This window comes from Thamnophis sirtalis, unplaced genomic scaffold (genome assembly GCF_051295495.1).
Source record: "Thamnophis sirtalis isolate CommonGarterSnake01/CBP01778 unplaced genomic scaffold, rThaSir2_p1.2 scaffold_8, whole genome shotgun sequence".
Classification (NCBI taxonomy): Eukaryota; Metazoa; Chordata; class Lepidosauria; order Squamata; family Natricidae; genus Thamnophis; species Thamnophis sirtalis.
Window position 1 is genome coordinate 36,424,079 of NW_028261388.1, and position 288,358 is coordinate 36,712,436.

Here is a 288,358-nt window from a genome sequence, read left to right on the forward strand (position 1 = left end):
ATGCTTAGCATGCTGTGGTTTTGGAAATTTTGTCTGTTGATGTAAAAGTTAGTATTAATTTCTGAAGTTGTGGTGGAATTACTGATTGCTAGAATTGGGACACCAGGTACAATGACTTCTTTTCTTCATGTAAGCTCAGTTGAAGTCATAAGTCACTTTTTTCATTGCTGTTGTAACTTTGAACAGTCACTAAAAGAAATGTTGTAAGTCGAGGGCTACCTAATCACCAATTTGGCAACTGGTTCATACCGATGACTGTTGCTCTGTCCCAGGGTCATGTGATCAACCTTTGAGACTTTCTGACAGTGGGGAAGCCAGGTTATTTAACAACCAGGTTACTAATTTATCAACTGCAGTGATTCATTTAACAACTGTGGCAAGAAAGGTTATAAAAAGGGACATTTTGGGCTCAATTGTGGTTGCAAGTCAAAGACTATCTGTATCCCTAAATGTTAAGTGATGATCTGCTCAACGTCTTCAATGAAGCAATCATCTTCTAGAATATTCTGTTCCGCTGTCAAAAAGTTCTTAAAATTAGGAAATTACTTCACGATTTAATTCTCCTTCATTGCAGACATAATTCTTAACTTATATAGGAACAATGAATATCCTCTCAAAAGCTAAACTTATTAGTGAACCATGTCTTACATTTGATGTAACTTTCTTATAATATTAGTGCTTGTATTGATAAGATTATAATGCTAGAATTATAAAATACTTTGTATATATTTCTCTGCTGCTCTTATTTTCTGATACATTTATTAAACAATTAATAGCACAAGCACGAAGCCAAAGGCACCAGCCTGAAGATGGCAAGTGGAAACTCATCAAAATGTCGCCAAGGCGGTAACAAGGTGGCAAACATACCAATACTTCTCTCTCCTATTTTCTCACAACAACAACTTTGAGAAGTGAGCTGGGCTGTAAGAAAGTGACTGACCCAAAATCACCCAATCAGCTTTTATGTCTAAAGTGGGACTAGAACTCACAATGTCCTGCTTTCTAGGCCAACATATTAACTGTTACATTACACCAAATTGCCTGGCTTTTTAGGTTTAGATCACAGTACCTAACTGAATGCCTCTTCCCATATATTCTACTATAATCCTAAAATCATCTCTGGAGCCTGAGACGCAGGGGTCTGATCCTACTGGTTTAACAACTGGTTTGCTTCATGTGCTGTGTGCGTATGCATTTGCTGCACTCGCGTCTGATGTGCCTGATGTGTGCATGCGCAGTTTACAGGGAAATCACCTTCCGCAGGAGGAAAATAACTGATTTGCTCCCAGATGATAATCGGAGCTACCGGTTCACCTGGGCCATTCTGAACTAGTAAAATCTCACCCCTGCTGGGATGCCTATGTAAAGAAATACCTGGTTCCTTTTTTATTGTTTTTTCAAAAGTAGATGAAGTTACTTCATTTTTGTTCTTTCTGGCCTTTTGATGGAATGATTGATTCATTGATGTTGCAACAGCATGTTTTAACCCATCTAATGGCAGATGTTTAACCCATCTAAATATAGCTTTTTACAAAAATTACTGTTTTGCATGGCTAAAAAAGATTCTTCAAAAGAGATGCATTTGAATGTATATACAAAGCATCTCTTTTCAAACCATTAAAGCAGTTGCATTTTTGGAAGCCATCTCTTTAGAATCCACTGCTCTGTCTACAAGTAAGGGAACTTTATTTTCCAATAAAAGCAGAGTGGGTGGGCAAGTACATGTATTCAGAAACAGACAGGAACAGCTTCTAAATCAGCATTTTAGTCTTGCCAAACAATGGAGAAATTTGCAACGTGGTATTTTATGCATGTACCTATGCATTATCAAGTACGTCTGCTGATTCCCTACAGCTTTAATTATTAGATATAAATGATAACATCTTTAGAAGTTATGTTTGCAAGGGAAAGGTTTAAAAACAAACAAAACAAAACAGATCACTTGGATTACAATGTCATGTAAGAAAATGCCTTTTCTGTTACATCAACTGCTCTCTGGAACAGTATCTGCCTATAAATTTGCATGGTTTGATAATGTTTAACAGGTCTTTGAAAATCTAAAAGTTCCCCCAGGCTTTTAGTTAAAATAGATATTGAGTATAATTTTCTTTACACAAACCATATCATGGACATTTGCTGTAACTGTAATATTGGTGTTGGTTTTTTTGCTGTACCGTCTTTTAGAGCTGCCCAGAGCCCTGCAAACATGGACAGTGACTGTATCTCATATAAATAAATTGAATTTCTTTCTAAATGTTTTGATATTTCAAGCATAGAGATAAAGTAACTGAAGGCAAGACAAGACACAATTGATGGAAATGAATGAAGGATAGAACCAACCTAGAACGAAAAAGAAATTTCCTGACAATTAGAACAATAAAATCAGTAGAACGTCTTTCTTCCTGAAGTTGTAGGTCCTGCAACACTGGAATGGTGGAGCAGGGAATTGGACTAGAAGACAATCAAGGTCCCTTCCAACTATATTATTCTGTTATCAATTACAATTAAAGATTGGCCATGTAGTCTTTTAAAATTCTCCACCAAATTGCATTTTTCTTAGGAAAACTCCCCCTCCCAAATTTTCAGAATTTTGATGATAAATAATATTACTTCTATCTTTCTCATCAGGGACGTGCAGTCACTAGAGGCAGGAGAGGCGTGGCCTCACCAGTCATGAGGAAAAGGAAAGAATTTTAAAGAATTTTTTAAAAATAATTAAAAAGGCCAAGGTAGTTGCTTCCAGACTCCAAATCACAGTGACTTTGAGTCTGCTTATTGTTAACTGTAGGGGGAGGCTAGAGAACTATGGGTCTCCTTTGCATAAGGAATTTTTTGCCTTTTAAGAGTTAAGCAAGGGTTAAAAAGCGAAAAATTTCGTATGCAAAGGAGGCACGTGATTCTCCCGTCTCCTGATCTGGGAGCAGTGAATCATGCCTTGCAGTTGAGTGACTGTGCAATCTAGCAGCAGGAGCCTTGCTTGTAAAATGCTCCTGTGTTGGAAAAGTTCATGCTCCGAGCAAGTTCAACTCTCCACTTTGCATCACGGGAACCGCCAAGCGCTTTGCTGCAGACCTGGGTATGATGCTGGTCTGGCTGCAGGCTGGGGCAGCAGGTGGGCGGCGGCATTGGGGCGGAGGGGCATTTTGCATCGCGGGAACCACCAAGCGCCTTTGCTGCAGACCCGGGTATGGTGCTGGGCTGGCTGCAGGCTGGGGCAGCGGGTGGGTGGCAGCATCGGCGGCAGTGGGGCACTTTGCATCACGGGAACTTCATCGGCTGCCACTGCCGCTTCCTCCGCTGCCGCCGCTTTCCCCTCTGCCCTGGCTGTGGCTTATGCCACGTTCGGAGTGCTGCCCTTGGGCAAGACGCAGAGCCTGGAGTCCCTGCTGGACATCGTGGCATGGCGTGTGGCAGAGAAGTGACCCTTCCAGCGGGTGGAGGAGTTGTTTGAGCTCATCCCGGAGCCTGTGCAGCACCGCATTGTCTACTGGTCCTTCTCCCCGCACCGGCCCTCCCCCTCCCGGTAGCTTCTCCTCCTTTAAATCTCTTTTTGCCCTCTGTCAAGCCGCTTTTTTTCTTTTTTCCTCACCAGCCATATGCTTTACCACACATCACTGCTTCTCATTATGGTACTGTTGGAGAATTTTTCCAGAAATGGGCAATAAATATTCCCAATCATTGAGGTACAAATTGTTTTATTATGGTATTTGGGTTACAAGAGAAAATATCTAATATAATGGGATACAACACCTTGTATATATGAAAATTAATTAGCCATCCAATTATAGCAGATCAATATCATAAATGATTTGGTACATCAGGATTTCAGGTGTGAAGTGAGCTTAGAAAAGTGAGGTAGTTAGGTACTATGATGTAAGGGGCATTGTACAATAAAAACAATAGTGTACAAGAGCACAAAAGCTGTTTTCTTGGGAATAATATAGCTTTCTAATGTGTTGTTTCTTCTTATGTTATCTCCTAATGGCTTTGCTTCCTGGAGCTTTCCATAGCTGTTCTCACTTCCTAGTATCTTTTTACATTTGAATCCACAAGCTTTTGTCTGCTAAAAGTTTTATAGCTAAATTGAGAATTTCATAAGCTTGGAAGAATGATTTACTTGACCTAACTAATGCTATTTCTTCCCATACAATTTCATCTCCTTTGGAGTTTTGAAGGTTTTTTATCATTTTCATAACTTCCATTAAGTCAAAATCTTTCAGTTTCAATTGAATTATTGTAATTCTATTACTTATCACCTCCTTTAATTATATAAAATCTGAAGCAGTTGTTTTGAAATTTTTAGTGACTTAGTTAAGATGTCTAATATATTCTGCCTATAGCAAAGAATCAGAAATGCAGCATTTAATAGGAAATATAAATATAAGTATTTCCTTTAAAATTGCTTGTCCCAATGCATCTATATTTGAAAGATATAGTCAGCCATGAAAAACTCCAAAGCTCACCAGTAGCATTGTTTGCAGCTTAAGAATAAAAGGAATACCCCTTTTAAAATTTTGATCATTTTTCCTAGATTCCTAGGAAATTCATTTTAGAAGACTATATTCTTTGCAGAAACATTGATACACCAACCAACAAATATACTGTATCTGCCTATAAAATTCCAAAACAAGGAATGTAAATTTTGTCTGGAAATTTAAATAATTCTTTGTGAAAATATATTTCTTTTAGGTCAGAGTTTCAATATCAGGACCCAGCCATAGAAACCCCTTTTTGGTAGACATCTCTTTCAAGAATACAGGCAGGCACATCAGGATGAGGTCTTTCTTACTTATCTGTTACTTATTTAGTTGAAGTATTTGGCCATAGATGATACTTCTAATAACTGGTTATTTTTCCCAAAATATTTGCCATACTCTCCAGCTATAATAATAATAATAATAATAATAATAATAATAATAATAATAATAATAATAATAATAATAATAATAATAATAATAAAACATCTTGCCAGTAGAGCAAAAAGGCAACAAAAGAAGGAGCAGGGGCAAAGATCAGCTCCTAATTGATAAAATGATATTAGAAAATTGTAAGAACAGAAAAATGAACTTGAATATGGTCTGGATTGATTACAAAAAGGCATTTGACTCACTGCCACATAGTTGGATCATAAAATGCTTAGAAACAACTGGCATTAGCAAAAATATTACATCCTTTACTGAAAAGGCGATGAAACAATGGAGAACCGAGTTGGCAGTAGGGAATGCGATTTACGGAATGGTTAATATCAAGCGAGGAATTTTCCAGGGTGATTCACTTTCACCTCTTCTCTTCATCATTGCAATGATCCCACTATCAGTAATCTTAAAAAAAAAAAATGAAATTAGGCTACCAAACAGCCAAAGAAGCTGAAAAAATTTCGCATTTACTATATATGGATGATTTGAAACTCTATGGAAAGTCAGAAATAGAAATCCAATCATTGACAAACACAGTCCGAGTATTCAGCACCGATATTTCAATGCAGTTTGGCATGGAAAAATGTGCCACTGTATCCATAAAAAGGGGCAAAATCACTGCATGTGAGGGAATTGAAATGCCCAATGGCCAATTAATTAAATGCAAAGAAAATGAAGCCTACAAATACTTAGGCATTCTGCAGTTGGATAACATCAAGCATGGAGAAGTAAAAACTATTGTCAGGTGAGAGTAAACCAACAGAGTTAGGAAAATTTTGAAATCTAAATTGAATGGTGGAAATACAATCAAGGCCATAAATACCTGGGCAATACCAGTTATAAGATACACAGCTGGTATAGTTAACTGGACACAAGCTGATTTGGACCTTTTGGACTGAAAAACCAGGAAACTAATGACAATGCACTACAGTTTACATCCACGTGGTGATACTGATAGACTATATCTGCCCCGAAAATCAGGTGGCAGAGGATTATTACAAGTGAAGCAAACAGTTGAAGAAGAAAAACATGCACTGGCTGATTATTTAAAAGAAAGTCAAGAACATCTATTAATCGAAGTAAAGAACAAAAATCTACTGAAGGCCCAACAGACGAAACAAGAATACAGAAAAGATGTGATAAAATCAAGAATGGAGAGTTGGCAGAACAAAGCACTGCATGGCCAATTTCTGGAAAAAATAAAAGATAAAGTGGACAGTGAACAAACTTGGTTATGGTTAACAACAGGTACATTAAAGAAAGAAACAGAGTCACTTATCCTGGCTGCGCAAGAACAAGCTATCCGCACAAATGCCATTAAGGCCAAAATCGAAAAGTCCTCTGATGATGCCAAATGCAGACTTTGCAAAGAAGCTGATGAAACTGTTGATCACATACTCAGCTGCTGTAAAAAAATTGTGCGATTATCAATTCAGTAGCACAAATGATCCATTGGAATTTGTGCAAAAATTATAATATTAAAACAGCAACAAACTGGTGGGAACATCAGCCTGAAAAAGTCACCGAAAATCAGATGGTCAAGATCTTGTGCATTTTTGCATACAAACGGACAAAATACTGGCGCATAATACACCAGACATCACACTGGTTGAGAAAAATAAGGTCACAATCATAGACATCGCAATACCAGGTGATAGCAGGGTCGACGAGAAGGAATATGAAAAAATTGCAAAATACCAGGATTTAAAAATCAAAATTCAACGATTATGGCACAAACTAGCAGTGGTAATTCCAGTGGTAACTGGCACAGTGGGTGCTATTCCAAAAGCACTGGAATTACATTTAAAACAGTTAAAAATTGACAAAATCACCATCAGTCAAACGCAAAAAGCCGCACTGCTTGGATCTGCACGCATATTATGAAAATATGTTACGATGTCCTAGGCCCCTGGGTGGGGCCCGACTAGTAATCAGTGCCAAATCTGGCAAAACAACTGACCGCTGTGATACAATTCTGTTGTTGCAAATAATAATAATAATAATAATAATAATCTGTTATGTGACTGAATTATAATATAAATGAATACTAAAAACTGCTTTGTGGCAACATGCTCCTTTTTTTAGTTATATTTCTTATTGTCTGATTAAGTAGCCCCTTATAATAAATGCATGTTTTTATAACATCATTAAAATAAAAGCACTAATGCCAAATTGATTGTGTATTTTACAAAGCATGTGTTTTACCTTAAAACAAGCAATAACATTTATCTTTATGTAGGACTACTCTGACATGTCAATTATTTAATTCGAAATAATAGAACCTTGATTTTGAAGACATCATTGTAATATTGAATTTTAAAGTTAAACTTTTAGTTATATAAACTGTTACTTAAATATGAATATTTTGAAATTTCATCTTCACTTATCTCCTTGTGAATAACTTTCAATATGGAATTCTTCGTATATTTTTATATAAAATTATTAAATGTGTGATTGGTATGTCAAAAACAATGAAACAATCTGTTTTCCAATCTGTGTTGCCTAAGGACACTTTCATAGCAGAAAAGCGATAATTTTCACCGTGTCTTGGTTTTTATTTTAAGGATGCCACTCAGTGTTAATTGAAGGTTTGTCTGAGTCCTACTGATATATAAATGAAGTCGTATTGAACAAATACATTTAATGCTTGATATATTTATTTCATAAATGAAATAATAATAATAATGTGTCAGTCACAAAAGTAATTGCTTCCTTAGATTCAATAACTGATGGTTTCAGTAATTACAGTCTCCCATTGCTGTATAGGAATTCTGGTCCTTTTCTCTGTGGCAGATTGCTTAATAATAATATTTCAGAGCTTTTTTATTATAACTTTTAATAAAATTACTATTAAAAAAAACAGCTAAGAGATTGTTCACAAAAAACAGGGTGCACTTTAGAAGGATTAATAAAAATGGATTAGGCCAAAGAAGGGTAAACTTGATTAAGATGGCTTTATAATGAAGATGGGACTAGAAACAAAAACCATACCTTAAGAAATTTAGATAAAATTCACTGTGGAATAAGAATATTACTGAATTGTAGCATTTTACTATACTTTAGTAAAATGCTACAATTCAGTTTTACTACACTTTACTATTACTGAATCATAGTTTTTTACAATCTTAACTTTTCTTAAAATTTAGATTGAACATAATATCTTCCTTGTCTATGCTCTAATGGTCAGAATATAATAAATGAACAAGACAAGCATAGTGTATATTACAGAATGTATGGTTTCTGATATTTGTGATAGACTATCCTATGAGTAGAATTTAGCTAAAGATACAGTTTGATCAGAAGGAACAAACATAACAGAAAGGGTAGAGAAATAGCACTGTATGTTTAAAAAAAAAATCCTGTCTACAAATTCAAATGATTAAACTTGGAAATGCTGAAAAAACCATTGTAATTAAATTAAGTAAGGGAAGAAACTAAAAGAAGATGTTCTAGATTCTATCTTTGCTTGCCTAATGGTCAAATTGTGGGTGTTGTCTTGTAAATGTAAGCTTCAGATATTTCAAAGAGTGATGATGTAATCGTGATGGTAGATTTTAATTATTCCACCATCAGCAAACACTGTCACGCACAGTATTTCCACAAAATTCGTGACTTGTGTTGCTGCCAATTTTTTTCTCCCATTTTGTTTCCTTTAACGGGTGGATCAGTTGTCCTTCACTTGATATTTATCAGAAGTCTCCCTCTCTTCTTATTAGTAAATAGCAAGAAAATTAGGGTAAGCTAATAGACTGGTTATCAGATTTACAAATGGCATAACATTGGATGGGAAACTTAATAACTTACAAGAAATAAAATTTAAGATCAGCTTTTATGAGTTACAAGAAATGTACTCAAAGGAACAACATTAAATTTAGGACAGAAATTCAGTGTTTCATTTAGAAAACAACATTATATGCACAACTGTAGAGTGAGGCATAGCTGGCTGGGTAACTGTACTTATGAAAAAAATGCTTGAATCTAATATAAGCCAGCAGCTGCTAAATAAATGAATACACCAACTAACTATTTTCAGGCTGTATACGTAGAAATATGATTTTACAAGCAGGGAGAGATCATTCTATTTTATTCTGCAGCCAGACTTCATTTTAAGTACTGTGCCCATTTCTGAACAACATGCTTTAAGAAACATTCAGAAAAAAATTAATAAATATATTCAGGCTAATATTAAATGCTATGAAGGCAGACTGAAGGAAATGGGTATGTCTAGCCTTGAAAGAAGATAAGTAAGGAGAAATATGATAGCACTCTTCAAATACTTAAAAGGATAGCATTAAAAATATCAAGATGTATTGCCTCTCATTCCAGATGCAGGAATGATAAAATTGGACTTATATTACAGTAACTGAATATTGACAAATACTTTTTAATAGTAAGAACAGTTTAACAATTATCTAGAGGATTTATGGTCTGCTTATTGGCATAGATATTGGGCAAATATTAAACAGCCCTCTATTTGGGAAGGTTTTTTTTTAAAAAAAAATGGTGTTGATTAGGAGTGAGAGATCCTATTCTTAACCCTTATTGTATGAGTTCTGCAGGATTCAGCACTCTTTCCATTCCTGTTTAATATCTACATGAAGCCAGTAGGTAGATCATCCATCATCGTGGGGTGAGGAATTATCAGTACCAGTATATCTGAAATACACCCACACAAAGTAATGTAATTGATGTCTTCTCCCAGAGGTTTCTATGTAGTAGTGGGATTCAAATAATTTAACAATTGGTTCTCTATCCTAATGATTTCTTCGAAAACAACCAGTTCACCAAAGTGCTCAGAAACTTAACAACCAGTTCTACAAAAGTGGTGTGAACTGGCTGAATCCCACCACCGGAACCACTCCTTCAACTGAACCCTGGCAAGACTGAATGGCTTTGGATTTGGGGCACCTTTTACCAGAACTGGGATAATGTGTTTAATTTAGTAAACTGTGAGTGTCTAATATCATGCTTATTTCAGAAAAGAAAATTCTGTAGATTATGATCAAAGGTGAACTGCTTTGTTTAATTTACCAAATGAAAATCGTACAGATTGAATACGCACCAGTGTTTTAATTTCTTTAGTTAAAGGTGCAGAAATAGTTTATCAATGTTATTAATGGACACTGTCAATTATCATCCAGTTTAACAGATTAATTTTGGTGCTTTGTTTCAACACGATCTTATTTGGGTGATGCATTTCGGAATTAATGCTAAATGACAATTCCGGGCGAAGAAAAAATGCTCCTTCTCTTTTGTAATTCCTTGTAATAATGGAATTCTGACATGTTCATAATTGAACACATGCTCATTCATTATAGCCAGATCTTGTCTGTCTGATAATGACTAAGAGAGGATGATGAGTGGAATCACACATAAAGGGGTTTCTTTGTTGATGGAGGGAGAAGAGGCATTTCCAATTTGCATCTTGGGGATACACTTTCAGAATCTCTGCTTCCTTTTGATATGCACTCAGTTGTTATACCAAAATACCTGCTCTAGAGGTCAAGGATATTTATGCACTGCATTGTGAAACTGCCTAAATAGATTTTTTGGAAATATTAAAAATTTCCTTGTAGAACAAAGAAAAATATGTGATTTTATACATGCAGTAATATAAATGGGCATGTGTCATAAACTCATTTATGCACCAGTAGAATGGAAGTCCTTAATATTCCATGTGTGTGTGTTTGTGTGTGTGTGTGTGTGGTGTTTTTGTAGATTCCAATCATGATACAACCACACAACCAATCATTCCACTTACTGAAACAAAGCCAGCACTCCACATACACACCCCACCACGTTTTATTGAAAGAAGGCAGCTCCGATCACACTTTAAGCCCAAAACCCAGCCTGAAGATGGAGAGTGAAACCTCACTGAAACGTTGCCAAGACAATTTCAATCTTACATGGGAAAAGACCCGAATACAACAAGACCAGTGTGTATGTGTGTGTGTGATTTTATGTGTGTGTGTGTGTGTGTGTATGTATATGTATATGTATATGTATATGTATATGTATATGTATATGTATATGTATATGTATATGTATATGTATATGTATATGTATATGTATATGTATATGTATATGTATATGTATATGTATATGTATATGTATATGTATATGTATATGTATATGTATATGTATGTATGTAAGTAAGTAAATATGTATGCATGCATGTATGTATGTATGTATGTATGTATGTATATATGTATATATATCTTTGGTTATTCGGGTTTTCTCCCACGTAAAATTGGAAGTGTCTTGGCGATGTTTCGACGAAGTCTCATTCGTCATCTTCAGGCTTGTTTGCTCGGCTTCCTGCTTCTAGGAGCAATGTGAGATTGCAGCTGTTTCTTTCTTTTAACTGCCAGTGGGGGTGTGAGCTGATTGGATCAGAGCTTGGATGTGTTCTGATTGGGTGGAGGTGTGTTCTGATTGGTTGGGGGTTTGTGTTTCATGTAAGGATTGGAGGGGTTTAAAGTGGCTAATGGTGCAGTTGAGGTCTGGCTTCTGGTCCTTGGTCGTGCCTCATCATCAGTGTGGGTTTGAGTCTGCTTTCTGTGTGGATGTGTGGTGGTGACATCCTGTGTGGCTCTCATGAGTGTGGGTCTGGTGTCATTCCTTGTGTTTGGGGCTCGTTTGTCAGTAAGGGCGGGTTTCCAAATGGCTGGTAGGCAGGTGGTATCATCTCGTTTGTTCATGCTGTGTGGGTGTTTTTCTATCTCGATGGCTTATCTGATTATTCTGTTGTTAAAGTGTTCAGAACACACCTCCACCCAATCAGAACACAGCCAAGCTCCCACCCAATCAGCTCACACTCCCACTGGCAGTTAAAAGAAAGAAACAGCTGTGATCTCACATTGCTCCTAGAAGCACGAAGCTGAGCAAACCAGCCTGAAGATGACAAATGAGACTTCATCGAAACGTCGCCAAGACACTTCCAAATTTACGTGGGAGAAAACCTGAATAACCAAAGACCTACATACAAACACCTGCGAAAACCTGAGAAAAATAGATCTATTTCAAGCTATTTAGCTCTCATCAGCTAGCCATACCCTTACTGGGATTAGAACCTGTGCTGTATTACATCATAGGCAGATGTGTTAACCACTAAGCCACAAGGTCCTTTCTCCTTTATATATATATGCACACTCACACCATCTCCAAACTAACTGTGGAGATTTCTATCTTTTTAAAATTTTAATTAAGCATAAGTAAAACATTTATCCAAAATTCCAAGGCTTTAGCTGCAGGAATGAATTTTAATATTCAACTACTTCTATGTATAGTAAGAAAAAAAGATACTTTTTATGAAATAATGATTTCAGATTATAAATAGTTCAGCTTACCTATCTCTTGACATATGAATGCTCTTCATTATAATAATTGGCTTATTAATTTAAACAAATTTTCAAAAGTTTCCATCTCTATATGGAAACTAATAAATGCATAATTGAGACATATATGAGTCTCTCTTGTTTAAATTTTCTAAGTAAAACCCATTTTCAATATAAAGTATTTTGTAATGGCAGATATAATTGCTACGATTTGTATTAATCTGGTCTATTTTAATACCTGAATAAGTATTTTTCCTCCATGGCCACCTACATATTGGCTTTTATGTTTTTTGTTTGTTTTTTAGTGATCTCCATTAAAATACCCACATTTTTAAAACGATGTAACATCTAGACTATAAGGTATTTTGGTAATCAAAGCCAAGCTTGGAACAGATGGGTTACAACAGATTAGTTACATATTTGATCTATCACACATTTAAAATTTGAGGTTATGCACTGTGAATAATTGTAAATTAAATGCTCTTTGCAAAGTGATCCAGCCAATCACAAAATGCTTTGATTCCCTATGATGTTCTCTGTCAACATAGTGGCAACTTTATGGATTTTAGAAGAAGGGAGTGAGGATTTGTGATGTTCGCTGCTATCCAGTAATATAAAAGCAAACAATACTTCTGTGCATGGCAACAACAGTCTGAATATTTTCTGTTTGCTGACAACTGTTCAAATTTGTAATAGTATGCTAGAAACTATCATATGCTAGTGTAGTTGGGAAGAGCTGTGCAAATGCTAACATATTCAGCAGAGGCAGGAAGAGCTTCCTTTCGGTATTTGGCAATGGTTCCCTTGTCAACTGTCATACTCTAAACTGAATTTAGTGCTGTATCTACAATCTGGAATAGAAACACTCTATTCAAAAGCCATAATCTTTTAAACTAGTATAGGACATTTAGCAGCTCTTGGGATCATGTCTTTCATATAAAGAACTGGAGGTTTGTGTTATAAGAAAAGTCATTGGGAACGTGTCATCTCCAATGAGTCACCCTGAATATAATGCCAGTTGCAAAAGTTTCCCCACATGGAAAGATTTTAGGCAATTAGTCCTTTTTTAAAAAAAAAATGCAAGGAGATAAAAAAGAAAGAAACTTCTCTTGTTTTCTAATAGCAAGAAACAATCAGGCACAGGGTCCTGGCAGTCTGGCTTGAATAAGGGAGCAGTGTTAACTGTTGCTTGCAGAATTACAGACCTGACAAAGGTTGCCAGATCAACATTTCCAATAATAAAGAGCACTGCAAGGATGTAGAATTTGTTGTTTTTCTACAGAGCAACTGTGTTTTGAAATAAGGGAGGTCCATTATGTATAACAAAGATGAGATATTCTGGAATGAAGCACAGTCATTTACAATAAAGGGTATCCCAGAGGCAGGAGAAAAAAATCTGGCAGTATTCTCATTGAAATACTTTGCACATAAAAACAAAAAAGGGACAATGGGAAGTTGGAGCCTGGAGCCTGGAGTGTGGGAAGAAGATACAAAAGCATCATTGATGGGGGAAAGGTTGGTTCAAAGTGAAGATGCCATTTTATCTGCTGGATTTGGAAAAGCGAACTGGGGAAAAACTCTGAAAAACTTCCCGAACACATTATGATTACTTCCCAAACACATTAAAAGTAATGAAGGATGTTGCCATTTGAGGAAATTCGTTCCCTCCACACCTGCAGCATTGTGTAACAATTTTGTTTGAGTTACACTGAAGGAGAGACAGCATGAAAACCACAAAAAGTTGGATCTTTTGCTTCTTGCGTTGTTTAAAAAGATAGAATATTGAAGTACCAAACCTGCTAAGGTTACATGGCTGCATTTCAGAAAGATTATGTTTTACATTTCCGATGATAAATTCAAGCATTGTTGATGTTCCTATAAAGAGGATTCATATTAAGTAAGTACTGGCATTTCCTTTGGCCTATTTTCTTTTGTGTAGATGATTTTTCTATTTTATTTTAGGAGGCCTGAATTTTGTAGGGGACATAAACCCTGCTATAAGAGCCATGGTGGTACAGTGGTTAGAATGCAGTACTGCAGGCCACTTCTGCTGACAGCAGTTCGATTCTCACCGGCTCAAGATTGATTCAGCCTTCTAGCTTTCCAAGGTCAGTAAAATGAGGACCTAAATTATTGAGGGCAATATGCTGAATTTGTAAGCTGCTTAGAGAGGGCTGTAAATCACTGTGAAGTGGTAAATAAGTCTAAGTGCTATTGCTACTGCTACAATAACAAAATGATGACAAGAGTTCCCAATATGTACATATATACATGTATGGAGTTTTATATTTTCTTTCACAAGATAGTTTTGAATCCTAGCTATAAAGATAAATCTTGGGATGAATGCTAATCTAGCATTTGCTCCCATCTGTGATACCACTCCAGTTTGGTTCCAAATCTATTATGAAATTTGAAAAAAGATAAATGACTGAACTTGCATTGGATGAAATCTTTTTTCATGGTATGGTTCACCAATATAAAATACCCTAGACTGATAGACCAGTAGGTCTTATTCCACACCAAAGATAGTTCTTCAGAGAAGTATTGATCACCATTATCCAGCAGAATATATTTAAAATTCTATTCTGCTATAGATTTTACTTCTGAATATGGACCACATGTCCTTTTATACACATGTGTCGACATACCTCATTCTTCTCAATATTAGAATGTTCAGTTGAGGCCATTTGACTAAAGAAACCTGGGAGGTGAGGCTAAAGCAGGTAGAAAAGACAGACTTACCTGATGCTTAGGCAGAAGAGAAAGCAACTATACTGCCTTGGGCTCAATTCTTGAAGAAATTTCCCTAAGACTGTTATAGTTTGTTCTTAATATATTTGTATATATGTGCTTTGATCCAACTTGTATTGGTGTCTGTGCTATTGTAACAGGGTGTATGTTTAAACTTAAGAAACGTAAGAATAACATTTTGATGACCAGCTCATGTCATTCACACTTTCTTATCAGCTAAGCAAGTTTTTTTTAACTTGAATATAAACTCACATAACTTCAAAGCACGCATATGCATATACAGTCAACTGTGGATATGACTTCTCAGTACAACATTGTCCTATGTGTAATTAGTAAACAAAGAGATCTAAAAAGAAGAAAAAACGAGAAAGTAAAAAGTGAACAGTGTTTGAAGCTAAGAAGGATTGGGATGACTAGAAAGAATTAACAGCTGTAGAATGGGGATGGGGTGGAGAGAGAGAGACAGAGCAACAGCAAATGACTTCTTAGAAGGAACAAGAAAAGCTTGTCTATACTATCCCCAGAAATAGAGCTAATTTTTTAGTCTTAGCAAATCAATGAAATGTTATCAACCTGTAGGATCTCAAGATTCTGCCTTGAGAATCTTTCATGTGTCTATCCTTCAGTGGGATGACTCTTGACAAATGGAACAGGAGTAATTGTGCTGTGATGAGAGCAAGTAATTCTCCCCAAAAGCTACAATTAATAAATAACCATGGAACCAGCTGAAACTGTGGAAAAAAAACCAATGCAAAAACAGTTAAATTTACCCCAAATGGAGAGGTAGTTGGGCAATGACTTGTAGATTACAGAATCCCACCATTGTTAAGACACTTCTTCTCTTTCCTGTCATATAACCGAGAATGAAACATCCCAAATGAGGAATTCTGGGAATTCCACTGTTCTTAAAGTTGCTGGAATCAAGAAACTCTGTTTTAAAAACTAAGAAAAATTCAGAAGCCGTGGTCAGTCTATTTTCCCTTCCGTTTATATAAACAGTAAAATTGCTTATAAACTCTTATTGTAGAATTCTTGATCCATTACAGAGGAGAAAAGTGCAACACATCCCACAAGTTATCAGAGAAGAAAAGAAAATCAGACCTTTATAAACATATATGAAAGACAGATTTCTCTTGATGCTATTTTAAGATAAAAGAAAACAAGCAGCCTTTGTATGTGACCAGAGCAAAAAGATCAGTGATCAGGCTCAGCAGGACTGAATTAGTGAGTGACTCATCTTTCTCCTGGGAATACAATTGTGCTTTCAAAAGAAAATTCTGGGTAATATTTGCTCTTACAAACTATAACATGATGTCACAGGATATTAAAGGGGAAGAAACACTGTGTCTAGAGATGGGGAGATTTTTGCAACGGCTCTTGGAAAGGGGGCAATTAAAGGTCTTATTTGTTTATGGGTGTTCCCCAGAATCTTGAACAAGGGGGCAGAAGTAGAAATTCCAGTGAGACATAAGTAAATGCATAAATAACCCATTACACATCACTTTGTTTCTAGGGTCATCAGTGTCAAAAATGAAACTGCAAGAACAATATAAGATTTTTAAAAATGAATTGTAAAGTGCTGTATATAACTGAAAAAAGTTAAAATGGCATGGCCACTCATATTATGAAAAGGACACATCATGCATTGTACATGCTATATGGTTTATATACATATTTAATTAGCTCTTTTGATTTATTCAGAATGCCCCACAAATATATCTATGATTTACTTGTAATTATATATTTTTTGACATTATAATGTCTTTTTTTTCCTTTGGTGGCCGAAAGAAAAAGAAAATATCCTATGCTATTTATATTTGTTCAAAATCAATTAAAATTTGACGAGGAAGCAAAATGTTGCAAATTCAAACACTCCCTGCTTTAATTAGCAATAGCAATAGCAATAGCAGTTAGATTTATATACCGCCTCTAAGCGGTTTACAGAGTCAGCATATCGCCCCCACATTCTGGATCCTCATTTCACCCACCTCGGAAGGATGGAAGGCTGAGTCAACCTTGAGCCGGTGAGATTAGAACCGCTGAACTGCAGATAACAGTCAGCTGAAGTGGCCTGCAGTACTGCACCCTAACCACTGCGCCACTCTCGGCTCTATCTATATAATTATATAATTCTGATAACAGTTACATTGACTAATATTGACTCTGTTGCACAATTAATTATTCATATTAATCGATGGTTAACCATAAGGAAAAATACTTTTCAGTTTGTAATTGCAAAATTTGCCAAATGTCCATGCATAGAGACTACTTCTAAGCTTAGAAAAGAAGCTTAAAAAATGTAAGAGTGTTCATATATGAAAAAACAGATTGCAGTGATGTGTCCACAGGATTTTGGGATGGATTATAAATGCAAACCACTTGCCAAGAACTCAAAATGCAACCACGTGATCATAGGGACAGGAGTGACAGTCGTAAATTTGAGGATCAGTCATAAGTACTTTTGGGGTGGGATCACTGTAAATTTGGCCATTAAGTGATTGGTCATAAAGTGAGGATTACTTGTATGATTTAGCCTACACATGTTCTTGTTACAGTATATGAGAACTTTCTACAGTCTGGCAAATTAGTCAAATTAGGTTGATTAGTTAATTAAGTTTACAGATTAAAAAGACAGGTTCTTGTCTAAAAATTTATAATATTCTATAGAAAGAACATAGGGAGAAAATCAAAGGCATTAACAATATGGATGCTCTTTTGCAGAAATTTCTGTTACATATAATTAAGATAAGTTATAGGCTGATTTACAGTAACTCAGTGAAACTTGGTAGCTGACCAAAGATAATATGGAGAAATCAGAAATTAGAGATTTTCCTCTGACAATGGGTCTCCATTCATTTACATCTGCACACAAGTATCCTTTCTACATTAAAAATGAATCCTGACCTTTTAATTAAAATGGAAAAAAGAAGGGGAAAGTGCCATTTACAGAGAGCTTAAATCTCTAATATTGGAAGTTTACTATATGTGCTGCAATTAATTTAAAGTGCAAATCAAGCTTTCTGGGCATTAAAAAGGCTTTTTGGAATCAGATTGTGACTTTGAGCCCCCAGGGACAGGGTGATTGATCACTTATGTAGTTATTTTTAATAATCCCAGTAATATTTTTCATTGCATAGAAAGTTGCCTTCCTATTTTATATTCAAACATGTTGTCACAGTACTCGGCCATGTGTTAAGAATTTTCTGTCTTGCACTTGCAGAAATTTAGTGTCACTTTCTGTTTTAAGGGAAGAAAAATGTGCAATATAAAATTTAGCATGGATTTTAATCATATATAAACATAAGAGCAGGATATTATAAATCACAGTTAAATGTTCTTCTGGAATGGTTCAATGGAAGTTGGAGTAGATAGATTGCATTATTCTGTAATGGAGAATGCCAGAATTGCCTGTTCATAATCTTTACACATATATAGTAGATTACTCTCAGTAAAGAAACAGGGTTTACAAACAATTTTTATGAATGCAAAATAGATCTTATAGATCCTATAAGATAGTTAGGCACCCTAATTGTCATTTTTCTCAAATTTCATCTTCCTGAAAAAATAACACTTTCCATAATATATATGTTCTTTGAGACTATAAATACTATGTTGTATTTCTCATTTTGGAGAGAAAAAGAAGATATAGGAGTATTTGTGGATTTTACTTCTGCTAGTTGTTTCTGACTATAGAGGGTGGTGTTCATGTCCATTTCAAGACCATTGATCCAGCACTTGCCAAAGAGATTTCTGCAATCATGTGGCCAGCATGACTTCACGGAGCACTATTACTTTTGTGCCAAAGTGGTAGCTATTTATCTACTCGCATTTACATGCTTTAGAACTGCTAGGTTGGCAGGAAATGGGGAGAGGATTGGAGTTCAACCTGTAGTGTGGTGCTCGCGTCTTGAATGTGGGTTGCCAGTTTTCTAGCTGACAAATCCAGCATCTTAACTATTGAACCACACTGCTCTTCTCATCTTGGAAACACTGAGCTAATTTTCTTAGAAAACCTGGAGAGCTTATTTAGATAATATTCAGTCTTCAAGCTTTTACAGTGGTGTGTGTGTGCATGTGTATGCATGCAGGCACATGCATGCATGCATGTGCACACTTGAGCATACATATAAAACTGGAGAACAAAACTGGAAATGCAGTTCATTTTGTCTTGTTAGGATAAAAGGAAATCAACTTCTGGCTTTCGGAATGATATTTTTTAAGCTGGAATTCTAGTTCTATGAACTGTGAATATTTGAAAATACTAATTTATTCACATCAACTTCAATGGATAATTAGAACTGCAGACAAAAAAAAAACCATTGCTACCAACCTGCCTTCCATTGAGGACCTGTATACTGCACGAGTCAAAAAGGGGGCTGTGAAAATATCTACAGACACCTCACATTCTGGAAATACATTGTTTTAACTTCTACCCTCAAAACCACGCTATAAGGCACTGCACACCAGAAGAACTAGACACAAGGACAGTTTTTCCCCAAATGCCAACAGTACTAAACAACTAATCACCACAACATTGTCAAATTATCTACTAAGACTGTATTACTATTATTCTTCCCTTCCTTCTCAGTACCTATCTCTTTCCTAGTACCTCTCTCTTTCCACTTATGACTATAACCATGTTGCTTGTATGTTTAAAATTTATATTGGTTTATTTGTTTCCTAGTATGATTTGATTGCTTATTAGTAACCTATGACTATTACTAAGTATTGAATCTTATGATGATTGTATTCTGTTTTATTTTTCTTTATGTACACTGAGAGTATATACACCAAAGACAAATTCCTTGTGTAGCCAATCACACAGTCAATAAATAATTATATTCTATACCCAAAAATACTCCTGGGGAAACAAATACCTACGATTGGCATACTATGTGACATACAGAACATGTATGAAGATTGGATATGTTTCCATTTATGTATGAATACCATGCCCTGCAGTTTCATGTGCCACAGATATAGATGAATAAGCCAATAGGCATAGTGTTCAATTTTCTTTTGATGAAGAGGTAGATAGAATTCTCATCAGATCCACAGATCGCACAAGACTTGGTGGGATAGCTAGGATGCAAAAACAAAATTCAAAACTATCTTGATTATTTAAATGCTTTAGAGACATTAAATAACAGAACCTAACACAGATAAGTACAAGATTTGTCACTTAACAAACCAAAACTGAATATATACTGTAGCTATAAGCATAGGATCGCCAAGCTTGATAACTTTTCACAAGAAATATAACTCGGAGTAGTAGCTGACTGAAAACTGGATATGAGCCAGCAGTGTGATTTGCGGCAAGAAAGGAAATGCCATTTTATGCTGTATCAATGAAATTATACTCTCCAAATTATCAGAAACTATCATCCTATTTCATACTGCTTTGTTCAGATCTCACCACAAGGTCTGTGTCACAAGTTCCGACTACAAAGATTCAGAGAAATCTGAAAGAATTCAGGCAAGTATAACCTGAGGATTAGAAACTAAAAGCATATATAAACTACAGTAAGAACTAGAGTAATGGAAGGACATGTGCATTTTTATCCTTAACAAAACAAACTGATGAACAATATTATAGAATACTGCAAAAACCAGAAAGGATACCACACAAAAAGTCAAGAAAAGCCAGGAATTTAAAATAAAATAAGATTCTTATTGAACATTAGTAAAACTGCCTAATATTAATTTGATTCTGAGTTCCCTCCTTTTTGTGTAGAACTTTAAGAATCATAAGAAACTTTTTAAAAGCATATTTTTAAAAAGGTGTGAATTTTTAGATTGAAAAATATAGAGTAGAGTAGAGTAGAACAGAACAGAACAGAAGCTGGAAGGAACCTTGGTGGTCTTCTAGTCCAGCCCCCTGCTTTATACCAGTGATAGTGAACCTTTTTCTTATGGCGTGCCAAAGAAGTTTGATCGTTTCCAAATTTCCAGTTGGGCCATTGGTGCCATTTTTCGCCTTTCCTGAAGCCTGGGGAGGGTGAAAAACAGTACCAACAGCACAACTGGAAGTTCGGGAAAGAACTTCCGGTTGGCTCGTTGAGGCCGTTTTTTGTCCTCCCCAGTCTCCGGAAGCTTTCCTGAAGCCTAGGGAAGGCAAAAACAGCCTCCCTTGGCTGTCCAAAAGGGCAAAAAATCATCTGGTTGGCGCATGCATGCACGCTGGAACTGATGGCTGGTGTGTCACCAAATATGGTTCTGCATGCCACCTGTGGCACGTGTGCCATAGGTTCGCCATCATGGACCTATACCATTTCAGACAAGTGACTGTCCAGTCTCTTCTTTAAAACCTGCAGTGATGGAGTGCCCACAATTTCTGAAGGCAACCTGTTCAGTTGATTAATTGTCCTCACTGTTAAGGAAGTTTCTCCTTAATTCCAGTTTCCTTTTAGATTCCAGATTGGAGCTATGATGGAATTTACAGTAGATTTAATTATCCTTATATTATTATTACATCACCTGTAAACCGCCTGCAAGCCTCCATGATAAATGTGGTACTTATATAAATAAGAAATTGTGACATGAAAAAAATTGAACTTTTATCCTTCCATCTTCCCCTTTACCTAATTTGGCAGATGTGCAGAATAGCATTAATAAATGCCAGCAGGCAATACATTTATCTTTCCTGTTGCAGCCCTTGGAATGACTTCATTTGAGTCTTATATGACTAGATAAACAGAGCAAATGTTTGAAGACACATTATTTAATGACTTATATTAAAAACATGCATTCCAAAAGGAGACTACCAGAAGATAAACAGCTCTACAAAATAAAAGCCTTCCACCAATGGAAGAGCAACAAACTGTGAAGGAGAGGAAACTTTGCAATATGACCTAGTTTGCATACAGCATCTCCAAGGTACCATTAAGAGTGTCCTGGGGTGTGAATTATTATCATAAGCTTCCAAATTACAAAGTCCCCAAAGCACAGACAGTTACAACTGCTTTCCCTATCGAAGAGAATGAGATTGACAAATTCTATGGCATCTCTGTTTTATAGATGCTTGAATTTTGATAATTCAACATAGGGCTGCAATTATATGAGAGCTGAAATTCCTGCATGTCATCAATCTAGGAATGATCAGCAGTGTCAGAGGAACAGGCCCACGTTTTCTGTTGAGTATGTCAGCTTTGCTAAGAAATTGCTAAGGCTGCAGGTGCATATGGGGTGCTATGTGTGTACATGTGTGGGAAGAGCAGAATGTTTTGTGATTTATTGGCAGGTACTTTGTTGGAGATTACAGCATTGTATCAGCTTTATTTTTATGCCCAGTGTCACAGAGTGAATCCCTGCAGAGCAGCAAGGTGAGACTGAATATTATGTTGTCAAAGGGATTTCTTGTGCAACAAGCTGCCTCTGAATGGGTATCATTGTCCATGTAAGGTCCAGTCCCGTTCATATAACATTGCATGGGACCCATAGTGCCAGATGAAATGAAGAAGAAAAGGAATCCCTACAACTTGTGTTGTTGTGTGAAGAAACAATGTTCAAGCGTTGACCTAAATGGGAGTAACCACAACACTTATACAAGATGCAAGATTTTATTTTCCTGTCCCATTTTTTGAGGGGTTGTTTTTGCCAAAAGCAACTATATTAGTCTCCACTTTGAATCTTCATTGATGGAATATTTCTTTTCCATCTGACTTTTTCCCAGTGCAACATGGCCTCATCACACAGCTACTAGCCATGAGGCTTTGAGGACAAAGCACACTGACAAATTTCACAGCGCAGTCACTTGAAGGCAATCAAGCAAGCCATCAATTTGTGATTTTTTTTTACACTTTTTCTACTGATAACTGAGTAGAGGCTCTTGAGCTGGCATAGTCAATTGTCAAGGTGCATTAAAATGCATTAATCCTAAAGCATAGTCTTCACTTGCTAGCATTCATTTTGTTGCTGCTGTTACTGTTTCCAACTTTTTGTGTCCAGTAGGGATTGCCTGTCAGTATTTTCTCATGTTTACTAAGAACCCCTCAGTTCAACGGAGTTTAGGTTTTCAAATTCCAAATGTAAAACTGAACTCTCTGCTATAAATGGACTATGCCCTTTTTTCCCATTCCAAAATGAAGGCAGAGTTAAAATCTAATCTGTATCAGTCTGGTTCAGTATTCTACACTTCAATGAAATAAAAGAGCAGGCAAGTTCCAGTTTAATGTAAACTGTATTTAATGTAATTGTTTAATAGTTCAAATATATATCCGTTTTTGCCACAAAAACCATGACTAAAGCATAATATTTTCTCCAACTGATGCAAATGATGTTACTTTACTTTTGTGTGGTACCCAGACTCACTATTACGAAGGCAGAGATAGAAATCATATAAATAAACAAATATATAAATTTTAAAAAAACTACTCACCTTTCCTACATCTCAAATATGCTAAATCTGAAAAAGGATAATATATAGAGTTGAATTTACTTTTCTGTATAACAGGCATATAATAACATTTTTAATATTATTGCTGTGTGGTGTGTGGAGTCACACACCACTGCACATAAGGTGGCTTGTTTGATTTTGGCTATCATGTTTTGCAAACTCAGTATCATGGTTTATTCAAGAAATCATGTTTAAAAAATGCCTTAGAGACTTTAACAATCCAGTTGGAAAATTAATCTCAGATTGGGAGTAGGAAAGGATATTTTTAAATCATAAAACACAAAATCCATTCCCTGTTTAAATTGTGTTAATTATATTATGCCAGTGAGGTACTGTTGAATGTGAGAATGGATTCTGGAAGAAGGATAAACTATGCTGATCAAAATATAGCATCATATCTGGGATTATAGCTTTCGACATAGCCTAAAAATATTTAGACATTATCTTCTTCGGTAACCCTTCATTGAGACAATTATCATATATAAATTTTAAGGATGAATGTACAGATCTATGATATATCTAAGTAATAGAATAACAGGATTAGAAGGAAACTTGCAGACCTACTAGTCCAAGCCAATGCTCAAGCAGGACACCCTAGACTAGGGCTGTCAAACTCACAGCCCGTGGGCTGGATGAGTCATGCATTGGCCACACCCACACCTGGTTTAGCGAAGGGAGAAAAAGTCCTGATACATCATGTGATGCTGCCGTGATCATGTGAGTTTGACACACCTGCCCTAGACCATTTCAGACAACTGGTTGTCCAATCTCTTCTTTAAAACCTCCAGTGATGGAGCACCCACAATTTCTAAAAGAAGCTGTTCCACTGAATAATCATCAAATATATTTTAAAAGGACCATGGGCATACCACACCAGCAACCAGTGCAGCTTGCGCAACAGGGATCTTACATGGGTCACCTGATGGGCCCCAAGAACTATCCTCATAGCTGCTTTCTGTGCAGGCTGTACTTCCAAATACTTGTCAAAGGTAGAGTTGCTGGTTCCTGCTTTCTACAAGTCCTGTTTACAATCCCAACTGTAGTAGGACAGTAATGTTCAGATATCACAGGGTCGGCCTCCTCCGGGTTCCGTCCACCAGCCAATGCCATCTGGCTACTACCTGGGGGAGGGCCTTCTCTGTAGCAGCTCCGGCCCTTTGGAATGAACTCCCCGCGGAGATCCGGACCCTCACCTCTCTCCAGGCCTTCCGGAAAGCCGTCAAAACCTGGCTGTGCCGGCAGGCCTGGGGTTGATGAGTTCCCCTCCCCTCTCGACTGGTATGGCTGTGTGATTTTTGTGTATTTTAATTATGTGTACTGTTGTTTATGTTTCCTTTCCCCTTTGAGTTGTTCGCCGCCCTGAGTCCCTCCTGGAGAAAGGCGGCATACAAATAAACCAAATACAATACAATACAACACAATACAATGTTAGCATCTTAAGGATTGATAATGTTTGTAAAAGAAAGAAATATAGGGATGTAGAAACAGGCATTCTAAAGCTGACAGCTGACAATTTCTTCCTGCCTTGATGCTATTCCATGTTTTACAGCCTATTTGACTTTTCTAATATACAGGTGAAACTCGAAAAATTAGAATATCGTGCAAAAGTTCATTTATTTCAGTAATGCAACTTAAAAGTGAAACTAATATATGAGATAGACTCATTACATGCAAAGCAAGGTAATTAAAGTTGTGATTTGTCATAATCGTGATGATTATGGCTTACAGCTCATGAAAACCCCAAATCCACAATCTCAGAAAATTAGAATATTACATGCAATCAATAAAACAAGGATTGTACGTAGAACAATATCGGACCTCTGAAAAGTATAAGCATGCATATGTACTCAGTACTTGGTTTGGGCCCCTTTTGCAGCAATTAATGTGGTGTGGCATGGAAGCTATCAGCTTCTGGCACTGCTGAGCTGTTATGGAAGACCAAGATGCTTCAATAGCAGCCGTCAGCTCTTCTGCATTGTTCAGTGTCATGTCTCTCATCTTTCTCTTGGCAATGCCCCATAGATTCTCTATGGGGCTCAGGTCAGGCGAGTTTGCTGGCCAATCAAGCACAGTAATCCCACAGTCGTTGAACCAGGTTTTGTTGCTTTTGGCAGTGTGGACAGCTGGAAAATGAAGTCAGCATCCCCATAAAGCTCATCTGCGGAAGGAAGCATGAAGAGCTCCAAAATCTCATGATAGATGACTGTGTTGACCCTGGACTTAATGAAGCACAGTGGACCAACACCAGCGGATGACATGACTCCCCAAATCAACACAGACTGTGGAAACTTCACACTGGAGTTCAAGCATCGTGCAGTGTGTGTCTCTCCATTCTTCTTCCATACTCTGGGTCCTTGGTTTCCAAATGAGATGCAAAGTTGCCCTCATCAGAAAAGAAGACTTTGAACAACTGAGAAACAGACCAGGTCTGTTTTTCTTTAGCCCAGGTAAGATACTTCTGACGTTGTTTGTTGTTCAGTAGTGGCTTGACAAGAGGAATATGACATTTGAAGCCCATGTCCAGCATCCGTCTGTGTGTGGTGGCTCTTGATGCACTGATTCCAGCCTCAGTCCACTCCTTGTGAAAGTCCCCAACACTTTTGAATTGCCTTTTCCTGACAATCCTCTCCAGGCTGCGGTCATCCCTGCTGCTTGTGCACCTTTTTCTTTCACACTTTTCCCTTCCACATAACTTTCTATTAATGTGCTTTGATGCAGCACTTTGGGAACATCCAACTTCTTTTGCAATTACATTTAGAGGCTTTTCCTCCTTGTGGAGGGTGTCAATGATGGTTTTCTGCACAACTGTCAGATCAGCAGTTTTTCCCATAGTTGTGATTCCTACTGAACCAGACTGAGAGACCATTTAAAGGCTCAGGAACCCTTTGCAGGTATTATGGCTTAATTAGCTGATTAGAGTGGGACACTTTGAGCCTAGAATATTTTCACAATATTCTAATTTTCTGAGATTGTGGATTTGGGGTTTTCATGAATTGTAAGCCATAATCATCACAATTATGACAAATCACGGCTTGAACTATCTTGCTTTGCATGTAATGAGTCTATTTCATATATTAGTTTCACCATTTAAATTGCATTACTGAAATAAATGAACTTTTGCACGTTATTATAATTTTTCGAGTTTTACCTTTATTGGAAATGGAAAGAACTGTTTTCAAACTCTGGCCAAAATAAAAACAACTCCTCCTCAGTATGTTTTAATTGAACTCATAGTGCCTCCATAATAGAGAAATTGATTGATTTAACAGTTATGTTTTTTTCCTTTTTGCAATCTAACAGATTCTCTTTGGTTTACAAATACCATACAATCCCAATAGAAAAAGCAAAAAATATAGAAAAGGAATCTAACAAACTAAGAGGCATTATGACTTAAATGTCCTCCAGAATAAACATTGTCTCCAATATCTTCGGGAAGGATAGGAGCAGATCTAACTTCAAGTAGAAGGTCATTCCTAAGGGCAATGGCACCACCAAAACAAACAAACAAACCATTTAAAAGCATTGACCAACTTGGCCTTCTGAAAGTGGAGAAAATAGGAAATATCAATGTGCTTGTTTTTCACGAAGAAGGGCCAGGCCCATTCCTATAGAGAGATGTAGTTCAATAAGTACAGTGCAGGGTGGGTTCCAGTTGCTGCTACTACTGGTTCGCTCAGGGGCGTGCTGCGCCCGTGCATGCTTAATGTGTGCTATGCACACATGCACAGTACTAAACAAAATGCTTCTGAAGGAAAAAAACAAGATGGCAGTGCCTATGGCACAATCAAGAGAACTGGTTTAGGGGCATTGAAGGGAGAATTATTACCTACTTCTCCGAACTGGTCCGAACTGGTAGGACCCCATCTCAGGTACAGTGGGACCTCAGGTCCCGATCAGCTCAGACCACGAACAATTCAGGTACCACCTAAAAAATCTGCTAAATGTTGCATTCAGGTCACGAACACATCCTTGGGTGCCGAATAAACACAGCAATTTTCTCTGCTGTAGCAATTTCTTATTCCATACCATTTTTTTTTGTATGCGTGCATGGGCAGTCAGTCTTGCTTCTGGTCATGAACAACTCGGGTGCCGACCAAAGTCCTGGAACAGATTATGGTTGATATCTGAGGTCCCACTGTAGTCTAAAAATTAAAGGGTGTCTGTTTCAATTACCTGAAAACAAAGTAGCAGTTGGATATGAAGTAAATAAAATGAAAAATTCATAAGTATTCAATGTGTAGCCATTCAATCTCAATAATAAAATCCTGAGAGTTTATCAAGATTTTCCTCATCACTGCTACTATTTGATTAATGAGGTTCCTACTTGGCAGCATGGCATTAGCTGTTCAGATTCAGTTGCCCTACATTACTTACTGCAAAGGTTGAACTACTTCCATTTCTGGGATGTATATTAAACCCAGTTGCACATCTGGGATCCAGAGATCACAGGGTGCTAGAAAATCCAGATAACTTAAATTTTTATGAAAACTTGGTTATTCTTCCTGAGCAGTTCCTGCTTTAGAGAACTGCTGTATGATTGAACGTCTAGTCACTCATGCACAAAGGAAACGAAGAGTGTATAATGATGCCACAAGCGGTAAAAATAAAAGGATTCCATTTCCCAAGAAGTTTATAGTTTAAATCTTGAGGTGCCCTGTGAGCTGATGAATAAAGAACAAATGAATAATTGGTTTTCTTTTACTTTTATTTACGATAAAACCGTCTTCCTCCCTTTTCCTTCTTTGTTTCAATGAAGATCTGAAACTGAAGAAAGTGATCTTTATACTACTCTTCAAAGATGATCTCCCCCCTTTCCAAAATCTGACAATGCAAATTACTTCAATCCAGTAAGATACTATTTGTGGCAATTTATTCTTTACTGGAATTAAAAAAACGTGTACATGTTTTAAAGAGACAGTTTACTGCCACCACCTCCATTCAAAAAAAAATAAAAAATCAAAGGAAAAGCGATCAAACTGAAGCAAGTATACAAATCAGCCTCTCATCTCTTCCACTGTTAAGAAGTACAGGATGAAAAGATCCAAGAAAAGCATCTCTCCATCCTTCCACTTCTCTCCTTCTCAGCTGGGAAATCCCTTGGAACTTTTATCCCTGGACTACAGGCAGTGGTGGATTAAGGCTCACTGACTGGTACCCTAAACACTGACAAGTCTTAGTGCCTTTGTACATACTGTAGAAATCTTCATTGGTTTTTCTTTCTTTCTTTCTCAAATTTGTGGTGCCCCCTTTGGGCCTGTTGCCCTAAGCACGTGCTTAGTCTGCTTAATACACCACTGACCAGAGAGAGATGACAAGCCAGGCTTCATGGCTGGTGGTGCCCATTTTCTCCCTTCCTCTCCTGTTCTAGGCGGTTAGCACTGTGTCTCTGGTCCTCTCTTCAGCATCCAGAGAAAGCCAGAAGTGATTCATATCCATTCATTCACGCATTTATTCTCTCTCTCTCTCCCACGCCTTTCCCTTCCCTCCTCCCATAGAAAGATCACCCCGTCTCCCCCTCTCCCGGCAGCCGAGCCTGGGCTGTGCGGGATTTAAACCAATGAAACAAATTTAGCGTACTACTGGTTAGTTAGCCAACCGTGTATTAGCCTGGTGGGTTGTACGAACCCAGCTCATGTGGTTAGTTCTTAGTTCAATGGGCGCGATGGAGACGCAGTTTAATTGGGTTAACCGAGAAAAGGGCCGTTTAAATAACCTTGGGTCAGCGTATCGTCGGAAGGCGGAGGGTTTGCAGACTAGACGGAGTTGCTGAGTTACCGCCAAGTGCAGAGGCTAAGTAAACTGCAGCGCATCTCAAGAGGGCAAGCTCGGCGATTTCAACGAGGATTTTGTCTCAAATGTTCCCTACTCTCTCCCCCCTCCTTCATCCTGCAACTCCGCACACGTTGTTCGCTTCTGCTGTACGGCACAGCTGTTCCTTTGGGTTTGGCCGAAAACAAAAGCGGAGGTCAAGGGAAGGGGTGGGGGAGATGCTATCGATAACGTCGCGCCTCTCTTGGAATCAAAGCCGACACTTGTTTTTTTAGGTTGGGTTGTTGTTGTTGTTGTTTTTTAAAGGGCTCTCCAAACAAGGAGGGGTTTGGTCGCGAAGTCCGATTGCCCACCACACACAGACCCCCTCGACGTTTGCCTGCCAAACGCCCCTCCTTCCTCCTCTTCGGTCGCTTTGAATCTCAGCTTTCCGGGATCTACCCCCCCCCCCCTCCTCCCGCGGCTTTGCTTGCTGGAGGGAAAGAAAAGAGGGCGCTAGGACCTGGCGCGCCGGCCGGCAAGCTGCCGGCCAGCCCCGGCAGTCCACGAGACTCCTCCTCATTTCCAGTGTCAAACTTGACATCAGGCTGCGAGCGGAGCATGGTAACTTCTCCTGCCATCAGAGCGCTCACATCAGTGGCATGCTCCGGGAAGAGATGCAGCTCGCGCTGCCCTCTGCACCAGCCACAGCATGGATTGTCACTTCCCCAGCCTCCTCTTCCTCCTCCTGGGATCTACGCTCGGCTGCTTGGCAGATCTGAGTCTTTACCCAACCAACGAAGGTAAGCCCAGAAGGCGCCGCTTTTCGGAAAGCCGGGAGTTAAACGCCTCGCTTGCCAACCTGGTCCACGGTTGGGTTGCTCTTTTTTTTAAGGTGGGCCACTGAAGAGCGAGCAAAGCTGCGCGGCGTTCATCCCGGACCAGCCACATGGGCGTTTTTGTGGGTGTGAACGGGCGCAGATGGGCAAAGTTGGTTCGGGTGCGCCTGGTGGCTCTCTGGCTGTGACGGTCCCGAGTCCCTTAGTTCCCTCTCGGGAAGATGCAGGTGAAAGAGAACCGGGCGAGCTCTCGGCGTTTTGCATCAGCTGTGGCTTGACTGTCGCGCGTCGAAGCGGGTGCCGGTGCGAAGTGACTTGGATCCAGGTTATAATGAAAAGGGCGTGTATGTTTGATTATTAGCATAAATGTGATGGCGCAGAGAAACCTTCCCGGGGAAGTTCTACCGTGCAATCGCCTGCCTTCTAAGGAGGGGAAGGAAGAGTAAACTACCCGTACAACTATTTTTCTTTTCTTTTTTTTTCCTTTTTCATTTTTTGGTGAAAGCAAACACTCGGGAAGAGGAACAAAGAATAGACTTGGAGAAATTAAACGGTGCTTCCAAAAACAAGGCTAATTCCCTATCGCCTTTTCTTTTGATTCAGTAACGTGGTTTTCTCCGGACTAATAATGATGAGAAGGAAGGCAACCTGTTTTACCCGGAGGTATCCCAAGAGTTTATTAGAGCAAAGACTTCTTTTTGCAGAGATCACAGCTGGTGACTCATTTACACCTATCGTTGTGATGTAATTGCACCGAATCATACTACAGAAATAATTAATTAAATAAAAGCCCAGTAGCCCACCCACTTCAAAAAAATGTCATAGAAATTAATGTTTGCATTTTAAAACGTGGCTTTATTAGGTTGCGTCTCAAACTTTAGATGTAATGAAATGTTGCTTTTTTTAAAAAAAAAATCACCTATCTTTCGTGTGACTTAGGGACACCACTTATTTTGTTGTGTAAGTTGCATGTTATAATCAATTTAAATAGGTACAATATGGATAAGATATTGTTACTGTGATTTCCAAAGCTATATTTTGAAGGGACATTGAGTAGATGTTTTCAAAAAATAATAGAAGATATTCCATACATATGTATCATTGAAGTTACAGTGTTCAACGTTAAATCTTCAACATGTCTGTTCAAACACACTTTGTGTGTAACAAACGTACAGGCCAAAAGGGTGGGGATAATTCATATCCAGGAACTATACAAATGTTGCACCTGCTTGATCACTGCTAGTTTAAGGGATTTCTGAATGTTTTTGTTTTGTCTTGCACTTGCAACAGGAAAAGACAGACTTATTTATTTGTTGATTGGTTCTGCTTTGAGGAGTGCTATATTCAATACACAAATGATTTTTGTAAGAAAACAGCCAGTTTATTTCAGCTTAAAAGAAAGAAAAAATCTCCTTGGTAAAAGCACATTCAGTGTTATGCATGTGTATAATTTGACTATATATATTGGATTCATTATAGTGTAGTTAAATAATGAGTAGAATATGTGTAGCTGATAGGAAATCTCTTTCTGGAGAGACCATTCTGGAGTTAGGTGAAAGTCTTATCAGCAAAACTCAAGGATGATACACAATAGAGCAATAAACCATCTAGTGTGCTGGCAGGCAAATCATATTATATATTAAGATAGCAACTGTTACTATATAAACTCCTTAGGTTTGTATCTGTTATATCTGTTATTAAGTGTATTTATTTTGTTTTATTTTTTTGCTATTTGAATGTGGTAATAAATTGAATTTATTGTCCACAGATGATACTGTTTGGACGATATGTGTTTTTTTTTCTCCAGTCTACGTAGTTGGATTCCCTCCACCCTTTCTTTCTTTGTTTCTTGGGATGGGTGGGCAATAATAGATTCTATATAATATTCCTTAGTATCATAATAACCTAACTGAGTAAGCTATACATTTAATTTTTAAATGTAAAGCAACAGCATTTCTTTAAATTGTCCAAACTTTGAAGTAAGTATATTATAAGTAATATTAAGTTTTAAAATTTTGTAATTTGAATTAGGTGTATTATATAGAATAAATATAGGGAAATATACAATAAAATATAGAAACATGTGTTTCTGTTTGAGTCCATTGGATTTTTATCAGACAGTCAAATAAAAAAATATATTTTTAAACTGTATTATTTGACATCATTTCCCTATATTTGAACTTTTTATAAAATAACATAACTAAATAGCACTGTTGAAAACAGTCACCATTTTCTGAATTTGTTAAGAGTGCATACTTATAAATACAATAACTAAACTTGCAGTTGTATTTAATTATCTGTAAATTAGCCAAATTGCAATAATAGGACCTGAATGGACATACAGGATTAATCCTTTTTCTTCATACCATCTACTGGTGAATTAGTGATCAAAACACTTAAAAATTATTTTGGAGCTCTATATATAATTTGATCTATGATTCTGCAGAAGAGCAGAGCAAATTGTATGAACTGAGTTGATACCAACTTATACAGACTTGTGTTAACTGATTACTTTTAGGTGTGTGTGGCTATTTCTTTTTTAAAAAAAAATTTTCCCCCCTATTATTTGATTTCTGCGGTTATGTGGCATATTACACAAAATATTTATTATAGCCATTCTGGAATAGGACCACATGATATCTTTCATTGAAACTCCAATTAAGCAAATAGATTGTAAAATATAATTTTCTTCAGTGCTATTTATAATATAGTATTAATTAAATTGAAATCTGTTCTAGGGATATACATTATGTATTGAATCAAAGAGGCATTTAAATAATCTCAAATTGCTTTTAAATATATTGATTATGAATAGAAAAGTTGTGAAGAGTTAATCTTGTAGCTGTTAACAGTAATTGTGATATAAATTAATGTCTTAATAATGAATAGTATTTATTCCCTGATGAGCTTTGAATAGATTTTAAAGATAATAATAGAACTTTAGGTCTAAAAGCACATTCTTATAAAATTTCCCTCTTTTTTCAATTCAAGATGGACTTTTCAAGAGTCTCCTAGATTATCTGTAATACAGATAACACTCCCCCCATTTAATTGGAAACATGTTTTGCATCATGAATCAAATAAATAATAATTGCAATTTTGTAACTTTTTCCCCTTAATCCATTCCTATAATGATACTATTTGCTCCTGGTTACCGGCAACCTTAATTTAACTGTTTTATAACCTGCAACAGTTAACACTTGACCTGGGTCATTAACAGGATTATCAGCAAATTGGTTTAATCTTTTACTGACAACCTGAATTGCTTCAATAATATTTTGACTATGCAGACAGGAAACTTCTTTTAACCTCTCAAATCTCACATAAAGAATTTCTTATGAATACAATTTTCATTCCCTACCGTTCCCAAGTCACTAGAAATATACATCTGTTCATGGTTACCGTTAGGCTGTACTTTGGTAAACAAGTAACAGAAAGTATTTCAGTTTACAATATATTTGTAGTTCTGGTTACAATGTGTGAATATTTCTTTCTATGACTTTGTCCTAACTATATAACTATATTTGTTCAGTAGTTAGCTATATTGGTGTCCAAACATAATTCAATGTTTAATAGTAGTTTAAAAGTTTGTGAAGTTAGTGGCAATGAAGTAGATCAGGAATAAACAGAGCAATACATACATACATACATACATACATACATACATACATACATACATACATACATACATACATATAGTATTTGTATAAGTTTGTATTAAATATATTCAAAAAACTTCTAACAAAATTCAACTTTTGTTTTCCTTCAAACAAAACAAATAAGTACAAGTAATATTATTTATGTTGTGCTTGTATGCATTTTTAAAAATTTAATCCTCTGGAATGTTCTTCAGTTTTTCCGCAGAAGTCATACATCAATTTTAAGGAGAGCAAAGCAATTGCAATTGTATGCTGTTGCTCTCATGTGCTTATTATTGTTTAGAGTAATAGCCAGTCATTACAAGGCTTATAATAGATCCCATTTCTGGAATTTTATTTCATTATACATTTTTTCAGTATGAGATAAAAGTTTTTAAAAACTTTTATCTCATACTGAAAGTTTTTAAAAATGAAAGGCAAAACTGATATCACCTGGATGATAGATAAAGCATTTACAGGACTAGCATAATTAAAATTCCATTTTTATATCTATCTATCTATCTATCTATCTATCTATCTATCTATCTATCTATCTATCTATCTATCTCTTCATCTTCTCACTTATTAAACCCTGCTGATGACTGTTTAATCCCTGCTGTTAAGCCAGTCCAAATGACAGGGGCTTAAAATAATTCAAGTATATATTGGTGCAACAATTTGACCAATTTCTGATCTGCTTAAAATTTAGCATTATTCTATCACATCAAAAAACAGCATTTAGGCAGGCATGTGTATTAGTGCTGTGCCTGAATGAAACAATTGGATAATCACAGTTGTAATGCACAAAAGTTGAGTAAAGTTGAGTCAGGAAAGTTTGGTTGTTCCAACACTAACTAAAATACATTATAATGCCTACCATAGTATTATTATAGAATTGGGCATGCCATACCTGGACAATAAAAATACAGACAGCCAAGGAGTAAAGAGTGCCTCTAGATTTTTTCCAGATACGATTCAAAAAATTGTCAACTCCTTTTTCCTATTTCAAGTTTAGGTTAATGTTTATTTATTTGAATTTATAAGCCACCCAACTTCTGCCATCCCCTACTCTTGATACAGTTAAAGTTCTACTTAAGAATCATGCTTGTCTTGATATTTTCTAACAAATGATTGATTCATTGGATAAACTTGCAGCCCGTTGAATGAGATATTTTGAATTTAGAACATATGATAAATATAAGAAGCCAAATCTAAAACTGTTATCATAACTTAACCAAGACCTTGTGTGGCACTTGTGCGGCATTTAGGAAAAACTAAGCAAATGCTGGTGGAAGAAATTAAGACAAAGGGTTAAAGAACTAAAGTACATAAAACTTTAGGAACCAGTCAGCTTTAAATAAGCAGTAAGAAACTTCTTTGAAGAGAAAAAGTCTTTAGAACTCAAAATATGTTGTAAGGGTTTGCCATTTCAATAAAAATCCATATGATGAGTGTAACAGAATATTATGTTTAGTAATATTTGTCAAAATGTAGGAATTAAAACCTTGTTCTTCTGGATAAATGTAGTATGGAGCAAATTTTGTTTCTGTGCAATAAATTTCCTTCCCTTTTGTTCAAGATTGTGTCATTTTTCATCAAAGTAGTTATATAACTTGTTTGATTGCGACAATTGTTACTGAATGAAAGGTTTAATAGCAAAAATGCAGGCTCCCCCCCCCCCTTTTACTGTGAGAGTCTGGTATTTATCACCAGCAAGGGTCACTACAGAGCTTTTATCAACAGCAAGAGTAGAGGATGGCAGAATTTTTGAATTAAGGCGCTTGCTGTTCAGCTAGGCATGATTCAGTTTATTTATATTACAATCACGCTTGATTTCTACTGAACAATTTGTTTGCATAATGATGGTATAGTTGATATAAAAGAGTAAACCCCTATTGTCATAGAAGAGATAAAAAGTATGCATATAATTTCATGTATTGAAATTATCAAAAAGAACTTTAGGGTTTAATAATCTGAGTAAAACCCATAGTTATATCCTAGCTTGCTTACTAAAATGTGAAGTTGGGTCCCTTGGTATTTGCTACCAGGAAAAATACAGTTAGAAATTTGTGTGTGTGTGTGTGTGTGTGTGTGTGTGTGTGTGTGTGTGTGTGTGAGAGAGAGAGAGAGAGAGAGAGAGAGAGAGAGAGAGAGAGAGAGAGAGAGAGAGAGAGAGAGAGAGAGAGAGAGAGAGAGAGAGAGAGAGAGAGAATTTAGACCAAATGACTCACATTCAACTATTTCCCTCTCTCACTGTAATTGATTTCTAAATAAAAATATTAAGGCTGTTTTATAGATGTTTAGATTGGATTTAGCATTGTTGTCTATCTGTGGAATCCTCAGCAAAGTCCCAGGATAGGGAGAAGTTGTTTTTAAATAATGTTAAAGGTTTTGTCACAGAATTTATGGTGTTGCAAGTGAATCTGTTTTTTCACAATTGACTCATGGTGGTTTGTCAATTCCGATGGTGTTCAAGTGGTGCTCCAGATGTTTGGAATTGGAATTTGGAAAGCTGTCTATTACTATTGGTACTATCTTTGCTTTCTTTTGCCACAGTTATTCTACTTGTATTTGTATTTTGTGATTTTTCTCCAATGGTTTATCTTCTATTCTACTGCCTCCAATACTGCAACATTCATTATCCAGACTTTTTTTGTCGTTCTTATCTGCTGTTATTAAATCTGGTGGCAGATGCCTGTCTGGTTGAATTCTAAACATTAGTTTCTTTATTTTTTTTTATTTTTTGTCTATTTTGTAGCTCTTCCAGTTCTTGCTTTCAAGCAAATGGTAGTTATTGCAGATATTCCAAAATGCCATTGTTGCTTTTTGTAGCTGGTCTGTGCAATTTTCTTCCAACAGCTAACTAGGTGGTCTATGCTTGTTCCTTCTCCTTCGGACTGCCATTACTCATTCTTGCAAGACCCACAATTCTATTAAGAATTATGAATGCAAATCCTAATCATATATTGAAATATAACTTGATAATGGATATAGGATTATTTAACATATGTAGTTTAGAAAATTAACTAAAATGTAGATGTTTATTTTTGAATTTAATATGTGTGTGTGTATACATACAATATATTCTACTTTATATATATACATTCAATTCTAAAACAAATACATATATTTAAATTTTCTTTCTTGTAAATATTTTGTATGTGTAAATAAACTTTTTCTACACACACACACAAACAGTAAAATATTTAAAAGAAAGAAAATTAACTAAAATGGTGTTTGTTTTAAATTATGTTTAAATTCAAATTATAATCAGTGCACAAAATATTGAACAGTTAACTGATATATTTTCTGCATTAAAACAAAAGTTTTAAAGGACACATTTGTTCCAGTGAATCTAAATTTCTAGATTTAGCTGCATACCACATATCCTTGAAAAACTGTAACTATTTTGAGTGAAACATTAACATGTATCAATTTAAAATAAAAGCGCTTACTATAATCCAACCACAGTTGATTTAAATTCCATTAATTTGAAATAGGAAATATTCTGAGACCTTAATTCTATCATTGAAGTTGGATACTTAAAATTTGTAGTACTTTGGCTATAAAAAGCCTACTGGGCTTCTCAAATAAATGTGTTGTTTAACTATGATTTAAACTATCTGAAAATCTGAACTGAATGTGTGCTTCTGGCAGCAGGTTAATCAATTAATTAATTACATATAATTATTCAGAAATTGCCTAATCTAGAGACTATTTTCAATTGTATGCAGTCAATTAAACAAATCAACAAACCCAATGAAAAATGCAATACAATCAATGAAGCCCAAGGCTTTGGTAAATGATAACTTGATTTTGAAAATGAAATAACAACATCTTGCTGTCCTGAAATGCTATTGACTGAAATCCATTACATTTCCAAAGTTTTACATTTCAGCTTGCTTGCAAAATTTACAAATAGCAAATAGAGTGGTAAAAAGCAATTGAGATATAAAAATAAAGATCATACTACTTGAAAGAAACTGCTGGGAGAGAGCAACAAAAGATTAAAGACTAGCCTACCAAGCCCTTGTTGAGGATTAACGAAACCATACAAAATTAATTCTTTAACGTGGGGAGACATTATTCAAACTGATGCACTGTAAGTGAAAACTTTTAGGCAGCTTTTTTGTAAAGTAATGTATATCCTGCTGTTTTGGGCAGAGTGAGGAAGAAAATCCCATTAATCTGGTGGAAAAAATATTGGGAAAAGAATAAAAGCCCACCAAACAAACAGTCGTGGAAATGTACGAGAAGTTTGAGAGTGAAATAAGCTTGCATGTGGGAGAGAATTACAGCAGACAATTACATTGGTGAACTCATTTGGAATTGTTAAGAAAGCTTGGTTCTGTTTTCAGAACTCAGTTGAAAATTTTTATACACCTATAAGCCTATCAATTTTCAACATTGTGTCATTTTCTTTAGGATGCTTTTACAAAAATAAGGAATTTGGGGAATAACAAATCTTGGTCATCTAGCACTTTGCTGGATCTAAATATATGTATAAAAACAAATACGAAACATTCTAAGATAATAGACAGTGATATTCTCAAAATATTTTTTTCTTTATATTTGTATCACTTCTACAAATGTAGGCAAAATTCAGCTTTGCCTTTGTGAATTCTCCTTTCTATTTTGTACAGTTCTGTGCAAGTTTACAGAGATATTAGCTCTACTGAATCCAAAAGTACTTTCATGTGAGCATAAAACTATCTGATAAAACTTTAAGAAAAACAAAATATAATGTTATTCCTATATGATTTTCATTTGCTGAAATACTTTGTGTTTCAATTTTAACTAGAATTGTTGATTTACTATTTTTCATTTTTTCAGAAACAATATTCTGGATTTATCTACATAGTTTCATAGAAAACATCTCACCACTTCTCCCCACATCACCAAAGAAATTTTTAAAGCTATTTTAAGAATGAGAGTGCTTTAAAAATACTTTTTGTTTTTCAGACAGTATTAGAATTGTGTCTTTGTAAAATTTTCTTCTACTTGAGCTCAGTCCTGGTGATTTATAGGTACAATACAATAATATTGGAAAGAGCTACAAGATATTTTTTTCATTTCTTTTTGTGGACTGCTGTTTTGACTTCGCAATCTATTTCACAGTCATAGCGTTTGTCTCCAAGTGCTAATTATATCCCAACATACACGTCTTCCATGAACAGACAAGATCTATTATTTTATTTTTATGCTGCTTTATATTGTATCCTCTACCCTACCTACATATTAATGAATAAAATGGACTGAATTGTTATCAGAAGCCAATGAATTAATAGACTGTTTAAAAAGAATAACAGAATAACAATAGAATAACAAGCTGAAAGGGACCTTTCATGTCTTCTACTTCAATCCTATGCTCAAGCAGGAGGCCCTATATCATTTTAGACAAATCGTTGTCTAATCTCTTCTTAAAAACGTCCAGTGTTGGAACACCCACAACATCTGGAGGCAAGCCATTCCACTGGGTAATGTCGTCACTGTCAGAAAACCTAGACTTAGTTCTAAATTGGTTCTGTCCCTGATTACTTTCCACTCATTGCTTCTTGCCTTGCCTTCAGGTGCTTTGGAGGAATAAGTTAACACCCTCTTCCTTGTGACAGCTCTTAAATCAACGTAGCTTAATTTAATAATGATTTCAGCTGACTAAATCTGAATGCAACTGCTACAGAAATGCAACCATACATATCATTAGTCTCATTAGATTCATCAACTATGCAGCCTGTTTGAAACATGGTAAAAGATGGGATATACAAAAGGTATGTCCTGTCAGAGCTATCTGCAAGTGCTCAATAAATTGCATGGGTGAAAAAGTAGTTTAAGAAATAACCACATTGGGACATTGGAGTTGTCTCAAGAATATGGTGTTAATTTATGGGGAAAATGAAATAGGCCAGAGAACACCTGCTTTCTGGTCAAGAAATACCAAAAATTAAGTAGGATCAATGCATGTATACTGATTTTGGATAGTCTGAGAAAAAAAAAAGACTTGTACCAAGCCTGCAAGATACTGAATAGGAGATAGATAACATATCGAAAAAACCTTTGGTGGTTCAAGTAAGAGAGGCTGTAGTAGCCCTTATTACTATTTCTCTTTATCTTAATTAAGTTATTTCAAATGTCAAAGATGGGTGAGAATGTATGTAATTTTTCCTTGTTTAAGGGCAGAAAATTAAACGGGGACAATTTTTTTTAAAGAAAATGCAAATAGCAAAGCACATATGTTATAAATTAATTACCTCATAAATTCTGTTAAACAATAAAAAATAACTTCTTGGTGACATCAGCAAGTTGGAAAACATAACCAAATTCAGCAAAATCATCTTGTTTTCTTCAATGTAACACTCAATGGATTTTTTTAATTATTATTTTTATCAGCATGTTGTCCCTCATCCTTAAATTCACATTAAATTAGTTATGTATGAGGAAATAACTTGTGGGCAAACTAGAAACATTTTTTGGGTTTTTTATCAACAGATACCATACAATAATTGATTAGGATTTCAGTAACTAATTTTTGGAATTGAGCTACCATAACAGTGAGTTTGTCATGTGTCTTTGTATCTCAGTGTGAATCATTGAAAATTTAAATTTTCCATTACACTAATGGTTGTCTATTCCATCAGTTTATTTATAGTACTACATTCCCTGGTTTCCTTTTCATTGGAAATATGCCATCACTAGATCTTTGCAAATTGAGGCCTCCATAATTTAAATTATATTATATTTTAATGCAAGATTAACAATGATAACCATAATTATTTTTTTTGTTCTGGCAGCATCCACTGTTTGGAACATGGCTCTTTGAGCGTGTAAATCAAATTTCAAATATGGTGCTCAGTTCCCCTTTTCCCCCAAACTGTGCACTCTGAACTATAAGCAACAGCTTTGATTTTCACAATATGTCTCATTTGCTAGTAGAACCATTTTAATCAATTATATTTAAGCAATCTATATATGGAAGATATAGGAAATGGCTCTGAAGGACAAGAAAAAGAGCTGCTACCAAGGTAATGATTAGACAAGCTCAATTTGGTCCCATTACAAAAACCTACTTTAAACAAACATTTCACATCCCTTCCTAGTTCACACTGAAAGTTTGGAAAGAATAATTTTCAGACTTGCAAGGTTCTATAACTGTAGCTGTTAAAATAAAAGTACACCTCACCTATATGGTTGATATAACATTGAATTGTTAGATGAAAGTATTAGAACAGGATATGAGTGTTTTTCAAAATACAAGACAGAACAAAAGGACCTTTCTCCCAATTATGACAAGATTTTCCATGGATATGAAGATCATGTCAAAATTGGGCAATTTATAACTTGTAAAACTGTATGGATAAAGCCAAACCTGTGATCTAAATAGTTATGTTCAGACGGAACCTGTATATGGCATAGGATTATTTTACAGGGTGGCAATATAAGAATTTAGAATTCCTGGGAAAGGATTAAAAGGTAGAATGAAGGAAGAAGTATTTTCCAGCTTGGCATTAAAGTAAAAGGAAAATATGTGATGCTGATATTTGAGAATAGAGTAAAAGCACTGCAAAGAAATTTCAAGAATCAAGCAGAAAAATAAAATCTATTTTAAAAACATTTAATGAATTGTTGAGCCTCTTAAACCACTAATAAAATTAAGAAAAGTTGACCATAGTCATGTTGGAAATTCGTTACACTGGGTTCTTTTGCCTTCTCATAGTCACTTACTGATCTAATTTTACAATGTGTGCTTAATTGTATTTGGAACTAGAAGTTATTATCCATTTTAAATACAACAGAATAATGTAAAACTGTGATATGCTTTACAAATATTGTTAAATCTTGTAGGCTTCTAACCTATGAGTAAGGACCATGGAAGGCAATGGGATTTAGTTTTAAGCAGACAGGTACAGAGAACTTGTGAGAGAAATATCCCTAAACATTAAATGTGCAAGCAATTGGATGGAGTTTTTTTTTTCCCCTCAGAAAAAAAAAGCCTTTAATCACAACATTTCAAACACAGGAATAAAACATGATTCTAATTCTTGGAAAGGTTCATATTATTTCTTAAAACAGAATCTGGATAGTTGTTTCCGTTTTAATGGAAATATTTAACTAAATAGTTCCATTGCTTCCTATCCCCCAAATGGCAAAGAAGCAATACCGTGTGTTCAGTTTAGGAAGCTTTGGTTCTTATATGTATGTGAGAACTTTCTTTATAAACTAAATTGGCTGCTGATCTGTGTTACGAATTTTTTTTGAGTGATAAGATGGAAGAACATTTAGGTCCTCTGTGGTGTATCAATTACTAGACTGTTACTATTTAAAGATAAGGCACTCGATACTTTGGTTGTTCCATTATATAAATATTTAATAGTATCTTAATGAGAAAGTTCTAAAAAAGTTCTTTAAAAATCTAAAATCCTTTTATGAAAAAATACACTTATATAATATCTACAAACTGCAGTAGATAGCATAGTACAGCTTTGAAATGTTTATTGCAGTTATGAGTACATTATAAAGTTCATCATGCTTCGGAAACTTTCTTAGCCCTAATTCAATCTGGCATCTTTTTCAAGTAAGTCTCAGAGGAATTAAAAGAACGTGGTGTGCTTTTATGCAGGTTAGATTCAAAAGTCAGAATAGATATATAACATTTCCAAAGAAGAACAACCAAAATTACTCCTGATGTGTTTTTTAATTCCCAGTTATAACCCTGAAAATCACTTATCTGACGTTGAAGTTGCAGGCATTCTGATGACTCCCACTCATTTTCCTTGTTCAGATTGCTTGGGGTTGATAATTCATTATGACAAGTCAAATATCCACCTCCTCTTTTTGCATCACTGCAGGACTTAAAGCAGTATTGGAGTTTTGTGCATTAGATTTGCCAAGAATTAATCCTGACTTTGATTAGGGAGAGCTATGGAAACATTTTCTCATCAATGATAAAGGAGGGGGAAGAGAAGGACAGGTGAAGTGTTGAAATAAAAGGAACAGGTGCAATGGAAAAAAAGCCTTGATCAGAGTCTTCATTCTTTCTGCTGTTACTGTTTTAATTGACTAGTATTCTAACAGCTGGTGCTTTACACAGTAGCGAAGAAGGAGATGGCTAATGGCTAACCACTTGGAAAGAATGCTGAATTTGAAGAAGAGTCAGTACTTTACCAAGAGCAACCAGACTGATTGGTGTCTACTATGAAGTTCTAAAATAAACAATATAAAATCTGTCCATTAAGTAAAAGTGATATTATTACTTTGAAAAAAAATACACATATATTTTTGCAAATTCTATGAACTATTTGATTGAAGTAACATGTACATGATTCATGTGTGATATATGCATATGTGTATGAGAGCATTTCCATCATATTGCTGTATTTCCTTTCACAATAAGTGTGTTGGACAAAGCAAAAATATGATTGACAAGTAACAAGCAAAGGAAATTAGAGGCAGGAAAGGAGAAAAGGAAATTTCACCCAAGAAAATACGTATTTTGAAAAGGAATGGAATGTTCTATAGATGTATGGAAGTAAAAGGGATCCATGTTAAATGTTGCAGGGTATTCCCAAACAAGACGTCAGTAAGGATGCGCTAATAAGTAAGATTGATACTGCTTTGAGATCAGCTAGGTTGGATGTGTGCTGCTACTCAGGAGTCTATATAAATATTGCATTTAATTTAAATGCATTTAATAAAATAATCCTTTAAGGATTTATAATTTCCCTCTTACATTTTAAATCTTTTCAGAAAGGGTTTCAGGAACCATATCCACCCAAGGTTTAAAAAATCTAAGTGCTGCCCCAGTTGTAAATTTTTGTTTGTTTTATTAAGGCAATAATATTTATCAACTTGTATGGCTGGTCTAACAATTAAGTAACTTGAGGTCTCATAAAGAACAATTTAGGTCAAAGATGATAAGTTGATCTTTTAAATATTATTCAAATATGTAAAATTGTAAAACTACAAATAAAGGACTCAAGTTCTCCAGGTTACCAAAATAAATATCAAGATATTGATCAGATTTATGCAGTCTTTTTGCCTGCACCTCAGCAAGGCTTCCTTAGTCGAATAATTCAGAAGTGAGTATTTCCTACAGTGATTGTAGTATAAAAAGATTGACTGGTGACTGGAATGTTCTTGGGAGGTGTCACTTAATGACTTTCTGGAAATGTTGTCTATATTTTAATACCCAGGAACCAATTAATAATTTCCAGTAACCCATTAATTGACATTTCCGAGGAAACCCAATGACTAAGTATGTACAGCAAGCCAGGGTTACCTTTATTTCAAGAAGGCTATAATTGTGAAAGTAATTATTGATAAATGTATTTTTTTTAAATATGTGGTCAGCTTCTTTTGCTTTAAATTTTTCTCAAATTATAGTCCACAATTGAAAATTATCACAGTAGGTTTATCAGAAACACTTTACAAGGAAATGATCTTGCAATTATCTAGTATTCTTTCTTAATCACAGCTCTTGAGAAGGAAAAAATAGCTTCATTGAGTTAATCTATTCTTCCTGTGTTATTGAGTTTCAGATTCATCTTGATAATTCTTTTCAGGACAATATTGCAGGAATACATTGGGAAATATTATTTTAACAGTCTTCCCAGATCTACATAGGAGCTGCAGAGAGACACAATAGGACTGAAATTGGGGAAATTGATAGTCAATAGGCCAATTGATTAATACCAGTATTCAAATATTTGGAGATAAATGAATGTTTTGCTGAATTACTTCTATGTTGTTTTCCTTGCTGTTAGGAACAAGTATATATTATTATATTTTGAATATTCAGATGAAAAAAGGATTGGTTGTTACCACAGATTGAGACCTGATCAATATTTATGCAACCAAGTGAATTTTAGGTGATCAGTTAATATTTCAAAAAGTAGAAAACTGTGTGCATGTATGTGCAGTGATGACAGTTGTAGAACGTTTGAATTCTGCGTGATCTGAGTTATAGGGACACATGCATAAGTTTTTGAATGTTTCAAATTATAAAGTTTAATAATGGTACAGTAATTGTTTATTTGGTTTACTGGGGCTGGGGTCAATTTCATAAATTTAGAAGAGGAAATAATCTTTTGCAAATGGCTTCCTCTTAAACTTTGTTATCAATAGTTTTTGATCTAGGAACCAGTCTTGCATTAAAGATCTTTTCAGATCTTTTCATTTTTGTGCCTGCAATAATCTTGCTGTGTTTGTGTGTGTGTGTGTGTGTGTGTGTGTGTGTGTGTGTGTGTGTGTATAATGTACTATTTTCTCCTATCCAAAAAGCAATATTAACTTTAAAAATCCTCTGAATCTCTGTGTAGTTTAACCCCAAAGTGCCATAGTTTTCTTTTACATGCCCACAACCATGATAAAATTCTTATTATTATTATTCACATTCCCAACATAAATTTGAAGTATCTTTATATATTGTAGTTTAATTCTAGATAGTTGCATGCCTATCATTTGTATAGAATTCCATTTACATTATTCAATATCATAAATTCTTTGGTATACTTTTAATCTTTCTGATAACTGTAAATACAAAAACTATTGACAACCATGTCCTTCTGTAATCAGTTATTCTTTTGCTTTTATTTTATATTCTCTGTAATAAAATTCTAGAATCTCAGGATATTAAATATATTTGCCTATAATTACTCATCTCTAAAATTCTTCTTGTGCTGAGTGTCATAAAGGTGCTTTTTGATATAGCCCATGTTTCTATGACTTTGTCATAGAATATTAATGCCAGCCAAATTTCAGGTCACATCCTTTTAATTGTTACAAAATTTTATTTCTTAGCAAATCCAATCTTTCACCCAAACTAAGCCACTAAGTTGTAAAACATAATTTCAGACCTGGTAAGTCCAATTCAATCTTCCTCTTTCCTTCGCATTTTGTAATGCTTTATATTTAACTCATGCCGTTTTTTCTTGCCATACAAAACTTAACTTTGCCATTGTATAATGATACAAAAATTGTGAAAACCAATATTGTCCAAAACAAAAACATCCTTCTGAGCACAGCATTCATCTTTGTCCCAAAAATTATCTCCAACAATTGTAATTTCTCCCATTTTAGCATATTTTTTAAATTTTTCATTCCAAATCTTAACCTAATTATTTGAAATAATATACAGTTATTTGTCATAGTAATACCATTTCTTTTTACTTTTTTCCTCTTAAAAAGTAGTTTTTAAAAAAACCAGTTTTATTTATCAGTTTTGCTTGATTATTTATTTTCATATCTTCATCTTCTGGTTTCTATTCAGATCTTAAAATTGATCACTTTTTTCCCCAAGCTTTTTCAGGCAGTCATACTGAAGAGCCACTGCTTTCAACCTTAAATTAATGGTTTTATTTTTCAGATGTGTGTAGATTATGTTAAACATTCATTAAAATAATAGCAGAGAAAAGGTGTACTCAGTTGCATGCAAGATTTGAACACTTAGGAATCAATTTTGAAAGTTGCATCTTCCTAATTCATAAGATGTATCTATTGTTTTAAAGAAGTTTTAAGCACGAAGATTCAGTATAATACCTTCAGTTATTTGAATGCACGATGCAATTTTAAATAATTGGACAAGCATAATAAAAATAAATTTCTATATAATTACAATCAAATGTATTGAAGAAAGTTATTGTGCTACATGGTGGGTGATACAATGAATTGCTAGAGAAATTCTATAATTATGCATTTTAATTGAAATATATTTTTGAAGCAGCAAGCACTCAACTGTGCTAACATTATTGTACAGTTTGTGCGTGCATGTTTCCACACACAGAAACTGGGCCATGTAGTTTTTAAATATTATATGTGCCTGTAAAGTTCTGATGTTGTTTTACCTCCAAGCAAAGACTAGCTGGATCCTGCCTCAGGATAGCTTCTGTGCTTTCCAAATATGAATTACATGCTTTAATTTTGAGTATATTCATATTTATTTATTTATGTTATTGTTTTGTATAGAAAACTTTGATTTTCTCTGTGTTAGCATTTTTCTCATAAGTGAAAATTAACAACTACATGAAAGAAATGAAAGAAGTGAAAAACTTTCACTTCGCCTGACATTTGAAAAAATTGTTCAGATGGTAAAAAAAAAACTGTCTTCAGCGATTATCCTTTTTATAACTATTCTAGTAACTATTTTTCAGCAATTATGAATTTTTGAAATTGTATTATGTAAAAATAAATAAGGAATTTATTTATGCAGGAATAAATTCTAAAATTGTGCTTTTATTCAATTAGATTTTTATCTTGTCCTATTTTACTTCCAAAGAAACTGCAAATGTATTATAATTTAAAAATCCAAGTAAGACTTACAGTTCTAATAAATCAGAGTTTTATATATATGCAAGCAAATTAATTATAGTACCTACAGTACTTTAAAATAATTCCGTTTACAGGAAATTCAATTTAACATCTGCAAAGTTATTAATTGATGGGATGCTCTCATTTTAGATGGTAGGAAAGCTGAATTTAATATATGGAAGAATGGCAATCAAACTTAGAATTTAGTGTTGCTTAATAATAAGTAATAATAATGATGAATAATAATTTATAAGCTTCACATAGCTTCAAGGCTGTGAAATATCAAAAGAGGAAACATATCTATACACTTTTATCTAATGTAAACAATTTTTGCATTTGCATGTTGACATAAGCTATCTAAGGACAAACAAGAGATCACCATATGTTATGTTTTTCTCTCCCACCCCAAACCAATAGCAGCATTGCAATAGAGAAAACTCTGGAACTTTTTTTTAAAATCACTTATGTTGCTTTTTCCCTTTGTTGTTTTTAAAGACACTTTGTCTCTAACTCAATAAGAGAATATATGAGTATAGATGTAGAATTCACTTTTTTCATGAAATATACAGTACAGAGTACATATATTTTAAATGATAGTTGAATTTAAAACAGTTTCTTAAAACTGTACATTCTTTCTGTCTTGATTTTAATCATGAACACTCTAATGAACATAAGATCTGATCTTGCAACCTTAGCATTGTTTATTTTTTGTTAATCTTAGTTTAAACAAACCATGTTTTCAAAGTTTAATGGTGCAAACAACTGATGTTCCAGATTGTGATGCTTCCAATTTCCAATTAATGAAAATAGTGGATACAGACAATCAAAATTTTATTTATTTAGTCATAGCAGAAAATGATAATTCTCTTTTTGAACTGACCTACTTTGCATTAGAGGTTGGTAGATATGCTGTTGCCTTATAATGGCTGGGTGAATGTTATAATCATTTCTGTGAATTCAATTTAGCTATAGCTTTAAATTTCTTACGTATTCACTTTGATAGTGATGGGCAATTCTCAGTACTGTAAAAGGACACATGTTTGCAAATGCCATACATAGTGAAGCCAAGTTTTCAGTCATATGCTGTTCTTATTTCAAGTTTCCAAATGAGACGTGCTTATAAACAGGACATCAGCCGGTGTTGAGGCTGTGGCTTCTTTTAAACAGTGGCTTTTCTTAAATAGTGAAGTTGGTCACAGTTGAGTTTGCGGTGGATGTGCTGGAAACAAAAATTTTAGAAAAGGACACTGTTAATAATAGCCAGTTGGTATGTCTGTTGGTATGGTGAAACAGGCTGTAAATACCCTGATGTTCTGTACTGTGGGTAAACCTCTTTTTTTCCCTTAGGGGGAAGGAAATTGGGTAATTTTCACTCTAGCTATTTGCATCCTGTTCCAATGTCTGTTTATTCCAATTAAGTCCCACTGGCCTGGCAGGCTTTACTGCCAAATAATCAAATAGGTATGTAGGTTTGCAGGGTTTGTGTCTATAAATGGCTACACAATTTTAGAGTCAGCCAGGACTCTCTGTTTTATGGTTTTTAAGTCATTTACTTGCCACAGGATAATTGAATGACATTATAAGATCATTTGAGTTATACTTCAGGTGATACAACAAAAATAGAATTAATTCAGGATAAGCATTCCATAGTGTTGGATCTCTACTGTATGAATTGTATTTTATTAAAGTGTTCATGGCAATATTAATTGCAGAAGACATCCCCTGCATTTTCGGAGCTCATTTCTATTACTATTATTTCATCTCACATAAATAAGACCTGCCACAAGTATTGTACTGAAGAACCATTTCCCAACAGGTCTTTTTGTGTTCTGTTCCTGTCCGCAGTTGCTAATAGTCAACAGTATTGGTTGAAAGTATATTTTGGAATATACTTGTATCCCAAGAGTAAAGTTGAAAAATAAATTGTCAAAGCATTTCAGAATCTTCTGTGAGGAGGGAAAATCATACATTTTTCATGAAGTCAAAATAGTTTGATATTTCAAATGTCTGGGCATATGGAAAAATCCTGGAAATGATGGATCCTTGCATTACTCTGACTCTTTATATCCTCTCCTTTCACTCTCTGTAATTGTCAGTCAGTATTCTCTGAAAACTTAATATCATTTGACTATTCATGATGGTGGTGCAGAAATTGCATATTTCACATTGAAAGTATAAAGTCACCCTGATTTACAGCAGTGGATTGCCAGTATGCATAATTTAATTGGTATTTTTTTTACTAGGAAAGAAAAGAACATTTAAGGAAAGAATTCATTCATTTCCCAACATATGCAAAGCTTGGTGTACTTTCCATTTACCATTTTGTACTACCACTAGATAAATTAAAAAACCACAGCCAAAAATACAGATAATTGTACTTGTAATTGTTCTTGAGACTTGACCTCAGCTTAATGTAAAACATATAGATGTAGATATATAAGCATTAGGCAAGAGGAAAGAACTGTGTCTTTTTCAGATTTTTAAAACAAGTGATCTTACCTAAGAAATTTTAATTATTTGGTATAGACATTTTTTAGCAATTTTAGGGTGCTTTGAAGTGAGAGATGTTCATTTTCATATCTTATAAACATTCAATCTAGAATGGTCCATGCAGATGCCAAATGCTCTTTTTAAAATGTTTAAGATATTTTACAAAATATTTGAAAGCTATGTGGGAGTGTTCACAATTGTTTCAACTGTTTCCATTGTGTCCCTCTGTTTGTGTGTGTGTGTGTCTGTGTGTGTGTGTTGGGGAGGCAGGCTTCACTTCATTTCATTTTTGCTGAAATGCCTGCAGAGATACATGCACCAACAGATCCCTGAAAGCCTGCTCCTCCAGCCATACTTGTAAACAACAAATTGAAACAATAAAAAGTCTTCATTTTGAGATAAAAAAAATTAGAGTATAAACCTTCACATAATGAAGATATATAGCCAAGAACAGCACCTGAAGCAGGAGCAGCCTGGAAGAAAAACTATAATAAGACTCTTTTATTAATTCAAAAATTGGTTTTTCTTAAATGTTCCTGTATTAGAAGGAAATTGTATACTTACTAAAAGTGAACTTTTTACCAATGTTCTTTTATGATTCTTTGTGTGATAAACTTCACACAATAAATAGCTCTGAATCATTTCTTATTGTTCTTAATTCATAAAAATTGGTTATAAAAATATTTCTTCATCTAAAAGGCACTTCAACTGAAGTTAACCCTTTGGTGCCCCCAAACTTTGCTTCTAATTGAACAGTTTAAGTGGACAGATTCTTAATACAATGATGGACTGTATTGTGACACTATGTCCATTTCGATCAATCATTTCTTCTTACATTGCTTTGAAGATTTTGTTGAGGTTGTCAGGAGAAACTAATTTAATTGTACAATTAACATTGTTGTACCTTCAAGTTTATAGGAGGTGATGGGAACAGCAACCTTAATTTTCTTGATACAAATATAAGCTGTATCTTCCTGAGCCTCCAACAGAAGAAATAATATAAATAAACATATTCCTTAAAAGGATAAGATGTTTGTGTGTGTGTGTGTGTGTGTGTGTGTGTGTGTGTGTGTGTGTATTTCCAGTTATATGCTGATACTTTATTTTACTTATATATATTTCTTATTCATTTTCTAATTAAAAAACAATAATTTTATTCTAACATGCAAAGTTTATTTTTTTAAAAAATACTGATTTTATCCACTTATTATATCTTTTGTCTTTTTAAAAATAAACCACAGTAAAAAAAAATCCCTTTGATTTTGAGGAAACATGTTTTAGACATTTTATTTAAAGTTTGTATTTGTAGTCTGAATTATTTGGAATTGGCAGAGTTCTAAAACAAATAAATAAATAATGCATATTTTAATACATTTTAAGGGTTTCTTAAAATGCTGTAATAAATCATACTAATGTAGGGCTACCAAATTGACTAGCAAATTTTGACAACCACTATATGATAAAATTTCTTCTTGCTATCATCTAAGTCATGTAGATTTTTGTAAACCTCAATAATATAACTACTTATCAAACGCCATAGGTCTACAGTGCATATCTGATGTTACATGCAGGATATTATGCAAATGGAATGTATTTTGGACAGATTGGAACAGAATTTGCTTTAGTGAAACAAGATTTACACTGTTGGGGGGCAGCAAATACATTATAATGCTTAATATTTGTAACGTGGAGAAGATAATTTAATGTGTGCATTAAATAATATTTATTTAATATGTAGTAATAATAATAAATAAGTATTTCTATCTATTAGGAAAAGGCTACACTTTTTATTTATTTTAATTTATATTTACATTAATCAAAAATTAATTTAAAAACCTTGTACAGAAATAATTTTGTTTTATTCACTAGTACAGTTGGATTCTGATAGTTCAGTTGCTGTAGTATGAACAATTATAATCCTAAAGCACAATGAAGAAACCTATAAATCTCCAGAAGAATTCTAAATCTTTACATGCTAGGATGTTACATTTTCATGTAGCATCCAATAATTCTTAATAATTTTGCCAATATGAAAACTATCATAATGATGTTTTGTAGAATCATAAGAATCTTTCACAGGCTTTTAGATCAATATGCTTATTATGAAATATAGCACAAGCTTAAGTGCTTTGTGTAGAGGGCGCGTTGACAAAAGGCAGATTTTACTGGATTTGTTTTCAACATTAATTTCAAAGCTTCAAAATGTATTTAATTCAATTTGCAACTTACATTTTCAAATAGCATATCAGGTCTTGGTGGCTGGGAGATTAAAAGATAGTTAAAAGCTTGAGGTTATCTCAGAATGAAAATACAGATTTAAAATACTTTTTCCTTAAAATATACTAGTAAGTAAAAATATCAGCAAAGGAAGTAGAAGAGTGTATAATAATGGTCTCATCATTGTTATGTATGCTGAATTAAATTTTTGACATGTGAAACTTTTTTAAAAAGCAGAATTTTGTTACACCACTCACTGGCATTTACTAGTACTTATTGAACCAACTTTTTGAGGGGCTGGATGTAGAAATGCAGCTGGATTGTGAGAAGCTGGTACATTTCTTTTTTCGATGTTGTGGAAATTAATTGAAGGTACATCTGTTGCTCTGCTTTTTCTGCACTTGGAATAATTTAATTCAAAACCAACCAATCAAGCCTTTTAGAAAAAAACAACAAACGACTATAACTGAACACAGATTAAATTCATTCCTCTTTATTTTGTCTTCTTTTCACAGTTAATCTGCTAGATTCAAAAGCAATTCAAGGAGAGCTGGGCTGGATCTCCTATCCACCACATGGGGTGAGTTCATTAAACTGTAAAATGGGAAACAGTGCTTTGCTATTTAACCTTTTCTTCATTTGTGTAAAACAGCAAAACACAAGTATGATTTAGTGTGGCATTACTGTTATTTATTCCTTTAAAACAGAGTTTATATTTTGGGGCTCATGCTTCCAGTCACACATCCCTGAATATGTTCTGTGTTTCATATATTACCAAAACAGCAGCCACATCTCTTTCAGTAGTATTAAAGAGATTATAAATATTTATGCTAAGGATTTAGTTAGCCTTTTCTAACCTGTATTCCGCCAGATTTGGGGCCTTTAACTTCCATGATCCTTATTAAGTTTCCTTATTAGGAAATTAGGATTGATTGTATTGAAGATTTATTGGTTATGGTTTGGATTGAATGATTGAAGATAGTTGAGTTTTTACTGAACATTTTCCATGTTAAAGCTTAAGGTATAAACAAGAAGATTCTTTCATGTGAATTCAGTAAAATAGAGACTATTGATTTTAAAACAAATTGACCAAACAAAAAATAAATAAACCCAACTACAGCTCCATACCAATGAAGATACTGTCTTATTTTTTTCCTTGTACTAGAAAATAATTGTAACTATAATATGAAAATATTTGCTAAACCTGAACTGAAATAGAATTTGTAAAACATGTAACCAATTCAAAATAATGTGAACCAAACATTGACTGTTGTATTTTCATTAGCTGCATGTAAACAGTTATAAGCATGAAGAACAATGAGAAACGTGCATTGTAATCTCACTCTCACTAAACCCAGTTAAAAAGCTCAGTATGATTTGAAAGCTCCCATTATATGATAATTAGACTATACTAGACACCCCATGCCTTGTTTTGATTATCATTTCACAGATACTTCCTCACCAGAGAAACAGAATGGGAAGGCAGGCAAAAGTAGTGGGAGCAACTTCTGATTTCCTGCTGACTTTCCTATTGAGTTTCCTTGTAGGAAGCTGCCAGGGAGCATGAGGAATCTTCCTTCCTTCCTTCTCTCCCCCCCCCCTCCCCGGGCAGGCTGCTTTTCATGGGGGAAGGAGTAATTGATTGTAGAATGGCTGGGAAACTGTTATGGAACTTTGAAGATTATGACCATATGACTACTTCAGCAGCCCAGCACCACAGCAGCAGCCTGGCAAAACTGGAGCAGCCACAACTTTTCCAATTTTCATTTCTCAGGAGTTATGGGTTCCAGATTTTGGATCATTCTATAAATTAATCTATTTTAGTTTAGTATTAAAATTTAGAATTTTAATAGTATATGTATATACAGATATAGATTTATATGTTCTTTCAACTAAACCATATATGTTTCTATTTTCCTTTTCATACTTTCCAGGAAAAGATGCGTTTATTACAGTATAGGTAGACAAGATTAGGATCAAGCATATTCTTTGTTTTCCGTGTGTATAGTTACTGAAGTTTGAAGAAGGTCACTGGTTCTACTAAAGTTAAAATAGATGCATATAATAATATCAACTGAGAAACTGACTGGTATATACCAAGAGCTAAGGTGGTGCAGTGGTTAGGGTGCAGTACTGCAGGCCACTTTAACTGACTGTTATCTGCAGTTCAGCGGTTCTAATCTCACTGGCTCAAGGTTGACTCAGCCTTCCATCCTTCCAAGATGGGTGAAATGAGGACCCAGACTGGGGGGGCGATATGCTGACTCTGTAAACCGCTTAGAGAGGGCTGAAAGCCCTATGAAGCGGTATATAAGTCTAACTGCTATTGCTATTGCTATTTTGATATCTCTACACTGCTTAAGGATCCGCGTCTTGACAGATGTACATAATGACAGATGATAGAAATTTTATTAAAATACCGATTATTACATGGAGCTGAAACATATATAGTAATGTCTAATTTTTAATGTAAAATTGGAATAGAAAAATGTAATTTAATTCTTTAGCTCTGACTATGATGAAATGGCTTTTCCTCTTGTTTCAGCTTTGAGTGCTGAGAATCAAAAACTGTAGAGTAGCAGCAAAGTGGCTGCTGAAGCATTATTAGTCTAAATTCAAACAAGTTCAGCTGTAGTTAAAGCAGAATTGAGCTAAAGCAGCAGACTTGATAATTGGTCTGCCTCTTGACTCTTTAATACAATTTAAAAATGACTGAATACATTATTTTCTGAGAGATTTAGTGGACAGAGTTAACCAGTTAAGTGCTCAAAAGTATGTAATTTTTTTAAAAAAAAACCAATAGTTTGATTTTTCAGTACAAAACTAGACGTTGATTTTTAAGATTGTATGTAGCTATTTACTTTAATGCTCTGATGGTAGTTTTATAGAAATTGAATTGTGATACTAAATATAAAAAAAGAAGAAGAAGAAAGTTTTGCCTTATAATAGCTAATTCTGGGTTACTTAAACAGAAGGTGATTTACTTTTGAGAACTTCCTGTTTTCTATTTTGCAAATATGGGATGTTTTCATTATTATGCTATTTTATTTAAACGATGTTGAATTTATACCAGGAGTGTCAAATTCACTGCCTACAGGCCAGGTGTATCATGCACTGGCCACTCCCACCCATTTTAGCAAAGGGGGGAAAGTTGCAATACGTCACATGATGATGTGACAACCCAAATTTGACACCCCTACTTTATGCTATATTGACCAACATAAAAAAATTTACATAGCAAAAAATCTGAAATTATATTGCCTTCCAAAACATAGATAAGCATATCTTCTCTTAAGAGAAATGTTCAATATACGGTATGTCATTGTGTAGTGAAATAAGGATGCAGATCAATCTTGTCTATATGAACCTGAAAATAAATCTCACAGAATGTAATACATTGAATACAGGAAATGTAGATTAAGTAAAATAATGGTATATCAGGAAAACATCTATGGAATTTCATGGTGTGATTTATCATGACATTTTAAGGCTCAATGATTGAATGTTTCTTGTTTTTATAGACTTGTATTCTTAAGTAACCTAAAGAAGTTGTGCAAAATAATTGAAAAGAGGAAGTACAATATTTTTGTAATAATTTCTAGTATATAATAATTAAAACTCAAAGGAACCTATAACTTTTCCAAATCTAGCTATAATATCAATCTAAACTTTATAAGGAAAACAGTATAATAAGGTTGTCACATCATATTGAAACATATCCACAGGTAATTTACAAGCTGAAGTTAATAGAGCTGTGCTTGAAGCAGAAATGAGACTTATGGCATGAGATCAGCCAAATTTCAAACCGCAACAGTATAGTCCTATTATAGCCCAACAGTTCTTGTATACCAATATGAAAATCCGCCCCCCCCCCACGTCATTTCTTTTCTTTAGACTGCATCCAATGATGATCTTCAGACTCAAGAAGAATTGATATATGAAGTGTTAATTTAGAAAGAGAAAAAGGGATAGTTTTTGTTTAGTTGCTTGGGAACATTTCACATGTTTTTCATTATAGTGTTCTGATTGTCAGTTATAAAATTTTGGGATGTTTATTTCAGAACATACTCTTTTATATGTACTAATTTGTGCTCTATTTTATAAGTCTGTATTGACAGTGTTTTAATCCTGAATTCAGTAATATTATTCTGCAATAATGTGATAGTTTAATTTCTCCTCTTTCCTCTTGGGGGGGGGGGGGAAGAAAAAAAACACAAAGCTATCCTGTACATTTATAACACTTGCACTTGTGATACTGTGATGATTTGGGCAAGGGGGGAGATGAGGGAAGGAAGCAAGAAAGAAAGCAAGAGCAAGAGAACTATTAAAAATGGCAAAAATTGCACTAGAAGCATGTATTTCTACATGATTTCAGGGTCCACAGAGATAATATCCTAAACCACCACCTGCATTTATGCCATTTTCATTCTGTCAATCAATCAAATCTATGAAAGGGTCTGAGAAATGAAAGCTTCTTAGTCTTTGCTGAACATATTATTGATATGCTGATTAAGCATAGCAGAACTGATTATTAACTGCAATTCACATAAATTACAGCACTACAGATGTGGAATGGAGGAAATCCAAGTCTTGTCAGTCAATAAAATGAATCTGAGTACATATGCAGAAGGGGAAGAAAGAGGCATAACCATATTTTATTTAGTCAAATAAGAAACTATCCTGTGTTAAAAGATTTCTTATAACTAAGACTCTCTGTACTTTGACTGTATACTAACAGCTTTCAAAACATTTAATATTCATTTTCAGTGAAAATATTTCTTTCTATCTATCTATCTATCTATCTATCTATCTATCTATCTATCTATCTATCTATCTATCTATCTATTAATCATCTATCTATCTATCTATCTATCTATCTATCTATCTATCTATCTATCTATTATCTATATATTCGTAGATTTTCACGGGTGTAGGTATGCTGGTCTTGTTGTATTCGGGTATTTTCCTGTGTAAGATTGAGATTGTTTGAGATTGTAAGATATATATATCTTACATGGGAAAAGACCCGAATACAACAAGACCATATATATATATAGCCTACAACAAGACCATATATATATAGCCTGACAAATATTATATTTGTCACCTATGCATGTGTGTGTTCAGTCAAGGTTAGTTCCTAGCACTGGGGGAGAATAACTGGCTGAGGGTCACGCATTTGACTTTGAGCCTAATCAGGATTAGAATTCATAGTCCCCCAGTTTTTAGCCTGATGCATTAACCACTGCACCAATCTGGGTCTCATACTTCGGATTATAAATATGTACAGATTGGATACCTCATTTTTCATTTTAAATTCAATTCAAGAACTTCCACACATCAGTTTTGAATTTCCCTTCCCCCATGCTAATAATGTCAGTGTAGAAAAAGCACATCTAAAATTCTCTGTTACGTTCTTTAACAATGTGGAAAAAGTCTTTCAGAATATTTTCAACATAATTAAAGTACTAGAATACTAAAAGTATAATGTGTGAAAATGTATAACAGACCAATTTATTTTACATTAAGTTTTACAAAAAGAGGCAAATTTACATTCAGGAAAAATAGAAGGCATATAATGCAAGAGAAAAAGAAAATGATCTAGTTAGTGTAATGTGTCATCTATGTATGTCCCCTTATTTGATAACATAAATAGGGTTTCAGATCAGCCATTTATTTTCTAGACCCAGATTTGGATTTGCTATCTAGAACTGAAAATGGTTCATCTAAATATTTAATTTTTGACAATATCAGATATTCCTACAAAGCTATAAGGAAGACATTCCTGTTAAAGCAGTATACCTAAAGTGTTAAATTTGTTTAAAGATTTGGTAATGTAGCTATTATAAATGTGAAACCTATTAAATAATACTTTTCTTTCTTTCTTTCTTTCTTTCTTTCTTTCTTTCTTTCTTTCTTTCTTTCTTTCTTTATTTATTTATTTATTTATTTATTTATTTATTTATTTATTTAAAATTACACTTCCATGGCCACCCTTCTTGCTAAATATGATCTTGGTTGGAGAATAACTAATAATTAAAAACAATATCAAAAATATTAAAACACTTTAAAAATAAGTAAAAACCAGACTGTGCAGGCTCTTCATGATATCCCAAGATTGCTTGAAGAGCCAAATTTCCAGGTCTTCCAACAGGATACCAGATATGGAATGAACTTCATATCAGGGTAATGATATTCTAGAAGCGGTATGGTCTGGGTCTCTTCAGATGTAACTTTTTAGCCCTGCGACATATCCTGGATATGACTTATATATATCTTGCTTTTTTGCCTTCTTCTATACTTCTACCTATCACCGTTTCATTATTCAATATTTTTAAAATTCTTTCTCAAGAATCCATATTTTGTGCTAATCATGGTATGGTATGGTGTGGTGTGGCATGGGATGGGATTGGGACAGTTTGATGTAGTGGTTAAAGCATTGGGTTAGAAGTCCAGAGTTCTAGCCCTACCTTTGATACAAAGTCATCTGAATGACTTTGGGTGAATTCTTAGCTTTAGAAAGCTTTCAGAATCTTACCAAGAAGACTGCAGGATCACCTAGGCAGTCACCAGAAGTCAGCACTGATTCAAAAGAAATACCGTATTTTTCGGATTATAAGACGCTCTGGATTATGAGACGCACCTAGCTTTTGGGGAGTAAAACAAGAAATCCATCCATCCGGTATTCATCTGGCCCGTTCGCTGTGGCCCATTTGTGGCCACTGTGCTGGTTCACTGCTGCTCCTTCACTGCTGTCTTTTCACCGCTGTCCCTTCACCGCCCCAGCCTGTTTGCTGAAGCTGTAGCCCATTTGCCACAGCTGCCATGGTCTGGTGATCTAGAACAGCTGATCGGCACCACATCAACCCCCACCGCAATATTCACTTTATAAGATGCAGAGACATTTCCACCCACTTTTTTGGGGGTAGGGGGAAGTGTGTTTTATACTCCAAAAATACAATATATTAAATTAACCATTTACAGTTACTCCCAAAGGTGCTTTTTCAAAAGGCAACTGGATTTTGTTTTTCCTTGAAGACATTTTGCTTTTCATCTAAGAAGCTTCTTAGAACTGAGAACTGAGTTTCTTGGATGAAAAAAGAAACATCTTCAAGGGAAAGCAAAAAAAAATCCAGTTGTCTTTTGAAAAAGCACAATTGGGATAATGATGACCTGGATGACTATGAATCTCCATAGACATTTACAGTTAGAATATTTTCTTTCTGTATGTATTTGGAAGTTTATAATGTCACAAGGCTATTACGCTAAGTATTGCATAGTTATTATGCATTATGCACAATAATCAAAATGCAAAAGCAAACAATTAACTTCGAAGTAAATAATAACTAACACATCACATTTATAGTTATCAGTTCGGTAGTGAAGCAAGTAAGCTTTAATAGCTGTGAAATTGTTTATTGAAGATAATAACTATCTTCATAATACTAGGTGCTAACAAAGGATGCACAGTAATAAAATACATTTTCAGTTAGCCTAAATTATATAATAAAATCAAATTTACTTTAAAAAAAGAAAAGGAAGAAAAGAAATCATTGATAGGCAGAAATAATTTGCATTTATTTTTAATTATGGTTTATAAAAGATAGTTATTCTATGATGAAATAAATTAATATGTTTAAGACTTGGCAACTAAAAAATATTCATTGATTCTATAAGATTTTATCAGTAATTACCATATGTAACCTTGAAAATAAATGTATAATTCTATTGTCAATGTAATATAGTTTTGCTGATGTTTCAAACAAATGACTAAAATTTCCTGAAAAAACTACTTTTCAATGCCTTTTTGGATTCCCCAAGCATGAGTTTTAAATCTTAATATTAGCTCATGAGGTAAATGGAATTTGATGAAAATGATAATTAATAACTGCATTATATTAGACAAATATAATTTCTATTACCTTCCTATCTCTTTTTTTCTCCTCAGAGGACTTTATTAATATGTCTAGTCAAATTGAATCTAATTCAGTTTATATTAATCCTAATCCAACAAAGCATTTATAACAGTGTTTCTCAACATTGGCAACTTGATGTCTGGACTTCAACTCCCAGAATTCCCCAGCCAGTGAATGCTTGCTGGGGAATTCTGGGAGTTGAAGTCCGGACATCTTCAAGTTGCCAACGTTGAGAAACACTGATTTATAATATACATTACATTCAACACAGAGTCTAAGTTATTGAAGACAGTAATAAATAAATCAGAAAAGTAACAAGGTCTGGAAATTCTAAATGTAGGATTCAAAGCATGCTGAAGACATGTAGAGATAGAAACAAGTGCTTCTCCATAAATAGTTAACATTTGTATTTAGAGGATGAAATGAATGTCTTCTCTATAGAGTCCCACACTTCACTGAGCTGAGGAACAGTTTAATTATTTACTACATGCAAATTAATTATCCAAGATTTACACACACACACACACACACACACAAACACACACACAGACACCACATATATACATGCATGTTTTCTGAGGACATCTGTTTGATCCATACAATGAGATTGAGGTATTTGTTCTTTATGAGTTTTAAATTGATAATAACTAAAATCAGAAAAATAGAAAAAACAGTTTGTTTCAACCAAAAGTCTTTTTTATTCTACTAATTCTTGCTGCTTTTTATATTTTCAAGAGTTTCCTCTTCACTTTATGGCAACCGTCTCAGTTTTTTTTTTTTTACAGTTTTGTTGTTTAAAATAATTAAAGCCACCATCAGCTTAAGAAAAGAGTTAAGAGCCTAGCAACTATGCTGCCACTGCACATTTGAGTAGAAGGGGGTTAGTAGTGAAAGACTTTCTTATTTAATTACATATATAATCAATCATTCTGCTGTTTGCAGAATAACTTGTTGCAGATTGGGTATCATTTTTCTGTGGTTTCCAGAAATGTACATTTTAGCTCCCATTCTGAAGCCTAAATAAAGATTTTATTTAGAAGTTATACTGCGTATGTTCCAGCTTCCCATTTTCCATTTTAACTTCAATGGTTAGAAACAGTATCATTTCCCTTGTGGGCAGGCATTTTATTTCTGTCAGACTCTCAGCATAAATGCATACCATTTGTGGAAAGTTATCAGAGATGAGATCATGGTGGAGATTCCCTTCCCCCCACCTTCAAAGTCTCCAAAGAAAAGCCTTCCCGTCATTTCTGAATTTCCCACTGTTCTCTTCTTCAGAATTGATTAGCATAAGATAACCATGGAATAAAATGCTGATGCTCACTTGGAAATAATGATTGCATTAAGTCTTAAATGCAGAGTCTCCCCCCACTTCATTACATCATATTTATGAGCTTGGAGACTTGGAGAAGATTTTTCCTTCAAAGTATTCTTTTGGCCCATTTCTCACAAACAAGTTCACTGAGTATTTGTTGAAACTACCAAATTATTTATCTTGTGGAGAAAGTGTTTTCATTAAGTAGCTTTTTCAAAATAAGAGAAAATAATTTTGTCCCATCAAGATTCCTAAAATGCTTCTACCTTTTAGGGGGTTCTGCCTTGTTCAAGGAATGTTGTTGTATATGAAAAACTATAACCGAACATTATATGTAAACATCTTACATTTTTCAACCATTTTTACAAAAGAACATTTCTACATAAAATCTGTTATGTAAAAGAAGAAAGCAGAGAGAGAAAGAGAGAAATAACTTCTTAGCAGGAGGAGTTACTGACATAGACACATTTCACAGAATCAAATTAAAATTAGAATTCTTTCTTGGCCACGAAGCTCACTGCATAATCCTGAAAAATAACTATATCTGCCATTCAAGAGATTGGGCCGGGTGGCATGTTATGCACTTGATTTCAATGCAAGCTGTTGCTACTCTTCACTAAACCAGCAATTGAGAAAATTTGCATGATCTTTATTTATAGGGCAATAGATCTCAACCAATCTGAACAAAGAAGGCATAATTTCAGCCATTTTAGGAAGTTAAGACATGCCCAATAACGAATAGAGACTGGGGCTGAAAGGATTAAAAGAATAACTCAACAGAGAAAGAAATGAGAGGAATACAAAGGATGAACTAAAACCAACCTATAGTTCAAAGATTTTAATGCAATTATAAAAATTATTAAAAGCTATTGAAAATTACAGAAATACAAAAATATAATTCAGAGAAGGGCTTGGATGAATCACTGATGACAAGCTAAACATGAACTAGACAAGTGAGAATAAAGATAACATAATTAATGTTGAATTAGTGGAAGCATTTTATCAAAGGATGTGAAGCCCTTATTAATTTCTGTTCTGCAACTATAGTTCCAAATGCCACATTTCCAGAAAGATATTGGTTAGAATAGATTCAGAGGATGACGACACAGTTGATACATGGATTAGAACTATGTTGATTTAAAACTTGAGATGCTTATTTTATTTGTACCACCACCCCACCACCACAATCCCAACCATTCTGTCGCTCACATGTAAAATGTTCAGTCTGGGAAAAAAAGAAAATTGAACAGGTACATAAAGGAATGTTAGAGGGAAGATGGTCAAGAACAATTTTACACTGGCACATAAAATATGCTGGGAATAATGGACACAAGTTGCAATTATCTAGATTTTATTTAAATATAAAGAAAAACTTCCTGACACTAAAATCTGAACAAAAATGAAACACTTACTTACAGAAATGAGTGATTTAAGAGATTGGAGAAGTATTTCTTGAGGGTATTTTGACTGGTTTTCCTATATGTTAGAGAGAGTTGAATTACAACTATTCTCTGGACTCTTCCAATTCTACAGTTAAATGATTCCGTGAACCATAAAAGAATGCTACTGCATTATAACTTAATATGAAGCATATTTAATACAAAAGGTAAATCATAATTGGATGGTTTCCAATTGTAAATTTAGAAATGGCATACTTGCAGTACAATTTGAAAACCAGTTAAGTTGGGGGGAGGGCTAGGCTTAGGAACCCATAAATGCTGGCCTATGTTAAGTTGTGCATATTCTACATGTCCACATGCTTTCATAGGACAGGAGTAATGATTCAGTCCCTTTATATACATGCTTATGATGCTAAAAGCTATTGCAATAAACAGATGATTTGAACAGTAAATCTCAACTATTATTGCCCAAGAAAAATATTTTACAAATTTTGAGGATGCCATATGGGGCTTGGACATTGAGCAGCTCTGAAAATTGTATCTTTGCTCATGAGATATCACTTCAAGTATTTTCAGTCTTAACACTTTGACCTTTTTATTACTGACCTTTGTGGGAAGTTTGTTTTAAAACTTCCAATTATCAGAAGAGCCCAATGTCTTATATTTCTTTTCATGAAAATAATCAATATCAAACATCAATAATATGTTTGTTCACTCGTTCTCCATGAAATGGTTTAAGTATGGATTTCTCACATAGCATCCAGTTCTTAAAGCCAAGCTGATCGAATCCAAATTTTAAGGATCAAATCGTCTCTAGATGACTTCTATTTTAATAAGTATGCAATTAGAAACAAATGTTTTCTGCTAACTTTAAAACAACTATGTTAACAAGACAAGGCAATCGACTAAGCCTTATATAAATGAAATAATTCATAAGGGGAAAGCAATAGGAATTTTTTTTCCAGATAAAAATTACTTGTGAATAAGGTGAACATTGTATTGATTTGTTGTAAACAGTAACTATTTCATTTTTCTATTGAGGAAATTATCAACATTTTGGAAATTCTGCTAAGAACTGTAGAGTGGATGTGTCTTCCACCACAGTTGAGTAAAATAGCTTTGTGGACTATAAGAAGTATAAGATGAAGCCCAGCTTCATGCCATTTGTAGAAGATAGGGAAATTTTGGGGACAATAAAATGGTAAATCTTAATTCTTATCTGTCTTTATCACAATATTACTGTTTTATCATAGTTCTGATTTTGAGGGCAGACTTACCCAGAGAAGCAATGCATTATGTCAGTCTCCAATTTAATTACCAAAAATAGTATTCTACAGAACATTGAAATGTGTCCTTGAAAGGATATAGGCAATTATATATATGTAGGTAAACATTTGTCAGGTTTGTGTGCTCTAAATTACATATTTTTTAAAGTCCAACTCTGGATCAAATACACCTAAACATACCTGATTTAAAATTTGGAAAACTCTAAGTTCTGATTAAGCAAATGTTATTTTCTGGATGTATAAAACTGGCTAATCTGAAATGCAATAGCACAATATTAAACTATATACTTCGCCTTTTTAAATGGTCAGATGGAATTCGATGCCACTGGGGAAAGGCTGGCTTTTTCTTTTTTCTTTTTTTACAGTGAATGCAAAATTTCTGTGTAATTATGTGTGACATGTTTGGAAGTAAATTTTTTAAAACCACATGTACTTGAACTAGTATTGGACATTATTTACAAACATTGGTAAAACATGATTTGGTTGTTTGTTTAGTTTGCTTTAGGAGTTGAGTTAAAGACATACCTTTAATTAATGTAAACAAGTTTGAAATGTCCTTATTATGTATTGTGTATAGGAAATTGGTTCATTTGGTCAGTTGTGTCTGGTTTTCATCTATATGACTATTTGTCATTTTCAAAACTGATCACTAGCACAATTTAATTATCTTGGGAATTCTTTGGTCAATTTTAAACTAAACTTTCACATTGTTCTTTTTATACTCAAGGGCAAGATTAATATCAGCCAATCAGTCACTCAGTGATCTATATTTTCCCCATACTTTTTGGACTTTTTGAAAATTTGCTTGGACTTTGAAAAGTTGCATTGTTTTTTCAATTAAATATTCACTTTATATTTAACATTTTTGGTAGCATATTTGTTGAAAAATTAGTATTTGGGTTTAAGGGATAAGAAATATGGTATATGAAATGTAACATTTAATTTCTAACAATGGAACATATTGGGAAATTCCTAACAGGCTACATCTGAAACCATTGTCAATTTTATTCATTTTCATTGCTCTTATACTGCTTTTTTAAAACCTTTTTGATTCTGTATATAATACTGTACCTGTGCTATGGTTGCTATGGCTTATGAATATATTCAACATTCCCTTTCCTTAACTGATCAGCCTTTTCCTAGTGAGTGGCTTGTATTTCACATGGAATGGATTACAGCTTCCACCACTTAGAGTCAGGGGCTACATTGGGATTATTAGTCAATGTATTTGAAAAATACATTGGAAGACAATACTGGAAGACAATGGGAAGAAATTTTTACTGCAGCTCTTCAGTTGAATATGTGAAACAGGAAAGATAACAAATGATTGGCTAAAGTAAAGTTTTGTGACACCCCCCAATGCAAAGAAGGGTACTGAATACAGAACAATAAGCTTAATAAATCATGCCCTGAAAATATTCCTGAGAATAATTCACACAAGAATATACAAAAAAATTGAGGAACGTTTAAGTAACACACAATTTGATTTCAGAAACAATCTTGGTACACGTGATGCCCTATTCAGCATTCAAGTTCTTGCCCAGTTGTAGAGATGTCAATCACAGTGTTTACATGTGATTCATTGATTTTGAAACAGCAGTTGAAAAATGAAACACAACAAATTATTAGAAATCCTGAAACAAGTGGGACTAGATGACAAAGATATACGAATCATAAAGAATTTATATTAGCATCAGGTAGCAAATGTGAGACTAGGCCGAAAATACTCAGATGATGCTGAAATATGAAGAGGGGTGAAACGGGGCTGTATTTTTCTGTAGAATCGAGGGAGGGGTTACACAAGAGTATAGTCAAAGCCTGATTGGTCCATAGACTGAGAGAATTTTCTTTAATATTCCACCATTGCCCATTGGCTCCCAGTTTCCTCTCAGTCTTTTGGTTCAAGCACTGCTTTAGCTCCTAGGTAGGAAATATTTCATAATTCCTTTAAAAATTTAAGAAATTAATTTGAATAATTGACTATACCCATGTGTAACCACTCTCTCTATTCTACAGATGAGTCAGGTTCAGATAAGGATAAGGTGACCAGACATCCCACTTTTGGTGGGACAGTCACAATTTTTAATAATTTGTCCCGTGTCCCGTGTCGTATTCAAAAAGTCCCAATTTTCCAAAAGAAAGAAAATCAATTTTAAAAAGGACGCCGTTAAAAACAAAGTTTTTATTTCTCTGAAGTGTTGTTCTCGATGTGGCCTTTAGTGGTTTCCCTCCCTCCCATCCTGCGCGTGCGTGTGCCAAGGCATGCCGTTTTTCTGCAGGGAGAGCGATGGTAAGGAGGAGGCTCGGTCCCGGGCCAAGCAGCTCAGCCGTTGGAAGTTTTTTTAACCTGTTTCTCTCGGGTGCCGCTCTCCCTGCAGCCATGCCATGCAAGCTGCTGTCAACCTGGTCTGGGTGAGCCGAGAGGAGGCAGGTGGGGATCCGGTTGGGAGAGGCTGGCGATGGGGGTGGCTTTTGAAAGGGTTGGGAGGCGTGGGGGAAGGCAATCGGGGGAAGGCTGCTTTGCAACCGCCAGCAAAGTCCCATCCCCCCCTGCTCTTGCCTTTCCTTCTGCTTGCTCCATCCCAGCAGAGGCTGAGCCCGCCTCTTATTTGGACCTCCTGCATCCCCCCCCAAATGGAGCACCCCATTTCAAGCAACAAGGGACGCCAAGCAGGGCAGGGTTGCAAACACCCCCTCCCCCCAAGGCTGTAGGTGAAAGCTGCTCTTCAGCGTCCCGTCCCTGCCCTGCCTTTCCGGAACCATCTCTGTGGAGGTCCTTTTTGGCTTTAACGCGAAGCCTTGACTCTGCCCCTGAATCAGGAACGCTGGAGAAGCGGGCGCAGATCGCTGGCTTTTTAAATCAACTTTTTGGAAGGAGGATGGGAGGATGGATGGGGCGAGTACTAAAGGCATCCCGGCTGAAATCACTTTAAAAAAAAAGGCATTTTAAAAAAATCCCACTTTTAAGGCGGTGAGCAGATCTAATACTCCTTCCAACTCCCCATAACAGAGAAAGGGAGGGGGGGAAGAAAGTTAGGGAAGGAAGGAAAGAAGGAAGGAAAGGAAAGAAAGAGGGAAGGAAAGAAGGAAGGAAGGAAAAGAAGGAAGGAAAGGAGGAAGGAAGGAAGGAAGGAAGGAAAGGAGGAAGGAAGGAAAGAAGGGAAAAAAAGAGTGACTGGCCTCATTTCATCCAAGCAGGTTTTCATGCCTAAAATGGGACTAGAAACTCCTGATTTCTTGTCTGGTGCCTGAACCACTACTAGGCAAACTGGCTCTCTTATCCATATTTGATCTACTGTGACCAAATAGCTTCCAAATCGTGCCAGGAAAGCAGCTCAGCACAGCTGCATTGAGCAACAGGAATTATTTTTATGGCTGTGTAGTTTCTCCTTTTGCAAAATTAGCAGATTAAACAGCAAACTCGCCACAAGATTGCAAGTAACTTCTAAAACTTCTCATCAAATAGCAGTTATCTGAAACTACCCAGTGAGCAGAGTTGGGTGTTGATATTATTGTATCTCTGTATAAAGCCATGAATTTGTTATAGAAGGTCATAGACAAATAGCTGTCCTTTGGCGTCATTACAGGTGTCTGGAATAGAAGAACATGGGTGTTTTCTGATACGGAAGCATTTTGTATAAAATAGAGTGCAACATTGGCTAATAAACAATAGCTCCAAACTTAGTTTTAAATTCGTACATTTAAATTCATTGCTATTTTCACATACTATGTGAACGAGACAGTTTTTATATTCCAAAACGTCAGGATACAGTGTTAAGCTTATTGCATTGGGAGATTTTGTACAACATTTGCTTAAAATATTTAAGGAAAAAATGGTTGGATATTTTGTTGTTTAGGATGCAAGGCAAGCACACTTCAATTTTAAGGGACTGGGATTATTTCCATATACTGTACAGCTAGACCTCGATTTACAACCACAATTGACCCTAAAATTTCCATTGTGAAGCAAGACGGTTCCTCATTTCATGACCTTTCTCTCCACAGTTGTTAAGTGAGTCACTGCAATTGTTAAGTGAACCACGCAGTCATTAAGCAAGTTTGGCTTTTCCCGGTCACTTTGCTTGTTGGAAACCAGCTGGGAAAGTGACAAATGGTGATCGCATAATCCTGGATACTGCAACTATCATGAACACATGCCAGGTGCCAAGCAAATTTTGACCATGTGGTCATGAGGATGGTGCAGTGGTCATAAAGGAGAAAAACAGTTACAAGTCAGAAGAGCAACAAAGATGATTAGGGGACTGGAGACCAAAACATATGAGGAACTGTTTCTGGAACTAGGTATGTCTAGTTTAATGAAAAGAAGGACTAGGAGAGACATGATAGCAGTGTTTCAATATCTCAGGGGTTGCCACAAAGAAGAGGGAGTCAAACTATTCTTCAAGGTACGTGAGGGTAGAACAAGAAGCAATAGGTGGAAACTAATCAAGGAGAGAAGTTGTGAATGTTCCAACACTGGAAGTTTTAAAAAAGATGTTGGATAACCATTTGTCTGAAATGGTGTAGGGTTTGTTTCCTAAGCAGCGGGTTGGACTAGAAGATCTCCAAGGTGCCTTCCAACTCTGTTATTCTATTCTAACATATACTGTTTTAAAGAAGCACAGAGGGAACAATCCTCCAGGCTTTAGTGACCATCACTAAGTGTTGTAGCTTATGATTCTTGATGAATGTATTCTATTTTATTTTTCTTTATGTACACTGCATAGTACAGAGCATATTCACCAAAGACAAATTCCTTGTGTGTTTAGGAGTTTAGCTTCTCTCTCTTGAAAATGTAAGCTAGCATAAGGCATTATAATGCAAGCTAGCTTTAGCTTTCAAACAGTTCATTTAGTGACCAAAGTTGCAATGGCATTGAAAAAAGGGACTGATGACCATTTTTCACACTTAGTGACCATTTTCACACTTAGCGACCGTTGCAGCATCCTCATGGCCACGTGATCAAAATTTTGATGTTTGGCAACAGTTACAATTTATATTTGTAAATTGTAGTTATGTTGAAATAAAAAAAACATTACAATACTATTTTTGCATTGTATGAAAATTTTTGTTGCTCCGTATAAATTTTTTAATCAACCCCCCCCCCCCCCTCGGTCAAAGGTGTCCCTCTTTACCAATCTGAAAATCTGGTCACCTTAATATAATTTCATTATAACTTCCCCATAATCTTTATATACATGAGAAGGAAACAATGACACTTAGAATGAGATTTACTTTCCATGTTTAAAATAGTAGTATTGTTACACATGTGTTTTCTGTAACATTATTAGTTTTAGATATTTATTCTGCTAAAGAGAAAAGAAGGGCCACATTTTTAGAATAAACCTTGGTACTGATTCTAAAGGCAACTAGAGGAAAATGGGAATTGAGTAGGCTGATATAATTTATGGGTATTTGCTTCAATGATTCTTTCTGTAGTAGTATATGATGAATGTGGAAATGGAAAAAACATTCATACAAATACAAAATACAAATTGATAATTGAATGGTTATAGACTAGTTAATATGATTATTAAACTAGTTAATAAGACTATTAAAACTGTTAATAAAGAAAGAATGAAAAAAGTCAAAATAAACATAAGCATATTTAATTATTTGAGGAAGCAATAGTCAGTAAAAGAAGTTACTGTTTATTATTTATTTAATTAAATTGATTTATATGGCTGTCTATTATGTGACTTTGGGCAGCTAACATGTTGAACACACACACAAACACAGGATAAATATATAGAGCAGGGGTGTCAAACTTGCATCGTCACTGTGATGTCATATGATGTATCATGACTCCCCCCCTTTGCTAAACTAGATGTTAGTGTGGCCAGGTGTGATGCTTCTGCAGGCCGTGAGTTTGACAGACCCTGATATAGAATGAAAATGTCAGGAATATTAAAATAAAAAAAGAGGAAAATAATTATGAGATTCCTTATTTTTGTTAAATTTAAAAGTATTATGGTTTTCCAAAAGTAACAACACAAGGTAAACATGTCTAGATTATATAATTTAAGAATAATTGAATACTAATCAAGCATCCTTAAGGTTGAATTATTATTACTATGTTTCTTGAAATATATTGTATTGAAGTGAACCAGGTCAAAAAATAAAAGCAGATGTTAAATTCTTTCTTCAGAGTTCTATAGACTGTTATAAACATCTATTTCATTATTAATCCTTAACATGTTAGTTTCTCAGTGGTTTAATTTATAATTTACTTCCAACTATATTGACAAAAATTCAGGGACAACAGCTTTCCTCCTCTGAGTTTTGAAATCCAGTACAAAATTTTGCTCAAAATCATTTTTCCACAAGGGCTTCTTTTTCGAACATTGATAGGTCCTTACTTGAATATTGATTATTGAAGTGAGCATTGATATCCTAGCTAAGGATTTGTTAACCATCATTGAGCTAGTAGATAAAAGAGATGAAGAGATAAATATTCAGACCAACCCTCAACCATAGGTTTATATATATTTTTCTTTGAAGCCTGGAAAGACCATGGTCAATGTAGGCATGACACTATCAAACCCTAGTAAAAGCTAAAATAACTTAAACTTAAATCCCAGTCATTTTTATTGATATTATGTTGTTTGAGATTAATGATGCTACCTTGAAGAACAAATTAACTTAATAGCCATTGATTCTTTCCTGCTATGTAAGCACTGTTCTGTCCTTGTTTGTTTCATTTTGCTCTGTTTTTCTCTTTAGATTTATTACTTTTGTTGTTATAAGAACAGGTATATGTATAGTTTGGATTTGAATCACAGTGAAGTGTCAATGAAAAAAATAGGTGTAAATACTAGAAAAGTGCAATGAATGATACGTAGTTTTTTCCTTTTATGAAAATGTTTTGCAACCTATTGCACAAGCATAGAATACACTTGTAAAAGGTAAACTAGTTTACTTGGGACCAATTTGCACTAGATGTAAATTGATGGGAAGTACATAACAGAGGAGACTGATTATTGAAGGATTTACAAGAACATTGGACATACATTAGTAGCAAACTGGCAACCAGTTTAGTGCCTTCATAATAGGGGTAATATGTTTGCAGTAGGTCTCCCTATTCAATGATACTAAATATAGTAGTACACTTCTGAGTCAGTTTTTTCCTTGGATAAGTTTTTTTTTTAAATAGAAGCACCAATTTTAATAGAGAGACAACACATTTGGCTTAATTTATTATCAATAATGGCCAACAACAATGATGTCAAATTTGAGTAAAGTGAAAGATGTATTGTTTTGCCACTTCAAGAATGAGGTAAAGGACAGCTTATCCTTAGGATGACTTTGCCAGAAACAAAACATTGGTAATATCCAATTAAACATAATTTCTAATTTGTGTTCTGCCCCACTACATGATAGTCTTGTTTGCAACTCAACATAGAGGTAAATCCACATATCCTTCAATCAAACAGACTGTGTACATAGATCTGAAGGCTTTATTGGGAGAACAGGGTATAGTGAAACTGAGGGGAATAGGATTACATATTTGATTTTGTGATTTTTTTTTGTGATTTTATTGAGATTTGTAGGCCGCCCTTTTCCCTGAGGGGACTCAGGGCGGCTCACACAAAATCGGGGAAGGGGAAATACAGACAATAACAAAGACACATATAATAAAAACAGTAACCAACATGCATTCATCATTCGGGGGGGGGCAACTATCTTCATCCCCAGGCCTGACGGGCTAGCCAGTTCTTCAAGGCTGTGCGGAAGGCCTGGACGGTGGTGAGGGTACGAATCTCCACGGGGAGTTCGTTCCAAAGGGTCGGGGCGACTACTGAGAAGGCCCTCCTCCTTGTAGTTGCCAGCCGACACTGGCTGGCCGATGGAATACGGAGGAGGCCCAATCTGTGTGATCTTATTGGTCGCAGGGAGGTAATTGGCAGAAGGCGGTCTCTCAAGTATCCAGATCCACTACCATGTAGGGCTTTATGGGTGATTAATATTATTCTGTACTGAGAATGAGAGGGTTGAAGAATCGAGGCGAGACAGAATAGTGAAGGCTAACAACTTTATTTCGAACAAATGATTGCCAATAAGACAGCTAACACAGTGCCTGCTCAGCTAACGACAACAGCTTAGACCAATGGTAGTCAACCTGGTCCCTACCGCTCACTAATGGGTGTTCCAGCTTTCATGGTGGGCGGTAGGGGTTTGCTGTAACTCTGCTTTATAAATTTTATAAAGTAAAGTTACTTTCCTACTTTATAAATCACCATTACTGTGGAAACGGTGCACGGTTAGAAAATTTTACTACTAACAGACATACAAAAGTGGGCAGTAAGTATAAAAAGGTTGACTATCCTGATTGGCTGCCTCTCTGGCTTAGACCCTGTCTGACAGCTCTTTTATACTCAGCTGTCAGACAGGCAGCCAATCAGGATTCAGCATAGTGCCCTCTAGGAAATGGACCATAGTGAAGACTTCAGACACTGCACATATAGTGAGATTCAAATATAAGACTGGCAGTATTAAATTACTGCTCAACATACCAATTAATAAATACAAGCAGTTTGAATCTGACTAGCAATGTTCTGTATGTGGGATGTAAGTTTGTTCTTGGATGACCATGTGCTACAGATTAAAATGGCTGCTTCTGCCTTCTCCAAATGCTAAAGGTAATGGACTCTAGCTTCCCAGCATGCACTTGGTTTCAGAGTGTGGGCTGATGGGTAAATGGGTGGAGTCAGCTCCAAACAATATACTTGGGGCCTGTTTGTATCTCCGGCCACTAGATGGTGATAGAGAGCAACAACAGTATAAAGGTATATGTTATGGCATGACAGCTTGAGATAAGGTTAAGAAGTTGGATGTTTTTAATTTGCAAAGAGGATTACTGAAAGACAAGGTAATTCATATATCTGAAGGGTTATAACATGTATACTATGTAATTCAGGAAGATAGGACTGGAACAAAGTAGCTTGGCTATCAAGGAAATATTTTGATGAATTATGGAAGAAAAAAACCTACTTGCTGTTTTTCACTTGTGAAGCTCCTTTCTTGATCTATTACAAAGCCTTACGTATAATTTTTTTGTCTTACGATGTCTTCTTCCACTATTGCACAGGAGCATAGGTCAGCAACTTTAGCTGCAACATCATATAATTTACCTCTTTTACTGCACCTTTTAGCTTTCAGTTATTTTTAGATGCAGAATTCCAGTGTTCTTTCTAAAGAGGTTGAATGAGTCCAGCTCAGAATATTTAATATTCTATGCCATTTCTTTTCTTTTTTAAAATTTTCTTGGGTGCCTCTTCTTGACCCAATACCAAGGGTATGTATGAAAGGATTTAATACCGATATTTAGATTAGCAAACCTTTTCCCTGAGGACCCCAATAGCTATCTTTTTTTCTTTTTTAACCATCGGATTTAAAACCTGGCAGGTTATTAATTTGCCAAATCAAAGACAGTTAATACTTGGATTTCTTCCTTCTATCTCAGTTTCCATTATGTTACTATTCAGTTATGATATTCCTTTTTAACTGCCCCCCTAGTTTTCACAAAGGGTATAATCACTGTTTCTACAGTCACAGTTGGATATACATGTTTGTAAATAAATGAATGAATTGTCAAAAGCGTACATGACAATAAAACAATATAAAACCTAATTAAACACAGGTTGCAGTTAACACAGCAATTAAACTAAATAACAGAATCCAAAAATCAAAAGAATAAAACCCCCAAACCACAGAAAAATTTATTCTCAACTTATTCCAGATGGTGTCATAAACAAATATTTAACTGAAATGCAGGCTCTTCACCTGGAGTAAAATGAATCAATTAACTTTTGCAAGGAAAGAAGATTATAGAAAAGACCACACAACTGAAAACATTGAAAACGGTCAGAATAATGCATGCTGCTTGGTATTTCTTTCCTATTCTAGTACTGAAAAGAGCAAAGGCTTTCATTATAGCATCTAACGTAATATTTCATTATAAGTATGTAGTTTCCCTTTGTCTTTTTTAACACTGATTCTGCTGTCTCTTGAAACATATTTAGAATGGCTGAGACAGAAACTCACAGAAAACAGGTAGATTGAACACTAAGACAAAAATAACTCTTTCTTCAGCCTAGGTATCAAAGAATAAAATAATGAATTAGTATTGTGAAGGGAAAAGGGAAATTGTGGGATGGTGGAGTATTGTATTCATTAAATAAACGAGTAACTTTCTTTTGCAATACTTTTCAAATACTTTCAAGTATTTAGAATTTACACTTCATTTTTTTAAAAGATGTTATTAAAAGACTTCACATGCACTACTTACAAAGCAAAAGATATAGTATATGTGACAGAAGAGAATAGAAATGAAGGGAAAAGTAGAGACAAACAAAAAAGGTAGAAAAAATGAAAGAATAGAAATCATGAAAATAAAAATAATCAAATGATTTCTAATCTTAGTAATTATACATACAATTCTAATCAAATGTATCTTTCTAAGATTATATCATAATTCCTTTCTATAACCTATTTTTAATAATTATCAAAATTATTTTATAAACCCATTTTATGTTTTTTATGCAAAAAGAACATAAGGGGTTTCTAGTCATTGATGAATGTAAATAATGATCTTTCTATGCTAAAAATGAATATTTTGCCTAGAATGTTTTGTTTTGACAATGTAACATACCATTCAAGTTCTGGCAAAAAGATATATCTAAATTTGTATCATAAAAGAAAAAAAACCCACAAGTTGAATACAAAGTTTATAAGATACAAAAGAAAGAGGAGGATTGGTTTACTACATTTAAAACTATTTTTTTTTCAGATTAATGTTTGATTTGGATGAAAACAATGAGTGTTGCTGAGAAATAAAATAATTTTAGATATTTGTGACACAGTAAAAACACTTTATTAGATATGGCACATTGAGAATATTGAATAGATATAAATCCATGATGTGCATCAAACATCTCTCTCTTTAAATTTCAGTACAAGAAGCATTTGATAGAAGACAAAACAAGATAAATCATTAACATACCAGGAATTATTGGAGAATTACCAAGGGGAATATAAAATTAAATCAAGAGATCAACTAACGACAGAGATCAACTAATTGTTAATGTTTTTTCCATTAACAGTGTTCAGGAAGATTTAAAAGGGATTAAAATACAGAGAAGAAAGACAGAATATTAAATACAATTGTGTGCCAATTTTAAACATGTAATTGCTAAAATATTTAAACTTTTGTTGAAATTTGATATGGAAAAAGAATAAAGAACGTATAATAAACTATGTTAAGAATTTTGGTTGTAACATACAAATGTATCAAAAGGTTGCGATTTAGATGCTCTTCTTCAGAAACTCTTTCAGCACAATATGTTCACAAAATGCATGTTTTAAGAGAAAGTACATTTACAAATGCCCTACTATTAAAAATTATGCATAAACTAGGAATCAATAAAGAAAATATGCCTATATACACAAAATGTCAATTAAAGTACAAAATACTATGTACATAAGGAAATATATTTATACTAAAAATGTACTTTTTTTAATACAGCAGACTTATTTTTAAATTGCATTGTGAAGCAAAAATTAGATAGAGAAATTAGATAGAATGCATGTACAATGGGAAAAATGAGGAAATGGCAGTAACTGAAATTGACAGATCCAAATGGACAGGTCCAAATCCTGCGCTGATGAAAATCTTAAAATGGGAAGAAATATTTTGAAGTGCCTCTCATTTCATAACGTGGTACAAAAACCAAATAAATATTAATCTAAATATAAAGACTACTAAATGCAAAAATATTCTTAAAGGATTGGGCTCAGTGTTTTAAATAATTTCTTTAAGTTCTGTGACTCTCTAAAAGTTTTCCATGGTAAGAACGAACATTTGTTTCTGTATTTAACATTCTTCATGATACTAATTGAGAGTTGTTTAAATTACGTTCATTTATCTTTTAAATTAAACCAAGCATCTTTATTGAAACAATATTTCTTACAATTTTTGATTTGTTGAGACTTTGTAGTTACTGGACTTTTTACAGATACAGATACAGTACATATGTATATACATACATGCATTTATAGAAAGGTAACATCAGACGCTATTATGTTACATAATTTGGGGGATGTTTTTCATCTCTTAGAAGAACAAAAACATTCCCAGTTATAGATGTGCATTTTTTATTCTGCTTTAATAATCAAGTTTGTAACGTCTGCTTAATACTTTTCTCCTCAATAATTTTGGAATTGAGACACTAGCATTAATGATATGAGAGCCTGATTTGGCTTCCATGTGTAATATTTCTTTCTATTGAAGTTTATTTAAACCAGATGTTTTGCAATAAATAATTTATAAGTTGTTACTTTACACAACATGAAAAAAATCTCTAGGGTAAAATACTGTCAGTAGCATAAACTTCCATGCTCAGACAATGAAAGCGGGGGAGGGGGAACCATTAGCAACTAAATGTGTTTTCAGAAGATTTTATTGACTGTGAATGTAGATGCCATTCTTAGATAGCTTAGAAGTCTTTAGAGACTTAAATTCGCATACAGTATTTCTTCTCTAATAGCATACTTTTCAACTGATTTTTTATGCTGTGAAATTGCATCATAATATACTTTGGAAAACACACGAAAACACCAAAATAAGCAAAACTATTGTTTTTTTAAATGCAGCAACAACAACAACAACAACAACAACAACAATAATAATAAATATAATAAATATAATAAATATAATAAATATAATAAATATAATAAATATAATAAATATAATAAATATAATAAATATAATAAATATAATAAATATAATAAATATAATAAATATAATAAATAATATAATAAATATAATAAGCCAAAAGTTTAGATCTGAGTACAGCAAAAACCACTGGGAACATCAGGTTCAGAATGTTTTAGAGAATGAGAAAGTCAAGATCTTGTGGGATTTCAGAATTCAGACTGAATTCTGAAGTAATTGAGAAGCGAGCTGAAAATTGGAAAAACAAAGCTATGCATAGCCAATACTTGAAAAGTATTGAAGGCAAAGCTGACCAAAAGCTAACTTGGAACTGGTTAAGATCAGGAGCACTGAAAAAAGAAACAGAAGGCTTTATTTTGGCAGCTCAAGAAAAAGCCTTAGCCACAAACTGCATGAAGGCAAAAATTCAACATGTTACCACCAACAGCAAATGTCGCCTCTGTAATGAGAAAGATGAAACAGTCGACCACTTGATCAGTGGATGCAGCAAAATTTCACAAACCGACTACCTACAATGCCATGATCATGTTGCTAAGAACATTCACTGGAAATTGTGCCAAATGTTTGAATTTGAGTACAGCAAAAACCACTGGGAACATCAGGTTCAGAAGGTTTTAGAGAATGAGAAAGTCAAAATCTTGTGGGACTTCAGAATTCAGACTGACAGGCACTTGGCCCACAACACACCTGACATAACAAAAGTTGAAAAGAAAAAATTATGGTTCATTGACATTGCAATACCTGGAGATGCACGAATTGAAGATAAACAGCAAGAAAAAATCACAAAGTACCGGGACTTGCAAATTGAAGTTGAATGACTGTGAAAAAAGAAATTGTGTGTTTCCTGATTGTAATTGGAGCCCTTGGAGCAATACCTAAAGGGCTACCTCGCTATTGGAAATTTTAAACTTATCAGACTTGAACATTCTGATTCTACAAAAAACCACCCTATTTGAAACAGCTTATATCCTCTGACGTTACCTTAACTGTTATATAGCATAAGCAAGTCCTCGCACTTGCAAATGACAGCTCGGTAGCAGCCAGGCACGTCTTAGCCAATCAGACGCGCCTGTCAGTTGCCAAGCTGTCAAGCGCGAGTCTGCTGGAGTATAAAAGGCAGGCTATTTCCAACCACCACCCGATCTACTCCGTAACCGCCGACGATACCGGTCTACTGTTCAGACCTCCCGGTCTACTGTTAATACATTCCTGTCTACCGCGCGTCCAGCCCGGTCTACTCTCTGTTACTTGTTACAAAGTTACTGTTGATTAAATGGTTACAGTTACCTGCGTGCCTCCTGCTTCTTCGTGAAGTTACAATATTAACAGTTCCTAGGTCCTTGGTTAGGACTCAAGCTGTTGAGCTACCAACCAGCCTCAAAAGCTTTGAATTTCACCAAAGATTAACCATATAATAATAATAATAATAATAATAATAATAATAATAATAATAATAATAATAATAATACTTATTATTTATTTTGGCAGCTCAAGAAAAAGCCTTAGCCACAAACTGCATGAAGGCAAAAATTCAACATGTTACCATCAACAGCAAATACTTAATATTAATACTTAATATTACAAGTGAAGCAAACAGTTGAAGAAGAAAAACATGCACTGGCTGATTATTTAAAAGACACCCAAGAACATCTATTAATCGAAGTAAAGAACAAAAATCTACTGAAGGCCCAACAGACAAAACAAGAATACAGGAAAGATGTGATAAAATCAAGAATGGAGAGTTGGCAGAACAAAGCACTGCATGGTCAATTTCTGGAAAAAATAAAAGATAAAGTGGACAGGGAACAAACTTGGTTATGGTTAAAAACAGGTACATTAAAGAAAGAAACAGAGTCACTAATCCTGGCTGCGCAAGAACAAGCTATCCGCACAAATGCCATTAAGGCCAAAATCGAAAAATCCTCTGATGATGCCAAATGCAGACTTTGCAAAGAAGCTGACGAAACTGTTGATCACATACTCAGCTGCTGTAAAAAAATCACGCAGACTGATTATAAATTGCGGCACAATTCAGTAGCACAAATGATCCATTGGAATTTGTGCAAAAATTATAATATTAAAACAGCAACAAACTGGTGGGAACATCAGCCTGAAACAGTCACAGAAAATCAGATGGTCAAGATCTTGTGGGATTTCCGTATACAAACGGACAAAATACTGGCGCATAATACACCAGACATCACACTGGTTGAGAAAAATAGGGTCACAATCATAGACATCGCAATACCAGGTGATAGCAGGGTCGCCGAGAAGGAACATGAAAAAATCGCAAGATACCAGGACTTAAAAATCGAAATTCAACGACTATGGCACAAACCAGCAGTGGTAATTCCAGTGGTAATTGGCACACTGGGTGCTATTCCAAAAGCACTGGAATTACATTTAAAACAGTTAAAAATTGACAAAATCACCATCAGTCAAATGCAAAAAGCCGCACTGCTTGGATCTGCACGCATATTGCAAAAATACGTTACGACGTCCTAGGCCCCTGGGTGGGGCCCGACTAGTAACCAATGCCAAATCTGGCGAAACAACTGGCCGCTGTGATACAATTGTATAATACACTCAAGAACATCTATTAATCGAAGTAAAGAACAAAAATCTACTGAAGGCCCAACAGACAAAACAAGAATACAGAAAAGATGTGATAAAATCAAGAATGGAGAGTTGGCAGAACAAAGCACTGCATGGTCAATTTCTGGAAAAAATAAAAGATAAAGTGGACAGTGAACAAACTTGGTTATGGTTAAAAACAGGTACATTAAAGAAAGAAACAGAGTCACTAATCCTGGCTGCGCAAGAACAAGCTATCCACACAAATGCCATTAAGGCCAAAATCGAAAAATCCTCTGATGATGCCAAATGCAGACTTTGCAAAGAAGCTGATGAAACTGTTGATCACATACTCAGCTGCTGTAAAAAAATCGCGCAGACTGATTATAAATTGCGGCACAATTCAGTAGCACAAATGATCCATTGGAATTTGTGCAAAAATTATAATATTAAAACAGCAACAAAATGGTGGGAACATCAGCCTGAAAAAGTCACCGAAAATCAGATGGTCAAGATCTTGTGGGATTTCCGTATACAAACCGACAAAATACTGGCGCATAATACACCAGACATCACACTGGTTGAGAAAAATAAGGTCACAATCATAGACATCGCAATACCAGGGGATAGCAGGGTCGCTGAGAAGGAACATGAAAAAATCGCAAGATACCAGGACTTAAAAATCGAAATTCAACGACTATGGCACAAACCAGCAGTGGTAATTCCAGTGGTAATTGGCACACTGGGTGCTATTCCAAAAGCACTGGAATTACATTTAAAACAGTTAAAAATTGACAAAATCACCATCAGTCAAATGCAAAAAGCCGCACTGCTTGGATCTGCACGCATATTACGAAAATACATTACGACGTCCTAGGCCCCTGGGTGGGGCCCGACTAGTAACCAATGCCAAATCCGGCGAAACAACTGGCCGCTGTGATACAATTGTACAATTGTATAATAATAATAATATCAAATAAAATAATATGCTATATTAAGTATTTATTTAGCAATAGGTGTTCTACACAAACTGTTCTACATAAATGCTATTGTTGCTTTGCCATACGTATGTGGTACAGAAATACATTAAATAAGCAAATACATTGTGAAAAATGTAAATCTACGTCTAGAGTTAATTGACAAAAATAAAAATTCATAAAAAATAATGAGGAAATACCTAAGTTCTTAACCTGAGTTCTTAATTCAAACACTTTTTAAAAATCATGTAGGTAGTTAACACATAATTTAAGTAATCAGATAATAGATAAAAGAAATAAGTTTCTTCTCTGGTTAAGTTCTAGCCTCATGGAGATAAAGGAGACATATTAATATTTAATTCAAGCATCTTAAGTGAAAATAATAAATCCTATCAGTAGAATGGAAGCTTGAACCAATGTTTAAACAAAGATAACTAACCAGTTAAAGTTTTTTTCTCTCTCCACACATCTATGTCTGCTTCCCCATATTTGCATATAATGTAGGGATTAAAAGTTCCATCCTTCAAATATGTAAGAAAATATAATACACAAAGATGAGAATTAATGAATTCTAGCAAGTTTGCCGATTTATCTATAGTTTCAGTATTTTGTCAGAGATTCTGTGAAATATCTTTTGGGAAAGCTGAAAAAAATATTTCTAATTCAAAAATTCATGGCAATCTTGTCAGAATTTGATGATTTGGGATTATCCAAACTATGAACAGAAATGATGCAATGCTATGAAATAAAGGTTCTGAGTCTTGATATACTCAAAGTCTTAATTACATCAACATGTTTAGAATTGGATAATATTCTTAGCCTCCTGATGATTACAATATCAATTGATGATTTTCCACACAGATGCCATTAAATGAAACTTGTAATAGATTAGGTTTCAATATTATTCATACAAAATAACTATCATAGGTTAGTCTTCAGAAGCAGAATTTTGCATTATTTAATCTCTTTTAGTGTAGGATGTGAATAATTTAGGGATTGGGTTGTCTGAACCTGTATCCAAGGTTGTGTGAATGAATTATTTCTTATGTTGTCTTGTTGTAAAAACTTTTCAGTAGCAAAAACATTAAAACATTTTTATGCAAATTTCAGGAAGAAAATTAAACCAGTTTGGAAATAGAACAAATGAGGTTGGATGGTGGTGGAGTGCTGTGGATGGGGGGGAAAGGAAGAAAGGAAAATTTAAAAACATGAATAAAAATGTTTCCCATGCTTCAAATTAAGACTTTCCATATGACACAGAATATCAAGACCTTGATTGGTTTTGATAAAATGGAAATCTACAATTACTTGCAGCTGTCTTCTCACATAAAATTCAAAACCGACAGAGCCAGTAAATAAACAGAATTTTAAAGCAATGCCCAGGATGTTTACTATACATGGAAGGAAATTGCTGATATTTTTAGTCCCATATGAATTGTTAACTAATGCAGCAACAGCAATAGCAGCAACAACAACGACAAAAGTATGTTCTTTAAAATAGGGAAGAGTTTTCACAAGCTGTAATAACTTTTTCTATTCTAGTGTAGTAAAGAGGTTGATGAATCTTCTATGGAAGTAGTTGCTGCAATTCTTGTTCTTCTAATTCATTCTAATCTTATTGTGTGTGTATATGTATATGTCTGTGTATGCATTTTGATTTTTAAAAATGTAATGTATATATGCTCAATAAGCATATGTATGTATGTATGTATGTATGTATGTATGTATGTATGTATGTATGTATGTATATCAGAGGTGGGTTGCTCCTGATTTGGCGCAGTTCGGACGAACCGGTAATGTCAGCCACAGGAGGCTCTGCCCACCTGCCCAGATGCTTCTGTGCATGCACAGAAATGTTGTGTGCACGAGCGAACCAGTGGTAAAAAAAATGGAAACCCACCACTGATGTATATGTGTGCGTGTATGTATGTGTGTATGTGTATGTGTATGTGTGTTTGTATGTCTGTATGTGTTTGTGTGTATATTTGTGTGTGTGTGTGTGTATATGGCTAGCTGATGAGAGCTAAATAGCTTGAAATAGATCTATACTAATCTCCCTTTATTTATTTATCAGCACAAATGCAACACAAATGTAACAAAGGCAACAGTAAAAATAATGGCTTTCTATCTGGATGGTCTCTTGTGATGAGCCGATAGACAGAGAAAGGAAGCAGTGTGCTTCCTCCCATATTTGGGCATACCAGGGGTTGTGACACAAAATACATACATACATACATACATACATACATACATACATACATACATACATACATATACTCAATAAGCATATGTATGTATGTATGTATGTGTGCATGCATGCATGCATGCATGTATGTATGTATGTATGTATATCAGAGGTGGGTTGCTTCCGATTCGGCGCAGTTCGGACGAACCGGTAGTGTTAGCGACAGGAGGCTCTGCCCACCTGCCCAGATGCTTCTGTGCATGCCCATAGTAAAAAAAATGGAAACCTACCACTGATGTGTGAGTGTGAGTGTGTGTGTGTGTACACACACACACACACACACACACACACACACACACACACACACACACCATGTTTCCCTGAAAATACGACATGTGCTGATACTAAGCCCAATCGAACTTTTCAGCATATGGGTTAAAAATAAGCCACCCCAAATAAGCTCCCCAAACTACTTAAACATATGTGCAATGAGGGAAGGTAGGGTTTTTCGGAAGTTTACCAAATCCAAAAGGTAGGAGTATTTGCGGGGTTGGTGGGGGGCATGGGTAAGGAGAAAGGAGAAGGTTGTGATTTTTTTTGCATGTGTTTAAATGTGTCACGTTTTGCACCTGGGTCTCCTTCAGCTCCATGTTGGATGGTTGCAGTGACTTGGGGGCAAAGTTCAGGTAGGTGCAGCCCCTTGTTCGCCCTCCACTAACTCCAGATTGGAGAAGTGGGGAAGGAAACTTGCCCCCAAAGGTTGGCAGGGCTCCGAAGAAGTGACACATTCTGCCCAGCCCATCACATGTTGCTGGGTGGTCATGCAGAAGAAGTCTGGCAAAGGAAACCCAACTGCCCTGCCACCCACCCCACCCCCTCTATCTCTCCCTTTCCACATGGCCCCTAAACTTCTTGGGACCCTGCCTGGCAAAGCCCACACCACACAGGTGCGATGCCTCCTTTTGGCAGCCAAGTTGCCATTATACCTTTTTGTTAAGCATGCCCAAAAGGCTGAAAGGGCATGCTCAGTGTGGCCGCCAAAGTGGCTAAGCCTTTCCTTTCCTCCCGGCACCTTTTGGAAAGTGCTGCTCCCATGGAGGGAGAGAGGGGAAAAAGGGAGGAGGAGGAGGAGGAAGAGGAGGAGGAGACTGCGTGAGTGGGGAAGCTTGGAGGTTAAAGGAGAAGGGGAGAAGCAGTGAGAAAGTCAAAGCCCTCCCTCCTTCCCTCTTTTTCTTCAGCAGTGCCTCCCCATCCCAAACATCCTGCTTGCATCATCTCTGCCCTGTGCAGCTGGCACGGCTCTGCTTTTTGCAAAGAAAAGAAAAGGAAGAGGGGAGGAGCAAAAAACTCTCAGACACTAGAGAAGAAGCCCCATCGATTGGCCTCCACATTAAACTCCTTATGGACATTAGCAAGAGAAAGTAGATTAGGAGGTTTTAAGCCCCTAGAAGTGCAGGGCAAGAAATGCCTTGCAGGATATCAAATGTCCCATTGAGCTGCATCTCCCCACCCCACTTTCCCTTCCCTTCGTCTCCTGCCCCTCTCCCTCTCTCTTCTCTCTCGCTCTCTCTTGCTCTCGCTCTTGATGAGCACCACCAAGTCTGAGCCATGAAATCCAGCCAACCTCTCTTGGTGGTACTGGTTTTTGGAAACTGACGTGGAGTTTCATGGCCTGGCCCATCCCCTCCCCCCTCCAGATAATAAAGCCATGGCCATATTTTGGGGGTCAGAAGACTATGTATGTATGTATGTATGTATGTATGTATGTATGTATGTATGTATGTATGTATACACACATACATATACATACATACAAACACATACACACACATACACATACACACACATACATACATACACACACAGATATACATATGTGTGTATGTATGTTTATTTTAATTTATTTTATTTGAGTTACTTGTATTTATTTATTTTATTTTATCCTACTAACATAGAATATGTTATAGTTAAAGAAAATTTTTTTTACAGAGGATTTATCAAAGTCAGAGTTGTTATCAGTTAATCATCCTATGCATTATTATTGCAGGGCATGATGTAAAACATGATGAAGCAGTGAGCACTCATTGCTTATTCAGTCTGTAACTCCAAATTATGTAATTGGTGACATTGCAGTTTATGTTTTTCAAAAGCTGCTGGCTGGCTGTCAGTAAAAATAGAATACTAAATAGGCCTTTGGTCTACTGAACAAGCAACTTATAGCAACTGTATCATAGCCTGTCCAGACTATATTTCACTTGTGTTTTCATTGCTACAAGGTTAGATTATATCAGATGCTTGATCTCGTTGCATGGGAAGAGTTATCATTGATTTGTCATCCTGTTCTCTGCTTTAAAGCACACATGCCTAAAGATGGGTGTAATCTGATTCTTTTCATGCGGTAACACACAGTCTCCTCTGTTTCAATAGCTTCGTGACAAGAGTAATCAGGGTCAGTAGATAAGATGCAGCTGGGACAAAGAAAGCCTGTCATAGAGTATGGGACTCAGCATAGTATTTGTGTCAGGTGCTGTGGAGCTTCAAGCTCTGGCACCAGTTGTTTACTCACTCTGCTACCATGGCAGCTGTTCAGTTGATGAAACTATGAGACCAAAGCTTTGTCTGGATTTTTGGAATAAAGAAGATATGTGACATTTTCCCCATTCTGATAGGTTGTAACTCTTTTCAGTTTGTATTTATGGTATTCACAGTTTGTCACACAAGCTATCTTTCAGCATGTTGAATTCTCTTTGCCTTCTGTAATCCTGCATGAACTTTTGATAGTTTAGGAATCCTTCCCCAGTTTGGTGTTATCCAAATGTACTGGATTTCAACTTCGAGATTATGCTGGCTAAGGTTAGAAAGTTGAAGACCATGTTTGGAAAACATTGTTGCTCTGTAATCTGAGGAATACAAATATTTTGTCTTAAAAGTAGAATAACCTTCTCCCAAATAATATTCTGTAAATTGGTGGGATTAACATGGTTTCTTTCATTTATTGAGAATATTATATAGAAGAAGTAGAGGTGGTATTCAACAGGTTCTAACCAGTTCTGTAGAATCAGTAGCAGAAATTTTGAGCAATTTAGAGAACCAGTACATACAATTTCTGACTGACTCCCCCCCCCCTATTTTCTGCTTCCCAAGTCCCAGCTGATTGGGAGGAAATGGGGATTTTGCAGTAACCTTCCCCTGGAGTGGGGAGAGAATGGAGATTTTACAGTTTCCTTCCTCTGCCATGCCCACCAAACCATGCCCACCAAACTATGCCACACTCACCAAGCCTAGGCCACAGAACCAATAGTAATTTTTTTTGAATCCCACCACTAAGAAGAAGGTCTTGTTGAATGTAACAAAATGAGCAGCAAATAAAGGAGTAGAAACCATTATTGGTTTTTCTTTTTCTCTCTACTTGTGTTTAGTGAATATTTGTAATTAAGACTGCCAGAACTGCCCTGGAAATGTATGGATTAACACAAGATAACTGTCAAAAGTTCATTCATTTCTAATCAATAGATGTTTTCCAGCCAGGTTTGATAGCCATACTTTAGTGCAATGTTTCTCAATCTTGGCAACTTGAAGATGTTCGGACTTCAACTCCCAGAATTCCCAGCCAGCAAATGCCAAGGTTGCCAAGGTTGAGAAACACTGCTTTAGTGGAAGGCTGTCAAACTCCTGGCCCATGGGATGTGTCACGTGCTGACCACAGCCATGCCCAATTTAAGGGGGGAAAGTCCTGATATGTCATGTGATACTGCCATGATGATGTGAATTTGACACCCCTGCTATAGTAGAAACCTTATTTATCTAGAGCAGGGCTATTTAAAACTCCCAGCCATCACGTTCAAATTCCCGTCACACGTGGCCATGCCTACATCTGGTTTAGCGATGAGGAAAAAAATCCTGATATGCCATGTGACACCACAGTGATGACATGAGTTTGGCACCCCTGATCTGGAGTTCTGATGAAAATAAGGAATCTAGAAAATTATGATTCTCATTTTGTGGAGATTCATCATTAGGGACTTTCTGTTCAGTATCTCCATATTCAGTATACACGGGAAGAATTAGAAAACAAAAGTCTAGCATGTTGTCTACATAAGTCTAGTTATACTAATTACATTAATCTTATAGTAAGAGTTATTGAAGTAAGTGGGTTTTTTATAGATTAAGTATGTATTGGTTTTCTTGTTCTTGAAAGAAGTAGCCTTGTTTCATTTTATTTTGAAAACAGAAGGCTCAAGCTGTATTGGTATTGAGCGCCAAGCATCATGTTTCCTTCTGAAAACAGAAGTGGAAAAAAGACTTTCTTCCACAGTTTTGACATGGATTAAGATAAGCTAAGTAGAGCTAATCCTAGCATAGCAGCAACCTATACATATAAGAATATGAACCAATGAACTCATTTGGACTTCTTAGCATATGTATGATTTATATTTATATCAGCTGAGTTAAGAGTTTTACATTTTCTTCTCTGTGAATGTGTTCTGTATATAAGAAAATAGTTTGTGTGTCTAAATTCTCTCTAGGTATATGTTTCATTGTTTAAGTTTATACACATTGAGTGTGTGTGTGTGTGTGTACACACACACACACACATACCCACACACACACACACACTCAATGTACAGTATATGCTTAATTTATTAGTGACCTATTTGTATGCATTTTTGGAGAAAAAGAGATTCCAAGCAGGTTTTAGTATGAAATGGCAAGCCTAGCTAATATTCCAAGAAAAGTGTGAATGTATAATATAAATCCCTTATTTATATACAGCATATATCCTTCTTTCATGTTTTCCTAGATTGAGAAGTGCTTCTTTCAGTCAGTTATATTAGTAATTTCTGATATAGACTATTGCAATGCAGTCCACATAGGGCTATCCTTGAAGAGTATCTGGAAGCTGCAACTGGTACAGAATGCAGCAATGTGAACACTGTTGGGTGCCCATAGTATATTTCTGTGATATATGCTTCACTGGATGACAGTTTGCTTCCAGGTCCTATTCAAGGTATTGGCTATCATCTTTAAAGCCCTTCATGGCATGGAAACAAGTTTTCCATTGATACAACCAGCGGAGGAACTTGTTATACTCATTATATTGTTCTGTCTGGAAGGGAGGGTATGTGGTGGATTGCTTTGGTTAAAGTATTTTGGCTGGTGGGATCCAGGAAGTTAGATTTCTCTGCCATTATCCTCATACTTTGGAAGTCCTTACACTAAGAGGAGAGGTGGGCCCAACTCTTCTGACCTTCAGAAAGAGTGTCAAGATCTGGCTTTGCCAAATGGCATGAGGGTTAGGAAATCCTGTGATGGTTGATATCATGAGGATGTTCCCTTCACCCTTTAATTCTGTAAATCTATCTTTTAATCTGTTTTTAACTTTGCTCCTGCTTATGACTTTATATTTTGTTATATGTTTTTATTATAAGTCACCCAGACTCACTTAGATAAGATGGAATGTATAGAAATGTGATAAATGAATAAAATAAATAATTTAAAAAATTAATTTGTTAACCATGTGATTTTTCAACTATGTTAAATTACAACTTCCAGATTTCTGGAAGTTTCATTTACACATCTGAAAATATTGAAATATTGAAAAATCTATTGTATAACTTTCCAGGACAATGAATATGTTTATTCAATGGCCACTTTCCTGTAAATTTTACATCTTATGTGGCATTTGCCTAAAAGATGGCAAGTCCATTTTATGAATTCCTTTGTTCTATTCTTTACAGATTTTACAAATAATTACATATACTTCAAATAGATAGAAGGAACATGCTACAATCGGATACTTTTCTCTCTAATTTATGAGTTATAGCAGTCTATGAAAGAAGTAGAGAGAAAAGAGAATTTATCTCTGATGTAAGAATCAGGCTGCACTTTGATTATATTGAGAACTGCATAGATATTGAAAAAATACTTGCCAGATAAAATGCTTTTCAGTTTTAAAGGAACGGATTCTTACTAAGAAGGTCTCATAGATATTGACCTTCTCTCAGTGGGATTTGTCCTATTAGTGAGACTGAAAAAAAGAAGCTCTTTAAAAAGAACAACATGGAAGATTTTAAAGCCTCACAACCTCTATAAAGTTTCTCCATCTTTGCCTGTCACCCTCTGAACGTTTGGGAGACTTCTCTTTTTTCCCAACTGAAGGAAATTGCAGCTTGTTGTTTGTTGTCTGCATTTTTGTTTTGATTACCTGACTTTTTCTCTAGATCTCCCAATGCCAAATATTTTAAAAGCAGCCAGGATCATTGGTGGCAATTAAATGTCTTAATAATGAAAGGTCCTAAGCCTTGAGACAAATAATGGATAATTGTTTTTACCAAATATTTTTGGCTTGTCTGTATTTTTTTAGAACTCTACAAGAGGAAACACTTTGAAATAATTAGCATACCAATGCTTTGACAGTGAAGAATGAATCAAAGATTTGGGATACAAAATACAAAGCTCAATAAAAAAGCAAATAAATTGGTATTTTGTGTTGAAATTCTCAAGAAAAAACTCTCAAATCTCAAATTTAGTACCATATGTAAGCAAAACTCAGCTTTCAGGTTTAGATTTAAAAGTCAATGTGCTAAAATCAAGAGTTGCAAACATAGCTTATAATTATTTTTCTGGGATGGGTAATGTTAGCATTACCTTGTTAGCATAGGGATAGAATCAAGATCACGTAAAGTGTCAATGCCACTTTACAATACCTTGCTAAGACCATACTTGGATTACTAGATACGGTTTTGGTCGCCACAATGTAAAAGATGTGGAGACTCTAGTCTCCACATCTTTTTTACATTGTGTGCAAAAAAGTAGTGCAGAAAAGAGCCATAAAGATTATTAGGGGATTAGAGGCTAAAACATATAAAGAATGGTCGCTGGAATTGGGTATGTCTAGTTTAATGAAAAGGAGTAGGTGTGACATAATAGCAATGTTCCAGTATGTCAGGGCTTGCCGTGAAGAAGTGGGACTCAAGCTATTCTCCAAAGCTCCTGAGGGTAGGACAAGAAGCAATGGATGGGAACTAATCTAGAAACCAATCTAGAACTAAAGAAATTTCCTGACAGTTAGAACAATTAACCAGTGGAATAACTTGCCTCCAGAAGTTGTGCATGCTCCAATAGTGGAAGTTTTAAAGAAAAGATTGGACATCTATTTGTCTGAAATAGTATAGGCTTTCCTGCCTGAACAGAGGGTTGGACTAGAAGATCCCTTATAATTCTGTTATTCTATTCAATTGTACTTATTTTAATACATTTTTGTATTAAGTGTATAAAATGTATTACATTTTACTATTCAGTCTTTCTTGTTTTATTGTTTCTTTCTTTCCTTTCCATATCATTTAGGCAGACAGATTAATCTTTAAACACTCAGGCAGATTCCAGACAAAATATGTCTAGCTTGAGTTAGCCAATGCTATAGATGGCATAAAAAGAAGAAAGGGAATATGATAAATAAGCATTTCTTTCTGACACAAACATAGACTTTTAGGGCATCTAAATGTTTTTTCCTTCCACATTTTCCCTATTAGTTGAAGGAGCTTTTAACTTTGTAAAATTTGATAAAACCTTTGAAAAGCCAAGATTTACGTTTAGAAGTAAGAAATTGTATTTCCATCTCATAGTACTGCAAACACATAATTTTGGGAGGAGTTCATTAGAAATGTTCCTCAAAGCTTGGCAGTTAATTGCCATTTGTTTGTGTGTTTGTGTGTGTTTTGCAACCAGATTTTTCCTGAATTTCCTTTGGACTGGGCTATGTTGAAAGATTAAACAATGGTCTTCCAATTGTTTTCTTCTACATAAAGTCAATAAATTAGCATCCAAGTCTTTCATGATGAATAGCGATGAGAAGCGGGTGCTTGAATTATTTTGTTTATAATTGCCGACTAGTGTAAATTGACTTTGCATGGATTTCTGTGAAGAAAAACTTTAGGAACGGGTTCTTGGTGTTTGTGCCTGACTCCTAGTGTGTCTTCTTGCATGATCAATATAGACAATGAAGTACATTTCTAACCTTGCTCACATTTGATAAAATGTTGAGTACAGTAGGTTTCTTTCTATCCTTTGATTAGATATTATTGAATATATATCAAACACACTTGGAAACCATTTTGGACTTAAGTCCTCAGTTTATACCATATAATTAGTAAGGTTGTTCTTAAAGAATCGTAGAACTTTTGTTTAATTCCCATTCACACTTTCAGAACTGTAGTTCTTAAAATGTGAAGAAACGACTACTAAATCTTTCAGTTGAAGATGCACCACTCCTTTTCTCATTTTAATCTTAAATCTAATGTACCCACCTCATATTATGGTTTCTACTGAATTTTGTACATTTTGGTATATGAAAATAGAATTAAGCAATGTCATAAAAGAACTATATATTCAGGTTCCCTTTTCAGCAATGAAAGTATTTTTCATAATAAAAGTAATAATGAAAAAGCTGCCTTTAATTCATGGCATGGTTGTATGACATAAGCATATTAGACGTTTTGAGAATTTTCTGGATAACATAGAATTGGTGAGGACATTTTATGTTAACATGTGGGTCAGAAAAGAATTGAGGCGTATATTGCTTATTCTGTATTAAGAGAGGAATGTGGTACTCAGAATCTCAGACTTGGCATATAATTGTAACTCTGTGGGAAATGAAGCAGTGTAGCCATTATTTCACCAAGCCTGAGATTTGTCAGTACCACATTTTTTGGTGGATGGCTTTACAAATTGGTTATGTTCTATATGCATTCTGATAGGATGATTTATTAGGGTATACTTTAAGTTGGGGAAAAAAATCTTTGCCTTTTATACGAGCTAAAGCACAGCACTTCTCTGCTGTTCACTAAAACAACTGCCTTTTAGGCTTCTACCTTTACCTAGAAATATACAAACAAACAAACAAACAAACATACATACATACATGAATAACATATTTTCAGTCTCTCATGGAAGTCTGAAAAAAACAGGACCTTGTGCTCCTTAATTGATCTGAACCATGTTTACAGATCATTTTTGAACTTTGTAGCACTGGTCTATATTATTTTATTTATTATTTTATTTATTTATTTATTTATTTATTTATTTATTTTATTTTATTATTTATTTTATTTTATTTATTTTATTTATTTTATTTATTTTATTTATTTTATTTATTTTATTTATTTTATTTATTTTATTTATTTTATTTATTTTATTTTATTTATTTTATTTATTTTATTTATTTTATTTATTTTATTTATTTTATTTATTTTATTTATTTTATTTATTTTATTTATTTTATTTATTTTATTTATTTTATTTATTTTATTTATTTTATTTTATTTATTTTATTTATTTTATTTATTTTATTTATTTTATTTATTTATTTTATTTATTTTATTTGCTCCATTTGCTCCATTAATAAATTCATCTATTGTCTTATCTTTATCTTCTATATCTTCATTCTCCCCTTTAATTTTGGGGGCTCTAACCCCATCATCTTTTGCTGTGAGGAAGACTAGTCTTTCCAGCTTCTTCTCAATTCTCCCATATCCTTCCAATAGATTTTGAATTCCAGCCAAGATATTTTGGAATTTTAAGGTTTCCTCATCTAAGTATTGACCCATGTTTCCAAAATAGAAGAGAGAAAGAAAAGAAAAAACTAATAATGGACTGCCAGTCTAGTCTTCCAGGCCTCTCTTAGCTTTTATTTTAAGTTGACTTAAATACAAGTTCTTTTATGCTCTTTAAAGGGGAAGGGTTCTGTTCCCCCCTTTCTTTCTTTCTTTCTTTCTTTCTTTCTTTCTTTCTTTCTTTCTTTCTTTCTTTCTTTCTCTCTCTCTCTCTCTCTCTCTCTCTCTCTCTCTCTCTCTCTCTCTCTCTCTCTCTCTCTCTCTCTCTCTCTCTCTTCCCTGCAAAATAATTCTCAGAAAACAGTTCGTGCCCTTGGTTTTTTATCAGTTTCTGTAAACAAGTTGCAAACCCTTCAACTGCAAAGTTAGTGAAGTCAAATAAAGAAAGAGATACGTTGTTTCAAAAACTCCAAGCACCAGTTAATTTTCATCTTCTGTAGGAAACAAAGTTCTTTAGATTGCTTTTAGTGTGATTTAATAACAAGTAGTAAAAAGAATTGTTAAAATAAAAAGAAAGGTTTTAATCCAGAAGTCAAAAAATAAAGCAACAAGAAGCAGAAGAAAAAAAAATCAATCTGTTCACTTTAAGAGGAGAAATGGATAACGTTACAAGCATTTCAATCTACAAAAAATAGTTACAATGACAAAGGAAAAAAAAAACCTTTCCACAGCAATCTTTTGTTTAATTTGATCAATTTGGCTTTAAAGAAACATTTCTTTGGGCAGTCTTTAGCAAAATATAAAAAATACCGCACCAGATGGACTTACTTTCTCTTTTCACTTCCTTCCTTCCGGAGCATCCCGATTTCGTCAGCCTAGGGGCTGCCTGTTCACCACGGGCTTGAAGCACTTCCCTTGGGTCTATCAGGGATTTTGTGATATCCCTGAGACAAGCAAGGCTTTGTCTTCCTGATCACCATCTCTATGGGATGGTTTAGGTCTCAATGGACCCCCCCAGAGTATCAAGACCGCATGTTGTAATGTCGCGACGTGGCTCCTCGTTCTCCCAGAATTAATGACTGCTTTTGACTATTAAAAGTAATGGTTTCTTTTTGAAGTATTAAAATAATGCTATCCTAATTGTTATTTAGCTTTTTTTTTTTTTAAAAAAAAAAAACCAGATTGGCTGTGAATACATTTGTAATATTTGAATTATTTCACTTATGTCAAGTTTGTTTTTGAGTTTGAGAAAATAGATAGAAACAACATGATTCCAGGAGACAAGAACACTAACATATATCAAATGTTGGATTAAAGCACCAGTAAAGTCAGTAGACCATCATAGATGTAAACAGTCTAGTAATGAAGAGATAATCAATTGAAAAATGAATCTAAAACTAACCAGCTTCTTTACTGGACTGGAAAGTATAATTACTCCATTCTGCACATATGCACAGCCTGTTTTCTTTCAAATGCTTACATCAAATTGTACATACTAGTTATAATCCAGTCAGAAGTTGTTCTGACTGGCAATTCTGCTTCTAGCATTATTAGAAGACGACTTTGGAGTTGGAAAACAGTGAAAAGAATGAACAAGAAGTCACAGAAAAATAACATACTTACTGCTTTCTTAAATACAAAATAGAAAACACATTGGACTGCAACTGAGGAGAGATTAGTTCAAATCCTACCCAACCTGGAGTTCCCTGTCCAGTCATTTTTATTTATCCCTATATCACAGCATTATTATTTGTGCAGAAAGAATATTCCTATGATAGAATACTAATGAAGAATAAGAAAGAAAGAAAGAATCCTTCATAATATCCTGAACCCCAAATTTAAAGGAGTCTTCCACAATCTAGTATGTGGTACCTCTTGTATTGGCCCACAGGGGGATTTTTTTTTGGGGGGGGGGACACAGAGAAATAAGCAACATCTTTGAAAAACATTGTTTTCAGAAGCTAGTGCTGGATTTCTGTTGTATTAGATCATACTTTCTCAACCCGATATAAATATATTGGATTCTATATCCCATGCTAGTGAGGGTGATGAGAATTGTATACTTGGAGTTGACTGCCAGAATCTCAGCTCAGACGCACTCACACTTGGCCAGAGCAGAGCTGAGCTGAGCTGTTCACCACTAGTATTGGGCACAGGTTTTGATAACTTTCTCATCCATGAAGACAGTTGGTAGCCTCTAAGAGTCAAGATCCATAGATGAGCCTCTAGCATGCTGTTCATCAATCTGAATGCTCCCAAGATGAATGCATTGGCAGAACGTCCATCACTGGTGTTTAGAACCTCTGGAAATTAAGCCCATACACAGTGTGTTTTAGGAAAGATTGATAGAAAAATCAAAGCAGAAAGATTGTCTGTGTTTTAGAATAATTTCTACAATCCTTCTGCATATTTACAAGTTTTAGAAAGAAACAGTGCTACACTATTCAAGGGTGACCTCTAGGGGTACACTTTCCATGGACTGAATTATTGTTGTCCTTCCTTTTCTGGAAGAAAACAATGGACGACTACCCCTGAATGAATAAATTTCCACTTTGCAATCTAATAAAGACAAGCTTGTGTAATAACCATACAGGATATATTTTGCAGGATATAAGGGAAAAGCAAACAATGGGATGGGTTTGCTCATTAGCCCTTGCTAGAAGGAAGGGTGGTAAAAGACAAGTGACTCTAGTCTCCTGCTTTGTGATTGAGATGCTGTTCCCCACCCCACCCTTTGCGGTTTAAACTCCTTAGTCCATTTGTAATCAATGATGTGGCTTAATAGCGAGCTGAAAGGTTCTTAGCATCTTGTTATAAATGTTAATGCCCACAATGATGTGGAAGATGGTTCTTTGTTGCTGTTAACATAGGGGCTAAATGGAAAAAACCTCTCCTCATTCACCCTAGAGCCTTCTTCTTTATTCAGTTGTCAGGGACCTATTGTGGAGTGAAATGCTATCAGCCCTTACTCCTGGCTTTATATTAGCAGCTTGTCATTGAAGGCTGGAAGTGGGAGGGTGAGCATATTGGCACTAGCCACCAGGTGGTGATCAACTGACTAGCACTTGCAGATATCTGAAGTTAACATAGGTTCCCTCAAGGCCGGCTACAAAAGGCACATATAAATCCCCCGAAAGCTTCATTAACTCGCTTGGATGAGAAGTGTACTGTGTGACGTATTAATTAGTTGCTACAAATTCCTTACTTTCAAGTTTAACCTTTGCCATGGTCACTTGATTCAAATTACTAATAATTGCAAGGTTGTTAGAGACAATCTATGGAAATGGTAGCAAAAGCCTTCTGGGATAGAATAAAATGTTTCTGTGGACTTTTGTAAAAGAAGAAGAAAATAAAAAGAAGTGTTCATGTGAGAATGGAGTGAGAAAGAGAGTAAGCTTACAACTTAAAAAAAATAAGCCCATAGCTCTCTAAAAAGTCACTTTTAACATAAACGTCAAGCAATGTAAATGCTATTTATGTATTCAGTTTCTTTCCTAGTAGTGTAGTAAAGTATTTAAATTAGCTGCAGCAGCCAAATAATATAAATCTTCAAACAAAACAAAATTAAAAAAACAAAATTAATTTAGAGCTTGTCAAAGGAGATGCACTTTGCATTATTGCACCCTTCCCTAGAACAGTGTTTCTCAAAATTGGCAACTTTAAGACATATGCACATCAACTTCCAGAATTTTGCAAATTGAAGTCCACATATCTTGATGTTGCTAAGGTTAAAAAGCATTGCCCTTGAAAATGTATTCCATAGTTTGGAAATGATGCATAAAAATGTCTTCTCGTTAGTATCCATTAAAATAGGCTTCTTGTTGTGGCCCAACAGCGGCCGGCTGAGCTGTTGGTGGAATCTGACAGCGATGAACACTATGGGACTGCCCTGGAGGCTGAGGAAGACTCTGGGGTGTGTTCGGAGTCAGAGCATGGACTAGAGAGCCCTGTTGGCCACCAGATGGTGTCTGAGTCAGGGAGCAGTGAGGAAGAATAGAGAGAGGCTGTCCCTGACATACATAGTGTAGGGCTGAGATGAGGAGGGAGCAGCTTTGGAAAAAGGCTCACAGAAGGAAATAGGAAGAGGTGGCTACTGATTGGCCCCTCCCAGAGAGCTTATAGGTGGGGCGACAGGAGGGGAATTTTGCAGGAAACAACAGTTTACTAATCCAGGCGTAGAGAAAGAGTGGGAGAATTTAGTGAGTTCAAGCCTTGTTTTCATAGAGATAATTTTCTGGGCTCCTAGCCAAGGGGTTGCTTATCTCCTTCCTTAGTTGTGGCGGACAGCCAAGTCTGCATCAGTATATAATAGAGGCTTGGGACAGAACACTTCTGAAAACCAAAGCATTTCAGAAGTGCCTCTAAAGATCTTAATATCTGAGCAGATTCAACATGTAAGAGGTGGTTTCTAAGAGAATTTTTACATTATTTGACATTATGAGCCAAGATGGTGCAGAGTGCAGCACTGCAGGCTACTTCTGATGACTGCCAGCTGCCTGCAATTTGGCAGTTCAAATCTCACCAGGCTCAAGGTTGACTCAGCCTTCCATCCTTCCAAGGTAGCTAAAATGAGGACCCAAATTGTTGTGGGCAATATGCCGACTCTGTAAACCACTTAGAGCGGGCTGTAAAGCACTGTAAAACGGTATATAAGTCTAAGTGCTATTGCTATTAATCCAAATACCTCAGACGTGGCTCCTTTTCTAGTCATATTTGTACAAACAAGCTTCTTGCTACTCTTTCAGTTCACTGAGAATGCACTCAGAACCCTACAAAACTCATCTCAAATGGTAATTTCTATACCATCTTTTGGATATAACAAGATAAAACAAGACCAGACCCCAGTTAAACACAGGTGTTTCTAATCTCAAAAGCAGTCAGTTTGTTTGGAAAAAAGTGATTTACCTGTGTCAGTTTTAACTTATTTCATGGAAAAATTTTCTTGGAGAAAGAAATGGAGCAATACAAATACTTTTGTTCATGTCTGTATGAGTATATACTTACATTTAGCTGTAATAAGAATGTTGAATTATGCTATAAGATTGTTACTTTTATTTATCTACAAATAAATGAAGTAACTGTTGATTCAGAAATTACTAGTTATGGGGTCACACAATGTTTTTATTGGCTTCTGTTGCACCTGAAATAGAGGACTCAATTTAAGGGTGGTCTTGGACTCATGTGAAGAGGTTTGTGCTTCTGTACCCAGATTTATCTTGTGAATCAATTGTGTCTTTAGAACAGGACACATTCAGGACCAGCGACGTGCGGTGAGGTTTATGGCTGGTGAGGCAGTCCTGTCCCCTGAAACCCCACTGACTAAAGCACTTTCTTTCGCCCGCTTATGCTCATGGCAGAGCTCAGGCAGGCTGCTGCAAGCTCAAGCGGGCTGCCGTGAGCATAGGAGGGCAAAAGAAAGGAAGTGGGGTGTCGTGGGAGAGCAGAGAATGCATGAGCATTGCATTTATTAAAGAAAAAAAAAAGGAAATTTGAAGGAAAAGAGGGAGTGTGGGGTGGGGGTGGGGGCATCAGAAACGGAGAAAGAGAGGAGGAAGAGTGAGCACGATGCTGCAGCTTTAAACAGAATGACAGAGTTGAGAACTGTGTGCCTTAACTACCTTGGGATTTTTTGGGCTTTTAACCCTTGCTTAACTCTGCTCGAGCGCCTAAAAAGTCAGACTAGATGAGGCATGCAGTTCTCCTGCCTCATAGTAGAGGGCACTTTTTTAGAGGCTTTTTTAAACAGGCAGTCATTCACGGTGTGGCAGCAGCTAGCTAGCCTAACCTCAGCACTCGCCTTTTCCCGTTTACATTTTTTTTCCTTTTCATGATTGACAGTGGTGAGGCTGTGCCTCCCCTACTTCCCCTGACTGCACGTCACTGCTCAGGACACTTAGTTGTTATGGTATTACTACAGTTTTCTTTCTATAAATCTTTGAAGATTACCCAAAAATTTAACCTGGCTCTGTGCTTATTAGACAGTGATGGTACAGCCCTGGAAAGTTCATTGGCTATTAGTTTGCTTTGACTACAATAAAAAGTGTTGGTTTTCGGCTCTAAAGTTCCATAAGGCTAGGGGCCCAGGCATCTCAGAAAAGCCTAAATCAAGTCAATTATCTTTGGAATTGTATGAACCAAGAGTGCCTTCCAGAGTTCTCCTTCAAGTAGGATGTATACAAATAGTCTTCGACTTGGAACCACAGTTGGATCCAATATTTCTGTTGTTAAGTGAGACATTTGTTAAGTGAATTTTGCCCCATTTTATAACCTTTCTTGCCACAATTGTTAAGTGAATCACAGCTGTTGATAAGTTAGTAACCTGCTTGTTAAGTGAATCTGACTTCCCCATTGACTTGGCTCATCAAAAGGTTGCAAAAAGTGATCACATGTCTTTGGGACATAACAATGGTCATAAATATGAGCCAGTTGCCAAGATCTGATTTTTGATGACATGATCATGGGGATGCTACAAAGATCATAACTGTGAAAAACAGTCACACACAGCATTCATGCTGTTCCAACTTTGAACAGTCACTAATTGAAATGTTGCAAGTCAAGGAATACCTGTAATGGGAGAGCATTCTTCCAGAATTTTTAAAAGATTTATTGAGAATACCATCTTTACACCCAAAAAACATATGTATCTCTGTTGATACTATTAGTATTTTCCCCATATTTATTGTATTATGACTTGTATTTTCTTATATACAAAGTGCAGAACCTCAGTGTCAGGCAAATTTTAAATAAACAAACAAAATTAAAGCATAATGCGATATCTAGTATAGTTTTCTTACATTTTTTGTTCTGTCAAGTTTACATCAGAGTTAATCTTTGCCCTACAATTGTGTGAATTTTTTGATGCTAGGTTGCTTGATGAGTTGAAGAAATGAATGGATGACATCTGTACTATTCTGTACTATACTATTCTGTGCTACAGAATGAAGGGCTTTTTTAGCCATCCCTGCCATGTCCTCAGCTGCTCCATTACTTTTGTCTCGTCCTCCAGACAAGATTGAATAAAATATGTTCAATCATCTTGGTACTGAAAGTTCTCAGTTCTCAATAGACTGTATTTTTCAGTTCTCAATGGATTATTTTTCAAATAGTGTTCATGGATGCATTCTGCCAGTGTTCTCTTTTTTGTCCTACATAATGGTTGTTGCAGTCTTTACATTATAGGTTGTTGATGACTCTTATTTTTTTCTTCTGGGGTTGTTGGGTTTTTTGGTCTGCTTAGGATGTTTTGAAGGGCTTTAGTTGGCTTGTATGCTATGCTAATACAACCACATAGAATCAGCATTTGAATTTTTTCCCTTTTGCATGGTATAAGATATTTGTTCCATGATCTGTGGTCACTGTGGTGATTGGACATGGTTTTTCTCACTATCTTATTCATTAGTTGAAGGAGAACAGTGGTCAGATTTGATATTTCTTCATATTCTTAGTATTTATTTATATAAATGGCATTTAATTTCATTGTACGAGGTACAATGACAATAAAGCAAACTAAATTTCAAAGGTGGTGGAAAAGAAAAGGTGTTTCAGATATTAGGTTATGGAAAAAATACCAGGCTAAAAATGCCTTGAATCAAAGGATATCTGCTGGATTTTTCTGCATTAAAATATTTTTTTATAGTCACTCAAAAGGAATTAAAATACTTCAGAGGCAAAAGTCATATGACTGCACAATACTAAATCATTATATTGTGATTTACTTTTGTTTGTTTTTTTTGTTTTGGTTCATAAACATCTTCAGACATTTCTATCACTTTTTTGGTGAGGGAAGAAGGTTTAAGAAAATTCCAAGATCAACATATAAAATGGGAGTTTATCCAACATATTTAAAATGTACATAGTAATAGCATTAGACTGTCATACCACTCATACCATTTTTTGAAATTGTAAAGTTTATCATTCACATGGATGGGGGAATTAAAATCGTACCATGTTTCCTTTGTAGCCTTTTAGAGCTGAGAAGCAGAAGTGTTATCCTTTCTCAGTGTCTTAAACTTCAATGACACTATTTCCTTCTTTTATCTTCTAGTTATTAGACAAAGGATTAACTTTTTCTAGTTAATAATTCCATGGGAAATCACCCAGTTATTTCACAACTAATTTGGGTGGTGGTGGGGGGGACGACACAGAAAAAGCAAATTGTGATTTACTTCTATAAAACTGTTAAGAAATTATTTGGCTGCAGTCATCAAAAATAAAGATTTGCATGAAGGTACCTTTACCTTATTCTTGTTATGATAACCTGGTTTGCTGTTGTGTTTTAACTGTAAGTAATATTAAAGCAACAGCAATATATTTAAATCCAAAGTGCTGTAGACAGAGGGCTCTCTTGCACTAAACAGTTCTAAAAATGTTTAATTCTTTTATTATTCAGATGCTTGAATTGCTTCTAGCCTTATTTTTTTTAGTAATTTAGAATGATTTTTTTCCATAGCGTAGTGAAGTCACTCAAGCTAAACTGACTGCTTTTATTTAAAAAAATCAATTTATTTTATTATTTTATTATTTTATAACTATATTAATTTTATACTTCAAAAATCTGGTTCATCTTTTAAAAAAGGAAGTCTGTTGTATATGGGGAGATTATAAGGAACAAGATGTGTGCAAAGAGAAAATATCAGTTGTGAAGCCCACATAGATGTCAAGAAGGGTGTCTGCCAGTAAATGTCAGTTCCACTCCATTGCCTCAGCCCCACCTCAAAACAAGGTATTACAGGGTCATAAAAAGAACAAAAAGAACAAAATGTATGGTAAAGTGAAAAATGAGACCCATGTTTTAGACTCCCTCCCTCCTCCCTCCCCCCTCCCTCCCTCCCTAAATGGCCCAAAAAATGTCTGGTGTAGTTGTCCAACTACCATAATAAGTATGGTAGAACGATTCAAATGCTTGTGAGGTAAAGCTTCCAGCAATGAAATAAGTGGGAAAAGGGAGCTAAAAGAAATCATGAGTACATGGAATGGAGATTTTAGGCATGCATCTTCAAGATCTCTTAAGGAGCTGATTAAAAAGCCATTTTAGACTGAAACAAAGTAGAAAGTGAAGCACAAGAACCATCTCAGTTTGAGATTCCTTTGTTTCTAATTCTTATCTTCTCTGCAGTATCCATAGAAGGATTTGACATCTGAGGCTTGGTGGTCTTGTTTCAGGCTCCTGAGATTGAGTCATCTTTATCAGAAACACAAATAATTTGACACGTAGTAACTCAGAGGCTAACCTTTGGCCAAGGAGATCCCAAGGGACACTGATAGTCTGAAGGTTAAACCACCTCCTATCCTTGGAGTGTTCCTGAACTGCTGCCGAGGTCATAGGCAGGGCATTATATAAGGTTGTGTAGTTGCCTATGAGAGTTCTGTCTGGTCTGCAAATAAAGACTTTCATTGCAGTCTCATGAGGTCTGCTTTTTTGCCAGGGAGGCACAATTCATCAAAAAGTCAAACAATGAAGTCTTTGTGTGGCTTCCTCTCAACCTTCTTACCCATTCCCTTGTGCAGAATCAAACATAGAGGAAAAAGTTAAATGTACTTGTCGAAACATGTTCCTGGCAGAGTTACACTAGCTTTACGTTCATAAAGACAAAGAGAAAAATTATGAGGCATATTCCCCATTCTTTTTCTACCTTAGAATAATGTCTAATCGATATTTGGAGGGAAAGATTAGATTTTGTTTTAATCTTGTAAAATACACATAAGGAGAACTGTCAAATACAGATATTTTCAAGCAAAGAATGTTTAGTTTTGCTTCTTTAAATATAAAAATCTCATGATAATTAGGTAATAATTGTCATTGCTTCCTTTGTTAAAAATATTTTAGGGGAGAGAAGTACTTTCAGGACAGGTGGATTTCTGTCAGTTCGGTCCAGATCGGGCGAAGCGGTAGTGGTGGGAGGCTCTACCCACCTGCCCAGACGCTTCTGTGCAAGGGCACAAAGCTAAATAAAATGGAAACCCAGTACTGTTTCAGGAGCATATATGTATTATGTATGTATGTATGTATGTATGTATGTATGTATGTATGTATGTATGTATGTATAAGCCCTGGATTAAAGTAGTGGTCAAACTAATATCCAGAGGCTGTCATGGAATATTAAGAATGAATGTTAAAAAGAATTTATTGATAGTATCCAGGAAGGGGGGGGGCGGGATCTGCCTAGACCTGTAGTGGTGATTTTCAGAGAGGATCCATCTAAAGGTAGTTTAATAGCTTCCTGCACTGTAGAAACTGTGTAAGATTTCTTGAAAACTAACACTACATTCTATGATGCCATGAGATGAATTAAGGCTCTTCTTCTTATCTACAGTGTGTCTTTTTCAGGTAGATTAATAACAATTTAGCTTTTTAACTAGTTTAGTTTATTGGATTTTAATTGTTTCATATTCTGATTCTGTTTTTAGCCATCTGGAGTGTCCTGTGAATAAATGAATAAATAAATATATATAAATACATACAGTATTGTAAACTTTGGGATTACTGTGATTTTTAGAGGTCTTTTGAGTACTTTAAAGATGCTACTTATGGATAATTTAATTTTAAACCACATCTGAGATCCAGTTTTGACATTTCTATATCAACAAATCACAGTAGATTGTTGAATATGAACTTTAGGAATTCGTACTGCATTTCAGTTAGTGGCTTTTTATGTGAGAACTATGCTATTTGCTTCTAATTAATTACATGTAGTAAAGGTAAATATTTTAAGGGGGAAAGCTGTTTGCTTATGAAAAGGGTCAAAATGTGGGTTCTTTAAAAAGCCATTTTTTTTTCAGTGCTAGGAATCTGAAATAAATTTGTGACAAATCAATCCATGAGAGGACAAAAGCTCAAAAGAAAAAATATTGGTAAATGTAAATGTTTCCTAAAGAATAAGGAAAATCAGAGAGACAAGGAAAATTTTGGAAAAAATATATATTTATAATGTAGCAATAGCAATAGCAGTTAGACTTATATACCACTTCATAGGGCTTTCAGCCCTCTCTAAGCGGTTTACAGAGTCAGCCCCCACAATCTGGGTCCTCATTTTACACACCTCGGAAGGATGGAAGGCTGAGTCAACCCTGAGCCGCCGAGATTTGAACCGCCGAGCTGCAGAACTAGCAGTCAGCTGAAGTGGCTGCAGTACTGCACCCTAACCACTGCGTCACCTCGGCTCTCATTCCTAATTCCCAATATGGGAATTTCTTCAGATTGGATTCATACCAATCCATGTATGCATGCTTAGTAGCAATTTTCATAAAGGATTCTTTTCTTCCCTTTTTTTCTCAAAAGAGAAACATTTTAGGAATTATATAGTTTACCAAACATTGATGATGAATGCTACTTAAATAGTTACATAATAGTAATGTTTAAATTAAAACGCCTACTTAATTAAACCTTTCATTTACTGAGGTAGTATGGCAATTGGTCCCTTTATCCATATAAAGACCCCTTATAAAACTTTTTCAATATGTTATATATAAAACTTTCCATTAAACCCTTCTTTATTTGACTAACATACAGGTGGATAATTGTTTATATCTAAAGGCCTTATTTATTTTTTAAATAGAGCGCCCCAGATAATTGGGCCCATAAGGAAGGAGATTCAAACTCTTCTTTTCTAAAAGCCATCACATTTTTCACAGCCTGTTCTCATCATTTATTTTGTGGTAACAGCTTGGTAATTGTGCTCCTACCACTTTCTTAGTAGTAGGTAGTATCTAGAGGATATAGCCCTTCCCTTTGGGTGAAGAAAGAGAGCAAGATGAATGAATAACAAAATGTAAAATGCAAACATACACTGTTAAATAGATACATTGCAGAACTTCTCATGGGCTGTAATATTACAAGTGAGTTAAAGAAGCACAATCCAAAAGAAAATACAATCTTCCAGATAAGCCACTAAATGACCTTGGAGAGGTTACAAATTATTGCTAATTACAAGAATATTCTATCAAAAATTATAATTTTGCAAACATGGACTGAAAGATAACTGAGTGATACAGTTACTTCTGTTAAGCTATAGCTATTCATAATTAAGCTGGTTTAAAGAAAGTTTTGATAGTGCCTGATGATATTGTCATAAATAAAATAAGAAAAAAATAGACAGTAAATAATCCTTTTAGGTAGACCCCCAAATTGACTGAATGGCCACCTCGACAGAATGCTCATGAATTATTCTGCTTCAAGTGGAATATCATAGATCTTAGTTCTGGATCCTGTAGTATTCATTTTTAACTTCGATGAAGGAAGGAATGAAAGAATTGAGAGCACACTTATCAAGTTAACAGATAAGCTAGAAAGGGGGCGGAGCTTAATATTTTACAGAAGAAAGAAAAGATTAAAAAATTATAAGCTTGAACAGTGGACTGAAATGACACCAATGACAATAAAGGAGAAATGCAAAGTGAATGTTCCTTCCTACGTTTATCCAAATTTTAATCAGAGACTATGAGGAATTATGATAGCCATATGCCTTTTCAGCTTCAATCCATGGACTTCAACAGAGCTGTGGTTCTGCTTTATAATACAAAAACTTTATGAGAATCAGCCAAGGGGAAGGGGGGGTATCTTTATGTGATCCAAAGGATATTTTCCTTATGGGGATAAATGTCTGGATGAGAAGCAAGCGGGTAGGAGTATTGTGATAACCTTAAAGAAGGAACATGATGTAATTTGTTTCATAAGCACCAGCTTCATCCAGAAAACGTGAGAAAGAAACTCAAAACTATCCTACATTGATATGGGAGAGAGGGAGGGAGAGAGAGAGAGAGAGAAGGAAGGAAGGAAGGAAGGAAGGAAGGAAGGAAGGAAGGAAGGAAGGAAGGAAGGAAGGAAGGAAGGAAGGGAAAAGAAAAGAAATCCTGTCAGGTTTTGAAGAAGTCTGTTTCCTGACATAACCTTACTTTCAAAGAGCAATACTAAGCAGGCTAACAGGATGATTAATTCAGTTTCACATCCCTTGATACTGTAGTTCTATATGCCCCACATTCTTCACAAAGTATTTCAAACCTCCATGTAGGTTTTTGAGAGGGGATGCAGGAAATTGACAAAGAAAGGAAAAGGATGTAAACACTTTTCTGCTTGACCTCCACTGGATGTAACCCCATATTTTCAGCCAAACCAGCCAAACCAACATGTCATTTTTTGTCTCCTCAATCAGCCAACCCATTTTGACAGTCTCTTCCCCCAATTATAAGGAATATGTTACTGTACAGTAGATTTGTGTCCGAAGCATATGTCTGAATTCTATAAATTATCTATTACATTAAAATGCAGTCGCCTTGTTTAAGCTAAATTAAGTGGGTAAAGCTATTGGCAGAAATGTAGGTTATAAATAACACACTAAACAAATATACATATGAAATTATGGGGAGTCTGACAGGGTAAGTCTGTTTTATAATGCCATGTCATATAGATTATATGTGGCTTATGGTAATTTTTTAGATAGTATAGGGAAGTGCATTTTATGAGTTTTATAGCAGAAAGCATCACTTGATAGTTTTCTGAAAGACCTTTACTTTGGGTTGGTTTGTTAATTAACAGCACATTGTATATGTGCTGGTTGGCTTTATGATTGAAACCATTTCATACGCATCAACTTTTTTTCCATATGTTTTTATGTGAACATACACACATATACAGGTCCTGTTTGTGTCATAAGCCTAGTCAGGAGAAATAAGATCCAACTTAATTCACAGTTTGGGAAAGTTTGCGAGCATATTTGTTTTTGTGGTTCTTTAGTCATAGGACTGCTGATTATATTTATTAGTTCTAAATATTAAACAGCCAGCAGAATTCCATTGTATATAAATAAGACATTTGAGACCTGGAAGTGAGCCATTTCTAATATAGACAGCTGGTGCTTTTTAACAGTTTTATTTTAACACAGCCTTAAGGAATTTGTGTACATTTGAAGTCTTTAAAATGATGATAGAAGAATATGTACTTTTTAAAGATTTCTGAGAGTATACAGTTGTATATATTGAAAGTAATGTAACCACAGAACTGATATATTGTGCACCTGGTAGATATAACTTTTTTTAAAAGAAATTCTTGCTTGCTTGCTTCTTTCAGACAGAAAGAATGTCGGAAGCTAATTTTTTGGACTGTGAAGATTTTTACTACACTGAACTGTAATTAGGTCTTTTCATATTTTCATATTAATATATTTCTCAGTTATATATTCTATAGATCAGTAAATTATTCTATACGGATTACATCTCTATGAAAGGAAGAAAATATTAAATATCAAATTGGTATTGCTCTATCTTTTATATTATTAAATTAATTTCAATATATAAAGCCAAATAAATTACAATATAATTATTTCCCCATTTTTCATATTTGCACACTATAAACTGATTACTGTTACATGAGTTGTACTGCAGCCTCTGTATGTAAACATACTTATGATTCTGTGTACAAGGAAATACAGCTTCTGAAAAATCATATTATGTCACTTATGGAGTCATAGATAGTGAATTCACTATCCAAAAACTAGAAAAGTCCACTTTCTGACAAGGGCTAAAAATCCTTCATATAGAAGTATAATACTAAATGTTTGAAATAAGAACTATAGATTTTTGGGCTGTTAGCTCATGAACAGCCATTTAGATTGGAATTTTGAAAGTTTATGACGTATATTGTCAGAAAAATTGGTACTTCTGTACTGGTGGAACAAACCATCTGTTCTTGATCCTGGCTTGCAGTGCCCACCTGTTGCCTTCACCTCTAACCCTGACATCATGCATTCATTAAATCCTAATGCTCTGTTGTCTCTTCTGTACACTGCAGGGTGTCTGGCAATTCATCCATGAGGATTTTTTCCTTTAGGCAGGTCATGACACAGCTTGTGGGAGGCATTGGGTTAAAAGGTTCCATGTTTTTATTTACTGTTTCTTACACCAATTGCTTGGCAACTTAAAAATACTATTATCAGTTCCTTTCTATTAGTGGAAAAGAGTGTAGATGTCTTGGAGGGCATTTGCAATATGAACATCTTGTACTGTATTTATCATGCCATTTTCTGTAGCACTATTCCATGAAAATGTTTCGAAAGGCTGAAACATCAGTGTGTGTACAGTTATCTTCCATATCCTCTAGTTTAGAAACCTCTGCTAAATGTGCTTATTAAATGAGATCCAGGTTGAAGGCCATATATTTTTAGCATCGTGTTGGTTATAGGATTATTTTGTGGGGAAATTGGAGCGGAATATTATGTGACTAATTTAAGTATTCTACTCGAATGAAACATGGATATAGCAATAGCACTTACATACTGCTTCACAGTGCTTTACAGTTCTCTCTAAGCATTTTACAGAGTCAACATATTGTCTCCAACAATCTGAGTCCTCATTTTTTCAACCTTGAAAGGCTGGAAGGCTGAGTCAACCTTGACCCAGTGAGAATTCAACTTCTGGCAGTCGGTAGAATTAACCTGGAATATTGCATTCTAACCATTGTGTCACCATGGCTCAATATAAATTAAGAAATATATAAATAACAATCTGAATGTTAGCAAATCTTGTCCACTATTGTAGGAAGCTATGAAGATGACCTTGAAGAAACTATCAATGATGGTTATAATATTGTGCAAAACATGCCTTGAAACTGTAAAAAAGGAAAAAACATTTAAGAGATTCAAGTGGGCTCCTCCCTGATTCCCCGGGGTATAAGATAGGATGAAGGGAAAATGTAGCTAAGCTTTTGCAAGATTTTGTACCATAGCCAAGCCCAATGAAGTATAGTTTTAGTAATCTTGTAGAGTCTGTTTCCTGATCTGGTGAACCTCGAAGAGCTGACAGCTATGATATTTCTGTTGCGTGAATGAGTTCAGAAGGTGATGTAAAATAATTCCAGTGACAATAAGCATGCTATGCAATTTTGCCTATTTGGAATAAAAAAAAATGATATATTTACTTCCAGCAGAATATCTGGAACTTGTTAGCACATGTAGTAATCTTCATGTTTTATTAGGATCTTAGCATCTCATTGTTATTTGCTTTTCTTAGTTACTCCCAAGTTCATATTGCTATTAATTTTTTAGGAATGCAATAGGTGTTGCAAAGTTCACCCTGATTTCCAAATATAAGCTTGATGTAATATAATAATTGGAGTAGTCATGATACCAAATAGCAACAAATAGCAACAAACATGCGGTCAATTTGTTTATAAACTATAGCTTTTAAATAGACTAAATTTTATGGATTATCTTCTCCAATCTCGTGTTGTGTAATTGTAATAGTAATGAAATCCCTGATTCAATTTATACTGTACAACTGACCATATTGTCTGATGAATACATTTATATAGAACTCCAGTATAATATTTATGATGCAAAGTTGAACAAAACCACTGAAGTCATACAAACTCATCAAAAATGCAGGAGTAAAAAACATATACCATTCAACTTCAAGTAATTTAGTACAATGGGTAAGTAGTTGCAAGCCAGTTGAGTGATTATTTAATCAGACCTGAATAGGACTCCACAGAGCCCTGTATAAATCTAATAAACCTTCATCACTGTGAAATTATCACCATGTACATTCAAGAAGCACAGCATACCTTGGTCAAAATAAATTTCTGAGCATCTCAGTTAAAAAGCCACTGATGCTGCTTGGACTAGGAAAGGTTACAAAACCAGCAAAGCTCTGTCAATAAAATAGAATTTTGTAAAGGGAAAGATCTAGGACAATGGCAAATCTTTGCAAAATTGGTAGGGCATTATTGTTTCAACAATTTGAAAAGAGAAAACCATACAGGTACATTTTAATGTTTACATCCCTGGCATCAGAACCAAACTGACCATTTTCCACGTTTCTCTTTCTGAGTCATCTCCTGTCCCAAGAAAGAGATAAAAAGGACAGGTCTGTGCCAGCAAGTACATATTTTCTCACTTTGACTATAAATTCCAGACTTCTCTGCAAGAAAAGATGCTTTACATAGATCTGAAGAATTCCCCTTTTTCTATGGTTAAGCAAAGCAATGGGTGAGATGAAGCAGAGAAATCCAGCTGAGTCCAATCCTTTATTTTTTTTCACAGAATCTTGCCAAGCTACTGTAAAGCTACAATTTTCTAAGCTAGTTATATCCCTAAGAGATTCTAGGATGTGGTTACCATAAACCTCATACCACCATCCTTAGGACTGCACAGGCTCTTGACCTGATCTCTTCCTGAGAAACCTCCGAGTTGAAAAAAATCTCCCCACAATGCTTCTGCAGGCACATTCCATCACAAACTTACATCCAGGCCATGGTAATTCATCTGTTTCTAGAAGATCATTCTAGAGCTGTCATGAGAAGTCAAGGCTAGGCTCAGATAGGTAAATGGTGTTTATAAACTGAATAGCAAGAAAATATCAGATTCTGTTGAGTGGGATAAGCTACCCATGCATATAAGTATTTGTATGAAGGTTAAAATCTTAAATTCATTTGTGCCATTCCTTCATTCTAATCCACAGCTTATCACTCTTTTCTCAGGCTGGTGCTATCTGCACAACTTTTACATAATTGTCTTGTCTGTTCTGGGCTATTTCCACCTTGCTGGTTCCAGCTCTTCCCTATGACATGATTTGATAAGAATTATAAGGATTCCAGTCTGTAACCTGTGTAAATCCACAGCTATAGATTCCATGGTATCTGACAAAAGCCAAGCCCTTATGCCATTACACCAATAATAAGGTGGGGGGGAATCCAAAGACACTGCAGAGTTGTACACAGAAACATTTTGGTACTAAAAGAAAAAGTTTACATTCTTGTAACATTCTTACTTTCATTTTAATAACCTTGCTAATGACAACTCTGAGATTCTTCCTTGAAAAAAAGATTTACTTTGGTTCATGCAGCTGCCAGCAGCCTAACTTTTTCCTTTCAACACATTCTTTTCACTTTGCGCTTTCTTTATTTTTACCACTAACTGCTTCAGTTTTGTGCTGTGTGTTCCATAGAATTGCTTTTGAAGGGTTATATTTGTAACAACAATAGAAAATATATTCTTGCTGCCTCCCCCAAAATAATGGGCAACTGCAGCATCACATCTTTGCAAGATATACCCTTGTAACAAGTTTTCTTCTCCCTCATTTCTTTAACTCTTATATATAGAAAAGAAGCATATGCCCCACTTTGTCTGGATTTCGAGTGAGTAAAGTGTCTGATTAGAACTGGGAGGGCAAACTGAAAGAATACAGGCATCATTGCTATGAAAAATTAAGGAAACGTTCCAGAAGGACTGATGCACTATTGCCATGAAAATTGTATAGCTATAACTATAGAATCCTTATGAGTTCAATTTGAAGAATACTTGACTCTGGATGGCTTACATTGAAATATGCAACATTTAATGGGCCCTTATAAAATAAAATAAAAAACCTACTGTATGTAACAGAGGCTTACCTTTTGAATTTTGATGTTTAGAATAATGTCGCAAATGATAAAATATGGTAGGACCTAACAAATTAAAAAGGTTTTATATGATTTTAAAACTGTGTGAAAAGCTGTTTTGATATATGGATAACAACTACCAATAGAAGAAAATATGTATGTGTGTGTGTGTGTGTGTGCACACACACACACACACACACACACACATTATACTATACTGTATGTCAGGTTTGAACTATGGATACCTTGTATTCTCTGAGCTTTGTTGTTTTCTTGCAGATTTCTCTTACCCAACTAGGTAACATCATCAGTGCTAGAAAAAAAAGATTGATGTTTGCTCATTGTTTATATTCAAGTAGCTTACCCTGTCAGTGTTGATAGAAATACTCTTGGTAGGTGATGATTAGATTGTTGTTTACTGTTTATTTGTATCTTGATTTGGATATTGTTTCCTGCTTGGTTAGGATAAATTTTGGTTTTAATATCTACTTATTTGGGTGTTGATTGCTGGCACAGTGGTGCTTTAGTCTTGGATGTGAACAACTAATTCACATACTTACAAGGTTGACAAATGCTGATGGCAATCATTGTGACTATCCTTTCTTTATCAACATCTAAAATAGTTGGTCAGGATTTCTTTGCTTATTTAAGGAGCTTATATGGCCATTAATTTCATATAGCAATTTATTCTGGAGAAGATATAAGATTGCTAATATATGATAACAATGGTGAGAAACAGCTGTTTGGTTTAACTTCTTTATGCTCCAATTACCTTTTGTGAGGTCTACATTGTGGGCAAAAAATGTTTTCAGGAAGTAGCACTAAATTTTGCTAGGTTATCCTCCCCCTCTTGAGTATGTATAAATTGCCTGTGACAATTTAGCGTCTACATTACCATGTATTCTAGTAGAAAAAATATTCTGTAATTTTTACTTATTTAGGCTTATCAGTACTTTACCTCCTGGGAATCCATTTTCTCATTATGTTATTAGGTAAAAGTTTAGTGATTCCATTCATTTTAGTCACGACTATACAAAAGAATTTTTTGATAGACTGCCTCTTCCAACACACTGACACATTCAATTATCTTTTCTCCATACTTCAATCAAATGTGTCTTTCTTTTACTAAAGCAAATGTATGCCCTTAGTTAAAAAGCTATTTCTGTCTTCATATGTATAATATTACTTCCAATCAGTTGAATGCTGAACTAACCGCTCATACTTCTTTGCTCTTTAAATATAAACATACTAGCGGATGAATAAAGTTGTGGCATATGTATGCATATATATTCCATTAAATGTAAAATATCAGTTATGAGTAGCATAACAAAGTGTAAATCAAAGCAAAGTGATAATCAACATCATATAACAATTAGTTTCATTAGTTTTGTTCCATTAGTTTTGTTTACCTTACATTTTTATAGATAAGCTGTTTCTTTCATCATGTATAAATTAAACAGTTGTACACAAAATGGCTGTTGATAAAATAGCTGAGAGATTTCATTCTGATCTTCCTTAGTCCCTTTGCCCCTTATTCAGATAATTTTATAATTTTATTTAATTTCTATAATTTATGAGATATACTTTGAAGTGATAAAAGGACTTTGTAACCATTTTAGATTTGTTTAGTTTATTTATACAGTTTTATGCCCATTCAAGTGCGCAAATATAAAATTCAGCAGAAAAGAAAAAAAATCAACAAATTATAGAACATTTGGTTTCAGCAATAAGTATGTAGATTCATTTGTAATATGGCATTTCATCAATAAATATAAATGCATATCAGAAAAACACTTCATAAAAAAGAACATTTTAATCAAAATATGATTGATGTGTGGTTTATTTGATCAAAGAACATTGTACACTAGTCTTAGGAAGTGGGTGATAGCTATGAGTTAATGAAAAGTTCTGGTAAAGAATTCCTGCATAAGAAGCTATGAGAATGGAATAAAATCCACTTTCTTGTAAGCTTTCAGAGCAGAGATATATACAATGGTATCATGTAACATTATGTCATGGCATCTCCATTGTTAAAGTGTGTGTGTGTGTGTGTGTGTGTGTGCGTTCGTGTGTGTGTGTGTGTGTAAAATTTTTCATTGGTATATGTGAGATTTCCCCCCCCCCAGTTAATGCATCACCAGGAAGCACCACATTATTGATTTTATCCTTATTAGATTCATCAGACATGGATAGCCAGATATTATTCTATATGGTTCAAATTTTCTACTGGGAATTCAACTCACATGTTTCTATATATTATCCAGCTATTGGCAATTAGTAGTTTTCAGGAAGGGAAATATAGAAACTGTTAGAACAGTATATAATTCTATTTTCCCTTAAACCCTCAAACCAAGAGGTAGAGAGACATGAATAACTATATGACATCTGAAAACACAATACCTAAACATCGAATATATCTTACATAATATAGAATCTCAAAATTAGTTCAAAATTTTGGAGCTCACTTTTAATAATCTGAAATCCATATATCCAGGAATACTTGAGGAATAGTTTGAAATTCTTTAAGATATCTATATGAAATCAAATGTCTCTACTCAAGCTGGAGTGTCGCGGAGCATCACAGGCGGTAACTATGCATGCGTGCACTGTGCACATGCATGTGGTGGATGCCTGGCCCGTTGCACTGTATTGATTGCAACGGGATCCGGAACCCACCACTGGTTGCTATAATCTGTATTTTGTTACTTTTGCAAAGGTAATTTTTAAAAAAAATAATAATAGTGTACACTGAATAAATTAATCTCAAAATTTTAATTTGATTAATCCAATTCTAGATTGTGGTATAACATATATACATTGTATAATTGTTTTCTGAAGAATTGTGTTCTATGTAGCAGGAAACAATGGCCAGGTGATTTTAGATCAACAGATACTAAAGAATAATAATTAAACTGCAAAAATATTAAACTCCTCACGAAAGATGAAAGTGGTTTAGTAAAGTTACCACTTGCTTGAGAATGTTTTAACTTTTTTTCAGTAAATCATTTTCACACTAGGAACTTATGCATAGATTTGTTTTGTAAGTTTTATGCTAAAATTTACGTAATATGTCTTATGCAGTTTAACATGATACAACTGTATGCTAAATCAATATTTGTCAGAAGCATAAAGTGACTTCTGAAATAAAATGCAAGATGCTGTCAGTCAAACTTGTTCCAGCATATTTTACAATAAAATTGTTTTTCTGACTTTAGACCTATTGGACAAGCAGCAAGTCAAAATTGTCTTTCCAGGCATAATAAACAAGAACTTCCTTGTTATTTTCTCTTCCTTTAGCTTTTCTTTACAAACTAATTTTAAAAATATCAGGGACATTTTGGGGTACAAAAGAGTTGACATTTACTTGATGACACTTAAAAAAAAGAATCAAATGTTTGTGTTATTTATCTGCCTTTCTGAAAGTAAAACTAAAAATCAAAAGAGCTAATTTTGAATTAGATAAGACTGGCATTATTTTCTAAAGTTATTGTGAAAGCCACAATAACCTTAGAATAATAATAATCAGATTAATCAAATTATAATTTTTGAGATTAATTTATTCAGTATACACTGTTAAAGATTTTTTCATTTAAATTTTTTATAAATAGATAATTATGTTATATCATTTTGCCTATTATGTCTCCCAACATATCGATATTACAAGTGATATTTGAATATTTCATTCTGTAATTGTTTAGACAATATGTTTTAATGTTTTCTGTAACTGTTTAAAATATATTTTAATGTTTTATTTGAGAAGCAGGGGGCATATTATTTTACCAAATGTTGGAAATTGAACATTACATACATTATGATCAAAAGTGCAATTCACTCGTGAGTAAACTTGCTGGGAATAATGGATATTTTTGATTATGATTAAAGTGTAAGAATGCTTGAGGAATGCTTAATTGTATTCCTTTAATTAAATAATCATTTTTCACATGTCTAAGCTTTCCAAATTTAAAAATGGAAATTTGCATTATAAATATATTTTAGAATTAATTGGCATGGTTTAGAATTATCAAAGTAACCACAAGTAAAGAGCAAGTGTTTTGTGTTTCTTTTTCTTGCCTAATAAAACCAAATTTCAAGGTTAACAATTTCTTGGAACCCAGAAAATGGCAGGGTCCTAAAAAATGGTCCTCTGAAGGTAGGTATTTTTTTCCTTCCATGCCAACAAGCAGCTGTTTTTGTTATCAAAGCTGGTTCTTTGGCAGCATGCTCCCCAGATTTGAACTGCAGTAACTAGGATGACCTACGATAACTTTGGAGAACAACAGATTTGACTGGGGGGAGAAATCTGAATGGTTCCAAATTCTTGGTAAGAGTGGCTGGAGTGGTTGGGTCTCCATCTTTTTTTGCAGCTGCTTGTATTTTTAGGTGTGCATTCTGTTTTTAACCTCACTTTTAAAAGTCTAATTTTTAATAGCCTGGCTGAACGCGGACTTGTTTTATGCCTCTTTGCTTGCTTATGATCGTAAACTTTTATTGTTTTGTTTTAGTGTTTTAAAAAACTTTCTCTTTCATCACAAGGAAGCTGTTCTGACCTAGGCTTCCCAAGAGCATGAAGCAAACTTCTTGTCTCAACAAAAACCCCTTTTATTAATTTACCTGAATTCTGCTCATTCACATCCAACAAAGTCTTGCAAGAGAGGATTTACAGTCACAGACCTTATCTGGCTTGGAGAGCTGCCAGGCCGATATCTGCAAAACTTGGCAAGGAGTCTTGGAGAGTCACAAACCAATTAAGTGAACTAATGTCTCCTGGAAATGCCAGTCCCCCTTTCCCTCCTTTTTTATTTTCTCTGGGAGGGGCCATTGATCGTCCACCTGTGGCCTTACTCCTGTTCTTACTGTTCTTTAGTTGTTCCCTTCATCAGCCAACTCTGTGCATACTGGGAACACATACTGAGAACAGGCTCCAGCTGTTTGTCTGTCCCACTGATGTCTGACTCTGAAGGCAGCTGATAACTGGAATATGGCTCTGGCCCCTTCTCTGCTTCTGACACAGAGCCCTCATTAGAGCCTTCCCCAAATTCCAGGCCTGGCTCATGTTCCTCCCCAAACTCCTCACTGTCCAAATCTGTTGCCAGTTCCAATGGTGGGCCACAACAGAAGCCGGAAGTGTGAGGCTTCTTCGTCTTTTTTTTAATGTTATGAAAGTGACCCAATCTAATCTATGGTAGAGTGTTACTTTTAAGATTTTGCATTTTATCAGTTTTTCTAAAATAACTTTGGTGCTTGGTTTTGTCTATTTTTTATTTTCCATCCATTCTGTTGTGAGTTTTTTTTTAGCTTACCTTCATTGCATCTCCTTTATTGTGGTGTATTCATATTCTTTGTAATCGAAAGGAAGTGTTTACCCTTTTCTATGGAAACTAAATAAATAAACAATAAATTCAGAACTTTGAATATTATATACTATATATATTTTATAAATCCCTCAAAAAGAGATATAAAAGAGAGATGGGAGTCAGATGGTTTTTAATATTATAGTCTTCCTTGAAACTTGTGAAAACATTTTTTTTGCCAATTTACAAGTTTTAAATGAAAAAAATGAGTAAAATGTTGATGGATTTGTAACAATTGCATTGTTACACAATGTCATTGTCCTTCTGAAATTATAAGGTTTTTCCTTGGTGATAACCTTTCAAGAAATTACCATTTTGTGTTTTGACTTATTATTAGTGACTACATACAGTTTTTTTTGTTTAGCTAATTTACTTTTATGCTTCTTTTCAGTGGGAAGAAATAAGTGGTGTTGATGAGAACTATACTCCAATCAGAACTTACCAGGTCTGCAACGTCATGGACCACAGTCAAAATAATTGGTTAAGGACAAATTGGATACCACGCAATTCAGCTCAGAAAATCTATGTGGAACTCAAATTTACTCTGAGGGATTGTAACAGTATCCCGTTGGTTCTCGGCACTTGTAAGGAAACTTTTAATTTGTATTATATGGAATCTGATGATGACCATTCTGTCAAGTTCAGAGAACACCAGTTTACAAAGATTGATACCATTGCTGCTGATGAGAGCTTCACTCAGATGGATCTTGGTGATCGTATTCTTAAGCTCAATACAGAAGTTCGTGAAGTGGGACCTGTGAGCAGGAAAGGATTTTATTTGGCTTTTCAAGATGTGGGTGCATGTGTGGCCTTAGTATCTGTGCGAGTGTACTTCAAAAAATGCCCTTTTACTATAAAGAACCTGGCCATGTTTCCAGATACAGTACCTATGGATTCCCAGTCACTGGTGGAAGTGCGAGGCTCTTGTGTTAATCATTCCAAAGAGGAAGAACCACCCAAGATGTACTGCAGCACTGAAGGAGAATGGCTAGTACCCATAGGGAAGTGCTTATGTAATGCCGGCTATGAAGAAAGAGGCTACGCCTGCCAAGGTAATGGTAACATGACAACTTAATTTTTTTCCCAACAGGAACACTACCATTTCAGGCAGTATACAAGCAATGGTCCACAAATAGACTGGGCCCTCATGAGCAAGATCTTGCTCTGTAGTACACCCAGTGGTGGGATTCAAATAATTTAAAAACTGGTTCTCTGGCCTAATGACCAGCTGAATAGGCATAGCTCGGTGATCATGTGACCGTGTGGCTGTGGCCAACTCAACATCACTCAGTTCAATGGGTGCTTCACCTTAGCTGTTACAATGTAATAAGGGTTAACCAGAGGTGCAGTTTCTGTAAGCAGGGCGATAAAGATTAGGCTAGAAACAACACCAGAATGTTTCCTTCCTGCCTTCCTTACAGGATTAGTCCTGTAAAGTGGAAATAAGTTTTCTTCCAACAACCAGTTCTCCAAACTGCTTAGAAAGTTAATAACTGGTTCTCCTGAATAGGTGCAAACTGGCTGAATCCCACCACTGAGTATACCCAAACTATTATATACCTTTAAAAAGAGTGCATATATTCGCTATGCTTGAGATGTTGTATAATGGGCTTTAGAAGTATTAGAAAACCTTGAATGAAGAGGAGATAGATTGGGTGCCATTGCAAAAGCAGTTTGAAGCAGTCTATGCTTTGGGGCCTTTAATTTGAACCCTGAACTGATTCTAAGGCACTAAAATTTTCTGTGATTGTTACTTGAGCTCCTTGGTTTTAAAAGCAGATGACAAGCATATTGGGAATTGTTACACAAATTAGTTTAACTATTTGCTGTAGTATTTAAGTACTAATCACCTAATGCACAAAGTACTAATCACCTAAGGCACAAAGCCACTTGGTAACCTTTGGTCAGTTTCTCTTTCTCAACAGTAGGAGTGAGGCAACAGTAAATCACTTTTGAAAAAAGTGTGCCAAGAAAACTGCATGGGCTTATCCTGTTAGTTGCTAGGAATCAAAAACTTATTCAAAGACATGTATTAATAAACAAACAAATATATAATTAATATACTATCTCAGAACAGAATTCCTACCTCTGTTTCTGGACTACATTTCCCCCATATTTTTATTTAAGTACTTTTCTTCTAGACTTACATTCCAGATGATCTTTTTCTTTTCTTTTTTAAAAATCTTCATCTATTTCTATCCAAGGCATTAAATCTAACTGCATCAGTCATTTCCACTTTTCTTAATGATGGTCATGTCCAAAAAAATATTTTCTGGGGTGCAGAGGATTTTCTGCTAATGTACCAGATTATAGATACTGAACAATGCAGTTTATTTAATATTGTGATTATGATTTTTTTTCAGTTTGTTTTGTGTTTTCAAAAATATAGACAAATGAGCATATTATTTTGTTAATTCTTAGTGAAACAAATTTTAGATAGATCCATTTAAAGCTTAAAATTAATGTAAAAAGAAATAATTTATATTTGATATATAAATACGCAGTATATTTATTTATATATAAACTTATATTATAGCACAGATTTTATAGTCAAAATCGTGCATGCTCACCGAACCACCAGTAATGCTGGAAGAAACCCACCACTGGTTTTGATGATCAATGAAAATGCAGTAAGTTATTTCATTTTGAACTGAATGTGGCTTTTTTATTAACTGGAAGAGGGCATGTTGCTCATGTTCCCATGCATTGGAAAACACAACTTTTAAAGTGCTTTCCATAATTCTAATACTTACTATATCTATGTTTTAATATGAACTCAGGGCTAAGAATATAGCTGATTATTTTTTTTTTCAGTTGTGGAGCCCTCCTTCAGTTATGATTGCAACAAATTGGTAATATTGCTTCATAAAGGTTTTGAGATTTTAGAATAATTCAGAGTAGTTTCAAAATAAAGAATAACAATGATGGTGGTAGTGGTTGTGGTGATAATAATGATGATAGTTATCAGTGGTGGGTTTCAAATTTTTTTAGAACCTCTTCTGTAAGTGTGGCCTGTTTGTGGGAGTGGCTTGTTGGACATATGACTGGGTGGGAGTGGCTTGCCAGCCATGTAACTGAGTGGGCATGGCCAAATTCTAAAATGTGGTGAAACTCATTTAACAACACTCTTGCTTAGAAACCAAAATGTTGGCTAAGAAACTCTGGCATTGAAGTGTGCAAGTCTTAAAGCTGTCAAATTACAAGACCCTTGCACCTCTAACCCTTTAGAAAAAAAAACCAGGAGTGTTCAAACTTGACAGCTTTAAGAATGTGAACTTCAACTTCCAGAATTCCCCCTCTCGCTCTTCATCTTGATGATGTGGGGACGGGCAGGGGGAGGAAGTTGGAACCGGTTCTAAACAGCACTGTAGATTTGTGGAACCTCTTCTATGATGAGGTTAGAACTGGCAGGAACCCACCCCTGATAGTTATAATACTCAATGTTCTTCTCAATGTTAGTGTCATGGTCCTGTGCATTTTGCATTATCACCCTGCCTTTTCCATATTCCATGTTTGTTGTGCTTCCCAATAAAAATATTGTCTATTCTGTTATAAATCGGACACTTTAGGGTGTCATTAATGGAATGAACTTTAATGAATCTATCTGATAATTCATTTATCAGATTTTTTGATAAAAGCATTTATAGTCAGTACACCCATAAATATCCCAGATATCAGATGTTTTGCAAAGCTATTAATATGAACACGATATTACTATCAATAATTGCCAAGTAGTTTTTAAAACATTTCTTCAATACTCTCTCTTTTTCTTTCTTTGAGGTAGTTCTAGGTATTACAAATTTAAAAAGAAAAGACTAAAAGCCCCATTAGGATTATGAGGTTATGAGCCATGGAAGTAAGATGGTGAAACCGTGATGCTTTGTTTGGTTAGAAACAAGTCAACATGTGTATTAACAGAATTAGGATGGGAGTAAGGGTGGTGTCAAATTAGTTTTTCAGACTTGACATAAGGAATAATCACAATCTTTCATTTGAAAATTAAATATAAATTTATGGAGTCATTGGTGTTCCCTGAGTTTGACTGCTTGCAGATGTTCATTACCCAACAAAGTATCAACATTATTGCTGGTGGCTGTGACTATGAGGTTTGCTTTATATTTATATATAGTAGCTTGCATTGCCAGTTTTGGTAGGGGTGTACTTGGAACTTCCTTGATTATGGCATTGTTTTCTTTTTGATTGTTAATTCTGACTTAGCTGAGTTGGCTGCAGAAAAGAGCAATATAAATCTGTCCGCAGGGTTTGCTTTGTATTTTGGAATTCAATTTGTAAATGTTTTAAACTAACATGGAATTCTATTTTCCTGTTTATTTATTGTATATTCTTTCACATATATTTTCAAAAGCTTTTCTTTTCTTATTTTTATATATGGTACAGATCAAAAGGATACATTTATAATGACAGTTTTCAAAATATATTTCTTGGGGAGATGTCAATTTTTTAAAAATTTTTCATAAAAGTAAATATAATTGATCCTAGTGATAGAAAATGTTTTTTTCTTATAACAGATCTCATCAACATTAACATTCTAACTTAATTTCAATAAACTTTAGATTGATTTAAATTATAAAGTTTTAAAACTTGGCATTAGTAATCAAAGAGACCAAAAGTCAGTTGTACTTGAGATTAGGTTGGATGGGATAAATCAGTCGGGTGGGACTAATGTATTTCTTTGAGATCCCATTGCCATCAACATATTGGAAATTAAATAGAGCAAGATTCAATTAAGATGCACTTCTGCGTGGACTAAATTTGAGTGTAGTCAGATTTAGTCCTTCAGTGCCTATCATTTCAGTAGTTCTTTTCCAAGTCCTGTGCCTATTTGTTTTGGCTAGCAAAGAAAATTGTCAAGACATTTTTGTGGTTGATCGAATAATATCTTTTAGTTCAAGAAAGAGTTTCTTGACTGATTGCCTTTGGTTTATTTTATTTTTTCCTAATAAGTGGCTTTGAGTTAGCCTTCCATGTAGAACTTACCTGGAAATGATTTCTGGGTATTCAGTACAGATACAAAATGTTCCTGTGTCCCACGTCCATCAAAACTGAATCAGAATTAGAAATGACGATGGAAATGTATTAAGTATGGACAAAGTAGAATTGCTGTATTCAAAAACAAACTGAAACTACAGCCATCACTACTTTGTAATGAGATATACCACACATTTGTACAATAATCATTTCTAAAAGGTCAGTGTGATTATTTGGCTTGCTGTCTTAATACCAGACATGTCTATCCTCCAAATTCTATCGTAATTAGGGATTACTGTGTAGTGTGTCAGTTATTCATCACCCACAAAGCATACCATCAGTGATTTAAGACATCACTGCAAGAAAGTCAACATTACCTCCTGATAGTAAGAGATTTAATAAAAATAGATGGAAATAAAATAATTTATATTTGACAAGATATTTCATGCTGTGAGATGATGATACATAGTGATGATATATGGTACAATCCAAATTAAAATTATGCTAAAATTCCTTAAAGGCATTTCCTTTCATAAGAAATGCATTACAATTTTCATTGTTTCTTATGCTCTGTTTTCTTTACTTTTTATACTACATTGTTTTGAACTAATTACATTTGCTGCTAATGAAAAAGTATCCGCTTACAAAAAATTTCTAGATTCCCTAGTTAGTTTTCTGAAGATATATAAAAAGTCTGCCTAGTATATTTGCAATATAACAGGGTAAATCACTTTGAATATTTTTCCCAGTATGGTACTCTCAGATTTCTTCATCATTGTCCAACTTGTATATTTCAAATTCTTCTAACATTTCTTAACTTGATTGTTCTTATTTTTACTGATTTGCTCCTTGTAAAAAGGAGTGAACTGCTCCTTGTCAATCTTTCTTTAAATGTAATTCCACCACAACCTTTGCCGTAACTTTAAAAGGTGCCTTGATATTAATTTTCAGAACATATGGATTTTTTCATTTAACAAATATTTCAAGATATATATGATAGCTATCAGGAAAGGTGTTCCACAGTTATGCAACTAAAAAGAGAAGATAAAAAAATTGACTGTATACATTGTAATGCCCTATCCCAAAACCTAATGTTCATTTAATACATAAACACACACACACACACACACACACACACACACACACACACACACACACATTTGAACCCTCTTCACACTTGACCTGAAACAAATGTACATAACAGGGGTGTCAAACTCAATTTCATTGAGGTATGCATGAGGATTATGTCTGACATCGGGGGGGGGGGGTGGTGGGCATGGCCAGCTCAACGTCATTCATTCATGTCAGGGGTGACTTTGGTGGCCTTAGCGCTCTGCCAGCAAAAATGGGCTACCAAGCTCCATTTCTGGCTGCAACCCTCTGTTAAGGAACACGGAGCCCAGAACGGCCACATGTGGCACTGCCAAGCTCTGTTTTTGCTGACAGAAGCATTGTGGGCTGGTCCTTCGCTGCTTCCTGGGTGATCTAAGCACCCCATGGAATAGATCTGGCCTCCGGGCCTTGAGTTTGATATGCCTGATATATGACATCACCTTTTATGAACAGATTGAAGATTACTAAAGTAATGTTGCAGTGGTATAACATGTAGAAAAGATATCAGAAAAGATAATTTCTGCTTATGGCCAATTTTGCATAGGATTTATATGGTTGTCTAGAAATTTGAGAAATTTAATAACTGACATATGACAATATAAAGTACATCATATAATGCTTTTCTGTACAAGACTATCTCAAGGCCGTAGTTGCTTTGATTAGATTTGATTCCATCTGTTCATACAAAAAGATAAAGATAAGTTGATGTAGTAAGGTATTTCACATATGTACTAGATATACTTTCTATTAGGACAGCCTGGCTGGGGGATTCTGGGAGTTGAAGTCCACAGGACTTAAAGTTGCCAAGGTTGAGAAACACTGTATTAGGGGATTTCTATTAGGAGAATTGTTTCAACTTATGATCACAAATGAACCCGAAATTTCTGTTGCTGTGTGACACTTGTTAAGTGAAGTTTGCCTCATTTATGACCTTTCTTGCCACAGCTGGTAAGTGAATCACCGCAGTAACACAGTCGTTAAGTGAATCTGGCTTCCTTATTGATGTTGCTTGTCCAAAATTTGCAAAAATGATCACATGACCCCAGAACATGGCAATTGTCATAAATATGAGTCAGTTGCCAAGTGCCTTAAATTTATCATGTGACCAGGGGGATGCCGCAACAGTTGTAAGTGTGAAAAACAGTCAGAAGTCACTTTTTTCAATGCTGTTGTAACTTCAAATGTCCCTAAATAAACTGTTGCAAGTTGAGATCTACCTGTATTTCTGTTCATTTAAAGCCATCGTTGCTATGTTGGCATTAATCTTTAATTCTGTATGAAATGAGCTATGCATGTTTGAATATTAAGGATGAATTATTTTAAAAGGAAAAGAAAAACAACCCATATGGATCATCTATAATATTGCTGAAATTCTGTTCTTTTGAATGAGAGGTCACTAAAGGCCGATTTTGGCTTATGGGTTTGTGTTTTTGTTTAATGGCAAAGGATGTTGCACTGTAGGCAGAATGATTTGTCTTGGTAGTTACACATAAGATCAAAGCATTCCTTGTGTGCTTTCTTTCTGTTGACATGACTTCTGCTTTCACCTTCTCCTGCTGTTTTGGACCTTTAGGCCCTATACAAAGTGCTATTTTTTGTCAGCCACATATGACATAAAGAAAGGACACGTGATGTCGGTAGTGGGGAGCTTATTCTTTTGTTTTTCCTCCAGTAGTTGTTGCTTGCAAGGAATTTGACTTTGGATTGATATTCAGATGTTTAGGTTGGATGTTTAGTTTGGAGTAGCAGTTAGAGGACACCACATGAATAAGATAAATGACTGCAGGTTAAAGGTCATCAGTAGGAAAAGTGCATGAACAAGGTATAGTGTTTTCCTACGCCTGATTTCCACTTTTTTTCCTCTAAAGTGAAAGGAGCTTAATTTGATTTCCAAACCTCCATCCCCATACCCCACCCTCATTTCCTGAGGTTTCACTATTATATAAACTTTTCATAATTACATTTAATAATTTTAATAATTATTAAAAATAAAATCTGACCACCATATTTTTGCGTAATAAACTGTATTAAATATCTATGGAGATTCTCAGTCATCCAGGTCATGGTTGTTCCAGAGTTGCTTTTTCAAGAGGCAACTGGACTTTCTTGTTTTTCTTTGAAGATGTTTTGCTGCTCATCCAAGCTCAGAGCTGAAGAATGTTTTGCTTCTTGGATAAGAAGCAGAACATCTTCAAAGAAAAACAAGAAAGTTTTTCTAATCTAAATCACATGACACAGCCGTTCCTCCCCCTCGTTGTTCTACTTACCTTTGCAGACTCAGAAAAGGCTTCGTAATCCTCCTTTTTCAGCTTTGCATGGTAGTGCCTGCGGCATGCATCACATGCACATGTGTGCGCAATGCAAACCAGTAGCAAAGCGAACCGGTAGCAGATTCAGACCATTTCACCCCTGGAACAAACTGTACTATATTACTGATTTAGAAAAATGTTATTAATCCTCATGTAAGCGACTAGTTTTGGGCAAATAATGTTGTAGATTTGGAAAGTTTTAATATATTAAATGCTTTAAAAGAATAGCAGCTGCATGTATGTAACACAAAGGAGGAAGCTGCTAGATGTAAAATGCTTCTTCACTTTTTAAATAAAAATCTATTGATTGACTTCTTTTGGAAGAGGTAAAACAATAACCTTTATCATATTTATAATCCAAGAAGGAAATTAATTGAAACAAAGAGTATTTCAAAATAGCATTTATATCCTGTAGTCCTCTAATAATTAGCAGTCACCTTTACATATAAACTATATAATATTAAAGGGCACAGATAGCAAAAAATATAGGGAATTAATTTTAAAATTAATTTTCTGTATTGATGCTTCATGTTTACTTAATAAAATGTTAAATACAATCCCTTTTATTCTGATATAGCAATGAATATTGCAGAGAAATCAATAAGTTCACTTTATAATTTAAAATGCCATAACATGGATTATTGATGTTTAGACTTTGTGCAATTTTGATTTTCTTCATGAATTGGACCCTATCGTCTTCTTCCAAGAACAGAGGGGGGAAACCAATTTATATCATCTCTTAATCCCAAGGGAGTTATTTTCTTAGTTTACTGTTTACTTATAGAGCTGTTCAGTTAAAATTCTTAGAGATGTCATGAAGTTTCTAAGATGGCAACACTGTTCTATAGAATTAGAATGCTGATGGGCAAACCTTCTTTCTGTGGCATAATTGGCCATTCACCATAAACTGTCCTCCTATATCTCACCTTGGCCATTCACCATAAACTGTCCTCCTATATCTCACCTGAAAAAAACAACACATCTCTGGTGATTGGAAAGGCCCAACAGAGACTTCATTTCCTTAGAGTCCTGCGAAAAAATCAGGTGGAACAACGGCTGATGACCTCTTTCTATCAATCCATCATAGAAAGTGTCCTCACATATTGCATTACAGTATGGTATGCTGGTTTAACAGATGCGGATCACTACAGAGAGTGATCAATTCAGCACAAGAAACCATTGGTTGCCCTCTGACACCACTGGATGACATCGCCAGATCTCGCTGCTTTAGCAGAGTAAGAAAGATACTCAGAGATGATTCACACCCTGGTGAGTGTCTCTTTGCACTTCTACCATCGGGCAGAAGACATCAAAGTATAGCCAGCCCAACAAATGGGTTTAAAGATAGTTTCTATCCTTGGGCTATGAGATTTTTAAATACAACCACAATCAGTCCATGCACACACTAGTTTTTTTTCTTTCTTTTTTTCATTTCTGTTATAATTTTGCACCAGTGAAGTTAAAACAAATTTCATTGTATTTAAGTACAATGACAATAAAGATTATACCATACTATATTTTTCTCCTCACAGATAAGCTGAGTTAGGAATTTATTATTCCAGTATTGCTATTAGCAATTTAAAAGGCCAATCTTGATTAAAATCATATAAATCTTATTCTCCCTCAGCAATTCCAATCCAGGGCATTTAGAAGAAAAAAGTGAAACTTGGCCCCCATTCCAGCATCACAATATGAGTGGAAAGTTTCTAGTAAACAAGAGACATTCCTAAGTATCTAGGATTGCAACAGTAAGACATTATGTAACATAGTAATGACAGAAAACAGTGATTAAATGCTAAATAAATCTTTCTATTACTAAATCACAAAAATTACAGGATAAGTTTTTATACTATTCTTTAATTGATACAATTTAAGTACCTAGAGAAAATAACATATATTATCTTCTAACTGAAAATTTGATCCTGAGACCACCTACAACATATTAAACAAATTATTAATAAGTTTATTGAACAATTCGGGTAGCAGATTTAGAAGTGCTTGTAGCTGTCCAGTTACCTTTGACACAATAATGCCATTTGTGGTCTTAAGGAGACATATCATTAACTATAATTAGTGATTGAAAACTTTTGTAATACCTTGTTTTCAGTGACGTGCGGTGAGGTTTATGCCTGGTGAGGCTCAGCTGGGCATCCTTTTGCGAAGCCTCGGCAGTGGGGGGGGGAATTTGCGGCCTCGGCGGTGGGGGGGGGAATTTGCATTGCAGGAGCCGCCAAGCGCCCAGGTCTGCAGCAAAGGCGCTTGGCGGCTCCCACGATGCAAAGTGCCCTACCGCCCACCTGCAGACCCGGCCTGTGGCCGCTGCTTCTCCAAACTCCACCGCTTGAAGTCTTGGATCGCCTCTGGGGAAAAGCTGAGTGAGAAGCGGAGCGAAGCTTCTCCGTGGCCTCCCGGCGCTGCGCAGAACCTCTAGGGACTAGGAGGGAAGGAGTCGCTCTTTGGGAGTCTATCTAGCCAGCAGCCCTAGGAGACACCCCCCACCCCCCAGAGAAGAATTGGGGCCACCAAAGCTCCCACACCCACCCACCTTTGGGATGCAAGAGACAGCAAGGCTTGCAGCGAAGGGAATCTGGACCCTGGGAAGGTTGGGGAGGGGTGAACAGCGAGCCTCCTCCTTCTCCCCCACTCCTCTCTCCTCTGAAGCGCGCCCTCCGAAATAAACCCGCCCAACGTAAGTGTGCTCAAGAAGACATGATTGGCTGCTTCCAGATCAGGAGGCGGGAGAATTAGTGCCTCTTTTCTATCTGAACTTCTTTGCCTTTTAACTCTTTTAGAAGGCGAAAAATTCCTTATGGAAAAGAGGCCCCAAGTTCTCTCGCCTCCTGCTTTGGTTAACACTAAGCAGACACCAAGCCACTGTGACCTGTAATCTGGTAGCAACTATCTTGGCTTTAATTATTTAAAAAAAAATATTTAAATTTCTTTTGTTTTCCTGAGGAGAGTGGTGAGGCTCCGCCTCCCTTGCCTCTAGTGACTGCACATCCCTGCTTGTTTTCTATTAAAAACATAAAGCACATGATAACCTTAAATGCTGCTTTCCTAGATGTTCAGATATAAACAAAGATAATCCATTAAAATTCACAGCGAATTATTCTGAATTTGTTTGATGGGTATAATAAGAGTTCAATAAATCTGTGTTTGAAAAACATTGAATTATAAATTGTGAGGATGTACAGAGATCAGTTGCAGTGAAAATACTTTATGGCATAAATTTAAAAAATATGATCAAATATTTTCCTTTATATTCTCTAGATCCTTTCTGTTTTTGTTTCCAGCAGTTCTATATCAGCTCAATATGTTTTACTGAAGAGGCATTTTCATTGAATGCCAGAATAATACATTGCATTAACCTGCACATTACAAACTCTGCATATCTCAAATTTTATATGAAACAAGTCAATTATATGTAAAATTGAATATGTGGAATGGTAAATTCTAAAGCCAAAGTCCTATTTCATATCAAATTTAGGTTGATATATGAATATTTAAGCCAGGTGCATTTGGAATGCAAAGTTTAGTCACAATTAATAGTAATCTTTAGTTTCAAGATGTTATCAATGTGTAAGAAAGAATGACTTCATATAGAACTAATGTTAAAATATGTATATAATTTAAGGAATAATTATATTTTCATAGTTTGATTACATCTGATGGATATAAACTCAGAAACAATAAGGCTTGCATGTTGCACCTAATTTCATTGGATAATGAAATATGGCACAATAAAATGTGTTCATCTGTGAAATATGTTTTGATATCATAAGAACAAAGCTTCCAGAGAATCTTAGTTTTTTGTGTGCTCAAGTTACTTCATTTTTCTTCTACATTTTCCTTTGTATGTATTGTTTGACTATTTTAATGCAAGGGTAAAAGTAAATAAATAAAACTGAAGACATAGAACTAAACTGATAGATGTAAAACAGTATGTCACTTTTTAAAACAACAGTTTGACTTCTGGGATTCAGTCAAATTGACTAGATTCTAATTTAATTTATAATGGCTGAAATATAGCAAAGTTAAATGATCACTGATTACATGAATATATTATGTGAATAGCCTAAGCTATAGAGATATTAATAGTTCTATTCCTTAATTAGTCTGAATGTACTGATCCTGTAAATATATATCAACTATTGTAAGTAAAATTGACAATTTGATATAGTGAAACTGCAAAGTCTCCAATTTCCTTCTAATGACAGGTGAGCCAAAAAGGGAGACCTGTCCGAGGTTGATGTTAAAATTAATGAAGGGAAGACCTTCCAGAAGTTCAATACCTTCTCCTTTATCTGCCTTTATCTGCTATAAAATTAGTGATGGATTTTTGTTTCTAGAATCAGTTGTGGTTAGATAATTCTCCCTTAATAAACAGCATTATTGTTAATTTTGCAAGATACTGAACTGTGTAACTTATATTCTCATTTTTTTTAAAAAATACAGCATTTGAACCAAAATATGTAAGTGGCACAGAATATTTCAGAGATCCTTTGGTGTATATTTTCCGGGGATATAATTAGTGCTGCCTATAGGGAATTGTGTGTATCTTGTTCAGTTGCAAACTGAAGTGGGAAAGCAGAAGTGATTTTCAAAATTATCAAACTTGTTGCAGATGTTTAACTCAGTTTAAAACCAATATAACATTGTTTTTGTTAAACAGGGCATTCTTCTTACAGTACCAATATGTTATTCCATATCTATGCAGTAGAAGCAATAGATTAAGGAGTGTAATTGCTATACTCCCTTATCTCCTCCTCCTGTGAGCAACTACAGGATCAGCTTGTTAGACTAGCAGTTACAGCCTTGTTACCTCTTGTATATCAAATAATGTGTCTTTAATATTTTATACCTTGAATGTTACCTGCCTCTCCATTATATCATGTTCTATTATCAGTTTGAAAGCATTTGTCTCTATCAGGGCCCCCAGTGCTTGACTTTACCTGATCCACATTCCATATAACACCTGTATAACTTTAGGGTTCTTGCTCTTGCGTTGTCTGGGTACAAGATACCAATGACCCATTATAGCTTGCTAGCTTTGGAAAATAAAATAGAAGTTGGATTCTCTTTGGTTGCTGGTCTTTCCACCAAGAAATAAAAGTGTAAGGGTTGATGTTATTTGAGGCAATTTCTTATAAGCAATAAATTTAATGGAATGCATTTCTGTCTGTTAAGTGGTTTCTTGAATGTTAGTTGAATGTTCAGATATAAAATACTTGATTTATATGATTCACGCATACTATAGACTTTCCTGCCTGAGTAGGGCATTGGATTAGAAGACCTCCAAGGTGCCTTCCAAATCTGTTATTCTGTATTCTAAGTAGAAGAGGGTTCTCTAACACATTTTTACTATACCATCTGTATTTAAACAAAAATTATTAATCCTAGATTAGCATAATAATTGTTTTAATGAAATGGAAAAAGGGGAAATGTTATTTTTTTGTAATCAATATGATATGTAACTTTGGTAAGGTGTTATAAACATATTGTTTCAGTGTATGGGTATAAATGTTTGTGTCTTGGTGTCTGTATTATTTACTCATTAGGATTCCCTAACCATTTCAAGCAAAAATGTTGATTATAAAGACATAACATGATCTTAAAAATAATTTATGATTTAGTAATATGGATTGTCACCTGAAGGGATTATATTGTGTCACAGGAAATTGAGAATCAAATAGTTGGATTTGATTTGGTAAGTTAAATAATGTACATATCTGAATGAGACTATTAGTTGGGTTATCAAGCAGGGAGAGATGTCTTTATTATTATGTAATTTGGATTTCAGCCAGACTCCAAATAAAAATTCTAAGTTTATCCCTTAGTGAGAAGTAAATGGCTAAATGGGAAATGGAGAAATACATATTCCTACAAAATATATGTTCCTTTCATTTTGATAAAGAACTGTAATTTACAGAAGTTTTTGTAAAGAGCAGAGCTGGAAAAGATTTTATTGAATACTTTTGCTCCTTTTGGGATACAGTACCTCAGAAAATGTGGATCTGTTACAAAAATGTGCAAACAAAAGTGATGTAACTATTCTTAGAGATGTTATTGATGTAACCCAATGAATGTGTGCATTAAAATGTTAGCATTGCAAACATGAGAATGACAAAGTGTCAGAACTGACAGAACTATGAAATATGAACTGTTAGTAACCCTGTGAGTTTCGTGCTACCAATATTCATTGCATTTTACAATTTTATGTATGAAAACTCACTGCATCTAAAGGGATATTTCTATATCCTGCAATTGTTAGCAATAGAAAATGTATAATGTATTTTCTCAGAAATCTCCATTGGCATGGAGTGTTTACAAATGACGACAAGCGACAAAATGTGTACTGTGCACTCTGATATCGCCAACTCCACATTTACATACATTTACATTTACGCTTTCAATATTGCAGTACAATTTCAAGAGCATAGATATTGTATTACATCACAATACATATTTCATTATTTTTGCATCATTGTGCTTAGGTTGCTGATGTCAAGCTATCAAGACTACATTAAGAAACAGATGTTATATAAGCTAAAAACTACTTGCACTTGTTTCTTATAACGAAACCCTCTGAATGTGTTTTCCCTCCCCTCTTTTTTATCTTTTATCTTTATGAAAATACCCAGGGCATCTTTCTCATCAACTCCCAATTCACATTGATAAAGAGGATGCTCTAGGTATTTTCAGAAATCTCTATCTTGGTATGGATTAAAACACATTTATGTATTCATTGCTTTGGTAGAAGATCTTCCTTATAGTTATCAAGGCCATCCTCTTTATTTTCTGTATCTATGAATATCTTCATCAAAATTTCAACTTTAGTTTAGAAGAGTTTCACAGATTATTCCATGAATAATATTTTGCGAGTAACACTATCTGTTTGTGTGAAAAACTATCCCTCATGATATAGCATATCTGAATGGCGAAACAGCCATTCTTGCTAGGAATCCATTAACTCTTGGAAAATCCTTTATATTTATTATAGGGTTAGGAACCTGATCCTATTGTGGAATAGGCTCTCAGCTTTATCACAGTTTCCTTTCTCAGTATGCAAGGATACTAAGACATATCGATTAAACACCGAATTCCATGGTAAGTTTTGTGAATTGTTAAATTTGTCAAATGAAAAAAATGACAGTATTATATTATTTTAATTATGGGATAGGCCTGAAATAAACATTTGTGGCCTTGTTACTTTATTTTAATTGAATGAGGGGCATTTAGGTCTAGTAGTGACATTTTCTATATAAATAAACTTAACATCTAAGCAATAATTATAGTCTATATTAACATTTTTCTAAGCAGCATTGTTTTAAGTTCAATACAATTAGTGTAATAAATTCAGCATAAACTTATGCCTGGTTTAATTATGTAATAAAAAGCATATTTAATATTGAAGTCTCTGAAGATATAATTTATTGTTTATAAACAGAACCTATCCATATATTTTGGAAAAGTCCTAAATTTGCCTTTCTAATTTAGAGTTAGTTTTTAAAACTCAGTATTGTGCTTCTTTTTCCTTTTTTAACTGAGATGCTTTTCCCTTTTTTAACCTTTTCATCAAGAATAAAAAGCATTTCATAGATCTATTATTTATTATTTTGAAGAGTCTGTACATAGTGTTTATATATGCCCTCAACCAATTGAAAATGTTCTTTTTTCTTAAACAAGATATACAATTCAATAATTATTTTTGCCTATTCTTTTCCAAGGCAGTGCTGTAGTTATGTAACTCTGACTGGAGTTAGTTAATTCAGTTTTAAAACAGCCTTTCTGCATTACCTCTACTACTTTTTTTTTTAACCTCTATTCATGTTTTCCCCAGGTGTCATTGAGTTACTTCTAGTGATAAGATTTATATGTTGACAAGTGGTGAAGTGAAGCAGTGGTTAAAGCATAGAAATGATATTCCTGATCCCAGCAGGAGTTACTGGCAATCTTGGGTTTTTTCCCTGCCAAGCTTCCCCTTGTGGATAACTATAAATTACATTATGGTCAACATTTAATGGAGAATAATACTTCTGCCATTTAGACCTGCAGATTTCTGAGGTGTACAATAAAAGATAATCAGAGAATTTAGATTCTTGTAGAGCGTGTGGGACTTTAGCATTTGCTGAATTCCAAGTTTATAGTTTGAACTTAACAGTGTGCTATTGTGCCAAAAATGCATCATTATGGATTGATTCCTCGGTTATTTTTTAATAGATATGTTTATCGACCAAGTCATTATTGATCATCAACCAGTTGTTATCTGATTAAACAGCAGGGAATACTCATATAGTGGACTAATCAACAGGAAATAAGAACAGTCACAAGTTACTCGTGATTTATTAGACTCTTACATATCAAAAGAGAGGAAGAAGATTTATGGAAATTCTAGAATAAATATTTGCCTAAAGTGTAAGCCAAACCTCAAAAGTGCTGTAGTTTTGAACTGGTTTCAGTTATTTGCTAATAATAAGAAAAAACTTTGAGGAGTGAAAAACAGATTATGGGAGAAGGTAGCTAAACAATATTTGTTTGTTAATTTTGCTATTTAATATTGATCTTGGGAAAATCCTGCAATTATTTTCCTATACTTTTACTAGCAGATATTAAATTATATACTACAAAATATAGATGGTGTGGGATAAATATCTACACAATCTGCATCTAGTTATGTGTTCCAAATACACTGACAGCTTTCAATATTTAGAATGATATTTAGAATAGCAGAGTTGGAAGGGACCTTGGAGGTCTTCTAGTCTAACCCCCTGCTTAGGCTGGTTATCCTACACCACTTCAGACAAATGGTTATCCAATCTCTTCTTAAAAACTTCCAGTGTTGGAGCATTTACAATTTCTGGAGACAAGTTGTTTCAATAATTAATTGTTCTAACTGTCAGGAAAGTTCTCCTTAGTTCTAAGTTGTTTTCCTCCTTGATTAGTTTCCACCCATTGCTTCTTGTCCTGCCTCTGGTGCTTTGGAAAATAATTTGACCCCCTCTTCTTTGTGGCATCCTTTTGGAATAGTGCCCCCTAGTCCTTCTTTTCTCTAGACTAGCCAAACCCAAATCCTCCAACTGTTTTTATATGTTTTAGCATACAGTGCCCGCCCTAATCATCTTCGTTGCTCTTCACTACCCTCTTTCTAGAATCGCCACATCTTTTTTACATTGTGGCAACCAAAACTGGATTCAGTATTCCACATGTGGCCTTACCAAGGCATTATAAAGTGGTATCAACACTTCATGTGGTCTTGATTCTCTTTGTCTGTTTTAGCCTAGAACTGTGTTCGCCTCTCCTCATGTCATGTCATAGATGGATTAGTGCATATGATACATAACCCTCTTGAAGTCTACCCAGAAGCTGAAAGTAGGTTAAAAAGGACAATTGGCATTGACATGTAACTTCAATTCTTCTTGCAGTTTTCTTTTGCAAGTATTAACCCCAAATGACAGTCTCTATATCATGCAGGACTGTATGAGTCTCTCTCTCTCTCTCTCTCTCTCTCTCTCTCTCTCTCTCTCTCTCTCTCTCTCTCTCTCCCTCCCTCCCTCCCTCCCTCCCTCCCTCCCTCCCTCCCTCCCTCCCTCATTGATAGAGACAGAAAGACATTCTAGATTGCACCAGTTTTTGTTCTACATTAATCTAAACACTTAGCTTGAGAAAAGATGGTTGATAGTTTCTATTGTAAAGTAAGATATAAAATATAGAAATCTTTTAAAATAGTGAGAGAAAGCTCTCCTTTGATTACTCTATTTCAATTTACAGATAAAGTTTCTTTAAGTAAATGTTTTCCTTGCTACATGGATATGTTTTTTCTTACTTTCCCAAATATCTATGTATTAGTTTAGGTAATTGTTCTGACATTGAAAGTATAGCATTTTAAATTGCAAATTAAACAAAATGACAAATGTTTACCAAACATATATAATACACAAAAGTAAGAACTTCATCTATATTTCAGAAATCATGAGAAATGGGAAATCAGTGTGAAGTGGAACTCCATAGAAAGCTCTATAACCTTACAATATATATAGCTAGTGGTGAATACTTGAGTGATAAATACTACAAAATTGCTGTTCCAGGACAGAATGTTCTCGAGGAAGAAGTGTTCTAGTGAGTACTGGAATTTAGTCCTTCAATTGGAAGTGATTCATAGTATTTTGGGCAAAGCACATTTTGGGGATTGGACTGGTTCCAGAATAGCATACACCCAACTTGAAAACTTAATTTTAAGAAAGTCACTGGCTTAGGGCCAGAATAAATGAATAAAGACCAAGGTGAATCAGGAAGGAATGTAACCTAATAACTTGAAAGTTGATGTAAATGCTATAACAAATATCACTAGTAACTTTAACCAATTGCTAACTAGAGTCCCTTTAAGTTATAGATAGATTTTGGAAGAAAAACTGTCTTGACTATAGGCTGAGTTTCTACTATCTAAAAATTTTACTAAGCATTATCCTATTTATTTTCTAAAAGCATATACATTAATTACCTTAAGTTGAATTGTATTGCAGATCTTTTATGTATGCCTAACAAAATGTAGAATATTATATAATTAAGACGTTTTTTGGCCAAAATGAACTATTGCCCCTCCCCCCATTCTTTTCATTTGCTAGTTTTAGGATTTTTTAAAATTTAAAAATGTGAAATTTGGCATGCTTGCTTCTTGGTTTAGAAACAATAACTTTGTAATTCCTTTTTGAAAAAGGAAGATGATTAAGATTTGGAAATTTTAATTTGAGATTATTATATTATATTGTCAGGAAGTTTGCTGTATGATATGACAAATTTAGCTTGTCTTTTTATGTACACTGACAGCATATGCACCAAAGACAAATTCCTTCTGTGTCCAATCATACTTGGCCAATAAAGATTTTTTTTTCTATTCTATTCTATTCTATATTGTCTCTAAGTAAATTAATATTAAAGATACCATATAACAATCTTTACACAACCTGTCACAATAACCTTTACTTCCAAATAAGGGCTTTGAAGAAAAATGATGAATCTCTACAAAGAAGAATCTTTAGCAAGAGACATAGAAGTTCTACAATGATACTGAGAACTGAGAAACAATACGTCTTATATTTTGATTGATTATTTGTTATCATGTTGGTGTCAGTATTTATCAACCACATTGATTTTTAAGTAGGATTTGTCCCAAAATAATCCTTAAAATATTTTATTTTTTTAACCATTGCTACCACAATTGGATCAATTATCTTGCTGCTATTTGTCCCTTTCTTTGTTATTTTATACTTACATTTTATAAAATTTAATAGTTACATTGTTTTAGTTTAAAACAAAATTTGTGATTGACCATATGGAATAGCTACAGTATATGGCATTCATGTGTGAGACACATTAACTCTTAAATTAAAGGTTGCAAAAATCTGTTAGATTTCATAGATGAGTTGAATAATACTGAATACTGCATACAGTACATGGTCTAACAGTTTATCATAATTTACCTTCTGTCTGTTTTGTTTCTTTTACCTCTGTCTGTCTGAAAATTATTAGAAACTTATTACAGGGTGTATTCTACAGAGTCTGTAGACATCATCCCCAATTTTGGGTTTTCAGAACTTCAGATGTGTCTATTTCTAACATGTGTAGGGTAGCTAACATATTTCCCAGATGTGAGGTGAATATCCAAAAAACAAAAAAGTGAAAAATGCATAGAAAGAAAGAACATCACTTTTTACAATATATATGTGGTTCTATACCAAGGAATTATTATATATAATAATAAAACACTCTCTGAAAGAATGGCTTTGGAATGGAAACAGATGATCCATCATACCTTTCATATTGCAATAATAGTAATATAACAAAATTATAAATATTCTGGTACAGTAAATTTGACATCTTTACTTTGGCTAAGGATAATTTAAACTTCCCAGATTGCCAATCTATTAAATTTCAGTCTTATTTTATAATTGTTTGCAATAGTTCTCTATGTTTGCATTTGAAAACCTTGTATGGTTTTACTGCCAGAATAATATTTTACTTAGACTGAGACTTGTTAGTGTTAACATAGACTTTTTTTTTGGTACCTTGTTTTAGAAACCTTTGAATATTGTATCTTTCTAAATTCGGAAACATGAAGATTTCCTTCTGGGAATTTTACTGCTGTTCTGAAAATATTTGGTCAAATAAATTTTCAGATGCTTTTAATCTATTTTTTTCTTTACTGAACCTCTGTATAATAATGATTAATTTTAAACCATAGTGCATGTACCTTTGACAGTTTTTGCTGCAAGTTAGTTGTTATATACCATATGGGAAAAATGTTAATATTTGATAAATATAGTCTGCATTTTATTATTTGTTATGATAAACATGCATATATGTTTTCTCGTGACATGAGAAGTCACAAGCATCTCTTGTAGCTTTATTAAAAATTACCATTCATGTAAAGAAATGGTTAAAATAAGTCACCAATGAACATTATAGTATTCATTTCCTCAGTAGTTGTTAATGATTGAAGTTGTGATGTTCATATGAAAATTAATGTCTGCTACTGCATTATAACTCTTCGCTGGACTATTATATCATAGGAACAATTGGTGTACGTTTGTTGTCCAATATATCCTCAATTTACAAATTACATGTCTGGCGAGACCCCCACTCTCAGAGACCCTTGGAACTATTAGTACTAAGAAAGTATGGTGTAAATCACCTACTGACAAATTGAAGTTGGTGCATTCATTCATTTTCATAAGTTTAATCTTAAAGTATTAGTGGGCATATAAATACAAGAGGCAAAGTAGAAAAAAAGAGTTATATAGTCTCTCTTCTAGCTCTTGGACGTTGTTTGAAAAAAAGACATAATGAAAATGTTTGATTAAGTGAAGGAATCTAACTTTTACTAAGCTTTCTCCATTGCACATCAAGATTTACGACACCATGTTGAATGGCTCTCTCAGGAAGCCAAGTTTCCCACCAACTACAGGAAATGATGCATTTTTCTTTCACACTAAAAAGCACATTATGTATTTAAGGAGAGTATCAAAAGTCCTGGCTCTTTTGAGATAATGCAGCTGCAGTGTTAAATAAAATAAATGGCAATGACTCTGGAATGAGATGGGATCTTGTTCAAGAGAGGCTGAAGACAGGAATTTAAAAATAATATATATTCAATTTACGTATACTGGTTGGTTTGATGTCTTCTTTCTTTCATTCATTCATTCATTCATTCATTCATTCATTCATTCATTATCTGGAAGCTTCAAAATGCATAATAATATTTGTTAGTATCTTGCAACATGCTGTTACAATCCATGAACAATATCTGAAAATTTTTAAATTACATGCTTGTTTTCAGCATGCTCTGTGCTTTTCTTGGTACATTACTCTTTCCATTTTGAGAGATTGATATGAACGTGTACTCTACAATTGAGGCTCAGAATGCTTTACTTAAAAAAAAAACAATAACTTACAAACTTGGAATAATTTTTACTTCTTAAAAAAATATTAGTTTTGTAATTAAAACTCTTAATTGTAATTGGAGTCAAAACCTGTCCTATTTGTATGTGGAAAAAGGAAGAGAGTTCCAGCTGTGATACTATGATCAATATCTCATAATTCCTTTTTAAGTGGTAGCTGACACTTGCATGACATATGTTTAACAACTTTAATATAGATTCTCAGTCGAGAGCCAGAAATAGGTAAACATATTAATGATCCTATGCAAAAGGTGTGAGTTTTTAACTGCCACATCAACCTTGAAAAAGAGTTGTGATGGCACAATAGCTAGAATGCAGGATTGCAGGCTAACTGTTCCCCCAGCCTGGAGTTCAATCTTGACCAGTTCAAGGTTGACTCAACCTTCCATCCTTTCGAGGTTCAGTAAAATGAGAACCAGATTGTTGGAGACAATATGCTCACAATGTAAACTGCTCAGAGGGTACTGTGGAGTGTGATATAAATCTAAGTGATATTGATATTGTAAATAGGATTTGCATCTCACACAGTGTCTGCCAGGATTCACTGTATAAATGTGGTATATAATATTCTTCTCTCTGTGTGGCTTTGGAGTCCCATGTCAAACTGTAGATCACATTGTGAGGGCATATACCAGTCTAAGATCTCATTTTTTTCTTTAAATAAATGATGCAGGGTCAATGATTAGATGGCCTAAACATTGGTATATGGATATAGTGTCAGGCCTGCAGCCCTCTTTTCTTTTGGAACTTTGGCCTGCCACAATTTCTACTATTCTATTCCTAATAAATTGGAACTTTGAGTAATACTTAACCTTGGACCCTGATTTACTTTTGGATGGTATTTGGAACCCTGACAGACCGACAGACCGACAGACCGACAGACAGACACAGAACCAGACACAGACAGACAGACAGACAGACAGCATATATATATATATATATATATATATATATATATATATATATATATATATATATATATATATATATATATATATATATATATATATATATATATATATATATATATATATATATATATATATATATATATATAGTTGTATTTGTGCTGATAAAAATCATATATATATAGACTAGTATAGATCTATTTCAAGCTATTTAGCTCTCATCAGCTAGCCATACCCAAGTTTGGGAATCGAACCTGTGCTCCATTGCCTCCCAGGCAGGGAGTTAACCATTTGAGCTACAGAGAACGACTCCTTATCAGCCGGCCAGGGTGGGAGGTATATACTTAAAGTCACAACCCCTGGTATGCCCAAGTATGGGAGGAAGGTCACACTTCCACTCTCTGTCATTAGGCTCGTCACAAGAGACCATCCAGACAGAAACCCAATATTTTTTACTGTTGCCTTTTTGTTACATTTGTTATATTTATGCTGATAAATAAATAAAGGGAGACTAGTATAGATCTATTTCAAGCTATTTAGCTCTCATCAGCTAGCCATAACCAAGTTTGGGAATCGAACCTGTGCTCCATTGCCTCCCAGGCAGGGAGTTAACCATTTGAGCTACAGAGAACGACTCCTTATCAGCCAGCCAGGGTGGGAGGTATATACTTAAAGTCACAACCCCTGGTACATATATATATATATATGTATGTATGTTTGTTTTTGTAGATTTTCATGGATGTAGGTATGCTGGTCTTGTTGTATTTGGGTCTTTTCCTATGTAAGATTGAGATAGTCTTGGCAACGTTTCGGCGAGATCTCACTCGCCATCCTCAGGCTGGCTTTTGGGCTTAAAGTGCGATAGGAGCTGCCGTCTTTCTAAAAATCTGGGTGGGGGCATGTGGAGTGCTGGTGTTGTTTCAGTAAATGGAATGATTGGTTGCGTGGTTGTATCATGATTGGTAGATTGGTGCTGATTGGTGCTGTCTGTGTGTCCATTGTTGTTTTGTGTTGTAACTGCCTGGGTGGTGGGTGGGGCTAATTTGTTGATTAGGGCTGGTTTCCAGATGTCTGGTAGGTGGGAGGTATCATCACATTTATTCATGTTGTGGGGGTGTTTCTCTATTTTGATAGCTTCCATAATTATTCTTTTGTTGAAGTGTTCTGTTTTGGAGATTAATCTGGTTCCTTCAAAATTAATTTCATGTCATGTAGCTTTAAGGTGCTAGAAAAAAGGAGGAAGTTTTTTCCTTTTTCTCTTACTGTGTTCTTATGTTCTGTGATGCATGCATTTATTCTCCTGTTTGTTTGTCCTATGTATGTTGCAGGGCAGATATTTCGTAGACTCCTTGGTTTTCTAGCTAACCCCAAACACAAAATCCAGCTAGAAAACCAAGGACTCTACTAAATACCATGCAAAATCTGCCCTGCAACATACATAGGACATATTGCAAGTCCATGTTTGATATGCTACGCGTTAAATAAATAAAGTGGCAGCTGTCACAGATGTTTCATTTGCAGCTGGAATGAAAGGATGTATAACAATCCGATAAACCCATTGGAATGCATCAAAGATACAGTGGTTGGGTGTGGAGAAGGAATAGAAAGAAAAAGAAAATAGAGAAAAAAATCTAAACCTAGGGGGACATTTTTAAAAGTTAGGCATAGCCTATTTATTATTTATTTATTTGTTTATTTATTATTTATTTATTTACTTATTTATTTATTTATTTATTTATGCTTGGTGTAACTCCAAGATGACCTTGAACTGCTCAGAATTTAAAGTAAGCCACAGTACACAGTACACAATATACAATATGTTAAATAAATGATACAAAATAGCATTTGTTCATACAAGACACATAATAATAACAACAATAAATCTAACAAGAATATTCCCTCTTCAAGTCATTTTGGAAGGCAATCAGGGAGGGAAACTACCTTATGGACCTCTGAAGGAAATCTCATTCTAGAGGCAGGCAACAAGACAGAGAGGGAACACACGGGCCGAAACTATGGGACACAGACAGTTCCACAAACAACCTGACCCAATGCTATTTAGGGTGTTATAGTGATAACCAGTACCATGAACTACATGAACTACAAAAGCACTTAGGTAACCAGTGTAGTTTACAAAGCAATATAAACTTGTGAGTGTTTCCTTTAATGGTCAAGCCACATTTACAATGCAATACAATAGCAGAGTTGGAAGGGACCTTGGAGGTCTTCTAGTCCACCCACCTGCCTAGGTAGGAAACCCTATACCATTCAAGACAAATGGCTATCCAAAATCTTCTTAAAAACTTCCAGTGTTGGGGCATTCACAACTTCTGGAGGCAAGCTGTTCCACTGATTAATTGTTCTAACTGTCAGGAAATTAGAACATTTGTTATACTCTTGTTTTTGCAGATCTTAAAAAATAAAACTCTTTTGAAAATCATATTATTACAACAGGAAAAAAAATAACTTACACGTAGTTTGACAGGTTCATAGGTCCCATTAAAAATGGGTATTGAAGGATGTTTCACCTGCTCTGTTTTTGTCTTAACTTTTTATATTGAAGGAATTTAATCAAAACATTGATTCCTTTCTATGCATGAAATTTCAAAAAAACATTGTGCTTATGGTTCATTGTAATAAAATGTAATATTATATCTAAATGTCTCACTGCAGCTGTTTTATGAAGAAAGTTCATGAGCTTTCCCTTGATCATATTTCAGTTTTTTCCCCGATAATGTTATTTCTTTTTTACAGCCTACATGATGACTTCATACAAATTTCTGTACTTTCTACAATTTGCTTATTGAAAAGCACAGTTAATAATATCCCCAGGAAGCCATTTAAAGATAGATTTGAAATGTTTTTTTTTCTGCTAAATTAATCTAATAGCATTAAAGTACAGCGGTGTGGTAGAACATTATAAATGTTTGTGCCCACATTTTTGAATTATTTATAGTGGAATTCTGTATGCATCTGTTAAGAAGTAACTGCATTTCATGTAATGGTTGGTATTCAGAATGATAGTCTTCAATATACAAACTAGTGATTAAATTAGTTAGCTTGTTTCCTCAACTGCCTCTCATTCTAATATTATAATAGTAACTTGGTTATATGATGATAATGTTTCCCTCAAAAAAGGCAAGAGCCAATATGGGATTTAATTTAATCTAAATTTAATGTTTTCTATATATCATTACATTTAAAAGAATAAAAAAAAATTGCAATTGCATTTCTACTGCAAAATATGTTGAAAACATTTTAGATATTTCAATGCACATTTGTAAATAATCCACCATATATTTTTGGTATTCAGATCCTAGCTGATATTTGCTAAACTTGTATGTAGATGTACATTGATTGAAACATTCATTAGAAAGATCTCAGTGAAAAATATTTTAGTTCAACTTAAAACAACTAAGATAAAATATGAATTGTTGCTCATTAAAGACTAATTAAACCCTAACCTCATAATTCTCTTTTTTAATCTTGCATTATTCCTTCTCCTTTTTCTTGCTTTTTACTTTGCTTTGGTCTATTTTTTAGTCTTGGAGCATGAGGTACCCTTAATGCTCTCTGAGCTTGTTTGGTTTTATATATATATATATATATATATATATATATATATATATATATATATATATATATATATATATATATATATATATATATATATATATATATATATATATATATATATATATATATATATATATATATATATATATATATATATATATATATATATATATATATATGATTTTTTTTCTTTTAATACGAACATTTCATCATTCATTAAACAGTAGGTTATCTGGGTACAATGTTATGTGTTATAACAGGTTAAGATTATCACCATATTCTTTATTTATATCTATTCTTATTTTAATATTGGTACCTAAAGCTTAACATATCTATTATTGTAACATTTTCTTCTTATTTAACTTGATAATATAGTACTTCCATATTTATTCTCTAACCATTGATAAAATAACTCCCACATATTATTATAATCAGATTCTTCCTTCTTCCTTTCCTTTAATTGCAAGTGTTAATCTATTCATTTCCAGCTTGGTTGTTTTCTTGCAGACATTTCATTATCCAAATTAGGTACCATCCTCAGTGCTAGAAAAAAGTGGGGTTTGCTCTTGGTTTATATTATAGTGGTCTTAGATATTTTTTGGTTGGGCTATTTACTGTTCCCTTGTTTGGCTTGATTGGGGTATTGTTTACTTGATTGTTGGTCTGATTTTAATAATTGACTTAATCTATGCTCATGTGGATGTTGATTGCTGGTGGGAAGGTGCTTTTGTTCCCCTTTTAGCTTGTTGATTACTTCTTTTCATATATTTTGTGTATTTGACCAATTTGACAGAGTGCTACACTTCTAGAAATTCCCTGAGTTTTTAGATTTGGCTTAGGTCTAGGGTCTAGGCCAAGACTCTAGAATGATCACAGTTTTTCAATTAAAACTATGGTTAAGTCTGTCCATATGTCTAAAATTAAAGTGTTTTCATCATGTCTTCTAACTGCTAGATGATGTTCATGGATGTCTTCTGCCTGTTTGTCCTGTGTAGTGGTTTTTGCAGTCATTACACTGTATGTTGTAGAGATTCCTGGTTCATTTTCTTATTTGTGATCCTCTACTTTTTAGTCATATTATTGCCATATTACTATTTGCTATGTTGTCTAGTGAGTTTGGATGTCTTTAGTTTGCTGATGAGCTTGGCTTGGCTGGAAAAGAATTTATAAAATTTCCCCAAAAGTGCTAGAGTGGACTTAGAAGATGGAAACCTACTTTGGAACTAGGATGCATACATATCAATGGTTCATGGTATGGTGATGCTGGGGATTATTACCATATTTTAGGAGTGAAATGGTCAGCAGTAAGACAACCTGACAACGATCTGTATGCATGTTCCTGTAAGATTTGATATATTGTAACCATTACAAGATATGATCTTTCACACTCGGTTCTTCACTTTGAATTGGTTGACATAAATCTAGTAATTTTGAGTAGAACCACAAAAATCAACAGGAGTTATATTAACATTTAGATCCAATCTTAGTTGTGACATTTGTCTTTTTCTGATCCATCCTTCCAGCAGTGCAAACTGCATAAATTATATGTTCCTTTTTAATTGTTTAAAATAACTTTACATAAAATGTTTTTTAATATACATAAGTAACTTGTTTCTTAAACTAGTCCACTGAAATTAGCAATAATTTCTTCTGAAGAAATTATCTCTATCTATCTATCGTTCTATCTATCTGTCCATCTATCTATCTGTCTGTCTGTCTCCCTCCTCATATGTTTGATACATGGGAATATATTTTAGAGATTATTAAAAACTGATTATTTTAAGGCCAATTTTATTTACAGCCTAACAGAAAGAGTTGAAATCAATAAATGTGGGAGGATAATATTATAATTAAATGGACAAATGATAGATAATAATTTAGACTTTTGAGTGCCAAGTTTCCCCATTCATATTTTAGCATGCTTTGACTCTGCAGAATTCCAAATGCCTGATACTGCCTTTCATAATAAAATCCAAAAAGAATATGTTAACTGAACTGCATGTCTATGCAGTTTTTCTACAGAACTGAAACCGTTATTTTCCAGTATCCTTATCTTGAGGTGGGAAAAAAAACCTGCTGCTTTTTTTTTCATATCTGTGAATTACATTGTCAGGTACAAGTAATCCAGCTTCACCAACCCTTCTAAAAATTCATTTTAAATTCTAAAAGCATATAAAGAGGGTGACAGAACAAGATTTTATATGTCTCCTTGACGGGCAATTACAGCCTTAAAAAGAGTGATCCATCATTTTGCATTCATGTTAGGAAATGTATTTAAATGCACCGCTCTTGAAAATACTCTTCAAATAAGGACTATATCTGGGGAAAAGATTAGTAGCTATAATTTTATATTTACTGTTGAAATTCTGCATAGAGATTCATTTATAAGAGTCTTTTTATACTATCTACAATTGATTAATGCAATTCTTGCTTTTTATTTATCACTGTCTAGTGATAATTGCTTAAGGATTTTAAAGATTTGTTTAATACATGCCTAAGGTAAATGGGGCTGAAAATTTAGAGAAATGGCTCAATTTGCTTAGTATTCAATGATGTAAGCTGGTCTATCACCCATTCATACATGGAAGCTTCTCCATTAATTGATTACAAGTGACATCCTACTGTTTCTTAAATGGGGCAATTCATCTGCCAGAAGCATCTCTTAATATGCGCTAGGAACAGCAGCAACATAAGGGTGTGAGTAATTGTGCATTGTCTCTTCCGTTTTTAATATTCAATCAGTAGCAACTGTTCCATAATATGCAGTGACAGCAAAAATAATACAGTTAAGAAATCTTGGGGTAATTACAATACCAAATTGGAAAGCAAATGCATCCGAATCCATTTGTAGTGTGTTCTACAGGAAGATTACATTTGCTAGCATACTCTGCAAATTACTTCATCATAGATAATCAATAATATTATTGTTCTTGCAACATTAGATGCGTTACAAGATGTAAGTTGCAAGTAACCTATTCCATTTTCAGTTGTATTGAGAATGTGAAATTAATGAAAATGTGTTCCTCAATCCCTAAAGGCTATGAGAAATATATGTGATGATTCAAAATCCAGGAAAAAAGCAGAGATATTAAAATGTTTACAGTACCATTAAAAACTCTGCTAAGTGAATTTCCATGCCAAGGAATTAAAAAGTGATTGTTTTCCAATAAGACCGTATGAATACTTTTCTGCTAAAATGCTAAAAATCTTAGATCAAGGGAGAAAACAAGAGTATATATTTACAGATGGAGAAAAGTGTTGAAATAAAAGTTTGTCTTTCTTCAGTAGCAAAGTGAGAAGACTTTCCTTATTTAATATTAAATGTACATGTAGGCAGCTAAAGCAGAGAGAACCAACAGCATATTGTCATTTTGACTTAGCCATTGTACTGATCTTACACATTTTTATCAGTGATAAGTAATTTTTTTTGGATAGCTTTTCTATAAATTATTGCAGATAGTCATCTTCTATTTTTTCTTTGCACAAAAAATTTACAAAAAGCAAGCTGAAAAACTCTGAAAATGTAGATAATTTGAATTTGAACGAAGTTACGAAGCAAAGAGTTGGATCCTAAGCAAAGGTGGTATTCAACAGGTTCTGACCAGTTCTGGAGAACCGGTAATGGAAATTTTGAGTAGTTAGTAGAACTGGTAAATTGACTGGCCTGGTCCCCATTTATTCTCTGCCTCCCAAGTCCCAGCCGAATGGGAGGTAATTGGGATTTTGCAGTAAGCTTGCGCTGGAGTGTGGAGGGAATGGAGATTTTACAGCATCCTTCCCCTGCCATCTCCACCAAGCCATGCCCACCAAGCTAAGTCAAGCCACCCCCACCAAGCCACGCCCACAGAACTGGTAGTAAAAATTTTGAATTCCACCACTGATCCTAAAGTTTTCACACTTGCATTAATATATGGAAATATTTTGTATGAAGTGTAGAAACTTATAAATATAAAAACTTGAAATAATCAAAGTGGTGTGGTGGGGGGAATTAGGTTATATTATGTTTGTATTTCTGAGAGTATTTCTGATATTGAACTTCTGAAAAATGACTGAAGATCTTTGTTTAAAAATTCACATAACCATACTAAAATTGATTTAAATAGAAATTATTGTATAATTGATGGGGGAAATGTTGATTAAATTAAGAGATAAAATTGTCTACTGCAATTATGAACAGATGTTTATAAATAAAAAATTCAGGGTTTTTTCTGATAAAAGAACACTTCACAACTTAACATTTAACTTATACCAGCGATAGTGAACCTTTTTTGGCTCACGTGCCAAAAGCAGGGGGAGCTCAGGGGGTAGTGCATGGACATGCTGCACCCATAATGCAATGCATGACCCTCATGCATGCATGATAGGTGCTCTTATGAGCCGAGGTGGTGCAGTGGTTAGGGTGAAGTACTGCAGGCCACTTAAGCTGACTGCTATCTGCAGTTCAGCAGTTCAAATCTCACCGGCTCAAGGTTGACTCAGCCTTCCATCCTTCCGAGGTGGGTGAAATGAGGACCCAGACTGTGGGGGCAATATATGCTGACTCTGTAAACCGCTTAGAGAGGGCTGAAAGCCCTATGAAGCGGTATATAAGTCTAACTGCTATTGCTATTGCTATTGCTATTGCTATTGCTCTCCCGCATTTTTTGCATGGTTTTTTCGCCCTCCCCAGGCTTCAGAGGCTTTATAGGAGTCTGTTCCTGAACTTCTGGTTTGCCCGTAGGGCTGGTTTTTTGCACTCTGGAGGCTTCAGCAAGCTCCTGAAGCCTCCGAAGGGCCTCTGGGAGGGCGGGTGAGGCTGTTTTTGTCTCCCCAGGCTCCTATAAAGCCTCTGGAGCCTGGGTATGGTGAAAAATGGCCTCAAAAAAGGCTAAAGTCAGCTTGCCAATGTACGCATGTGTGCTGCCATAGATTCGTCATCCTGGACCTATACAATGGATTCCACCAAGTAGTCAGTAGTATCATAGATTCATGAAGGCAATAATTGCTTCAGTGAAAAGACATGTACGTTGAGGATTTAAAAGAAAGTACAACCCAGGATGGAATGAAGAGATTAAAGGACTCTTCCAGACCTTACTATACAGCAGTGATCTGGAGATCACTGACAATCTCTTATACAGCTTGGATGAAGATCAACATAAAAAGTGGAAACAATACACTTCAATGATTTAATTTCAGCAAATCCAGCAGGAAAGCTTGTAGCCTATTAAGGTAACTGGATAGAGTTAGACAACCCACATGACAAACACCAAGTGTAACACTGGACGAAATAGCTTCTCCAGTTGTATCTCTCTCCAAAGGTGAAAGGACACTCTTGTCTCATCAAGAAAACATTTTCAGTTTTTAAGCAGTCACCCTTTGGTAGCCTGAAACATAGTAAAGCAGGAGGCTTCAGTGGCATTCATCCAGAATTCCTGATAAAGCACCCACAGAATTGGATTGATAAATTCCTCTCAGACAGAGTTTTCAAGTCAAGACACAGTGTCAATTCAAAGCAAGGCAGGAATCACAACAACCAGAAAACACACAGCTGGGAAATGAACATAATGTTCTCAATATTGCCTCTATCTGTCTGCTATGCTAAACAGCCAGCTTCTGGTGCAGTCCAGCAAGAAGGATGAGGCTTTCTCCTCACAAGTAATCTGGATGACCTTTGCTGGTCCTGCCTTATTTCTGTTTTACGTGTTCTTGGATCAGTGCAGAAGGCAGTTCCTCTTCCTCATCCCTGACTGGCTGCAGCTGCATTCTTTCCCCATCTGATGCCTCAGGGCTGTTCCTGCTGCAGCTGTGCTTCAGCCAAATCACTCTCAGAGGGCTGCATGAAGCCGTTGCCCAAGTCCTCTCCTGCTGTGCCAAGAACTGGTTCATCCTTCCCTGAGCTGACGTTATGAGTAATCTGGGAAAGGGTCACGGAGGGGGAGGAGAGTCATCAACTTTATCATGCCCTAATGTACAGTACCTGTGGGCTTGCTTAATTCAATTTTATTTTGCCACTTAAATCTTGAAAAAGAACAATAGAAATTCCAAGTTGCATATTTCTCCTGCAGAGAATGGAAGGTTTTAATAAGATTTCTCTGTAGTAAGAATGCATAGCAACCCCAATTTCTGGAATCAGTGTGAGACACATGCAAAATATTCCAGTATTTTATCTTATTTCAAGTTTTATTAATTTATTTATTTAGGCTAAGGTCCTATTTTCATTATTGTGAAATAGGTGTTATTGAAGTTATTCTTAGTTACTTCCTGAGAGTATTCTTTTCCATTGTATTTTAATGTGAGGATGAGGATGATTATAACAGTAAAATAAACATTATTTGTTTTATTGTAAAACCACAACAATTTGGGATTTTACTTGTTCCATGCCTATATTTTGTATTTTGTTGTACTGCCAAAAATCCTTGTGGAAAGATGTAAGTTTGATTAATAAATAAAAAATAATCATATGAATTATTGTGCTACATGTTGATTATAATTGGAAACATGTCAGAATTGCTCACATATGCATAGCAGAGGTTGTTTTTGGGTGGTAGTGAAAAATAAACTGACGGATTAATATACTAGGAATTTTTATAAAAGCAACTGTTTTTGATTGGCACTTTTTTCTCTGTCTTCTGGAATTGAAATACATTAGAGGCTGCTGAAGACTGAGGCATGTAATGACATCTGTCACAGTACATTTATTTTTGAGCAAACAATCTGTTCACAAAAATAAGCAGAATGTCCTCAAAATATATTTTCCATAAACTGGTTTGCATCCAGTATATTCTCTTGATATCCTTAGGGGGGGGGGGAAGCAAATTGTATTTTACTCATGAGAATGCAGTAACTGTCCCAATGTTAGTATTACAATTCTTGTCAGAAACAAAAAGTTGGGATATGATAAAATAGGCTTGTTTGCCTGTTGGTTTATTATTTATTTACGGAAACAGAATAATTGAATTTTAAGGGTGATTTAGGTTGAAATTCTATTCACTGCAGAAACTCAAAGCATCTTCGACATACTGTATGTATGTAACTTTACAATATTCTTCTTTCATTTATGTCTTTTAAAATGAGAATTATCTAGAATTTTTTAATATAACAATGTAGCATATATTTCTGGGAGGTTTTTTAATATGTAATATTTCTCAATTACCATATTTGGAAGATGTAATAAATTTTGATTTTCCCTGTAATGTGAGTTTTTATAAATTTATTTCCTAGTGAGCTTCCCAAACAATAAATTGTATGGTGAACCCCTCCTAATAAGAGAAATTAATTCATTCTGTCAGTTTCCTTTTCCATGTAAAGGCGATATAAGACATTAGGCTAAGTAAACTTTTCAATTTTGTAGAAACTACACATACTGCTGCCAATTTATTGAATTTCTATAATTATCTAAAGCTGACTTATCTTATTTTGCTACTGCTTATCAAGTGTTAAGTTGAGAAGGACTTTTTCCTTTTTAAAGGAGTATGGATTATTCAGTGACTCAGGAAGGAAGGAAGTAGCTTGTGATATACCTTTAAATAAGGTATAAATAAATAACGTTTAAATAATTGTGTATATGTAGCTTAAATATATCTCAGTTAAAACATGTACAGCTGTATGTATTTCACAACAAAATAATTTGGGGAAGTAAAAGTAGCATTTGGGTAATATATATTTCAAATGCATACTTGGTGATATTTAGTCAGAATTGAATAATGGCCAAACATACATGAAAGTGTTCACATCGTATTTATTTTATTTATTAAACAAATTTATTTAGAAGAGAACAAAACAGAACAGAATTCTTTATTGACCAAGTGTGATTGGACACACAAGGAATTTGTCTCTGGTACATAAGCTTTCAGTGTTCATACAAGCAACAAGTGATAAATCATAATAAAATACAATAATCATTGATTTCATGATACGATGCTCCTTGGTAATCATAGGATACTAAATCAGCAATAAAACATAAATCATACTAGAATACTAAATAAAAACAATCAATATAAATTAATTTTGTGATGGATTTCCTGGATGCCAGCTCAGATAATAAGGCAGAGCCGACTCCGGGGATTTTGGAGGGGGATGAGGAGAAGAGTCAGGAAGTTGCTGGGGGCTCTGAGCCAGGACTGGAGAGGCAAGGAACAGTGGAGATGTCATTGGAAAGTTGATCAGATGAACAGCAGGCTGAAGAAGGAAAGGGAAAGACACAAATGAAGCTGGAAAATTCAGAGGTCCCACTGCAAGTGCAGAGTGAAGAAAGTGCACAGCTGCCACTGGCCAATGGGGATGAGAAGGAATTGCCTCCTGCATCTGATCTTGTGAATGCACAAGATGGGAGGAGACAGGCACAACAAGGTCAATGAGACTATTCATAAGGCTGCAGCCTTGTCCCTCCTGGTGAGCTGCACTGGCAAGTCCCATTTCATTGGATGAGTGAATTTAGGGGTTGTTGGAAACAACTGTTCATTCCCTTGCCATATGCATGCTTTGTCCTTGTGGTTTTGGTTTCCTTGACTACAGATTGTGCTATGATGGAATGTATATTTGGACATTGGATTTGTTCATGGATTTTGGATCTTTGCTTTTCACTTTGGACTGGGCACGTACTATGGACTCTGTGTACTTTGCATTTGCCTTTGCCCTTGGACTTGGTAGCCTTGCATCTTGATTGATTAGTGTTGGACTTCCTAGGACTTAGCAGGTGGGTGCAAATCGGGTCTTGGGGATTCATATTTGTGTAAGTCACGCATGGTGATTCTGGAGCTTCCGACACTAAAAATCTATACTAGAGAGCTAATTCTATATTAGATCATCATTTCATAGATATTTTCTTACGTAAACAGACAAGCAGAATGACTACAGGCAAAAAATCCCTGTACCAGAAGCATTGAGTTTCATTGTGGGAATCTGGTAGGGAGCATTGGAAATTTCCTTCCCTTCCTTTCTCTTCCCTTCCCAGCAGGCAGATAAAAGACTACTACTGGGGGGGAGGGGAGTGAATTATTTTGAAACTGCCTGGGAAATTCTAATGGAACTTTGAAGAAGATCAAAGGAAGATCACATGACATCGACAGCAGCACCTTTGCAGTAGCCTGTACCCATGAAACAGTTACAACTTTCTGAAACTTCATTCCATAAGGAATCCTGGACCCTGGATTTTGGATGTATTCTATATGCTAGCCCATATGCTAGTTGGCAACCCATGGCTCTGGAGCTGCATGTGACTCTTTCATCCCTCTGCTGAGGCTCCCTGTTGCTCACAACTGCCAATGTTTGCGACAGCACGTGATTTATTGAGCATTTTGACCACCAGTAAGCCAACCATGGATAAATGCAAGAAGATTGTAAGATGACAGCTTACAATTCTGTGTGAAGGTGAAGGGGACATCTTACAGCCCTGACGTACAGATGATGTGTGCTGAGGTTCAGGAGCAAAAATCACATTAACCTTCCAGTACGCATTGACACACACACACACACACACAATAAAAATATGACTGCACACAGAAGCAGACAACATTTTTGGTTTGCTGCAGGTGAATAATTAAAGTTTGGCTTTTTATTTCATAAATACGAGGAGGACTCAAATAGACATTGAGTATTTATTTGAAAGTAACCTTCAATCCAGCATCCTTTTTTTCAGAGTTCAAAATGTTTTTGTTGCATGCAGAAATAAAAATGTGTTTTCTCTGTAGCAGTTAACTGATTTCATAAATGTAACACACTATAGTTTTTTTATACATAGCACAGAGGTGAAAAATGCTATATGCAGTGTTATCTTCATTTTAGATGCCAAAAGGGTTTTGTGGCTCCTGGTGTTTTCTTTTCTGTGGGAAACAGGTCCAAATGGCTCTTTGAGTGTTTAAGGTTGCCAATCCTGTGCTAGCCCTTTTGAGGTACCTTGGTTCAAAATCCTTTGCCCTGTGATGCATCATTTTGCCCAGATAAAAATCCTGACAACCAGAATTTTAATTGTATATAAATAAAAGCTGAATCCAAATATTATTATAACCATGTAAATTTCACATATTTGAGAAATCATTGTCCGAAGTAATTGGTAAATGACTTCTATAAGAATATATAATAAACATTATTAATAATAGATACAATAACAATTATACCAAGCATTTTGCTAAGCATTTTGTGTTCTGGCATCTAAACAATATATGTGCACACACACACATATACACTGTTTATCCCATATTTTGGGGAATGTATGTATATGTATTTCAGCTGATTATTTCCTCTATCATATTAAGGTCAAATAAAAAACTCTAATTGATTCTAATATTAAATTGTATTTTCATGCCTCTAGGCAAAATGTTGGTCTACAAACTGTTAAGTTATTATTAGATTGAACACCCAAAGTTATTATTTAAATAACATTGTACTATATTTTTTTCTATTTTTATGAGCTTGTTTAATTGACAGTTCAATCTGTAGTTAGATCATTACTTATAATATATAAATTCAAATAAATATAAATTCTGAATTGCCAGAATATTACCAGTAAACTTGCATTTCAATAAAAAATAATGAATAAGGATTATAAAAATAATATAGCATAACATTATTATAAATCCTTTACTGTAAGTTTGTATAATTTATTGGTAAATCATTATTTTAGGAAATAAAGAATAGGACATAGTCTACTAGTATTCTTCCATATTTAAATTTCTTTCCTTTCATCCTCCCTCCCTTCCTCCCTCCCAATCATTTATCCCTCCAGTCAGCTAATTGGGCAATATATTAAAGCAAATGGCAGCTATCATCCCTCCACCGTTCTTGCCATTTTATCATATCCTGGCAAGGGGAGGCAGGGAAGAGAAGCATTGGCACTGCTGAAGAACTGGCATAACTGGTTCTTTATATGTTAGGTTATAGAAGAAAGAGAAATACCCAAACTGAAAAGTAGGGTGACGGGAGCTACCAATAAGGGAAAGTGTTGGGTAACTGTAGTATAGAATTTCTCTGAAGGATATGCTTGTGTTTGCAGGATTTTTTGCAGGATATGCAGGGGTTTTTTTTATTTGTGTTCAAAACGTATCTTTCTGAGAATTCAGAATGTGGTATCAGAGATTTTAAATAGATATCTTAATAGATTTATCAGAATAGAACAAGAAATATTTTATAAGCAAAACATTTCCCATCTGTTGGAAAAATATATTTCTTAACTAATGAACTGTGCCATCAGAAGTTCAAGTCCTGATCCAGTGTAGGAGCTTCCAGTTATTATCTTGTTGCAATTCTGTTTTCAATTCAAAGATATACTGAAGTTCTTTTAGTGCCACTTTAACTTCCTTAATGATATTTCAAAGCATTGGAAGTAAATATTCAGCTAAATGCATAATCAAATGAGACACTTAGTTCCCATTATACAGTTGAGGACACAATCGTTATGTCCTTAATGTTCATTTATTGTTTCATTTAACTTAAAATGTTTTAATAGCATATCATTTAGCTTCCAGTATCCCTTGATCAGCAAAGTTATGACACCCCTTCTGTGTAACATTTGCAGAATTCACTGAAGATATACATTTCATGTTACACTTAAATTGCAGTATTTCAGAATTGAAAGATTTGATTGCATAAATAGTTCAAAATAGTTATATATATATATATGGTTACTCTGAGTTCTTCAAAAGTAAAATGAATGCAATTCTACTTAATTTACTTTTGATAAAGATAGTTGCTAGGGATATAACTAGAAGAGTTAGAGGCTTACTTGCAAAGAAAAATAACATATAAATAGACGTTTACAGATCCCAAATGCATTAGAGGCAAGTTAGATATCCAAGTTTGAGAAATTATTAAGAACCCATGTAAGACCTTGAAATGCATTGTTGCATGAGATTATGTGCACAGATCATTTACTCCATTTAAAAACTCTTAATTTACTGAAAGGAAAAGGAACCAACTTTCAACCTTAAATAGCAAAAGGGTTGGTCTGATTTATTCAATACATGTGTCTGTCTGGTTTGATATATGAAAATATCTCTTTTCTTAATGAACTGATTCATGTTCCAGATGAAGCTTGATGTATTTTGGGCAGGTTTACACTTTGTGTCTTATGACAGTTTTAGTATACAGTCAGTAGAGATAAGTGGGAGATGGCTAGAAGTCAACCTCTAACAAATTGCTGTCATCCAAGCTGAACCACAAGCATTCCATGTGATTGATTTGGTTGTCTTTTGTGAGTGGAAAAACTTGCTGTCACCGGAGCTCCACTGTCCTGTCAACTTTCAACAATGAATTCTGTTATTTTAATTTACCCTTACAATAAAGGGCAGCTTATTCAAAAGTAGTTCCTTTTCATAGTGCACATATTTTATGAATGTTATTCACTCTTCCTTAAAACATAATTTATAATAGCTCAATTAATATATCACTACTTAGAGAATAAGTGTCAAACTGTTCGTCCCTGAGAGGACATTTTATACAACACAACTAGGTTGCTGTAACAATAGAAATGTGCAAAACTCTTCCTTTCATTTTTGATGAATGATCTATTTCTACATTCTACAGCAGGGGTGGGTTCCTGCCAGTTCTAACCTCTTCTATAGAAGAGGTTCCACAAATCTACAGTGCTGTTTAGAACCGGTTCCAGCTCCCTCCCCCCGCCCATCCACACATCAACAAGATGAAGAGCAAGAGGAGGAATTCTGGGAGTTGAAATCCACAAGTCTTAAAGCTGTCAAGTTTGAACACCCCTGGGTTTTTTTCTAAAGGGTTAGGGATGCAAGGGTCTTGTAACTTGACAGTTTTAAGACTTGCATGCTTCAAATGCCAGAGTTTCTGAGCCAACATTTTGATTGCTAAGCAAGAGCATTGTTAAGTGAGTTTCACCACATTTTACAAGTTGGCCATGCCCACCCAGTCAAATGGCCAGCAAGCAACTCCCACAAAGCAGGCCACACCTACAGAAGAGGCTCTAAATTTTTTTGAAACCCACCACTGTTCTACAGATATAGTATATGATATACTTTAAAAACCAAATATTCAGTTTTTAAAATCAGCAAGATTTAACATGTTTCCAACATGATTTATGAATATAAACATTCCTGTGGGTTTTTTCATAATTTTAACTCCTACCACCTTTTCCACAATAGTCTGTCTTTGCAATCCTATCACATTTCCCTTTGCCCCTCACAGTCCTAATGTTATGCTTGTCTTCTAATTCTTATGATTTGTGCAATGTTTTTCCTTATAGATTACATTTTTATCCTTTGAAAACTTATATCCTAACTGGAATGAATTAAAAAAACAATTTTATATTACCTGCATTGATTCATAAGTCAGCTGGAACCAAATACACTACTTCTACAATAATTTCTCTCTAAAGGCTTTTAGGATTACACTCCAGTCCATATAATATTTTATGTCTTTGAGCCCATTTTTGATTCTTTGGTGACTGATCTTCTTGGTGACTGATCTTGATTAGACAAATTTTCTCATTAAGATTTTGGAATGCCGAACCATTGCCAGCTTCCTAAGGCTAAGAGAGTAAGTGGCCCATTTGACTTTGTGCCTAAAGGCAGAACTAAAACTTATGGTCTCTGGATTTGAATAGTCTACAATGCAAAGGGGAGAAATTCAGTACAGAGATGCTATTTTCAGTGGAAATCCCTCCATGTATACTTTCCCAGGTTAAAATGATTTCGAGGTACACTATATGTCATAAAGATTATAAAGACTATAAACATAGGTGTATAGGTTATAAAGACTATAAACACAGTCTTTAAGAAAAACCTCAGTGTTAAGCCATCTAGTGTGTGCTTTATGCCCCATATTGCTGACTGTGCTTTCTTTAGGTGATTGAAGATATCAGCAGGAAAAGAGCAAAATTAGATTAAGTGTTCAAGTCATTACAGAATGGTAATCAATGAAAGCTCATTATGTCACATTTTAATGGCACCAGGTGGGCATAAGAGTTCTTAATCAGTTGCTTTGGCACAAGTGTGTTTGTCCAGTGCCAGATCTATGGAAAACTGCCTTGATTTGACAGTGCGATGTCAGTAGAATAAATTATAGTAGCCGCATGTGCTATCAGTGAGACATCATTTCACATTAGGTATGATTTAATATGTTATTCTACTAATACATTATGACTGTGTCTAATAAAAAAAAACAACCTTCACTTGCCAATTGAAATACTTTGTGGCACTTCACTTGGGGTTTATTCTATTATCATGTAGTATAAACATACTATGTTTAAAAACTTCAGTTTTCAAGTCCATATTATTACTATACTTACAGAGTGATTGAATTATCAAAAAGATATTTTCTTTAAAGCAATGTGATTAGTAATAGAAACATTAACTGAAGGAAGGATTTATGTTTTTTTTAAAATACTGGAGTATCTACTTTATTTTAGGCAAAAAAGATACACTCAAATACTAATATTTTTCTTTATCAACCCAGCTTGAATGGATACATTCTTTCTCAGATGTTCTAAAAATAAAAAAAAACAATTATTCTTCAGTGTACTTGACAAGCTTTAGAAGTTCCGCATAAGCATTGGCTTTCAATTTTAAAGATGGCATTCCTTTGAAAAATGTTTTGATTAAGCTCAGTTTCTTTTTTTTTTAAACAGAACTTTTTTATTTTTCTTTAAAAAAAACACAAATATGTCATTTGTCAATCATTAAGACATTGAAGTACAATTTTTTTTGTTGTGTGTACCCCTCCCTCCCTCCACCCCCCCACCCCCCCTCCTCCTCCCCCCCCCCGACTTCCCAGAACCCGTACCCGGTATGGATTTTTAACTAACACAGTCTAAAATCTATTGAGAAAAAAGAAATAAAGAAATTAATGACATTCTAGATTGACCTTAGCTTCTTCTTACTGAACTAACTTTTAACAGTTTAAATCATTTCTGATCTTAAGCATAGGCTAACTGGAATTTCTTAGTCCCGTATTTATTTTGTATATAGTCAATCCATTTTTTCCAGTCTCGTTTATATCTCTCATTTGAATGATCTTTGAGATATGCCGATATTTTAGCCATTTCAGCTAAGTTTGTTACTTTCAATGTCCATTCTTGGATTGTAGGCAAGTCTTCCTTCTTCCAATATTGCGCCACCAACAGTCTTGCTGCAGTTATCAGGTGCAAAGTCAAATTGGTCTCTACCACTGTAAAGTCAGTACATATACCTAGTAAAAATAACTGAGGACTAAACTTTATCCTTCTTTTAAAAACATTTTGCATGACCCACCATATTTTTATCCAAAATGCCTTAACCTTTTGGCAGGTCCACCATATATGATAATATGTAGCATCGAGAGAACCACACCTCCAACATTTAGGCTGTACATTCGGATACATAGAAGCCAACTTTTTAGGATCTAAATGCCATCTATAGAACATCTTGTAAAAATTTTCTCTCAGATTTTGAGCTTGTGTAAATTTCACATTTCTTACCCAGATTCTTTCCCATGTATCCAACATTATTGGTTCCTCAATATTTTGAGCCCATTTTATCATACAATCTTTAACTAATTCTGTTTCCGAATCCATCTGTATTAATACATTATATATCCTCTTTATATGCATTAAGCTTTGATCTCTTATTTGTTTAAACAGATTATCCTCAACTTGAATAAAACCAATTTTTTGATCTATTTTCCACCTAGCCTGTAATTGCCCATACTGGAACCATGTTTGAACTACCTTCTCCTCTTTTAATACCTCTAAAGATTTTAATTGTAATACCCCCCTTTCCGAGGTAAGAAGCTGTCTGTAAGTAATTCTGTCCTGTTTTTGTGCTGTATTCATATTTTCAATTGCGTGTCTAGGAATTGCCCACATGGGTATCTTGTCATTTAATTTATATTGGTATTTCTTCCAGACCCGCAATAAAGCATTTCTTAAAATATGACTTTTAAAGTTCTTATCCAATTTTTTGTTGAATAACAGGTAAGCATGCCAACCAAATAGCAGATCGTGTCCCTCAATGTTCAATATTCTATCATTGGTTAAGTGAATCCAATCACTAATTACAGATAATGCCACTGCATCATAATATAGTTTTAAATTAGGTAGTTTCAATCCTCCTCTCTCACGTACATCTTGCATTATTTTCATCTTTACCCTCGGCTTCTTTCCTGCCCACACAAATTTGTTAATACCCTTCTGCCATTCTAAAAGGTTCGCATCTTTTTTTAGTATAGGTAACATTTGGAAGAGAAATAAAAATTTTGGTAGAATGTTCATTTTCACTGCCGCTATCCTACCCAGCAAAGATAGGTGCAATTTCTCCCATTTTTTCATCTCTGTCTGTATGCTATGCCAAAGTGGTTCATAATTATGCTTATATAATTTCCCATTTGAAGTTAAAATGTTAACTCCAAGATATTTGACTTTTTTAACTACCTCACATCCTAGCATCACTCCTAATTCTTCCTTTTGTTTAATATTCATATTTATAGCTAATATTTTGGTTTTTCCTAAGTTTATTTTAAAGCCCGACACTTGACCATATTGATTAATCATATTCATTAAAACCATACTGGATTCCTGCGGTTGTTCCAATATTATGACCAAATCATCCGCAAAAGCGCGGACTCTATATTCTTGCTGCCTAATCTTGATCCCTTTTAAACCATCCAAGCCCCGTATTTTATTCAACAATACTTCCAAAGTTATAATAAACAATAATGGGGACAAAGGACAGCCCTGTCTTGTACCTTTTCCAATTTGAAAAGAGTCTGTTAGACTTCCATTGACTATGATTTGTGCTGTTTGCTGTTGGTATATTGCTTTAATTGACTGTAAAAAATTATCTCCTATCTGCATTTTTTGCAGTATCTTCAACAGAAATTGCCAGTTAACTCGATCAAAGGCCTTCTCAGCATCCAAAAATATAAACGCAGCAGGGATCTGGTTGTTCTTTCCCAAATATTCTAGTGCATTAATAATTAATCTAACATTACTTTTCATCTGTCTCCCTTGTATAAAACCTGTTTGGTCCGTATGTATCAATTGTTGAGTGACCAACATTAACCTATTTGCTAATATTTTAGTAAAAATTTTATAATCTACATTCAGTAATGAAATAGGTCTATAATTTTTGGGTTGAGTAGTATCCTGATCTTCTTTGGGTATCAAAGATATAAACGCTGTCTTCCAAGATGGAGGGACTTTACCTTCCATTTGAATCATATTAAATAATTCTCTAAGAGGTTCTACCATTTCTAACTGTAAGTTTTTATAGTAAACCGCTGTCAAGCCATCTGTACCTGGTGCTTTCCCTGACTTTAATTGCTTAATTACCTGCAGGATTTCCCCCGAGGTTATTGGTTGATTCAATTTTTGCCTGTGTTCTTCTCTAACTGAAGGTATTTTCTCTTTGTCTAAATATTTGTCTATGTCTAAACCATTAATTTTATCCCCTTTATACAGTTCTGTAAAAAATATCCAGAAAGCCTTTTGAATCTCTTCCTGTTGAAACACCTCCTTCCCTCTATAAATCAGTTTAGATATATTTCGAGTTTTCCTTTTTTTCCTAATCTGATAAGCTAACCATCTGCCAGGTTTGTTTGCATTACAAAAAGTATTGTGTTTTGCATATAATAGATTAGTAGCCACCTGGTCAGAGATCAACATGTCAAATTGAGATTTTAATATGTTAATAGCTTCCTTAACCTTTGTATCGTCTGGGTTCATTGTTAACTCCAGCTCTTTTCTCTTAATTTCCTCTTCCAGTTCTGTTCGTTTTAACCCTTGCTTATTTCTATGTGTTTTATTTATATTCATCAAAACTCCTCTCATATACGCTTTGCTTGCGTCCCATACAAATTCCATAGATGTACCCTTATTCATATTCAAAACAAAATATTCAGATAGTAATTTTTTACAATCATTAATATACTTTTCATATCTAAATAAGTTTTCATTCAATCTCCAAGACCTTCTTGCCTGCACTACCCTTCCCAACTCCATCCAAACTGGGTTATGGTCCGAAAGGATCCTAGCTGCAATCTTTGTTTTCTTGACCCTAGAAAGCAAATCATTAGTGGTTAGAATAAAATCAATCCTTGAGAGGGATTGATGCCTGTCCGAGAAGAAAGTGAAATCACATTCCTCTGCATTTCTTTCTCGCCAAATATCTCTCAATTCAAAATCATCCATAATGTCAAAGAAAGATTTGGGTAACTTTGCTCGCATCTTGGTATTTAGGCTTTGGTTTGGTTTTTGGTTTTATTGACATTTGTAGGCCGCCCTTTTCCCTGAGGGGACTCAGGGCGGCTCACAGAAAACCAAGGGAGGGGGAATACAACATTAAGACGACAACATATAATAAAATCGACACCATACATTCAATATTCGGGCGGGGTAACGGTCCTTATCCCCAGGCCTGACGGGCGAGCCAGCTCTTCAAGGCTATGCGGAAGGCTTGGACGGTGGAGAGGGTACGAATCTCCACGGGGAGCTCGTTCCAAAGGGTCGGGGCGACTGCTGAAAAGGCCCTCCTCCTTGTAGTTGCCAGCCGACACTGGCTGGCCGATGGAATGCGGAGGAGGCCCAGTCTATGCGATCTTATAGGTCGTAGGGAGGTAATCGGCAGAAGGCGGTCTCTCAAGTATCCAGATCCACTGCCATGTAGGGCTTTATGGGTGAGTAAAAGCACCTTGAAGCGCATCCGGAGATCGACAGGTAGCCAGCGCAGCTCGCGGAGGATAGGTGTTATGCGGGTGAATCGGGGTGCACCCGCGATCACTCGCGCGGCCGCGTTCTGCACTAACTGAAGTCGCCGGATGCTCCTCAAGGGCAGCCCCATGTAGAGCACATTGCAGTATTCCAGCCTAGAGATCACAAGGGCCCGAGTGACTGTTGTGAGTGCCTCCCGGTTCAGGTAGGGTCGCAACTGGCGCACCAGGCGTACCTGGGCGAATGCCCCCCTGGTCACAGCCGCTAAATGGTGGTCGAATGACAGCTGCGGATCCAGGAGGACTCCCAGATTGCGAACCCTCTCTGAGGGGTGTAAAATTTGACCCCCCAGCCTGAGTGTTGGAATGTTGGCCAAATCTTTGGGCGGGAAATCTTCTTATCTTTCTTAGTGTCTATCACTCCATTCCAGTCACCCAATAGTATACAGGAACTATAGTCCCATTGTACTAATTTAGCATGAAGATTTCTATAGAATCTATCTTGCTGTTGATTGGGAGCATAAATTCCCAAAAGTAATGTCTTTTTCCCTTCTAAGATTAAGTCTAAAGCAATATATCTTCCGAAGGGATCTGCTTCTATTAATTCAGCTTTCATGTCTTTTCTTAAGTATACAACTATACCATTCTTCTTTTCCATAGCAGAAGCTACAAAATGTTGACCAAGTTTTGAGTTGATCAAATATTTTTGATCAGTTGATTTGATATGAGTTTCTTGCAAACAAATTACATCGTTCTTAAACTGTTTGAGATAATGAAATATTTTCTTCCTCTTCTGTGGAGAGTTCAGTCCGTTGACATTCCATGTTAAAATCTTAGTTGTCATCTTTGGTTGGTTGAAGCATTTTTAGAGCTTCCTGCACGGCCTGTTTAACCTTAGGTCTAGCTCCTCCCATTGCTTCCAGATTTGTTGTTGTAGATCCTTGATCGATGGCCGATGATTGTTGATGCTGTTGCTTTTTAGCTTGTTTCTCCATACGTCTAGTAGTCATGCGGCTAGGTCTTGGTTCCATAGCACCTTGCACTTCTAGAGAAGAGAGATGCTCCATCTTGTCTGGTGGTTGTGTAGTTTGCTGTCTATCCTGTCCTTCTTGTGGTCTTTCTCTAGGTCCAGATGGTGCAGGGTGTCCGGCCTTCAATATATTATAATAAAAATCTCGGGCTTTCCATACAGAGTTGAGGCGGTATCTTTGCTTATCAAATGTAAATATGATGCCAAATGGTGCATCCCATCTATACTGTATCTGACGATTTCTGAGTTCTTCTATTGTGAAACCAAAACAAATGATAAGCAATCTCTTTTGTTTTGAATTTTTGTGAGAGTTAGCAAAAAGTGTTCGTTATTACCGGAGAGGCCAGCCTGCTCGGCGCCATTTTAGAAGCCTCTGAGTAAATAATTTTTCGGAGGAGAAAAAGAAAAGAAGCTAAAATATTGATAAGCAATTATTGTCCACAGTAAACGGATCCAGCTCGTGATAAGAATAAATCAAACAAAGCTTTGAGCAGAGTGGGAGAGACCTACTTTGTCCTGCACAAGGCAGTTTGAAGTTCCCAGCACGGACAGCCGTTCTGCCTTGGGCTAGCCCCCCTTTCCTGCAAGCACAAAAGCTGCAAAAATCGAAGAGCATTTGCCAGCAAAACAGTTTCTTCTTTCCTTCTTGCCTGAAGGATAAGAAAACCTGATAAGACGTCAGATGGAAGATCCTCTAAACAGGTACGTAGCCAGGAATTCGGAGGCAGCTGATTTTTTGCTGCCCCCACCAGTAGGCTCCTCCCAGGAACGATTAAGCTCAGTTTCTGATGACTAATGAAACATATACAGTTTTACTGGAGAATGTTTGTAGATGGTTTGCCATCTTCTTCAGTCTGTATTATTTCTTTCAAATTCTCAGTCTAACTCAGTGGAGGGGTTCAAATTTTTTAGAACTTCTTCTGTAGATGTGGCATCTTTGTGGGAATGGCTTGCCGGCCATGTGACCGGGTGGGAGTGGCTTGCGGCCATGTGACTGAGTGGGAGTTGCTTAGTAGTCATGTGACTTGGTAGGCGTGGCCAACTTATAAAATGTGGTGAAACTTACTTAACAACGCTCTTGCTTAGCAACCAAAATGTTGGCTCAGAAACTCTGGCATTTGAAGCATGCAAGTCTTAAAGCTGTCAAGTTAACAAGAACCTTGCACCCCTAACCCTTTAGAAAAAAACCCCAGGGATGTTCAAACTTGACAGCTTTAAGACTTTAAGGTTTAAATAGGACCCTTAGAGGCAGGCGGGGTGATTGGTGAGCCCGCCAATCAGTGAGCGGTGGGCGGGAAAAGCGTGGTGCAGATGGGCGGGAGGAAGGAGCTGGAACCGGTTCTAAACAGCACGGTAGATTTGTGGAACCTCTTCTATAGAAGAGGTTAGAACTGGCAGGAACCTACCCCTGGTCTAGCCTAATGGAGACTATTCCCTGCTAATCTCATAGAAGTCCTGTGAAGGTTTAATTGTGTTTAGTGTCTGAGGCAAGACAGATGCTGCTATCTTATAAGACAAAAATAGATAGTATGATGAATATATACATTTAGAATGAGAACAGGTTTAGAACTAGGGAGATAATTCTCACTCAGCTTGAAGCCATTGGGAGCCATCTTGCATGATAACTTACTTTACAGGTGATGTCAAGATAAAATTGGAATTGGGGAGTAAGATGCTGGTTGCCTTAAACTCTTACAGGAAACACTGTATTATGTAAAACTAACAATGGAGACAATCAAGCATCAATGTATTCTTTGAGACTCCACTTTTTCTATCACCTAAGTGCAGGTTTTCAGGGAGATTTCTAAATATGTTGGCATTGTGCCTTGTATTTCTAGCTGGTATAATATGAATTTTGTATTTTATACTTTTGCTTTTACTTGTTTTTGTTTGATGTTTGCTGTCCAGAATTGCTTCCAGGGAGATGAATGTCTTATATACCCTTGATGAATAAATAAAGTATAAATAGTGAACCATGTTTTAACACTGACCAAACTTATATTGTGCAAATATAGCTTGTAGATCTGTAGCAACTAATTAATCTATATTGTGATGACCCAAGTACCAAGGACACCCAATTCATATATAAACCACACAACCTAATTAGTCAATAATCCAGCCATAGCGCCATACTATTGAATTTACCAGCAGATATTCACGCTAACCAGGTCAAAAGTTTCCATTTTAAGAGATGTAGCATCTCTACTCATTTAGGGCATTCTGCCCAATGTCCCATTAATATTACACCAGAAAAGCAGTAGGATGGATTTATTCGATCAGTGCTCTTTTCCCATTGCCATCCAGGCAGTGATGGACAAGACTCAATTCTACAGGCAATCGGAATTTTGAAAGTATATTTTATGACTAATATAATTACTCTTTTGCAACAGAGCACTTTGTAATTGCTTGCTAACTCTGCCTCCCCCCGCCACTTTAGAGAATTATATAGGAAGGCACTGACACTATTCCATTGTTGACTAAATGTACCAGGTTCATATGACTATCGAGAATAATGTGAACAGTTTGGATTAAAGCTGCCCCTTTTCTTCCCCTCACTGATTGCTTTATTAACAGGGTGTTATTAACCTGATTAAGACCTATTATACTCTATACCTGTACTGCCCTAAAAGTCATTTAACTTTTCTCATTAAGTTGAATGAAACTGATGTTTAATCAACTGAATCTACTTCTCACAAAGTACTCTTTTTTTAGTTTAGTCAATTCAGAACAGACCTAGATTGTTGAAATGTTAAGTATTCTTAAGAGCATGCTATATATATAAGCTAATAAAATGTACCCTATTCAAATAAGTATGTTACAGTTTGCTGGTGACAAAATGGTGACACAATAATTCCAGCTAACTTCCTCTTTTGATGTATGTCAGTAATATCTTATATATAATTTTCACAGCACAAACTAACCTGACCCCTTCAGATCCAATGTCCTATTATTCAAACTTTAGTACATAAAGTAACCTACTTACAAAAATGGTACCGATTTTGGCAGCTCTAGCATAAGTTCTATATTCTGTCTTTGACAAAACAAAGTTTTTACCAGGTAAAATAGTTTGCATTGGAATTTCCATCAAAAATTATTACCTGTGGTTTTCATTATTAATTAAACATTAAGCCATATAATACAGGAAAAAGGAAACAGACAAATGAAAAAGAACATCGGAATTCAGGATTGGAATTTATGATTTGTTAATGTTACATTCCAACATACAAACACAAATAACATAAGAATAAGAGCCAGAACCTAAAGGAATCATCCACCACTGTTTTTTATTCAAAATACAGAATATAAATCTCTCCCCAATAATAATTAATTTTGAATATTGGGAGTAATGTGTTTCATAGGTAATTCTCAACTTACGTCCACAACTGGGCCCAAAATTTATGTTGCTAAATGAGAAAGTTGTTAAGTGAGCTTGCCCCAGTTTTACAACTTTTCTTCCCACAGCTATTAAGTAAATCACTGCAGTGTTTAAATTAGTAACACAGCTGTTAAGTTAAATTTGGTTTCCCAATTTTTGCGAGGTAAAAGGCAATCACATGACTTTGGGACTCTTCAATATGTGAGTCAGTTGTCAAGCATCCAAATATTGCTTTGGCTCAGTCTACCCATTGCAAAGATGAAACATGATAGCAGTTTGAGGAGTGGCTATCAGGGTTCCAAGTAACACCCCCAACAAAAGAAGATTCTGAGGCCTGGCATTCCTTAAAGTTCCATTTTATTAGGCATGCAATATTGGCATCTGGGAAAACCCGAATCTGAAAGCTTCCAGGTTTTCTCCACCCAAAAGAAAGTCCAAGTCCCTGCCCTAGCACCCACATGTCTGTCACATGGTCCAATCAATGCACCATCCCAACTGGAGATGCTTCCCAGTCACACCCCTCTAGGTGCATGGCAGGTGGCCTTGACTCTTTGAGAAAGGAATGTTATTATGACTATATATCTCCTCACCTTCATACAATCCCCCATCCCAGTTTCCCACGGCACTAAATGTGGCAGGCCTGAAGATCCAATGCCCAAGATGGCTTCCAGGGCTGACAGTGGCTTCAAGATGGCCATGCGCACCCAGTTAGATCCACCCACCCAGTTGGACCCATCCACCTGGTCCCCCTAGGTCAACCATAGCCCTGATGTGGCCCTCAATGAAATTGAGTTTGACACCTCAGCCATAAGGTAACATTATCTTTTATGTGCACATAATTAATATTTCTGTAGGTAAAAGTTATTTAAGAATTAAGCCTGCTTCTGTTGAATAACTTGATCTGGACTACAGCCAAAATTTTATTAAAATGTTAATGTCATATATTAGTATAAAATACAATGTATGCAAAGTAAATGGCAGAAATTCTCTCATGGTCGAGATATAAAACAGATTTTCTTCTCCAACAAAGGTATCATATATAAAAAGATAATTTCATTTTGATTAATGACCAGCTTAAAGCAAGATATGTCAAAATGTAGCTGTCCAGATATAAAATGCTTAAGTACAAATAAAATAGGGCAGCATTATAACCTATTAACAGCAAGTCTGTGAACTAAAACATATACTTAAAATTAGATAAGAGAAAGATTAACCATAAACCATTATATGTGAACTATAAAACTATATTCTCCATTTATAGTGTAGTGAATTCATAGGAAAAGATAAATCATACTGTATAATCAAAGTTATCTATAATAATGAAATTAATCTGCAATTAATAATTTATTTATGCATCACTATCTTTATTCACATAGACCAGAAGTCAGTTTTTGGCAGCTATGGGGATTTTATTAAATCCCTTATACATTCCATTCGTTCCTATGTTGCTTGGTAAGTAAAGTCTGTCAACATTTCTGCACGGATGAATCATTGTCACTGTTTTCTAGTCTTCCTATCATGGACTTTCATTCTGCTTGTTCTCCATTCCACTCCACCATCTGTGGATCTAATGACTGGAATTTATCCAAGCGTTAATTGCCTTGATGATGTTTCTTCCACTGAGTTTAGATTTTAAAATTTTCTCCACTTCTTATAATGAATCACTTCTGCTTGACTATTGTGTGCTTGATGCTGTCAGGTTCATCTTCATTGAGATTCTTAATGTTATCTCTATGTGGCAACTTGATACCTTTAGTTTTCAGGATGTGTTTGTTTTGTTTTCGCCCTGTTGATGGTGAAGATGGTTGATTTGTCCAGTTCAAAATCTGTTGCAATATCTTGACTGCATATACCAAAAGTGTTGAGCACATCTGGGATATTGTGTGAAGTGGAGATGACGGGTGGGAAGGCTGCATACAGTGCATGTGTGCAAGAGATCCCATGAAGGTATGGGAAGTTATGAGTGGGGTGGTTGACTCAAGCATGCATGAAGGTGTACAAGAGGGTCAAGTAAAAGGTCACAGAGGAGCTGCATGAGTTGAACAAAACATATGGGTAGGGGAGGTTGGCAAGTGACTGGCATAGTCAGGGTATATGGTAATGTTAAAGACGTGTTATATGGATTAGGCAGGTATGCAATGGACAACGTAAATTGGAAGGGAAGAATGTGTAGGGGATGACATGGGCCAGAAAAATATGTTGAATTCCTTTCTCCCTGTTCTTCCCTTCTTCGTTCTCCCCTTCCCTTCCCTTTCCAGCAGCCCAGTAGTGGCAGGTGCTGGGTGGGGCAGAAACAAAGGATTGCAAGAATCCTTTGGCTGAGATATCAAGAAACATTGAAAATAAACATACATGCACATAGCAGTAGCACAGCAACAGCCAATAGGACGGAAGCAACCACAACTTTTCCAAATTTCATTTCCTTGGGAGTCAACAGTCCTTTATTTTGGATTCATTCAAAAAGTTAGCTCAGTTAGGTTCTTTGTTTTTAAAAAAACCTGTTGTCCTATTGCACTGTTTCATCCAAATTATGAGAGTTTTGGAAGTATATAGCTCTCATGGCTGTTTAATTTTTTGTTTGTGGAAAAATCTAGTTTTTATTTCACTTAACACACATGGCTTGTGGAAAGCCCAGTGCAATCTTCGATTGTTCTACTTTAAAGGGATGGGGCATCTGAAGAGTAGTGAGAAGTGATTGGGCAATGTAGTTGTTGCATGAGATTGTCCTATCAGCCAATTCATATATTGCTCTAGAAGTTAGGAAACATATGTATTTCAAACAAATATATAACTTGGCTCCGTGGAAGTGGACACGAGACAAATTTCTATTTTAAAAAATGGATTTAAGTGGTAGATAGGCTAAGCTGCTGCTTTGATCAAATCACATTCTTGGTAATAGAAAGTCCTTTTTAAACACTATCTTTCTACACTCAGCTGAACATTCCAGCAGTAGAAAGCACCATCCATTTGTAAAGCTGTGTTATGATGTATGTAAATAGCAGCTGTCACTGTGTAAAGTGCAGATGTCTGCAACAGGAAGCCCTTGTGTGCGCCACTAATGAGAGTTCAAGGTCTTTTAGAAGCCTACATGTTCAGTATATATGAAAGCTCCAGGTTGCCGACTGTACTTATAAGCAGCAACAATGCAATTTGACTTTACAGATATTTGGTTCCTCCCAGGAATATTGCTAATTCAGAATCTTTGGAAAAGGTTTACTGTTTCTCCGTTTCATGTTTTGGCTATCTCTTTATCTCCATCTATCCTGTTCACTTTTGATATTTCTTCTTCCATTCCTTCCATCAATCCTTCCATCATTCCTTTCCTTGCTGTAAATTGAGCTCAAATTTTATTTTATTAAGTCCCATAGATGGAGAGTATATCGTAAGAATAACATGCTAATGTAATTCATGTTCAGATACTTAATCCTTAAGTCAACTGTTGTATAATATGCATGGAAAATCACTGCTTTACATATTATTTATAATCCAAAATTATAAAATGTGGCATATTTCTGAAGAGTTTTATACAAATAAATCCATTTTATAACTGTCTTTTAATGTATCCTAATATGCATTATACTTCTGAAATGCACCTTTCAGAAACAGCAACCTTTTAGTTTTGAGTGCTTTATTCACTAACAGATACGGAATGCTGCAAGATAAACAAAATAACTTCCCAAATTAACTATTCTGCATTAACTTATTTGTGCAAGGTCAACATAGCTGTTTATTTGTCAAATGAGGCATGTGGTATGATCTAACAGGAACTCCATTCTTAATGTTCTGAGTAGAAATACAATACTTAAGGCAAAATTTACAGCAGTTCAATGTGCAGGGATTGAATGTTTTCAGATCTTATGCTTAGTAAACAATAGACATCGTGGTCAAAATGATCCTATATTTCCTTCTATTGTTTCCTTATTGTATATACTTAAGGAAGGATCGGGGGGGGGGGGGAAGCAGCAACTACAGTAATTGGAAATTGTAACTGTAGTAACTGGAAAACAAGAGGAATTATTGCGAGGAAAACAAAGCATGTCAGTGCCTTTAGGACAGTGTCTTTATCTTAATTAAATGACAATACATTTAATATTTTGCACAAGGCTATAATTTCTTTATACATTCCTTGATTCTGACAAAATGGCATCAGATGGATAATTGGATACTTTCTAAGAGTCTATAAAGAATAGAGAAACAAAGCTGTAATGCAGGATAAAAGATACATAACAAAATGAATACAGAATTTCTCCTATAATTGAAATGCTTTATTGTATTACAAAAGAATTAACAGGATAAAATGGGAAACTAAATTTCTAGATATGTCAAATAACTATGCCCTGAATCAATAACCAAGAAATGAGATGCAACATGCTGTTTACTGTTTACTGTTTACTGTTTATTAAATTTATAGGCCGCCCAATCCCGGGGGACTCCGGGCGGCTTACAGAAACAAAAAATATTTAAAAAGATTAAAAACAAATAAAACACAACAAATTTAAAAAGACACAACATGCACCCAGTCTAAGCTGAGCTGGACCTCAATCCAGAGGTCAACAGCCCCAGGCCTTCCGTAATAGCCAGGTTTTGATAGCTTTTCGGAAGGCCATAAGAGTGGGTAGGGTCTGGGTCTCTGGGGGTAGCTCATTCCATAGGGCCGGAGCTGAACTTCTGGTGCGATCTATATACTATTATAACTTTTGTTGTCTTTATTATTAACCAGGTAAAATGGTGCATCATTCATAGGACATTTTTGAACCAAAGTATCTCAAATGAGGTGTCTTACAGAATATGTCCAAAATTCAGGGCTGACAATTGATGAAAAAATTAAATTTGGGGAAATTGTGGTTGTTTGAGGTTACTACTTCAGTTACACCATGGTCATTTTGAACATTCTGTGACAGTTTCCCACTCAGCCCCACATTCCCTTAAACCTTTCCAGTTGCAAAAAAATGACTTATCCCAAGAAGCAATAACTTTAAGATGTGTGCAGAAAAGTCTGGATATTTTTATTGCTATATGTGGTTCTTCTCTGGCCCACAAACATGAACATGTATCTTATATCCAATCTTTGTCAGGAATTCAAGGCACGTACATAGTGCTAGGTCCTCCTACATTTTTCACAACCATTATATGAAATAGGGTGGACCAAAAGATGCCAAAAGTAAGCTCCTTTGGAGAGAAAGGAGGAACCATGTTGCGATGTTAGAACATGCGGTCTCGATACTCTGAGACTGCCATTGACACTTTTGCCACTGGGGGTGGTCCATTGAGACCTAAACTGTCCCATAGAGATGGTGATCAGGAAGACAAAGCCTTGCTGGTCTCAGGGATATTGCAAAATCCCTGATAGACCCAAGGGAAGTGTTTCAAGCCCGCGGTAAACAGGCAGCCCCTAGGCTGATGAAATCGGGGTGCTCTGGAAGGAAGAAAGGAAGTGAAAAGAGAAAGTGAGTCCATCTGGTGAGCTATTTTTTCTATTTTGCTAAAGACTGCCCAAAGAAATGTTTCTTTAAAGCCAAATTAGATCCTTAAACAAAAGAACTAAGTGGTGAAAATAATCCTAATGGGATCGCTGTGGAAAGTTTTTTTTTCCTTTGTCTTTGTAACTATTTTTTGTGGATTGAAATGCTCATAACATTCTTCATCTCTCCTCTTAAAGTGAATGGATTGATTTTTTTCTTCTGCTTCTTGTTGCTTTATCTTTTGACTTCTGGATTAAAACCTTTTTCATTTAAACAATTCTTCCTACTACTTGTTATTAAACCACACTAAAAGAAATCTAAAGAACTTTGTTTCCTACAGAAGGTGAAAATTGACTGCCACTCGAAGTTTTTGAAACAACGTATCTCTCTTCTTATTTGACTTCACTAACTTTGCAGCTGAAGAGTTTGCAACTTGTTTACAGAAACTGATAAGGAACCAAGGGCACGAACTGTTTTCACAGGTGCCTCTGAGAATTATTTTGGCAGGGAAAGAAAGAAAGAAAGAAAGAAAGGAAGGAAGGAAGGAAGGAAGGAAGGAAGGAAGGAAGGAAGGAAAACAGAACCCTTCCCCTTTGAAGAACATAAAAGAACTTGTGTTCAAGTCAATTTAAAATAAAAGTAAGAGAGGCCTGGAAGACTAGAGTAGCAGTCACTATTAGTTTATTTTTCTTTTTCTTTCTCTCTTCTGTTTTGGAAACATGGGTCAATACTTAGATGAGGAAACCTTAAAATTCCAAAATATCTTGGCCGGAATTCAAAATATATTGGAAGGATATGGGAGAATTGAGAAGAAGTTGGAAAGACTAGTCTTCCTCACAGCCAAAGATGATTGGGTTGGAGCCCCAACAATTAAAGGGGAGAATGAAGATATAGAAGATAAAGATAAGACAATAGATGAATTTATTAATGGAGCAAATGTGGGTGAAAATGGAAAGAAGAGAATATGGAAAAGGAAATTTAACGAATTGGAGCTCTACCAGGTTTCAGGACACAGAAGAAAAAAAATACTAATGATGATAGACATTAGAAGGGAAATTTTTTCAGAAGCAAGATTGACAACCAAAGACAAGTTAACTTTAGTAGCAACTGTTGGGCAAGGAGACTATCTGAGAGACCCTTCAAAGAACAAAGTGCGGAGAGAAGCCTATAAAAACCCTATAAAGGAGATAAAAAGAAGACTGACTCCACAATTGGCAAGAGAGATCTGTTTTGTGACTGGAAAGATACAGGTTGACAATGAAAGTTGGTAATAAAAAATAAGGTTTTTTATTATTGGTGATTAATAAGTAGGAATTTTGTAACTCCTAGATTGTTTTAGATTGTTATTAAATGTTTACTCGCTAACAATTAATTAACCATAAATAATAATAATGAAATGACAATGGATACAGCGTAATAATATATACATGTATTGACAATTTAGTAAGAGAAATTTGGATATAAATTGTAAATTGTGACTTGGAAAAAAGACCTATAAATTTTATTAACAAATTTTCCTTTAGATCTTGTTATAAAGGTGTAAGGTTTTTATTTGGGGGGGGGCTGATGAGAAGAGATGGGGCATAAATAGTAAATGATTTTTAGCCAACCACAATAATAACAAGGAAATGTTAATGGCCATTGTTTAACAATATATACATGCTATGGTATTGGCAAAAGTACTTGGATATAAATTTTAATCAGTGAGTTGGAAAAAAAGGAGGGGAAAGGCTTAGAAACTTTATTAATTGAATTTTACTTAAAAGATGCTATAAAGGTGTAATGTTATTGGAGGATTTTTTGAAATAGCTAATGAATGCCATTATGTGGTTGTGTCTTTAAGTATGAATGATTTGAGGTAAAAGCATGTTCAAATAATTGTAGTCAAATGAGAATTGTGGTACATTGATAGTAAGATATACAAAGATTTTTGACTTAAAGTGTATAATCTAATATGAACTATAAGTAATGACTGTGGAAGAAATGCACGAAAGTTATCTGTAACCAATCAAAACGCTTTCTACAAGATATAATGAAGGATGATTCTTTTTTTGTGTTTTTGTTCAATTAAAATAAAATTAAAATTAAAAAAAAAGTAAGCTCCTTTGGTTACAGATGGAATAGAAACTGGTTCTCTGTTGTCAGACAAATACATTAGCCACTGTACCTTAGTCCTGGCTATCCTGTTTTATTTTTCAACTGCTTCATACTGTGAAATGTAACATAGACTGGACCTTCATTCAGCCAGTGGAAATTAGGTAGACTGGTTCTGTTCTAGCTCTCAGGAAGTATTGTGATGCTATTTTTAAACTGTCTCTGACAGCTTCCTACAACTGAAGAAACCAGGAAGAAACCAGGAGGGATTCTAAAATGTTCTGAGGCAAGAACTACAAACTACAAAATTATGATAAATTATATTAGATTAAAATATCTTCAGAATAATCATGCCACATGGACAGATTCAGGGGACATCATGATCAAGAGATGATGTTGGGATGCAGCAAAGAGAAATAAGATAAAGAACCAAAAGTTGAAAAGGCTATATATCTTCATAAATCACAAGGAAAGGTACAGAATAAGGAGACAAGAAAAGGTGGAGGCGGAAAGGTAACTTTGATAATATATAGAAAACACTAATTACTACAAAAGTTCCTCAATATGACAATAGCCACCTTCAACACCAAGTCTTCAACAAACAAAAAGCAAGGCAAAATACATGACTTGTTCGACATAATATTTCTGCTGATGTTTGTTCCATGAATGCCATGGAAGTCCGCCCTCACTGTCATATGTTCCTATTTCCTGTAAAATCCAACAATTTGTGCTGTATGAAGGAAAAGGTGAAGATAGGCAAATTTCAACTCTACCTAATGAATTGCTCAATTTGTATAGCAATGGTGAACCCTATTACAAATGAGAGCAAGAAAAACATCAGATAATACAATCATCTCTTCCAAATTGGTGCCAAAAAAGTCCTTCCATTGAGGAATGGATGAAATCATTCTGTGATTATTCAAGGGCAAATCTATCATTTTATCAGACATTTAACGCCAAACCCAACGAGCAAGACAAATTTATTCAAATTTATTTCAATGGATCCTCAAGATCCTCAATTGAGAATAGTATATTCCATAAGGATGGAATTTAATGTGAGATGGAGGGACAGGGAGGGAGGCAAAACACCTTCATAGCAAACTGGTAGTAAACCGGTTAGGAACCCACCACTGCTAGGCACCTGAGGCACTTCAACAGCTGTAGCTTTGAGGATCAATCATAATTTATTTGGTTCAACACCATCTTATTTTCAAACAGTTGAATCATAATTCAAGAACTACCTATAGAAATAAAAAAAATATTTCATATTTGCTTTTAAAAATAATAAAAATTAATATGCATACATCTTAGCCCTTTTCTTTGAATCTAAATGTATTTTATCTATACTGTATATCTATACTGACTCTAAAATATACTTTATATGCAGAAAGATAATATACCTCTGCGATCAGAGATAATAATTAAGAAAACCATTATCTCTCTTCTTGAAAAGAAATATATTGCACAATAAGGGTAACCATCCTTTCCTCATCCTTCATGATGTTCAGAAAAGAGAATCATGTGGCTACCTTTTCACGCCATTCGCTTTCCGGGATTTAATTTACAATGTAATTAATGGATTTATTTTTTCCCCCTCCTGAGAATTGTAGCACTGAATGATCTTATTTTCACTTGACATAAAAAGACAGAAGACTTGTAAGACAGACAGGATGGGGAGCAGAGATACAAATCAGACTCTTCCACTAAGGCTTTGTTGGGACAGCAGGCTTCTAACTAGCTCGTTTGCTCCCTAATTGCTATCTTTACAGCACTGTAACTTAGCCATGCAGAAAACACAAAGAGATTGCAAAGTTTTTGCCTCTCGAGACAATAAGCAGACTAATCTGGCTTTATAGTGATGTTTCTTATTATGTACCTCCCTTGTCTTCATTAACTGCAATCGCTTGGCTTCCTGGTTCTTGTATTCTGCTTCTGTTTTTAGGTGGGCATTCATAAACGTACAGTTATTATTGTGACCCTTTCAAACCTCGGAAGAGTTTTCAGGAGATTGTAAGATTATACAATACAAATTCCCCCCATGTTTGAGGGGAAAACAACCTCCACCCTGTGGAATTTTTTACGCAGACTAATATAAAGCAAGTAAAGACCATCTTATTTAAATTCTAACATTTAGGGCTGAGAGGATAAAAAAGATTTTATTGCCCACTAAAATCACAAATCGGTCTAAACTTGAAGATACTTAGGTGGGAGTTGCAGTCTGAGTAGCCCACAGTTAAAAAGGCCATTACTTACTTCTGTTAATAGTGGAAAAAGCTTTGGGATAATGAAGGTTTAAGCCTGTAGTACTTAAGATTAGCATTAAAGTGGGGGAGCTCTCTTTCTTTCTGGAAATATCTGTATTTTAATATATCTATTAGTCTCTAGACTAAGCAGACACTAAAGGGAGGGTGTTTGGGTATATTTCTGAATGTGATTAAATATATTTTGTAGATCAGAAAAATGGTTTTGATTGGAAAAGTTTTTTTTTAATGTTGAGGAATTCATGTAAGGGGCGCACTTGAACTGAAGCCAGTAAAATTAGCTGTTATCTCAGAATACATAATTCAGTTAATAAATAAAAGAGAGTTTATGGTCATCTGAGAAGAAGGAATGGCAGGCGTCCAGCCACTGTGGCTGTATGCCCATCCCCAGGACTTACCCATTATAAATACTGTATTCTAATGAAGTGTAGAGGCATGCAGTTGCTTGCAGATTATGTCATTCTCACTTTTCACTTTGTATTAACATGATGTGAGGTGGTTTTGACTCAGTCTGGGCAATGAAAAAGACTAAAAGAACATGCCAATGTTAATGAAACACCACCTCCTGGAGTTTGTCACTAACAGATTATACAAGCTAAGACACTATCCGCAACAGCGTCTCTAAGTGCAAGAATCATATACTGAGAGATAATTTAATTTCAACCAGAAAAAGCTCATTGTGCTTTTGCTTATTTTCAGAATTATATGAACATTTCATTATTCACATTTTGTTATGGTTACTATGGCTTGCTTGCATATACTAAGATCAAACCAAACTATGCTGGATCATCTGTTAACATTAGACTTTGCTAAAGAGTTGAATTCATGCTCAAGGACCATTACAGAACATAGAAATCAAGCAATTTGAAAATATAGCATTTATTTCTCCCTTCAATTTGACACATTCTTGGTAATGGTGCAATTATTAGCAGTTATAAGTATCTTATTCCCTAGTTCAAAATTATATCTTTTTGTGCCTACCTCATTTCACTTCTGTTTCACATTGTTTTAACTTTCCCAGCATAGGAATGGAGAATAAGTGAGTCTTCTCAAATGTCAATATTCAACAAATGAAAATGTTATTTTTCAGTTTAAACCCTTATGTATGTAGATATTGTATGTTTTTGTTTGCTTTATTTATTTAATTTGGATGCTGACCTACACTACAATAAGCTATACTGTTTTATTCAAATAGTTGGCTAGCTATACTTAGTAACTTTGAAAGATTGCAAGCTAGGAAATATTTGTGTGTTTGGGTTTCTGGAATAGCATTACAAATATAATCCATATTTTATTTGGGAAGTAATAATTTTACCTATAAAATAAAAAAGGGTCGGATAATTTTAGTGACAAAATAAATTTAATTATTTATAAATAGTGCAAGGATCAAAATAATAATAGTGATAGATATGCAGACATGCTAAGTGAGCATGAGAATATATGAGAGTTTTCCATTTCTTTTAAAACTATGATAATTTCGACTTGTGTATGACTCTGTCTTCAAATGCAAGAAAACCAAAAATCAGCAGTGCAACTGGAAAAGAAACTTTTTCAAAAGAGTGGAGTTCTGTAGTTTCATGTTATTCTATACTAGAAAAATAAGGTGATATTGCTGAATAAGTAATAAGATGGATTCTTGAAAGTAATTCCTGGAGTACCTGTTTCTTGATCAAGCCCTGTTTAATGAGGTGGCACTTCATGGATGCAGAGACTTATAGCGGCCTTCTAGATAATCTGACATTTCTTAGTCTGGACAAACTACTAAACAAGAGATAATTTGCATATTTTAAACCTGTTATATTCTTAACATAAATAATAGTTTATGCAAAGTTCTTCTAAATCAGTATTGTAGGAAGAGTGCCTCTATTGGTTTAGACAATAATTCACAGCCCTCCTAGAAAAAAATATTAATGAGATTGGAAATGTCCAAGATAAAATGTCCATGATTTTTTAATGCATGCAAAGCGTGTAGAATGTAAATGAAATCTGAAACTTTAGCATTGATTAAGAAAAAAAGACTTTGCTTAGAGAGTTAGGCAAAGTCATAAAGGGAATATACTTTGATGCACTAAGACCAAAGCAAACTACCTTTTTCATATATACTGTTTCAATATTGACTTTTAGTTTTCAGGTGGAATATCTTTTCTCTTCCCAGAAAAGAATAATGAAACTTTAATATGAAAAATTGTAAGCAATTACTGTTCTTTTACAGCTTGCCGACCAGGTTTTTATAAAGCCTTTGCTGGTAATATTAAATGCGCCAAATGTCCACCTCATAGTTCAACAAATGTGGAAGGTTCTACAAATTGCAAGTGTGAGAAGAACTACTTTCGATCTGAAGGAGATGTTCCATCAATGGCTTGCACAAGTGAGTAACCTCATTATGATGACACTGAAACCTGTCCTTACATGTGGTTGGTCATCTAGCCATGCATTTTAGAGTATTTCCATGTCATTAGTGTTTCCAGACTAATCGTGATTAGATATTGTTTTGATTGTTGGTTTGGGAAAAGGGCTGAAGAATAATTTTTAAACACAAAAATGCAAACTCCTGGAAGACGAAATTTGCATTCTACTATGAAGAGAGAAAGAGAGATGGAAAGAGAAACTAACTCTGGATTCTGGAGGTGGGATGAAACAAAAGTTCATACCAATTGAAAACCAAGCAGGTATTCAGATAAACAAGTTAAAAGAAAGACAACAGACTCGTGCCAATTTGCAATAAGCAGAAGCATGGGTAGAAGCAAGTAAATTCAGAGCCTCAAAAGAGTAGTGTAGGGTCAGTTAGGCCCAGAGATAATTTATCTGTGATATAAACAATAATATGGACATGCCTTTAGTCTGTATTTCTACTTTATTTTTTATAGTTAAAAATTTTTTAAAAGGCACAATTGTATTGTAACACTGTACATTGTGTTTGTGTGGTATACCACCACTCTTATCATTACTACTTTTATTGCATTATCATGCATAGTAGCATAATGTTATATTAGAATTACTTCCAATTTTTATAAATTGTTAACTATCCCTATTTCTGAGTGTGACAAGTCTCATTCACTTATTGTGGAAATTCAGATATACAGTTGTCTGTTGTGGAAGACTAACATTGAGCCTAGGGGTGTGTATTAAAAACCTGAGTACCTAGACTTAAGGTCTGCTTTTTATTAAAACTGTACAAAGCTTTGATGGATTATTGAATTCACATGATTTGACTGATTCCACCATTGAATCAAATTATTGAAAAAAGCAACTTCTTTTATTCCTGAATTGAAGCAACAATGCTGTATCCATTTTATTGGTCCGCTCCTTCCCATGGTCTACAAGCACACAAGAAGCTTGTTGGTAGTTACTTAACCCATAATGACAGCTCGTAAAACAGGATTCACCCTCATCCCAACTTTGATACTTCACAGCCCTGAATATGTGGCTCAGTTGCTATGGCACATTGCATCAGCTGGATAATGAAAGCACAGCATTAAGGCACACTTTTACTGGTTTGGTTAATTTTTTAATAAAGTGCTTTATATAGCTGTACCTAATGTTTTTATTGTCTTTCATCATGCTGAATTTATTCATAGCAATAGCCTGAATATTAGTTAATTTAGAAAGAGGGATTAAAGCTAGACATTAGAATATATATGTGTTACAAAATTGGTTGATATCTCTTAAAATATGTAAGAGAATATATAATATATAATTTTTCTTTAGGATAGGACAGTGGAACGATGGGCTTTTTATAACTTGTGGGCTTTAATTCTCAGAATTCCTGAGCCAACCATACTGGCTCATGAATTCTGGGTGTTGAAGTCTACAAGTCATAAAGGGGCCACAGTTCCACTCCTCTGCTTAAGAGATATAAAAGAGAATCAGTGACGTGCGGTGAGGTTTATGGCTGGTGAGGCAGCATTTTTTTTAGACTTGTGGACTTCAACTCCCAGAATTCCCCAGCCAGGCATGCTCAGTTCCGATTTAAAGCGACAGCATTTGTTTTTCTAAACTTATTTGCTAAATAAGTTTCTTTCTTTCTTTTTCTTTTTCTTCTCCCTTCCCCTTCTTCCTCCCTGTCTCCCTCCCTCCCCCTCTCTCAAACACAGACACAGACACAGACACAGACACAGACACACACACACACACACACACACACACAGAAAGTTGCACCAGGATTCAGAAAATTTATGTTTTCCTCTTCAGCCCATGATAGCAATACCACTAGCAGCATTTTGGCTAGCAGGTGGAAGTGGAAGTGGAAATTCATTCTACTGAAAACATTGTTTTTGCTTATGATTGGATAATTAAAATTTCAGAAGACCCAAAAGCATAGTATTAGAGTGTTACATAGTGCATAAACTAAATAACTCTCTCAATATGCTCCCTCCCCCCTCTCTCAAACACACACACAGACACACACAGTTGCACCAGGAAGATGAAGTTTGAATTCCTCCCCCTCCCTCCGACCCATACATACACATACCTTTTCCAGCTGTTTCAGAGAAGATTTCAACTCTGCTCTTGCCTGTCATCATGAAAAGAAAAAAAAATGTAAAAGGAAAAAGGCAAGAGCTGAGGTAGGCTGAGCTAGTTGCTGCCAGAGTCACCATGTGGATGACTCTGCTTAACTGTTTAAAAATGCCTCTAAAATAATGCCCTCTACAGGAGGCAGGAGAATGAGGTGCCTCATCTACATCAGGAATTTTTTGGCTTTTAACCCTTGCTTAGCTCTGCTCGAGTGACCATAAAGTCAGACTACATGAGGCACCTCGTTCTCCTGCCACCTCCTGTAGAGGGCACTTTTTAGAGGCTTTTTTAAACAGTTAAGCCCTAAGCAGAGTCATCCATGGTGACTCTGGCAGCAACCAGCTCAGCCTTTTTCCTTTTACATTTTTTTTTTTCTTTTCATGATGACAGTGGTGAAGCTCTGCCTCCCCTGCCTCCCCTGACTGTACGTTCCTGAAAGAGATCATAAAACCATATGTCAGTGATAATTGTTAAATGTGTGCCTGAATGACTATTTCTTGAACAGAGTTCAAACAGGATAAATGATACTTATTTTCATTCTCTGCCCATATAGGACCCCCTTCTGCTCCCAGAAATGTTATTTCTAATATCAATGAAACCTCAGTTATCCTAGATTGGAGCTGGCCTTTGGACACAGGGGGCAGAAAGGATGTCACTTTCAACATTGTATGCAAGAAATGTGGAGGAACCAGCAAGATCTGTGAACCATGTAGCAATATAGTAAGATTTCTTCCTCGTCAGATGGGACTCTCCAATACGACTGTGACTGTAGTGGATCTCTTGGCTCATACAAATTACACTTTTGAGATAGATGCTGTTAATGGAGTATCTGGTTTAAGTACCATCCCAAGACAATTTGCTGCAGTAAGCATTACAACCAATCAAGCAGGTGAGTACAGAAATGGTTATTTTGCTGTCACAAAAGAATGAAAGTGTCCTTCAACCCTGTGCCTATCATCTTCTTTTACTCAACCTTCAATGCACCTTTTTTTTAAAAAATCAAGCAAATAGAATGGTAGTTATATGGAAGGCAGGAATCTTATTATAGATGAATATCAGCAGAATGTGAGTCAGCAATGATGTTGTTACAAAAAAAGCAAACCTAATTTCCATCTCCATCAATATAAGCATGGTTTCTAAATCATGGGAAGTAGTTTTCTACTTCATTACTTCCTTGGCATCTCAAATATGTGCCAAATTCTGACTTGATCTGGAGGATCATGATAAACTTGAACAGATAGGAAGAATAGTAAGAAGAATGGCTAATATGCTGTAAACTAAGTTTTAGGAAAGCTGATCAAGAGATAAATTTAGCATTTGTAAGAGAAAAAAATAACAGTGGAATGAAACTTGTGTTTGCTACTATTTATCACTATTTCTTCAGGAGTGTCTGTTAATAATTACATCTTTGAGTTGTTATTTTATAGTTAATCAATATTATTTCATATTTCATCAATGAGAGTATTATTTTAACTGACTAATTTTTTTAGTTATCTTAATTCCCCTTTCCCCTCCCCTCCGAAGCATTAAGATCTTCAATCTTTGCTTAGCTTCATTATCAGTGTAAAGCCTCAGGCTTGGGAGAAAGACTTGATCTATGATATATTTTATCTTAAGTAACAGATTTGTATTCATAGCCAAATCATCTAGAATTTTTTAATTTAGGAACACAAAATATATATATTTTATTTTGTCCACTTATTTGCATTGTCCATTGCACAGTAGTAATTAGATGAATTGAATACAGTTTCATTTCTCAATCTCAAACCATTTCATTGCTTCTTATTGTGTTTCAAATGATTAGAATAACACGTGATTCAGGGTAAATAGACTTTGCTTTAAACTGCACAGTTAAAGGACAGCATTAATATAATTAATAAAGCAAAAATAGCTATAATTAATAAAGCAAAAATAGCTATGATTAATAAAGCAAAAACCATCCTTCCGAAATTCCATTGCCTTTCCAGTGGTGATATTCAGTCAGCTTGGACCGGTGTAAGCAAACCGGCAGTGGCAACTTGTGGGTGGGCCTGCCCACCCGCCCAGGCTCTATGCTGTTCTACTTAGCTGCATTTTCTAAGCCATGTGCATGTGTGCAAGCCACGCATGCGAGGAAAGCGCATGCACAGAAGGTGCATGTGCTCACAAAGCACGTGTGCACGCACACTCTCAGTTTTGGTGCGCGGCGAATCAGTAGTATAATTATGTAAAACTCACCTCTGTGCCTTTCCCATTATCCATTGGTATTATCAATGCAGCATTTATTTCTGTCTTTTCTGAGTTCAGCTTGTGTGTCTGCAAATTCTAATTCTAAGTACTGTTTTATATGAGATAAGTGCAATTATTTGGTAGTTTGAACATACTTTAGCACTGCAATTTATGTTACAGGATTATAAACTAATCTTTTCCAGTTCTTTGGCACTGCTTATAGCATTTTAACTGCATTATCTTGCAAGCTTTTAAAGAATACATCTGGTATTTAATCAACTCATGCAGCTTTGTTGTTAGCAATATGTTCTAAAGCTTATAAAATTTCATTTTCTATTATGCCTGTCTATAGTTTAATGATCAAACCATTATATTTGGCAATTTATTCCTTTGTTTTCTTGGATAGGGTGATGTTAAAAATACAATTTTACATATTTATATGATCTCCATTTTTGCACAAAATGTTCTTGATATTTATATTTGACTTCAATACCCTCATTTTCTGTACACTGCTTATGTACATATCATTTTTCCTTCCATTTTACTTGACCCTGTGTTAGGTTTTCAATTTTCTGTTGCGTCCAGCATTCTATATTTCCAGAACGTATTTTCTCCAGCTATTTTCAATTTTTGAACAGAGACTCATTTATATTTATTAATTTTCTTTTTTCCATTTCCAGATATTTTTGTTTGATTCTTCATTAATGATATCATAAATTTATTTTTAGAATTCTTCAGGTACTCGGTCAGAGATAATCCATTAAATTATTTCAAAATAATATGAAATATTGTTCATGCTGTAAGTTGTTGGTTTACTTTTTTGGCTTTTGTTTAAATGATAATTTTGCGAAGAACTTTTGATCTCTGTCACATTCAGCACTTGATCTTGTTTTTGTTGGCTGAATGGCATTTGTTTTTCTTTGTTTACACAAAGTGTAGTCAATTTTGATTTTTTTCATCCAGCAGTATCCATAAGGAAAGTCATCTTTAAATTTGTTTGAAGAAGATATTCAACAAGGTATTTAAACTTCTTGGCAGAATGCCATTAGTTTCTCTTCTACTTCATTTTATTCACCAAGATCAAATTTCCCCATTATTCTAGATTTTGTTGTGCTTCCAAATTTAATATTCTGTTTTCCTATAATTAATGACAATTTTAAAAGTGTGGATAAGCTGTTACAAATCACCATAAAATTGTTCAGCTGTAGCTTCTTCTGTCTCTACTGTTACAGCATAGACTTGAATTACCACAATATTTATTGGCTTGAATCGAACAAAGTAGAGTATTTCATTTGGGGGATATAGTGAAACATCGGCTTTGACACCAGGTTTGTTAATAATTATGGCAGTTTCATTTCTTCTGTGATTTTCTACTGTACAATAGAAGATCTGATGTTTCTTTGATGTGAAATGAAGTTTCAGTTCATTTCAGTTCACTGACTCTCAGAATGTCAACATTCAGTCTTGACATGTCTGCTCTAACATTGTTAAATTTGTCTTGGTTTCTGGTTCTGACATTCCCTGTAACTGTAGGATTAATAGATATTCAGCATTGTACTTTCCTTTTGCTCTATCCGCAACAGCTGGGTTTCATTTTGGCTTTAAAATGGCCACATAATAAGGACTAGTGTCATTTCTTCTTGTTTTTGTTCTTTCTAATAAACCATTGGATTTTTCCAGAGTGACAGCTTAACCAATCCATTTCCAATGGATTGAAGTGATTTAATCTGATATTTTGTCTATGACATCATGAGTGATTCTTCTGGAAGTGTAAAGTATTTCATCATGGGAGATACAAACTTTTTTATTGTTCAATTTTACATTTCACAATGTGGAGGACAATTTCTAATACTTTTCAAGTATCTGAAGAGATTTGACACAGAAGAACAAATAAAAGGCCATGCTGTTTTCTGTCATCCTTTACAGCTGATCTTACTACTCAATGTATTACTTCCTATGACAAAAGATGTAAGTCAGATGTTGACTAAATTTGTCTTACATATTTTTAGGGCAAAGACGTAGTAAGGACCATGACTTTGGTTAATTTAAATTTAGAATGCATAACATTAACTGAATACAGGGAATATGAACAATCCCATATATTTAGCAATGTGTATATTCATGATAAAATTATTCTTCTGGAGAAGCTTGTGCATCATTGTCGCATGGTACTTTTTACTATCCACTTTTTAGATTGATTTAGTTTCTTCACACTTAAAGGAAGGACTACTAAAATCAATAGGAGAGAATTTTCAGTTGTTAGGTGATATTATAACCAGCAAGGATTAATAATGGATGGACCCTGTTAGGTTCCAGACGGAGCTTGGGGTCATTCCAGATGCTCTCGCCCACAGTTCGGCGGAGACTATTGCTGCGGCCTGGCACTCGGCGGCATCAGAGTCTCTAGACCGAATTGCGCCACTACGGCCCCTCCGGGTCAGCGGCTCGCGGAGACCCCCTTGGTTCACCGAGGAGCTCCGCGAGATAAAGCGCCGGAGGAGACGCCTAGAGCACCGGTGGAGATCCGATAGGTCCGTATCGAACCGAGCACTGTTGACAGCTTGCACCAAGGAGTATATTTGGGCATTGAGAACCGCCAAAAGATCACACATTGCCTCCTTGGTAGCGTCCGCCGAGTCTCGCCCAGCCGCCCTGTTCAGGATAACCCGCTCCCTCCTAAATAGGAGGGAGACGGGGAACCCCCTGCAGGGTAAGGCTGAGGAATATAGTCAGTTCTTGGCGGACAAAATTGCTCGGTTTCGATCGGAACTGGACTCCACCCCTGCAGATCCAGCCGGGACACAGGGGAATAACTTGGTAGACCATCTCTGGGTCGAGTTTCAGGATGTTGCCTCCGGGGATGTGGACAAGGCTATGCGAGCTGTGAGTTCCTCCACCTGCATACTGGACCCGTGTCCCTCTTGGCTGACTGCCAACAGCAGAGAGGTGACACGAGGCTGGATCCAGGCGGTTGTTACCGCCTCTCTTCGGGAGGGACACCTCCCCACCGCGCTGAAGGCGGCGGTGGTGAGGCCCCTCCTGAAGAAACCGTCCTTGGATCCAGCAGTTCTTAACAACTATCGTCCAGTCTCCAACCTCCCCTTTCTGGGGAAGGTTGTTGAGAAGGTGGTGGCCTTACAGCTTCAGCGTACCTTGGAGGAAGCTAACTACCTTGACCCCTTCCAGTCTGGCTTCAGGCCCGGTTACAGCACTGAAACCGCTTTGGTCGCATTGACCGATGATCTCTGGAGAGCCAGAGATGGAGGCTATGCGTCCATCCTGGTTCTCCTCGACCTCTCAGCGGCTTTCGATACCATCGACCATGGTATCCTTCTGCGACGACTGCGGGAGGTGGGGGTGGGCGGCACTGTTTTACAGTGGTTCTCCTCCTACCTCTCGGACAGGTCGCAGTCGGTGTTGGTGGGGAGGAAGAGATCGTCCCCGAGGCCCCTAACCTATGGGGTGCCGCAGGGTTCGGTTCTGTCCCCCCTGCTGTTTAACATATACATGAAACCGCTGGGCGAGATCATTCGAAGGCACGGGATAAAATACCACCAGTATGCGGACGATACTCAGTTGTATCTGTCCGCCCCGTGCCAACTCAATGAAGCGGTGGACGTGATGAACCGGGGCCTTGAGGCTGTTAAAGACTGGATGAGAGCTAACAAACTGGTACTCAACCCGGAAAAGACCGAGTGGCTGTTGTGTTTTCCTCCCAAAAATTTGGCTAACGTTCCACCAATCAGGCTGGGGGGGCAAAACTTATCCCCCTCAGATAGGGTCCGCAACTTGGGAGTCCTCCTGGATCCACAGCTGAGTTTTGACCACCACTTGTCGGCTGTGACCAGGGGGGCATTTGCCCAGGTTCACCTGGTGCGCCAGTTGCGGCCCTACCTGAACCGGGAGGCTCTCACAACAGTCACTCGAGCCCTTGTGATCTCTAGGCTGGAATACTGCAATGTGCTCTACATGGGGCTGCCCTTGAGGAGCATCCGGCGACTTCAGCTAGTCCAGAACGCGGCCGCGCGAGTGATCATGGGCGCACCACGGTTCGCCCATATAACACCAATCCTCCGTGAGCTGCGCTGGCTACCTGTTGATCGTCGGGTGCACTTCAAGGTTTTACTTACCACCTATAAAGCGCTCCATGGTAGTGGATCTGACTATTTGAGAGATCGCCTCCTGCCAATCACCTCCCTGCGTCCCATCAGATCGCACAGAGTAGGCCTCCTCCGAATTCCATCCGCCAGTCAGTGCCGACTGGCGACTACGCGGAGGAGAGCCTTCTCAGTTGCTGCTCCGACATTATGGAACAACCTCCCCGTGGAGATCCGTACCCTCACCACAGTCCAGGCCTTCCGCACAGCCGTTAAGAACTGGCTATCCCGTCAGGCCTGGGGATAGGATTACTCTCACCCCGCCCGAATGTTGAGTGAATGTTGTGTTTTACGATCAATTTTCTTTTAATCACGATTCCTTTTTTTTAAGTCTTGTCTTGCACTCCCTTCCCTTCACTGTTGTAAGCCGCCCTGAGTCCCCTCAGGGAAAAGGGCGGCATATAAATTTTCAATAAAAAATAACTTCCATATTAAGTGAGCAATGTAAAAGATCACGTTGTGCTATGTTAAATGATATTTTATTAATAAAATTGGATATTAATCAAAACTTCATACCAATGATACCTAGTGTAAATTATAGAGGTAATATAAGTAATTAATTCTGGTAATAGAAATAAAGAAAATTAAATCCTTTTATATTATAAAAGACTAGCTTTCATGCTCATCCTTGTTTTCTGTTCTCTTTATAGATTGTGATCATCACTAGTTTTATGTGAATATTCATTTAAAAGACCAATTGTATTCATATTTTCTTCATGCAATTGGTGGATTTACCAGTTTTACAGGTGGTCCTCAACTTACAATCAAAATTGAGCTCAAAATTTATGCTGCTAAGTGGGGCATTTTTTAAATTAGTTTTCTCCATTTTACGACCTTTCTTGCCACAGTTGTTAAGTGAATCACTGCCATTGCTAAGTTAGTAACATGATTGTTAAATGAATCTGGCTTCCCCATTACTGATTTTACTTGTCAGAAGGTTATAAAAGGTGATCACATGACCTGTAAAGGGCATAAGTATGAAAAATGGTCCTTGGTCACATTTTTTCAGTGTCCTTGTAACTTCGAATGATTGCAGAATAAAATTATAAAAATTTAAATCAGTTTTTTTCCTGGAAATTTTAAGGAATATATGGGTTATTATACTATATGTGTCCCATATAGAGCTGAGGTGGTGCAGTGGTCAGGATGCAATACTGCAGGCTATTTCAGCTGACTGCTAGCCGCAGTTCGGCAGATCAAATCTCAACAGGTCAAGGTTGACTCAGTCTTCCAACCTTCCAAGGTGGGTAAAATGAGAACCCAGATTGTTGGGGGCAATATGCTGACTCTGTAAACCGCTTACAGAGGGCTGTAAAAGCACTTTAAACTGTTAGACTGTTAAGCAGTTTATAAGTCTAAGTGCTATTACTATCTGTTTATGTTATAAAATTGGAATCAATTTAGGTTTTTGTTCTGGATTTTTCTGAACAACAGCTTACCAGACATTTACCAATTTATATCACCCATGGATTTATATTTTGTTAAAATCTAATATAAAATGTGTTATCTATTGCTGAGTACTAAACGCTATTTTTTTATTTGGCTACATTATCAACAAGTTCCCCAAACTGGCATTATATACTTTATAGCCCCAAACACCATGATGGATAGGTATTATAGTTCAGAGAGGTCTGTAGACCAATAAATGCTATTATTCGTAGTTCAATGGTGGGATATATTTCATCCACTTAGCTTGAATAATTTCTAATTAGTAACTTGCATAAATCTTTGGTCAATAATTGATATTTCCAAGTGTAGATAGAAAGATGCAATGGTATTAATGCTACATTACTGAAGATGTATTTGTTCCCTAATTTAAACCATGTTTCCATTCTCCTTTGAAATTTGTGTGGATCTGTACACAATTATGAGATTGAAGAGTTTGACAAATTGACTGCATTTTCATTATTTCTATAAATAAGATTATATTTCTTTGCATTTCCTTAAAAATCTGACAGGTTTAGAATAAAATTAGTAAATACCTCCAGCAATGTAGTAAAATATAGTAAAAAAAAATCAATCAGTAATCATCATGTTCTGAAATGCCCCTCAATCTATTTGTTCCCTTGAGAACAAACTTGGATCAACTGTCCATCATATTTCTATTGTCCATCACATTGAATGTGTTCAGTTGCAGTATGTTTACTTGTAGGCAAGAAAACATACTGTAGAAAGGGAGATTTGGTTATTATTATTATTATTTATTTGTCTTGTATGCCACCCACTCCCGGAAGACTCCGGGCGGCTCACAAAAGACAAGGGAAAAGGGGGAACGAGACAAAGACAACATATTAAAAACAAAACCAACATTCACAATTTCTGTGGAGGTAGATGCTTCTCAGCTCCCCCCAGCCTGCTGGAACAGCCAGGACTTGGTGGCTTTGCGGAAGGCCGGGAGGGTAGTAAGGATCCGGATCTCAACAGGGAGCTCGTTCCAGAGGGCCGGAGCTGCAACAGAGAAGGCTCTCCCCCGGGGAGTCGCCAGCCGACATTGGCTGGCAGATGGAATCCGGAGGAGACCCAACCTGTGCGATCTAATTGGTCTGAGAGAGGTAATCGGCAGGAGGCGGTCTCTCAGGTACCCAGGTCACCTGGTTGTGATGAAGATAGTTCGAGAATACTGCTGGGAGGAATTACCATATGAGTATCCCATGCAGTTTTAGTCTTCTAAATCTTTTCCACCATAAAAGTAAAAGTAAAGGTTCCCCTCGTACATATGTTCTAGTTGTTCTGACTCTAGAGGGTGGTGCTTATCTCTGTTTCAAAGCCGAAGAGCCAGGACTGTCCGAAGACATCTCTGTGGTCATGTGGCCGGCATGACTAAACACCAAAGATGCAAGGAGCGCTGTTATCTTCCCACCTATTCTTCTACTTGCATTTTTACATGCTTTCGAACTGCTAGGTTGGCAGAAGCTGGGACAAGTAACGGGAGCTCACTTTGTTATGTGGCGCTAGGGATTCAAACCACCAAATTGCCAACCTTTCTGATTGACAAGCTCAGTGTCTTAGCCACTGAGCCACCATGTCCCATTTTCCACCATAAAGGGCACATCAATAAGCCGAAACAGAGACAGAATATGAATATATTGTTATATTCATACTTTATTTCTGATTCTCACCTACCATTTGAACCCAGAGTCTGGGAAAATTGCCTTTAAACAGACAACTGGTTTTGTTGTCATTTGTGACATTATGACAGTATCACACTATGTCTTTAAAAGGATAAGTTTGGATCAGTTGGCTCTTCATTTTATTGTTAAGGGAAAGGCTTACTGAACTGCAGTTATCAACCATGCTGAAAAGAACAAGCTCATCTCAGTTCACAATAATATGTTTTCACACAGATGTTATCTAATAACACCAATCAACCCTGCTTAGGAAGGGTCACTGGCTGCCGCAGGAGATTTATATAACATTCACAATCCTTAGAGGCAAGGTGCTAATTATGAATCTGACACAGAAAGAGATCGACAGCTGTGTCTCTCTCACAAGCTGATATGCAGATTTGCCTGATTCCCTTGCCAATATTAACTTAGTAGCTGCATTACATTTAGGTTGCTGTTTTAAAGATCCATAAATTCTTTAATTGAATTTTATTGGGCTTATAGGTATACCTTGATTGGGGGGAAATGGTATCACTGTACTAAATATAATACTATATCTTTTATAGTATTTATAGTATCCTGGTTCTAATCAAGAGTATTCTGGGGAAGCAAATTTTTGACTAAAATAAAAAGTAGGGGGAGGGAAATAAGATATATTCTTTATTGCAGCTTTCTGCAATATATTTAATACATTATTTTGTATAGAAAATCAAGGCTGAGAAATAATAGACAATTCATTTTTTAAATCAGGTTCAATAGTTTTTTGACAATAATTTAGAAAAAAAACCCATATCATATAGAAATTGTTGCAGTTCCAAAGAGATTAAGTCAAATAGCATGATTCTGGGCAGGTAGATATTTATTTTGAATGGAAAACCTTTTCAGGTTCACTCATATTGCCTTTAGGATGTAAAACAAATTAAACCACATATTGTAAGAGAAAATGATATTTTTATAAAAAGAGTTAAAGTGCAAACAATGTAGGAATGTGTGAATTGTATAAATTTAAATGCAAAAGAACAAGAATTGTTGAAAAATAGGAGGAGGAAGAATTAAAAATAGCAGAAAAACTACCGATTGGTTATATATCTAAAGAAATACAAAGCAAGAATTTTCATATTTATTTCGGAAATCAGTCTTCACTCTTAACAGTAACACTAACCAGTACTTATCCAATTGCAGAAGCAAATTATCTAAAAGATAGATAGATAGAATTCTTTATTGGTCAAGTGTGATTTAACACACAAGGAATTTGTCTTTGGTGCATATATTCTCAGTGTACATAAAGAAAAATAAAATATAATACATTCATCACAAATCATAAGATAAAACACTTAGTGATAAGCAATAAAATTATACTATGAAACAAATGAAACAATATAAATTTTAAAGATACAGGCAACATGGTTATGGTCATAAGTGGAAAGAGATAGATACTAGGAAGCAAGAGAGAATAATAGTAATACAAAGGTAGATAAATATATGAACAATTTCATATAATTTCTTCCGTTGACAAACTGTAATTTATAGTAGGCTGATCTTAAGGAGTTATTCCTTGGAATCATAAATGTCCATATACATTGTCCCAAAAGAAGAACAAAAATATTTACATGAACATACCCTAACATTTGAGCGTGATTGTTTCCAAATTCAGAGGACATTCATGTGTTAATTGCAGCATATACTATTACCACTACAACTATGTACATGCCCTGCTCTTCAAATTAGAGAGCACCTATCATGTAGTAGAGAGACTATTTGTGGTAAAAAAGAAATCATGTGTGGATCAGCTAAAATTGCAGATCTTTTGTGTAGGGATAGGACAGAAATTAGTTCTCATTCAAATGTTAATTTGTATAATATTGCAATCTGATACCTATTTAAAAATTCACTATTTTTTCCTGCATTTTGCATTGCAATTTTCTTTTGTAAAGATAAGCTTTTATAGAATAGATTATTATATACACGAAAATAATGTATAAAATCCATTTGTAAAATTATTTGCATATTTGTGTACAGAAAACAAAATTGCAACATAAAAACATTGTTTTAGTACTGAAGAAGGAATAAATAAGATTTTTACCTATGACATTCTTTTGTGGCTTGTTACAATCTTTTATTCTGATTTCAGTAATATTGATTTTTCAGTTGAAATGTGAAAACAATATAAAATCAAATTTGTGCCTAAAACAAAGATATTTTTTTTAAATCAACCACTTCTCTTCCTTCTTAACATTAAAATTTTCAGAAAAGCACATAACCTTTTTGCTGATTTTGGGACAACCACAAGATATAATTAGTAATGGAAAATACTATAAAGCTACTTGCTAAATATTATTGCAGGTGACAAAGAAATACAAAACTAGTGACAGACTACTATGGACAAATGGTTTCAGAAGTTGATGGACTTGGTTGAAATGGCAAAACTGACCACTTTAGTTAAAGAAAAGAATGTACAGTGGAACCTCGGGTCACGAACGCTTCTGACCATGACCAAATCTGGTGGCGACCAAAAAAATCCGCTAAATATTTCACTGTGTTCATAAACACATCCTGTGTTGTGGTGGTGATCAATCACAGCCGCAGCGATTTTCCCTGCCGCAGCGATTTCCCATTCCATGCCTTTTTTTTTTTTTTTTTGCTGACCGAAGTCCTGGAATGGATAACGGTCGTGATCTGAGGTTCCACTGTAAGTCCTTTTGTTTCCACATGGACTTCTGAACTTCATAGTTGATGTGGAGAAGAATAAAACTCTGACTTTGGAATTTACCGATAGATCTTTATAGAAATGGCTTGTTCATACTATTATGAAAACACAAAAAAGCTGTGATTTGATGTTGGTGCCTTATTTTGCTGTAACAGAGAGAGTCGGAAGTCAATGCTTTTTTCTTTCTTTCTTATCTGTCCTCACTTCTGTTTCCCGCCCACCCAACCTCCATGCTTTTCTATTTACTTTGTATTTTGTATTTTATAATACTTTATAACTCAATAAAAATGTTAATGGCGATATAAAATAATAATAATAAAATTTTATAAGTCTAGAAACAGACTGAAGAATATCTGCATGGAATGCAACTTATAAAATTCACAGGAAGGACCAAATTGTTGATGAGGAAATAGAATAAACAATGCTAACATAGAAACTGAATTTAGATAGACTTTCTCAGGACTTTCATAAAATTCATGTAAGAATGAGAATCTGCAGCATCAAATTCTTCCCTCCCCGCAACATCCATTTATGATACAATCAAACACTCCGTAGAATACTCATAATCTCTTATCATTCTATTCTTCAGTAATTTACCAGAAGTGGGTTGCAAATCCCACCACTACTAGTTCACTCATGCTCACGCATGTGCATGATGCTTCTGCACATCCGGGCCGAACCAGGAGCAACCCACCTCTGTTTCTCACCCTTATGCTTAAAAATGCATATGAAGTGTAATTTTTCTATGCTTTTATTTACAAAGCATGCAGTAAACAGAACAGAAAGACAGATAGCTCGCAAGATACACACACATAGAAAATTAAGTCTGGATCTGTTGGGAAATTAAGTTAGTCTTTGTTGTGGCTGGTTTTGAAACTGCATACTACTTACTGGATTCAGATAGTCCTAGGCTTGATTGACAGTTTAACAACTCCCTTAACAATTAAGCAAATCTTAATTGTCACCTCCTTACCCCTTTACTTCCTATTAATATACTATTCCTACCACTAAAGGAGACATGTGCTAGTTTGGCTTATTCTGAGATAATTTTACCAATCTCTTTAAGTATTTGAATTTAAAAACAATATTGGTATTGGCAGTATGTAGGATTCTGTTTTAGAATATCTGTACCTGGATTACAGAAGCTTAAATGTTCTTCCACTTCACACTCTTAATTTCCCCAGAGAGACCAATAGTTGGAGAAAGGAGACAAGTTACCATTCAGGCAAATAGTTCAAAATGAGAGAAAAGCAGAATACCAGGTTTAACAACCTATGTAACATAAGGATGATGCCATATATGACATCTACCACAGTTTGCTTGTTTTTTATTTGTTTGTTTTTGCTTTGCAAATGCCTCATTTTTATTTGGTCTAAATTCACTGAGCTTATTTCTTACCATAGAAAATATGGGAACAGAATTTCCATAATCATGTGATTTCCTGAATCCTTGAATCCAGATAGATTCATTTGCTAGAACTATTCTGCCATTTTAATCAGAATAGAGCTAGAAGGGACCTTGGAGGTCCTTTAGTCCAGTCCCTTGCTCAAGCATGAGACTCTACAACCGTGATGGTGAACCTATTGCACACATGCCCAAAGTGGCATGCGGAGTCATGTTGCCTGGCACACGTGGCATCACTTGTTCCTCTTCCGGGTTTCTGGCATACATCCACATGCAATGATCAGCTGGGCTTTGTGTGTGCTGGTAACTGGAAGAGCTGGTCTTCTGTTTTCCAGCATGAGCGTGCGCGCTGTCCAGCTGATCAGTGTGCATGCATGCGCCAGTAACTGTAAGACTTACTGGCTGCCATGTATGTGCATGCTAGAAACCGGAAGTTCATTTTCTGGTACATGCATGCCCCCTGGGCAGCTGCTCATCTGGATTGCAGCCCAGATAATCATGTGTGCATGCTCACAGCACGCACACGCAAGTGCATGCTCCCTTTTCGGCACTCGGTGCCGAAAAGGTTCGCCATCACTGCTTTATAACATTTCAAACAGGTGGCTTTCCAATCTTTTCTTTAAAACTTCTAGTGATGAAGCTCCTACAATTTCTGAAGTTCTAACCAGCTGTTCCACCAGTTATTGTCCTCACTCTTAGGAAATTTGTCCTTAATTTCAGGTGCTCTCCTTCATTAGTTTCCATTCATTGTTTCTTGTCTTGCCTTCTGGTGCTTTGCAAAATAAGTTCCCTCTTCTTTGTAGCAGTCTTTCCAATACTGAAATACTACTATCATTTCCCTCCTAGTCCTTATTTTCTCTAGGCTGGCCATACCCAATTCATACAACCATTCTTCATAATCATCTTAATTGCTCATCTTTGCACTTTTTCCAAAGTCTCAACATCTTTTTTGTAATGTAGTGACCAGAAGTGGATGCAATATTCCAGGTGTGCCTTACTATGGCTTTACAATTCTTCATGTGATGTTGATTCTATGCCTCTTTGTGTGATTTTGTTTCTATGCCTCTGTTTATACAACCTATAATTATAATATTTATATTTCCTAGATTATAAAGTGATCGTTAGATAAAGGTAATAAAACAAAGAAACAGCCATCTACTACATAAAATAGGTACCTGGGTTACTATAGGATGCAAATCAAAAGAATGGTATTTCACAACATCACCATTACAAATTGTTTCTGTAATATCCAAATACCCATGTACATTTTTCTCGTCCCATTTTATAGTATCTAAAGACACTCAGGTTAGGCTGGTGATATTTGGCCGTAAAATGGTTGTGGTTTAGTTTTAGCAAAATAACACTGGAAATGTTATATTTGGAGTATGAGGTCAAACACAAAGCTGATTTTTTCAGTTCCACCTAAGCCTTTGGGAGGGGGGCAAATGGCAGCAGAATAAGTAGTATTTAAACAGGTTCAGTGCAGTGGAGCTAGGCAACAGTGATTTGTTTCAAAGAAAGAAACCAAAACAGCAATGGGAGACTGATTTTAATTTTTATTTCATTAACAAGTTGTATACCTTTACAGGTTTTCAGGCTGTGTGGATAAAGGCATTCTTCATGTTGATCATTAAAGTCAATCTTTCATTTATGATTTTTCCACTTAGTCAGTGGTTTTCCCAATCACCTTTTAAGCTGTTGTCTGAAGATGAGCCACTTCTTTCATGTTTTCAGTAAAAATAAAAAAAGATTTCCATTATAAACATGCTGCTGTGAAATATATTATATATGCCTGTTTGTAGTGTTGCTGCTTCTTCAAAAATTTGTAAAGTAAACCAGTTCTGGAAATTCATTTCTAATACATTCATTGTTGGTCCATTCACATTTTGGGTAGGTTGCAAAGAAAAAGTAATATGGAAAAAATCTTTTTCCCATAATTATTATGATTAATAATGTTTAAGGCTAATCTGATGTTTTCAGTATGCTATTGATTCATTTAAAATAATTAGAAAAGGTGGTAGGAAATAATTACTTTTAATTGGTCATAAATATTTATGAAGGTTATCTTAACAGACATATTTGGGTTTTTTGCATTTTTTAATGAAATAACACACACAATAAGAATTAATTAAAGTGCCATAAAATGATTTACTAGGAAATAAAAGACATGACATTGAATTATTAGTTGTATTTTAATATTTTTTCTTAAAAAAAACATAATCTGCTTTAGTAAATATGTCAATTTCAGAGAACTGAAGATATTAGATTCTTAGAAACAGTAACAATAGCAACAATAATACATGTATTTTTTTAAAAAAACCACATCAGAATCATGTGTATGAAATTATTCCTCAGGGGATAAAATTTGATTTAAAACTTTTTGCTAACAGATTTATAGAACTATGTTCAAAGAATCTTACCTTAAGCTCTTTATATTAAGATACTTTTATTTGTTGAATTATTATTCAAATATAACTCCTCAAACCTACAATTAGGTGAATACTATTTTTCTTATGTGCATGTGTTCTACTTAGGAATAGACCTTTAGGTCTTATTCTCCAGCTACCAAAGGTTCCTAAAGATTGAGCAAATGTACATATAAAACTAATTATATTTATGAATAAAAAGTAGTGTTTAAGTACTGTTTTCTTTTTTTTCTAATGTGGTGGAAGCCACTGAACTTTTCTGCTTCACCCTATTAATAGCAGAAGTCCTAAGCAATTAGTATCTTGTGGTTCTTCTCAAGAATCACGTATTGGGAGGTTGAGTGAGTTTCTCCTACAAATGCCAGTTCTTCCAACCTTTCCTAGAATTAGTGTGGTACTTTTCTTAACTACTTCAGCTTATTAACTAATTTACTACTACAGTTCCAAGCTTTTAGTTAAGCCTGTAAATGAAAATAGAAGTCATGATATTATGATCTTTCTAGTCCATGTACTATGTGCTGTGTCTTTTACATCTTTTCCCTCATAGCAACAATCCATAACTCAGCCTCTGGCTGACCAGCTATCCTATAACTCTCATTTTGAGCCATTAAGCTACGTTATACATTCTGTGCTGAAACCTATCTCTTCATTTTCTGAAAACTGTCTTCTCCCGTGAAGCAATGTTTCTATTTTAATGTATAGCTACACTCTTGGCAACTGCTTGGATGAGTTTCTGCAGTTTTCTTGGCAAGATTTTTGAAGTGGTTTGCAATTGCCTTTTTCTACAGCCGAAAGAGAGTGACTGATCCAAAGTCCCTGTTATTTAGTGCCTAAGGCAGGACTAGAATCACACTGTCCTGGTTTCAAGCCTCAATGCCTTTAACTACACTACATTAACTCTTAATATGAGTTGGTATTACCTTATTTTTTTAAATATTAACTCTATTTGATGAATATTACTTTTTATGTATACAGGATTATCTCTTTTTTATTTTTTTCTGCTTTCGACTTTTTTGTTCTTTGTGTAATATATCCCAAAGTGAATAGTACAATGGGTGGTGATGGATTAAACTACATTTTTGAAAAATTTTAGAATTAGCAGTTTGGAACAGCGTTGGGATTCACTTACCTTCCATACAAGTTCACAAATGTGAGCGTGTGCACCGCCTTCTGTGCATACGCAGTACTCAAGTATTATGTCAGGGTGGGTGGGCAGAGCCTCCTGCAGCCACCATTACCGGTTCACCTGAACCATGGAAAACCGGCTGAATACTTCCTCTGCTTGGAAAAGTCATTTTAAAAATGTATTCTAAGATTTGCTGGAACATACTTTGGAATTTTTCATCAACCCCAAAAACCCCATGGCTGGGGGGCAGAAAGCACAGTAGGAGTGCATGTTTCTGCAGTATGATGTCTTTCTTTGGGATTTAATTCAAAGAGGAAAGCTAAGCAGGTTAAAAGAGATGTGGTTGAATGATGTGTGTGTTTCTGTGTATCTTAAACATGCCTTGGCATCACTGTTCCCTCTAAGGTGCGCGGCTGCGCGGCCGCACACGTGTCAAGAAAACCCCGCGCAGCAGTTTCTAACTGCCGCGCCGTGATTTCTACCAAAGCAAACACATGCACACACACACACACACACACACACACAGAAACAACAAAGATGAGGTTTGCATAATTCCTGTTCTCGTGGCTGAAGATAAACAGCTGTGGCTTCCCAGTTCCCACCCTTCCTTGCGCCTTTTATTACCGTGCGAAAAAAACTTATTACAGTTTTACAGTTTTCTGTGGGCTGGAGGAGAATTTCCGCTTAGCTTGGAGGGGGCAGAATAGGGGTCGAAGGGGCAGGGCGAGGCCGCGAGGGTGAAGACCGGGCGCTATCATTGGTGGAGCGAAAGTACCATCTGTTGCAGTGCAAATGCTCATTTTGTCCGGCGCCGCTTTTGCTCCAGGAGCGCCGCCTTCGTGTCCTTTGTGCTGGGGACTGCGGGGGTGAGAAGCACGAGGGGGAAAGGGCGCGAGTCTTGCTGGGGCCCTTGGCGGAAAGGGAGCGGGGTCTGAGCCTGTCGCTGCCCAAACACGCGGCGACCCCCTTCAGATCTTCCCCCAAAGCTCTATGGGGCGAAGATGGAATCGACCGGTAGGCTCGCAAGCAAAATTAGCGAGGAAGGCATCGGGGTGGCTGCATTCACACAACCGGGGTAACCAGGACATTTGAGCACTACCGTTGCTGTGGGCGGCACCGAGATGGCTCTCCTGGACGCCCGACCTGCCGGTATCTCCCCCCCCCCCGCTTTCCACCTTCCGGAAGCCCATCGCTTCGGGCGCTTCAGGCTCTTTCCTTTCCTCCCATCCCTTGCCCTGATTTCTGCTCAAATGGAATATCTGCTGCTGCCTCCTCCTCCCCCAACAGCACTGCTGGATTTGCTGCCCAACGCTGCGGCTGAGGTGAAGCCGCCAAAGCTCCCGCCAGCACCCCTGCTTAGGTGAAGTGTTCCAAGCGGAGGGGGAGGCACCGCCGCCGCTGCCATGGGCGGGGGCGCCTGCGGGAGCTTTGGCAGCTTCACCTCGGCTGCAGCGCTAGGCAGCAAATGTGGTGGTCCTCTTGGAGGAGGAGGGGGAGGCGGCAGGAGTTATTCTGGTGGGGGGGGAGGCTCGTTGGCATCTTCAGCGGCAGCCCTGCCCCCTGTGAAAAAACCCGTGATGGAGCAGATCCACGCAGATGACGTCGCCGCAACATGACTGGAGGAGGAATTCTGGGAGTTGAAGTCCACAGTCTTAAGCTGTCAGGTTTGAAGACCCCTGGGTTTTTTCCCTAAAGGGTTAGGGGTGCAAGAGTGTTGTAACAATAGCTTTAAGATTTGCGTGCTTCAAAAGCTTTCTGAGCCAACATTTTGGTTGCTAAGCAGGAGCGTTGTTAAGTGATACTGATATTATATAACACTTTTAATTAAGCGGGTACCTTGAATAAACATAACTTTGAGTTTCAAATAATACTGATTTTGTTGTTGTCTTAGGTGACATCTGTTAAAAAAATTCAGGTGCTCAGGCATGAAAATGTACCGCTCAAACACTATACTTTTCCGCTCACACTGAAAAAAAATTAGAGGGAACATTGCTTGGCATCCTGTGATTGAACTACGAAATCTCATACTCCATTCACTCAACATTAGTTTATCATCTTTTATTTTCTTATGATGGCAAAGCTGTTAAAAGCTGTTTTTAAGAAAACAATGCAATAAATCTGTTTAATTAATATATAGAACCTTTTCATCACATAGATTTGGATAAAGTAGACTGATTCAATATTTGGTTTATAACAATTAAAGTTGTTTTAAATCAATATATTTAAATTTTCTTTATTGCTCAGTCTTCCTTTTTTTCCAGGATTCATAGTATAAGTGGTGTGTGTATTTGTGAATGTTTATAAACATCAGTTTGCACATATAATTTATACATTAAATTGGATTTTTTTCTATTTTATAATGGTCAATAACAGTCAATGAAATTAAAGTGATTTAATATAGTCATAATTCATTCTGGTCAATAGGCAGTAAAGACTTTAAATAATAATTTGAATGTATTTTTTAAAAAATCATATGATTATTATATCTAACAAATTTCTGTTTCCAATCATCATACACAAATAATGTGTCTCCCTACATCTCTCCCTCCCTCCCTCTCTCTTTCCCTCTTTCTGTGTTGTGTGTGTGTGTTTGTGCATGTGTGGCTGATAATATTCTGAAATATGTATCTTTAACTGAGATTCATAGAATTGTTAAAAATGTGGGAGAAATTTATTAATCAGAGTGAGATATAGGAAAAACATGGAGAATGTCACCAAAAATAAGACATTTAACAGCACACTGATGACTATTAGTAACAATGGAGCTCTTGGGATTTTGTACATAATGTATTCAGTTACATTGTACATCTGACAGGAGGAACATTATCAATGAACTGCAGATTTCAGTAATAATAGCACAGATTCTAATGAATAGACAAAACTCTCCCTTTTGGCTTCACATTTTAATATAGCAATTGAATTTCATTGCTTACATTATGGTAGCAGATTAGAAACATCTGCTCATTCACCACTATGGTACTAGCAAGAATATGTCTAACTTATTCAGGCTATCCTGCTTCAAGGCTTGAATAAGAAGTCTACAATCCAGCTATTAAGGGTTGATCCAAGTCCAGGTTTATACTCAGGATCTATTTAAATCAAACCTCCTGTTCTTTGCAAGGTTTAGTGTGTTTGTTTTCTTTCCTTAATCACCTTTTTCTTTGTTGTTCCTCCAGCTCCATCACCTATTACAACAATCAGAAAGGACCGGACCTCTAGAAACAGTGTCTCTCTGTCTTGGCAAGAACCTGAACACCCAAATGGGATCATCTTGGATTATGAAGTCAAGTACTATGAAAAGGTGAGAGGACAACACCAAAGGGACAGGAGAAAGTCAACTCTAGCTTGGATAAAGATAAGTGAACACAAAAGTGAAATATAGTTTACATGGGCTCATGGTTCCTATACTAGCTTTCCCATGTTTTGTGAGCAAAATATAGAATGATATTTGCATTCTAGTAGTGCTAAATATTAAAGTATATCTGAAGTAAGCAACTTTAATATTTTACCATCATATTTTAAAGGTTGTGTTTAATATAAATGAAGATGTTATCCTGATTTAAAATTTGCAAGCATCTAATGTTTATTTAATAAGGGTATTTCTTTATGAATAAAAAAAATAAATGAGATTAGATAATACATTTTATATTAATCAGGATTTTGTAAACTTTTGTAAGTATGCAAGCCAAAAATACATTCAAAATATTCCAATGTCTTAGCTCTAGTTTTGCAGGAAAGCCAATGACAAACAATGCTGACTTTTCCATATATCAGAAATTCCATTTCTTATTCTCACTTCCTGCTAGGAAGTAATTAACATTTGTAAAGGTCATCCTCTTGGTTTGAAATGTAAAGGTTTTAAATGAGTTCTAGATAGAGTCACAAAATGAAAAATTTGGCATTGACAAATTAAAATTTAAAATGTTATTGTCAGTTTCCTTATATAATGTAGGGATATTTTTATCTTCCTACTATCCTCAACCATATATAATGAACTATGTATGGATTATATATGTGTGGTTTTTACATATAGACATAATGTATGTTATACTAGATGCATGCAGTATTACTAGTTTAATAGTGTTACATTAGCTATTTGCAACTGTAATCAGTTGCATTAACCATCATGCAAAATGTAGCAGATTATATTGCATTATATTTTATTTAATGGTCATAGTAATTTGCTTGCCTGCCACAAAAAAGATCATAAAATTGGATTGGTCACATGATGGCCTGTTTTATTATCATCACAATTTATGATCCCAATGGGTAAGCTCAGTGACAGTCATAATTCAAGAACTATCTTTAAATTTATAAAATGAAGATACACCTTATGACAAAAGAAAGTAACTTTTATAGCATTACTTCAACTCTAAAAAACCCTGTTTTCTAGGTATTTCATAATATTATGCTTTGGAGTTGTACAGAGGGGAAACTATGAATTGTATATTCACTATTTAGGCAGTAATATTATATATTTAAGGTGAGGTACATAGAATTGCATCGTAGTCTTATAACTTTCGTTAATGTCAGCTACATCACTGAAATGTTAAAATGAACAACAGAAGCTGAATTATTCCTAAATCCATATGTGCAGTAGTACATTCATAAAAATTTAGAATTTTTCTTCCTTTCAATGGTAGGAGAAAAATGTACCATTTTAAGATATTGAAACTTGGTCACAGTAAATTAAATATACAGTAACTGCATATCAGTGGTGGGTTACGGTGCCTACGGGTACTGTTCCAGTATGGTACTCCGGAGGGCCCAGACGCCCGCCCACCATCCTTACCTGTATTTGAGCTCTTCGGGGCTTATGCGCATGGAGCGTACAGCATCTGTGCGATGCTCTGCCGAGCAGCTGGAGCATCGTGGAGGTGTCGCATTCATGTGGTGCATGTGTGCTGTATGCGTTCAAGTGGTGGACACCGGGCCCTGTTGCACCATACCGGTTGCAACAGGATCTGGAACCAACCACTCCTGCATACATATTACCTAGCACCTGAGTCAGATCACAAATGAGATAATCTCCGATCTACATAATTTCTAACATAAATGAAATTTTACAAGTAATATCTAAGTATAATGAAAGAGATAGCCAAGTTATACTATTGACTTATGTTCAAATGCACTAACCAGAGTAATTTAATGCTAAAGCTGAGAGCCAAACTCAAATGATCAGGAACTCCTGCATGTTTTATTCATCTCAGATTGGAAACAAAGCAAATTTGATCTGAGACTGTCTGCATTTCCTCTGTGCCATTCTTCTAAATACACACCTATTCCACTAATGCTGTTGGTTCATAAATTTCTTAATGTTTACCTTTTCATGAAAAACCACAACTCCAATGTACTTATTTGCAAAAAGGAATCCCATTTTTATAGAGCATAAGACACGGTTTCTTATAAATAGTATGTAAAAATGATGAAGAAAAAAGGAGATTTTTTTCTCCCAAGTTGTAAAACAGTAGACATTAGATTTGAAATGGAAATATCTGGGAAAATATTTCTACATATTGTCAACTTTATTGTAGTTCTTCTTTTGAAGGCAAAAAAGGTTCTAGGATTGAAATCTAATTTTCTTCTGTAGGGTCTAATCATACAATGTATTTGAGGAGGTAAGATAAAAAAGATTGATTGCACTCTATTGAAAAATCTTAATACACCAAAACAATTCTCAGAAAGGGCATCTATGATTATATCAAACACAAAATCTCTTTAGCCATTCTGGTTACAGAAGATAAAATGTACAATGAATACAATTAACTTGCACTCAAAAAATGCTGTTTGCACAGCTGGAATAATATGGAACGGGAACTGCTATGAAAATGAAATAAACTCATTCATTATGGCAACCAGGTTTGACTACCTGGGTTTTAATGAGGCCCATTTCTTTTTCTAAAGCAGGAACAAGAGACAAGCTACACCATTCTGAGAGCAAAAACTATGAATGTTACTATTAATGGCCTTAAGCCAGACACCACTTATGTTTTCCAAATCAGAGCCCGAACTGCTGCAGGATATGGCACCAACAGCCGCAAATTTGAGTTTGAAACCAGTCCAGACTGTAAGTATTTGCAAAAAAAAAATGATTTTAAATGTTTTCCTGCACAACTTCAAAATTATATGGCTGAATAGTTTCATATCATCCATAGTTGAGCAAATATGATTTTATATTTACGATCTGGCTCTCTGGATAACATGTATATACATTTCTATATTTTGTCATTATTCTTGAAACATGTTTTCAGAAATATATCAAGAAATGCTGTACTTTCTCCTGTCATATCGTATTTATTTTTCTAGAATTCAATGAATCTTGCACTAAGTGGAACTGATGCTGGAGAGAAATATCAAATATCCGCAGTGTCATAATCTGGTCTTGTTGAGTGAACTTGTGAAGTCTAAACTTTCTTTCTAAGTATTTAAAAGCCACATGGTGGTACATTTGTTTCAGTAATTTTGCTGGTTTATTGCAGTGCTAGTGGTATATATTTAAAAGGATTTTTTTCAGTCAGCTGGAAATAGATTCCTGTAACTTTTTCTTCCCCAAAACTGTTCAATATTGTTTTCTCAAAATAAAATCTCATTTGGGAGAAAACCTTTCCATTTAATTGAAGTTAATTAGTGAATTCATCAGGTTTTTTTAATTCCAGATTTTCAAGTGACGCTTTTATGTCTGACACATTGTTACTTGTATTTTTCTTCTTTAACAATTATACAAGCTCTATCAAATAATAGTTTCCAGTCATAAATGAAAACATAATGTTTAACTTCCTTTCCCATTTATTTATTTCCACAACTGTTAATCACAATCTAGATATTTAAACTTTACATTAAAAATTACTTTGAGTAATTATATCAATGTTTTCAGCTGTTTTAATTTTCTTCCTTAAAAAAAGCATATCCCATTTGCCCTACTCTGTAGTACAGTATATATGGGAGATGTTCTTTATAATATTTTGTTGGACTTATATTTTATTAATTTATTAATAACATTAATTATTAATTTTTTCATTCCTGCATATTCTCCAATTTTCATATTCCATTCTGATGGTGTCAGTGAGGGTCTTCTTTTTCAAGGTGCCATTTTTTTCTTGTATCTGAGACTATCTAAATAAATTGTGATGTTTCAGATTTATGTCCTTGAGAACATGCTTTCTGCAAATGTACGAAGAACCCGCATTGGGTTTCATGACATTTTTTGAAGAGTATTCATCTCTTTTTTATTGGAAATTCGAATCTGTTTTGGTTTCTTTTGTTTACAGTTGTGGTGCCCAGAACTGAACACAGTATTCAAGAAGAGGTCTGACCAAAAAGAGCATCTAAGCAGAATTTTTTTAAAAAAACCTCTATTATATCCAATGATTGAGAAAATATTCTTCTGCTAATGCAGTCTTTATCTTATTATCTAACCATATCACACTACTTACTCACATTTGCGTTTCAACTAATTGCTATTTCAAGCCATTCACATTTGAAATATTTATACTTTGAAGATTTGTATCTTTAAAAAAAATTCTGCACTTACTATAAAGTAGCTAGAGCTACTCTTTTAGTCAAAAAAAATATTTTTTTCAGTAACCTTAGACTATAAAATAAATGACAAATTAAAATCTTTTTTAACTTAGTTTATGGAAGAACAAGGAGAAGAAATATGATCATATATTTTGTCATATGAAATAAAAATGTGTGAATGACTGTGAAAATAATAGAATAAATTTGATAACAGCTTTGTGTTACGTATAGAAGATTTTTATTTATTCTAATATTAGCTGAGAACAGATTGCAATAAGTTATTTTTCCATAATGAATTTGCATAACAACTTTTTTAAAAAAAATATACTTTGTGAAAATGTGTAAATGATCCAGTCAAGATTAAAATTCTTAAATTCTGTTTATATTAGATATTATTTCAGTGTGATAATTCCAGAGATTAATTATCCAGGTTTATTTATTTATTGTAGGAACTGAGTTAACACAAAACTTCTTTGAGCCTTATAGATATGAACTACATATTTTATTAAGGAGGAATGTCCTAGAAATTCTTATTCTGTTTATATGATACCTGATTTGAACTAAAAACTACAACACATCTATGATATCTATTAATTTTAGCCTTATTAAAAAATATTATAATCATCTTCATGCCTTTTAACCTAAAGTGTCATTTTCATGAAACGATGTCTTATTTCAGTTAGGAAACACTACTTCTAAGAAAATATCTTCTCAGCTATTAAGTCATTATGTTCTTGAAACCTGTTTCTCTTGTTAAAGTTTTTTTTTAATTTGACCCATTTTAAAGCTTACTAAAGCAATATCATCTTCTTGCCTATATCTTGCATACATGAAAAAGTCATATTTGCTTTTGTAACGCTGGTGTCTTGAAAGGAAATAATTCTTTTCTGTGGTGGAAATGGATAATATTCTGAAAGTAAAACCATACTTTTAGGTTACTAAATTTGCATTCCCTAGTCACTCTGTCCTTACTTTCAAGGAGAAAGGGAAAGTGGACTGGATGGAAAAAAAGAGATTTCAATTCTTGCATGAGAATTAAATGGTGTTTAAAAATGCCATTTTTCTGGTTCCTGTGACCTAAAAGTTAGTCCAACTTAAATTTTAGCATATCAAGGTTCCTGAGCCAGGAAACTGTTGTACAAATGAATCTTGTATTTCTCAGCAGTAGAGCAATTTTTTTTCTCTTTCTATTTTCTTGGCAATCATATCATTTATTTTTATTTCTATAAAGGATTTTCTAAAAGGTAAATAGGGAGAAAAGGAGTAACAACTGTTTTGTAAGCTAAAAACAAAATGATGCCCCAATAACATTTTTATCTTCCTCCAATTACCAGCACTGTTGTATTTACTGCTTTTGTTTCAATCTTTCTCTCTCTTTTTTTCTTTTTCACTTTTAGCTTTCTCCATCTCCAGTGAGAATAGCCAGGTTGTAATGATTGCTGTTTCAGCTGCCGTAGCAATTATTCTGCTCACAATTGTGGTTTACATTTTGATTGGAAGGTTAGTTCTTCATTCCTTTTACACATTGGATTTTATTTCTTAAAGCCTGCAGTAGAATGATAAGCACTGTCACCAAGATACTGTCAAGGATACTCAAGGATTTAATTTGGTATGCGTTTCAAGGCAAATTGATCTGATTCGTACTTCCTGGACTAATGTGCAACTTTGGCTGTGGATATCCTTTGGGTTTCATATTTCTTTGAATTTTGCTCTGCAGTTCTCAGTTCAAAATTGATACCCAAAGCTAAAATGTAAAAATTAAAAATGTATACACATATATTGAAAAAAATATTTGAAATTTATACTTTAGTACATTCAAAATAGATATTTACAGTATATTTTTAAAAATTAATTACAGAAATATATAAAATAGTTTTATGACATGAAAAGTTGACACAGTTGGAAATACAATGATCTAGTCTTTACTGCCATGTTCTGAGCCAAAAGTTATAGAGGAGTACATAACATGGCCTATTAACTATAGTAGCCCTAGTCCTATTGAACTGTTAAAAACAACTATTTATAGACAATTGTGCAGAAAACTAAATGAATGAAAAATCAATATGTTACTTCTTATATTCCCTCCTTATATTTCCATAAATTTACCTCAGCTTTGTAGGGTTCATTGACTATAAATTTTAAGATATTTAGATAAAATATTGAAATATTATATTTGTGTTGCACATAAATTTACATAAATAGCTGTCTATAATATGTTTCTAATATTCTTATCTCTTATTGCTTTTAGATTCTGTGGACATAATAAATCAAAACATGGCTCTGATGAGAAGAGGCTGTATTTTGGTAATGGCCATTGTAAGTTACAAAAGTTGTGTCAATTACTAATTTAATCAAATTCATATGTACTCTAAATTTACAGCTTAGTAATAGTGTAATGCAAAGTTTGGTAGCTATAGATATCTGGATATACAGTATTCTTTCTTCAGAGACATACAAATTTAGGAAGGGACAAATTTTCTTTTTATCAAAGTTGTCCATTCTGCAATAGCATCATATTTCAGAGTTGGAATCATTAAAATCATGTTTTTGCCAATATCTAAGCCCGTTGTAGAACACTTTTTATAAAATCATAGGCCATAGAATAACTCTTGGTTTTAATGCTATCTGCCATTCTCTTTGCTACAGCTTAAATATAGGGATCAGTTCACCCCAGCATAACAGTAGTTCACTATATATTTTGTGGACATGAATGATAAGTGGTACCACTTATCAAAGTAGGCAAATCTATTTTTTTATTCTTCTCAAAGGTGTTTTTTTAATACTTAATGAGATTTTTAAAAATCCCTCTTTTTTCTGAAAAAAAATTGTTTGATAATAGAATTATTAGCTCTCTCTCTCTCCCTCCCTCTCTCTCTCTCTCTGTCGCTCTCTCTTTCTGTGTGTCCCCACATATATATGGAACAATTTATGGTTTACTAACAAAGTTTGTTTCTTGCCAGGATGGAAAACTTGTTTCTAAAAAGATAAATTCTGGTGGTTTAATAATGTCTGGAAACCAAACTGGAAAATGTGTCCCATTAATGTTACATGAATCATCATGGCTAGCTTTGGACTATTAAGTGGTGATAGAAATGCACTCAGAAAAATACTCATAGGTGGTCGTCTTTCATTCTACTAAAATAAATTCCAGGGCAAACATCTGACATTTGAAACAAGCTTCTGAATCAAGCATTGAGGAGTTCTGGTTTTATTTAAAACCTTTTCAAATCTTCTGCTTCCTTTTCATGACTTCATAACATTAAACATTTTGCTGTTAAAAACTTAACACTCCAAACAGTTTAACTGTGACATGTTTTATTAGAGTGCATATCACCAAAGTTTTATACAAAAAAATTTTTTTTTTCCTGCGTGGACCTCCAAACTTAATTTGTTCTTCCCAAGTTTGCATGAGGAGACTGTAAACTCAACAGCACGGGACATGTTTTGGAGTTCTTTGGCACGTGAAGTGCATGTAAATACAGCAAACACTATTCATCTGGATTAATTGCAACAGTATAAAACAAAATCTGTGTCTGGAATAAATTTTTTCCACATTGGCCCATAAATTCCTGGCTTACTCCAGTCTGATTCTGAATTTCTAGCGGGGAAAAAGCCTCAGCCACTAACAGTTCCAGGCAATCTTATTTCCTCTTTCACAATATCAAAATATAATTTTCCTCCTTAAATTCATCTGCTTGCCCTTCAAAGGCCAAGTCTTTTTAACGTTTCCATTTCTCGTGTTGTAATTCATCTGATAAAATAGAACTGATGCTGCTCTCATAAAAGTAGTGATAAAGTTCTGCAACACAATATTTGTGTGTGTGTGTGTTTATTTTCTGCTGCAAGACAGCCAAATAGGAACATAACACTTCTGAGCGATGACAAAAAAATTTCCAAGTTTTGTAATTGTGGAAGGTTACTTTGTTTTAAGGGGCAGGAAGGATATATAACAGAACCAGCATGGATGGCAGGGAACTCTTTTGAGACTTAAACCCCTCTGGCAAGTTGTCCATGTGGGTTTTAATTGTTGCTGTTTTTTCAGAAAGTTGCGTTGTAATGTTAACTTTAATAGACTTCAGTCTTATAGAAAACAATGCATGCCATTTTAGGCAAAGTATTCTCTGTTCTGAATGGTTTCCTTAAATTGTATTGGAGGCAATTAGCATTAGAACAAAGGAAGTAAGCATTATGTGCTTAGAAGTCTTACAGCAGCTGGTTTGGTACATTAGGCAAGCACAGATAAAGAGTTCTGATGTGAATCAGATTGAAGAAATATTCGGTTCAGCAATCTGTTTGTCACACTCAGGTGCTTCCCTAAAGAACTTCCATAATGTTCTCTTCTCTTATCAACCATCATTAGGTTGCTAAGAGTCCTCTACACATTCATCGAACACCTCTATAAAGTAATTTGGGTTATTGGCCATATATTGTGATGGTCATCATTGTAGCTTTATGTAGGACATATCACATGTCTAATCATTTACCTCAACATGGCTAGCTAAAACTGTGTAAAACAGTTTGCAATTGCCCATATATGTAGATTTCTATATAGAATGGTCATCAAAATTGTCACGTCTTGGGAGTCTTGGTAGGTCTTCGGAGCCTAATAATATTTGAACAGAAATTTTGCCTGGCTTGAATGTGTTGCCAATCAATTTCATTTGCTGACACTGAATTCTAATATTACCAGAAAAGGAATTTCCATTTCTCTGTTTAGTTTCTCTATTTCTATTATGTCTGTTTTTAAAGCATATAGTAGATGGGATGCAGAAGGCTTTTATAATTCTTTATATTTAAGCATTAAATAAAATACAATGGTAAAGAATGATTTAGAAGAGGGTGAGAAGATTTTAAAATGATTATTATTCCACTTCAAATTTGAGCACATATAAAAAACAGATGTCTAATTTTCAATGAATGGGTTTTCCAAAGTTCCAAAGCATTGCTACAAAGCAGTGGTGGGTTTCCATTTTTTTTACTACCAGTTCACGCATGCAGGCTCACATGCTCGTGACCTTTCTGCACAAGAACAGAAGTGTCCGGGCAGGTGGACGGAGCCTCCCGTCACTGCCACTACCAATTCACCCGATCTGGGCCAAATCAGGAGCAACCTACCTCTGCTACAGAGATAGCAACCAACCTTTGAAGTCAAGGCCTAGCACAAGAATAACATCAAGCAACACAGTTCAGTTCTTTATTTGCTTACATTGAGTAGACAGAATCTTGTCAGACTAACCCTTTACTACTCCCATCCCAAGGGATATATCCTGGAAGATTCTAGGGCACGGGTGTCAAACTTGCTATGTCACATTGCCATCATGCAACATTTGTGATGTTTTTCCCATTTCCCATGCAGGCCCTGCTGGGGTGGGTGTGGCCTGCACATGATGCATCCAGCTCGCGGGCCGCCAGTTTGACAACCCTGCTCTAGGGAATGGTTATCCTAATTCTGTTCATCTGTATCCTATACACTTTGGGATGTGTTGTCCCTTGTATGGCTCCTTGCCTGGCCCATCACACTACATCCCCTTCATAGGCACATCCATCACAATTACTACATTCTTTATGAAACTATAAATAGAACATCTCAAAAACTGTTATATTTCTGGGCAGGACATAGGAGCAAGCCATTAGCAAAGAAGGCCTAAAGAAGGCTGATCTAATTACAGGGCTCAGGAACAGACTCAAGAACCCTAACCTTTCCATTTTTGTGTACTGATGGAAAGAGATGGGATGGTTTCTCATGAGCGGCTAACAAGCATGCATGCCAGTGGTGGGTTAAGGATCCCGTTGCAACCGGTACGGTGCAATGGGGCCCAGTGTCCCCCACATGCAGCACACGCATGTATCCTTAACTCCATGAGGCCCCACGATACTCCAGCTGCTCAGCGGAGCATCAGGCAGGCACCATATGCTATGTGTGCAGAAGCGCCAAAGAGGTCAAATACAAGTAAGGAGCTCAGGTGGACGAATGGGCCTTCTGGAGACCCGTACTGGAACAGTACCCAGTGCTCCCAGAAGGCACCGGTACACTCATACAGGGGCGTACCTCCTGCAACCCATCACTGATGCAGTGGGTGCACCATTTGCACCCACCGCTCACACATATGCTCAACTGCCATTTCAATGACTCAGTCGCTCATGGCACACTCGTAGGTCACAGCCCAGGGGTTTTGGGCCCATTTTTTAGAATATACCTGGGAGCCAAGGATTGTATATTGTGGGTTTTTATGTTTTTAATTCTTGAATGCCACCCAGAATCACCTGTGTGAAATGAGATGAAATCATATAAATTAATTGATTAAACAGATAATCTTTATTTTTATCTCAGGGAATGTCTTTCTTCCTTAATGGGGCAGCTAACATTATTAAGCAATGGAAAATATTTTGATAAATTTAGTAAGAAATGCTGTTGATATTATGGTATCATCTAGCCAGAAGTGACTAAAGCTGTAAAAGGAGAAAATATTATTTGACTATTTTTCCAGTCTTCTGGAATTTAAAGAAAATGATCAAATTATAGTCCTTTATAATTGATACTGTTGAAATAAATTATTACTTGTCCTAAAAAGTGGTGTTCTATAAAAAAAAGTACATTTTTTCCAGAAGAATTTCTTTCAAACATTTTGTGCATGTTCTTTTATGGAATCATTAAGTTTTTATGTTTGTGATTATTTATCCATATATCTTGGATTTTTTTTTTACACAGTGAAGCTTCCTGGACTCAGGACATATGTGGATCCACATACGTATGAAGATCCCAATCTGGCTGTTCATGAATTTGCCAGAGAACTGGAGGCTTCCAGCATAGCCATTGATAAAGTCGTTGGGGCAGGTAAAAATATTAATAATGAGAATCACCATGCCATGCTATTCCAATTGCTATTGCAAACTTTTCAGATGTAGTCATTTTGTTCAATAAAATTTCTTGTGTAACTAATCGTTAAAGAATTTTGATCTTTCATTCTGTGTTTAGAACATCATCCAGACTGACAGAGCTAATGTCTTTCTCAGCCTAGGTAACATACCATTCAGATCATTATAGCTATGGCTAAGTTGAAACATAACATTTATGAATGCATTTCAAGTATTGTGTTAGTACACAAAAAGCAAAATGTTGGCTGGTCCTTTAGGGAAAAACATCTATAAATTCCACAACTGATCAAGCTTTGTTAGGACTACATTATTACAAACTAGTGTGCTAAGTTTGAATGTTAATCTTTATGAGCCTAGGTGATACCAAACTAGAGGATAGGAAGTCCTTTAAAGACATAAAACTTCTACACTTAAGAATCTATAATTTAGTCACACACAGTTGTGGAATTAAGACATTAATTCAGCCTATGTACTATAAATATGGAGTTCTTTTAGAATTCTAGGACAGGAAAAAAAACTAACCTATATTAGAAAATGCAGAATCCAGCTGTTTCCAATCTATCTCTTGCCAAGAACAAATCATATAATTTACATTTGAATTTGCTTCTGAATTTAAATGCAAAGTACTTTGCAGATTTCAAGTAATATATATTGAAGATAGCATTTAGCACTGTATGCTACAATTGCTAAAAGGTAAAGGTAAAGGTCCTCTTCGCACATATGTGTGCTAGTCATGCCCAACTCTATGAGGCGGTGCTCATCTCCGTTTTAAAGCCAAAGAGCCAACACTGTCCGAAGACATCTCCATGGTCATGTGGCCGGCACGACAAAACTCCAAAGGCACACGGAACACTGTTACTTTCCCGCTAAAGATGGTTTCTATTTTTCTACTTGCATTTTTACATGCTTTCAAACTGCTAGATTGGCAAAAGCTGGGACAAGTAACGGGAGCTCATTCCATTATGCAACGCTAGGGATTTGAACCGCTGAACTGCCAATCTTTCTGATCTAAAAGGTCAGCGTCTTAGCCACTGAGCCACCGCATCAATCACTACTCCAAAGCAAAAGATGATCAGTAAACTGGCACACATTTCGAATAGACAGGAAAATAGAAATTTTATAAATCTGGATTTTAATATCTGGTTTTCATTTAGCTATCATCTTACATATATTGGGGATTGTGAAAACAAGTTTTTGCTATAAAAAGTGATCTATTAAAAAGTTTTTTGAAATGTTTAATTATCTAAGTATTAACTATTGGAGGGAGAAAGGTTACATTCATTTTAGATTTTAACATTTTAAGCCTAATAACTGCAATGAGTTTTTAAATTTTAAAGATTTTAAATTTTAAGCCTAATAACTGCAATGTTTTCAGATTGGGTTTGGAAAACTCCAAAAGTTTTCAAATCAAAAGACACTTATGCTTTCTAACAGTTACAGTATTTATATAACGATAAATGCTATGTCATTTCATCTTAATGTCTTTCATTTTGTTCCCAAGACTTTAAGATAAATTAAATTGGTTTTTTAACAACTACTTAACAATGGGCTCTTCAGGTCACTTTTGGAAATGATAGTCAAATAAGTGGCTTGCTGTATTTCTAATTAAAATGAAAACAGTTCTACTTTGTACTCTGCTTATAATATACAATTTGCAACAGGAATTTCATTCTTCCCCTCTAGTGCATTCTGCTTTTTAATATTAAAACACATAGACTTTTCAATTGTTTTATGGCTCAGATATTTTTAATATAATTCAATTAATAGGGACATCATGAAGCATGGGTGTCAAACTTGTGTCATGGTGGCATCATGTGAAGTATCACAACTTTTCCCTTTCGTTAAATCAGGTGTTACACATCCAGCCCATGGGTGCAAGTTTGACAGGCCTGTGCTAGGTAATTCATGGTATATTTAAATGAACCTTTAAGGTCATGCTCCTTCCACACCCTAGTTTGTCCAGCTGGAGCATTCTTAGCACTTTTGTCAAGGACTTCTTCCGTCAGCCCAGCTATATAGCTTTAAAAGAAACCTGCCTGGCCAGAGGCAGAATTACAGAATTCAGGAAACCCAATTCCCAATTCTGAAAGGAGTAGCCATGCAACTATGCAATCTTGCACAAAAATGGGGAACAATTTAATGAAAAGTCACTTTTCAACCAACAGATTTCTAGATATTCTGAAAGAGGGAGGGGGAAGCTGACCAGGAAAAAAATGGGGAAATATAAAGAACAAAGCAATGCAAAAAGAACTCATACATAATTCTGCATAAAATCTGTCTAACTCAATTGTGTAAGTTCATGGCAGAAAGAATGGTTTAAGGGAAATCATTTTGATGTGAATGTTGTGAGGCAGACCTGTCTCTGTTCTTCTCTAAGTTCTCTAAAAAGCAACATTCTCACAGTTGAGAATGAGAGATGAATGAAGGCTTCCTTGAATGAATTTTACTTCCTTATTTACTGAGTTATCTTGCCTAGCATTGATAGATTATCCCGTCCTCCCTAATGAAGGTTTCAGCACAAAAGGTTTCAGCTCATGTAAGGCATTTGTCTTACTGGAGCAGGAAAAAGAATGTCAAGGAGGATTCTGCTGAACAAGGATTTGATTTAGAGCATACTTAACTGGGAAGAAAAAAAATATTACAGCTACTATTACCTCATGTTCAAATTGTCACCAAAATGGAAGTGGTTGAGCAGGAAGTGCCTAAATTGATAGAAACATCCCAGATCTTCTGAGTGGATTGAAATAATGTAATATAGCACATGATTTATCTGTATGCATCTATAACCTTCTTTTCCCATACAGTTCAGATTGAAACCAGACAAATTGCTCTTATATGGGCTTGTAATGTGAACCAAATTTTAAAGAAAGTCATCTAGGGTTCCTTCTTGGACAGCAGGGTCATACATCCTTATCTTTCCCTAAAACACAGAATGGGGAAAGTCAGGCCTTTTTAATTTTGTATAGCTCATAAAAGCTCATTAGATCTATGACAGATACCTGAGACTAAGAGACTATGTTGAATAATATATTCATCTGATTGCAGATCATCAGTCACTTCCCATTTGCTTGCTTCCTTTCCTAGCTTCAGAACGCCTATGGCTTAATAGAGTGTAAATGCATAAAGTCTCAGCAGGTGGCAGCATCTGGCTGACCTTTTTGATGCGCAGCAGATAAGCAAGGTTAGACCTGGTTCATATGAGTTAAATGATCTCTGGAGAATATCAGGCTGCAAATAATTTAACAAGAAGTCAGTGGCAAACATTTCTGCACTGTTGCCAAGACAGCTGTCTGGTTATGTCATGTAATCACTAGAATTCAGGCATATCTTGGCAGCATGTTTGCCTTTTTATATCCATACTGCAAGATGTGAGTTCACATGCTGAATTCCCATATTTTGTTAATCACATTAATCACATAATTTAAAATAAAACCTTAAACACTGTACAAGTGCCATATTTTAATGAAGTACTTTAAACCAGAGAGTACTGTTGATAGAACAGTACTGAACTGAAGCTGCCTCATATGAAGATTGTTAACAACATTCCTAATAATGCTTGTGATAATGAAATATACATTTATTTATATTTAGTGTAGCATAGATGAAATTGCATCACAAGAAGTGATTGCATGATTTAAAGTCAAGATTTTTTTAAATAACAGAAGTAAACAGTGAATTACAAGGGACCCTAACATAGTGACTAAAATATTGCAGCCTGTAATTGAATGTACTAATGGAATTATTTAACAAAAATATTTACCAAAACCAAACATCGAGTCTTGTCTTAAACATAAACAAAATAAAAATATGGATGATACATTTATGGTACCTATGTATTTTTGTAACCAGAATATATGATTTTCAGCAAACACCATCAAATTACATACTTTATGTGATTGGTAGAAGACCATTATTTAAGTACAATTAAAACATTTTAATTATTAATTTTAATAAATACAAATTACATTTTAATCATTTTACTTACTCATTTTTCTGCCATGACACTATCCATCTGTGGGTACATCTTTATATAGAGTTCAACATTTATGTAAATGATCTAATAATTTATGTCCTAGTTGTTATATAATCAAACAACCCTGTCTGGATTTGCTTGATATATTCTGTAAAATATGAGGAAGTATTAGAAGAAGACACACACACATCCCATCCAAAGGCAACAGATGTTTTGTTAGAATATGATGTATTTAGTGCTAGGCTACTAGAATTAAAAAAGAGAGGTGTGAAATACTCTTATATGGAGACAATATTGATCTGTATATTCAGACAACTTCCCAACCAAAAAATAATAATAGAACTTAAATTAAATTGGGCTTTATGAAAGAGCAAGAAAAAATAGCCTTGAACTGCATGTTTACTCATTAATATAATTTACTACATACCAGTATGAGGAGAACATCTTAAGGGAAAAGAAAGTGCACTTGTTAAACATCAAGCTTCAAAATGACTGTAATTTTTACTGTTCTATTTTGTATCATTAATAGCTAAATTTGTGCAGACTATAAATAAAAGTGCTCTGACTATAACACTGTGATAGATACATAGTGATAACAGTTAGGTGTTAAAGGTGTTAAAATTTAACATAAGTAGCTACAAGAGTCTTAAAAATATAGCACCAAGCTTGCACATTTTTTGCTTAAACCTGTATAATATTAAATTTCAATTTTCAATTCTCAGTAAGTTCTTCTAAATTAATGGCATTTACGTAATGTTCTTATTTGAATATTGACCTTAGTAGAGTATGCAGGCAGCTGTGATTTCATGTAGGGTCAAATACTGCTAAATTTTGTTGTTGTTATTGTTTTTATGGTCTCTTGAATGCATTATATTATCTCTTATATCTTCATCAACTCTTCCTATGATTCTTTAAACAAAATGATTTTTTTTAAAATTTACAATCATGCAAAAACATTTTACATGCACACTTCACAAAGTTTGTTTTATCAGATTACTTAACTATTGCATTATATTGTTGAACATCACTGTTCACTGACAAGAATTTTATAAAACTTTGCATATGTAAGTCTTGCTTAAAATAGATGTTTGAAACATCTGTTCCTACTCTGCTGGAATGTTGCAACTAACCTCTAAGGTAGAGATCTGACATTACATTAGGTTCATAAAATACATATCTCAAGAAAAAGAAATGTTTCAGGTGGATTCCAGAATTGGACAGCTGGACTATGTGCAATATTCCAGAAGAGTAAAAAGCCGCAGTGTAGACTGAAAGTATAGATTTCTGAGCTTGTTAATCTGTCATGATCTCTAGCTAGAAATTCAAAAATTTTCTGTTTGCATTTACTGACAGGTGAGTTTGGAGAAGTATGTAGTGGTCGCCTAAAACTTCCTTCCAAAAAGGAAATATCAGTTGCCATTAAAACCCTGAAGGTTGGTTACACAGAGAAACAGAGAAGAGATTTCCTTGGAGAAGCAAGCATCATGGGACAATTTGATCATCCCAATATAATCCGGTTAGAAGGTGTGGTCACCAAAAGTAAGTTAACTGCTAAAATAAATAATATTTAGAAAGATTAGAAAGATCTGCTTGAAAGAAAAGTTGCTGAGGCCTATTTCCGTTGAGTATCTGAATTTAAAGGAAAACATCCCTTCCCCCTTATTTTCTTTTGATGGCTGCTAGTAAGCCATTTGATTGCAGTTACCACCCAGCCTACAATTGCAAACTTATTAAAAATATCTGACCTGCTCAGCCAACTTGCATGTCACCAATATTTTCATACATATTACTCATCTTGTCTTTGGCTCACAACAACTATGTGAGATGGGTTGGGTTAAGAGAAAGTGACTGGCCCAAAGTCACTAAGCTGGATTTGAAACCTAAGGGTGGACTAGAACTCAGTCTCTTGGTTTATAGCGCTTTCCCTTCCTATACCGTACATCCCCTATGATCTGTTGAACTACCTCTAAGGCCCCTTTGCACAGTTTGCACCTTGGATCCTGTCAGGTATACCCCTGCTTCTATGGATCTGATGCCTAATGCCTATTCTTGGGCTGCTATGATCAATGCCTCAGTGCTATCTTTTAATTCAGACATTCCAGACACATTCCCAATGGCTTCCATTTTCAGCTATCTCTAGATCATATATCCAATGCAGGGTCTTCTCTTGTACTATACTATACTATGGTACTGGTCTTGTTATGGTACTACCTCTGCTTCACCATTTTCCCATTTTTCGGGCATTGTCTCAGCAGTTCATGTTTGGGTGCCAACTTACATGTATATTCTGTAAGTTTTGTATAGACAGAATTTTTAGCTGACCCTGCCAGCCCATTTTCTAGCCAGTTGCAGTCTCTGGGTGATGGACAGAACCAATAGCTTCTGTTAGCCATAGAATACTTGCTACATTTTCCTCTTCTTGTTTTTAAAATATTTGCATTAGAATGTCTTGTATCCTTTTCCAAATTAGCTGCCCCTCTTTTATTTTTTATTTTTGTAACACTTGAGCTACAATGAAATCTGCAAATAAATCAGCCTTTTTAAAAATGCCATTATTGTCAGTGGAAACTTTTTAAAACCATGGCATGTTATGTTAGGTTTTAATTTTAATCTGGGCAGAGTCTCAACACTCAGAATTTTACATACATTTTAAAACAGAAGGATAATACATGCTATGCCTTTACCGTGTCATGTAATTTAACTAAAATGCTTGCAATTAGTTGTGGGTGAAATAGACTATAATGCAATGCAGGTATAGTTTGAGCTATAAATATGTTGGCTTTGTTCAGAGAATGCTTATATTTAACAGCAGCTCCTGAATATTACAATATCTTCTAGTATTACAAAATGGAAATATTGCAATATCCAAAGAAGTATGGTGAGGTATACAAAGAAGTACAATGTTTTCAATGTTGTAGCTTAAATTTATACTGAAATACAATTTTAGAAAATGAAGAATCCTGCTATGAATCCATTGTAGATTTTTAAAATTATAATGTGCACTGTACACCCTCCTGTGGTAATAAAAATGATAATGTTTTACAGTTGTCATTCAGTATTAGAAAGTACTAGATTCGGTTTTGACATTGATTGCTCTTAAACAGCTGCAGGCATTCTGGTTAGACTTGAAAAATCATACTGCATATTACCTCAGGGTGTCAGCATCTGGCAAATATTTGAAGAACTATATTCAGGAAGCAAACAAAAAAACTAATAATTGAACTTTGTAATACTGTTCTGTTTTAATTTCTTACTCAGCATTTATTTGAACAGCAGTAATAGCTGAAAGCATAAACGTAGCAAATATGAACTTCCAACTGATAACTTGCCAAGAGTGTTGTTGATTAATATATTGATACATTTTCATTCCTTATTGGTAATATTGACACAAATATAATAATATTGGGGGGGAACTGAATATTTAAAATATTTAAAAGTTTAATTAAATTACTAGAATTATATTAATTATCTACTCATATGGTGTTCACTAAAAACCCTTAAATATCCACCTTAGCCTCAGGCCTCTCTTCTTTTCACCCACAACTAATATAATATTGTTATAAACTTTATATCAGTGTATTTAGCACCATCACTATTTATTTCTTTTTTGTAGTAATATAGAGCTTCTCTAGTTTATTGGTGCAGTACCTCTGCTTGACTTCTTTATTCAAATGCATTATAGCATGGCCCCCCACACAAGGGCATGGCCACTACCAGGCAGTGGGTTACTTAGAAATGGGCTGTGTGAATGACTGGTTGAAGTGTGCATGCACGCAGCTCAACTTGTGCAAGCAACAGGACAGTGGGCATTCATGCATGTGCACCTTGGTGTCCCTGTCACACAGATTGAGATGTACGCATGCATGCTGGCATGCCACTTGTGCAAGAGCTTTGGGCACATGTGCACGATCAGCCTGGCACTCACGGGGCCCAGTTTTCCTCTCTCCCATAGCTGGGCCACCAAGCCATAAACATGGGGACTGCTGCATTATAGTATTCATACATAATGTATACATAATCCTTCAATGATGGATTGGTAATGATGGATGGGAGTGGTGACACATTTTGCAAAGGCTCTTTGCTTGTGCATAGAACAATAATCAGAAAAATTATCGTGGTCTCAGGTCTCAGATTATAAAACTTTGGGACATGGCTTTCAGAGTCTCTCTAAATTTGTCATAAAATATTTAAAAGAATAAAAAGATGAACTTCTCAGATATATGATGTAGGATCATATTGAAATCCTTATCATGTATTTCATAGTTTTCAGCATATTTGTTTCAATCCAATTTTGGGTGTACCAGTCTCCTCACTTCCCACTCAACATTCTAGTGAAAGAGCCAATGAAGGACTCATTCAAAAAAAAAAAAAGTTGTAAGTCGCTCAGGTATACTTTACAATACAACCAATCCAGTGGTCATATTCAAAATTTTGGTGGGCATGGCAGGGGAAAGATACTGTAAAATCTCTATTCACTCCCCTCTCCAAGGGAATGTTACTGCAAAATCCCAATTTCCTCCCGATCAGCTGGGATTTGGGTGGCAGAGAATAGGTGGGGGCAGGACCAGTCAAACCGGTTTTTCAAACTACTCAAAATTCCCACTACCGGTTCTCCAGAATTGGTCAGAACCTGCTGAATACCACCTCTGAACCAATCAGTGGGCAATAGTGAGTATCCTGTTCCTCCAAAACATGTTATTATGTAAAAGTAGTTCTTTTCTGTCAATTTTTTCCTTGCTGCTTTGTCTCATCAGTATTTTCCCCATGCTCTTATTACTTAGTCTGTTGCAATATTTTATCTCTTCCTTAGGAGGTTATTCTTATGGTCTCTTCCTAATTTAGCTTTCTTAAAACTCCTTAAAACTTCTCCTATAAATTTCTAAACCATAGTTCCTTGCCAAAAACTTCTGAGGAGTTTTTTTTTGAGGGGAGGGGGAAGTAACCTATTAGTGATGAATCTATTGTGCTAGCACTTATAGTCACAAGCATGCCATCACTGTAGATCAGCCTAATAAATATTAAGTACATTCTAAAGTTGCTTGTTATAGGTAAAAGTAAAAATAAAATAAAAAATACTCTATATTATTTTTGGCTTTCAAATTATTTTTGTGAAAAATGTTTTGAATTACCATTAAGTTTTTAAAATCCAAATATATTTTTCTTTCTGTATTGCTAAATTATAATGAAAAATATTTCAGTGCTTTTGACTTATATTTTACCGGTAATTCTACAATCTTTAAAGTTTGGCTGGAATTATTTCAAAGAAATAGAGGAAGTTTGTAGATTATCCACGGGTGTTCTTTTTGAAAGGAATGTGCCAACCATACCTTCCTAATGATACATATGATTAATTGGCATTGGGATTTTCTGTAGCAAACCAAATTTTGATAGATAGCCTTTACAAATAAGCTATTCATGCTGATTGCACATTATGGGATAATTCTTAACAACTTTCATGGCTGTCATCTGTAGAAACCCTTGGTTAGAACATTGGCACATACACTGTTCAGCAGCTGTGTGGCTTACTGCTCACTAGAGATATGATAAGGTGCACAGGCAAAGAAGAGTTCAGTCTATTTTTCCAGCGCTGAATTAGTCCCCTGTTTCATATTTGTTTCTATGCTGGTCTCCAATGCTACTCTCCAAGGTGCTTTACAGACAGCACTTCTAATAGCCAACACACATGTTCTGCTTAGTTTAGTAATAATTTACAGCAGTTTTTACTATAATAAAATTTAGAAACACTGTTGAAACAAGTTGTTATCATATAAATGGCTACATTTTGATAAATGAACATAGTATGTTGCTCTAGAAATAAGTTCTCCTTAGAACATGTGTTTCTGATTGTTTCTTCATTTGCAGCTTAAATATGTGAAAATCTGCTCAAATAGAATAAATATAAAGAAGGAAATGTGCATTTAATAATTTTAAATGTTTTCATTGTTTTATTAATTTATATTTTGGATAGTTGTATTGCATTGTGGCATTGTATTTTTACATTATTTTATCAAAAATACTATACTTCACTAAAAATAAAAATCAATTGTAGTTTAATTAGTCATTTAAATCATTTATATCTTTAAGTTTTTTAATCATATTAAGACATGCGAGAGTTGTTACATATACTTTGTTTCTCCAAAAATATTCTTAATTTTGTTCAAAGAAAATTGAGATGGAATACAGCAATATGTGGTTGAAATGATTTAAAAACATGCACAATTTCCCAATTATGCTAAACTCTTTCCTGGCTGAGGTATAAAGACTATGTTTCTGTGATAAAATTAAAATTAATTAATTTAATTAATTAAAAAATAAAATGAATTAAAATTAAATTAGTGGTTTAACTTTATCAATCCAGATACCTAGAATCATTTCAAAAATGTTTCCACTGGAAAAGCAGCATGCTGCAAAATCAGTCAATAATTCTGGCATCTGTTTTCAGATGAAATGTAATTATTAATAAATTAAGTCAATACCATACTACACTCAGGTGTTTTTATTGACAATGAATTGAAAGTGGTGAATAAGAGTACCCTTATCCCAAATGGGCTAAAGCAGTTGCTAAGTGGATTATGTTGTATGTATGTTGGGAGGGAGGAAGTTGGTTCCCAGGCCATAACTTATGTCAGACTTGACTAGAAACATTTGAGTTATGGGCTGTTGTAAAGATTCATTGGAGCATAATCATGGCAGTGTTTCTTCACAAAAGGCCACATGAAAGAACTGTGTTCAGTTGTCATTAGACAGTGAAAAGGCTGTTAGAATAGAGGATGTGAAATGCTATTCCTCAACTACTTAGCACTTGGGATAATTAAACATAGCACATTTGCCATTGGCTAATTAGTCATAGTGGAACATGATGGCACTCTGCTATGGTAATCTTTTGTTCTTACATATCCAGATCTTTCGTCTTTTTTTGCCAACAATAGCAATAATGTCCTGTATATTAGTGCCTAAAGCACTAGAATTCCTAGAATAGACAGATGCTGGTTCCCCCCCCCAATAGAGAATCAAATAAACAAAAGGAAATTTAGCAAGAAATACTTGATATAAGGCATCAGATTATACACCCTTTAAAAAGTTCTGTTGTTTTAACAATTTGTAAGTTTGTTTCTGTCCATTCTATTTCAAATGCAGAATTGATAATCCAAATGTATCTTTGTGTGCAATTCCATGGTACGTAGTTCTGTTAGTGAATAGTTTAGAGTAGGTCCCCAGCACACAGGCTTGTTAGGAACCAGGCCGCACAACTGGAAGTGAGCAGCAGGTGAGAGCGCGGAAACAAAACCTGTGGTCCATGGAAAAATTGTCTTCCACAAAATTGGTCCCTGGTGCCATAAAGGTTGAGGACCATTGGTTTAGAGCTAATAATTATATTATTTTGTACATTATCTTTTTATAATAAACATACATGTAGACAGTACATGTGTATTTATGAAATTTTTTTTCATATATTTGTTATATATAGGAATAAAATTCAGAAAAATAGAAGCTTGGGTCCTTATATTATCATTAAGTTTTTTTGGATTGCATATAGTTTAGATGGAAATTTCTACTTAATTACTGTACCTAATAACCTAGAAGGTTTATACTATAATATTATTCTAGATATTACCATATTAAATTTTATCTTTTTAAATATTTTTAAATTATTTTATGATATATAAAATATATAAATAAATGATTGCTTCCAATAAATCTATTTCTAACTATGGTTTTGCCTTACTTTTGAACAAATATTATAATTTAAACTGATTTTTCAATTACTAGATAAATAAAGGTAAAAAAATAAGCAGTAGCTAAATAAATAAATATTATATTTATCTAATAACTAAATATAAACTTACTGCAATAAAATGTGGATCCTTTGTGTAGAGACCTGATCTCATGTTAATATCATTTCTGTAAATGTGACATAATAATAAAGGTAGAAAAAAGATATATAGAGATGGAATGTTGAACTTTTATATACATGTCCGCTATATCCAACTCTTGCAGCTAAAAGCAACTTTCAGTTTTGGAATACTATGGAATATTTTAGCATATTTTTGATAATTTGTAGAATTTTTCAATGTTGGCTTTTTTTTTGTACATGGTTATACAATTAATTGCTTTGTTTAATACACTTTTCAGGTAAACCAGTCATGATTATTACTGAATATATGGAAAATGGTTCTTTAGATAGTTTTCTCAGGGTAAGTGACTTGTTGATATCATCCTATATCTGAAATTATTATGTTAAAAATTACCTTCCACTATCTTAAAGAGATAAATATCTAGATGAATGCATCCTCAATTATTTTGAAATGTTTTTACTTTTTATGAAAAGAGTGATAAAATCAAACATTATTGTCAACAAAGCAATAAAGCAAGTCAAGTAAGATCTAAGTCTACTATTTTCTAAGCATCATTAGATAGTTGTAATGTCAATAGTAAGATCACACATTTAGGCATTCATTCTATTGAGCAAGCAGATTTTAACTATCCCAACATGAAGCTCTATTTGCAACTACAGCTTTTAGAATAATGGTAATTTATACCATAATTTTACACCAAACCATTATATTTATTTCATGCAATATTTGGTCTAATATCAGAATTGCTAAGCATTTAAACTAAGATTTCATTTTAGAGGAAATTCAGTGTGTGTGTGTATGTGTGTGTGTGTGTGTGTGTGTATTTGTAATTGACAGCTTATATATATACTGCATCTTGAGTCATAATTTCCATTTCAATTCTAGAATAAATTCCACATATAGATATCTGGAAAGAATGGATGATCTGCATATTGGTTACATTCATAGAACACTCTTAACCTAATTACTTGAAAACAATTAATGTATAGATTTACACAATGTATTGTAGCCAGATGACTCTGGTATACCCATCAGGTAAACTACAAAAAAACCCACACAAATGAAATCTTATCAATATTAATGTTAACATATCCTGCAACTTCAGCTGCTATATCCATAATAGAACTGCTTAATTCTGCTAACAGCCATTGTGCTTTGCCAGAAAAAAAATGATGCTTTATTAGGCTTATAGAAAAATAGTTGTCAGCAGTCCTGTGTCAAAGATCATGTTTAGATACAATGCTTTATTTTGAATCTATAATATACCTAATCTTAGTTTATCAAAGTTCCCATGTATTATTTTAACGTAAGAAATTAAAATGAAATCATTTGGTTTGGGTTAGTAAACATTATATTTCGACTATGTGTGTAAGAGAGGATACAAGTGAGAGAGAGAGGGGGGGGGAGAGAAATGTCATATTTGGCAATATGTATCAAATTTATCTTTGCTTTAACTGATGCATTTCGGCACACTATTTTCAAAACCAAGCTATACTGACTTGTGTAGATTATTTCTGAATAGAAGCCTTATGTAAACTGAAGGGCTAAAAGGTTGTTTAAATTGTTTGCAGAAACATGATGCTCAATTCACAGTCATTCAGCTGGTGGGAATGCTTCGAGGAATTGCATCTGGCATGAAGTATCTGTCAGATATGGGTTATGTCCATCGTGACCTTGCTGCCCGCAACATACTCATCAACAGTAACTTAGTATGCAAAGTGTCTGATTTTGGCCTTTCCCGCATATTGGAAGATGATCCAGAAGCTGCCTATACAACAAGGGTGAGTTCTTATTGCAACAAAACAGAGTTATCTGAGTCACAAATAATATGGAGAAACTGCATATACATCTTAACTAGGTACAGATGCTTTGTGCATATGCAACCATTTTATTCTGACTGCAATTGTTCAGTATAGTGATAGCAAGTACATTGTCCTTTAATTGCTCTGTTGTGTTCAATCACAATGGTAAAGATTACATAAACCCTTAACTACTACTCTAAGGCTTTTATTCCTTTTTTCAAATTGCATTCTTCTTTGAAGATCCATAAAGCAGAATTCTTCCCACTCCTTCTGTTCTTAGTGTCAAACTATGTAGTGTCAAACAGACTCTTTAATTAAGAGAAATAGTCTGCCCTTCTAAGTAACATTATTTTTCACTTCTTCATACATACAGGGACTAATTCTGATAACTAGTGCAAGATGGGAAAATAGGATTTAAGAGAATATTTTGTTTGGCATCTGGAGGGAAAGGGAAGGTTTAAACTATGTTGTACAGATTATTAACTTGTTCCGTGTCTAGATCAAACTTTAAACTGCACAATGAAGTCATCTTCTTGGCTTTCTCGTTGGTAAAGACTGTTACATAGATTGTTATATGAGCCCTCTAGAGTCATTTTATGAGATTGGTGGCCATATAAGTCCAGTAAGTAAGCAAGTAAGAAAGCAAGTAAGTAACAAACAAATAAATAATCAACAATGTTTTTATTGCATTTAGATTTCTATTCAAAAGATAGAGTGCACAGATATATAAGTGTATATGGTGATTTTGCCTTATAGGGAGGCAAGATTCCAATTCGTTGGACATCTCCAGAAGCTATTGCTTATCGCAAATTTACATCAGCCAGTGACGCATGGAGCTATGGTATTGTTCTTTGGGAAGTAATGTCCTATGGAGAGAGGCCCTATTGGGAGATGTCTAATCAAGATGTGAGTACATTGAATTATATAGATGATTATTATGCAAAAAAAATTACAAAGTTTAAAAACCCTTTTGTTAGTAAAGTCTTACTTTGTTAGAAGGCTTTTTGCTTCTTTTTTTAAAAAAGTGTTTTTACAAAATAGAAGAAAAAAAGGGATTTAAGTAAGTCATAAAACGGCAAACTGTTTTAAATTAAAATTTCAGTGATTACAGTTCCTCATTAAATGTCTCCTGATTTCTTTTAATTGAATTATTCCATGAGTGTTATAGATTAGATTAAATTGAACTTTACAAAGGGAAAGTAAATATTTGTGTATATGTTTTTAACAATTAGAACATGTTTTAAAGTACTACATATGTTATGGGAAGTGACTATTTGATTTTCTTAGAACTTTCCTGTAAACAGTTTAAATAATATATTTTGCTTTTGCAGTTATGCTTTTTTGGAATATAGTATTTCTCAATAAAAATAAAAACATCATTTTGTGCACTTGATTTATTTTGATTTACTTGACTACAGTTTCTTCTAATGTTATGCAGATATCACAAATAAAATTTGTTCTGGTCTTAAACATATATATTTACTTAGTTTATAAATTCTGTCATAATTTTTTTTTAAATTCTCATGTACCAAGCATATTTACTATTTTGTGAATTGGCTTTATATTTTGTTTATTCACTGAGTGTACAACATTTCCCAACTTAACTAACATTCTGAGAGTTGAACGTTCTGATGTTTGCTCTTATCAATAGCACCTTACAATTGTTCAGTATTAGCTATCATATAACAACTGTATGACTGTTAACACCAGTAATAACTAACTTTAAAATAAAGTTTGAACACACATACGAAACCTAATTAAATTGGTTTCTAATTACGACTGTGTTTGGCTCTGAAAACCTCTTAGCAGCTGCTGATATTTTTAATATAGTCATAAATGTATGTGTAACCTTGTATGTATGCAGCTTAATGTCAACATATCATTTTGTTGCATAATTGAATATGTACAATAATTAAATTATAAATCTGAGCTGTATTATTTAGAAATAATTAATTTAAAAATTAATCCATTTATAAAAAGTTAGGAAATAGACACATGATGTATTTAAAGCTTTCTGCTGCTTTTGCGTCATTTTCTGAATAAGTTTGATTGATTTGAAGCCAATAAATCAAAGCACTGCAATTCTCAAATCAAAGCATCATAGAAATGGTAGTTATGAAAATTCTAGCAATTTTATTAACCATATGGTTCACAATATTTCAAGATTTAGCTTAATAATATTTATGGGATTTAACAAATATTACCTCTTCTTATGGAATATATACATGAAATTCTGAAATATCACAAAATACACACATACATGCATGCCTGCATGCATTCATACATATATATGTAATGCTAAGGTATTAGCCAATAATGAATATTTAATAGCTCAAGACTTGTCTTTTTGTATGAACCAGAAATGTAATTTACATTAATGGTTTACATTTCCATATTTCTATATTAATAAAAGTAGCTTATATAAGATTATATTGAATTATATAGGATTCTTCCTGCATATGGAGTTTCTATGTATGTATTATTGGATTGTATCCAAGGCAAGAGTTTTTGATAAATTAAGATTCTGAAATATTTAAATATTAGAAACAGGATTAATGTGTTTTTGGTATGTTCTGTTTCAGTCATTGGCTAATCCGGTTAAAGATAGAAAACTGTCCCCCATTTGAAGCCCAAGAGATCTGTTGCTAGTCATTGTAAATAATGCTAAACTATGGACTGATATCTAGCAATTTTCTAAGTTCATATGATCTCAAATAACAATTCCTATAAGACCATTGAAGGAGGTGGGGATGAATGTACAGCAGTGATGCAGATGTTTTCTCTTCGGAGTAATTAAGCTAGCACTGTAGGAAATGTATTAAATTGAGTTGTATTTGGTCTAATCAAATTTAAACATTGGACAAGATTGAGTGTCACTTTCTTCAAAGATATGTAATTATCCTCTCCTTTTTCCGTCATGTTTTGTATCTCTTATTGTCAAGTGGCTTATTTTGGAGATGAAAAAGAATAGGCATGATTCACAATAGGAATAAAATACATCTGTTTAATTACTAAGCCTCCACATTGGATTATGTAATGCATATCATTTTCAGAACCGAGGAAGGAGAAGTGAACTAAATGTCCTTCAGGTTCTACAAACTGTCTTCCTTGTGCGCAGGTAATTAAAGCAGTGGAGGAAGGATACCGTTTGCCACCACCCATGGACTGCCCAGCTGCCTTGTATCAGATGATGCTGGACTGTTGGCAAAAAGACAGAAACAACAGACCAAAGTTTGAGCAGATTGTCAGCATCTTGGACAAGCTGATCCGTAATCCCAGCAGTTTAAAAATCATTACCAATGCAGCTGCAAGGTGACAAAAACTATACATTTATAATTTTGCTATAATTTGTATATGTGGCAAAAGAAATGTTTGCTGTGAAATATTAGTTAGGGAGACAGAATATCCCAATTCAGTAGTGTATTCCAGGGCATTCTTTAGGCTTGATTTAAAAATATAAGTAATATCAAAACAAGACTTTGCAACTGAGTGGTCATGTTGAATGAGTATTGACATAACATCAGAAGAATTGATCCTGATTATCTCTTATTTCAAGACTATTGTGTGTGTCTGGGAGTACATTTGTCTATTTCTCAGCATATAACTTGAAAGTATATCATAAATGCTATAAATTTTAATAGCATTTAAATTAAATGCTATTAAATTTCAGGACCTGAATAGCCTAGATATGTCGAGAATTTAAGCAACATGTGTATTCTTGTTGATATCTAAAATAAAACACAATTCACAATTCACTGCCGAGGCCAAATCCTTCTGAAAAAGAAAAATGTATTTACCGTATGTATTTGAAGAACAATAAACAGTGATGACAGATCTTGTAGTGCAGAGAATTCCACATCAACTGTTTGCATATCAGAATAATTTTGCACAATTCCTTTGCTACTTTGAAAATACTTTTGAACTACTTTCCTCCAATAATTCCATATGCAGCATCTTTCTAACTGTACCAATTGGTTTGGTTTTCAGCATCAATGTTGGATATTTTTCCTCTCAATATACCTAACCTTTTTAGTTTTGAGTGCAGTGAAAAACCACAGAACAATCTCTAAAGTTTTGTTACTTTTTAGTTATTACTCTATTATTAGAATAAATAACCATAATTTATTTGATTTTTTAAATAGTTCTAAATATCTTCAGTTTTACATGTAAAATTTTGGGGTTTTATTCAAAGCAAGTTCGTTTTCTACTCTTCCATTATTGCTTTCTATTTAAAACTTTATATTCTTTCTAGATCCTGGTGCATTGCTTTATAATAGTAAATATTAAGACTGATTATAGAACACCAATAATAAAATACAAAAAGCCTATATATTAATTTTAACAACTTGCATTCTTTTGAGGTGGGTATACAATCTGTACATTAGATATCCTTATCCACTCCTAATCCTAAACTTCACAAGTATCAATAAATGTTTATTGCAAATTTGTCAATAACTAATTCAAAAAGGTTAATGTTGTAGAGTAATTTACAAGGTCTCTTCTAATCCTATGATTACCACAGTGTGCAAGGAAAGAAATGTTATATAAATTATTCTCTGAGGTAAGATGGGTCCAAGATAAGAATGGCTTTAGACATGACCTTATGTGACATAGTTAGTAAGCTACTGTGCTTATTAGCTGTAGCAAGATTCAGCTTATGAAGCATTTCTGGCAGGTGATCCAGTCTCCTTTTTATGAGGGAGAGGTGGAAATATCTCTGCAGTGTTCTCTTTCAGCAAATACTATTGAGTGTATGTGAAGATTAGCATGATGAAAGAGCACTTTACTGTTGATTAACTATGCAGACCAGAAAAATTCAAACCACAAGACATGACTCTTCTGTATATAGTACACAAAGTTGCAGTTATATTTTAAGCCAAACAAAAGAGATTTGTGGATAAGAATATCTGCATAAAATTAGTAGGGGACGCCTAAATTGTATATTCTGAAAAGAAAGATGCAGCACAGAAAACTAATTGCAAGATTACTCCAGATGATTAACATTTCGTAGCTCAAAATTAGCAATATTAGTAATAGCCCAAGGCATTTGCAGCTATATGGTTTGCCCAGTATGATGTATGAATCATAATTAACCTAGATCCAACCTTTCATTTCTCATCCAAGAATGCAATATTGAAAGAGATCATAAAATCCATTCATAGAAAAATCTCATTTCTATGCACTTCTCTTTTTTTATCTTCCAGCTCTGAAAATTACTGTTAAGTATTTCAATTCAAAGCATAGTTTCCTTACCTCCTCCCCAAAAACCATTTTCTTAAAAAGTTAAAATTAGAATAAAAATTAAGAACAAGAAAATTGTGCAAAACCTAAAGAGCAATTAATTAGTTATCCCTATAGATTTAAATGGCTAAATCAAATTTGCTAATAAAACAAACAAAAACCAGAGGAAATAAAATCCTGAAGCATCTTTTCACTATAAGGGGAAGAGAAATTTACTTTAATGGCTGCCTAAAGGAGCTCAAAGCTGGCTAGAGTAAGCTGCAGATTGTCAAAAGGCAACAAAGTATGGTTAATTTTAATTGTATTTAACAAGCCAATTCACAGCATGGTTTCTAAAGGAAGCTTGTATCAACAAAAGCTTCCAGTCTAGTCAAAGTTGTGTGGTATGGCTTTAAAAGGGGATTAAATAAAATAATGGAAGCTAGGGCTATCTGTTATGTCCTGTCTCAGCATGGTGGGTTGGTTAAGTGTTAAAGCACCTAATAATGTCATAAACACAGGTCACTATATATTGAAGACAACATAAAGCAGATTCTCAAGCTAGGCCAATATTTACACACAGAGTTCACTTGAAGGTTGAAATATCTAATAGTGTCCATTATCCAAAGTTGAGGTCCAGGGTTAAGAGTCAGAAGCACAACACAGTCAGTAGAAATGACAACAAGGTTAAAGTCTGATGTATAAATATATCATTTTCAGTGATAGCTATTTCAAACTATGTATTTATAAAGCCAACCATTAAGTGATTCACAAAAGTCGCTTTCTCATTACAAGGTCATTACATTTCACTAAATGTTTTCTCATGAGGAGACCTATGCTGTAATCATTTGTTAAATTATTGGGCTTAAAGCTGCATTTGCTTGTATTTGCTAGGATTTATATTTATGGATAGAGAGATAGGTAGGCAGGCAGGTAGGCAGGCAGGCAGACAGACAGACAGACAGACAGAAGCAGAAGGAGAGAGATAGAGATGTAGGTGTAGATATATCCAACTCCAAAATAATAAATCCAAAAAATGTAATAATTAAGGATCTTTTTTGTATGCCCATCTGCCATCTGTTAATTAGAAGGAGTTGTCTTTAAAAACTAAACAGAATTATGGGCTCTAAGTGTAACTTTGAAGAATATGAGGAAGATACAATGGTCAGATAAAATAAATCTGAATCCAAAGCAAGAATGGAATTTTAGAAAATATCTCAGACTTTACTATCCTTAATTGTTTTTAGAATAAAGGCAGGGAATGGGGACAATAGTCAGAGTTGCAAGATTCTGTTAATTGTAACACTATAAAGAAAATTATTTTAGTATTCATAATTTTAGTGTTCATATCTGGTCTACTTGAGGATTGACAAGAACAGTATCAAAGATAGTGTAATGGCAAAATAATGATCAGATTTTAAAATGGATATAATTTAATTGGGAACTACATAGATTTAAAAAATAATTTTGTGTATCCCATTGTAATAGAATAAGACTGAACTCCACTCTGAAAATCAATTCATGAAAAAGAGGTAAAAATCTATAGGGGTCCAAAATTAGGGGGAAGGTTAGGATTAGGGTCAGGATTAGAAACGAGGAGACCAGATTAGAAACCAAGAGTTCTACTCCTCCATAGGCTTGAAAGTCAGCTGGGTGACTTTGGATCAGTCACTCTCTTTGAGCCCATGATGTCAGATTTGGGCAATGACCTGTTGGTTAGTTCCTGTGGCAATTAATGGATCAACACTTGGTCATCTGGAAAAAATGGATCCTTTACTTAGTTGTGGAAAAAATGCTGGGAAGCATTTTCTTGTGATCCAGTTGGGCTAAGATGTTGTGAGAGACAAATATTTGACATAGGTTCTTCTGTCTATACTAAAATGTTGACTCAATTTTACAATTCTTGAGTAACTACTCAATAATATATAAAGGCTCATCCATCTCCCAACTGGCTTTATTTATTTATTTATTTATTTATTAAAATTTTTATCACCACTCATTTGTTAAAGAGTAATTAGAATTTTACAAACTCTAATCTTAGGTATTCAGTACAGTGATCATAATGTAACCAAAGCACAAGCAAAATTATCTGCCAGCAATTATAGACAATTAAAGAGTTGAGGATGTTCAGTATTTGCAACAGAATTTGATAAATCAAATATGACGTTCTTTCACTAAAAGGCTTTGCTATTTGACTTTCAAGTTGGCATGGAAGCTTAGCTCAAAAATGTTTCTGTACAATTATCATTGAGAATACAAGAAAGCAGTAACAGAAGAAACTAGGTTACAAGGGTACCCACAGGAGTAAAAAAGTCAATCACAACACAATGGAAATCTTGTCTCTTTTTATATTAATTGCATATTCTTTGATCACAGGGTCATAGCTGCCATGTTTTTTGAGCCCAGTAATATCCCTGCGACACCAATCATAATTAATAACTAAGATCACATGGTTTATTCAATAACAATATGAAAGCAAGTATAAATAGCTGTAAAACCAGAAATAGTACTTCTTATACAATTTTTCAATGCTTCCTTACTTTTCCTTACTACAATGTCATTACTTTTCATGACTCCTGATAATATAAGATACATCAGTAAGTGCATTTGGCAACACAATTAATATTGGAAGAAAAAAATGGTTTCCTTAAGCCTAGAAACAATAAAGTAAACTTGTATTTTTTTTTTTAAGAATTCTAGTCCTGGAGTTTGTTTTAATACTAGCCTGGTGAAGGAAATGACCAGCCTTAGCTTGAAAGTAGGGTGAACCACATCATCAATTTGGAGTCTTTATGCTCCCAGAGGAGACCTAAATCTAGACCCAAGTGAATTCCATTTACTCTTATATAATGCCAACTTTCCTTAACTATTAGTAGATCCAATTCTTGTGTATAAGTAGCACTTTTGAACTCTATCCCATCTTTTGTTTTCGTGTGCCTGACAAGTGGTTTGAGTACAGGTAAGTATAGCTGTATAATTGCAAAGTAACAGAAAAGATGGCTTCTTACCTTTTCCTAGTTTGGATGATGTCTGCTTGATTTTGAATAGAGGTCTACGCTATTCAAAAATTTGCACATTTTTTGTGTTCTGTTGGTTGTACCTAATGAGAGACAATGATGAGACAATACTATTTTGGATTATTTTCATAGGCAGATATGACTAGAATTGCTTTCTAGAATGAGAGTGTAGTAAATTGTTAATAATAATTGTTAATAATAAAAATAAATCCAGAAGCCCCTCTAGTACCTTATCTAGCCTATGTCCTCTGGATTAGAATCCTATGAAGATATGAAGAGCAGCCACTCTCGTAGAGTTCTTCAAAAGTCTTAACTTGACTTTGTTCACAGACTTTGAACTGTGATTTATGAGATTCTTATGCTTAGTTGGGCTTCTATTTTATTTTTATACCCTTTATTGTTCTAGTTGAGCTGACAACATATGTGGGTTTCAACCTTTTCAAATTGTTTTTGCTGTTTTTTCTGGATTTGGTAAACTGCCCAGTCTTCTGGAATAGGCAGCCATAACAAATCAAATAAATCAAATCAAATTAAGTTTTATTAGTAGCATAATGGTGCCTCTGCAATACAAGCAAGGTTTGATGGTAGCAGTTAGAAATAGAGATATCTCTTTCTTACCCAGCAGCTGATGCTCTCAGAACAGTGATTTATATCAGTGGGAGGCAAAGCATTACTATGTATATGTTTATTTCGAGACATGATATTGTAAGACAGAAAATTCTTTGCAATGTGGCAACATCGATCTTAATGACAGCAAACCAGGGCTCTCCTGCAGAAGAACAAGGTTAATTCCAGCTGTTAACATAACAGGTTGGTGCATAAAAGCCAATTGCAAGAGACTGTTGGTTGAACATATACCCTGGAATGTCAGTGTTGAGTAGACTGCTGTCCTTTTATTTATAGACACCATATGCAGCCTGCTATGCTTAGTGTTCTGTTCAATAGAAATTATACAAAAAATACCTTGATATGTGTGCACCACCCTAGGGAGAACAATTTAAGAATCTAGTAAGTGGGAGAGAGGAAAGGCAAAGCTAGAGCTGGAGAAATATGTTGGCTAAAATACTAAAATTCTAGTAAGCAAAAATGTAATTTCCATGATTTCTTTTTAATGTCTGCAGTCTGACGCTAGTAGGACCTGATTTATGAAAAGCTGTGAAAGATCAGGTGGAACCCTGCAGGACATCATTTACAGCTGCATGCATTGCAGTCTATCTAATTTGTCTAATAAAAGTGTGAGCTTATGGTGCATATAACCCAGCCCATAAATTTCATGTTTAGACCTGTTGTCTAGGGGCTGGGTCAAAGGGAGGAGGGGGGCTAGAAGCTAGTAAATGCAGATGCTCTGAAAGCTTTGCATTCCCTTGGTACTCATGAGGAGACATCACAGACTGTTCACAGCAAGAAACAAATTCCTGTTCATTGATAAACTGTCCAGATGTCCTCTCCAAGGAAGAAAGTAGCCTTTTGGCTATGTTGCAACATCCTACACAATGTTGTGATTATTTGAATTAAAATTAGTTAATATTTAAGTGCATAATATCAGTAAACATAAAAAAATAGTTTCTCCAGATTTTTATTATCCTGTTTATTTTTTGTTCCTTCTCTGGTTTATTCTTTTTTTAGCTTCTTAAATTAATGCATTTTTTAACAATAAAACATTAAAAAAGGAGCAGGATGGGTTAATTACAACTTCCCAGGCTTTATATATACCTTGGACATTTCTCAGGTAAATTGGAAATTAAAAGTGTCATTTTCATGAGACAAATAGGAGCCAGCTAGTCACTTTTGATATGATTAATATGAAATGTCTTTGTTATTTATTTTTGAATGAAAATTTAGAAAAACGGGCAGAAATCTTATGTGAATATGTGGTCCTGAAAAATTGCACATCTACTCAAAGCTTTCTTTAGCCTCAACAATTTAATAGTCACAAGCCATTCAAAATAAAACTCCAAACATCAACTCATATTAAAGAAAGTGGCTAATAGGTGCTTACATAAATGCGCACATTCTAGGTTTTTATCACAGTGATTGATATAATATAATTCATATATTTTGCTATTAATAGTACTCCTGAAACAGTTTTATTAATGCAATAATAATAATAATAATAATAATAATAATAATAATAATAATAATGTTGTTTAGAATAATCTGCAAAGTCCCCAATGGATTTCCACCCCTTAGAAGAGAGAAAGAGAATTAGGAAATATGTGGATTATTATGTAATACATGAAATCTTTCCTGTGCCATCCAGTATTTTTTAATAGCTCTGTAACTGTGTGAAGAAACAAGGGGCACTCAGAGGGATAAATTATGGAATTTAGAATAGGGTCAGTCCTATTATTAGGTGAAATGAGGCAGGTAGGCTGAGGTTTGAGAGGTGTCATAATAGAGCTGCAAGGCTCACTTTATGAATGCTGCATGTGGGCTGTAGAAAGCATAACCTTGTCTTTTACCTCCATTATAACATGCTGTTAGTGGTCATGTTTACGGACCATTTCTCCCAGTAGTGTCAGTACCACATATCTTGGGTGAAATGGCAGAAATTCATATTAGAGTCAACAATTTTGTTGACTGCATCATATAAGGAAAAGATTACAAAAATGAAAAGAGAGATTGACCTATGTCTTCCTTTAGCAGCATTATGGCTGAAAATAAATTCATGTTGAGTTTCTTTCACTGGTTTGCTGTTGTTGTTTAAGAAATCTTATAGTATTGAGATAGAAAACTAAGCTGTGTCATCTGTAAAACACAAATATTATTTAAAATGTTTAAGGAATCTCACTAAAGCACAGATATTTAGAAATGCACAAATATAGCTACAGATCTGCTCATAACCTACAAAAGTTTTAGATGAAGGTTTCAGAGATTTCTCTCAAATTTTAAATTTGATACATTTTAAGGAAGGTATTAAATATGCAAATGACAATGAGAGTTACATAAAATAATTTAATAAAAGTAAACATAACAAAATAATTTTTGAATAGGAAATAGGAATAGGAAAGCTAAGTATAGGCCCGAAGAATAATTATACATTCTTTCCTTTCAGAGAATATCTTTGCAAATTGTCTCCTAATAGGACACAGCTTTCAACAGATGCTTTCTATATATTTGGCTTATGTGAGTATTAGGACAGGGCATTCTAAGATACCAGGCCTGGCCCTAAGCTTTACAAGGCTTTATGGGAAATAAACAACACCCTGAATTGCATATAGCAACAAAATGATAATAAGAATAGCTTCTACAGCAAGGATGTAATTTGGTATAATGTGACAAAACCGTTATTGCAATATTTTGACCAGCTGAAATTTGTCTGTTCAAAATAATATGAAACTCCTGATGTTTTGGATTGAACCTGTAAAACACCAAACAATAAAAAACAAAATATTGTCTGCTTTGGCATCTGTGTATATGTATACAGATAGATCACCTGTGTTGACTGACAATAAATTTAGCTTGAAGATGAATCTTGGCTTATTTCTTTTGTCTTACTATTGCTTTCATTTTATTCTAGGCCATCAAACCTCCTACTGGACCAAAGTAGCATTGAAATCTCACCCTTCCGCTCAACAGGTGATTGGCTCAATGGTATTCGAATAGGGCAATGCAAAGACATATTCACAGGAGTGGAATACAGTTCATGTGATACAATAGCCAATATTTCTTCAGAGTAAGAGTTTTATTAAAGATATATTATTACTTTTTTTTTCAATTTTCTTTCAGTTTCCCAAATTAAGAATGTAAAAGGTATCTGAGAAGTCCACATTTTATAGACGTTCAGTGCTGAAGTCTAATTTTGGAAATGGAAAGGAATCTCAGTGAAAAATAATCTTCTAAAATCCAGGTCATCCTTTAAGTCCCAAAATAAACAGAACACTGTGGGAGGACTTGAAAGATATTCTCTGTGTAGTCTAACATTTTCATCAAACTTTAGTAAAATCTATATTGGTTCTCCATCTCCAATTACTCTTCCCCAAGACCTTCAAATCAAGTGGGGAGCCTGGTTAGTGTCTTAAAAATCTACAAGCTGCTAATAACCATTGGAGTTGCATATATGTGATTCCAGGCGCCTTTGTGAATACCATACCATTAAATTCTAATATGAAACTTTTCATTTAAGTTATGAATTGCATGTGCTGGGGTTCCAAATGTATTTTAAATATGACACTTTTGATATTTTCAATATCTTTTTTCCAATATTGTTCTGTTCACTTTGATATCTTGCAAATATGCAAATAGCACTCATATTTCTAACAGGGTAGATAGGTATCATAAGGATTAAGGAATTTTCATACCTGAATCCTAGTATCAATTGAGTAATTCATTCACTTTAGACAAACACCCACATGGTAATAGTTATTACAAGCAAACCTTGTGCTATAAAATCCACATAATAACAGAATGCACAATAGCCACTGATATCCAGGGCAGCTGCCATTCTTGTCTCATAGTTTTTTATCACTACAGTAAAGTCATGCAAGATCTGAAATTTATTTACAAATATTACAGTTACTACAGCACAATTCTTTAAGCTATTTAGGATTGGAGAGGTTTATTTTGCCTACCAAGTCAAACCTCTTGATTAGTTTAGGAAGCCAATTTAACACATCACTCATAGTTAGCTTTCCAGCATCTCTTTTAACCTTTTTATTGCAGAAGAGTTCATCACATTTCTATGTAATTGATTTCATTGCTGAATTATTTTTTATAAGCTAGATCCATTGTCCCATATCCTGTGCTCTGAAACTGTAGAAGTGTGTTTCAATCTTTTTCTAGATGACATCCATTGAGATATTTCAATCCTATCCAGTCTTCTAAAGGCTAGATATGCCCAATTCCATTTATACCAACAAAGAAGAAGGGCTGTTTTCCTTGGACTTAGAAATGCCCAAAATGCATTTCTAAGTTCTAAAGAAACAGCACTTCTTCATTGTTGGTATAAATGGAATTGGACACATTTAATCTTTAGAAGATTGGATAGGATTCATTCCATCTCCCATTCTAAATTTCCACTCAATATTTAGCAGAATCAGAGAAAGGTAATTACTATTAGGTGTGTGTGCGTGTCCGTGCACATATGCATGTGTGAGTGTGTGTGCATGTTAAAGTGTGTCACTTGCCTCTTATTTAAAAATAAAACAAAAAAAACTTAGATAACTTTTTTACTATTATTTTTCAGTGACATGAAGAAAATTGGAGTGACGATTATTGGACCACAGAAAAAACTTATTAGCAGTATTAAATCTCTGGAAATGCATACAAAGAATGGCCCTGTTCCTGTTTAAATTACCAAATGCTAGCATTCAGGACTCATCTGGAGAAACTGAGAAAAATTACTAAAAGATCCTGGTAATGTGTGGAAAATTGTGAGACTTAAAAGGCACTGTTGCAACAAAATGGGGCAATTTGCAACAAACGTGAAATTTCAAGCCCATTAAAAGACTCATAAAGAGTTCAATTGCCTTAAAATAGGAATGAAAAACTTATTTTATATCTCTTATTCTTGAAGGAGGGGTTCTTCCCTAAGTAATAATGGACTGCTCAAACATAAAATGCATTTGGAAGAAAAAAGAAAGTTTAAAAAATCCATGTAACCTTAAGCCATTCAAATGCTAATAGACTGAATATCGTAAAAGGCAAAAGAAACAGTGGATGTAATACTGTGACTGGAATGACTGTCAACAGCATTAAACAGGTTTTTTTTTTTAAATATAAGGAAAGGATAGGCACGTAGCATTTTATTTCTTTAAATCTTGTAAGCATATTCGAGGATAATACCTCAGACTTGTCTAGCCATATCTGCAATGATATCCTTGCAATATTATGTTTTTGACTGTGGATGGTAAATCTGAATGACAATTGGGTGAAAATGAAGGCAATACTTCACAGATACTTGTCCTGGGTGTGTTCTTTAAAAACAAAACTTTTTATATATATAAATGCATATTTATTTCCTTTAAAAATGTTCCTCTTGTTTATATTTATATAGGTTTTGACTGGGATTAATGACTGCCAAATGCCAAATTTCTTTAAACTTTGGCTGTCAACAATATTTAAGGGGGAGAAAAAAAAATCAATAAAACCCATGTGATTTTATTCCTAATAAAAATATCACTACAAAGGAGCTGATGTGCATACAAGAATGCTCATAGACATACAATACTTCCTATACAAATATGGAGAATTTCATGCACAACATTTTTAACACAGAACAATCCATGTAACAATCTTATTTCACATGGGGAATATTCTTGGGGAACTATTTAATTGCATGTACTTAAACGTTACAGTATTCAGATAGTTTTGGAGTGTATCAAATGTTTAACTATTTAATGGGTTACTTGATAGTTGAATTCTTTGGTTATGTTGCCCTAGGATTAAAATAAAGATACTCTTAGGTGCTCCCAGATGAGGATTTTCTTGTGTACAAAGGGTCCAAACAACATTGTCTTCCATTTGTTAGCTTCTTGCGTTAATTAGAATTTCTTCCATCTTCTTTCTCAATGGAATACACACACACACACACACACACACACACACACAGCACAATTACCTACCATGTATTTTGATCAGTAGCACTAGAAGCTATCTGTTGGAAAATATTATTTTCTCACTTTGAATTACAGGTCACAATATAGGTCAAATAATGATGTTACAAGGCAGCATGTGGATATGGATATGAAATTCTATTTAAATGAACAGTCATCTTATTCATGTCCTTTTTGTCTGTTTGGCCTTCTTTGAAGATTCTGTTTTATACCATAGTAATTAGCAGTGATTATTTTAAAGTAATCCAAAACTTGCAGAAACTGTGACATCTAAGATAGTATGTAATGATATTTGGAAATGGATAAAGTAACATTGCAAAATTATTAGTTAGACATGGAACTTTTTTTCTCGTTCTATAATTTTACTATCCCTACAGTATGAATTCATTGTTCATAATATTCTGGGGCATTGAACATCTTCAAATGCTCTGATAGGATGTAACAGTTCTGAAAGAAATTGAATTGGATTAAGTTAATGCTTTCATACTAATAATGACACCAATTTATATTAATGCCCTATTGCAAACATTCATGCCAGTAAGAAATAAGGTAAAATAAAGATAACAGAATTGTTCTCAGCAATGTGGAAGCATGTGGAAAAAATAGAATCAATTTTCAGTTCCTATAAAAGAAAAAAAAGAGCTCAACATCAAAATTTGAAAATAGATTTAAATTTTAGCTACTATTATTTTATCATAGTATCTAGTAATGCCAGGGAACATTATTTTGAGTATACTCATTACTTGGAATGGGTATTATAGTTTGTTCGGGAGAATTGCTTCTTTTCCTCCTAAGAGGGTTTTTAAAAAGCTCTTTGTCTTCTCTTTCTTACAATTTTTGTACTCCTGAAGGGCCCCATTTCCCCTATCCCATGTACATATGTAAACTTAGCAGTGTAAAATTTTTAACTGTGGAGTAGAGGAAATAAAAAAAATCGTGGCCATCTTCCTGTACAGGACCTGCCTTTGATTATTTACATCAAAAATTAAAAAAAACCACAGTCATTACAAATAATATGTAACAATTGATTTTGTATCTTAAAATATTGTTTTATGTGTATTATTTATTTCTGTTAACATATAACATAGTGTTTGCTGTACTTTAGACTCCAATAACTCGAGATGTAAAGATGTAATTGGAACTCACAAATCTGAATTTACCTTTAACATTTATTTCAAAGCATTACTTACTCAGTTAGTTTATTATGTTGTGCAAATATAGATGGCCTGTTACTAATGTAAAATGATTTGTAGTGGAAACCTTTATATTTTTATAATAAACATAATGAAAGTATTTTTACATATTGGAACGCGGAGGTGGTTGTTTAAAACTTGCATAAGTTTTTATGGTTTTACATTAAATTTGCAGCATCTGCTTAACTAAGTTTTTGATTTAGGTTTGGCTTCATTGCATTAGCTGGTATTATTTAAACTACTTTACCATAAGGTTAAAACTTGTGAATGTTCTTATTGGATCTCAATTTTCATATCCATGAAGATGCTTCATTGGCAATTCCCAGGCTATAGATGGCTATTTGTAAATGATTCTTACTGCTAGACCTAGCTACAATGGCTACAGCTTCAATAGTACAAATCATATTTAGGGGAAATTAAACCAAAGTCAATCTCTGCTTCTATTAAAATAATTTTGGCTTCTACACTCTTCAAGCACATTACTGACACTGTTTCTTCTAGTGATTGACCAAAAAAGTAAATTATACATGAATAAAACACAAATAAGTGACTCCTAACTGGGTAAAACTAAGCATTTATGATGTCTTCAGATATGCTTTATCAGAAGCATATCTGAAGACGCCATGCAAAGATATAAAGTAAATAAATCAAACCATGATATGTCAGTAGAAAGTTAAGTTTAATTTTTTTCAGCCTTTTCATCATACCCTCCTGCACCTTACAGCCCTTCCCTGACAAAGTTTTTTCTAACTAAATTTCAGTTTTCATATGAAGTTTATAACTTTATCGTTGGCTTGTATTTTGACTTCTACTTCTTTTTGGAATTCCAATGAATCCATTCAACAAGTGCTAAGACGATAAGCTACTCTTTGACTGCTTTTATACTTCTGCAAATGTTTAGTTTGAGAATTCAAATGTTTGTTCCACCACTAAATATAACAATATCTGTTTGTAGCATTAAGGAAGTTTAAATTTGATCATTATTCGTGTGAAATACTGACTTTGAAAGATATAAATAAAATCTCAGGTCTTTTTTTTTTCCACAAATATGTGGGCAGAAAATATTAATCTAGATGAATAATGAAATGTGTGCAAAAAAACAACAACAACCTAGCTCAAAAAGCACCAGTAACTGAACAATTCAACCATGAGCCACATATGTTCTCTTGTTGGTATTATTTTATCACAAATGTTTCTTAAACACTCCATTATCAGTGTTCAGTTTATATGTATGTTTTTTCTTACATATAAAAAAGGCAATTTTCATCTTTCAATAAACTTTCATTCTTCAAAACTGGTCACATACTATTTCCACCAGTATATGAATGTTTTAACATTTCTTCATCCATTTCTCATCTTCAGGAAACTTTTACCAAGCTAAACAAATGTATGAACATACTATAGTTTTTCATTATTATGTATATCTTGCAATTGTTCACTTTATATTCTGTGTCAAACACAACTACATAGATTTCAGTGTAAATTGAAATTTACGTTAATTTCCAGTTGTTGGTTCAAAGAACCTAACATTTCCTTTAAATCATTTAACTTTAAATCAATCAGCCAACATGATGGCATTGTCCACATCTCACAATAATATTTGTTACAAGCATTGTGATAACAGAACAAACATATTTGTCATATGTTCTGTACCGAATTGATATTATCTAGTGGATGTACAGTACTCTTGCAGAGGTTATGTTTAAACTTACAAATATTTCCTAGAATGTATAATTTATCTTGACCTAAATGAGTAAAACTGTAAAGAAGAAAAGCCATAGCTTCCTTTATAATATTTTATTTTATAATAATACAATTATCCTGTATAACCAAGGAAAGTCTAGCAACACTGTGATGATCATGCTGTATTCATTCATTTACCTGAATTGGCAATTTAAGTGAAATGTGCACAGCACTTTTGTAGAAGCATGTTGCTTTCACTCTCCTAAAGCATTTATATAATTTTCAATGACTGATTAATTGAATTATATCATTCCCATTGAAGCCATTATGAAAATACAACCAAAACAACAGAGTAAGGTATGTACTTCCTTTTAAATGTATCAATTTCCTTTTGTACTAAGTAAAATTTTATAAATCACTGATTAGGATGACATAGAAAGGTAAGCCAAGTTTACTTTACTAGTTTTTGTTGTTGTTGTTGTTAATAAATAATAAATTGTCTCTTTAAAATGTACAATTCACAAATGGTTAAATTTACTCTTCAGCTATGTAGATATATTTATTGTAATATTCTTACTAATCATCAAGACTTCCTCAATAGGAAACACAGATTCATAATATTAATTTTCCTTTGGATGTTTACGACAAGATGGAAGGTTTATTGGCTTTTCCTTGCCTTCCTAAAGGATTCTTTGGAGTACCAAAATACGATGAACATATATAATTCACTTTATAAAAAATTCTTCTACATTAACACAATAAAAGACTTAATCAAGATAGGATCTTGAACCTTTATAATGGGCCTACATGTAACCAGAAAGGTACAAATCATATCCAGTCTCATTTATTAGACTGATTCAGTTCAGAAAATCAGTTCAGTTTGATTCTAATTCATGATTACAGTTCAATAGAGGAAGTCAAATCAAATTGAATTAATTAGGATCAATTCTATTTTCTGATTTGATTTGGAAAATTGGTTTTCTTGTGCATGCACAATGGAACATTTTAGGGCTCAGATCAAATAAAATGAATCAAATTGAAAAACGTGCCCTGTGTTGACTCATTTCACTCAATTCAATATGACAAAGTTTTCCACAGCTTTCCTGCTAAGACTTTTCAGTTATAGTTCTTTTATCTATTATATTCCAGAGCCATTCTCCATTTATTGTTAACCAAAGTTATGATGCAAACTGCTATAAGATATGAATAATTGAAAAAAAAAGTTCTTGTGATAATATGGCAAGAAGAATCAGCAGGTGTAAGTTTCTCTGACAATGGATATGTCTGAATTATTTGTTAGTTTTATTGTAAATTTAAAGATGTCACAGTGGAAATATGGATGAGCTATGGTAAGCAGAGATAGCGATAATTCCAATGTTAGCTCTATGGTTTCTTTAATCCAGTGTTCAGACAGCCACAATACTTCCTTTTCTCTATAAGTATAGGGTGAACTTGCAAACATTCCCTATATATTTTTACCAATCTTTTAAAGTCATTACTGGAATATTACCAGTTTTAGTTAGGTTCAATGGATAGTAATTGAATTTAAATATTTTATCAATTACTTATGTGTACAATTTATATAGATGCCCATCTCCTAATCAGCTTTCTGTTTCATATTCTGGCAAGCTATCTTTTATATGCTGCTCTAGGTAAAGGTTCCTCTCACACATATGTGCTAGTCATTCCCAACTCTAGGGTAGTGCTCATCTCCATTTCAAAGCCGATGAGCTGGCGCTGTCTGAAGACATCTCCGTGATCATGTGGCCAGCATGACTATATGCCAAGGCACATATGGTAGAACGCTATTACCTTCCCACTGAAGTGGTACCTATTTATCTACTCACATTTGCATGCTTTCGAATTGCTAGGTGGGTGGAAGCTGGGGCAAGTAACGAGCCCACTCTGTCATGCAGTACTTGGGTCTCGAACCCAGGCTTTCAGCTTTTTGGCTAACAAGCTCAGCATCTTTATGGGGGCTAAGTCATTGGGCCCCATACATTGTATAATGCTATGAAAAATCTGATCGGTAATTTGCATGAAGCATCAGAATGTAAAAGTAGTGTTCATTTATAACTTGCTTACTTTTCTATTTGTTAATATAAGTTGACTTTCTTTTTAGCTTCTTTCTAAAAGCAATTCAGGTCTCTGTGACAATGGTCAAGGAAAAACAAGTTCCATCTGAAGTAGTTAAAAATGAAATAAAAAGCTTTGGGAGCAGGGAAAGAGAAATAGTTGTACTTTCCCCTGATTAATGAATGCATAGACCCAAAATATAATAAAAAAAACAGAAAGTATCTGAAAGAACGCAGTTAAATTGTTACAGTATTGAAACATATTACATTTTCTTTGTGCCAGCCGTACATCTGAACATTCTATGTTAATATAAGAGCAAGAACAACTTTGTATGCTCATTGACGCATTGAGATGTGTCTTTTGAGCAGAACTTGCCACTTTAAAGCAAAAAGAACATTTATATCCTCTTCTGAATAAAAATATTAGCAGTCACAGGGGATACATTGGAAATTTCATGTATGCGTGGAAAAGAATGTATGGAAAGGGACCAAATATCAGCCAAAAGTTAATGCGTTGATCAATGCATTCTTGTTTGCTTAACTTAGTCACAAGAAATCATGGTTGTACTGCTAATCTTACCCCAAGGGTTTCAGCTGAGAAAATGTAACTGAAATAGGAGCAGTGTGTCATATGTTTTTGCTCAGAACAAAATGGGTTTGGAAAGTAAAATAATTATGTAAAGTGTCTGCAAGATTTAAATTAAAGACAGCTATTAAGCTAGTAACCACAGTGTGTAACACAGGCATATAAACATGGAAATATCCCCAGTGCAATGACAAACAGTATGTTGTAGTAATTAGACTGCTGGTCTAAAGTAGGGGAAATTAATGTTCAAATCCTCATATAGCCATCAAATTCATTGGACATTTTTCAGTCTAAATTATGTCACTGAAAAAATAAAATAAAATCATGGATTATTTTGTCCTTGTGGATTAAAATATAAAAAATTAATAATATTATCATTTGTGATAGATGATGGGGTTATTGCTAATAAATTTGTGCTATGTTTCTATTTCTTGTTTGTAGCACTACTGACATTAGCCATTTAAACATTTTTTCAGCTTCCCAGTCAATATGTTTACATGAAATTAAGTAATACTAAAATTAATCTGATTTATCTATGTTCAATAGAAAAAAATACGCCAAGTACACAAAATGCAAGAAAAAAATGTAGAATACTTATTTTTGATATTTCTCATATAAATTATGTTTGTTTTATAGTAAGAAAATTTAATTTGAAATTATTATGAAGGAGAAAATGAATATTATTGATTAGTGCAGCCTAGAATTTGAAAATGTCTCAGTGAACTTCCTTCTGGCCTGAAGAAATTGAAGTTTTCTGACTTAGGGAAAGAATTTGATATAAACAGAGAAAATCATTTATGTAGGTTGTTACCATTGATTACCATAATAGGATTTACAGAAAAAGGTTTATTAAGAGTGATCTGTAATCGCAATATTACGAATTGTTCATATGAACACAAATAATTCATTATTCTATTGGCATTATTATCATAAATATGTTGGTCCCATTATAGAATTGGCAGAGTGAAGAATAATGATCTTGTTGGAAAACATTGACATTAATCTTGAAACGTAAATTTCAATTGCATTGAAAACATAGGAAATGCAAACAAGCATCAGTTAGGATTGGTCCCTATCGTTAGGTAAAGAATTGCAGACAACTGAGGGACCACGGGCCCAAGAATGGGATCAAATGGCAGTGTCAATGAATATAGACATTTTCCTATCGCCACAATGGAATTAGCTATTATTGACATAGTTTGAATCGGTGGATAGGAAATTGCCTCAATAACAGTTCCCTGGCTTGTGTCTTCCATGCCTATCCATTCTGGTTTAAAACAAAGTTACACATATAGCACAACTGTCACAGGAATAACGTTTGCATATTTGGAAGGCTTACAGGTAGGAAAACCATGATTACTATAAGACATATAGCTAAGAATCAGATTTGCCATCTATTTTTCACTCTCTGCAGTCACATAACTTTTCCTTATTTTTCTTGATTGAAATAAATTTTGTCCAACCAGCTGATTTTTAGACTCCTGTTATCTTTCTTCTTTTTGTTTATATGTACATAATCTTCTGCTTCAGTGCATCTTTTCCTTTCTTTCCCCATAGTTAGTGCCACTGCTCATGGTCCATATTTATTTCTTTTAGTCCCATGCTTTTCTCATTGATTTCTCACTTCCATCATCATTTTCCCTAAGCATAAAAACTCAAGATGTGTAGAATTCCATATTCTAGTCAGAAGCACATGTTCATCTACAAAATCAACCACCTCAAGGCTTCTGGTCTAAAATGATCCTGCACTTTTAGTTGTGGAGTACCATCCTGGTAATTTGTTTGTTTTTAGCTTCCTTCAAACATCTACAAATTTGCAGCAAGAAGCAAGTACTCTAGAATTGATAAGAGCATGAATAAGTCTATCATCATTATCAGAGTCTGATAGAAGAAGAATTGATTAGATACAGTTCAACAGTTCCTGTTTTCTAGTCCATGTGAGAGTTTGATAACACTCCATTGACATTTTGAAAAGTCTGATCACTGTATATTCACTTGCCTATATTATTTTATATATATTTGATCACTCAAAGTACTGTATCTTTAAAGATAAAGCAGAAGCTAGGATTAAATCTAGCAATTTTATTATGCCTGCACACCTTTTTGTTGCTGTTATCTTTGATACTATAAGTAAATGTGAAAGTTCGGTTATAACAGATTTACAAGCTGTTCTTCTGGGAGTGGTAAGACACTGAATATTAATGGTACATCAGTTATTGCTGATTTAGTATGAAACCCCTATCAGAGTAGAGATTATTTTACTTTCATATCAGTAGAACCTATGCACTAACAGTGCATGCTAATTATGCCTTGAAGCCTGGAAATGAAACCATCAGCCCTGAACTGCAGAGAAAGGTGATGGTGTGTGTGTGTGCATGTGTGTGTAGGGGTGGGGTGGGAGGGAGATATATTGTTATCTACCTAAGTACAATAGTACTTCACTGCATTGCAATTGACAAATGTTTTCATTCTCACTGTTTTCAAAAGGATTAGGTCCTTTCTATTTGTCATTAATGTTATCAGACATACCTAAATGTTACATTTATCTTCTGTAGCTTTCTCTTGAAATTAATACATTTTTATTCTTACTATGAAGGTTGAAAGGTGGAACACAGTGGGAATACCTTTCAACTTCTTGTAAAGAATTTTTTTTAGATCACTCTTCTCCATTATATTGGAGATTGGGGGACTGAGCAGGAAACTTTCTGAATGTAAAGCATATCCAGTTTTTTTTATCATTGGTCATTGTGAGGATAAAATTTGGATGACAGACTCACACATATGCTTGAAACATCACCATTTATCACAACTTATGAACCCATGCAATACCATTGGTGACTATTCTTTTGGGTGCTGATGACTCTGTATTTTCTAATGCTTATTCTGATGAAGGAATTATTTGCATAATTTATTTAGTACTGTGTTACATAGCTGGATATTCCAGGACTAGTAAATCTGAAAACCTAGAAAAACTCTGACAATTAATATAAAATAAAGGTTTTTTTATCCTGTTCTAGGTTGCATTAGCAAACTATTAACAATAAAATGTGTTGTGTTGGGTTCCTTTGCAGCCAAATTCATTTCCTATAGAGCTTCTTGCTATGAAGCATAATGTTTCATCTTTCCTGCTTCAAGATCATGGTCTGAGTCCTTCAGAAACATATCCATAAATTGAGAAACAGTAGTAGGAAGGAGGCAATGTGTGGTTGGGTCTTATTGGTAGTAAATTGCTCTTTGACAAAAGGGCTTATAAGGAAGCAATGATTTGTCCATTCCTCAAAAGAACATTTCTGGATCCATTATTTTTGGATCCAACTATTTAATTTTCCTTTTGTGGGGGAGGGGGTACAGAAGTAGTTGTGTGACAACTCTAGAGGACTTTGAAAGAAGTGTATTATCTGGACCACATTCACTGGCAATTTGAATCTAGATAATGGAACTGAAACAGCATTAATTATGATTATAGTTGACCTCTGAAGCAATAGTACGAGGGTAGTGACCTTGTTCTTCTTGACCATTCTGCAGAGCTTTCAACAACACTGATTATAGTATCCTTCTAGACTGGTATCATGGATTTAATGGCCCTACAGGTGAAACTCAAAAAATTAGAATATCGTGCAAAGTTCATTTATTTCAGTAATGCAACTTAAAAGGTGAAACTAATATATGAGATAAGACTCATTACATGCAAAGCAAGATAGTTCAAGCCGTGATTTATCATAATTGTGATGATTATGGCGTACAGCTCATGAAAACCCCAAATCCACCATCTCAGAAAATTTGAATATTGCATGCAATCCTATTGCTCAGTGGTCCAAAGTCTTCTTTTCTGATGAGAGCACCTTTTGCCAAAAGCACCAAAAACTGGTTTAATGACCGTGGGATTACTGTGCTTGATTGGCCTCTCCATTCTTCCTCCATACTCTGGGTCCTTGGTTTCCAAATGAGATGCAAAAGTTGCTCTCATCAGAAAAGAGGACTTTGGACCACTGAGCAGTTGAAGCATCCTGATCTTCCATAACACCTCAGCAGTGCCACAGGCTGATAGCTTCCATGCCATGCCGCATTGTGGCAGTAATTGCAGCAAAAGGGGCCCAAAGCAAGTACTGAGTACATATGCATGCTTATACTTTTCAGAGATCAGATATTGTTCTATGTACAATCCTTGTTTTATTTGATTGCATGTAATATTCTAATTTTCTGAGATGGTGGATTTGGAGTTATATTAGTTTCATCTTTTAAGTTGCATTACTGAAATAAATGAACTTTTGCACAATTTTTTGAGTTTCACCTGCATGTTGTGATTGTTATTTTCCTTTCTCCAGTGTTAGTTCCAGTTAGTGTTGATAGAAAGACAGAGGTTCAGCCTTCAGCCTTTGTTTTGCATGGATCCAAAGGGCTCAGCACACTCTTCTCTTCCTTTTTAACATCTACGTAAAGCTGCTGTCATCAGTAGGTTGATAATATCCAGCTTTTTATTTCCATTCTAAATCATCTGTGTGAAAATCCTTGTGATCTGGAGCAAAAACAGATCAGACAACCTCTGAGCAAAAATAAATAGAACTGAAGATGTGCAAGTAGATTGAGCAAAGGTAAGGTCTGTATGTAGGGAGGTATAGTCAAGGAATAGAAAAGCCATTTTAAAAAAGATGATCTACATGATCAAGCACTGCAGGACAGACTGAAAGAAAGACAAAAGTGTAACAGAAACAAAGGTGGAGAGCATTGTCCAGCTTTACTGTAGATAAGCATAGATTCAGAAAAATGATGACAGCCAACAAAATGAATCAATTTCATGCAGATGGGAAGATCTGGAAATGATGCAGGAGTAGTGCAAAAAGCACATGCAGACAGTTCATCTGTCTGCCCTCAGCCATATGCTTGCACAAACAATGGCTGTTAGCTGGTAATTGAAATACTGAGTCTGTGAATTGTGGTTGGTAGTATCAGCTCTGTTTTCCTATCCACAAACGTTTAAGAGTCTACAATGGGAAACAGCTATCAAATTATTTAATTGTGTGTGGCATGTTGAGGATATGTGCTACATGTTTTGGCCATGAAGTAAAACTGGAGCTTGTGATGGAAGACAAGGTTATATTTTGTGACTGAGCTTCTAGAAAGCAGGGCGGTTCTTTAATGAACAGTGGAAAACTGTATGCACTACTGAACAGGGGTGAAAACTTAAACTTTGTAATATAATATGTATAGATAAAAGGTAGATATTGTCACTATAAATGAAATTCCACAGATAATGAGCCAAATAATTGTCTAACCAATGTACAAAAAAATAAAACATTCAAGTAATTTCTTTCCTAATCCACATTTACCCTTAAATGTTTCTCTTCAATTAATTCATTGTAAATTACAACAGTCTGACACTGATCCAAACGAATGTCGATTTTGCAATTAATTTTTGCCATGCATGTTTACCTTTCTTAGTTAATGAAACCCGAACTCTAAACAACAGAATAATATATGATGATTAATGACTGAATTTCTAAGAAGAAACTTATAGGGAGGGCTTCAGATCTTCATGTACCAATACTTGAAGATACGAATGAGAAAATGCTGCCAATTTCCTACATTATCCTGATGTCGCCATTTCAGTGGAATCAACTGCCTGCTTTGAAGTAGCTTTGGATTTGAAATTTTAGTTATTTAAAAAGAAAAAATGCTTATTGTTTCAATTTAAGATTGCTCCAACCCATTTTGTTTCCCATCAGATAATGAAAAAGAAGCAGCTCTAGGCAAACAGTTTTAAGAAATGGTTAAGAAATACATTTAATAATTTAAAATTATTATGGTTGGTCACACAGTTAGATATTTATACTGGATTTAGTATTTTTATCCACCTATCAAATCTTTCCCAAGGACACAAGTTAAGCAGATGTTGTTATTTGATGGGATTAAAACTATTGTTGCAGGATGTAAATAAAATTACCTTTTTCTATTTAATTGATGGTAATTTTGTCAATGCTGATGGTATTCAAATAGTACTCCAGGTGTTTGGGATTGCACCCAAAGCACCTCTCCTATTGGTACTAATTTTGCTTTGTTAAATCTAGAGTGTTACATGGAAAGTTATATATTTATTCTAAAGTCTGAAAGCACATTAGTTTCTTCATTGTCTTATTATTTTATTCATTTTCTGGTATCTCTAGTTCTTGCTTTCAGGTGTTCCTGAAGACATTCAAATGCACCATTGTTGCTACTTTGTTATGGTATTGTTCATAGTCATCTTTGTGATGATCTTGCAGAGCTAGCTAGGTTGTCCACTGTTTCATGCAGTTAATCTCTTGGTGCTGGATCTACCTAGTCTCTTTATCTACCAATTTTCTTGTTATTACAAGTTCTTTCATTTTAGCTTTACAAAAAAAAAAAAAATCTTACCCACCTCCTTTATCCAAGGTGCATTCTTATTTTATTATCTAGATACCTTCCAGTCGGGATTTAGGCCTGGCTACAGCACGGAAACCGCTTTGGTCGCATTGATCGATGATCTCTGGAGAGCCAGGGATGGAGGTTATGCCTCCGTCCTAGTGCTCCTTGACCTCTCAGCGGCTTTCGATACCATCGACCATGGTATCCTTCTGCGATGACTGCGAGAGGTGGGGGTGGGAGGCACTGTTCTATGGTGGTTCTCCTCTTACCTCTCGGACAGGTCGCAGTCGGTGTTGGTCAGAGGGCAGAGATCGACCCCTAGGCCCCTGAATTATGGGGTGCCGCAGGGTTCGGTCCTATCCCCCCCTCCTGTTTAATATCTACATGAAGCCGCTGGGTGAGATCATTCGACGGCACGGGATAAAATACCATCAGTATGTGGACGATACGCAGTTGTATCTGTCCGCCCCGTGCCAACTCAGTGAAGCGGTTGACGTGATGTGCCAGTGCCTCAAGGCTGTTAGGGACTGGATAGGGGTTAACAAGCTTGTACTCAATCCAGATAAGACCGAGTGGCTGGTGTGTTTCCCTCCTACTAATTGGCCAAGTGTTCCATCTCTCAGGCTGGGGGGTCAAACAGTATGCCCCTCAGACAGGGTTCGCAATTTGGGAGTCCTCCTGGACCCACAGCTGACTTTTGAATACCACTTGTTGGCTGTGACCAGGGGGCATTTGCCCAGGTTCGCCTGGTGCACCAGTTGCGTCCCTACCTGAACTGGGAGGCCCTCACAACAGTCACTTGCGCCCTTGTGACCTCTAGACTGGACTACTGCAATGTGCTCTACATGGGGCAGCCCTTGAAGAGCATTCGGAGACTCCAGCTTGTCCAGAATGCAGCCGCGTGACCGATCGTGGGTGCACCTCGGTTCACCCACATAACACCTATCCTCCGCGAGCTGCACTGGCTGCCTATTGGTCTCCGGATACGCTTCAAGGCACTAGTCGTCACTTATAAAGCCCTTCATGGTATTGGACCTGGGTACTTGAGAGACCGCCTGCTGCCAATTACCTCCACTAGACCGATTAGATCCCACAGATTAGGCCTCCTCCGAATTCCATCCGCCGGCCAGTGTCGACTGGCGACTACCCGGAGGAGAGTCTTCTCTGTGGCTGCTCCGACCCTCTGGAACGAACTCCCCGTGGAGATTCGAACCCTCACCACCCTCCAGGCCTTCCGCAAAGCCCTTAAAATCTGGCTGTTCCGACAGGCCTGGGGCTAAAGAGCTGTTGCCCCCGTCTCGAATGGTATGACTGTTGTGTGTTTTAAATTATGCATTGTTATGTGGTTTTTTTTTTTTTTGTCTGTATCCCCCTTCCCTGGTTTGAGATGTGAGCCGCCCTGAGTCCCCTTCGGGGGAAAAGGGCAGCATATAAATATAATAAACAAACAAACAAACAAACATATTGCTTTGTGTTGGCTTGCATTCACAACTACACTAAGAATGTAGTATCAACTGGTTCATTGCAATCTCTCCATTGATGGACTGGTAGAAACATATCTGATTCAACTGAAAATGAAGATTGTCTCTATAGTATACAATTTTAGCTTTGTATCTGATGGTCTTCTTGGCTATAGCTATTATTTGCTGCTTTATGATTTCTGGTGTTTCTATGATCTTTCTGTAGATATTTTCTGACCAGGTATTTTGGGGTCTTCATTTTTAGCTTCTTTTTTTAACCTGTTCTAGCATGCTTTCTTTAGAACCCATTTTCCAACTTTGAACTTCCATTTTGTCATTTTTTGGTTTTTTTTCTTGCTTGTTAATTTTCCATCCAAGGGTTCAGTTATAGTTATTCAGTTATAACCGCAGCCCTACTGTACATTAGTTGGTTCGTTTCTTGCAGTGAGCTGCTGCTTATATTTGATATTATAATATTGGCATCTGTTAATACTTGTGCTAACAATTTCTTTGAAACAAGCTTCAATGCAGTCAATCTTATTCTGTTGTTTCTGTGCTTGTTCTAGATGCTCATTTATTCTTTGTTCAACTCCTGTTTTCTTGTTAGAGGACTTTGTTCTTTTTGAGAGAAGGCAAATGAATATTGCCTAGTTTGGGAATAACATTCTCCCTGGTTTGCCTTTACAGTCTGATCTACTTCTGGCAAAGCTTCAATTTCTTTGTCTTAAGTGGGCCTTTGCAATTGTTTAATTTTACCTCTTTATTTCATATTATATATGTGTTTATCTGCTTGCCTCTATTCTATTATTTCTGATTCTGGATGTTGTTTTTTCCAGAACTGATGAATTGTTTTTAGATATATTCTTCCCATTGGATTGGATTTGTAATAGTAGATCAGTTCTATTTCTTTAAGTGATCAGTGCTCTGGCTTCACTCACATCTGCTACCATTTTGTTAATGGTTACCTTCAGGGAGCTTAAATCCTTTCTAATACCTTGCGGGCAGAAAAGGCTTGAAAATATTTTTTTCTCAGAATTTCCAGGGGTAATTATTCCTCCTTTTTCTTTTTGCTTATTCTTAGCCAGGCCTAATGGCATGCAGTTGCTGCTGTAGCTGCAACATAAAAGCCTCTTTTTAAAAAACACTTATGACTGAATACATCATTCTTTACACACAAAGGTGCAAGAAAGAGATTAAAAAGAGAAAAGTAACAAATCAAGCCAAGTTGAATGTTGAACATTCTTCCAGAATCTTGTTTTTTCAAAGAATAAATCTTGAATCAGTATATAACCTACAATGAAAGCAAAAAGAACAAGCTTCCCAGAACAATTAAAAACCTTGGCCACCATGTGTGTAGACTCTCTTAATGTTGGTTATCATTGATAACCAATTGACATTTTTTTCTACAGCATCAAATTGTGATTTTATGATTCTATGATTCTATGATTTTGATGAAAGAATCTCTGCCATTTTGAGATGAAATTCACAATTCACTAAATATTTTCTAAAAAAACAAATTTTGATTTCGTTACTAGAAAGAATTTTAGTGAATTTGCAAGTGGCTAATCTAATATTTTACGAGCTTCTGTACTGATACAGATCCGTAGATGATTAAAAGAAAAAGACTGATTACAGTCATATCAGCGCTCATCAATGTTTCCGGTTTGGTGGTCCAGCATGGGGGAAGGGGATGGGTTGTGTAAGGGGCAAGCATGCACGCACACAGATTCATTTATGTAAGCAGCAGGTGAGCACCAACACTTGCTTGTGCATGTGAAGCTGTACATGCACAAGCATTCACCCACTGCTTGCACGGCCCAGTTCCAAAAGGGGCATGGCCCAATAGTGGACCAAGATCCAGTGGTTGTGAACCTCTGAATCAGACAATACTGATTGCCTTGTCTTTTTTTTTTTTTTTTTTAGAAAAAAAGGGAATGGTTTTCCAAATGAAGACAATTTCACACCATGGCAGTCATTTAGATTCACAAAACTACATCTGTTATAACCATTTCAACGGGAGAATGCTGCCAACTTTCCTTATTTTGGAAAGTTGGCAGCATATCCATTGCTGAATTAGCTTTATAGCTAATGTTCTTTTTAAAGAACTGCCAAGTCTGAAATCAGTAAATATTGAGCATACTTTAAGACTAGGCAAAGCATTATGCCTGAACTGGTACATATGCCAGACTCTTATTGCAAACTAGCTCTGAAATCATAATGATTTCATTTTGAAGCTAAGTCACCTTCTCCTTATTGCAGTTGACAAACAAGCAGAGACATTTTAATAAGTGTTCATTCCGGTAGCTGTACACACATTGTTTTTCATGTAACACTCTTGTTTAAGTATTACTAGATTAAAGATGTCTATCTACTGAATCATGCAGAGCACTATATTACTTATAGTTCATTGCAACAGGTAAACAAAAAATTCCAAATTCTTCCTTTTTCTATGTCAGTCTGCTGGGTATTGAAGAGGAAACTATTTATATATGGGCCCATTCTAATTAACAATTTTTCAACCCTAAATTGCTTTTTATAAACTTTGCCTTTTGGTATGTCAACTGTGGATGGGCATATTAGAAAAAAAATCAAATCTATTTCTATAAAGTAGAACATTTAAAAAACAGGGAAAGGGGAGTAAAATCCATTGATTTTTTTGTGATTCAATGGATCTTAAAGATTAACAGAAAATATTGTTTCATTATTAGCTCCATTCTTGTCACAAATCACTCTGAATATTCACTGGAATCAAATGCCTTCATAATCATTCATTTCCTCCTCTCTCTTCTTTCTTTTAAAAACATTTTTGGGTTTTTTTCCCCCTATAAAGACAGTGACTTAAATTGCTGCAAGGGACAATGTGATAAATAACATCACTGCTATTGAAGGAATTACTGAGTGTTGGCAAACTATGCTTACAATAAACAGGAATATTATAGATAGAAATGACTTTCCTTTCCATTGCTTTATGATTGAACTTACCACTGAGGTTGGGAATCTTGCAGTATTGATTGATCCCTAATGTAAAATAAAAATCCTAAATTCTCACATCAGTTATAAATTTTCTGTCTTTTCTAAAAAATATTTAGTAATTAGACTTCGGCAAGGTCTCACTTGATTGGATCATTTTGGTCAAATATGATCAATTTACATATCAGGCATTAATAATGCAGAACTAGGATTTCATTTCTTTTCTTTCCCTCTCCCTCCCCCCTCCCTCCCTCTCTCTCTCTCTCTCTCTCTCTCTCTTTGCCAGAAAGATTGCCGAGTGGCACATTTTTCTTGTCTTTCCTGAGGGAGATTTTCCTACTGAACTGCAGTTCATTTCCAGCACCACTTTTCTCCATAGAAAGCCAAAAGGGGATTTAAGTACATGGATGAAAAGTCAGATGTGCCCGTAATTAGAAGCACAGGACCACCCAGAAAGTTTTGGGCAAATCTGGAAACTGGAACCATTTTTATAAGTAAATTCAAGTTAAGTCTGAGGTTTAAGTTGATTGTCCATGAAGCCAAAATAACAGGCCACGTCTTGTAGAGAGTAAGAGTAGCAAAAAAATGACCATATATTTCCATGTTTGTTCCTGTTGCTGATAAGTTAAATAGCATGAATTCTGTAACAGTCACATTAAAAAAAAGTTTTCACCATGTACAATCTTGTCCATTATAATTTGCATACTTTTAAAGATGGGAGGAAAACTCTGAGAGCTTACATGTCAACTGTAAAACCCACAGCAGTGTTCACAGACATGCAAATATTATTGCACAGAAAACAAGTGCAGTATCACTAGCCAAAATAACCCAGAATTATTTCTTTCATCCTGACGTCCTTTCATTCTGTCTTCTATCATCCTGTTGATAAGGGAAGAATTTTACCACAATTTGAATGTGACTCATGTGTGTTGATGTCATTGGTAATCATAGGAAGTTTATTTATGAGGAATTTCAAAACCACTTGATTGGTCCCATCATGTAGACAAGCAGAATACAGTAATATGCAATAAAGCATATGTGAAGGGCAGGCAATCCACAGTTGTAATCTACTCTTTGGAGTAAATCACACTGAATTCTCAAGGATTTTAAAATAAACACATATGAAGCCAGACTGTAATTATTTCATTTTATAAGTGCTGAATGGAATCATTTCAAACTATTTTTAAAAACTTGCAAGAATGCAGAATTTTTTAGAGAATTGGGAAACTATAGGAAATATAGTATGACAGAGGTTTTGCTTTCTAAGAGTCTGTTGCATACCATTAAAGCAAGGGAAACAAGCGGCTTACCAAAAATAGGGAGGAATCTTTTCGACAACTGCAGATGTTTCCCAGATGAAAGTTGCTAAGTGAAACCATCAGCTCTTCACCTTCTTGTCAGATAGCAAGTTAATTTTCACAGCTAACCAGTAGAGCATGTTACTTGTTTTTTAGAAGATAGCCCATTATAATGAATTGGATATAGTTCACATTGACAGGAACTGGGGAAACAGAAGTTTCTATTTAATAACATATGTAAGTTTTTTGTCTGTTTACAAACTGAGTGGGTGGGTTCATCACCACATCAGGTTTTCTCTTAAATTTAATTCCTGTTTACAGATTGAAGATGCATGAGGAGAAGAGAGAGAGAGAGAGACTTGATAGTTTAGACTCAAGAAGCTTAACTGTTAAAAAACAAATTCATTTTGGAATAGTTTTGTATCTGTAACTTATTTTCAAAAAATATTTGTTAGAAATCTCTCTGCCTTCTTGATTATCAAAGTTTGGAATACTCTTTGCTGGTTTCTTTGGCATCATTTTGAATATCAAGTCCTTGGGAGCTGCCTAATACTTTGCACATTTATTCTAAGGGCGGGAGTAGGGGGGGTTAGGTTTCAGTTCCCCTCATTTTAGTTACCTTCAGAGAAAAATGATTAAACAGACACATGGAAAATGGCATTAGGACAGGGGTGCCAAACTCGTGTCCCGTGGGCAGGATGCATCACATGCTGGCCCCGCCCCTGCCTAGTTTAGCTAAGGGGGAAAAAGTCCCAATACATCATGTGATCACGCCATGATGACGCAAGTTTGACATCCCTGCATTAGGAATTAACATTAGGCAATCATGGCAGATTTTGAGTATTAATTATTATACATTATATCTTTGGGCAAAATTGGATCATTCCTTCATTGCCTAAATTGATGTAGGTGGTTCAACAATTTTGTAAATGTTCCGATTATACATTTCTTTGGGGAAAATCAAATTTATTTTGGGGGTTGATAAATTGGTCAATATATGAGATTATGTTTTGTAGTCTGTACATATGAATATATTAATATTTCAGATTATAAATTTTATATGTAATATTTATATTATGTTGCATTACGTTACATTGTTATATTTAGCAAAAGATAATTTAAAATGCTCTGTAGGCAATGATGTGTTGCAGTTGGCTCACACTGATTTGCAAGAATCAATTGTTACATTTTTCTGGAAGTTTGTAAGCCAACTGACAGCTTATCAATGAGAGGAGCCTGGATGCCTAGCATGCCAATCAACTGGCTAGCAATATGGCACAACAGCGGAAATGGGATAGGCAGAGCAGTTCTTAAACTTTTAGCAGCAGACCACTGTAGTTATTACATTTTCCCCCTTTAATAAATTTCATATTACTTAATTTGGACATATTTTATGTCTGGGGAATAATGTCACTTAGCTATAGTAGTTTTTCCTTTCCTGGTGTCCCAAAGTAGTATTGGGATTATATTTATCAGTATTCTGAAATGATCCCAGGCTAGGAAAGGATACTTTTCAATTTAATGTAGTCCCTAAGGATTGAATGTAATGGCTTCTGGAATTTGAGTCCCAGTGCAATAGTTCTAAATACTTGTGATTGTACTATACTCAGTGTATAGTTGTATACAACGATACATTTTATCCAAATAATTTGTATACTAATTTAATATAATTTATTTGAACTTTTTAAAACAAAGGTAAAAATTAATACCAACTAAAATAGACTAAAAGGAAAAAAGGAAAGGAAAGAAATAAAAACAGTAAATTAAAGTGCAAAAAGAAAAGAAAGAAAAAGGCTATAAAGAAATAGTTCTGATCTTCTTTACAGCAGTTATAATTGTAGATTTGCCTCTTTCTACAAAGTGACATTATTATACTTTCTATTTATTTATTTAGCATGTGGCATATACTTTCTATAATCTATCCTATCGATTTGTCAAATTCAATTTTTGGTTCACTCAAAAAGTCCATAACGGGTTTCCCATTAGCAATAAACAGATGTTTTTCTCTCTCTAATCAAATAGGTCAGTTTGGACATCACAGCAAGTTCTATCTTCACCAACCATACTTGTGTTGCAGGAATTGCTAACTGGGGTCTTTAAGAGTCAACAAAGACATGATAGAACATAATCAACTAATCAACAAAAAATGTCTCTCCAGCTAGAAAGAGTGGTTTCCAAATTCATTTCATTTCTATTAATTTATTTATAGATAGATAGATAATTTATATGGCCATCCATCTTAAACAACTCTGGATGGCTCATTCAGTAAAACAATAAACAAAGCTCCTTAATCATCTCCTTGTGATGCGCCATTGCAGCCTCCATTGCTCCACTTCCATACTATACACTTATACAATATTATCCCAACATGTCACTAAAAAACAGGTCAATGGATTTCTGAAAGCCTAGAAGGGTGGAGGTTTGTCAAATTGCCAGTGAGTGTTCTAAAAGGTGGATGCCACCATGGAAAATAAATGCTTCCAAGTACCAGCTAGGTGGAAAACTTTCAGGGAGAGGATCTGGAATGTGCCCATCAAATCTGATCTAGTGGGAATTGGGAGATATTCCTAGTGAGAGGATGTTCCAGAAATCATTAGGTCCCATGCCATGTAGGGTTTTAAAAGTAATAAGCAGCACTTTGAATTGTAGCTGCAAGAAATCTAGGAACCAGTATGCTCATGCAATAAAAATGTGAACACATGGTCATTCAATACTATGTACATTGATGCATTCTGAATCATTTGTAACTGCCAAGTACTCTTCAAAGGCAAGTCTAGATAAAGCACATGTAGTAATCCACTCTACAGTTGGCTGAGACATGAGGACACAATTAGCACACAAGATGGATCTCTGCAAAGATATTCTCCTTGTTACAGGTGCAACTTGCTTATTGTTCTGTCTCAGATTGCGCACATCTACATGCAGATGAGTCTGTGACAATTCAGTACAGCCAACTCACATGGCCAGCTCACCACAGCCAACCCGCCACAACCAACTCATTGTAGGACAACGTGCTACAGCCAACTTGCTATGGAGCAACTCGCTGCAGGACAAGAGTTGCACTAATGTCAAAGAAATGGTGGAATGGAATCATTAAAGAAAAGATACAAAAAAAGAGGGACAGAATGAAATGTGAATGACAAAAAATAAACGATTTTTATTCATTTTAAATAGTTAAATTGACTTGTTGAATTGTCCCACAGCAAGTCATCCTGAGGTAAGTTGGCCATGGCGAGTTGTCCTGTGGTGAATTGTCCATAGTAAGTTAGCTGTGGTGAGTTGTCCATGGTGAGTTGGACACAGCCAGTTGTCCCATTCTGCAGGCAGACAGAGTTGCTAAGGAACTGAGTTGTTTACTACAGCTAAGAAGGTAAAAGGACCTATTGTTTAAAGTCTGTGTAAAGAGTACTTGAACCAGTTCACTTGAAGGTCAACAAGCAATAGACAGACTCATCCAAATTCATTGCAGGAGTCAAAAAATTAGGTGGTCAGCTGAGCCAATAATCAAAGGCTTAAGAGCAAGAAAATGTAAAATCAATAGTTATGATCTGGACTTATGAATGGTTGATTCCAGAAAAGGCTGAAAGCAAAGATGTTACATAAATTTGCCTGCAGGTAACTGGCTCCAATTACTCAGGCCCCTTTGGGAACAAGGTGTCTCACTGAATGGCTTTGCTCTGCTTGTCACAACATGTACTGAGACATGGGGGTTGGGGTTATGCATCATCATCTAATTGTCTCAGTTGATCAGGTGATGCATGTGATTGACCAGCCTCTTTAGATGAATCATGGCTTGATTTCATCATATCGGTGTCCTGTATAAGAAAGTTCTAATTTATAAAACAAAAGCATTAGGACTCAAAGTTTGCTTTATTCACAGCAGGAAACTTTTACGCTTCAAAGCAAAATAAACACTGATTTATATACAGAACTTTCTGAGATTCTGTTTATTCTGGTCAGGTTGGAAAAAACGATCATCTGTAATATATGACCTGAGCACCTGCTGCCAATACTTCATATTGGTTGGTGGTGAGGAGAAAAATTACAAATCTATACTGAAAATGAATCATTAGCAGGAGTTTTTCTAAGATACAACAAAAGTAGCAGAACAGATAGAATTGTCTTGCCAAACAGCATTAAGGAAAGGTCTGTGATAATTGTAATATTTCACTTGCATGAGGAATCATGAAGGATGTGGAACATCAATAGCATTTTCTCCCAATGAATTACTTAGCTGACATGGCAATGTCACTTGTCATCAACGATGGTCTCATGTAAGCTGCTACTTAGCAATTAAGAAGGTAGAAATGACACCTCAGAGAGTTACCTTTCAGAGAATAATTGCCAAAGGTGTCAACAAGCACTGGGAAAAGAGAGATGTTTATTATAGATATGAATCAAGCTTATAAATAATTCAGTAGTTACTTAGGATAATCACCTGTGTCTCCTACACACTAATCTTCCTATCTCTATCTCCTGTTTTCTTAAATCTCTGCCCTAATTCTTTCCATTCAGGAAAGTAAAAGTAATAATGTATAAGTTGTCTGCAGAGTAGACAAAACATGAATATTTTCTTCATTAATAAGGCTCATGAATTGTTGGGCTATAGTTGGTGTTGGCTTTTTTGCTATTATTTATGTCTTTAGTTATCCCATAATGGAGTAGTTTTGAAGATCAAGAGCATTACAAATTGATAGACCATGTAACTTCACTTTACAATTGGTCTCAATAATGTCTTGTGCATGAAATTAAAAACAGTGTCTACAGTAATAAAACTTTTAATAAAACTGTACTACTACTACTGCCTGCCTATCTAGTAGTTTTTCAAACTGCTAGCATCTACTGTCATGCAAAGGTATCACTTTGGTGGGAAGGTAATAATACTCCCTGATATCCTATTGGCCACATGACCATCATGGCTTATTGTGGATACCACTGTCACAATTATCAATCACCATGCCACTATCTTCAGTTCAATGAGATTACATACTGTATTTTAACATGCTGAAAATTCAACATATGAAGGTAAATTACAATTTTCTTCCTCCAATAAGAGAAGTTTAGAGTTATCTACCTCATTCTCAGGATGTTTTATAAATTATTTTGAATTTATATTGCTTGTGTTTTGATCTTGCTATTGCCAGTACTGTTGTTTCTCTTACATATCTTTCCATCTTCTGATTTTAAAATGTTCAGTAGCTCCCACATGATGTCTTCCTTTGAGATTTCATTTAAAAATGAAATGTGAAGGAGGGTTTAAGGTTGTTTCATTGATCATTGTCCAGTAAAGAAAAGGATATTCACGCCAGCCCTTGATCTATCATGTAACAGAATTACAAAATTGCTACACTTTACCTAATATATTTTCACTAAATTCATTAATAGGAAAGGGTTAATAAATTGTTACTGTTATTTTTGCTATTGCAATCCAATATGAAAAGGTGATAATCTATAATAAATTAAGTATTCAATTTTCATTTGCAAGAAGATGGAATGTAGAATTTTTATTGCCACTATTGTTAAACATGACTTAATAGTTCAAAGCAGTAAATTGCCCAGAATCTATAAGTCAGTTTTGGCATATAATTTCCATAAAAATATTAGAGGAAGTTTAATATCTGCATATATTACTTGCAATGAATGAAGCTTACTTCTCATTAGAAAAGTATGGAACTGATGATAATAGGGGGCATGTTAATAGACACCCCCCCCCAATTACTTCCCATTCACTTTGCCAAATGTCAAGTTTGCTACAACAAACAGCATAAGACATGCCTGCATTCCTTATCAACCATATTCAAACCATATGACCATCTCTCCAATGTATAGTTCACCGACTTGCACCTTAACTATTCAGGTGCTACTATGCCTGAGTAATAAGTGCAGAAATCCTGATTTCCAAACATTTCACTTTTGAAAGATACCAGAAGTACATACATAAGTGCCCTCCCTGTCGACTATTTTTCCTGTGATTAATGTGTTAGCATTTGCTTTAATCTCTTGCCATGTGTGGCAAAAAAGACAAATAATGTTTATGTTAGATTGTCCCCCTCCATGATTCCCAAACAACTGCTTTTATGCACCACAGGCAGCTTGCTTGAATCGTGCTTAATTACAGCATTGGACATCTGCTTTCAATCTCCAAGTCAGCAAACAAGGTCCTTCTTGTCCTGGTGCTTGCACAGTTGTCCCCTTTGTTTATTTATGGTTTGGTTTTTCAAATTACATGTAAACATGCACAGAGACAACAATGTTGTAATGTTTGAAGTCTGCCATACTGTAGTTAACAGATACAGAGAAATGCTTGTGAATCTTATTAATGTGGACATTCAGGTTTGCCAGTAGAGACTTGTGGTCATAACCTAACCAGACAAACCCCCCACTGTTAGTGAAAATTAATCTTATTTATTATATCTGTAATTGCCTCACCTTTTCCTAAGGGATTGATCTACCATTTGCTCCCATCTGTATTAATCATTTCTGGCTAATGAGTTCAAGCTTCAGCTGCTTTATTAGCTGACCAAATTAAGATTCTTTTCAAATAGGTTTGGCTCTGTTCATTGTGTGCCTCAACAGCAAGTTTCCTTTAAATGTATAAATAGTTTAATTAAAATATCTTTTGAATTAAATATATGCTTATTAAATTGCAAAAATGCAGCTCTGACTTGTATTACAATGCACAAGAAACCATGACTGGGATATTTACATGCACAAATGAACATTACATAAGCTTTGGGATGTGTGGCTGGCATATTCTCATTAAGTGAGTTGTAATCAAGCTCCAAGATGAATTGGAGAACATATTGAAGAGGTGTCTCCCTCTACATTGACACAAGATTTCCAAAGGGATATCTTCAAAATGTGTGATTTAGTAATTCCCCAAATCTCTCTAAGTATATTGGGTTGACCAGAGACATCAATAGAATTCTCCACGCCCCATATTAATCCTCCCTGATTCTGCCTTCTCAGTGGTGAAGGAGTTCTGGCTTCAACCACTATTATCCATCTCCCAGCCAGGTGGTGGGATTCAGCCAGTTCTTACCACTTCGGGAGAATCAGTTGTTAACTTTCTGAGCAGTTTGGTGAATTGGTTGTTGGCAGAAATCATTAGGGCAGAGAACCGGTTGTTACATTATTTGAATCCCACCACTATCCCAGGCTATGTTGCTGCAATTATGGGCAGGTAGGAGAAACAAGGGAATCTTCATATTAGAGTTAGATCTATGTTTCTGAAACTTGTCAACTGCAATGTGGAGACTTCAACTCCAATGATTCCCTAGCCAGTATGCTGAAGTCTACATATGTCAAAACTGCTAAGTTTGAAAAACATTGAGTTAGAGCTTTCTGAGCTGAGTTTGGATCCAGGCCTTTTTGTTTTCCACCTCTATTTCTTTCTTTTAAACACCTCAAAGCTGACTCAGAATGTTCAATGTAGCCTTATTTGGTCAATTTTGTATTATGTAAATGGTGATAATAGACTAAATGGGCAATAGGTTGGGGAATTATAGTATGTCACTCTAAGGAAGCAAAATAAATTATAATTTGGTAACAATTTTTTGAAACATTTTTAGGACACACACATGATTGTAAAGATTGGAGGCAATAAGTATTGATTTGGAATAGGATCAACATCACCAAAATTATGAGGCATCCTTATTTTTTCTTTCATTGTTTTCCATTTCTGGCTTCTAATTTAGCTTTTGTCAATAACACTTAAGCAAATAATAATTTGAAGTTTGGATTCAGTGTTGATGGCAAACTAACTACAGGTGATTTATTACTAAAATAATTTAGAGTGCTACACATATGCTGTGTGCTATAGGACTACACAACTGGCTGTGTTATAGGTATTCTAACCCAGAACATTTGGTGAGCTCCACTAATAATGGCAGCTTTACCACATAACATTGACAGATTCTCAGTCCTCCATGTAGAGTTGTCTAGGTGCTGAATCATGGCAACTGGATTTCTTTTTTCTTTTGAAGCATTTTCCGTGCTTCTTCAGTACCACATAATGTTCATTATTATGTTGCATTATGTGGTATCTTTTCCTCAGAAAATTTCCACTTGTTTCTCTTTTCAGAGAACTTCAGAGAACTAAAGTTTCCATCCCCTGAATTAATACAAAGTAACTTTATGATATGGGGACCAAATTTATAAATAACCAATCAGTTTGTAGTAGTTTAGCTGTAACAATAAATCATCATTACTACAAAATATAAGCAAATGCTTTTAATTCATAGCTTCATTGTACTAAAAAAAAAGAAAGAAAGTGCATGCCCACCCATTTCAAGCCATAATGTAAAAATACAAAGCCACCAAAATCTTTTTAATACATTCCTATGCTTATTTATTGACAAATAAATTAAATTATTTTTAAGTATACAGTAATGGGTTTTATCTGTTCTCTAATTTCTTAGCTATATAAATTTGTTAGATAAATAAAATTTAAAACTATGGAATAAGTTTATGTAAATCTGGTGTATTTTTCTGTTGCAGAATCCAAACTCTGTAAGAAATTTAGTGTTAAAGTTATGATTGTTCTTTAACTCTCCCCTGTGGTGAATATGTACTCTAATAAGGAAGCCGCAGAACAGTGGGTAATCTTTTATGTTACATTTCTTCAATGTATATACCATATGTGCCAAACAGTACACTGCATGTTGTACATTAGCTCACCTATAGTTTTAGACCCCTGCTGTTACAAGTCTCCACCAGGTGAAATAAGGGCATTTTGGTTGTCTAATTAAGATGTATTCATTTGGCTAGCATATATTTGGTTAAGCTAGAATCTTAAAGCAATTTTATGTTTTTTAATGAACACAATTTTTATCTTTTACATCATCTTGAAAATAAAAGCAGATCGTGTTCTTTTATGTAGTTGCCATGAATGCAATTCAATTAGGCTGCAATATCTTATAAGACATTTTCATAAATTTGCTTCACTTGGACTGCAAGCATAATTGTGATCCCATTAACTATAAACACATTCCTCCCCACATATTCATTTATGTGCACAGTGCTGAAAAGACCCAGACCAGTAATTCAAAAGAGTGAAATATCACTTAGGGAAATGTTTTTTAGAATAAGTGTTAAAGAAATACAATGGAGTTTCTTTTTTCAATCCATTACGACACTAAGCATAGACTCCCAATACCCTCTTTTATCGATCAGCATGTTTCCATTAATCACAAAAGTTGATGGATTTGGAATATAGTTTCTTTCTTAAATAATCTGCAAGATTTCCTGCATAATTCTCTTCCCAACCATTAGTTGCAGACAATTCTACCAAATTTTATGATATTTCAGTGGATTTATGAAGCAGCAAAATATGTGTGCTTCACATATACAGGTCTGACTTTTCAGAAATAATTAAATTAGATTGTTTAAAAATAATTTTCTTTTTGAGCATATATATATATATATATATATATATATATATATATATATATATATATATATATATATATGCTCAAAAAGAAAATTATTTTTAAACAATCTAATTTAATTAGATTGCCATCACTGCTATATGCTGTGTGCATAAATTAGCATATCTAACTTCTGACTATATATATATATATATATATATATATATATATATATATATATATATATATATATATATATATATATATATATTTCAGAAGTTAGATATGCTAATTTATGCACACAGCATATAGCAGTGATGGCGAGCCTTTTTGGCACTGAATGCTGAAAAGGGAGCACTTTGTGTGCATGCACAAGCTTCATGCTTTGCACACACTCTACTGGGCCACGACCAGGAAGAGGAACTGCACAGGGGACATGTATGCGCCTTTAAATGAACTTCCAGTTTCCGACATGCGCATATGCACCAACCAGGAATTCTTCCGGTTACTGCCACGTATGCTCACGCCAGAAAATGGAAGACCAGCTCTTCCGGTTTCTGGCACTGCTGTATGCACAAAGGCCAGCTGATCTTCGCATGTGCATGCACATCAGAAACCCAGAAGAGAAACGGGCAATGCCACATGTGCCAGACAACATGGCTCCGTGTGCCACTTCGGGCACGCGTGCCATAGTTTAGCCATCACAGGTATTATACAATAAGAAATTTTTACTCTTTAGAATATAGACTTTATGCTACTTCTAATTAATATATTGTGGAATGTCCCTCACTTTATGAATTTATTGTGGTGCTATACTAAACCACTGTGTTCCAAAAAGTTGCATTTCGCCTGGGAATTTTGATTGCAATTGGTAAAACTTTGAATGCGTTGTGTTTTTTTCTGGTTCCATTTAGCTTGATACATAGAGATTCCATATTGCAATTTATAAACATGGTTGACATTGTTTTTAAAAAATCATCTGATTACAAAACTACAATAGCATGACATTCGTAGATTTCAATAGGAATTTACATAAAGGAAGAATGATATTTTAATGACCAGTCAGCTTTCTTTTTCATTGATCTGAATGGGTTCCGGATTCCGTCATAACCAGTATGCTGCGACGGTGCCGGGTGTCCACCTTGGGTACGCACGCTGCGCAAGCATGCGCACCCACCACCCTACGATGGTTCAGTTGTTCGGCGGAGGTCCCACAGACACTGTACGCTGCATGTGCATGCACAAATGGCCCAATTGGCTTAAATACATGTAAGAAATGCGGGCGGACGGGTGGGTTCTCCAAAACATCATTCCGATATACAGGCTGCTGCTCCCAATTGTGATTACAGTACATTACTGTAGGATGCTGCAACTGGTTGTAAATTCAAGACAGTATCCAATCACCCAAGTTATGATGACATGGCAGCAGGGTAGAGTGATATATATAACTCTAAGTACAAGAAGTAAATATTTTTTTCCTAAGGCTTTCATAACTTTGAACCATTGTTAAATGAACAGTCATAAGTTATGAAATACCTATATAATAATTCCTATGCATGAAGCAGACATGCAAATGTGTGAAGTATTCCATGTTTTATTTTTTAAAAAATATAATATTTTTGTGACAAAAATCATATAATTTCCCCTTTTTCAGTTCCAGTCATACATTCAAACTATTTCTTCAATTCTGATCAACACCAACTAATATTATGTGGTTTCCTTATATTAAACACATATGCATATGCATTTTAGGTTCTAGCATACTAAAGGGGTTTTAAAGGTAGGACAAAGATTTGTCCTTTGATTTGGAATATTTAAATTCTTATTTTTATTGTGATTTATGGTTTTCTTAGATTTTGTTTTGCTATTTATATTTATCTTGTTTATTTTCAACTTATGACTTGGAAAATAATACGTAATGCAATGTTAGTTTGATTTGAGTGGTTTAAAAGGTACCCCTTAAAAATCTTAATTTTGCAAAATAGCAGAAATAAAAACTTTAAAAAAAGATTTGGCAGTGAAATTCAGTCTCATATTCTAAACAAATTTTCCCTTTAAGTCAGCAAGGGAAAACTAGTTCTTAACTAGTTTAAGGACTAAGGTATATTTTTTAACTGTAAGACAGTGGTTCCTAAAGTGGGCAGCACCACCCCCTGGGGGGCGGTGGGATGATTTAGGGGGGCACTAAGAGGCGGGGGGCGGCAGGAGGCGCTAAGAGGCAAGGGAGGTGGCAGAGGAGTGCTGGAGGTGTTCTGCTGTATTGTACTCCTGACTCGCCTAGCTTAGCATGCAGGCATGGAAGGGAATGCGATGGAACTGAAAGCGAGAGTCCTTCCCCGTGCAGCTTGTGTGGAGGTAGCAGCTCAGTCTTGCCTCACCAGGAACCGGCGACACCGTGTCTATGGGAAGGCTTGGGTCTCGTGCACGCCTTCAATGTGTGGAAGGGCTGGGTTCTTCTTCTTCACACGAGACTGGCAGTTAAAACTGCTCCTCCAGCTACAGGGAGCCGTGAACCCATAAACATCAATGGAGTTATCTTCCCTGCTTCTTGCCGGCTTTGCCACCTTCCTTCTCCGCGGCCCACTGTTATTTAATGAATGGGAGTGTGGGTGAACAGCTTCACAAGAGCCGAAGTTCCTGTCCCACCCGACATGAGCACATGGAGACCCTTGGCCTGTCTGTCATGCTGTGTAGAAACTGAGCTGCTGCCTCCGTAAACAATTGCAGGAGAAGCTGAAATTTTGGAATATGATTCTTAAGGGGAAGAATGTCTACTCTGCTTGAGCTACTTTCTTATGTAAATAAGGATTGAACAGCATACAAAAGAGGTTGTGGATTGTAATCCTTTCATGCTGGGGCAGGGCATGATTTTGCAACTACTTCATAGATGCACATTTTTTTTCTATAGTATTAGTATTGTTAATAGGATTCTTTTTAAAATCATCTGGATTAATAAACAATCTTAATCTTGCCCACTGCTGGAAATACTCCAGAAAATGTGTTTTAAATTAGTAATAATTTTTATAGCATTAGCTGGCTGGCTGATCTGCTAAAAGAGGGAGGCACGTTTTGTGCAGAATAGTTTGTGGAATTGAGACAAATGGTTCTCAAGCATTGACACACCTAATAAAAGTAGCTTACAGTGCAGTTTAACATATGTCCTGACTACATCCTTGTGTTTCCCCACAAAATGAATTGTCATTGCCCTGATCTCATTCCCAGTAATGAGTGAAATATCTTTAATCATTACTTGTACTAGCTATAAAGTGGCATTTTTCCTCCTTTCCTATTGACTTTGCTTGTCAGAAGGTCACAAAAGTGATCAACGTGACACCGGGACACTGCAACCATCATAAATATGAGTAAGTTGCCAAGTGTCTGAATTTTCATCACATGGGCATGGGAATGGTGCAATGGATATAAGTGTGAAAAACAGTCGTAACTCATTTCTTTCAGTGCCATTGTAACTTCATGCTGTCACTAAACTAATAGTTGTAAAATAAGGACCATCTGTATTTTACAAATTGCTAGGGAAGATACAAACTTGCTCTCTTCCAAACTCCAAACATTCCAAACTCTGCTATCTCTTTGCTCTCTGAAAAGCCTTTTTCCTCCTGCTGCAGACTACAGGTAGTCCTCAGATTATGACTATAATTGAGCCCAAAATTTCTTTTGTTAAGTGAATTTTGCCCTATTTTATTATCTTTCTTGCCACTTGTTAAATGAATCACTGCACTTGTTACTAACGTTGTTAAGTGAATCTGGCTTCTCCATTGACTTTGCCTTGTCAGAAGGTTGCAAGAAATGATCATATGACCTCGGGACATTGCAACCATCATAAATACAGTATGAGTCAGTTGCCAAGCACCAAATTTTGACCTTACAACCATGGGGATGCTACAATGGTCATAACTGTTAAAAATGGTCATAAGTCCCTTTTCCAATACCTTTTCAATGATGAAGATTTTGATCGTTTGCTGCTTCATACAGAAGTTCGTTGTGAGATGCTTTTACAATCTTTTTGACACGGTTGTGGAGTTTTTGGAAGACAAGAATGCCTTGCTCAGTTGTGAACTCAAAGAGATCAGGCATGACATTGCTTATTTATCAGAACTATTTGCAAAGTTCAATGAAGTGAATTTGCAGTTGCAAGGAAATTAGGTCAATTTTTATTAAGGCCAAATCTGTCATCTCTACGTTTATTTCAAAGTTAATTCTATTCAAGCGCAATATAGGCCATCGTGAGCTATACCAATTTCCGAACTTCTCTGAGCTAGAATACAAAGGTGGGATACAAGATGATGATTTGGACATGCTGCATAAAGATATGTCTGAGCGATATCAGGATCTTCTTTTGATGGAAATTCCAGATTGGGTGATAAATCCATTTTCAGATACTGAGGAAGATGGGGTAGTGGAGGAACAACTCATAAAGCTGCACAATGACATTGAGCTGAAACCAAAGTTTAAGAAATCGTACCAAGAGTTTTGGTTACAGAAAGAAATTTCTGATCCCTATCCTGCACTATGGACAGTGATTAAGAAGTTCCTTGTTGCATTTCCAACATCATATTTGGTGGAACGTGGCTTCAGTATGGTCATCCAAGAAATTGACTCCAGATTACTGAACGTGGTGATTTAAGACTCCTGCTAAGTGACTTAAAGCCAGACATTGGGAAACTGGTATCACTTCATCAAGCCATCCATCACATTAAGAATGTACTGAACAGTGAAGTAGTTAGTAAATTTTACTGAGTTTACTAAGTTACTAGTCACTAAGGTTCTTGATAAATGACTACCAGACTTTGAAAACCTGGTATCACTGGATCATGTTCAACAATTTTGTTGAATTAACATTAACTAAAAAGGTTTTAAAATTGGATTTTGAATAAATGTGCAATTAATTGTTACAGTTTTGAATTTTACTGTTACTATCTTCCTTTTGTCGTGCAAACAGCCCAGACACATGACCCACCCAGCCACGCCCACCAAGCCACGCCCACAGAAGCGGTAGAAAAAAAAATTGAATTCCACCACTGGGTGGGGGGCACTGAGGATCAGTTTGTAGCACCAAGGGGACGGTGGACTGAAAAAGTTTGGGAACCACTGCTGTAAAAGAAGCTCAGCAGTGGAACCAGTATCCAGGAAATTAGGATATCTTTCACTGGATGTATTTTAATTTCATGAATTATGTACAATTGATATAATTACTATCCAACCATATATGTAATATTTTTCCTCTCTTGTCTCATTTAAATTTTAAAATACAAAGACTTAAAATTACATGTTGGTATTAACCTTTAAAGATCTCTGGATATCACCTGCCAAGAATGGTGGTCTTGAAGTTTTAGTTTGTGTATATCCAATCTACAGTACTGATCTGAGTGTCGCACTGAAAACAAATTTTCTTCCTTAAAGCTTGTAGGTTTACACTTTTATACTACTTTTGATGGTAGCCTCTGATGCCACAACATTTAAAATTTATTTTTTTAAAAAAATATTAATTAAAACAGAAAGGTTACTTGATTGCTAAATCTTTCAGATCTTTTATTTATGGGGGGTTACATGAAATTGCACATAGGAATCTGCATGACCAATTTGGTAGTTTGGGAGTTCTCAGATAAAATCTAAGGATGGGAGATAGGATGATTTTTGGAATTGGTTGCAAGGCTATTGCATAACATTGCCCAACAGTGATTCAAACATGAGTTCAGTAGGACATGATCCCTTGTGTTTTCTCTTATACTTATTAGTTTCTCATTCATAAGTAATAAAGAGAAAATTGGAAATATTGCTGTACTTAATGTAGATTTGCATCTAAGAAGAATATTTCCCTTATCTAAATTATTTCTAACGCCTTGCCTAATGACTAATGGATTTAAATGAAATAATTGCTCTTCTCTTTCATTGATAGTTACATTAAGTTAACAATCTTAACTACTGGCAATGTCAACAGTCATTGTATACATCTATTGTATTTTTTCAAAATCAAACATCACAGTCATTATCATTGACAATAATAATGTTTATTGACAAATAATTAGACCTTCCTTAAACTCTAAAGTACAATTTTATAAATTCAGGCATCTAAATATTTTCATTGATTGTCAATGTATTGAAAGGATAGAACTGCATTACTAATTTTGGAAGGTGAAAGTGTTTTCAATGAAAAATAAAATTACAATAATTGGGATTACTCCAATATATTTTGAGCCAGTTTTCCAAGATATAAGAAAATCAAATGGGGACTAAAAAAAATTCATGACTGAATGATTTCTTTAAATGTGTACATTTGGGATTGACTGTGAAATGTATGTAGACATATTGTAAACTGTAGTTAATCTCATTTTGAAAACTCATTGATCAAAGGTGCTCTGACAGGAGTTGATTAAGAGCCATGTAAGTGCACTAAAGACATTTCCTTCTGGTTAACAGTTCTGATTCCTGGAGGTTCCTGGAGTGAATTTTCCTGTAGGTACTGAGGCTAGTCTCTGCTCCATGTGAAGGGATCAGGTTTCTCAATGGCAGAACTTCCTGTTGTTGAAGGCTACCATTCATTCACAGCTTGTAAATCAGTGGATGAAGAAACAAGTGTGATAGCAGAGTGTTTATGGGCAAATTCCCTCCTGGAATGTTCTCCCAAGGTACAAATTCAAGAGTTATTAAAAAAAATGGCTAAAGTTTTATAACTGTGTGTGTGTGTGTGTGTGTATTAACGCAGCAACATATTTTTCATATTTTCTTAATACGTTTGCTATATTAGGGTTTGTCCAGAGGCTTTATTTGGTGGCCTGTCCCAAATATTTCAGGCTTGTATGACAACATTTAAATTATAAAGCCTAGAGCTTTCACTGTTACATGTAACTTCATGTTTTCAGAGAATGCAAATAACCCAATTCAATTTGAGTCTATTTTATCTGGCCTAGGAAAAAGAAAAGGCACTGATTACAGATAGTGTAACAGCACTCTAACAGCATTGGTCGAAGAGATGAACATACTGTTTTGTCCTTAGTTGTGAGTTTCATATTATAGTACTTTTTGTAAATGCTCAGTTTCAACTGAGATATTAAAAAATTGTAAGCTATGAAATCATGTTCCATTTGATCTTTCAGAATGTGTTCAGGGAGATTCTGAAAATTGTTGATGCAATTTCATTTGCACCTTTAAGTTTTAATTGTCCAGCTATGTTAACACCTACAATTCTCATTTAAAACTTGTTAATATTGTGCTATACAAGCACTTTCACAAATCAGTAGTACAACTGCAATATGTATAGATATTTCTTTATTATAGGCATATTGGTCTTTTTGGAAAGACCATATGTGTAATGGGTTGGAGACAAGTAGACATTTTGAACACAAAGCCTTTAGATCAGGGATGCTCAAACTGTTTATTGATTTCCAAGGGGTCAGGAGCAACTAGACAATGGATCCATCATTAAAAACAAAACATCTAAATGTACACAGCCACAATGGGCCTTTAAAAGTTTAACTGCTTTGCCTTCATAAGATATTGCTCAAATCCCTAAGCAGATTTTAATTATGTTTACATTGTTAATTGTTTAACCACAATTAAATCTTCATTTTTTTAATTGTTGAAGTTGCACAAATTATGTTATCATTTCAGAATGCTTTATAATGCAAAATTTGAAAAGTCTTACCTCAGAATGTCAATGGGGACCCTATCTACCATCAAGTTAGAATATGTAAGTATTTCCTATTAGGTATAAAAGCATAACAAAGCCAAGCATTTATATCAAGCATTTTACTAGTTTATATAAATTTAGTGATATATTACAGAGGTCTACTGAACCATGTTACTTTTCTGGTTTTTATACTTTCACCTATTTTCTCCCAGTAGTTTCATGCAATAGTAATAGGCAATGGGATACTTTTAAAAGTGATTCCCAAACTGAGGTAATAGTAAAGACAGCATTTTTGTCAGTTTACTCTTGATAACCTAATCGTTATCAAATGGGGGTCAAGTATATAATTATATGCTTCTTTTTAAACATTGCACTTACTAAAAAACCACAGCTGTTCTAGTATATTGGTGGCTATATTGTTTGGTCTAATGGAAAAGGAGGTGGAAGGGGGAAAAGGGGTAACTATTTTGCAGGAAAGACCAGAATCCTCAAGAAATAAAAGAGGAAGCATTGCACATCTGGATTGTGCAGCAGCTTTTCAAAGGCTGTTGGTATTCAGTCCCTAACCCATTCAAGTTGAATAAATGTTAAGTTGGATGTACATCAATGTTGCTTGATTGGTTATTTATGGTTATAGTTAACATACATTTAAAGTTTACTCTGTTGTCAACCAAATCTATTCAAAGCTATTCTCAAAACTGTTTTCAAATTATTTTTATGGAAACCTAAGAAAAATGAATAAAAGGATTTCTTGCCAGCTGTGCTCTTTATATGCCAGCTGGAGTGAATTTAGGTTTATTGAGATCTAAATCAGGCAGGATTGTACCTATGTATGTATATGCAGATGTCAAATTCTTTGTTTATGTATTCATTGTGTGTGACATTTCCTCTGCATAGAAATATAAAGTGGTTAGTTAGATAAATGGTAGAGAAATAGTGAACTATGTGTAGAAATACCAATACAAATAATTCATAGATAATAATAAAAAATATTTGTTTCTGCTACTTGGTATCCATCACAAATGCAGGAAAATTATGCCATTTGCATCATTTACTTATTTAGTAATTTTGCTCCTGAGCTCAGGGAAATGATCTCTGAGAGATTTCACCACACATGCCAAGGTTGCATGAACCCAAATTTGTATATGCCATGATGACTGTGGATTTCTTTCAGTTTTATCTTGTCCATATACAGAGTAGGTTTTCTGCATAGCCGATACCAGTGATATAAAAATGGAGATTTTTTTCTGTAACTTCATTAGACAAATCACTCTTCTGTAACCTAGAGCAGTGAAGAATTAGATGCTTTCTAAACATTCTTTCTCACATCATCTGTTGGCAATATTGTTAAAATCTTGGTAAATCTGTGGAATAGATATTCCTTGTTAGTTGGCACTGTCATTTTTGAATGCTCTCTTCCTTCTTGCACAGCTCAGTTGGCACCTGTGTTCATTAGGGAGGTTGGTGCAATGAAACAGATAGATAGATAACTGGTGCACAAATGGAGAAATTATTGTGGTAAATTGGAACTTAGAATAGTGCCTCTTTCTAACTGAAATTCAGTTCTTGACAATGGTTGATGGAAAAATAGGCTTACTTGTCTGTCTCCATTGTCTCTGCACAGGGCAGGATGGCAAAGCTTTCCCACATTGTTCAAGAGCTTGAGAAAAGAACACAGGAATGTTAATATCTTGCTGTAAGCTCTATTCGTGATTTTCAGAGAACGTTCACTGGATACTCCTTGATTTAAATTCCAGTATTGGGGCAAGTCATAGGGAAGTACATTTGGCAATTGTTTCTCAGGATGATATAGAATCTTTTCAACCTGTAGTTCTCTGGGTTGTAGAAAGAAGTTTCAGAGATATAAGATCTTGTTTACTTGCCTTTGGCCTTCCTGGTTAATTAAATTAGTGAAGTTCGGTCTGAACTCATAGTTAAAGGAAATGATCAGTGCCTCGTTGAGTCTGAATGTGTCCCTGCAGTATTAATGGAGGCAGTTATATGAGCTTTACTGAAAAAGTCTGGAATATTCTTTTAATTATAAACCACTTTTAGACATTCCTTTTATTGCTAAAGTAAAAGCTGGAATTCATAACTAAGGTGAAGCTTCGAATGTGGTTATAAACCCTCAGAAAACAACAGTCCCATCATTTGCAAGTATTGTTTTATATGCAACTGTGACTGGATTTGCAGACGGTACTATGTTTACACAATTAGATTTAGTGCGCTATGATTTTTCCCCCTAAGCTTTTAATCATGCTTTGATTACAATTCTTTTGTGTTTATGTGTAAATAAATTTACTTTTGTAAGTCACAACAATGTAGCACAACATAACGTTCAATAAAATGAAATAAAACTAAAAGAAAAGAAAAAACAAAAAGAGTTAATTGGATGCAAAGAGGTCAAAACAAAAAAAGACAGGACTATGATTAAGAATTTAAATAATTCTGTATAAGTTTAAATGGCAGCAAAGTGAATGTAGCACTTGACAATTAATGGAGGGAAACACATCTGCAAGATGATAATTCAACTGTTTAAGGTCCAAGCCCTTGAATTTATCTACCTTCAATAATTGGATCCTGAACTCATCAAAATGAATAGTGGAAGACATTGCAAATAATATCCTCAAGTTGGCCAACACCTGTAGGGCAAAGAAAACATTCTTACATTGCAATGGTCTGAAAGTGATGGGACATGTGAATCATTTCTCAAATGAGATACTGGTAATATTAACCAGACACTCTTTTTCAAAATGATAAAACCAGATAAAAATATCTGTGACTATACTGAAGTAGCATCTTAACTGATTCTAATATTTGCTTTGTTTCACATTTTCCCAAAGAGGATTGGAAATATATTTGAAGTATCAGTATCAAAGGTTTTGTTCATTGATTCCGCAATGTGTAATAGTAGTCCTTGATTTAAACTACTGACCCTTCAATGTAACAACAGCACTAAAAAAAAAACAACTTTTGGGTAGTCTTCGTATTATGGCCATCACAGCTTCCCAATGGTTACATGATTAAAATTTGTGTGCTAGGCAACTGTGTTTATAATGGTTGCAGCATCCTGGGGTCATGTCATTATTTTTTTACCTTCCTAGCAACTTTTGACAAGCAAAGTCAATGGTGGAAGCTAGATTCACCTAATGACCAGATTCACTTAATGACTGTTTTAAACTTGGCAAACATGGTACCAAAATCAGGAGAGTCTCACTTAAAAACTGCCTTGCTGAGCTATGGAAATTCTGATTCCAATTGTGGTTGTAAGCTGAAGACTACTGTATTGGAAAAGCAATGCTTGAGGAGGGATAGTTGAAGACTTTCTGTTTTTTATATTATCCCATCAATGCAAGACGTATTATAATGATGATGGAAAGTAATCCTACCACCATGTTTAGCTCACCCTCTGTCTTGGGGGAGTCTCAAATCTTCTTTATAAATTTGTTTTGGACTAATTCTAGTTTGCAATAAACTTCTCATACCACCAGATCCCAATCCATACAGCATTTGAGCAATCACCTCGCCTTACAATTTTATAATGCAGGGCAATCAACTGCCTTCCTTGGGAATAGAAACATTTCAGAATAGTGTTCAGTGTGGTTGCTAAAACAATGGTTACTTTTCTTTTTCTGTTAAATGAAATGTGCCATCAACTCTCAGTGAATCCTAATAATTTACGAAACATCTAAGCATTAAAAAAATCAAAAATATTTTTTATAAAAGCTGGCAAAGATGCAAACAAAGAAAAAGAGGCTTCCATCATACTTGCCAATGAAAAATGTGTTTGTTTACATGAGGTTTATGAAAGGGGTTGCCTAGGTGTTAAAAAAGTTATTAGTTAATTATCCACATATGTTCTGCACTGTTTCTACAAAGACTCCTTTCCTTTATCGTTATTTTGATTAAATTGTTTTAATACATCTTGCCATGCAGGCCTCCTTGATTCAAGTGGAAGGAGAAACAAAGCTGATTTCAATAGCAGTAGCAATAGCAATAGCAATAGCAATAGCAATAGCAGTAGACTTATATACCGCTTCATAGGCCTTTCAGGCCTCTCTAAGCGGTTTACAGAGAGTCAGCATATTGCCCTCAACAATCTGGGTCCTCATTTTACCCACCTCGGAAGGATGGAAGGCTGAGTCAACCCTGAGCCGGTGAGATTTGAACCGCTGACCTGCTGATCTAGCAGTAGCCTGCAGTGCTGCATTTAACCACTGCATTTAACCACTGCGCCACCTTGGATTTCATCATCATATTGATACTAAACCACCAGTCTTGCATAACTTCTCTCCATAATATCATACAGCTCCGGTGTTTTACTGTACTGGTTGGTTTTCATAAAGCCCCAATTCCAAGCCTACTAACCCATTCCAACAATATCCTATATTCAGGTGTGTCAAGAGCTGTATGTTAAGAGTCTGCAATTCAATATATAACTTCTCTGAAATCTCTTTCCAGATAAAGGTCAACAATCATTAGCTATTTCTGTATGAAACTCAAGCCTCAAGCCAAAATGAAATGGAACAAGAGATGCAATTTCTTGTGCTTGTACCTAGATATCCAATAACTGCTACTTATGTTTCCAAGAAAGGAATATTTACAACTGGGTGATAGTTGTCCAAAATATCAGGAACCAGGCAGAGCCTCTTTAAAAGAGACAATGGGAAGCTATATCAATAGGCATTGATCAATGCCATGTAAAATGCCCAGTGATGAAAAAATATGGGAGTACAGCCCAACAGCATCTGAAGTGTTAGATATTGCCTGACCTTCATTAGAAAGAAGCATGGACCTAATATCACTATATCATATGATTTACATCATTGGTTTCTGTAAAAAAAAATACATTAAATGTGTCCTAAGAAGTGAAACAAGTGTATTTTCTATGATTTTTATGTTTGAACATGCTAAGAAGGTAATAGCAAACAGTGTGATCTCGCAGTTTATTTGTGAGCTGCCTGAAGGAAAGGTTTTGCTTAACAGTAGATAACTGCTGACAACAAAACTCATTAAAGCACACTCATGGCATTACAGTGCCTCTGTCAGATCTTAAAGACTTGAGCTGATATGAATGTAAGCTGAAAATGATATCTGTAGCCTGCCTGACTTCCTTTATTCTGAAGTGCTTAATATATGTTTATAGAATTGCTCTCTACAGTGGATATATACTGATTAATTAGTTCAGAGGAATACTGCTTCTTAAAATGAGGCTCTCGTAAAGCAAAAGCTCCCTATTCCATTAAAAAGCAATTTCCTTGTCTTTAAAAAAATATAAGACATGTAAACTATTAAAAGTGTAATGTCTCTATATTATGGTTATATATGGGTTTGGATGCAATTGTTTTTGTATGCACGCATGAATGTTTGTATTTTTTTTTATAGTTTTGCATTTGTGTATTCAACTGGCACTGGTTGTTCTTTGTTTTATATTTAAGTAAAGCTTATTGAAAGAAGCTTTTACACCACTCCAGAATACTCTTAACAGTTTTTCAGGTCCATTCTCAAGCACATCTCATCTATAAAAGTATTTAAAAAGGAAACAGGAAACCAAAGGAGACCAGCCACCCAGCATTCAGCATCATGGAGTCATACTGTGCATAATATGTAGTTTCTGACATAATCACATAAAGAAATTTTTCTATGATCTTATATGTACCAATGCTTCTGACACATCCTCACCAGGGAGGAAATGGTCTTTGGTGGATGAAGCAGTAGCTTCTGGCCAATCATTTAGCTTGGTGATGGAAGACATTTCTTTCACCTTGTTCCACTTGGGAAATGTACCTAAAATTGTAAGAAAACTACCATCATTAATCATATCTTTTTTGCATGCTGTCAGGAGACTTAGTCTTTGCCACAAGATGTAGAGAAGTGTCCAAATAATTGTGTGATACAATCTAATGGAGTGCAGATGCCTCTGAAAATAATCTAAATGTCTTGATTTGCATGCAATCATTAATTGCATTGCAGCCCTGTAGTGATTTTGCTCTATCCTTCATGTCCATTACAGCTGTTCGGTCTCTTTTTTATGTCCTTAAAAGTAAACAGTATCTTCTCCTGATTGAAAATACCAAATTCAAGTCCATTTCAATTTATTGATGCTTAAAATAATAATAATATGTAGTCAATTCACTAAAGTGATCATCTACTACCAATATCTTCCTACATTACTGCTGTCTGATATAGCTGCCTGATATGGGAAGTGGTGTGACCTTCATGCTTTCAGTGATCCTGTTGGGATTATATACTTTTAGTATACATTCCCAGCATTCTCAGCAATCCTTACTTGGTACAAACTGGCCCAGGAAAATGTGAGGGGGACCTCAACTAATAGTCATGCCACCAAATAATTGAACATAAAATTTGAAGAAATGTGCAGCTAATATTAGCTATGGGAGAGTAGTTATGTTTCTAGAATTTATATTTCACCAAATATCAGGAAAGCCTCAGGTCAAATCTACTTAAAGTTTAATTATATATCTTTACTATACTTTTAGATAGAAGCTAGAATTCTAATAGAATCTGATTTGACCTCAAATTTTTAGCTGATTTTACAATTCTACTTTAGTTCAGAAGTAGAAAACTGTTTGCTCCAAATCAGTTTCTCACGCTGAGAAGCTTCTCTCTTTAAGCATCCATGCAGATTTATAATCTCATCCTCCTTGGATTACTTGGAAAATTAACTGGCCTGGCTGATATCATCTGCTTGTGGCATTACATCAGCTGCAGGTCTCATCAAAAGTCCAGCTAAAGCCCAACAGAATATTTTGATATTTATTTAAAATATTTTTTCATGGTCAAGCCTCACTTCTTAAGGCACATAATATTCACACATTAATCCAGCTACCAACCATATTAACCCTTGTAATAAGAGCAGGAAATTCTGTAATATTTTGAAGAAATTAATGAGTGGATTTATTTAATCTGTAAAATATTGTTCATGAATGATAACTTACTGTAGTTTACTTTAGTCTATTGATTATTTTCCATTAAGTCCTTTTTGACTCTAGCAACTATATCAATAGATTTTCTCCATGCTGAACTATCCCTAACCTGTTCTTTTAAGTCTCCCAAAGGCATAGTCATCACCCATGTAACTGAATGTCTTTACCTTACTTCTGGTCATCCATATCTTTTCTTTGCCAGCATTAGAGCCTTTTTCTAAATAGCTTGGTATTCACATAATATGAAGTAGGGTAATATGAGCATTTGTGCATTTAATGAGAATTCTGAGTTGATTTGTTTTATATCTATCAGTTGTTGTTTTGATTGAGTTTATGAGTTTATGAGTTTATTATTTATAGGCCGCCCTTTTCCCTGAGGGGACTCAGGGCGGCTTACAATTTATAGGGAAGGGGATACAAGACAATAAAACACTAAACATGAAAACAGTGCAAGTAAAAAATAAAACACAACATTCATCATTCGGGTGGGGACAGATTACGATCTTTATCCCCAGGCCTGACGGGATAGCCAGGTCTTGAGGGCTGCGCGGAAGGTCTGGAGGGTGGTGAGGGTACAAATCTCCACAGGGAGATCGTTCCATAGGGTCGGAGCTACTACTGAAAAGGCTGTCCTCCGCGTAGTTGCCAGTCGACACTGACTGGCAGATGGAACTCGGAGGAGGCCTAATCTGTGCGATCGAATAGGTCGCGAGGAGGTAATTGGCAGGAGGCGGTCTCTCAAGTACGCAGATCCACTGCCATGGAGGGCTTTATGGGTGGTAAGTAGGACCTTGAAGCGCACCCGGAGATCAACAGGTAGCCAGTGCAGCTCGCGGAGGATAGGTGTTATGTGGGCGAACCGAGATGCACCCACAATCACTCGCGTGGCCGCATTCTGGACTAGCTGAAGTCGCCGGATGCTCTTCAAGGGCAGCCCCATGTAGAGCACGTTGCAGTATTCCAGCCTAGAGGTCACAAGGGCCCGAGTGACTGTTGTGAGAGCCTCCCGGTTCAGGTAGGGTCGCAACTGGCGCACCAGGCGAACCTGGGCAAATGCCCCCCTGGTCACAGCCGTCAGATGGTGGTCGAAGGTCAGCTGTGGGTCCAGGAGGACTCCCAAGTTGCGAACCCTATCTGAGGGGTATAAATTTTGACCCCCCAGCCTGAGTGATGGAGCACTAACCAAATTATTGGGAGGGAAACACAACAGCCACTCGGTTTTCTCCGGGTTGAGTACAAGCTTGTTAGCCCTCATCCAGTCCCTAACGGCTTCAAGACCCCGGTTCATCACGTCCACCGCTTCATTGAGTTGGCACGGGGCGGACAGATACAGCTGCGTATCGTCCGCATATTGGTGGTATCTTATCCCGTGCCTCCGAATGATCTCGCCCAGCGGTTTCATGTAGATGTTGAATAGTAGGGGGGATAAGACCGAACCCTGCAGCACCCCATATGTTAGGGGCCTAGGGGTCGATCTCTGCCCCCCAACTAACACCGACTGCGACCTGTCCGAGAGGTAGGAGGAGAACCACTGTAAAACAGTGCCTCCCACCCCCACCTCCCGCAGTCGTCGCAGAAGGATACCATGGTCGATGGTATCGAAAGCCGCTGAGAGATCAAGGAGAACCAGGATGGAGGCATGGCCTCCATCCCTGGCTCTCCAGAGATCATCGGTCAATGCGACCAAAGCAGTTTCTGTGCTGTAACCAGGTCTGAAGCCCGACTGGAAGGGGTCAAGGTAACTGGCTTCCTCCAAGGACCGTTGAAGCTGGAAGGCCACCACCTTCTCAACAACCTTCCCTACGAAGGGGAGGTTGGAGACTGGATGATAGTTGTTAACTACAGCTGGATCCAAGGATGGTTTCTTCAGGAGGGGTCTCACCAACGCCGCTTTAAGTGCGGCGGGGAAGTGCCCCTCCCGAAGGGAGGCGGCAACAACCGCCTGGATCCAGCCTCGTGTCACCTCACTGCTGTTAGCAATCAGCCAGGAGGGACACGGGTCCAGTACGCAGGTGGAGGCACTCACAGCCCTCATGGCCTTGTCCACGTCCCCGGGGGCAACATCCTGAAACTCAACCCAGGTGAGTTTACCAATTCATCCTCTTGTGCCTCGGCTGGATCTGCAAGGGTGGAGTCCAAATCCGACCGAAACCGAGCAACTTTGTCCGCTAAGAATTGGACATAATCCTCAGCCCTACCCTGCAAGGGGTCCCCCGTATCCCTCCTATTTAGGAGGGAACGGGTTATCCTAAACAGGGCGGCCGGGTGGGACTCAGCGGACGCAACCAAGGTGGCAATATATGATCTTTTTTCTGCCCTAAGTGCCCTGATGTATTCCTTGGTGCAAGTTGTTAAGAGTGCTCGGTTCGAATCAGATTTATCGGACCTCCACAGGTGATCTAGGCGTCTCCTCCGGCGCTTCCTCTCCCGGAGCTCCTCGGTGAACCAAGGAGGTCTCCGGGATCCGCCGCCTCGGAGGGGCCGCAGTGGCGCAATCCGGTCAAGGGTCTCCGATGCTGCCGAGTGCCAGGCAGCAACTAGAGTCTCCACCGGACTGTGGGCAAGAGTATCAGGAATAACCCCAAGCTCCGTCTGGAACCTCAAAGGGTCCATAAGTCACCTGGGGCGGAACCACCTGGTCGGTTCCTTCTCCCTACAGTGGGGGTTTGGCCTCCGAAAGTCAAGCCTCAGTAGGCAGTGGTCTGACCACAACAGGGGTATGATCTCATTACCCCTCAGACCAAGATCACAAGTCCACTGCTCCGAGAGAAATACGAGGTCGAGCATGTGACCCGCTGAATGGGTTGGGCCCCGAATTACCTGGGTCAAGCCCATGGCCGTCATGGAAGCCATGAACTCCTGCGCCCCATCAGAGTGTTCACCGAGCGAAGGCAAATTGAAGTCCCCCAGGACCATAAGCCTGGGGAACTCAATTGCCAGCTCGGCTACCGACTCGAGGAGCGAGGGGAGGGCTGCTGCAACGCTGTTGGGAGGAAGGTACATTAACAGCAGACCCACTTGACCCTTGAGGTCCAACTTTACCAGCAGGGACTCACACCCGACAAGCTCCGGAGCAGGGATCCTACGAGGTGCTAAAGACTCCCGGATAACAACAGCCACACCTCCACCCCTTCCCTGGGCTCTCGGCTGATGAAGCACCTGAAATCCGTCTGGGCACATCTCTACGAGGGGGACTCCTCCCTCCGGGCCCAGCCAGGTTTCAGTAATACATGCCAGGTCTGCCCTCTCGTCTAAAATTAAGTCCCGGACGAGGGGAGCCTTGTGAACAACAGACCTGGCATTTAGCGACAACAGCCTGAGACCAGGGTCCTGATTACCCGTGCCATCTGGCCTTGGAGTGGGACTCATAGGGCCGGAAGGAGGGATCTCTGTGACGTAGCGAACCCTCCTTCCCCGGTAATGGCCTGCCCTAAAGTCCCCGCCATATCTGCCCCTCCCCGTTACGACCGTAATGCTCCGACCCACTCCCGTGGCCGTGGTTCCCTCAACCACCCCTATGGCTCCCGCGTTCCCCGGCAGGTCCTCCGAATCAGTCACACTCATTTATCCACTCAGTCAGTCCCCACGTGGTAATTAAAACACATAAAATACAACAAAATGGAATAATAAAAGTGGGATCATTCATTCAATCGCTAGCAATCCCATGCACTCCCCATACCAGTGAAAAATTAAAAAATTAAAGTATTCTCTTGACTCCTTTGAACTTTAGTGTTGGTAAATTCTGCTTCTTTAATGTTCAATTTTTGCTCCCATAGATTGTGATAGAAAATCCCATGCTTGTACAGTTCTGAACTTTGTAGGTATAAACACATCATGGCATTTGAATACCTTTTCCAAGACCTTCATAGTACTCTAACAAGTGCTAGTCTGCACTGTGTTTCTTGAATGCTTGTTCCTTTACATAGAATATAGAATATGGAATAATAGAGCTGGAAGAGACCTCAGAGATCTTCTAGTCTAATGCCCTGCTCAAGCAGATGACCCTATATCATTTCAGACAAATGGTTTAGGTTTTAGGTTTTAGGTTTTATTAGTATTTGTAGGCCGCCCTTTTCCCTGAGGGGACTCAGGGCGGCTCACACAAAACCGGGAAGGGGGAATACAGACATTAGATAGACACATATAATAAAATAGTAAGCAACATACATACATCATTCGGGAGGGGTAACTATCCTTATCCCCAGGCCTGACGGGCGAGCCAGTTCTTCAAGGCTATGCGGAAGGCTTGGACGGTGGAGAGGGTACGGATCTCCACAGGGAGCTCGTTCCAAAGGGCCGGGGCTACTGCTGAGAAGGCCCTCCTCCTTGTAGTTGCCAGCCGACATTGGCTGGCCGATGGAATAGGGAGGAGGCCTAATCTATGAGATCTTATTGGTCGCAGGGATGTAATTGGCAGAAGGCGGTCTCTCAAGTATCCAGATCCACTGCCATGTAGGGCTTTATGGGTGACTAATAGCACCTTGAAGCGCATCCGGAGATCGACAGGTAGCCAGCGCAGCTCGCGGAGGATAGGTGTTATGCGGGTGAATCGAGGTGCACCCGCAATCACTCGCGCGGCTGCGTTCTGCACTAGCTGAAGTCGCCGGATGCTCCTCAAGGGCAGCCCCATGTAGAGCACATTGCAGTATTCCAGCCTAGAGATCACAAGGGCCCGAGTGACTGTTGTGAGAGCCTCCCGATTCAGGTAGGGTCGCAACTGGCGCACCAGGCGAACCTGGGCGAATGCCCCCCTGGTCACAGCCGTTAAGTGGTGGTCAAATGACAGCTGTGGATCCAGGAGGACTCCCAAGTTGCGAACCCTCTCTGAGGGGTATAAAATTTGACCCCCCAGCCTGAGTGGTGGAATATTAACCAAATCTTTGGGAGGAAAACACAACAGCCACTCGGTCTTTTCTGGGTTGAGCACAAGCTTGTTCACCCTCATCCAGTCCATAACGGCCTCAAGACCCCGGCTCATCACGTCTACCGCTTCATTGAGTTGGCACGGGGCGGACAGATACAATTGAGTATCGTCCGCATATTGATGGTATCTAATCCCGTGCCTGCGGATGATCTCTCCCAGCGGTTTCATGTAGATGTTGAATAGTAGGGGGGATAAGACCGAGCCCTGAGACACCCCATAATTTAGGGGCCTAGGGGACGATCTCTGCCCCCCCACTAACACCGACTGCGACCTGTCCGAGAGGTAGGAGGAGAACCACCGTAGCACGGTGCCTCCCACTCCCACCTCCCGCAGTCGTCGCAGAAGGATACCATGGTCGATGGTATCGAAAGCCGCTGAGAGGTCAAGGAGGACCAGGATGGAGGAATGTCCTTCATCTCTGGCTCTCCAGAGATCATCCATCAATGCGACCAAAGCGGTTTCTGTGCTGTAACCGGGCCTGAAGCCTGACTGGAAGGGGTCTAGATAGTTTGCTTCCTCCAAGGACCGTTGGAGCTGAAAGGCCACCACCTTCTCAACAACCTTCCCCAAGAAGGGAAGGTTGGAGACTGGACGATAGCTATTAAGAACAGCTGGATCCAAAGATGGTTTCTTCAGGAGGGGTCTCACCACCGCCGCTTTCAGTGTGGCGGGGAAGTTCCCCTCCCGAAGGGAGGCGGTTACAACCGCCTGGATCCAGCCTCGTGTCACCTCACTGCAGTTAGTAACCAGCCATGAGGGACACGGATCCAGAACACAGGTGGAGGTACTTACAGCTCTCATGGCCTTGTCCACATCCCCGGGGGTAACGTCCTGAAACTCAACCCAGAGCTGTTCTACTTGATCCCCCTGTGCCTCGGCTGGAACTGCGGGGGTGGAGTCCAAGTCCGACCGAAACCGAGCAATTTTGTCCGCTAAGAATTGGGCATACTCTTCAGCTCTGCCCTGCAAGGGTTCCCCCGCCTCCCTTTTGTTCAATAGGGAGCGGGTAATCCTAAACAGGGCGGCTGGACGGGACTCAGCGGATGCTACCAGGGTGGCTATGTGGGATCTTTTTGCTGCCCTAAGTGCCCTGGTGTACTCCCTGGTGCAGGTGGTTACCATTGCTCGGTTCGATTCGGACTTATCGGACCTCCAACGGTGCTCTAGGCATCTCCTCCGGCGCTTCATCTCCCGGAGTTCCTCGGTGAACCAAGGGGGTCTCCGGGATCCGCCGCCTCGGAGGAGCCGCAGTGGCGCAATCCGGTCGAGGGCCTCCGACGCTGCCGAGTGCCACGCAGCAGCCAGAGTCTCCACCGGACTGTGGGCGAAAGTGTCAGGAATAACCCCAAGCTCTGTCTGGAACCTTAACGGTTCCATAAGACGCCTGGGGCGGAACCACCTGGTCGGTTCCTCCTCCCTACAGTGGGGGTTTGGCCTCCGGAAGTCGAGCCTCAGTAGGCAGTGGTCTGACCACGACAGGGGTATGATGTCGTTCCCCCTCAGACCAAGATCACAAATCCACTGCTCCGAGAGAAATACAAGGTCAAGCATGTGTCCCGCTGAATGGGTTGGGCCTCGAATTACTTGGGTCAAGCCCATGGCTGTCATGGAGGCCATGAACTCCTGCGCCCCATCAGAGTTTTCACCGAGCGACGGCAAATTAAAGTCCCCCAGGACCATCAACCTAGGGAACTCAATTGCCAGCTCGGCTACTGACTCGAGGAGCGAGGGGAGGGCTGCTGCCACGCTGTTGGGAGGCAGGTACGTTAGCAGCAGACCCACTTGACCCTTGAGGTCCAACTTTAACAGCAAAGACTCACACCCGACAATCTCCGGAGCAGGGACCCTACGAGGAACTAATGACTCCCGGATAACAGCGGCCACACCCCCACCCCTTCCCTGGGCTCTCGGCTGATGCAGCACTTGAAATCCTTCTGGGCACAGCTCTACAAGGGGGACTCCTCCCTCTGGGCCCAGCCAGGTTTCAGTAATACATGCCAGGTCTGCCCTCTCATCTAAAATTAAGTCCCGGACGAGAGGAGCTTTATGTACAACAGACCTGGCATTTAGCGACAACAGCCTGAGACCAGGGTCCTGACTACTTGCGCCATCTGGTCTTGGAGTGGGACTCCTAGGGCCGGAAGGAGGGATCTCTGTAATGTAGCGAACCCTCCTTCCCCGGTAATGGCCTGCCCTAAAGTCCCCGCCGTATCTGCCCCTCCCTGTTATGACCGCAATACCCCGACCCTCTCCCGTGTCTCTGGTCCCCTCAACCACCCCCGTGGCCCCCGCAACTCCCGGCAGGTCCTCCGAATCACGCATACTCATACACTCCCCCAAACAGTCCCCACGTAGAAGTTAAAAACACAAAATTTACAACAATATGATCATAAAAGTGGGACATTCATTCATCTCAAGCGTACCTCATGCATAGCCCATGCAAAGAAAGAAGAGAAAGATGAAAGAAAAGAAAGAAATTATAAATTGCGCAAAAATTCTATAGCTTTGTTAGTCATTAAAAAGTGCAAGTTCTGGGAAAGTCCAAAAAGTCCAGGATGGTTGAGGAAAGGAGAGGGCCTTTCCTCAACCTAAAGAGGGTCCAACCTCTTTAGGAAAACCTCCAGTAATAGAGCACTCACAACTTCTGAAGGCAAGCTATACCATTGGCTGTTTGCTTTCAGCATTAGGAAAAATTTTCCTTAATTCTAGGTTGCTTCTCTCCTTGGTTAGTTTCCAACCATTGTTTCTTGCCTTGCCTTTCATGCTTTAGAAAATAGTTTGACACACACACCCCTCGTCTTTGTAGGAGATCCCAAAATATTGAAACAGTGTTATTAAGTCACTCCTAGTCCTTCTTTTCATTAAACTAAATCTACTCAACTCCCAA

General features: G+C 35.6%; 1 protein-coding gene across 1 annotated transcript; it reads left to right on the top strand.

The window, feature by feature from the left end:
- Positions 1-29,792: 29,792 nt before the first annotated feature.
- EPHA3 (EPH receptor A3) lies at positions 29,793-238,097 on the top strand. The gene is made up of 17 exons (XM_014070746.2): positions 29,793-29,950; positions 52,146-52,210; positions 115,677-116,337; positions 176,691-176,846; positions 179,547-179,882; positions 199,302-199,426; positions 202,030-202,192; positions 205,041-205,143; positions 205,892-205,959; positions 210,353-210,478; positions 215,846-216,031; positions 222,626-222,687; positions 223,920-224,129; positions 224,907-225,056; positions 227,269-227,462; positions 235,908-236,063; positions 237,573-238,097. The coding sequence occupies exons 1-17, from the start codon at positions 29,860-29,862 to the stop codon at positions 237,676-237,678; spliced, it is 2,958 nt and encodes a 985-aa protein (XP_013926221.2). The 5' UTR covers positions 29,793-29,859; the 3' UTR covers positions 237,679-238,097.
- The last annotated feature ends 50,261 nt before the right edge of the window (positions 238,098-288,358 follow it).

Excerpts from the sequence above, each read along its gene's own strand:
- EPHA3 (XM_014070746.2), top strand. The coding sequence starts at position 29,860 with ATGGATTGTCACTTCCCCAGCCTCCTCTTCCTCCTCCTGGGATCTACG. Across the intron at positions 116,338-176,690 it reads AAGAGGCTACGCCTGCCAAG|CTTGCCGACCAGGTTTTTAT; the intron begins GTAATGGTAACA and ends GTTCTTTTACAG. Across the intron at positions 202,193-205,040 it reads GTTTGAAACCAGTCCAGACT|CTTTCTCCATCTCCAGTGAG; the intron begins GTAAGTATTTGC and ends TTTCACTTTTAG.